The sequence below is a fragment of the Gambusia affinis genome, linkage group LG11 (genome assembly GCF_019740435.1).
Source record: "Gambusia affinis linkage group LG11, SWU_Gaff_1.0, whole genome shotgun sequence".
Classification (NCBI taxonomy): Eukaryota; Metazoa; Chordata; class Actinopteri; order Cyprinodontiformes; family Poeciliidae; genus Gambusia; species Gambusia affinis.
This window is the reverse complement of record NC_057878.1, coordinates 11,259,801-11,501,085: the sequence shown is the minus strand read 5'-3', so window position 1 is coordinate 11,501,085 and position 241,285 is coordinate 11,259,801. Positions and strand designations below refer to the sequence as shown.

Below are 241,285 nucleotides of genomic sequence, written 5' to 3'. Positions count from 1 at the left end.
CAATTATTATGAGTCAAAAGTAATTCTAAAAAGGCAGGTTTTTATGCTTGATTTAAAGATACTTTGTGTTTTCAGTTTTTATTTTTAATTGACAACGCTTGTATGTTTTGTTTGTTTTTCCACTGCTCCCCTTAGTCACTATTTATTTTTATCACTGACCAGTTCATTGCAGTTACTGAGAAGTTCCCCCATATTTTTATGTTGTTATTTTTACATTTTCCACTTATGTTGGAAATCAAAGTTTTGAAGATTTTTATTTTATTGTTTTAGCTTGTTTTCATTGCTTCTCTGATGACTGGGGAAAAAAAGAAAAGCTTGTTTACTGCTGTGCCTTTCTGAGTTAAGCATGTAGACGTCATGCTCTTTGAAGACATCCCGAGGACCAGAACTAAAATCAAAATCAAATCAAATCAAATCAAATTTTATTTGTATAGCACATTTCATCAGCAAGGCATTTCAAAGTGCTTTACATCAAATCAAACACAAAAACACAATGCAACATAGAATCAACAATAAAAACACAACATCAAGTCAGATTCCATCAATAAATTTGCAATTGATTACGTTTCAAATACAACTCTAAACAAGTGGGTTTTCAGTTGAGATTTAAAGGAAGTCAGTGTTTCAGCTGTTTTACAGTTTTCTGGAAGTTTGTTCCAGATTTTTGGTGCATAGATGCTAAATGCTGCTTCTCTTCGTTTGGTTCTGGTTCTGGGGATGAGAACAGAACCAGAACCTGAGAGGTCTGGAAGGTTGATGCAACAACAGCAGGTCTTTAATGTATTGTGGTGCTAAACCATTCAGTGATTTATAAACTAGCAACAGTATTTTCTTTGAGCGACAGGGAGCCAGTGGAGAGACTTTAAAACTGGTGTTATGTGCTCTATCTTCCTGGTTTTAGTGAGAACACGAGCAGCAGCTCCTTTTCAAACCAGTTTTCCAGCTCCTTAATGTCCTGTAAACTCTTTAGCTTGGCTTGTGTATGAATACAGCAATATAAATAAACTTGTCTTGTCTAGCATCACTGTGAGAAAAAAAACAACAAAAAAAACAACAAAACACACAGCATAATGTCACATGCTTCCTGATATTTTCTATCACAAGGGGGCAGAGCATCCCAGCAGACAGGTCTCATTGCACATCACCCTACTAAACTTCACCAGCTTGTTGCAATGGTGCCAGAAGGTGGGATAAATGTCTGAGCTGTTTGTGATTTAACCAGCAATATTTACACTCCTTCCTTTAACTTTAAGGTTTAACCAGAATCAGCTCAACAAGGTAACCAGATGCACATGCTTGCCAGCTGAAGAGAGGCACGTTTCCCCTGAAACTTGCTTTCAAACAACTGACTTGTGATCGGAAAGAGCTGAGTGGCGTGGCGAACATACTTAGAGTTTGCATCGTTCAGTTACGTGACTGAGTTTAATTTAAATTAATGGAAACCTCATTACGCAGGACAGCGTAAGGCCATAGGTAGCAACCGCAACTCTGCGCTGAAAAGGAGCAGTTAGTGGAATGGCTCGCCATTTCTACCCTTCTCCTCATAAGCCTTAAGGTAAGCTCAACTAATTCAACCAGCCCGAGGAACACGTCAACACTCTATCTGCTGCTATAACTGGGATGTTTTCCATTTTAGATCCACAACCCCTCAGACTCTCACCAGCTGCATAATATGGTCCCACTGAGAGACTGTTTGCTGAGAGTAAACGTTATAGTTACAGCACTGATGAGGTTGGATGTTTATTTTGGCAGAAAGGCGCCTGTCCATAAGTCCACCTGACTAGAGGTGATGATGTATGTGATGAACCAGCGGCTCTTGTGCTATGTTTGCTATCCTCTGGCTTCTGCTCCCTCACTCTGTGAAATGTGAATCACATGAAATGTAGATTATGTGTATGGTGAAAAGGTGGATATGCAATTCACATGGATAAGATGGACTTATCTAAATCAGAAATATATCTTTGGGAATTAACACACTCTTAAGTTTTTATATTATTTAATACGTAAATAACTGCCGGCAGCTGCTGCAGCTGAAAACTACAGAGGTCATCTAGTTGTTAAGTTATGAGCTGTTTAAGAGAGATGTAGATACTTTTCACGCTGTCAAATATAGAGCAAAGATTCCCACAAGAGAGTTTAAAAACGGAAGGTTATATGTTGAGAAGGATCACATTATAAAAGTATAAACAAAATAAAAGAGAAATAAATATTAGTTATTATTTTTAGATAAATTAGTCACATAAACTTTAGAACTGAAAAAATGCAATATCTGTATCTCTGGTTTAAGTAATTTAGATATAAGCGTAGTGAGAAGATTAAAAACACATACATTTGAATTAACATGACCCACAACACAGGATTAGAGTTAGATGATGATAAAACGTGAAATAGAAATATTAGGATTTAATGTATTAAAAGTGAGAAAGACCAATCAGAAGTCAATTTGCAATTTGGTAAACATAAATTGGGGGGGGGGAAAGTTCCACTGACAGACAAGAAACAAGGAACAAAACAGGAAAACTGGAGTGTAAGGAAGCAAGAAGAGCACTGGGAGTATTTCTAAATGATCACTTTCAAAGTGGCTTTATTCTTCTGCTTTCCTCTGAACAATCATTATGATCAACTTATTGTTTCCATCTTTGAAGCTAAACTTAAAGATATCAAACAAAAATGTGCTTGTTGCTTCCCCTATTCTAGCTATTAGAGGATACATTTGTGTACTTCCTTCAAGGTTGCAATTTTTCCTGCTTAACTTTGTTTTTCTCCCAATGTATGATGCTTTTTAAGATAAATGAGCTAATACATGACTATCTGCATTTCTGGAACTACCAGTATGAGCAACATTTTTTCTAGGGATCACAATTAGCAAAAGTTTCCAGTCACAAGTGCAGTGAAGGGAAAGTACAGAAGACTCTCTGAGGGAACTTAATTTACAAATGCTTTGAGGTTAGTTGTTTTATTAACCTAAAAAAGGACTTTAGTTATCATTTATCTAACGGTCTAAGTAAAGAAAACGATAACTTAATTACTAAAAAGGGGATCCAAAAGGATCTTTGTACAATTCAATCCATTAATTTCCCCTTTAAAGTGGACAGCTTTGTTAGAGTAAATTAATAAACTTTGATAGTGGCTAGAAGCATTTCATTGCATGAAGGACAGAGATAAACTAGAAAATTCCTGAAGAAATTTAACTAGGGCCTGCCAAAGTGTGCCCTTCGGTTTGAACCCAGCGTTCTGATGCTAAAAATTAGCATCAATGCTAAGCTTAGCTAAATTGTAGTCAATAGCCTGTGGAGAGTCAGAAGAATGCGGACTAATGCTGGACTTGCACCATACAGTATGTTAAAATTGGTGTATAAGCTAAAATTAGCCAAAATGCTAATGTAAGCCTAAATGTTGTCAGTAGCATGTGGGGTATCATTACAATGTTGAAAGCTGTTTACAAATGGATGTAAACAACACAATGGAAAGGCATTGTTATGGTGATGTGCTGAAGCAAGTGATGGAGAGATAGAGGCCAATTTCAAAGTGTCAAATTGCAAAGTTAAATTTCTTTTAAGTTGTGTTTGATATACAGTACAGACCAAATGTTTGGACACACCTTCTCATTGAATTCAATGAGAAGGTGTGTCCAAACCTTTGGTCTGTTCTGTATAGGTAACATAGTTACTTTATTGTACTATAAAAAGGCACTATACATAGTACCCTCCCTTTAAAAATACATTAATGAACTGACTACAAATAAAAAGTAAAGTAAAACCGATCTAATTGGTTTTCTGACAAAACATTCCAATTCTGACAAAATGGGCTTGTTGGGCACGTTTGACCCTCATCTGCCACCATACCAACAGACTCAGCCTTCCCTCTCCTCACCAGATCTTTTAGATCTGTGTCCAGCAAAGCGTGGGCTTTGTTTTAGCTGTCAGATTAGTCACCATATCAGCTGTCTTTTTTTTTTTTTTTTGCGGCAGACATATTTAGTGAGATAAATTCGTCCATGGGGGCCAGCTGTCATTCAACAGGTGCCGCTTTTAATCACCTGTTTGTGAATGCAAACACCAAAGAAACCAGCAGACTCTTACAGACATGTTCAGTACTCAACATTATAGAGTAATTATTACTAATGCACATGTCTTTGTTTAGCATCATTCATGCACAAGGTAATAAAATAAAGAAAACATGGAATTTCATCCTATTATTAGAGAGTTTCTAGGTACTATTTGAAGTGAAATCCTCTGAGAATGAATATCGAAGAGATTTTCAGTAGAAGTCTTGAAGTTGCATGAGGCTTTATGTAACTTCTATTGCTTTTGGTTTGTTTAAAATCTGGCTACTGGGAGGCGTTAGATTCAAGATGAATTGAAGACCACCTCCTCCAAATGGTCTCGGTAGGCTTGTTTTGGTCCCCATCCTACTGTGATTGCTTTGTTCACATGTAAACAAACTGTGTAAACCAAACTAGTGTGTTTTGCATATTTCAAATACTTGAAATGTGAAAGTAAAATTTAGCTCAGAGGTCATTTTAGGCTAGTATTAAGGGTGCATCCCTAAATCCTAACTCCCAAAACATAAATAAACTATTTTTAATATGGGAGTCCCAAATCTAAGATTTCCGCAAGTTTTTTTAGAGACTGCAAAAATATTGACATTTGCTCATTTGTAGTCGAAACACAGAATTATCAGTTTCTCAGTCAGAAAAATGGGTTTGAAGTTTTTTTGACATGATCCATTTTTCTGGTGTTTACAGCGTTATGGATGACTGACTGACCAGAGACATGCATTATGTCTGCATGTCTAACAGTAATCTAACTTAGTGAAAATAAAAGCTTGTTTAAGTTAAAAATATATATTTTATGGCTAAGATGATCCAAGGTAACATGGAAAACAAATGTTACAATGAAAACAAAAATGCAAATAATTGGAAAATCCTGTGCAAGTAAAATTCTAAATTAAACAAGAATGGGAAAGCATTTCATTCCCACTGTAAACCCACACCAGGTGGCCCTTTAAGGGTGTGCTAAAAAAGAGGTTGCAAAAGTTTGTGGTAACTACAACCCAGTTCTGATGTTTGGGGAAAAAATTCCAAATCAAATTGTGAAGGGCAGAATTTCTTTTAAATTTGGTGAACAAAACCTTTAAACACTTGCTTTTTTAAAATTCCTTCCATGTTGCACAATAAACTTCTTCTTTGGGATTAAAGAAAGAAGCCGAGCTTTTGAGGCTGGTGTGAAAGCATGAGGTATTTTGTGTGAAAATTAACACGGGCCAGAAAGAACATCAGACAAAAGAGAGATTTCAGTATCTAAATAAAGTGTCAGGTCAAAGCTGGGGTCGAAATACCCCCCCTAGTCTCTGCAGGGGATTTGGTCGCCAAGGAACACAACACCAAGCTAAATGACGGAGGATTTGTTGTGTCATATTTAGACCCACACCACCACAGTGGCACCAAGTGCAAAAAGAGCGACAATGAGTTAAGGAGCCTTTTAATCATGCTCATAAATTCACGATTAGGTGGAAAAGAACCCACCAGTGCAGAAATAGGTGCCAAGTGGATGGGTGCTCCACCATGATATGTTATATGTGCATTGCATAGATCAAAGAATCCGAAACTGAGGCAGGAGCAGTATATCAAAACTGCTCATAATTGAGAAGGTAATTACTTGTTTATTTTTTCAGCCTGCCATACAAGGAAAAGACTGTTTTTGTTTTTCATTAGAGAGTTATTTTGCACTGGCCACATGAGCGTTCCTCAAATCATTCATTTTCTCAGACAAGATCACATTCTTTCCCTTAATTTTGGTGTACTGCCTGCATTCATAAAAATGTCACATGTTGTAATTTGATGTTCATTTGGGTACAACTAATAACGCACATAAATGTTTTTCCTTTACAAAATGCAAGCAGCTGATGAGATTGGTGTCTTGTGAACTCCAGTGTCACAACTTGCACTTTAAAATGAACCTTTCTAGTGACATTGAACACATCAATCTCATTGTAATTCATGGTGGTGGCAGCATCATGCTGTGGTGAAGCGTTTCTACAAGTGGGAGAGGTAAGATGTATTGGAAAGATGCATGGAGCAAAATACACAAAAATCCAGGGTGAAAACTTGTTAGAGGCCTCAAAAGACTTGAAAACCAAGCAAATTCAAGTGTAAGAATGGCCCAGTCAAAGTACATGGGAGGGGTTTCCTTCACATTCTTTTTATCATTGGATAATCTATCCTGGAAGTACTATCTGTACCATTAGATCATTTGAGCGTGTGATAAAAGAAATAAAACACCCTCTTTTTGTATCTCATTATAATTGCAAAAATTGCATATGACAAAAGACACTAAAAATCAGATAAAAAGGGTTTAAATGCTCTTTAATAGCCTGCTTTAACTGCTATTTTCTAAAAAAAAAAACATACTCAAGTAAATTTATGCGTCTTTGTAGAATAATCAAATGTGAAGAAAGATGCCGTGATAAATTGGTGTTTCCCATGAACACATGGGATATAGTCTTGTACATTTTGATAACATCTTTAGTTAATCTTATAAAAGGTGAGACCATTATGAAAATAAAAGTCTTAAATTGTCTATGACAGGTCCAATGGAGGATGCATTGATAGCGTAGATACATTACAATCCAATAAAACCAAAACAGAAGCTCCTTTATTGGACTCAATTAAACTAAATTATGACAATTATTGTTCAGTAAGGGAATTATTACTAGTATTATTTTAACTGACATCATAAATAAATATGCTGCACTTTCTAGAATAGTGATACGGAAGTGTGCAAATAAACTAAAGATAGCAATCGTGCTTCAGGGACTGATCACATGGTGATACTTTTACAAGTTGTGGTTATCTCTGCAGGTTGTGCATCTTTTCTTGTTTCACACTTCTTCCTTCCAATAAACTTTCTATTAATACACTGTCTAAGATACGGCTGTCTGTAAACAGACAGAGTCTTTAGCAAGGACCTCGTGTGTTTTCCCTTCCTTATGCAGGACGTCCAGCAGCTGTCTGCTGGACAGCTGGACAACTGTCAAATCAGCAGTCTTCTTTATGATTACATGAACCATAAAATAGCATTTCTGTGTTTATAATAATTTGTACATTGGTCTTGTATAACATGCTATTTTTCTGGAAAGTTTTACTTCATTAGCTGTGAGCCAAAATGACCAAAGACAACAGACATTCACTTGTAATATGACTTTGTGTTATAAATCAATGAAAACTTTGATTTTTTTAGTTGGATTATTGAAATAACAATTTTTTTAATTGGCCGCCCTGCAGCAGGAATACAGTAATGGATGGAATATACTTTTCAGCAATAGTCTAATTTATTAATGTTGAACTTTTCCGATTGTTAAGTTCCTTCAATCCCTCTTTTGGTTCGTAAAACGACACAGATTTCTCCCCCGCTGTTTTCATGCTCAATTAAACCACCTGGTGACTACAGCCTCTTTTAAACTGCGTTCATGGAAGATGGATATGAAACACCTCGGCTCACGTAATGTCAAGACGGGGACAGTTGCCTTCCTATTCCCACAGTGGAAACCCCAAATGATTGTATCCGTCTTCACCGGCACTAAGTGCCCCTCTGAGACATTCATTATGACGCTGCACGTTCTTCAAAGCTGGTTGCTGGGATCCATTTCGACCACCTCCACATGAAGCGCAGTGAAGTTCTTCCAAAGGGCTGATACCGGATCTTGGATGACCCAGAGTAATTCCAGTCCAATTGGTTGCTGTGGCATTAATGATTAACAGTACTCTGGTGATGATGGGGACTGCCTCGGCTGACCTTTTCACGCGGCTGTATTTGTGGCCAGCGTAAGTACCGGGCTTTGCCATCATGATAGTCCAGACAGCTGCACTTTTATCCGCTGGCCTTAGCAGCTGAGGTGGCCGCCCTGGTTCGGAGCCTGCGGAGTGGAGGAGGGGAGGCTTTGCACCCGCTGAATGGAAAGAAGAAGGGCCAAGGAGAGAGGGAAAGCAAGGGGGCATTATTTCAGCTGGGCATTAAAACAGAGTTGTCCCTTGAGGTTAATAATTTGATCACAGGTCTGAATCTAACCGGACTGAACTGAACTGATTGGCTCACATGCCTAATTGTACAACTAATGGTAATATTTCCATAATAATCAAATAAAATCCTCCTCCGGTCGTTTTACCAGAGATAGTACAACATGGTCTTCTGTTTGAGATGCTATCATCTGACTTCAATTTTACCTACAGTAATAGTAGAAACTGCACAAGATCCTGTTTGTTCCAACTGGTTCTAACCTTATCGGCATGCAGAGTCACTGGTAGAGTGTTTTTATGGTTGGAAATGAAGGAAATTAGATATTTATCTAATTTAATAATTGGTAGAATTTGGACTTGATCAGTTTGTTTACTGAGATGTTTTTTAAAAACTTGAGTTTTGTTTTTCAGAAGATAGCACAAGAAACTCTTGATGCCCTGAATATGCACACACACACACACACACACACATATATATATATATGTATATGCACTAGATAGTTCGTCACTTAGTGAAGCAATTAGGTTGGTAGAGTATGCACAATTGTACTCAAAGAAGAGCAGAGCGACTTTTAAATCGTATTACTCCAATAGACGTAAAAGCATGATGCAGTAAAACTACTTCTAGAAGTACGTACTTTTCAAAATGCTACTAAAACTAAATGAAACTGTGTAAATGTAAAGAGGTACCATGAACTACAAACACAACTGAAAAGGAAAACATGTAAACACTATAATATATGCTCTATCGTCGTCATCTAGAAACACAGATACACTTGGTGACGTCACACTCACGAGGCCTCAAAATCAAAGTGGTGATGCTTATTCTGAGAAAAAACTTCCCAATACACAGAGAGAGAGACTGGAGGAGCACCCACATGGAGTGTTATGGACAGGGAGAGTGAAGGATTGAACACAAGAAAGCCAAACTTTCCTAGAAACGGTGTGAGTCTCTGTTGTTAGCAGGCTTGGATACCGTAGCCATCACACTGGGCTGTAAGACGGAGTCTCCTGTGAGGGAATGTAAGAAGACTTGGGGACAGATGAGACATCTGAGAATAGGAAATCCTCGCTGATCTGTGACATCATTGTAATCATACACGTAAAACACAACAAGTCAGCAGGGAAAAACCCTGGCAAGTGAATTACTTTACAATCCAAGGAAATTTTGAGTGAGTGAACCCCCTGTGAGTGCATGAGAGACTGAAAAGAACAACTGAGAGACCTTAAAAGGCTACGTGGTCGTGCTGGTGCCTGAGTGTGGACATGAAAAGGGGCCTTGAGAGTTATCTCTCAGAGGTGCTGCTATATTTATAGATCATCTCAAAAAAAAAAAAAAAAAAAAAGACCCTGCCCTCATCCTGAACCCCTCCCTCATTTCCAATTAGCCCGTGATGGGTCAGCTAATGTAATCAGGAGTAACTACAGCGCGCCCAGAGCTTCCTCTCTCAGTCTGCCCCAGACTCAGCACAGACACACTCCTCACACAGGAAGGTAAGAGCCAAACTCAGCTCCTCTACTCATCCATCCATTCACCTGTCCATCCTTCTCTTTTTCTTCACTGGTCTTCATTCACCATGTCCTCCACTCTGAGGCCGTGCTGCTCATTGGCATCCTCATGTGTGCCTCCCTTTTCCAACCATTCGTGTTCTCCTGTTTCGCAGAGGCACAAGATCCCTAATTGTTTACCTCCTCTTCATCCCTCACTCCACTTTCCTCTCCATATTCCTGTGCAAAATGAACACTTTGAAAATCTGCTAAATGAATTTTATAGTGCTAGTTTAAGCGCTATAAAATTAAGCGCTTGGTTTTCTCCTCGTCCAAGAGAAACTCTTGGTGCAAATTGAAAAGTGGTGACTATCCTTTGATGCTATGATGCTGTTTTATGATAAACTATTACAGGGACATCTGATGTTTGGCTTCAGGATTAAATCTAGTGAGCATTGCGTGATTAACATGTATGGTACTTGTTTAGTTGAGTCACATTATGGGATGAACTCAGCCCTTGCAAATTAAGGCCTAAATTGTTTGAACTCCATTATCCACTTTAAAGGCTTTAATTATCGTGCTGATGTCAAACTGTGTTTAATTGAAAAGGAATGCCCTCGTGATTTGTTGCTTTGGAAAGGCAACTAATCTCAGAAAATAGCTGAAACATCTGAGTCAGAGTGTGTACAAGTTGTTGAAATATTTAAATGCTGGGAGACAACTTCAAAAGCAAATATCAGCATCAATAAAACATCTGGAAGCTTGGGGAAAAAAAGCAGCAAATGACATTTTTTAATCTCTCATTTCTTTCTCTGGGATATTGTAAGTTTTATTTCAGAAGTAAAGACGTTTTTAAAAGAGGCCGCCTTTTCTTTAGAGGTAAAAACTCACTGGAGGTTAAATTCCTTGCAGTCTGTCTCCCAGATGGATGGGCATCAAAGCGGACCCCAGAACCTGACAAAACAGCTGCATGGCACTTCCAAATAGCTGCAGGTCTTATTTGTGGCCGCTCAGATTATCTTTCTGTATTTTTAGGAGTCAGATAAATCCTTATATAAGCTAGGAGAGCCATGGTGGGAGCAGCGGACAATGAGGGAATGTTGGAGGAGTCGACTGCGTTCGTAACGGTGAGGCAAGGCCGGGATTAAAAGTCTTGGTTTTATCCAGACAAAAGATGGTATTGCCTCCTCAGTTCCAAGAGGATCCCCCAGTCGGTCACAAGTCTCGTTTTAAAACTAGAGCCAGTCATGAAGAATGGACAAAGCTGACTGGATTTGCAATAAAAATACATAGTATCACAGTACTAGGTAAACCCCAAGCAGCTGCTCGTTTTTTAATAGTCATTACTGTGAGTGCCGCTCACAATGACCAGGGAAACAGGGATCTGGTGCTGACAGTTGGAGGTGAGGCCCTGGAGGGGTCAGTGCACACTTGTATCGTGGGCGTTGGTATGCAGGGAGGGCAAGTGTTGACTGTCTCTAAGCAGGGCTGATAGGAGTTATTTATAACTCTGCAGCCAGTCACTCTCTGCTTCTGATGCACAGATCAAAGTGAAATCTGGCAGGAAAGATTAGAGAGAAAACTGTTTTCCTTTTTTATTTTGAAAGGTCTTACAAATAAATATAGCCTGCAGTCTTTTCATTCTCAGGTGAGTGACTCTTGGTCACAATGACTGAGCGCTACGACTGCCACTACTGCAAGGAGTCCCTGTTTGGGAAAAAGTACGTTCTTCGAGAGGACAATCCCTACTGTGTGAAATGTTATGAGAGCCTGTACTCCAACACTTGTGAAGAGTGCAAGAAACCCATTGGCTGTAACACCAGGGTAAGTGATTGAATTGAAAAAGAAACCCGACAAACATGTACAATGTAACGTTTGGGTTACGTTTGAGGGAGGAGAGGAGGCGGCAGAGTCATCAGGTCGATCAAAAAAACTCGCAACCACACTGGTACTAGAATTCCACAGTGTTAATTTTAATAAACGCACTCTTCAACAACCTTGTAATGCCCGGTTGAACGGCTGCTGTAGTATCAAAACATAAATAAAATGAACAGAGTCCAAACAACGTCCGTCTAGCACGTTTCTCCCTCGCTCTCCACAGAGAAGCTACAGCGCATACGTGTGACGTCATCAGCTAGACTAGAGCATCTTAAAGAGACACCACAAATACGACTGTTACATATTCCCCCCGGTCAAAAAAAAGGCTGCCCTCAGCCGAACACAGCAAAGGCACAGTCAATACTTAACAAGCCTCCATACATGGATAAGCTGTGAAAAGTACACAGGGAATATACAGCACAATATTGAAAAGCCGGCAGACATGACAGTTTCCAACAAGGTGAATGTCTACTTGGACAAATACTGTAAAACAAAAATAGACTTAGGGCATTCAGGGCGTTTACAAAATGAAATTCCCGTTTTGTACTTTTTTTTTTTTTTTTTTTTTTTTTTTTAGAATCTTAGAACAGTTAGCAGAATATGTGGGAAACATTCAAACATGACCCGTACAAAACTGAAACAACAGTCACAACACCAATGAACACAAAGAAACAGAACATCCAAACAAGGTCACTTCAGGTCAAACCTGGAAGTATGAAAAGGGTTGGTCCACTTATTCACTGACCAGTCAGTGGTGACCCTCGGAACACGTCTTGGTCTAAAGTTATAAGAAACACCAACAGCACACCCATTGTTAGCAGGGGGCAAACTGTTAACATCTGTCTCCAAAGCAGCGTCAGTGTCTTGAACAGAGTTTTGGTCCAAAAAGGGTGAAATAGGGTCAATGTGGTCAAAGTCAGTTTCAGCTAGGAAATCACCAGAGACAATAGCAGTGTCGACAACATCACAGTCAGGTTCTCTGTCCAAAAGAGCAGGGGGCAAGCTGCTGTCTGGCAAACTGAAATCCAAATTTGCAGAAGCCTTTTGTCTTGAGTGTTTGTCAGATGGAGCTGTAGCCCAGGTGTAGAATGGTTGAAGGTTTGCAACATGAAATACTCCAGCTTTCTCTCCAGTGTCTGCTTTAGTTAGACAATAGTTCACATCAGACATCTTTTTGTAGACACGGTAGGGACCAGTGTAGAGAGGTGCTAGCTTTGCTGAAAAGTTAGATGATGCATCTGACTTTGGGTGTGATTTTGCTCTGACCAAATCTCCAACTTTAAAAGAGACTGGGCGTCGTCTCAGATCATAGTAATGCTTTCGCCTTGTATGACTTTCTGCGAGAACCGTACGAGCATGGTCATGAGCATCTTGAATCGAAGCTCTCAGGTGATCCGAGTAAGAAGTCTCAGGTTCGTCCATTCCTTCCCACGACGGCTGAGTGATGAGGTCCAAGGGAAAAATGTTCGGGCGCCATTTGTAACGTTTGGGTTACGTTTGAGGGAGGAGAGGAGGCGGCAGAGTCATCAGGTCGATCAAAAAAACTCGCAACCACACTGGTACTAGAATTCCACAGTGTTAATTTTAATAAACGCACTCTTCAACAACCTTGTAATGCCCGGTCTTTGAACGGCTGCTGTATCTGGAAACATAAATAAAATGAACAGAGTCCAAACAACGTCCGTCTAGCACGTTTCTCCTCGCTCTCCACAGAGAAGCTACAGCGCTCGTGTGGACGTCATCAGCTAGACTAGAGCATCTTAAAGAGACACCACAAATAAGATGAGACTGTGTCAACCACCATGCAAAGTTTTTTAGGTTTTCCTTTGAAGAGCTTTGATGTGACCAAAAGCAGGCAAGTGGGGGACGTTTCCTGAGGGGTGGGTGGCCTGGTGTGAGCAGCGGCATTTCTAGCATAACTTCTGCCTTAGGTGAGCTCTTATTTCTGCAAGTTGAGTACCGCTTGCACTGCCCAAAACGGTTCCATTCACCATTAAATGGACATGCATGTAAGCAATTCAAAAATTATTTGAGGCCCAAGCAACTTATAAAGAATTGACAAGATACTTTTGAGTTCCTGTTACCTCCATGATCAGGCTGAGGTGGCCTGAATGACACTCACCATGAAAAGTAGAAAGAAGTGACCAAAAATAAATTCCATCGCCAGAGGCATCAATAAGCAAAGTGGCATTCACATAGGGGGCAATTAAATGTTCTTTTTAAATCTATATCCTCATTAACACATCAACACTTAAATCTGCGCTGTAATCCGCTATAATGATGTGTTTCCTGCTCATGTGTTTTTTGTTTAGTTGGTAGAATGTAAACTTCCATTGACCTTTTTTTGTTTTCCCACCTTTTAAACTTTTTTACATACTACACCTCTTTATATTAAAATTATACAATTGGTAGAAAGGTTAAGAAATAACCGAGGTTCAGCCTTCCTCCAGTGTAGTTGAAATACTCTTATTTCTCCACCTACAGCAGAAAGTCACAAATGTTCAACTTTGGAGTGCATAGATGTACAGGATGAACTCCAGCCACTTAGTGCTGATTTAATTCTGGTTAAATTTATTCACACCATTCACAATTCAACCAGTTTTATCCAAACTGACCTGATTGTGATAAATAAACCCAATTACTCTATTAGGATTCAAAGCTGCCTTTTGGTGGTTACTATTGTTCTGCCTCAGCACTGGTTCTTTTTCCATCTCTTTAACTTCCTGTTGTCTATTCCATCTCGACTTCCTGAAGGCTCCAGGAAGATGGAGCACAAGGGCAACAGCTGGCATGAGACCTGCTTCACCTGCAAGCGATGCCAGCAGCCAATCGGTACCAAGAGTTTCATCCCGAAGGAGAACCAAAACTTCTGTGTGCCCTGCTACGAGAAGCAGTTTGCCATGCAGTGTGTGCACTGTAAGCCTGTGCACCAGCTGCAAGCAGCAGTTGTCTGGCCAGAGGTTCACCTCCAGAGATGACTTTGCCTACTGTCTGAACTGCTTCTGCAACCTTTATGCCAAGAAGTGTGCCTCCTGCACCACCCCAATTAGTGGTAATCAAACAATCCTTGCACTAACTGGATCCAAAACTGCTTTTCTCAGGTCTTCTGATGGCAGACTTGATGTTTTTTCTTCAGGTCTGGGAGGAAGCAAATACATCTCCTTCGAGGAGCGCCAGTGGCACAACGACTGCTTCAACTGCAAGAAGTGCTCTGTGTCCCTGGTTGGCCGTGGCTTCCTGACTGAACGGGACGATATCCTGTGCCCTGAGTGTGGCAAAGATATCTAACTCAACCTGAGGGATAACAATACAATTAACAAATGGCAGATATTGAATAAGTACTGTTAGACCATAAAACATATAGCATCTTTAACATAACTATGATTGTACATTGTTTTCAGCTCTGGATGGCACACTAATTGTGTTCTTTAACTTCATAAAGCTTATTCAAAGTTACCTGCAAGTTCCTTCAAGATGAAAATGTATTTACTAATAAAGTAGCTGTAGGCATGAATGTAAAGAGTTGCATGATAAATAAAGCAACAGCGTTAATTTAAACGTTCAGCTATGAAGTGTAATGTGATTTAATTTAAACTTTCAGCTATGAAGTGTAATGTGATCAGCATTTTGTGAGCAGTTAGACCCGATGCAAGAACACCATGTTCCAAATTATTATGCAAGTTAAATTTAAGTGTCATGAAGACAAAATTTTTTCTTGTGCTATTAAATTTATAGATGGTATTGTGTGTCAGGGCTCTTTGAATCACTATAATTAATTTCAGAGAGCTGGCTTGATTAGTTTGTCTGGTGAGCTCAATTAAAGGAAATCTACTTAAGAAGGATGTTCCACATTATTAAGCAGGCCACAGGTTTCAAGCATAATGGGAAAGAGAAAGGATCTCTGCTGTCGAAAATCATCAGATAGTGTAGTGCAGTATGACAAGATATGAAAACATTAGATATTTAAGGAAAACTGAAGTGTTATCGTACTGCGAAGAGATTTGTGGCTGATTCAGAACAAAGATGAGTTTGTACAGATAAAGACATAATGAGGAAGGTTTCTGTTAGACAAATTCATCAGATTAAGAGAGCAGCTGTTAAAATGCCCTTACAAAACAGCAAACAGTGATTTGAAGCTGCTTCAAGGTGGAGGATCCTCCAGAGGCTTGTGGTGCATGAACCTACTATTGGGCCCCTAACCTGAGCTCACAAGCAGAACCGGTCGCAGTGGACCCAGCCATACATGAAGATTAATTTTCAAACAGACTTGTTCACTGATGACTGCTGTGCAGCCCTGGATGGTTCAGATGGATTCAGTAGTGGATTGGTGGTGGATGGCCACCACGTCCCAAAACTGTGTCAGCAAGGAGGTGGTGGAGTCATGCTTTGGGCTGAAATCATGAGGAGAGAATCATTGGTCGACCCCTTCAGAGTCCATGAAGGTGTGAAAATGACCTCAGCAAAGTATTTGGACTTTCTGACTGATCACTTTCTTTCATGGTTCAAAAAGAAGAGCTGAACCTTCAGTAGCAAAATCATCTTCATCATGACAATGAATGCTGCAAGGAAAACCGCTGTGTTATTGGCTGCTATGGGCATGAAAGGGGAGAAACTCATGGTGTGGTCACCATCCTCCTCTGACCTCTGACCTCAACCCTATTGAGAACCTTTGGAGTTTCCTCAAGCTGAAGATCTGAGGGTGGAATGCAGTTCATATCAAACCAGCAGCTCTGGGAAAGTTTTCTGACATCCTGCAAAGAAATTCAATCAGAAACTTTCCACAAACTCACAAGTTCAATGGATCAAGAATTGTGCTGTGATACCAAAGAAGGTCCTGTGTTAACATGTAACTCTGTCTGTTATTGATTAAAATAACTTTTGACTTTAGTACATGTAACCACTTAATGCTGCACATTCAAAGAATGACTGTTTGCAGTTCTTTATAATCCATAAAATGTTAAGAAAATCTGATGTGCATAATAATTTGGAACAGTGCATTTTGAGTTTTTTGTTTTTGAAAAAAATAGTTTTGTTTCTGGGAGCTTTGTTCAGTAAAATTTGATTAATACTGTAATAGCTCATGACTTGAAAATTATACTGACCATCATTTGCATTGACCATTTAAGAAAGTCTGAGAAAATATCATTTGCATAATAATTTGGAACACGGTGTATTTCAAAGTTTTCCTATTGACGTTCAATATACAGAATGTCATAATTTTCTCCAAACCTTCTGCTGATGCCGCTGATTTTAGTCAAAAATAAAAATAAATACAGGAAATGAATAAAATAAAAACTGAATTGTAAATTTGCTTTACCTTGAAATTTTTCAGATTTTGTCAGTTCATCCACAAATGTCACTACATATTACTGGGATTTTATATGGAAATGATTTAAGAAAATTAGGTTACAAAACTATATCCCAAGCTCAAAACATTTCAGAGCCAATGTTTCAATCACCACTTCATAATAATAAAAAAAAGTAACACAATGGCTTCTCACCTAAACTGATAGCTCAAATAAGCAGCCAAAAAGCTCAAAGCAGCTCTGGAGGAGCTACAGAGATTGTTAGTAAAGCGCTCAACAAATCTGGCCTTTATGGAAGAGTAACCAGAAGAAATCCAACAGAAATCACGTTTAAATTAAGCAGCAAATCATGCAGTTGACGCAGCAAACATTAAAGATGGGAAGGGAAAAAAAGAACTTTTTGGCCTACCATGGAATGGTTTAGATCGAAGCATATTAATGTGTTAAAATTACCAAATGAAACTCCAAACCTAAATCAATTTCAAAATCTGCGGCAACATTTGAAAATGTAAGTTGCAAGATGGATGTGGAAAAGCTGGTAGAGACACTCTGTAAAAGACTTGACACGATTCAGGCAAGTAATACTATTCACATTGTACTATAACCCTAATAAGGCCATATTGAATATAATACATGTTTGCTCACTATTAAAAAGCATTAAAAAGACAAGTAAAAAACTCTCTGGAGGAGCTTTAGATAAAACATAAGTAGTATATTAGTTCTTGAAAGCATTTATTGAAAACTAGTAATTATCAAGTAGTTTTGTAGGACTGATTAAGAGCTGATATAACATCCAAGCTAGAGGTAATTAGCAATTAATTTTTGTATTCTTTCATAATGTGCCAACAAAATAACTTATAAAAAAATGAAAGGGCTTTCACAATAACATTTGATTTTATAATATAACAGCACGTCATGTGCTGTATATTTTACAGTAAAAGTATATGAAATAACTGAGACAAAACCAACAATCTTTCCTCAAGATTTAAGACAACAAAGAGGTTTGTTGAGAATTTATTTTAAAAAACTGTTTCTACAAATGCTGAAAACATTTTTCCGGTGAGTCTAATAAACTTTGTCTACATCAAAGACACCCGCTGAGAAGGAAAATTATCCTAACCAATAAATACAGCATTACAGGGATCTAAGCTCGGGTCAGTTTACGTTCAATATACAAAAGTAGTCATAATTTTCCCAAACCTTCTGCTTGATGCCCATTTAACCCTTGAGCATGATCAATTGAGAATTTTAGAAATATTACTAAATAAAACCTTGATCTTACTGGAATTACAGCAACAACTGAAAAGCATCCATTGGTTACCAAATGACTGAGTCAACTGCTATACGATGTTGTGATTAGGGTAACAAGTTTGTCTCATTGGGGCATCAATATGCCTATCCATATCAAAGTGTAGGATTCTTCTGTATTTTTTATAAACCAGGAAAAATCACATTTTCATCAAATACATGAAAGCATCAACAGTCATTCTTATCAAATTTTAAAAAAAACAACAACAAGATGACAGATGCTGGCTATGAGGACAAAAAGGGCACTTGAGGCTGCAAAAAGCAACCAGGAAGATCCTGACTTCAACAAGCAGGGTTGATCTCCTGAGCGTCTCTGTCCACCATAAATAGGAATATTAAAGGGGTCCTTATGTACATCCCAAAAAAAACGCTCATTACATCTTTTAGTTGGAAAACTGTAATCATGAGAGGTTAGGCTGTGAGAGGTAAAAAGAGATGATGGGGAGAGATGTACAGATGAGTCTGAGCTGCCATGCTGGGTCAGATGTCACGGCCACGTTATGTGCTGGATCTTTTTCTTCACTTCAGGAGATTTTAGAGCACCCTGAAAAAACAAGAGAAAAATTTATCATAACACTTCATCGTTATTAAAATCTTTTAAAAACAATATTTGTTCAACTTCTTTTCGGGAAAACTCCTTAAGCTGTTATAGTACAATATTATAAATTTATTTGAAGGATTTCCAGCCGATCAGAGTAACTTCCTACTGAGTCGCCTGTGTCCCGTTTGAGGTTTGCGGTTTCAGAGCCGCGGTGTGTGGACGAGGAAGACGACGATGAAGAGCCCGAGAGTTTACGGATGGGGTTGGAAAGATTTGCAGCAGGAGGAGGTTTTAGTCTGTCTGTGACTCCGGCTGACCCTTTCGTGCCCTCGGGTTTCTTCACTTTCAGCGGGCCCGACTGAGAGGACTTTCCGTCGAACACAATCAGTGGTCTCTTCCTGTGTTGGTCATTACAGGAGCTGGAAACACGACAAAAATATCCAACAGATGTTCAGTGTGAACAGAATTCAGCTTAGTCAAAGATAGACACATCTGCAAAGGAATGAATAAATACCGAGGTCCGTACTGTTTTAATTTTTTTCTATTTCTTACATTATGACAGACAATTTCTTGTGACAGGGATTTTCCAACTCTCCCAATGCATATCTAATACAGTTAATCCATTTTGACATAAGTGACACACTTGAGACTAAAATATAATTTGATTTTGTTGAATTATGATGTCTCAAAACCATGTTACCAGGGGTGCTATGGTGGTGCAGGGCTAACTAACGGCCCATGTAAGGTCGAAACACGTGATGCCACTTTCAAATAAAGGCCACTAAAACCAATAAAACCAGATTATAGATTATAGAAAATAAATAATAAATTATCAGCTGTAAAGCTGAGTAAGAATCATCCATAAGTTGGGAATTTATTGATGAACGGCTGGTATAATGTCTGTGTTTGAAATCAATTGCAAAGAATAAAAATCTCTTCTAAATACAATACATTTAGCGGGAAACGTGTAGTCTCTCAAATTGTTTCATAAGATCAACAATAAATCAATATTGAAAAGCGACAAGATGACCAGAAAGGTATCTGAAAGATCCTGTCAGCAATAGCTTGGCAGGAGAGTTAGTAAGTTAGTAAGAGAATGCTGTCAAAAACAATCATGTATTGCACTCACTTTATGTAAATTTTACTTCATTGGGTTACATCTTTATGCAACAATAAAAATAGAAAAATAAAGAATGATTCAGGAAATGCTCATCTAACATCCTTATGATGGGTGTTTTTTGATATTGGAGGCTTACAAAAAATAAAAATAAAAATGCAACTTCTTTTAATACATAGCTTAGTCTAAAATCGATGTTTTAGATATTTGTTCACTTTATGCGTTTATGTCTTGATTTATTTTATTTTGTGGCGTTAAATGATATGTGGGATAAAATATATTTAAAATATGCAAGTTTCTTGGGGTAAATACAGAAAAAATAGCCTAGCCGACAGCAAGAAATTTATCCTTCAGATACAATCCATCAATGTCCTTCAGCCTGAAGAGTGAACCTTGACCTTTCTGACCTGTGTCCAGCGGCTGTCTGTCTCTCGCGGCTCTTCTGCATCCTCCGTCCCCAGCGGTTATTGGGTAAAGTCCTCTGCGGCAGCGGTATGACATGCAGCAGGTAGAGCTCTGTGAGCCGGTCCCTGTCTTCACAGGCTCTGGTACTGACATTTCTCTGGTTCATGACAAAGAAAACCCCGGAGTCCAACATAAAATTCACACAACACGTACAGAAAGAGAGAGCGAGTTAAAAATAAAAAAGCCCTACTGTTTAGCTGACAAGCTAAAATTTCAACATTCTTGTTTTTTCCACAATCAAAGGATTACTTCCGCATCCCTCTTAAACATTTAACTCACCTCCTTTAAAATGAGCTGCATAAAATCTTGAGATAGAAGCTCAGGGTGAAGTAAGAGGTCCGCATCTGAGGTCGAAACACGCTGTTTATTTTGTCCTGTGGCAGCAGCCATTGTTGCTACTCTTCTTCTTTGAGGATTTATCGACGATAGCTTCTCCTTTGCAATCCTGCACTGCCACCTGCTGGACACAACAAGCTCTTTCTGCTGTCTCTTTCAGAAGGCCGTTTTCTTTCTTAATTTCTTGGTAAATTCCTACATTTCTTGAAAACGAAACTCTCGAATAGGAAAGAATCATTCGAGAAAGGCACCAGCTCACTGAGGGTCAAGTAGGATGAGCAGATAGATGGATGCACAAAGACCTAGACTATATACTTTTTTCCTATTTCAGGAAAAAAAACACATACTTAGTGGAACTTCATACAAAAATCTTTAATAACCTTGCTTTGCCTTTCAAAAAATTAGAAATTAAACTCAACAAACATTTAAAACTGACAAAACAACAGTTTGATATTACAAAATTCCGCACTTCTTGGTATTGGTTAGCTTTTTTTATATATATATATGTATATAGCTTACTGAACATTTATACTGCCTGATTTGTCTGAAACCCCCTCACTTTTACACATCTGACAATAACAATATTTTTTCCCCTAATGATTTGTTTTTTATGGACAACAGGTTACAGCGTGCAGCAGACAGGTCAAACCAGTAGCTCACAAGGGAAGATGTAAAACAGTTGGAACTTCTGTAATAATCTGCAAACTAAGCATATACTGTATTTACTTATGGAAACAAACAGTAGACAATATACTGCACATGATGTTTGCAGAAGATATGATGTTTTTCTTCTATTTCATTTTTTACCTTTTTGTGCACAGAAAGGACACACTGGCTCAGTGCCATTTTAGATTGTTCACACCAACCCAGAACTTTTATGTGTTTTATTGAGATTTTATGTGTTAGGCCAACACAAAGTAGCACATAATTGCATAATGGAAGAAAAAATGACACATTGTTTCAAAGATAAAATGAAAAGTGAATAAATGGAGTGGGATAGGCTATACAAAATTACCCCAAGCTTTCAGCCTCTCACTTAGCACTACATAATCCATCATCTTAAAGCAAATGGAGTGTAGTACAACATCAAGCTAATCAAAACATAGGAAGGTGTTTTACATTCTATACACTTCCACCCCATTGTAAAACATGGTAGTGGCAGCATTCTGCTGTGGAAAGGTTTTTCTTCAGCAGGGAGAACTAATCTGGTCAGAGTTGATTGGAACAGTGATGGAATTAAATAAAAATCTATTGTGGAAGAAAACCAGATGGAGGCTGTTATGACTTGAGGTGAAGCTTTTCCTTCCAGCAGAGCAGCAACCCCAAACTTACAGACAGAACTACAATAAGATGGTTTAAATCAGGGGTGCCCTATTCCACTCCTCTAGATCTTCCTTCCTGCAGCTTTTGGATGCATCCATATTTTCTCACGCCTGAATCACATTAATGACCCTGTTGGAGAAATTGTATATATTAAACATTGTACATTCTGAATTGCTTTAACTATGTTTCTGAGTGTGTTTAAGGAGGCCCTGCTTGAAGGATCCAGAGACAGCCGGCACCAGCTTGTTCTAATCAGACTGCTGCTCAGCAGAAGGACATCCTGACCTTTCGTGTCTATAATAAGATAGTTTGTAGCGTAATGGTGCTGATTAGCCTTCTACAGTCATACTGTTCGTAGTAAATGTTCTAGTTTATCTTATGAAACTGGGAATCACGATGCAGCTGCATGTTTTGTTTCCTCCCTTTTTACCCATTAGAGCTGAATGTAATAGGGAGGTCTTTATTCAGTAAAAAGAGAGGTGCGGCGGAATGTGTTTTCAGAGCGGTAAGAGATTGTAGCTGGAAGCACGTCTCTGTCCCCTCTCCTCGCGAGTAAAAAGAATCTAACTCTCTCTTGTCAATCCTTGTGTCTGTATTTGATGTTCTAGGTGCTTAAACCTGACAGACACCCTGCCAGGTCTCTGCAGAGCTAAAAGATCAATTTCAACCATTTGATTCAGGTGTTAGAAAAGGGCGGATTGGACTTAAGTATGCATGGTTTAGAAAAAAAAAATCTTAGAATGGCCCAGTCAAAGTGCAGAGCTATCTCTACCTGAAAATGTTCATCGAGACTTCAGAATAAATATTTACCTTCTCCAGGTATGAGGCTTTGCATAAAGTTACCTTACATAAAATGATTGGAACAAATGTCATCCTCTTATGTATGTGCTACTTTGTGTTGGAGTATGCACATGAGTTTATGGTTGCAAACAAAACAAATACGAAAGTGTTCAAGAGATTATGTTTAGATGGAGTGTTCATTATTGAATCTACGTTTTGTGGTATATTGCTTTAAAACATACTTCCTGTTGCGGGGGAGCATTTAAAACATGAAAACATCTAGCAGAAGGGTCGGTTGCTGTTTCACACAGCAGACTGAATCTCGCTGCACACATAAATGTTGCTGGGCCTCACTCTCCTGTGGCTCCTGCCTGGCATTCGGGGACACAGCCTGCAGCTTTTGGGGATGAACTCCTGACAGGCCTCCCTGAACTTGCGGATCCTCCAGCAGTAGATGACGGGGTTGAACACCGTCTTCAGGTAGCTGAGCCACAGAGCGCCGATGCTCACCGGGTAGAAGATGGGGCTGTAATAGAACTGCCGGCTGAACACGGCCAACAGGCTGACCACGGTGTGGGGCAGCCAACACACGGAGAAACCCACGAAGAGGATGAGGATGGTGGTGAAGGCTCGGGTCTTGAAGCTCATGTCCACCTTGATGTGAGGCGGCCGCTGCAGCCCGGTGAGCCTCATCTTGCTGACCTGGTTGAGAGCGGGCAGACAGGAACGCTCGCTGGTGTGGTTGTGGATGCGCAGGGTGTTGCGGCGCACCGTGTTTAGGATGCACATGTACGAGTACAGCATGACCGCAAACGGTACAAAGAACACGGCCACAGCCAGGAGGACTGTGTACCCCCGGTCTGCCATTGACTCGCTATACCCCAGCACGCACTGCGGCGCCCAGGTGCCCCCGATCCCTGCTGCGCCTGTCCTCCACCCGACCACAGATGGCAGCGACACGCACAGGCTCAGCACCCAGGAACCTGCTATCAGCACTTTGGCCCTGTGTGGGGTCAGCTTGTCCTGCCGTTGCACAATGATGAGAAATCGGTCCACGCTGATGATGAGGAGGATGGACACTCCTTCCAGAACGAACAGCCAGTACAGCATGATGGAGGCCCGGCAGAAGCCGCTCCCGAAGCTCCAGTCGGTGGTAGCCACGGTGACAGCGGTGAAGGGCATGCAGAGCAGCGAGAGCATTATGTCAGAGAAAGCCAATGTGGCCAGCAGGAGATTGATAGCTGAGCGCATGGCGGGCTTCTGGTAGACGATCAGACAAACGATTGCGTTGCCGAGGAAACCAATGGTTATCATGAAGATCATAATGGCCGCCAGTGTCACCCGGAGAGTGACCGATATGAGAGGAGGCGACACGTCCGGCGGGAGAGTTTCTGCTGGTTGCTCCACATCTGGCTCCAAGAGGTCACAGTCGTCCAGCAGGCTTTCGTTACAAAAAGCCATGGCAGCTTCCATCAGGCACAATCAACCCAGGGGAAGAAGAACATAGCTGGCTGATTGATGTCACTCTGACCAGTTTACCAACTGAGGTTTCTGGCAAAATCTGGAACAGGAAGACAAGAATAAAAAACTTTGTGATTTCGTAAAATGAATGCAATGTTTTTCTGAACTACGTTAATATTTTTAGATTTTGTTATGTACAACTGCAGACTTTTGAGAACAGGAAGGAGAGGAAAGCGAGCTTTTTTCACAGTTTTGCAAATAGAAAGTTTAAAAAATGTATTCATCCCCTTATTCTGTTGTACCCCTGAATAAAATCCAGCTCAACTATCTGCCATCAGAGGTAAGCTAATTAGTAAATGGCATAGCTCCAGCAATGCTCTTATACAACTCTAACTAGCTTCTTTTTACCTGCAAAATTAAAGAATCCACTCAGCATGATGCTGCTACCGCTGTGTTTCACTGATGCACCACAGACAACATTTTGCATGTAAACCACAAAGTTCAGTTTCCATCTTGTCGATGTCATCTGTGTCCTCTAAATGGTTTAGGTGAATGACAAATGAGACTACTTATGGCTTTCTTTTTTTAAGAAAGGATTTTATCTTTCCACATTTCCAATAGTTCATGCAATAGTTCTTCATTGTTTTGCAGCCCTTCCCACCCGAGTTTTGGATCTCTGTTGCTCCTCCAGAATTATAATCGATCTATTGACTGCTTCTCTGATCACTGCTCTCTTGGTCTTTTTTAGTTTAGATGGACGGCTACCTCTAAATTGGTTTGCATTTGTGCCAGATGTTTAACAATCTGTGCAAAGATCAAAGTTGATAGAAAGGATCCTCAGAAGCTTCATGATCTGAGGACAGTGTGTGGAAGAATGGATCAAAAACAATTTCTTGTGATGTTTGTGATTAGTTTCTCCATAAAGATGTCTTAATGTTTTTGTTGCCAATAAAAGGCTTTCATGTGTTCAATTACTCCATATGTCCTTCTTTTTTTCCTTACATATACATTCATTTTGTATATGTGGATCACTTGTGCTGCTACCAACATCTGGTGTGAATTTCATGTCAGTGGAAATGCTTCAAAAATATTCACAGAGGAAAGCGTCGACAATTCAATACTGCTTTCACCCGCTGTTTATAGGCCTGCAAAACAGGAGAGAAATGTGTCGCCGAGCTTAGTCCACAGAAGTTGATGATTAACTGCCAATTGGTCATCATCAGAGTTTCACACGAGTAGGAAAACACACATTTACAGCCCACCCACGGTGCAGTCTGCTGTCATCCTAATCCACTCTCCCTCTAGGTTGCCTTATTAGATAATGATGATGCAGCTTGATTAAGTCAGAGGCATGTGAGTCACCCATGAGTGTGTGGAGACTCTCAGCATGATAAGATGTTTATTACACTTTAACTGTCTTGGTAGTTGGGGCTCTGTCCTGTTTTAGCCTTTATATTTAAAGGAATCATATTTTCTTTATTGGCAACACTTCAAGATGGCTGCTGCATGTCTTCAATTCTTTGGCAAAACTAAAGGTTTCCCATCATGTTAACTATAACTGATTTCAAATGATTTCAAAAATGACTTATTATGCTTACATATTTTTTGTTGTTGTTCTCTTTTAGATTGAAATAGAAAGTAATGAAAATATATTATTTTATATTGGTGGGCATTGTCAAACTAATTTTAAAAGTTCAAGTGGGGGCAAGGTGGATATTTATATACATACTAGAAGCCAACATTATATGAATTCTTAATTGCACTTTCATCCAGCTACAGTTTATGTTTCAATGCAAAACAGTTTAAATCTTTCCAGACATTAAACCTTTTAAAATATGGATATAAGCAAACCAGGACTGTGAGTACATTCCCTTATTTATGGCACCTCTGGTGAAGACATAAAACCTTTAAAACTATCTCTGGCTTTCTTTATAACTGAAGTATAAGTATATTCTTGTTATCAAAATGTCCAATGTGAAATAAAACTACTGGAGTAGCAAATTAATTTATTTCAAGTATTTTAAACATAAAGCATAGAAATCCAATTTAGAAGATCAACACTAATATTAACTCATTTGCTGTAAGTTATATTTTTCTATAAAAGATTTGTAATTTCAATGTATTTGTAATGTCTTGCATAAATGTAGATTAAAATCAGAATCCAACAAATCAATCAGAATCCTATCATTTCTAAAAAATAAAAATAAAAAGAGAACGAGAGAGAGAGAGAAAAGAAAGAAACAAAACAAAACAAAAAGTAATAGCAAAAAAAAAATCATCTTTGTAAATCAGAAATCCACCTTTCAAGTCACTGCATAGTGATGCCGGCTGTTGCCATGGAAACAAGGTCAGCAGTTCCATGGCAACAAGCAGCTCTCACTTTCATCCGCTGTGCACAACTGTCAATAAGAAATGCTCATGATCAGCCTGTCTGTGCAGACAGAAGAGGACCACAGTCCCCGTATGAATAAAGGCCAAATAAAGAGCAACATCTCTTCTGCTTTAGGGTCACAGTTTTCAGGTGTGGTCAGACTTACAGCAGCCCAGCTGCGATTACAGCTCGGCAAGCCTGAGATAGAGCCGCCAATTCCTTCATTTTCATGCAGATTTTAAGTCATTTTTTCCCCCACCGGATGTTCCCAACATTTTCCCTCTATTGAAGTTTTTTTTTGTTTGGGGGGGGGTTGTTTTTTTGCCTCAGCTCCGTCACTTGGGCTGCACAGCGTGTTCTCAGCTCGACACGCGAATATGGATTTCTCCCGCAGATGATGTACTTTGCTGCTGTCTGCATTCGTCGCTTTTCTACGGAAACCGAAGGAGTCACGGCGGAGAAAATGCCCTCTTAAGAGAGTCAACCAAAATCTCTTTAAATGCCATAGCCAGAATGACTTACCTGACACAAGAGGTTTGAGGGTAAAAAAAAAAAGGAGTCGTTCCCGTGCCTTTTATCCGGCGCATGCCAGCGTTGTTATGAGAAGATGTCACATTGCAACATTTCACTGCCGGATCGATCGTGCAGCCATCGTGCCGCCCGTGGGCGCTGCTGACGCCAGAGGAGCAGGTGGTCTCTTAGTTAAAGGAGCAGTCGATCAGGAAACATTATCTTCCTCACGATGCTCCTTCTTACGGCCAACTTCGCCATGCTGCATCCGTTGCTCCCAAAAAGTGTGTCCAATAAAGATAAAAATAACGACTTTGTCATAGTTTTTATTATTTTTTATGTAATCAAGTTTAAAATAGGTTAAACTGGAACAGAAAGTTCTTCCACGGAGTTGAAGTCTGGACTTTGACTGGACCATACGGTTCTCAAGCTGTGGAAAGTACCTCAAAGAATTTTGACTTCTTAGATTCTGATAAGAAAGATTTTGTATCAATTACAGAGCTCCAGGTATTATGTGCTGGGGTACTTCTGTTGACTTCAAGCTAAATTTTTGCCATGATCCAGTTGTATTTGCTTATTGATGTCCTCACTGACCAGGCTGCAGTTAGCCAGCTGAACTGTACACAGTGATAAAGTATTTGTACCCATTTGTACTTTTCAATAAAGATGTTTATTTAAGATAGTGCTGCTTGGAGACCTTAATGTGTGCTTCATTGGTACTTGTATAAAGATTTGAGCTGAAATATGGAGTTGAAACATTTTGTTAAAGCTCTGACTTTATGTTAAGGGTTATTATCCTGCTGCAGTGAACCTCCAGCTCAGACTCCAACACTTTGCAAATTCTAACAGGTTTTGTTTTTTCATAATTTCCCTTTTCTACTTCCATCCATCCTTCCAACAATTTTGAACAGATTGCACGACCCACATCAAGATGCTGCCATCCCTATCTTTCACAGAAAATGGTGCATTCAGAGTGATGGGCAATGTGTGTGTTTCCTCCACGAAAAACATTTTTGCATCAAGGCCAAAACTTTCAGCTGTATCTCACCTAACCAGAGCCTCTTTGTCTGTATGTTTGCTGTGTCCTATTCAGACTTTCTTTAATCAATAGTTCTCTTTTTCAATAAAGGTCAGATTAAACAGGCAAACACCTGGCAAGCAGAGTTATAGTGATCGTCCAATGGGCAGATGTGGAGGAAAAGTTAAGTTATTTATAGACAGACATGTACCTAAAATTTCAGAATAATTGTATTATTTTTTCTAATGTCCATTAAATTTGCAAAATTAATATTAGAAACAGCATGTTTTTTAAAAGAATAAGTCCTTCTGATGATTGTTCATACACATATTCATTGCGTAACTCATTAACATGACTCATTAGCGTCATAACTGAGAAACAAATCCAGTTTTTCCAAAGGTAATTTATTTGTGTTTGTTCACTTAAATTTGGAAATTGGGCGATTATTTTATTATCACCCTTGGTGTTTGCAAAGTATTGTTTTGCTTTGTTTACTTTTGCTGAAGGTAAATGGGTTTGTTTTTGTTCTTATCCCTTTTTTTGTTTTACCCAGAACCATTAATAAACTCACATGCGTTGTTAATTCTCTCCAGAAGATGGCACTATTGCCCTCATGCTAACTTCCATCTGGTCAAGCTATTCTGCATTGTACTGTATGTTCAGGTACTGATTGAATTACTGTTTGCTTTTAACTTATATGTATTTAATATCTGTCTACATTAATAAAAATAAATAAACATTCTGTTTCCCTTCAGATCTAAATGATTTTTAATTGGATGCCAAAGGGGAGTAAAGCCTCCCTTTCATACACAGGTTTTCCACAAATACTTTAGTTTTTGCAATAGATATCTGGTGTGTTCATACAGAAACAGCTACGTTTAGTCACTTAGCATGCAGGCCGATATTCTTTCAAATGGCATGCTTGTCTAAATTGGCATCGTGCCCATGTGCTGAACATGCCCATCAAACGAGTTCCACTCCAGCGGTCTGGCACATGCATGCTTGTCACGTTCGGTGGCAGCCACACAACAAAGCTTGCTGGAAAGACAATTCATTTCCCCGTCCGTCGTTCCACAGATGTTTGCTTTAATTCCTTCCTGATTGGGAGACTTTGGTAGCTGCTCCATCAATCAGCGAAGAAAAAGCAAACACAAGCAAAGTGAAAAATCTCTTTTGATCAGAACCTTCAGATGGGAGAGGACACTGAGCTGTGTTCAGGGTTATTTTATTTTATTTTATTTTTTTAAAAAGAGGAAAAAGTCAGACTCTTTAAAATGCACTCACACGCACCGAATAGGGGCACTTTTTAGGATCTTCTGATTCCAGGAAATCATTACTCACCTCATGAGTTTCTGCTCTTTTTTGTAGAACCCGCAGTGTGTTAATCAGTGCTAGACGTGGTGGTTAACATATCTCCCTGTTGTAAAAAATAATTAACACCGAGCAGTGGGGATTGATAATGTTCAAACTGGATTGAAACAGTTGCAGATTGGGGCTTTGCCGCTGTTAAATGATTAGTTTGATGCAGGCGCAGGTGTTAGTCAGCTGACTGTGTGGCTGTGCTGCAAACTGTGAGACACAAACAACAACTATTAAAGAGGGGGATTAATCTCGCAGTAATTGCTTCATGTAAAGCACCTCTGAACAAGGCTTTAAGAGCAATTATGAGCAATCATATTAGTAGTTACAACTGCGAGGAGGTAATAACATCCTCGGCGTGGAACTGCAATCACCACATGGCTCAGAGACGAAGGAAACAATAATCTAGTGATGAATGATGTCACTTTTGAGCTGAGCACACAGACACAATTTGATTCCTCATAAGAACTTTGCAGGTAAATATATATATATATATATATATATATATATATATATATATATATATATATATATATATATATATATATATATATATATATATATATATATATATATATATATATATATATATATTTGAACTGAGCCTGTTCTGCTGATTGAGGAGTTTGCATGTGTTCTGCAGCATCATCAGCTCGTCCTCTTCAAATCCCAGCATTGATATTCACTGAGCGATGTGTGATGACAAAACCCTTTAAACATCTTTTTATCCCCCAATTCCAGACTTATCTCCTATCTTTGCATCGCCAGGCTTTGAGGGGATCACAACACAATCCTGCAAGCGTATATTATACTTCCATTTTCTTCTTGCTGCTAAGACGGAAGATGTCATGTTTAAAGGCAAAGGATAGATGTTGACCATTAACACCGTGACCGAGGATGCTGCTAAAATGTGCAGTGGACTTTCTTTTTTACTTGTCTTTATCGAAAAATGTTTGTGAAAGGACAGAAAATGTCAAGTTAAAGTTGCATCAAAGTTTTAGTTTAAGTTTGACTACTAATGTCTCAGGAAGGAAACATAGTTGCAGTAATGGATTTAATAAGTATGTTTGGAAAATAACTCATTTAAAAATCAACCATAAAAGAAGAAGAAAAAGAAACATTTTATCAAATGTAACAGAAAAGAAAATGTACAAGATAATTGTCAGAAATGCCCGTTTTTCCTTGCAGGGTCAAAAGAGGTCAATGTACAAAAGGTAGGGTACTCCCTGGACATGTCTCCAAAACACAAAATATTAAAAGATGTTGTAGCAAAATGTAGAACTGGACAAAATAATAATAAAAAAAACAGTAACTAAGTTGCCAAAAATACTAAACAAAATATTGGCTGAAGACAGCAAAAGCAAACAAATTGATTCACCAAAGCAAGACAACTAAAACCTAAAACTTCAAAAGTTTTTTCAGCAAATTGTGAAAAACAAAACAATTTTCCCTTTCTGAAACAAATTAGAAGAAATACAACATAAGCAAAGAAGAAAGAAACTCAGGCTTAATAAAACAAAAACAAAAAAGAGGCAGAATATGCAAATTTAACTAATATGCAATCAGAGTGTTATAAAGCAAAACTTTCTAACTCAACACGCCAAAACAAAAATATGGAAGCTGTTTGGAAATAAAAATAACAAATCACCAAAAGGGAAAAAACACAGAACATTAAAAATCATGACAAACAAATTCAAGTAAATAAATATAAACTAATAATGTATCTTTATTGTAAAACAAAACATTTTCAAAGAATTTTAAGCATCTATTTTAATCAAATCAGAAACTGTACTCAGAAAAAAAATATGAACAGGCTAAAAGAAATAACAGCAAAAATAAAAAAATAAACAAAGTTAGCAAAAAAAAAAAAAAACATATCAGAGGAAACTTATCTTTAAAATGACAAAACTTTTGATGGTGTCAGCAAAAAAAGGAAGACCACCTGTCACATAAATACAGTAACAACAATGCAATTAAGTCTGCAAAAACAAAATTAACAGAAAGTAAAACTCTCCTCAAAAACTACATTTCTGTTAAATTATATATTTTTATGTTTTTGTCTTAAAAGTCTTTTGGGTTTTTTTGCAATATTTCTGAAACATATCCTGAAAAGGTCGTATTTTCTGAAAAACTGTCAGTGAAAATGTTTTCTTCCTTCTCTTCTCAAATATAGTTTAAATGTTGCTGCTGTGGTTTGTTGAAAAAAAAAAAAAAAACCTTCTGAAGCTTTGTTCCACTTTGATTTTCGCTCTGTTTTCACTGCCTGGCGTTCTTGGTTTTTCTTGTTGCAGTTTGTCCAAAGTCTGTCCAGACTTTTCCTGAAACGCTGCCAGCTGCCCAGCGAGGAACAACAAATGAACACCTTGTACAGTTTCTGCCGTCTGCTTGGGTGTTTTGACAAACCTACGCGACAAGCTACTCCAGTGGTAAAAGATTTAAAAAACTGATTTCGTTATGTAGCGTATAGAGTGACAGGTCCCAAAGAGAAAAATAAAGATAAAAATCATGTGTATAAGGCAGTGTTTTGTTTGCATGCCAGCACAGACAGTGATTAAAAGTGATGCATTAACTTCCTGGTTTGTTGTTTACCTCCCAGCAGCTACAGTAGCAGCAAACCCTTGACCTCTTGCAAGGGGTCAGATAACCTCTGTGACTTTTTCTACAGCTTGTCCCCCTTACCATCAGCGTCCCCAGATGTCCAACATCATCTCATGGATTATTGTGATATTTAGAGACAAGGAGATGAAATTACAGGCTGTTTGTCAGCCCCCGCTCACTCGGCTCCCATCTCCCCAAACCCATCATCCGTGGCAAAAGATCCGCTTGCTGCCTCGTGTCACTCCATCTCTCCGTCACCTTGGCAACTGCTGCCGAGGTGAACCGCCATCTGGGATAGCCGACCCCATCCGCTGGCTGATTTCCACAGAGCTGCAGTCCACAGCGCTGCCACACCGGCTGGTCTGATGTGCGGTTTATCACCCCACGAACGGGCTCATTAACTGATCGGTGATCAGTTCAGCCACTCTTGATGGGGTCAGAGGGGCTCTAACAGAAACATGAGGCAAATTATTCAGATTTGTGCTCAGTGTGAGAGGAAACTCATTTGTTTTAACAAGTTTGGGGTGCTGATCTTCCTTAGATCCTCTGTTTCTACATCAGTCTTCCTCTGTTAACGAGGAGTCCTAAAAAATGCCCTTCATTGCCTCTTTTTCTAACCCACAAAACCAGCACATGATTTAAGATAAAAAGGACTTGCTGTTGATTTCCCTGCATCTACGCGAAAATGTCTGTAGGTTACCCCACAATATCAAAAAGTATAGAGCAATCAAGGGTTTTTTTAGGCCTTAAATGGTCACCAAAATCACTGATCTCGTCTTAGTTTATCAAAACCTAAGCATGCTGATGAGACGTGAGCTGTGAATAAAAGAACAAATGATGGTCATCTCATATATTAACATGGTTTTATGTCAAATTTATTAAATTATTGGTCTTCCATGAAAATAGACACATAGGGAAAAATAAATAGACTGAATCTTTACACAGGAGCACACAGCAGACCGTACATACAGTTTTGGGAATTTGTGCTAAATTCTTACTGAATAAAAGAAGTGTTCAACTACACTTTTTTGCCATTTTCTTGTCTCAACTTAATTCCACTTATGCACAACACAAAATGGGAGGTGATTAAATTATTATTGCTGGCTTACAAAAACTATTCATGGACAAAGTGAATAAAACAAATGTCTTTCTTTCAGGTCTAACAGGATGGACATGAAAATCTGCAGAATCACAAAAAAAACTTGTATTTTGTACAATTTAGGAAAAATGTTTAACTTTTTGTCTTCATATTTATGTAACTTCATATTTAGAGTACGTTATTCTTGCTTTTGTGCAGATTCTAGATTAGCATTAATATTTTTGTCCCAAAGACAGTATTACAGATAAATACAAAACAAACACAAAAGTAGACTTCTTTGCTTTTTTTTTGTTTTGTTTTGTTTTTTTTTTCTTTTGTTTTTTGTTTTTTGCTTCTGGAATGAACACATACAGAAAAACACTAAAACTGCGGATGGATTTATGATATAGAAAAAACTTCTTCAGAAATTCTGGTGAGTCAGGAAACATTTTCTCTCCTCTTTGCTCTCAGTTTCTTGCCTTGACAGTTCGTCCTGGCTGTTTTCACGTGTCGCTGTACATCCTCTTGCACTCTATGGAAGGAGACGGCGTGTCCGGACCAATGCTCCCCACCTGAGAATACGCGTCCTCCGGGGTGCGCGGCAGTCCAGGCGGCGTCATGCGCTTCTCCTTCTGCCTGCGGTTGCAGAACCAGACCCGGACCACCTCCTTCTCCAGCTGCAGCGTGTCCGCCAGGGAGTTGATCTCCTGCGCGGACGGCTTAGGACACTTGAGGAAATGGCTCTCCAGCGCGCCTTTTACGCTCACCTCGATGGACGTGCGCTTCTTCCTCTTCCTCCCCTGCGTGGCGATCTTGTCGATGCTGGTCGGGCTCCCGGTCGTGGAGTCGGCCTCCTCCAGCCATTTGTTGAGCAGCGGCTTCAGTTTGCACATGTTTTTGAAGCTCAGCTGGAGCGCCTCGAACCTGCAGATGGTGGTCTGGGAGAACACGTTGCCGTACAGCGTCCCCAAGGCTAAGCCCACGTCCGCCTGGGTGAAGCCCAGTTTGATCCGACGTTGCTTGAACTGTTTGGCAAAATGCTCCAAGTCGTCCGACGTCGGCGTGTCCTCGTCGGACTGCGGGTCGTGGCCCATTTCGTGGTGCTGGTGATGGTGCGTGTGGTGGTTGTGGCTCTGGTGGTGATGGTGGTGGTGGTCCAGCTCAGGGGAGTCCCCGCGCAGCAGCCCCGAGTGAGCGAGGCTCTGCCCGGTGTGAGAGCTCAGCATCCCGTTGACTGTAAATCCTGAAGGCTGGGAGTAAACCAGAGACTGTTGCTGCTGTTGCTGCTGCTGCTGCCCCTCGCTGATGCTGCTGATGTGCGCCGCGGAGCTTCCTCCCCAGCTTCCCGCGTGCGTCTGATGAGCTCCCAGATGCGGGGACCTGTGGTGCAGAGCGGAAACCGAGTGCAGGTCATCCCTGTTCCGCTTCACCTCCTGCGGCTGGGAGCTGGGGGGCCACGGGGAGCCGGTCTCTGCTGCTGCAGCGGCCGCGGCCGCCGCCGCTGCTGCGGCCGCTGCGTGAGGCAACGAAGTCACCCACTGGTGGGCATGGCTCAGCATGTGTCCACCGTTGCTCGCCACCATGGCTCCATGCATGAAGTCTGCACTCTGCACCATCTTAACCGATGGGTCCCCTCTGTATCCGCCGGACACCGTGGTCACGGCGGTGGTCCCCGGCTGCATTCCAGCACCTCTCCGGTCAGAGTGCACGATGGAACCGGATAAAATCCTGCTGCTGGCCAAATACGGACCGGAGGTGGCTGCTGCCATCCCCCAAGGCATAAATCTGCAGATGTGTCTCACCTTTAGGTTTGGTCTTACTTTGTTTTAATCCATAAAAAAAATACTCTAATAAGCCTTGGCGCTATTAAAAAGCACCAAACACTCCAGAGACAGTTTGACGAGAGAAAAAAAACATGTTAAGCTTTTCATAAAGTTTACTTTCCTGTGTATTCCCGAGAGTTTGAAAACTTTCTTGAGTCCCAGAATCCACGCAGGGCGTAATCCACTGTGCAGGTGATGATAAGAGAGAGAAAGAGAGAGAGAGAGAAAAAAACTCTTTCTTTGATCCGTTCCAAGCAGACGATCTTTTATCATGAGATGAAATAACCTTGAAAGTGATACGAATTAAAACTGTAAAACTGAAAAAATTGTTTCACACCCTCCTTTTGAATCTGCGCGATCCGGTGCGTCTTCTATCAGGAGCCTCGGAGACGGATTGTGAGTTTATTCTGTGCCAAGGCTGCGTTTTGCTCCCACCATCTCCGCCCAATACAACAGCAGGGCTGCGCAGACCCCCCCTCTCCCCCCGACACCCCACGCCCTCCACCTTCCCCCCCGCTGATTGGACGCTCTGCTGAAAGAGAAGTTTGTGTATTTATATGGTCGGTGCTCGGAGTTCCTGCTTTCAGGTAAAGATGCGACAATTTGATGATGGGAAAAAGTATAAAAACACACGCACAGAGCCGCGTTTAGTGATGGAATAGAACAAAAAGGAGAAGATTTTATTAAATTACAATATTATTTTGGATATACAATTATTATTATTATTTGCTTGACAATGTATTCATGTAATTTGGAGCAGCCTGGGCTTGAATCGAAACTATCAGATTTGAGTAAAAACAAAAACGAACAAAGAAGAAGGTGTTCGCGCGCGTCTCTCGTGCCTAATGGACCCCCTTTGCATGTTGTAATCTTGAGGCGCGCGCCAGAGAGCTGTGTTGAAACATTTCTTCATGTTTTTTCTAAGACCAAACATCACAAACCACTGCCTCGGTGTACACATGCAACCTCGGCCATAAAGTGGGGATGTTGTTTCACCGGGTCGCCTCGCTTTTTACAGGGCGTCAGAGAGAACATGGACATGGACACATGGAGATTTGAGTCTGGAGGAGACAGCCAGGGGCTGGTCAGTCAACTTTCTGCTAATTTATATCTTTCCTTGGATTTATCTTGGGCTGTGTCCAAAAAGGGAATGATAAATAGACTCAATTTCAGTTAAGGGTTTGGTAAGCCATTAGGGTTACTTTTAGCTTATTATGGCGGTGGCGTCCAACGCTGGGGCCAGGATCCCGCTGGGCACTGCAGACCAACAAGTGTGGTCTTGAGATTCTCTAGATAGATAGATAGATAGATAGATAGATAGATAGATAGATAGATAGATAGATAGATAGATAGATAGATAGATAGATAGATAGATAGATAGATAGATAGATAGATAGATAGATAGATAGATAGATAGATTCCTACAATAAATATATAAATCACACTAAATAAGAAGTAAAAATATATTGATGTGTTATTATTAAAAAACAGATACTGTATTGGGTTTTGATGTTGCTTGTCTTGTTTCATACATGTAGAGCTTCTGTCCATTTATTTTTTGGGTAATAGGCTATAAACTTAATGAAGCACTGCATCACTTTGAATATTAAATATGATATATTAACTTAATTTTGCAATAAAACCTGATACATTTACAATCATACACATTGATGAAGCAGCTCAACAACAGGACCTTCCTATGGTCAAAGAACTGCAGTGCTGGTACATGCTTTTTTTCTGATTGTCAAGATGGTTTTAGATATACATTTTACCATATTAACACACACACACACACACCTATATATATATATATAGCTATGTTGAAACACACGCATGTAAAGTAGAAGCAATTAATACATGCATGTGTGTTTAACCATATATGTAGACAATCTGCATACGGTATATTACCACTTCTAATGCTCCTGGGAAGGATGTGTAAACATACATAACCTTTAATTGCAGCTATATAAACTTGCAATATGGGAAAAATATCAAACTTCTGTTATTTTTTTCAGTTGAAGGGAAAACATGCAAAGAAATACGTTGAGATTTATTTAAACAAAATTCACAGTTCCACAAATCCAGGTACCCTTAAAACATTTTTATTTAAAAAAAAAAAGAAAAAAAAAGTACCTGAAACCTTTTTTTTAACATGTATGGTAATTAATTTCCAAAGTTAATCAGAGTGTCTAGGTACTTCTAATTAGAAAGCCAAACCTTCCTGTTTCCCTGGTGAATAAAAGTGAGGTGACAAAAAGTCCCAAGGTGACAGCTTAGTCCAGAATTTCTCTACAATAGGTGAAAATGGGATGTGGTGCAGAGGTAAATTTCTCCGTGCTGCTGTTCAGAATTAGTAAGATGAGATAATTTTTGCAGTAAGTTGTTCTTTGTGAGTCATTTGCTAAAGTAAGCTACCACCAAGCTTGTACACATACGGAGCAATAATTACAAAGTTTAAAACCAAATGTATCTTTCCATCTTTACTGTAGGTGAGATGGAAGAATGATTTCAGTGAGGAGAACGATGATGGGTGTGTTAAGGTTTTTGCAGTCCACCTTTTAGAGAACAGCAGCAGATTTTTTTTACAGGGTAATAACACAGCAATGCAAGAGGAGCTTATTTTAAGATTTGTCGTACAACTTTAACATGGATGCTGATAAATGCGGCGGGGTTTGTATGTAAATACATCCAGCCAAAGGCAAAAATCGTCTTAGGAAAAGTCTCAGTTAGAATTTATGGTTCTGCTAATGCGATTTTGTAGAATCAGTGATCAAACTGTTTACTGCAGTAGCCCATTCAGCTAAATTAAAATACAGGAAGGGACCTTAAATATACCAAATATAACCACCTGGGCCGTCATTGGGGCTATATGAAACAAATATATAGATAAATAAAAAACTAACCTCATAAAATTTGTGTTAAATGAAAACACCAGGAATATCACTGTGATAAGTTTTTACACTTATCACAAAAACCTCATTCTGACCATGTATGGGTGTAGAATAACATCTTCCACACGATAAAATCTGCTCATTACCAAGCTGTAATCTGTGAAACAGCCCAATGTGCATCCAAATGGCACAAAAAGCTCCACAGTGTTTCACATGTTGCGAGGGTCCCGCCATAATGTGGGGAGAAGCAGACAAATCAGGGAAGGCAGTAATGTTTTTCATGTGTTGTGCTGCCTGGTCACAGCTCTCGCTCCTCTATTTGTTATTCATGAAGGAAGCTGGGTGAAGAGGCCTTCTTATGATGCACATTTTTTCCCGCTGCCCCCACCCAGCCGCCCCTGCTTCACCCTCTCAACCAGGGAGCTGCTCGACAACTACAACTATAATCTGTTAGCGAACGCTGCAATTAATCCAGCGTAATGAGTATGACACCGTCAGCTAATTGACATTATTGTTTCTTTACGATCAACCTCGGATCATGTGTGCAGAGACTCCCTCTGTCGCCCTCCCACTCCCTCTGGCCCCCTCCTCCTGGTCCTCCTCCTGCGCCCTCTGTTCAGGCTTCAATATGCAGATCAGACATTTCTGTCCCCGGGGCTATTTTCTTTGGTGGACTTTTGAAAAATGTAAATGCTTCCAAAAAAATTCCGAAAGAGAAAAGTAGAAGCTTTCGTCTGGCAACCAGGAGTCTTTTTTTTTTTCTTCTTCTCTTTCTTTTCCGTTAAGAGAAACAGATGATTTTCTTCATTCTTTTCTGGTGTTTTTGTTTGGTTTGCTTCATCAGTCAAGAGCCAAGCTAATTTAAATGAGAGAGGAGGACGGCCAGAGCAAATGCAACAAGAAATATATTCTCTTCAAAGACAACACTGCAATTTTTTTAAATCGTTTTTTAACATGATTTTCTTTAAAAATTCCCCCTCTACATAGGGTAATATAGAACAGCCTGAACTCATTCATTTTGAATATTTGCATTAAGTAGATATTAAAAGACGTAAAAAGAGAAAGAAACTATTGCTATTTACTCTGGGCTCTAAATAGTGGCCTTTGCAGAAGCAGACTGTCTGCAGCAAACAATGCAAAGAGAAAACAGACCTTAAGTATCTCTGAGCACTCTTCATTTTCAACCGCTTCAGTGTTGTCCCACGATTCTGATCATGAGTGTGTTTGACCTTCAGCTCCGCCAGAGCAAGAGAGATCCTTCACAGCGTGAGGTCCCCATGCCCACAATCCCCCGCTGCGCGTGCTTGAATCGGGAGTAGAGGCAGTCGAGGGAAGACAGAAACACCAGGACGGACGAACCGCGGTGGTGCAGCGTGCAGAGCAAATGAAAAGCGAAGGAGATGGAGGAGAAATGATCAAAGCGCATTCATCTCCAAGGTCCTCTTTTACGAAGACTGGGAGATATGAGACTAATGTGACCAATAAAGTGCCACTTCAGTGATGGACGTTTTTAAAAAGTTTAGCCATCGCTATCAGTGAGCCTGGATGTCATGTTTCAGCCGTGATGCAGTGTGATCCACAGAGCTTTCTTTACATCTTTGTCTGTTATAGAAAGTTTATTTATCAGCTTTTTGTCCATTTATCGGAATGGGCGGAAAACAAAAATTGGTTTCAATTTTAAAAAGATCTCAGTACTTTGAATCCTATATCCTGTTTTGAAAAACATTTATTTGCAATTACAGCTGCAAGTGTTTTGACGTTTATCTATCAGCTTTCAGCATCTACAGACTAAAAGTTTGGACCTTTCTTTTTTTGCAGAACAGCTCAGTGAGATTTGATGGAGAGCTTTTATTGAACATCTTTGAGTTTTACCACAACTGAAATTTTAGCTCGGATCATTCTATCACACCAACGTTCCACAATATTATTCCAGTATTGCACTAAATTTGGCTCCATCTTTCAGATGACCTTGACCAGCATCCCAGTTCCTTAGTAAAACAGAGCCTTCCTACCGCGAGACACGGCACACACTCTGTTCAAGAACAATCATCACACATTTGATTATTGTCGCTTTCGCAGATTTTCCTACCTGAGCTTTGACTCTCTCCTGCTCCTCCAGAGTTACCCGGAGCTTCATACTGTCTTAGTTATAGTTCATGTCTGTTTTCAGGACGCAGGTCCATCACATAAACATGCCCCAAGCTTCTTCCCAGCTTTATTGGGGACAAATCTGGTGATTTTCTTGTCGTTGTTTATTAGCTAATGTTCACAGCAGAACCATTAAAGCTCACTTTACATACTTAAACCGACATGCACCTTTCAAGAATGCAGTGCAGAGTTTAATAATTTTTTTATTAGTAACCCTGATAAAAGTCTAGATGATGACGCTCATTTTCAAAAAGAGTTTAAAAGAAGCACTGCATTTCTTGTATCATGTGAACTGATTTTTATTTATTTATTTATTTTTTTTACTTTGGTGCAAGAAACTGACAATAAATGAGCTGCATTTATTCTGAGATTAAATTATTCCCAGACAGTTGCTATTTACTACAGCAGTTTGTTACAATTAATTTTATTTTGGTGTATTGTAGTCAGGGAGGTGAAACCCATGCATTCTTTTTTTTTTTTTTTTGTCCAAATTTAATATTGTGCCAATAATGTGACTTTAATGTGATAACATATTGTCACATTAAATCCAGAGTGGGAAGGTTTCTGCTGACTAGTCCTGCATCTCTTACAGCCTAGAGAGAGCAGAAAGCAACTGGACCAATCGTCAGTCCCAGACGCTGCTGCAGCTTAAAGGAAGGAACCCAATGGACAAATTCAAAGGGAAAACACAGTTGTGGGTCGGCCAATTATGGATGAATGCGAGGCAGTTAATGTGTGAAAATTACAATCATTAATCCCAGCAGATAATTTGAAAGGGACCAAAGTGATGCAGAGACAGAGTACAGCCCAGAAAAGGCTTCTCTCTTGCTGTTTTTCTATGTGTGCACCCAGGTGTTTGCAGGTGCTCAAAGCCTCTTTCTAAGTGTCTGTATTCATTAACATAATGGTGAGAGGTGTTCCAGGAATGATGGCGCAGAAGTCTATGATTAATGTTTATGCTAAACTAAACACGGAGTAGAACAACATCTGGGCCATCACAGAGGGGAAAAAACAGAGGAAATTGCAAAAAGATGACTCTTGGCTTTGGAGTTCCCAGATAAAGTCCCGACCTGCATGAAAAATGCGGCGCTTATACCACGGCGAAAAATAAGACATGTAAGATGGTTTGAGCTGGCGGGGTGGCTTTGGGTTTTATAATTTCCTTTTAGGTTTTTTAGTCCTAAGAAAAAGTAGGAAAATACGGTGCTTCTGCGGTTGTTCTTTATGTTGGATTCATCCATGTTCTGTCTCCAAAGTTTCCTTCACTGAATACAACTGCAAACAGCAGGACAGAGAAATTTAGTCAGGAAATACCTGCAGCTCTGCAGTTCGTGGCTACAGACAACTGTAGCCCTGTGCCGGGCTCTGGACAGAGAGCCAAGTCAAACAGCCGGTGTCTCTGAAGGCCTGGCCAGGCTGAATCTGGCTGGCCCCGGGCCTTTCATAAAGGCAGAGAGCGCTTTCTGAAGCTCCCACCGAGGTCCACGCGGTTACAAAGGCGCTCTGTAGTTAAGTTTAATCCTCTAGTGGATTTGGGGGGGAAAGGAGGAAGTATTACAAAGAGAAATATTAAGTGACTGATACAAGCAGCAGAACGGTTTTGGGGTGTTTACATGGTCATCTAAAGAATTAACTACATTTCTGTTGCTATTAAGTATTGAAATTCCTTTATTAATCATGGTTTTATTAATCATATCCTTTCATGGATTGTTTCAGGTTTAAAACTCAGGGATAAGTTTGAAAACTTATCAGATGGAGATGAAGTTGAATGCTGATAAAACGAATGAAAGTGAAACAGTGTCAGTCAAAAGTGTATAAACATCTGTCTAGATTTCAGGTTACTTAAAACTTATCGAACAAATCATTTCCAAATTTTCCCCGTGTGAAGTGACATGTATCTCTTACAATAAGTTGAAAGAAAACTGCATTAGATAGAAGCATCTAGACCGGCGGTTTTCAAAGTGTGAGGCGCGCCTCCCCGGGGGGGCGCCAGAGCACTTTAGGGGAGGCGCGGTGCGAGGGAAAAAAATAAACCGGAAAAGCTATCTGCTTGCTGTCTACTGATGTGAGAGAAACGTCTTTTACGCACACGATCAACTCTGTGGATTTAGGAAAAAGTTGGTACTGTGGGGTGCGCGTGTGGAGCGGGGATCAGTGGAAATGTTCCCCCCTTCGAGGATGTTTTGGCCAGTGATGTCAGTAACGTTACTGACGTCGGACCACTTTTTTCAGTAACGAGTAATCTAACGCGTTGCTATTTCAAATCCAGTAGTCAGACTACAGTTACTTATCAAAATCATTTTTGCGTTACTATCTTCTTTTGTTATTTAATCGTATTTCCTCTACGTGTCTTGTCGAGTGACCGACGTCTCTATGCACAGAAATGTAAACAATGGAGGGAGATGCGCGTTTTGTTGGTGGAAAAACTGGAACTATTTTGAGTTTCTGTCGACAAGTCCGATTATTACAAGCGGCTTTGGGCTTCATTTTTTTAAAGTCGCTTGCAGATTTAATGAGCGGCGGGTTGCGCCTTTTTGGGCTCGTTTTTGAACGTGAAGTTGCTCATTTGGGCTTGGAAATAAGCAGAGACTCACAATAAATCCCAGAATTTGTCCGTCATTAAGGTAGTTTTACTCAGTCTCTCCTGTTCATCATTTCCAGGATGATCCGTCCCGCTGTGTCTTTGTTAATGTCAAGTTAATATATTACCTCTCAATGACGTCGAGCTTCGCGTTGCGCTCCAGAAAACTGCAAACATCGAGACCAATATAAACAGCGCAATAAACGTGAAAACAGCCACGAATAAACGTGTCCGTAGTTGGCAATAGTTATAATGGCAAGTTAGCACCGTTATAATTATTAATATTACGGTAAGTGTCGCAGCCATCGGAGCTGTGGAGCTGCAGTAGGAGCTCTGTGCTGCGACATCAAACTCAGGGGCGTAACGCAGAATGGGGGGCTTTAAAATTCTTCTTAGAGTTTTCCAGACAACAGTGGACCACACAAATTACTCATGTTTTTTATTTTTTGTACAATCTCCTCTTCAGTTCAACCTTATCAGTGGAGACACATTGTTGATGTTACCATTATAAAATAACTTACAATTAAGTATTGGCAAAGCTCAATGTGATTTTCACAGGAGGCAGAGCGTTGTTGTTAGCAGCTGCTGAAAGTAACTAAAAAGTTACTTAATCCTGCAGTTAGTTACTACTTGACTTGGAAAGTAACTTAGTTACCTCCCCCCCCCCACTCCGCCCCCCTCCACGGGGGTGGGGAGGGGGGGGGGTGGGGGGGGGAGGGGGAGGCGCAGCAGGCCTTAAGCTCCTTGAAGGGGGGCTCACCCTTTCATACTTTGAAAACCCCTGATCTAGACAATTAAAAACTTGGAATATGTTGGTTGAACAAGTTTTTGTATCCTTAAATTAAAACTTTGTTGGAACGCTTTTCATAAAGTTTCCCTCTTGAGTTCACGCACGCCATTAGTTCAGTGAATCTGACTAACTTGAAATGAAGCCGAGCTGGATTTAGCTCATTTTTGACATTTGCTCATATGCATCCTTTAGCTAAAGTGATAGTTTGCAGGAAGGTTATAAAAGAAAAACAATAAAAGTATCCGTTGGGAATAGAGCTTAAAGAAAATATGCAGTATTACATTATGTGTAAGTTTAGAAAGTATGGACGACGACAAAAAGTTGAGCATTTTTCCTATTAAAACACAAGCTGGAGACCGGTTGCAGAGATCAATAGTTATGTTTTAGCATCTCCCGACAATTACTGGTTAACTCCTGTATCATACATGAGAAATTACAACAGAACCAATGAAACCAGCCAGGCCTGACTAAAATCTCGTAAAATCCCATAAGAGAACGTAAAGGAACCAATCTGGAGTTATTTTAACAAAACTGGCACCAGAACATCATCAGTTATTGCCAAAAATAATGCTAACAGTGAAACATGGCGGTGGCAGCATCATGATCTGGGTCCCTTTCCGTCAGCTATGGTTTTCACTGAGCTGGATTAAATCCTGAACAGGTCCAAATATTAGTTTGACTTAAAGAATTTGGTAAAGATTTTTGAATGACTCAGCCCGAGTTCAAAACTAATAAATTTCTGAAATCCTCTTAAGAGGGATGTGGACAGGAAACGGCGCTACAGTCTGATAGCTTTGGAGAAACTTTACGAGGCAAAGTAAGCATATATTGTCAAGTCATAGAGTGGGATTATGATAGATTCTGATTGCTTGGATCAAAACAAGGTTGTGGTTTAAGTATATAGACTTCAACCAGGTTTTTGTAGGCTTTCAGATTATAGCAGATTTCTTTGTTAATCCAGTTAGGATTTTCGGTATTTGTATGAGATTAAAGGTCGAAAAGATTTAATAATGATTTACCAAGCTCTAATTTTTTTTTAATAACTCTTACAACCTGAAATTTTAGCCAGTATGTGTACAGACTCCTTCAAAAATTTGAACATTACTGAAACTTACTTAAGGAACTTAATCACACATTGAAACACATCATATAGAATAATTACACACAGATGGGTGTTTGAAAGCCCTTATTTTTGTTAATTATAGTGACTTTCCACTTACAGGTAATGAAAACATGACATTTAAAATTAGAATATTAAATAAGACCAATAAAAAGACATTTTACAACATAGTAATGTGGGTTTAATGGGAAGTATGCTCAAAATCCTCTTAAACGTTGCTATTTTCAAAAGGTATTTTTAATCTGACTACTGAGACTCATCTAAACACATATGCTAATTTTTTGAATATGACTACATTTAAAAAACACCTGTGCTTTGGACTGACATTTCTCTTACCAAAAATTTGTCTTTCAATATATATGTAGTTTGGAAAACTTAAATTTTCTGACTTGCTGAATTTTGTGTTTTGTTAAAGCATAATTAAGAGTCTAGCTAAAAAAAAAAAATACTCTAAAATGAGCTTTACATTTTAACATAATTATCTGAATTTATTCTCTTTTTAATGAGATTTAATGTGGATTTATTGAGATTCAGCATTTTTTTTTAACTATAACTGTATAACTTTTGTATTTATACTCTTGTATGAAAGAATATTTCTGTGGAAGTTCACTGGACCAAAAGCTGAAGTCCACTTTAATTATTGATGAAGCGTTTTGCAGAAAGAGCAAGAGCCAACTTAGGCGGCACACAAACATCCCACTGTATGAGGAACCACAGCGTTTTAGATGAGGAGAAACACAGATGTGAGGACTTCCAACCTCGCACCAACATCCCACATACGCTCCCCGTGAGTCGGGGGGAATCTGTGTCAAACGAGGGCGGCGTCCTGAACCTGTGAGAGAGCGTTGCTGGTTGCAGTGTTTGACCCCCCACCCATGCTGAACTCGGTTTCCGCAAACCCCGCAGCTCACCTTGTGCCATCGAGTCGGCCTGTGTGCAGCGCACGAGCAGGATCAGAGACGACCTTGGCATGCACACAACGAAAACACAGCCCACTTCAGCGTCTGTCTTTGATGTACATTATCAAAGGCCTTCTCTCCTCCTCTCCTCCCCGGACCAAAGGCTACTATTGTTTTTGTTGTTGTTATTGATATTGTTTTCCAGCCTTATAACACAAAGCAGTCTGACCATGACTCTGATGCTAATGTGGAGGTGGAGAGGGTGTTTTAATGAGCTGCCGAGTAGATCAGAGGGGCTCGGGGGTGGGGAGGAGGGATAGGTAGCTCTGAACATCAAAACAAAGCTAGTGCTCCACAGCTTCTGCTTTTCGCCAGCCTTGACCTTTAAATGCAATGTAAACATCCAACTTCAATTCTACGACTTTAAGCCAAATAATGCAGAAAGATAACCGATGATAGAGGAGTACCTTCCACTGGTCACAGTCGATACTCGTCGGCTACTCACCGTTAGAGGAAAAACGGCGTAAAACCAGACACAGAGAAGCATTTAAAACATTTACTTTATGTGTCGTCGGACAGATTTAGTGCAACTTTGAGAAGGGCTATGAAAAATCCAGAAAATTATTGAAATTTGTTTAGAAAATCTATATTTTCATCAGCTTCTTATCCTGAACAAAAAGTGGTAATAACATTATCAGATAAAGATTAACAGAATCATCTATTATCATTAAGCCATCATCGTCCTCCTCCTCCTCCTCATCATCATCATCATCGTTATCATCATCATCAGAATCATTATTTTTAGGGATATCACAGTAACGCAATATGCTACAACAAATAACAGCAGCCTTAATTCATTGTATAAAATTCTTATCCATGGTTTTTAAAACACAGAGTAAAATATGCAAATGTTAGAGATCACCACAATGGCCACTTCTAAATAGTCACAAATCTGCAGCACACAAGTACTGTAATTGTGCTGTGTGTTTCAAAAATGTCCTGCCTGAGACGCTGCATGTCTCCCAGTTTAACTTTACTCAAAAATCTGCATGTGAGAGATGGTGGGATCAAAACAAGTCTCTGGATCTGGAGAACAAATAATTTATAGAAAAAGGTGAGGCTGGAGCAAAACAGGACGAGAGAGAAGCAGAAGGAGCGCTACACCTAAAGATAAATTACAGGAAGGAAAATGGATGAATGAAATGCATGCAGCATAAAACGAGGACAAATTTATTTATCTTTATTTTTAAGCTGAAACGTCTGATTGTGTCCAAAAACTTTTGGTTTCCAACATCAAAAAGCCTTGCAAGCTTCTCCCTCTGCCCTACAAATGTAATCATGGTCTTTTTATTTTTTCAGATCGTAGAACATTTTGGAAAAATGTGCAGAATTAGTGTTAGTGCCTGAGTGAATTTGCAAAATATATGAAGGCTTCGTACAGAACCCCTCTCTTTCCTAAATGTTTCCCAAAACATTTCCTGAACCTACATCTTGTTTAGGGGTAGGTCCAGATATTTAACTGGTGTTTCTACTTGCATGCAATTGTTTGACCAGATAAATGTGGCTCTTTCAAACTTCTGTAAGTTGTACTTAAATGCAAACTAGGTTGTGGAGATTCAAATTTCCCTACCTGCAATTTTGGCTGATGTATTTGGATTTTCAATTATGTCCATGGAAGTCGGGTGTCTTCGATTTTGCCTAAAAATATGCCCAAATGTGTGGCTTCAGTTGCTGGAAAATATATATAATTTGATGTATCATAAACTCACAAAGGAGAAAAAATTTTTTTGTAAGACAATCAATTTAGTGTGTGTACATTTTCTGAATTTAAATAAAATGTCTTTTTTATCATTCTAGCCATTTAACACATATGAATAAAACAGAAATCGTTCAGCATGATTCAAGGTCAGACAGTTATTTATCTTTTTCTGCAGAGTAGATGTCTGGTTTAAATAGTTTAAAATGGATTCAGAGATGAGCTCCACTACCACACATTTTCAAACTAGATTATTGCACCAAAAGTTTTTAACTGCTTGGGGCAAATGTAAAAAAAAAAAAAAAAACTAACAAAAAAAACTTTTATTTTATGCAAATTGTTCTGAAGGTGTTTAGAAATTTGCACCTCTGCAGCGCACTTACAGCTACAACCAGAGAACATTTGCTTGAATAACACATCTGCCTCTGAAAAGCAAACACATTTTCATCATCTTGTCCAAACTGTCCTCATATTACTGCAAAAAAAAAAAAAGAAAAACAACGACAAAAAAACAATTAAAAGATGCATTTTTATCAAGTCTTCAAGCCAGGTTAGAGATCAGCAGAGGGGGAAAAGAGTTGTTGAACAAAACAGATGGCAGGAAGGGAAAGAAAAGACTTGTTTACCTTTCCTCCCTTTCTGGGTGAAGGGGTATTCATTAACTGCTGTGTAAATCAATCTGCTTCTTCTTAAAGGCCTGTCAATTTAACCGTGATGTCTGGCAGCCTGACATCGCTCACTGGATATTTAACTTGAAAGCCAATTAATCATCATGATTAATTCACTCACAAACTGCATGAAACTGTTCCGCTTTACGTTTCGGAGCGAGAGACGAATTTTCTCCAACATCAAACGAGAGAACAAGAAAGTCCCGATCACTCTTTATCAGGCTGTGGAAAACACTGTTTCAGCTGGATGTCTATTCTCTCTCTGTCTCTCTCTCTCTGCCTGTTTCCTGCAAAGCCAACACTCGAAAGGTTCCTCTGCAAACACTGCACTTCTGAAGAAAAAGCAACCAGTGCCGGTGATTATAGAGTGGTGGCTGTAATTGGATTTGTATGTTAGCGCGGGTTTGAACAGTCAATATGAATTTGACTGCGCACATAAAAAAGAAGAAGAAGAAAAAAAGACCCTAGGAGCAGGGACAAAGAAAATACATCTGTGCTTAGCGCTGCTCGCCGTGTTCCGCCTGGCTAATATTTTTCTCGCTTAACCTTAATATGTCCACCTCTTTCTCAGAGGAAAAAAAAGGGGGGGATTACAGATCAGGAAAGTGGAGTGTGAATATGTATTCCACTCAGTTCGCTATCATCAATTTCTAAAGTCTCAGTTGTGGTAATGGGAATGACCTAAACTGTGTGCAGAGTTACTGAGAAAGAGGGTCGTACTATCAGCAAACGAGAGATGGCTTTTGCGTTCTTCAATCATCTTCTGTTCTTTCCTCTGCTCACTCACTGAGCCGTGGGAGAATTTAATCCATTCCTTTGGCTGCGCGGCTCCGATAGTCGGTCCCCAAAAGTGTGTTTTTTAATCGCACCTTCCTATCCTATTTTGCGGTGGAAAATGGACATTGCATAATTGGAGCTGCTAAAGAAAGCTCTCAAAGTGTCACATTCCTCCTCTCGTGGATCTCACCATGATTGACCAAAGCTAATTCAACCACTTAAATAAGTGAACTAGTAGTTGAAAAATTGCAGCAATCGGCTGACTGACGACTTCCTGCTCCAGTCGCCGTTAGTGCTACTTTCCATCGGATGACACAGATCAGCAGATCAATACACTAATGAATCATTTAGACCCTGAAATCATTGAGAACGTTCTTTAGTTGCTGTCTAATCTGTTTTGGAAGCAGAAACTGTGCTGGTAAAATTGGCCGTATTTCTTTTTCTACATTTTTGCCAGAGGGAAAGGATTCGATGTGTGCAGCAACATCTGCTGAACATGTGTAACGTCTTCAAATTACACCTGAGCTGGTTGTTCTGAACACTCAGAGGAAAAGTCCCAACACTCCACTGTAAATTGGTGATGCTTGTTTGAGACAAACCATTTGGATTGAAAAAAAAAAAAAAATTACATATCAGGCAGGTCTAACACCATTCACTACTGGTGCATTAAAACACTGAATCTCACTTGCAAACATCAACTCTTTTTGCTGCCATTAGTTGATGGATGTTTCAAAACCAGACCGACTTTTTTACATTTGTTCTGGCATTTTACACATTACTCCCAAGCTTGGAAGATTCCAGTTTATTGTATTTTGTTTTGAAGCGCTGGGTGATATCGGAAACCGTTTAAGTTGACTTGTAAGTGTCTTCTCTGTAATGATCATCTTAAAGCTTTCTGAAATAATTTCAAAGATTTCATGCTAGCTTGATATTTAAATTCAGAATAGAAAGATTTTATTGCCATTGCACACAACCAGCCTTCCTGCAAGTAAAGTTAAATTGTGAACTTTCAGACTGCTTCATTGCAATAAAATTTCAAAATAAAAGAGCAAAAATGTAAAGAGCAACTTTTTTATTAAAAACACAACATAACTAGTTTGTTGCACATGAAAGTTTATTACATCCGCGACAGAAAATGGTTAAAACGTGCTGAAATCCAAAGTTTCTGTCTGACACTGAACTAGTTGCCAAATTGATCAATCACTGTGTAGCTCTTTTAATTAACTTCTTCACCTTTCTGGATGGGCCTCCCCATTACGCACAGCGATACACAAACTCAACATGCAGCAACAACAAACCGCCTCCTGCTGTGCCAGATCCTGTACCAAACTGTCCGCGACGTGAGGCTGAACCTCTATTTGAGGAGCTGGACATGAAAGGAACCGCAGACCCTCCACGTGGGCTTGTATCGGATCTTAATTAAAAAAGCTCTGCATATTATTTTCTGTAACAAAGGGAAATTTGGGGGTTCATTTAAATCCAATTAGGCCTGCACTGATGCCTCAGGAGATGAGGGAGTAATTGGTGTTTGAACACGAAGGTCTTTGTTCTGAGCTCCGGTAGATTGATAAAGGCAGTGAGCGCGCAACGTAGCAACTGGAGCTGGGACCAGGCTGTGGAGCTGCAGTGGAAGAGTGCAGCCACACCAGCGCCTCATAACAGGACAATTAACAGTGAGTTCATTGTTAGGATTGAAAAAAAAAAAGTCATTCTTGGCCCGTATACTGCAGGAGTTACTGAAAAGATCACGTGAATCAAAAAAAAAATATTGTTGGTAACTTCTGGTTTTTAAATAACAAGGGAGTCTTAAAAACATTTTTGATAGGTTGATATTTTACCCAACAACTCACCTCAGCTTGGGTGTTCAACTGTGTTGAATTATATCGAATTACTAAACTGAGAGATTTATTGCTGTAGTACAGAGAACAATCACTATGGCTGTTCTTCTGTATTTAAATTAAAAGGATGCGTAAGTAATTGAATCATAAAATTAATATTATGGAAGTAACCTTACACCTGCATCGTCATTTCAGACAAGTGAAAACTTCACTTTCTTATAACTTCTCTCAAGGTGATTTTTTTTTTTTCTGCTCAGGTAATTTGACCAGGAGCCCTGCTGCTAGATATCCACCACAACGCTGTTCAGGTCACATCTGCAGGGGCCAGAGGTCAAACGATGAAGACTGAAAGGCAGCTTTCTGGCTTAAGGCCAAGGTCATAGGGTCAGAGGTCAGTGTCTTGGTTTAGCCTCATCCTGCCCTTGGCCTTCAGTAGATCAATATGAGGAGGTTTTCTTTCTGCTCCAGTCAAGCAATCAATGCGGTATTTACATTTTGCTCAGTCACTCCATGCCTATCCCAGTGTCCCCGTGTTTCACACCTCCACTATCTGTAGCCTGCAGAGTTCCTTTGGTCCATTTCTTTCTGCCCCCAAGTCACTAGGAATTTTTCATGGAGACCATCATGTTGTTTTCAAACACAGCCTTGTTTACTTAACTTTTAGAGGAACCCTAGTTTTGCTTGCTTTCTATATTTCTTTTTAGATAGATTCACTTTAAGGTGTGCGACTTCTCCCTGCTTTGTTTGATCCCTATCCACAACCTCAGGCTTATTTACCCTACAGGAACATTTTCTAGAAAGCAGGACAGTTTTCTGGGGTTAATTTTTCCCCAGTGCCTAGAAACAAATTACCGTGGTAGAAATAGTAGAAATTTATCCTAGATAAACATTCTGGTATGGATGTTATGATCCCAAAGTGTTATATCTGTGGTTTTCATCTCTGTTTCTGCTTTGATCATTAGTTTATTGCTGTTATTTTTTTGTGCTCTTTCTATGGTAGTTTATACCACGTGTTAGTTTGTTTATTCTTATCATTTGTGCTTTGGACTCGTTAGTTTCAGATTTTTCCTTTCGTCTACGATTTCGCTGTCTCAGCTCTGTTTGAGCCTGCGTCCCTTTCCAGCTTCTTCTTCTTGGATCAAATACTTGATCAAAAATTTATTCACTGAAGTAATCCAAACATCAGATAGCAAGTTTTTCACAGTTTTTCATCGTCCACCATCCCGTGCCCCACAAATGTGTAAAGCGTGAGATTAAGCTACAAAGCTAAAAGCATTCGTAGCTTTGTAGCGTTGATGCTGTGCTTGACTTTTTTGAAAGTTTCAAGCAAAACATCACCTCTAAGTCAGTAGAAGGAAACAATGTGGCGTTATGTAATAATGAAACATTTGGAAAAAAAACCCAAACCTCATCTACAACCTCTCAAACTTCAGCCTCGATATAAAAACTTTTCCTTCCACAGCTTCTGCACATGGACTCCTTCTTTCACTTTCAAATATTCTTGTTTTTTCATCCATATCAAAGTGGGCTCAGGCTTGTCCTACTTACTTAGAAAGACTCCTTGAACTCTGGCCACATATCATCAGAGTTCCCTCTTTTTCCTTTTCCATCTTACCTTTAATATTTAGGTGTGGTCTGCAGTGGCAATGTTGACATTTTAAAGATCAAATTACAAAAGGAAATTATGGAGTAAACTCTTGGATCAAAATGTTCCCTCATTCCCTCTACATTTTCTGATTTGTCACACACCTGGCCACTGGTTACTATTTAGACTTGACTAACATGTAAATAAAAACATTAAATCACTTACTTTACCTTTTCTGTATATAGGTCCGATGTTATTCAACCAGCTAGGCCATCACTTCCACTTATTTTTGCTCTATTGTTGTGTGTTTTGTACTTTTGAGACACAGCTTATGTTATGAACTTCCACTTTTAGATATATGTTAGCTTTTCAACCATCATCTTTGGCCGTACTTTGCTCTATTATCTTCTTAAAGCTGTTCAATTGCCTCCTTCTCCTTGCGTTTGACAGACTACCATGATTAGCTTTCCCCTTTTTACTTTCTATCTACTTTATTGTTTCTTGCCCGTTAGCTTCCCTTGCTCTCACCGTTTGTAGCCGCTATCATGAACCACTCTCCATCCTCTGCAGGTTCTCAGTAACATGGGACATTTAGACAAACTGAAGCTATGTTGTTTGGACAGTGTTTCCTATTAAATGGCCCTTCCTTTATATTCACACATGGTGCATTTCCAGTCCCAGAGCAATTATACACATGACTACACATGGAGCTAAAGGAACGGGTTGAATCTTTATCACCAGGCAAAGAGCTGCAGCTCTGTGAGTTGAACTGAGCCGCCTGCCTTCTGTGCTTGGGTCTACGTTCGCTGCCAAAGAGGAGGGAAATATTATTTTATTCTAATCTAATGACCGGGATTCAGACAGGGAAACGTAAAAAGTACCTCAATTAGCATTTTGCATTTCTTGCAGAATTTCTCCACCAACAGAGCAGAGATAATTGTTCTCTACGACTAGGCTTGGTAAGTCCAATAATATCATTTTGAATGACAATGACAAAAAAAACAGTTGCAAGCAAAGTCCTGGCACTATGTTTCACTTGAAGCTGGTCCTCTATATTATGATCCAACCGTCTTGATGTGCTGCTTTGTATCTGCAATAAAACTAAATACATCTGTTTCTTTTTATAGGAAAAAAAGTAATATTGCAGTGTTAAGCAGCATACAATACATCATCAATTTCTTTATTTTTACTAGATTAATGTGTTAGGAATGAACGGACACCATTGCCTCAAAATCGAAATAAATTAGATTAGATGAATCCAAATATTTGCTTTACATTATTACAGAAACAGTAATAAATGCCATTTTGAATTTGGGACTGATAAGGTAGGTGCTCTCTAAAAGTCCTAACCTACACAAAGTGACAATTCATTTTAGTACATAATCATAAAATGGTTTCCTGATCGGTACAAAGTGGAAGTGGTAATGTTTAGGTAAGACATAGAGAGATGAGTTAACAAAAAGGTGAATTAACCTGGAGGTTTTTTTTAGCCTCAACTCAGAATCAGAATCAGAATCAGAAGATGGTCTAATCAAGACAAAAATTATTCTGATGAAAACTTTTTTTTCTTTTTTTTTTTTGTATGTTTTTAGTGGTTGTTCACACTAGAATTTCAGTGAAATTGCAGCTGGATTACAGTGAGAATAGTCCATGACTCTGAAGTGACCACCATGCACAGACATAAACCTGATGCCAGATGCAGAAACACCCTGTTCTAAAGATGGATGCTACACAGGTCTACATGTCTATTTGAAACTGATCTTAAATTGGAAAGGACAGCATTAGCCGCCTGCTGTTATATTTTTAAATACTGTTGCGGCCAGACTTTTACTTTGAAGGAGTGCAGCTACTTCTCACGTGAATAGCTTTACCACATTTAGGTTGCAATTTTCTGCACTGAATCCCAAAAAAAAAAAAAAAAAGACCCAGTTTAGTGTCTCTCTGTTGACCACAGTGAATCTGTCACTGTGGTAAACCAGCAAACACAGTGGTAAAAGTTGAATGAAATGCAACATGACCATTCAGTGAAGTTGAAGATTTCATTGTATCTTAGAACATTTTTGCCCCACATTACACTAAGTACTCCAAAATTATATATCTAATAATAAAATCTCTTAAATTAAGTCGTGTTTTTACAATTATAATAAAAACAGAGAGAATAATCTTTGGTTATGGAAATTCAGAGGCAACATATACAGATAGTTTTAATTCCTGGTGTTATGAGCAACACTAAGGGAAGATAAATATTGCAACAATATTATATTTAGTTAATTTTCCACTATGTTAATCAAGCAATTCATTCATCTTGAGTACGTGAAGCTGAAAGTGAAGCTTGTGGCACAACTTACTATCTAATTTAATTAAGCCAGTAAGTATTTAACCACAGACAACACGATTATGGTTATTTAGTATAAATTTTAAAATCACACATTATTTTACAAAACAAACTTAAGACCTAAAAACAGACAGAGGGTATAAATGGGTGCTTAGGGGAGAAAATGATGAACTGACATAGGGTACCCTTCGCGTCAATATGTGACGCATGGCCAGAAATCGTCCCGACTCGTCAATATAGGATATATGACGAGTTGGGAGTGAGAATGTGTTGAATTATCAACAACAGACATGTTGCTGAAAAGGAACCATAAAAGGTTAAACCTAGAAAAAAAAAAGTTTAAATTGTTCAGAATAAGACAGAAAAAAGGGTGAAAACTGACATCACGACTCACATGGACCCTGTGCAGTACATCAGAGACGAATTGCTATTTGGTCATCATCCTTATTTCATCCAGGTCTTTGCAGAAACTCTTCCTGCAGCTAAGATGAAGAAAGTTTTAAAGATGAAAGATGTTTCAATCTGCCTGCTCTTCTTAGTGTCCCAGAGGGGTGAATACATGAGGAAACAGTTTACGCAATAAACTCAAATCTAAAATTGTGCTTGATCAAGGTTTGACTGGGAAGAGCTTCCAGTTTTAATCTGCATGGATAAAATTCAAAACAGACGTGCAACCAACATTAAAAACCCATATTTAAATACTGTACATAACCTACCAGGCAGGACTGAAATAATCCAGCATGCTATCCCTTGATGAGGCATTAAAAACACTAACATACAATAGCAGAACCACCGGGACTCAATGTTTCAATCCCTAATTAAACCACAGATTCCAAGCAACGTGGCCTTACGCCGTTCAGCAAACGAGCCATAGCTAATAAAGCCCTTCAGTAATTAGAAGCTCTGATTTGTGGCTAAAGCACTTTGTTAACGGATCAACATTATAATCCCATGATTATTGAGCAGTTTCTCCTGTCAAATGAAGAAAATCAGAATCATATTAGGCAGAAGTCAAACACGTGAAGTAAAAAAAATGTGTAAAAGAGCCACTATAGAAGCAGGAAAAAAAAAAAAAAAAAGAGGTGATTTAATTTTAGTCAAATCTCCTCAGGACTGTTCCCAGCAGAGGCAGGGTGCACCTTGGACAGATCCATGAAACAAATGAAATAAATCTTTCAGCTTGATGTTTTGCTATTTATAGCTTAATCAGAGTGTCTACAACAAACAACACAATCCTTTATATTTCCATAGTGTTAAAACAGGACATGAAACAGAGGTTAATGTCTTTAAACAGTTACATAAGATAAAAGACCTTTAAGGTTTTTTAACTTTAATCCTTCAGAAATCTAAAAATATAAGAAAAAAACCGCTTACGTCTTAAAACATCAAGAATTGAGACAAGCAGGGCAGAATGAGGACCCGAGGTTGTCTTTCCACCAGCAATGACCGAAATGGTTCACTAGACATAAAATCAGCCCATTTCCATTAACATCTTAATGCCCAGACCTAAATTCAACAGAAACCTGCAGGGTGAGCTAGACAGAATAACAGTATAGAAGAAGGACAATATATTAAGACGATACTAAAATCGCTCTTCCTGTTTTCTCTACCTTTGTGAAATGCGACAGGAGAAGATTAAGTGATTTCCTATTGGTTGTACTAAAGTATAAAGAAGTGTTTTGAACGAACCAACACTGCCATACAAGACTTTTTGACAAATTTACACACAAAAAAAAAACTTGTTAACCTTCAAGCTACTCTGTACATTGTCATGTTTAAATATTCCCCAGGAAGATTTATTGTCCCCCGTTGATAGGTCTGTAAAGTTGGACAAATGCCTCCAAAAGATGGCTTATCCTGTGTTCCCCCCCCCCCACCTCCTTCCAGCCAGCGCTCGGATCTACAGTCAAGATAATCCATCACTGTGGCATATAATGCAAAAACAGATATTAAACTCCCTGTGAGAAAATGTATTCCCAGGGACTAGGAATGAGCATAAAATGCTGCTTAAGCATTTAGTGAAGGTTAAAAAAAGGAGAAGACTTCAGGTGAGACGGCTTCAAACTTGATTTCTGAGTAATTCATTTGACTCTTCATGTTGTTTTGTATCATGACAATATTCAGTTTTTCTAAAAAAAAAATTGATCGCACAAAGATGGCATATTAACAATAGCCGAGCAACAGTGAAAAAAATGCATCATAGATAGATAGATAGATAGATAGATAGATAGATAGATAGATAGATAGATAGATAGATAGATAGATAGATAGATAGATAGATAGATAGATAGATAGATAGATAGATAGATAGATAGATAGATAGATAGCGTGAAAACCCATCTTATTAACCAAACCGTGTCCAGACGCCAAGGCCTTCTCTAATGCCTGTTTCTAAGGGCAACCCGTTCAGCCTCTCTGTCTGCAAAGCAGATGCCCCATTGCTTGTCCCGCAGGCTCAGATGTCAGCTTGCCAACAAGCAGGTGTCCTTTGTGCCAATGGGCAAGAGGCTCACACGGCATCTTCTGTTGACTGTGGAGGGGCAGAGCAGCGAGGGAACAAGAGGAAGCTCTTCGGCGAACTCAAGGAGAGTAAAATCATTTTTTTGTTAACCAGACTTCTCCTATATTTCCTTCAGATTGTTACCCAAAGTAAGTTTAGTGAAGTTCTACCAGGTCATGCTGACAGTACTACTCTTCAGTGTGGAAGTTCAGTGAGGAAACCTCAAAAGGAGCTATTGTCGGCATCAGTGGAGCGCTTAAAAATGAAGTCGGAAGAATCAAAGATGTTATTTGCGAGGAAGTTATTTTATATAGCAGTTGGAGATATTTCTGTGGTTTTTCCAAGCTGCAAGAGAATGAGAGAGAGCAGGACAATAATAACAAATGACAGGAAGGCTGAAAATGTGCCCCGTTAATCTCCCTTTGAGATTTTAGCTTCTATCTGTTATGGAACAGGGTGGATTTGGAAAGGTTGACAGCCTTTTGGGACATTTTACAAGTAAGGAATGACATTCTGTACACAGAATATACGCACAAGCTAACGTATACAGATTGTAATACTAACTGTGCATTAGTTTAAGATGCTAAAACCAGTTCAAAATGTGATGTTTTAACCATTTTGTGAAAAAATAGTAAAGCTACACACCAGCTTTGGATCTTTTTACGTGATACACGTTTTTAGAATTTGCATTCTTTGCTTCTAGCTAAGTGTTTTCATTCATATTTACATGGGAAAACATTGCAGTCAAATTTCAGGTAATTGTTAAAATTGAAGAGTCCAGCTGTTGCATTAGGTCTGTAATTAGTGTTGTGTCTGAATATCAATCTAAGTTTACTTTGTTCTAAACAGCCATCTTCTGACATAACATTTCTTTATTTGACATCTGAATATATAGACTAATGACTGAATATAATGAAAATACCTCGTAGCAAAAGGTTTTTTTTGTCTTTAGTGAAATTATTATAAACGTATCTGAGTTTTTGTATATATTTCAATTATTTTTGTTTTAGTTGCAGGGATTAATATTCTCTTTATTACCACTGACAGATCTGCAAAAGCACCTCAGTGAGTCAATAACCCATCTTCTTTTTCCAGTACCAGATAATACACTCCAAGAAAATGAAATGCAACATTTATTAGTCTAGTTTCTCAAAACATACACTAGATCCTATACAATTAAATGTTTAATTGTAAAAAACTGAATGTCTTTGAAGAGTAAGTTTTAAGAAAATACAGAAAAATTTAGTTAATGAAATTCAAAAACACCTAGCTTATTTAAACTGAATCATTTCAGAAATAATTCAGATTAAGTTTCAGTTTACATGTGTCCCCAGATCACACTACACTGCAACTGTTTAAATATAGACTTTATATTTTCTTTTACCACTTGGTAGGTGACATTGGATACAGTTGGTACTGAAACACTTTTGGTAAGTTTTTTTTATTAATTAGTAAATCAAACAATTGAGCTAAGATAAATTGCATTTAATTTTACTGATCAGTTTTAGAAGATTTATTTTGAAATAAGTCATACACAAAATAAAGCAACATTTAAACTTCGCATTGTTGTACTAATGCAAACAAATTCAAATCATCAGCATGCAAATCTTAAACAAAAGTGTCCTAGTCGTGTATGGGTGTGTGGGTGTGTGTGTGGGTGTGTGTGTGTGTGTGTGTGTGTGTGTGTGTGTGTGTGTGCGTGCCTGTGGCTTTCAGTAAAAGGCTATTTGTGATTATTCATGTCATTCAGGAGAGCGATTTAATATTCTTTATACCCTGAGAGCAGCGAAACAAATGAACCGCAGCCTGCTCCTAACAGGAGCTGACAGATCTTTTAAATAATGTTTATTTATCAACGGTAACATTTTCAGCCCTCATCTGGTCCCTCTGGCATGTGACTTCAGCTGCCTCAAGACCGGCAGCAACCTTCTCGCTCTAAAACTTTGGAAAACTCTGCAGAACTTTGTGCCGTGTTTATCCAGCTTCTTTCTCTCAGCTCGTCTTCAGATATAAATAAAAGAAAAAATTTGAGGTGTGTAAAAACAAGTGGGGAAACTTGGCTGTGCAATGTTGGCGTAAACTGAGCAGGATGGGATTTTGTCTGTCTTCCTACTGTAGGATGTAAATAAAGATCACAATTAAACAAGTGATTTAATGTTCCAAAGATTAACTTTAAGGACAAATTAAAATAAGTTAGTTTTAAATAATGGTTGGAATAAAAGAAAACTAAATGCCAATCCAAATGTATAAATTAATAAATGAATATATGAACATATTCATTATGTGCACAGAGATACATTATTCACTGCTTTCTCCGTCCCGGCCACGGATATCATTATACTTCCATTAATACAAAATCTACTTTTACCATTGCAAACAAAAGCCGCGTGTTTTCCATACAGGATTTTACTTTCAAGAAATGTCAGTCTCACTTGGGGTCAAAGGTATAATTTTGCACGTTGAAACTGGTATAAAAGATCAGCAGCAGCCACAGGACGGGGACATGTGTGGAGCTTTTTCTGGAGCAGCAGAGAAGTCAAAGGATGGTGGGATTAGTTTTCTTTACATTCATTTCAAGCCTCAGCCGTAATGTGGATTTTGCTCTTGTGGGATAGCAAAGGAAATCTGAAGGTAAGTTTTCCTCTATTTCTCTTGCAATGCGTTTCATGTTCCCTTGCATTGCAAGATGCATATCTGTTTTGTTTTTGTTGTTGTTGTTTTCCTGCATGTGTCTTAACTTCTAATTTGTAGGTTTGACTGAATCAAACATTTTAAATGAAATTTAAGATTCTTAATCAGTTAGTTTCTAACTTTCCGCAGCATTAATATTTGCCGTTCACCCTGTTCAACGGAAACCTGAGCCCAAAGGAAGTCCATAGTTGCCTTGCTCCTGGAAGACCGTCGCCCCTGTTCCAATCAAAGCGACTTCTGCTCAGATGTAGTTCAAGTGTTAATAACAGGCCCGTGTTAGCGCTGCCGCGATTTCAATACATCATTTTCATGAGCGTTACTGCAACAAAATGAGGTTGCATACGAGGCGCTGCTTATGAATACACATGAAGAGGCAAACAAAGATTGTAGGAATCATTTGAATAGCTACATTAGAATTGTATATTTAGTTTCTATTAATTATGGTAACTAGAGCTTGTGCCTGCTTATTTTTTGAATGCTTTTACGCACACTGACAGGTTTAACACTAACAGATATGACAGGTGCCCCCTCCCCCCTTGAAAAATGTCATTAATAAACATGTATGTTGTTAAAACTGACTGTTGAGCCCTAGCTGAAGCAGCAGACCCATCATGTTTAGCAAAATATGAAGCAAAAAGCTAAAGACATAGTTTTACCACATTTGAAAAATACTGTTAAATTAATTGTTAAAAGCTAGTCAATAAATATTTTAGTTCAGTTTTAAGGAGAGCCATCCACTAGTTCACATAATAGACATATTCCTTGGACTGTAATGATTAAAAATACTTGGTTTGCCTATTTTCTGGGGTAGAACAAATATGTTTGTAGATACTGACAGAGCAACATGAAGTCTTGTTTTTCCTTTGAAAACAATTATGACTAAAGTGTCTTAGTTCACAATGAGTAAATAAATGAGTAAACAAGTGGAAACACAACACAAGCAACAATACTGAAAATAACTTTAATAATAATGTTTAAAGAGGGAAGCTCTACAAAACATAGACAAGACTGAGAATAATAAGCTGGAAAGCAACATTTGTGGTTGTAGCAATTAAAGGCACTGCTGCCAAAAAATAAAAAAATAAACTGTATTTTGTTAGATTTTGCTGTGATACTTTCCTGTATTTATTAGCAGCTTGCCAGGAAGGAGGGCAGACGTTCGGTCAATGACTCAGGGTCGGGAACCAAACCTGGCTGCATGTTGAGGGCTCTGACATCTGTACACGGTGAATCTGCTCTACCACCGATCCACAAGCCTCTGCGAACCGAACCAACAAATTTGGAGAATAAAATAGTCCAGTATGATAGCTGCAACTTCTTTACAAATGTTTTTCAACTATACACGATCAATGCAGTCTAGACTACTAAGAAATAAAAAATGTTTAGCAAAGAATCATTTCTTCTGAATTAAATAACATCTTCTGCCACATCAGTCAGCAGGATTTTATGGCTGAATATTCTTCCCCCCATAAAAGGGCATTTCAGTGATAACTTGGCCAAATGACTTTTAACTTTTAAGGAGATATCAACAGGACATCCTCACACAAAAAAGATAGTTGTAGGATCAAATGACTTTTCAAGGAATAAGGTGCAATGTCTTCAAAGAATCATTTCTACCACATGAAAGAAATTTTGAGTGAAACAAACGGCGCTCTGAAGGGGTCCTATTGTTTAAGAGCACCTAAAACTTGAGACAAAACCATAAAGAAATGACTTGAAAATGAATACAAGGCAAAATTGAAGCTCAATAAGCTCAACTTGCATGATGAGATCAATGCTTGAAAAAGGTGGATTCTGCCTAAATCAACTGATTTTGTAAGGAGCGGTGACGTCCAGCGACTAAAGATTTACACAAGAAACCAAAGACAAAGTTAGAGTAATCATAAATGTAAAATTAAAACCAGCAGAAGAATGTCACATTTCATTGTGTTAGGTCTCACTTCACGGAAAGAGAAAAAGAACCCATAAGAGTGTAGATTGCAGGTTTATTGTTCACACTGAAACAGATACACATGGTACATGGAGCCTACTCCTTTGTGGCTCTGCAGCTCACCAACGCTCAGTGTTAGAACACTGCATGAGAAATTATATGCAAGAGAGCCGTCTTTGAATATTCATGATCAAATCCGTTGGCTGTTTGTACTGAAGCATTAATTAATGGCTCGGGGGGGAGCGAGCAAAACCCAAATGCAGAACTGAACTTCTAAAAGCTAAAACACAAGAATCCCAAAGAAAGTTAGAAAAGGGGAGAGAACTAGAGGCGTTTTGTGCAGCACGGTTCTCCACAGAGCTCCACTTGATCACCTACGTTTACGCTAAGCGATGCCTTCTCTTAAAAACCTGGAATCATTTCTCAGACTGTGACAGATTTGGAAGTTTTCGTTTTGTTTAGGACTTGTGGCTCCATATGCGGCGTTAGAGACGTGTGAATATTCAGTAGGTAAAAGGTGGCGGTGGAGTCCCAATCATCCCCTTTCACGGTTGCTCTGGCAGTTTAAAAAAGAGAGAGAGAGAGAGAGAGAGCCGCTGAGAGGAGAGACAGACATTAGCATGCCTTTGAAACAAGAGACCTTGTGTACGAACAAGAGCCGTCCATACGCTCTCTGGAATGTCATTTATATGCAGAAGCCGAGGTGTGAGGCCACAGGATGTTGGAGGGCCAGAGAGGATCCACTCAATACAGGTGTAGCTTTCACTGGCCAACAATGTAATAACCGCTTTTAGGCTGCCGGCGCTTCTTTACACATCAGTGAGCTTTTTCTCAACTTGCAGACTCCGCTGAAAGAGTCTCTCAGCTGAAAATGAGAGCTGCGTTACAGAAATGGGATGATGTGCTTCTATGAACTTCTGTCCAAATATTTTATTTTATTTTATTTTATTTTTTCTGCTGCATCCAGATAAACGTATGGACTTTTACCTTTCTGTGTTGGACGACCCGAGTTACTTCCCGTGCCACTGCCACCGATGACCTATGCACTCAGCTCTCTGAATTATGCATGATGATTATACGACATAGTCCTCTGAATTGTAAATTCTCACAATTATGCGGCCCATTGTCTATTCATTATTTCAAACGAATGGGAAATTATGTAAAACTACCTCTAAAGAGGAAAGCAGCGTGTAATATGACTTGCCATATTGTTCATGCAATTCAAATACTTTTTGCTTTTTCGGAGAGTTGAAAGCAATCAGATTTAAATGAAATCCGACTTTGCGTGTCGCGGGGGATTATGATACAGTCGCGAGATAAGCTATGATAACTACACAACATGCCATAAGGTGTGTGCACTCAGGCAGAGACTGTTTTCCAATTAGCTCAAACTCCTCCAAGGTTAAACAGGAACGACTGAGAGCTGAGCTTATCTTGCCTTGACCACATCAGTGAAGAACAGTGACTATTACTGCTTCTCACATGGCTACGTATATTTGGCCAGTCATGGTTTAAATAAAATAAAAATTCAAAAGTATGATGAATAAAAACACATATTTAAAATGCAGTTTGATTATTTAGCACACTGTTAATACTGCTCATACTCAAGATGCAATAAGTTTAACCGTATGAGAGTTTTCGGTTTTGTTTTCTTTTTGTTTGCATTGATTCATTCTTTTCCTACAGACCTGTTTTATTAAATAGATATATGGTATTCTATTTTCTTTAGCAAGGTATTAAAACTATATATAATCCTGTGCAATAAAATCTCAGAAATACTTCTAAAGGTCTCACAGTCAACAGATGTGTGTTGATCTGCTAACTCTTGAGACTTAATGAAATTTGATGAATTATCAAGATTGTCGGAACATTTTTGAAAATATATATGGATGTACACATTGCATTGGGTAGCATCTCCCTATGGAAGTTCTTATTTGAACATTTATAAGTTATTTTTAATTGTGTGTATTTTGAATTTGCTTTTAAAGTTAGCTATTTTTATTTGTCACATGTATTTATTATGTAGTTACTTTTTAACTACGATTTTTCAATTTTCATATAATTTAAAGCAGTTTGGCCACTTATTAAAAATCTAATTTTATTTAAATCTTTAATCACAAAATGTATTTTTAAACAGTTTCATAATCAGACTTCTCTGGTGTTCAGAGTTTTGTTACTCATGGAGCATTTATCTAAAATTCTGAGGTACAGTGAGATAAAACCTTTCTGGGAGTAACACATTTTCTCTGATTAAGGAACAAATATTTCAGATTACGTAAATAAAGAACTTAAATTGAACTCTGACCCTTAGGTTAAAGCCAGAGTAGAAATTTCAGGAAGGCCGGTTGTAAACTGCACCCTTAAATGATCTTCACACTTAGTTGTCTTTACAAGATGTTATTATATATTAATTTTACTAATTTTGCCTGATTTTATTAAGCATTTTTTTTTTACCATTTTAAAAAAATTTATTATGACACACTTGCATGGGCAAGTGTGTCATAATAAATGCATCATAATAAATTTTAACTTAATTAAGAAAGGTTATGCACACTCTTTACACACAGTGATAAAGTCCAAGCATTTATTTCACTTGATGTTGACAATTATGGTTCACAGCTTCCAAAATTCCACATTTCTGTTTCTCAGAAAATGTACATAGCACATAAGACTAATAAAAATAGTTGTCATATTTATTTTATGGTCTACATAATGTTGGGGAAGACTGCTGAATTGACAGTTTCCCAGCAGACAGTCACTGTTACTCTTTACAAGCAGAATAAGTCACAAGAGGCACCAGCTGGCTGTCTAGAGTGCTGGATCCAAGCACAATATTGGAAAGTTAAGTGAAAGGAAAACAAATGGCAGGAAAAGTTTAAAGCAAAGCCCATTCAAAGATTTTGGGGGATAACTGCAGCGGATGCCATGTGCAGGACATGGACCACAGATGTATAATTCCTCATGATGTGTTCCTTATAAACAAGAGTACATTTTGGATTTTATTTACATTTAGATTCTGGATGAGGAGTAGAGAGAGACAGAGTTGAAGCTGCCTGAGGTCCAGTTTAAGATTTCTGCAGTCACTGATGATTTTGGGAGTCATATTATTCTACTTCATGCTTCCTTCTGCTGACAAGATTCATGGAGACGATGGTTTCATTTAATCATTTGTAAATGATGTGTGCATACCACAGTACCACTGAGGCTCACTGACCAACAACACAGCTTCAACTGAACCAAGGCGAACCAAGCGCTGAGCACATTTAATGTACAGAATATACCGTATACCTTTCACTAGGTGCACATTTCTGTATTAAATTTGGGTTTTTTGATAACTGCAAGCCATAATAGCCATAAAAAATAGATATTTGTTACACTCTGAGCAATAAATCTATCTACAAATGATTTTCACTTTTTATGTTTAAAGACTGAAATAAATTACTTTCAAGTAAATTTGGTTGCCATCTAAGCCCAACTAAGAAGGAGAATTGCAAAGGAATGGTGCCTGTTCACACCAAGAACTCCCCATACAAATAGGGAAATTAATGAGTTAAAATAAATGTAATGTTGATATAATTATCAGATTTAAGGTGTTGAGCATCCCTGATAACAATTGGAATAAATGTGTGATTGAATTGAAATGAAATGAATTGAATTCAATCAGACTAAACTCAGTCGCTGATCTTGCTGAAAAAAAAGCTCACTTTTATAATTCTCAAACTCCCATTAAATCTTAGTTATGCTCTATATTTTGCAGAAATGTGTAAACAAGGTTCATGAGTTCCTCTAATAAATTGATTCTACTCATGATTCTTGTTCTCCAGCTTCTCCTATTTTAATTTTTATCATGTGAAGGACTTTGCAGTGCAACTACTTCCGTTTGTCCTTCCTCCTCCTCCTCTTCCTGCTCCTCATCTCCCTTCTCTGCAAGTGCTACCCTCTCATCCTCTATCTCCCCTCATCCGCTATTCTTCTCCTCACCTCCTGCTGCACTCCATCCCTCTGCTGAGCACAGGTATTTGTTTAGGAATCTCTCGGTGGAAATTATACTCCATCTCCGGCGCTCCCTATCAACACACAATTATCATGGGCAATCATGCAGAACAGTGCTGAATTCAGCTGGGACTCCCACTCTGATGACATTACCGACTGCAGGGCCCCACTTCTCCAGGACCTTGGCTGCTCAGCACATGCATTATGCCTCAACCTTTTACTCCCTTCCCCCCATCTCACCCCTTCCTAATCACACTGTATAACTCGGATATGCTTGAAGAAATTATTAAACTTTTTGAAAATCAAATTAGGATTTCATTTAAATCAGGAAGTCCAGCAGATAAGAAATCTCTTTTCTAGGGGAAACTTGGCCGAAAGGACGGCTCCCCGCCTCGGCCCAGAACAAATGCTGAGATCATATCTTACAATTTATTAGCATTTGCCCACCTGACCTGCAGAGGTTCACCACAGTGCGGATTCTCACATGGCTCAGCCGAAGATGATGCTGCATGATGTGGAGGCAGTAATTTAAAAAAGAGAAAAAAATCTCAGAAATGCAGAAGTGGGAACTTCCATCATTAGAGTCTTTTGTGTGGGGCAAAGTCAGTCTCACAAAAATAATCAGCGCCTCACATTGTGTCACTCCCTCCTGCATTCTGAGGCAAACTGCAGATGCATTTCCCCGTGTGTGATAAGTACATTATAAATCTTGAAAGGCTCAGAGTTGATGCAGACGCACGAGAATCAACACAGGAGTACATTCAGATCCTGATCAAATGCTCCATTCATGAGTGAAATTACCATCCGTCTGTCAAGTCAAGGTGTGAATTCTTTCATCTACAGATCCAAGCTCTGAAGTTGTGATTAAATGCATAACGCCTCGTACTCTCCACACAGACCCCAGATAAGCAAAATGGGATTTCTGCCTCTCAGGATGTGCAGACTGGAACGGAGACTGTTTCAGGAAAACACTGCCATCTGGTGGTCTGTCACTTCACTTGTTTACAACTTTTCAGGTCTTTGGTTTTATTTTGTTAAAAAATAAAAAATGTTGATCTACTTTAAGTACTTCAAATGTAAGACTACAATTTGAAAAGACTCAAAGTAAAATCTTCAGAAGTCTGGTTATTCATAAAATTTTCTCCGTTGAAGAGCTTGGAAACTTTGAAGCTGCAGTTATTTGTTGTTTTTTTAATGTCCATCCATCCATCCATTTTCTTTACACCCTTCTTCCCTAAATGGGGTCGGGAGGGTTGCTGGTGCCTATCTCCAGCTGCGTCCCAGGCGAGAGGCGGGGTATACACCCTGGACAGGTTGCCAGTCTGTCACAGGGCAACACAAAGACAGACAGGACAAACAACACACTCACATACACACTCACACCTAGGGAGAATTTAGAGAAACCAATTAACCTGACAGTCATGTTTTTGGACTGTGGGAGGAAGCCGGAGAACCCGGAGAGAACCCACGCATGCACAGGGAGAACATGCAAACTCCATGCAGAAAGACCCCCGGCCGGGAATCGAACCCAGGACCTTCTTGCTGCAAGGCAACAGCTCTACCAACTGCACCACTGTGCAGGCCGTTTTTTTAATGTATTTATTAAAAATGGTCAAAATCTTTGGTCTAAGCTCCTACAACTGTCAACAGAAGGCCGTTTTATATAATATATTACTTACAATATAATGGTGGTATGCTTTGTGTCATTCTCTGCTTCGGAAGAACTATTCACACCCAAACTTTGACTTCCTAGTTAATTTATTGAGATGTTGTTTTCTTAATGTTCCATCTATTTTGAGAGGCACAACAAAACACCCCACAGCATGATGCTGCCATGCCAAAACTTCACAGATGGGATGGAGAACAAAAGGTTCCTCCTTTGGGTCTTTATCTCCGAGTAGATTTTCGATTCTTTTTTTTTTCATGAGTCATTTTTGGAGTAATGGCTTCTTTCAGTCGGACATTGATTCTTTTACCAGCATCTTTACAAGATACTTTGCTTCTATTCAGAAATTAGCAAAGTTTGAGGTGTTGCCTTAAAATACATTCACAGCTGTGCCTCCAATGATCTTTTTAAGTAATCAGAATTTGGGCTTTCTCATTTTGAAGGTAATATTTGTGGATAAAATCTTTACACATTTGAATAAAAGTAATATGAAACGTTATAGAAAAAAAAATTTTCCTTGATATTTTGACATTTAGCAAAGGAAGAAATGTTCTCATATTATTAACACATAAAACAGGAAATAATTACTTAATTTAATATCAACGGATGTAAAAATACTAACTCATAAGTATTTTTCTGAGATTTTTAAGCATTAAAATAAATTTTAAAAGGAAGGAATAATTGTGCATCTTGTTAGAAATAAAATTTTACAAAACTGCACAGGAATTTTTTGCAGTTTATGCACACAGTATTTACGAACAGGAATGCTGATTTAAATTCATACGAAGTTCATTACCTGGTATTTGCTTCTAAACATATTATAGTAAACATGGTAAAGTAAAGAGTTATTTTATGATGACAAAAGTGTTTGAGAGTCAGTGAAGGTGAATTATTCCTTTTAGGAAGTACTTACATAAATTTAAACTTTACCAAGTTATTTTGAGCCAAGAGGTTTTGGTGTGATTAAATGAAAGAGTTGTTGAATGGTTCATGCAACAACTTCGATAACCAACACTTGTCCACCACACAGACTGAAAAGAAAAACTTGGAAAAAGCACAAATATGCAGGACTCTGCAAATTTAAGTAAAAATAAGTCCTGACTTCCCCATCTGCCTAGCAGTAAGTTTTTCTAATTTATACATTTTTTTGTCGTGAAAATTTTTTCTATTGTTTTGCAGAAAATTATAATTTTAATAATAAAGACTGAACAGGACAAAGAAAATAAACAACTTCACAGTCAAAGAGCACAAACAGTTTAATATTTATTGCAGTTGTGATAAAATAATTTACAGCAAATACTGTAAAAGCACCAACATAAAACTGTTGCTTCAGACATGAACCAACTTGATCAGAAAGTAACACCATCACATCAGAATGACGTCACCAGGATATTCTACAATTTTGTCTTCATTATCAATTTGATATCTATTAGAAAAGGATGAAACTGTGAGTGTGACAGCCTGAAAATACTTTGCTATATTGCATAACATAGCATTCTTACTGCAAAAACGTTGACTAAAACAGCAATAATCGTATTTAAAAAGTCTACTTATAGGTCTGTGTATAAAGCTCCAACATTGCACTAATGAAACTGAAGCCTTTATAGCTACAACTGCGGCCTAATACTTAGCATCATGCATAAGCCACTCTGCTGCAGAGAAATCACACAGATTCATTCTCTGACTAAAACTAATATAGATATTATTTCTTCCACTATTGTGAATGTACAGCTTGAAAAATGAACCACAGGGACAATCCTGTACCCGCTTTTTGGACTCATGATGCGGAAAAATTTGAATTTATATAGAAATGTACTCCTTCAACTTTATATGCTAAAGCAAAAAAATATATATATAAAAAAATAAAAATGAGCATTGTTCAACAAAATAAAAAAACCCCGCAAATTTTTCAAAGTGACCTAAAAATTACAGAACCTTGAGAAAATGTATTTACAATCCCTAATGCACAAATCTGACAAAAATGTTGGGATTTTATATGATCGACCAGCAAAATGCATTAGATAACAGTGATGATCATAATGTTACAAGATTTTCAACATTTCCTACAACAAAAGTCCTGGAATAATGTCCTGCTTTTATATTCACCCTCTGGAAATCAATACTTTGTAGAATTCCCTTTTGTTGCAATTGAAAGTCGCTGAACAAGAACATTCCTACCCATAGATAAAAACCTTCTATTTAAAGAAACTTGGACAATAAAATTCACACCAGAATCTAATTTATTTTTGGGGGTTTAATGAAGTTTATTTTTTGGAGTATGTCTGCAAGCTTTACACCTCCTGAGACCAAAAGTTTCCCTTTTTTATCTTAATAAAGTTTATTGTTCTCTCATATTCTCTAAGAAATCTCTGAGACCTTCGCAGAACAGCTGGATTTTGGCTGAGATCAAGTTACTTAAACTATATTTTCTAATCGAGTGACTTTCCAAGACAGCTTCCTCAATTGGACTTTACTAATTGGCAACAGAGTAAATGGGGGTGAGTACAATGCACACCATACTGTAAAAGTGTTATTCTTTTTCTCCCTCTTCACAAATATGTACTGCCATGTGTTGATCAATCTAAAAACAATAAAAATGGACTTAATTTTTAGACTGCAAAGTGACACAACTGGAAAAAGTAAAAGGAGCATAAATATGTTTTCATCTCACTCTTTCTCAGGCTGTTACCATTTATTAAAACTGCACAAGAAAACAAAACAAGTGTCTCACACCAAAATGTTCAAGCTTGTCAGATCATTAAAACCACAGAGGAGAGAGAGAATCCACAGAGTCCAGATGGCACAGAATCAGAGGGGCGTGAAAAGAGAAAACTTTTCAATCACTGGTGAATCTTTACAGTTCGACCGATGAGCAGGAACAGAGTTCCCGCCAAGAGGGAGAAGAAGATCCCAATGGGGGCAAACACGAAGGACAGACCGTAGCTGAGGTTCAGTGTGAAGTCTGGACACTGGGAAGCTCGCTGTTCGTTGATGAAGGTTTGAACCACATCCAGTACCTGAAGCCACACCACATGCATCACCACAGCACACAGCATGAAAAAACCTGCAGGTGCAGAGAAGAGTTACAGAGTGAGCCTGGGACGATTTCAAGCACTGAAATTCCTTCACTGTAATTCATATTCAGCATCTGCACAGATAACACACAGGTAGTCCAATATTTTTTAACATTTTATTCCCCGTGAGCTTGTAGCTATAATTACTTTAAATTCAACTCTGATTGGCTAATCAGTCCCTCATGACGGCTCCTGTTCAAGAAGTAAAGGGTGAAACTGAAGGGTGTTAAGGGTGTTAAAGGGCAGCTTTGTGTTTGGAGACACAAAGAGAACAGAACTTAATTAACTTTTATCCATAAAATAACCCGACTCAGTCACAAGGCCTGTAGTCTTGTGCAGAATGTGGTGCAATAATCTTTTCTTTGTGTTTCCATACCTTTAGGTTTCTGTTGTTTTTTTCTTTCCCCTTATTAATCTCTCATTTAAAACTAAAATAGATCATAAATGTCTGAATTAATCCATTACGATGACTAACATAATTGCATCTTAGATTCAAACAAATTTTTGATTTTCATCTCAGCTTTAATTCATAGAAAGTAGTACTAGTCCTTGAACTCTTCCCCCAAACAGTTTGTAGCTGTAGAAGAATTGTTTGCCTCTTTAATTCGTAGTTTAATTAGTAGTTTATCTCCAACTTGACTCTGGATTGTTGGGTCACGTTAGTCTCGATTTTTTCTTCATAATATTTAGCCAACTGCAGATTTTTCCAGATGATTCTTTCAATATAAATATAAGACATCTCCTCTTCTGTAAGTCCAATTGTTATCTCACTCGTAATGTGAAACAATTTGGATGAATAAAAGACTTATTTGGTTTTTAATAACCCATATGAACTACTGAGTTATGAACATCAGTACCTTTTAAAGAGGCTGAAATTCACTCTGGGGGGTGTTGGCCTTTTCAGTACATTAATGCTCAGAAAAACATGTGCTTAGTCACTCACGCCCCTGGATTAAACTCACCAGATGTCAGGAAGAGGCCGCCTCCTGCTTTGTACAAGCAGTGGCTCGCAAACGGAGCCGCACAGATGATGAGGAACCCTCCCAGAGTTACTGCTGCCACACTAATGAGCATGAAGATCCTCCAGAAGCCTCCATAGACTGGAGAAAGTGGAGATATTAGCCTGCTGCAGAGAAATGCTGCATCATAATTTGTATGAATAATACTCACTGATAGCTGTGTTGTCTTTTGTTGTACTGTTGGTAGGACCTGGCTCTGGGAAAGGGGACAGGTAGCTAGGGGAGCAGGTTTTTACGAAAGACTTGTCCACTTCAGAAAAGAGACAAGCACATATTTTAACACCGGCTCCAGAAATTAAAGTTAGTAGCACTTAGTTGTACTCATTAGTTTGCAACCTACAGTATGACTTTATATCTTCTCATTCCTCATGTGAAATTTCATAAATCCTCAGAAGGGCCCTTTTCTATTTCTGCAGACTGTGTCACCATAGTGACCATTAAAAAAAAACCGGATGACACCTAACCAGCTGACAGACGACATGAAAAACATCACATGGTGCTGCCTTGTTCATCCAGTCACATGAGAGTTTGGGACGTTTCTATCAACAATAATAGAGAAACAAACTCTGTTCCTCCTGTATGAGCAGATTATTTCACTTTTATTCATGTTTTAACTTTATTCAGGCATCCTCAAAAGATTAACAGCACAAAAACCAAACTGTTCTTTGTTTTTGATGTGGCATAAAGTTTCACAAGAAGTCAAACTTTCAGTTTTCTGGAGAGTAAATTTATTCTGCAAATACGGCATTTTTCTGTGGTTAGAGATTATAAACATTTAAAGAGTTTAGAAGCTTCTGTCTTTACGGTATTATTGGTCTCAAATGTAAGCAATTCCTCTAAATGTGTGAAAATGAATGAGTATTGTGATAAAATTAAAAAAAATAATGTCAGTTCAAACAATAAAATGATGCTCACTCACAGAGGGATTTTGTCACCGTCTTGTTGAGAAATGCATCCTGAAGGATCCCAGAATAGCAAATCCAGAAGAAACCAGAATGGAATGAAACGATCTTGCTGCTTTGGTCGTGCACCACATCAACGGCTAGCTGAAATAAGATTCACAAAACAAATATGGAACTTAAGAAGATGTACACTGAGTATGTTCAGCTTTAACTAATATAGCTGATATTGTGTCTCGTGAAAATATTCAAACATCTTAAATCACTTTGAGTTTTATTTAGAGCTATCAGGATAAGGGAGCTGAATATCAATGCATGCCACACTTTAAATATGTTTTTGATGCCACAAATATTAAAAATCATGTATTATTTTATTTCTGCTTCTAAATTAAGTTCTACTTTGTCACATGAAATCCCAATAAAATACACTGTTTTGAGTTATGAAACAATGTTTTGGTAAAAAGGTTCAATGAGTTTGGCATGAGGCCTGTTAGGTGTGGCACTTTCTCAAACCTTTGAGATACAGTTGCAGCATCTGCTGCCACATTGTCTGTGCAGCTGCTAAAGGAGGTCAAAGGTTGAGCTGAGCAAGGCCCATTAACCTCTGGCTGCTCCTCTTTGGTGCCAACTGAGATTGCAGGCTCTTCACTCACCAGATATCGGTGATGGAAACAGGGAGGATGTATTTTCTCATTATTTTTTACAAAGGAAAAAAAAAAACATTTGAATTCCTATTAAGAAATTCTTATTAAGCGCATTAGATCAGGTCTGTTTTCCGTGTCTTTAAAATGTCTTCACACGCCCCAAACCACAACCTTTAATCAGTTTTATTGGGACTGACATTAAATATGGACACAAAGTAAAGAAAAAGCTTTAAAGTTAAGTAATGCCTGATTTTCAAAAGCTTTCCCAATTAATGCCACGTCTTTTAAATTACATTTAGGCTTCAACATTCACTGATACTGAAACGTATTTTAATTAAAATCATTTCATCGTCTAAGCCCTTAGAAGGTTACAGTTGGTTTTCTTCAACAATCTTCCTTTATTTAGTTCTTCTCATCTACCATGACCACCTTTCCCACAGCATGATGCTGTCACCACTATGTTGCATAATACGGACGAATATAGGCACACAAGCTGAATTGATTACATTAGAGAGCTGAACACAAATCCATGTCACACCTTTTTAAAGATTTTATCAACATAAAAATCTTAAAAATGTGGTACAATTATACAAAAAACATTTGTTTCTTTTCATCTCACAACTACTTTTATCACATAAAATCCGAATGGCTTGTTGAAACTTAGAAACCTCTCGGTACATCAGATCATCAACCTTAAGCTTCACAAGGAGTCAACACTTGTAATACATCTCAGTGTAGCATGCACTCCCAGTACCTCACTGGTTTTATGGTCCTGCTGCCAGTGTCGGTGTCAGTACAAGCCCACTCTGGAAGCTGGAAAACTAAGTATGCTCTACTCAGTGATATATAATACACCATCATGCCTTTGTGACTACAGGGACTTGTATTTCTATCTCAGAGGCACACGGTACAAGCTCTTCCTCAATCACTGCATAGCTGCACACACATTACATTAGACAGGGTCAAATTACAGGGATCCCTCTCCACTCTGCAGTCCAGCTGCTGAGAAAATAATCGGAGCAGCTGATCTTTGAATCTTGTTGAATGTCAGAAACTAAATGAGTTGGTGTCTGGGGATAAACACAACACGAAGAGCAAAACGGCTTGTCTTGTTCTAGTTTCATTAACTAGTCCAAACTTATAGTGAATACAGTTGTTCTCATATTCTCCCTGACTTGCAGCCTTTTTGAGACCAGTACTCACCGTAAATGTCAGACTGTCTTTAGATTCCTTATCTTTTGGGTCGCAGGTTTGTGAGCCTAAAATCCAGTAATCAGTTCCAAAAGAAAGGAAGATAAATGCTGCTGCCAAAGCCCCAAAGACCCCAGCAAAACACAATGCCACGCTGAGCTTCATATTCCAGAATCGGCCGCTAGATTCACACACTTGGTTTTCTTTAATAGAGATCCAAATCCTCTGATTTGATGGGTTGCTAGCCTATTCAGTTGCGTATCATTGGGTTACTGGATCTTCAGTCCTCCTCACTATCTGTTTCTGTGTTATGGGAGGATAAAGTTGTCCACATGATTCTTTTGGATCCTCCGCTGGGGTCTGAAGCCAGCCCAGTCCCCTCCCTGCCCCTAGGCTATTTTTGATGTCTGGTTGAAGGTGGCTGCTCCTCTCCGCTGTGGAGCTGAATGCATGGAGCATTTGGCGAGCGTGAGGGCAGGGGGATTAGTGCAGAAATAACTAGGCAACTGGACACCCAGAATCTGAGAGGGAATGTCAGAGTGGGGTGAGACAGAAATGGCAGCAAATGAGAGAATAATCCAACAACACCCAACCCCTTCTGTCCTACAAGACAACAAAGTGATGATGCCCCAGGGGTGACGAGTTTTAAAACTACTTCCCAGACTTTTCTGCAAAATCTGTGGAACTCACTTCAGAGATTTGACTTATTCTGAAGTGAGTTTTCACATACAAAACAACATATCAGCAACATTTCCTATTAGTTATGCAATATTTGTTTTAAATTGTTCGGCAAAACAAAATCTACAACCTCGTCTATTGACATCGTTTGAGGCTCCTGATCAGAGTTTTAAGTTTTTCTTGTTTTTAATCCGATTTCTTCTTCAAGTGGGTTTCTTTGTATTGTGATTAAGCAGTTTGAGTTGTAAGTGAGAATGAAGAAAATATTGAAATATAGCAACAATAAAACACATGGAGGAGTTTTGTTTGGAAGACCAAAACAGACTGAAATTCTTTATCACTATTTCATTGTCAAACACGATCGGCTGCCACTACAAGCCATCTTAAATATTGTAAGGATTGGTTGGTACATGCAAGTAAACTCATACTCATAAGCACTTTCTAATTAACACTCTTCTGTGACCGGTCCGCTCTCGACCAAAGCTGTTTTATCTCGGTGCTTGTGAGTGCATGAGTTGGTTTGGTCAGATTGAGCGGTCAGGAGTCTGACAGAGTTGGGGTGAACATCTCGTCTCATCTCATTCTGATTTTTAACAAAATATTTTCAACTTTAGTAAAAGCTCAGTTTGGTTAACTGGGAAATTTGAACTTTAATGAAATGCAGAAAATGTGTTCACCTGATAAACAAAAACATAATTATTCACATCCATTATCATTTAGGTTTCCTGCTCTCTTCCTCTCTCTCTGTCTCTCTGTCTATTCGTACTTCAAAATGAGCAAAAGGAGGTGCTGACAAATGTTTTAAAGACAATTTTATTCATGTTGTGTTGTTTTTATTATTTAATGTTATAGAATTTATTAATATCTTAACTTGCTTGTTTTATCTCACTTTGATACAATTTTAGCTCCACATGGTGTATATTTAGAATTACAGTAATTATATTTCAAAGAGAGCAGCAGTAAACCTGATGACCCACCAGGGGGCAGACAAAACAGTTTCTGATAATACGAATGTCATTAAGCAAAATTACATGGAACTAAATAAATGTGCCTCGTATCTGGTAAAATATAAATTCTTGTTTTTGTGCAAATGGAGAATTTGGGGTTTTGTTTTCATTCTGAGAAAAAGAATCCTGCACAGATTTTTCTTCAATTACAGTAGTTGTATTTTATTTCATTTAGTTTTTGCTTTATTTCAGTTTTCTTTTGATATAAATAATGTAGCCCACTAATTCTTAAAGTCCACATGATACATACTTTAGAAACTGTTTCAGGGTGCATATTTAACTGTATTTATTTGTTTCTTTTTAATGACTTTTTTGAAATACGATTGTAGTTGAATGTGTATTTTACTGTAGAGTTCTTAACTTCCATGCGGTGCATCCTTGAGAAATTTGTTGTCCAGAAATGGAGACTTTGTCATTTATTTATCTACGTATTTTAATTTAATTTATTTATTTCATTTCTTTCAGCATATTTCACTTTCCTTGCGCGTTTTCAAGGTTTATGTGATGTGTACTTGAGAATAATTTACTTTTCAAAATATGTTTGGTTTCATTAATTTTAAATGTCAATTTAATAGTCAATTTTAACGTATGTTTTGGTTCTTGAGGATTAACACAGTGAATTGTTGAGATTTTATATTTATTTTCTGATTTGTAATTTGCTTTGTTTTATTATATGACTTTAAAGTACATTAAATTATATTGGTCCAGATTCTAAATTTTATTTTATTTTATTTTATTTTATTTTATTTTATTTTATTTTATTTTATTTTATTTTATTTTATTTTATTTTATTTTATTTTATTTTATACGATGTGTTGCCTGTTTGTATTTTTTTTATTAATAGTAGTGCTCGAGAAGATCCAGTAGGTGGCAGGAAATAAACACAATTTGTTAATTCAAAGGTCGTTGAAGAAAACAAAAGGAAGCGCCGCAAAAAATGTAATCTATGTCCTTTTTTATTAAACGTCAGAATTATAAAAAATTATATAAAATAAATTAAAATAAAATTCTTTTAATTTCTTCGTTACAAGTAATTACAGCTAGTAACGAAAAATAAAATATCTATATTTTTTACATGTCCACATCTGTGACGTAAATGGATGATACCATCTACTCCACAGTCACGGGGGAACATTCACTTCAAAAATTACTCATAAGAATAAAACAATCCGCCTTTAAGCTCTGTGGTAAGAAATACACACTCCTCTGAAAGAGTAAAATGTTTCTTTTAGGTCAGTAGCTTTAACGCGAGCCAACATGTCTGCCCCCTCTCCGGCTTCAGTTCACCGTCCTCCCCATTGCGGCTGCTGGAGCGGCCCGCCGGCTCTGAGACTTGTGCCGCGTTTGCTTACAGTAGAGCCGGATGGGAGCTTCCGCTTCGGCTGTGAGCGAGCTGTCACCTCGGGAGGATGAACAACCAGAGATGTAGCACTTTATTCCTGAAATTGAAAGGACGGAGGGAGATCATATACTGTATCTATGTGGTGGGCTTTATGGTGAGTCGGGAACTGTGGGTTTTTGCTGCTGCTTCGGGTATCTAACTGGGTGAGACGTGAAATCAATGACATTGATAGTCCGGGCAGGCTTTCATAACTCAGGTGTGATGTCAAGCATGTAAAGGTACAGATTAGAACCGGTTCAGTCTTTCTATTAGAATATAACCCAGTGACAGAAAATAATAATCATCATCATCATTGCTGCCACTGGCTAACCAGTGCTGTGGTAATGTGCTAATCATTGAGAAATCTGAGAATGTCAAGTTGTTTTAACACCTCTGTTTGTTTTCAACAAGCTGCTGCAGAGGAGATTTAAATTCACAAACACACTCTGATAAATTCCTTGAAGCTTTTGTAATAAAGGAGGTTTTGGGTCACCCCCTCAGATTCTTCCAAATTAAAACCCTTCTGAGTTTCAGTCATTTAATTAAAGGTGACTAAAATAATTAAGGAAACTGACTTGAAAACTAATGGAGGGGTGGGAGGGGAATACATGTTACCTAAGCTTTAAAAGAATGCCTTTATTGGATTGTGTTAGAACGCTGTATGAGCAGCTGTGTGCCTCCAATTAAGCATCTGGCAAAAGCTGCTTCAAACTCAGCTATGCAGGAAAAACAGGATGTAGCTGCTGATTGAGCGTCCAACTTGTGCTATGTAAGCATGCACTGAATATTGTAATAATAGCTGTAGATTATTTGCATATTTCACCTGTTTCTAACCTGCTGGCTGTCACTTTTTCTGTAACTCCTCCCTCCTGCAGGGAGTGAAGCTGCTGTCAGACACACCCATGTCCTCCATCAGTATGAAAACAAGACTGCAGCCATTCTTTTGAAGCTTGTGTATTCACAAAGTCAAAGATATGTGATTCAGACGAATATTTGCAGAAGAGTATATCCGTAAAAGATCTGTTGAATAAGTTGTTGCTTTATAATATTTTCTTCTTTGTTTTTGGTGTGACAGGTTGCCCTGAGAAACATAATCTTAGACAGGAAGCGCTGCTGATTTAACTTCAGCAGCAACACAAAGTACAAAAGCTGGGAGGATATAATAATTAACTTTTTCTTTTCCAAATCTTCTACAAAGTGTACATACAGACATATTCAATTAATTACAATATGTGCTCTGAATAAAAACTACATTTTAAAAATAATCTTTTAGGAGATATCAAGCATACTTTTCATTACACCTACATTCCTCTATTAAAATGTATTTTTATTTATCTGATGTAATATTCTAAACTTAAATGTCACATTTTCATGAACTGTGAGTGAGTAATTATCAGCATTAACAGCAAAAAAAGCTTTAAAATATATCACTTTGTGTGATTAGTATATGTAATGTTTCACTTAGTGAGTTGAGTTACTGAAATAAACACCTTTCAATAATATTTTCATTTATTGAACATTACTGTATTTACTTCCACACTTACTCTTAGTAAGTTATCTGTAAAAAGAAAATTATGCTGTTATTCTTTAGGGTTTGTTTTCTTTAATTGTTTGTTTCTTTTTTTTTTTTTTTTTTGTCCTGTCCCAAAATGATTGAATAATTTTTGTGATCTTCTCTCGTTTTCTGTAGGACTTGTTCGGGGTGAGCATGATCATCCCGCTCTTGAGCCACCACGTAAAGGCTCTTGGAGCGAGTCCCACAGTGGCTGGAATCGTGGGTGAGTTGTGTTTTCATAATATTTAGTAAAATGTTTCTGTGAGCTCAGCCGTCTGAAATAAACTGTCTGATGGCTACAAAAGACAAATCAGATAACGTAAATATCACATTAAAAATTAATTAGATGCAAAAAATTTACAGCTCAATACGAAAAGGACAAAATTAGTAAATTAATTCAGAAAACATTCATCTTTAACCCAGAATTTAAACACATTAGTGTGGCTTTTACTAAAGAGTGTCTTCTTTATTTTAGACAGCTTCACTTCATTCAACATGCTTTGTTGGATTTTTTGTGACAGATCAACACAAAATAATTAGTAAGTTGGAAAGATAAAATGTTTTCATTTTGTTATTAAAATTCTAAATCTAGAATTGGACACACCTTCTAATTGAATTCAATTGAATTCAATTACTGTAACTAACATCTAGCCCTCTTTCTGACACCCTTCAAAAATAGCAAATATTATGACATAAAAAAAACACCAAGATATGGTAAAGTTACAGGTCGGGTAAGAGAGCTTTACTCAGGAAAGCAGCCAAGAATTAGTTACTCACTTCCCACATCTGGAGGAACAACAAGAACAAAACCACAGGAAGTCCTGCTTAAACATTTTTGAAAAGCCAAACAGCTTGAGGAAGATGTTCTTATCAGATGAATGTAATATTTTAGCTTGTTCGGCTTCACTTAAATTTCAATTTCAACTAACATAGCAAATCACATTGAACTCTCCATCCCCAGGTAAGAACATTGAAGTGGGATCTTTATGTTTTGTAGAGTGATACATTTCTGCAAGGTCAGGAAAGGTTTTCAGAATTCATAGGAAAATGGACAGAGAGCAATATTTAAAAGAGAAGCTATAAAAAAAACACTTGTTATTTGAGCAGATAACATCCTAATAAAAGACGCTGCTGTTTGTTTTGTGAAAACGTTCCTGAAATTTGAAGGGTTATGAATACATGTGGTACTGTGCAATAACCAATATTACCATTGTGGGAAAAAAACACAAAATATTTTAATTTCTTATTATGGATTGTTGAGTGTAGATTAATAAGGAATTAAATGCAACACTTAAATTGTTTGCTGTGATTTCTTTAATAACTTCCCTTCATATATTAGGATTTATCTACATAAACTCAAATAATGGAAGTTCCCCAGTTTATAATTGTGGATGCAAATCTGAATCATAAAACCAATTTTACAGTCGGCTTAATTGTTTAGTAGATTGTAATTAATCAATAACTATTATTTACACTTTTAACGGTAGCAATAAATATCCACAAATATCCATCAAGTTATAAATCAATTTGTAACTTGATTTATAATTTGCAGGATCTACGTATGGAATACTGCAGCTTTTCTCCAGCACAATAGTAGTGAGTATTGACTTTGTTTCTCTGTGCAACCTCCTTTTCTGTAAGATTTTCTAGTAAACAAGACGAGCCCACCTTAGTGGTCAAAATGGCTGAATTCTTGGTAATTCATGGAAACAAAAAAAAAAAACAACAAAAAAAACACTGGCTGTTTAAGATTGATTGTGATCGCACAATGGGATCACTGTGAAGACTTTAACGCACATAACCGGCTCCTGGTCAGCCACAAAATCCTTCTTTTAACACAGAAATCATTTCTAATTGTCTCCCCCCTTCAGAGAGCAACCTACGAAATGAACCAAATCATGAATGATTTTTTTTTATAAAACATTAAGAAAGAGCACAAAGTAAGTTTGGCATCTGCAACCGAATTCTTAACTCCTTCTGCTGCTGCACACGGCTCCAGAAATTGGTTTAATTTCCAGGGGTCATGGGACAAATTAAGCACATAAAGAGTCATCTGTTGGTGCCCTCATGCAGTCGGGCTGGATCCCTGTGAATGTTGGGATTATATGAACAGCTCCAACCCAAAAGTTTACATCCAGAGCACAGATCATCTCAACTGTCCCTAATTTTATTATTTCATCATTGCTGTGGGTCTGTGTGATAGAGAGAGAGAATCAGATCAAATCAAATCACAGCTGCTTGGCACACAGAGGATGTGGAGTTTTAGTTGTTGTGTCTCTTGTTTCTGAGTTGTGTGATTTGTTGTTACATGACTACCATGGTTTCAGAACAAAGTTACTAACGTTTCTTTACTGTACAGCTAGTTAAGAAATATGCTTTTTCTTTGCCTAACTCTGTCATCGATTGCTTACGCTTATTGCCAAAGCGTATGTCGATGTGTCATTGAGTGGATCGGCGTGTGATTGGCAGGGCAGCTGGAGCGACGTGGTGGGGCGGCGATACTCCCTGCTGACTTCTATCCTGCTGAGCGCCTGCGGTTATGGCCTGCTGGGGATTTCTACAAGCATCACTTTATTTGTCCTCGCACGAATACCTGTGGGTGAGTTTAGGGGGCGACAAACGGCAACAAATGACCGCCTGTTCCAAAGACTCTTGTGGATAAAACGTCTGATTTAAGCTGTACATCCTCTAAACACAGCAGAGCCACCGTTTTCTCCCCCGGTTGTACTTTGAAAATAACTCAAGTTCAGCCATGCTGGATTGATTCTGTGAAGATTTATTTTCCCACAGGTTCTCTACTCTATTTACTTGTTGACTTTAACTAGGCCATTCTAATGCACGGGGATGCTTTGATCTGAGCCAAGTGTCTGCAACCTTAACAATCCAAAGAGGCACTTTTTCCTCTGTCCAGCAAAATAAAAGTCAATAGCTACAAAATGTTAATTTTTTCAGCTGGAATATGAAATTTTAATTTGTTTTCAATTCTGTTGAGTGCAACTGATTTTCTTGCAGGATTTAGCTCAATCCATCTTCATATTTTCTCCATTTCTGCTGAAGAAAATCATCCCCACAGCATGATACTGCCACCATCTTTCACCACATGGATGGTGTGTTCAGTGTTGTGGACTCAATTCACTAATTAGACAACATCTGATTGCACTTCATGAATGAAGGATGATTCAAACACACATCCCACATTTCAGATTTTCATTGATTAGAGTTTTCATTTTCTATCTAATTAAGCACAGCTTTGTCATATATATTAAGCACCGATATGTAAAAAATTTACCAACAATTGTATAACTGGTGTGTGTGTATTTGTTTTTTCAGGACTGTTCAAACACTCCTTGTCCATCTGCAGAGCTTTGCTGTCAGACCTGGTGTCTGAATCAGAGCGCCCTCTTGTGATGGGACACTTTAATGCAGCCTCCAGCGTCGGCTTCATCCTGGGTCCTGTAGTAGGCGGCTACCTCACTGAGCACGAAGGAGGCTTTTACACCTCCTCATTTACATGTGCAGCCATCTTTCTTATCAATGCTGGTGAGCCTAAAGCGCCAAATAATCTGATATTACAAAATCTCTTTCTTAAGACTGTGTTTTTATGTATTTTTATTCCGTCTTGTTCTTCATGCTTCAACTGATTTCAACAATTCATATGTAAAAACGTTCACCTTCCTCTGGTGAATTCTGCCATATCTTTTGGTAATTTCATCTTTCATACTTTTTGCGATATTTTAACATTTATCCAGATTTTGGCTCCATAGAACGACTTGAAAAAAATCAGAATTCCACAAAACTCAGCAAAAACTTTGTGCTCTTTAACAGTCTATTATTTTTCCTTACTTCAACATAGAAACTCCATTCAACTTTTAGATAAATCACAAGATGTTAAACTGTTTTCGACTGATTCAGCTTCTTGATATCTCTTTCGGTTTTTCTAAAATCAGGATTTAAGTTTTGTGCAGATTTTTGTCCATTTTCAGTTTTTCAATGTGTTTCAATGATGCGATTCTTCAACTGGCACAGTGTGCACTGACGCTTTTTCAAGTTTGACTGGTTTTTCACAAACAAAATGCTGCTGTTCATACATTTTTAACCCTACGGAAATAATTTATCCTTCTAAAGATAGCTTTGAGGAAATATTAGCATCATCGCTGAAGGTCTTATGGTTTTCTTTCAAACACTTCCTGAGCGCCGGCCTGTCCTCCCTTCCTCCATTGGGCTCTGTATGAAATATTTTCAGCTCCGTCTCTTTCGTCTGGCGCGTTCTTGCAGCAGTTTTTCTATTTGCTGTCTTACGTCGTCTTTGTGCTTCAGGGCTGGTGTGGGTGCTGCCGTGGAGCGAGACGATAACCGATCGAAACGCAACTAACTGCAGCAACACCGCCAGTAGAAGATGCCACGATGAATACTGCGGCAAGTCTGTGCAAAACGGCTCTCACGCAAACAACCAGCACTCGGCGTTACCGACGGAGACCGAAGCGGAGCGCAGAGCTGCTGGGAAGCCTGGGCTCTGGTGGAGGGAGGTGTCACTGCTCCAGCCTGCGTGGAGACAGCTCACCTCCGTCAGCTCCAGGATTCACATGGTGGCCTCTTCTGACATGTGGGACCTGTTTCTGGTGCGTCTCTTGATGGCCGTAGCCATCATGCTCTATTACAGTAACTTCTCTCTGGCCATGGAGGAGCGTTTCTCGATGAAACCGAAGATGACGGGTTATCTGATCAGCTACAGCAGCACCTTAGGGGCCCTGGCCGGGTTCCTGGTGGGGCCGGTCACACAGCTCTACATAAACAACATGCCCGCTCTGCTGCTTCACTCCACCATGCTCACCTGTCTGCTCATTTTCCTCTACGCCGCCGCTCCGAGTGTGTGGCAGGTGCTGCTCACCTCCACCTTCTTTGCCATTTCTACCTCTATCGGACGGACGTGCATCACAGACCTGGAGCTCCAAAGGGGAGGCGTCCACGCCAGCGGGACTCTGATCGGGGCCGGTCAGTCGGTGACGGCCGTGGGTCGCGTCCTGGCCCCGCTGCTCTCCGGTCTGGCCCAGGAGGTCAGCCCCTGCGGACCGCCCAGTCTGGGGGTCGTGCTCGCTCTGGCAGCTGTGTGTTTGCTCCTCGTCAGAATCCCAAAGTGGGACGGGAGGGCGCTGGCAAAAACAGTGAAACTTTAAAAAAAAGAAAGAAAAAAAACGTTTCTGCAGCTGAATGGCGATCTTTTATTGAGTCAATGCAGATCTACCACTTTTTGAAGTGCTCTTATTTGCAGCAAGCAGCTGTGGTGAACAGCAGGCCCTCGGCGTGAACAGAGTTTCTCACCATGGGTGCCTCCGCCAAACGAATCTGCTGATGTCACGACTCGACACAAGGACCGCAGGCCTTTCTCTCAGGGATCGTGGACGTTTGCAGCTTGGAGGAAAAGGCTGCAGAGTTTCTCGTGCTTCTATAAATGCTGAAGTCAGGTCTCATCGAAACATGCAGTGAGGGCCTTAACTTTGGCTTGGTGTCCTTGTTACTGCAATAATCTACGCTGTTGTTAATTTAGTTCTGTCAGCACTACTTACAGGTACACTTACTACTGATTTATGAAGACACAAGACCACTGAAATTGTCATTGAAGTTATAACTTTGTGACCAATACTCATTCTGCAACTGTTGGAAAGGTTGGCAAGGATTTTATCCGACTCTAATTTCTCTTTACAAACCCTTTGTGTGCATTTAAATTGTTTCTGCTGTAAGCAGTCATTAAATATTTATATTATAAATCTTCAGATGTAAAAAATAAAATAAATAAAAGGGGGTTTTACTATCTTAGAAGAAACACTAAATGATGTTGCCGTTTACATTTTAATTCTGTTCAAACTTCCCATTATCTACTTTACTCCATTACACCTGATTGTGTATAATTTCCATTATACACATTTTTATGTGGGGGGGTTCTGACAAGGAGATGCTAACATAAATAAAAATGCTTTACTTAAATATAGGCTGTGTAGTTAATATTAAATTTAGACATATTTCCAATTATTAACATGAACCATAATTGTGAATAATGGTAGGTAAGCTATTTCAGGAACTTAAATTATTTTATTAATGCTGCTGTTGCCAAACAGAGCTTTGAAAAATGTAACTAAAGCATGAGTTTTATTGCGGCTTTTTTATATGCATGTAGTCCAGAAGCACCTTAATACTGCAAAATCTCAACCAGTGTGTCCTGCACATTGTTACCACTAGATGGCAGGAATGTTCTTCCAAAATGATCCAAGGATAGATTTTGCTTCCACACAGGCAAGTCCATTGCATTAGGACCAGAAGCAGTTCAAGGCAAAGTCTCAGCACTGAAAAGGGTTAAGTCTTGCTCTCTCTCACTGACTCGCAGCCTGATCGAACTGCAGACATGTTTGGAAATGTAATTTCCAACGTGATTTCTTGACACATCTCCACTATTAATTATTTAAGAGCAAGACGTATTGTAACTGAGGAAATGTTGAGAAAAGGTCATAAAGTATCAGAATGTAAAGATAATCTACCAAAGCAGAGATTATGGTTTCATCTATACGTCACACGCTGTTCTAGACTCATCAGTGGTATTTCCTCCTTCTCATTTAGCCTTATGAAATAGCTTTCATGTAGCAAAGTTGCACTATGCCTGTGTGTCATTAATTGATTTTTTTTAATTTGCAGTTTTGGATTTTTCCTAAGCAGTTTGAGATTTACAGTACCTAAAGTCCCAGGTTAGAAATTTCCCCTTAGATAAGTCATTGTGATAAATTTGTGATTGCAATTTTTACCAATTAAACATTTTTTCTATATTATTTTGGGCATATTGACCTGTCCAAATTGTAGAAGTAGTAATGTAAGAAACTTTTACAAATTACACCTCAATGGCACCTTTTCTTTTCTAACGCAGTGTAAATAATGTTAAGTCAATTTATCTTCTAAACTAAATGCCGCCTGTAAATGAAGTAAATGTATTTTTTGTTTGCACTACATATTAAATAAACAAGTACAGCCCTAAATAATAGTAAATATTGAACAAAATAATTGTGAATGAAAGTTGTTGTGTTTTTTTTTTTGTCTGAATTCAAAATGCCCATAAAAAAATGTCCAGTTTGACTAAAAGCTGTATTTTGAAAGTTTCATTCTATCCCATATTCAGTTGATAAACACCATAATTAATCATTGCAACATATTAATATGGACACAGTCCTTTAGATTTAGGGCCAAATCACCTTTTGTTGTTAAACTATTTTAATTTACATTAAGCCCATTTTCTGAAAGAAATGCAATGTGAGTTCATCGTTTTGATGTAATTTTGCTTTTTCCCCCCACTGAATAAATGCACCGCTAATCTATGTGGGCCTCATATGACTGGATGGGAACTGAGCTTGCATTAGGCACTTGAATTTACGAAATATAACTATTAGCAGTAAAACTGCTGTTCTACTACTACTGGTTTCTAAAAATTGAAAACACATCTAGGACTCACACAAGACCCAGAGCTTTCATTTTTAAATATTTTGCAGTTCCAAGAGAAGTTTGTTCAGAGACTTTGAGAAGTCTTTGTTCTTGTAAATGCGAAACTTCTGTTTTTCATAGTTTAATCAGTTTTTGCATTCTTCAGTTGTCTCCCATGTGTTATAAAGGAGTTTGTGTTCATGAAGGTTGCTGCTGGTTGGACTAATGTTTTAGCATTTGCAGTGGCTTTATAAAAGTGTTTGTATGATGCATCAAGAAAAAATGTGCAAGAAAATGCTAAATGGAAAGGAAATAATAAATGGTTTTGAAGATAATTGCAAATAAAAAACCTGAAAAGTCTGAAACATTTTTTGTGACAAAACTCTTGTTTCAGATATAGCTGCAGGCTTTTGAAGAATGTTTATGCTGCCTCTGCAAATCAGAGAAACTTTTTCTTTTTTTTTTTTTTTTGCAAAGATGCTCAAGTTCAGTCAGTCTGAATGGAGACCATCTCTGTACTTCAGTGTTTAAGATTTACAAGATGCAACTGCAAAAAGAGATTTTTATTTGAAGGTGGGAGAATATGCACTAAAATGCAAAAATTTTTTAGTTATAAAAAAATTTAAAAATATGAATACTTTTGCCATCTACAGTTTGACATTTTTAAATTGACGAATGAATGAAACATTTACCTAAAATCGGAGGTTTGTTGTTTTGGGTGTTTTTTGGAAAAAATTGTAAGAAGCTCCATATCTTGAGTTGTCCAAACATTTATGTCATGACCTTTTTTTTTGGTTTCAAGACTAAAATTGCACGAAAACAGTAATGAAACAAAATAATCTTAAATTTTCCCATCGTTCTCCGTTTATTTATCCAGGTAAATTAGTTCCTCTGACTCAGCTTTTAGTGTTACCGTAAGTTGTGATCGTGCAGTCTACAGTCAACCACACGTTTCTGAAGTTATGTCCACATATGCAATACTTGGCAATTTCATGCAACATTGAACTTAAAGATAAAATGGACGAGTGGGTGACGACACTTTAAATCATTAAGGTATCAAAACAATGAAGCTTCCTCAGCTTTATAACATGGAATATGAATAATTTGTGAATAAAATTTGAAATGGCAACACACTGTGTGTGTCTGACTTTCTGAAATAGTTCCTTCTCCGTAGTGCGCTGTGTTTCTGATGCGCATTGCACCTCTTTTCTACGAGGTGCTCCTATGAGCTGGGGCTTTATTCAGAAAAAATGGGGAAAAAACCTCCAGTGTAAATTTCCCTTTATCTTTGAAAGTAAAATTCAGGACACTCAAAGATTTTTTTTTTTATTTTTTTTTACAATTTGAGGTTCTATTTGATGCAGTCATTTACTTTTTTGGGTGCCACTGCGGCCGTCTGAGCAGAGGGTTTCCAGGCGTGTCGTCTCTGGGTTCAGCTGCCCAGCTGGGAGGAGGCCTCAAAGACCCACCATGTTGCCGCCGCTGCTGCTGCTGCTGCTGCTCCTCTTCTGCCTCATCCTCATTTCTTAAGTCATCAGCAGAGCCGTTGTTATCGTCAACAGGAGGGCCGAGGTGGCGACGCTGTGTTGGGAAGCGGGAATCCCTGTGAGAGGAGCCAGTCCGGGGTTTGCTCTCACTCTGGCTTTCATTGAGGACATCAGTGGAGGGAACTTCCTTCAGAGTTCCCAGCCTGTGAAGAGGCATCATGGCTCCGGACGAGGAGCGTTTGGGCTGGTTGAATCGAGAGCGCCGGGTAGGATAGGCTAACTCCGACATGGTTTCATGGTCATCTGAGAATGAAAGGACGGGAAACATGAAGGAAAAATTATAAAGCAGCAATTAATAGAACAGACATTTGTGCCTTCTCCAACATTTTAATTCCACTTCACAGGCATCTTCTATTTGTTGATCATATTTTAATTCGTTGACATTTCCTATTATAACATAATGTGAGTAGAGCTATTAAATGGGCCTCTACACTTTAGTCCAAAAGAATTTGGTGTCTGATGACAAAGGACATATGGACATGGAATATAGATAATTTCTAAAAGGAATTGGTTGCACTGGATTTTGTTTGTGGTCTTCAAAGTAAAATGGGAATTAAAACAAATTAACATGAGCATTTTTGTATTTCATTTAGCAGAAACTGTTTATTCTTTTCCTTCCAGTTTACAGTTTTTCTGTTTCAGATCAAATAAAATCTCAACAAAATACATTAATATTTGTTGTTGTGAGATCAGAAAATGTGAGAAAAGTTATGACTGTCTGACTCGATACATTTGCCTAATTAATTTCCTAGATCGTGGAAAAAAAATATCGGGTTTGTAAGTTTAGTTTTAGAAGCTTACCTGCGTAACTCCGCCTCACAGATGGATATTTTGACCCCAAACTCTGTCCAGTAGGAAGTGAGAAATATTTCTGAGTCTTTGGAATCTGGGAATAAAAATACAAAACACATACAAAAATTAACCTGCCTGCAAGGGTTTTCATTTTAACCTTTACTGATCTACATCATGTTTAGGAATGTGTGTTGAGACCCCTAAGATTATTTGTTTTTAAAGAAGTAAACGTAAACATCAGCAAACCACACAAAACTGCTGTAATTGAAAAGGATCTTGACAATTCTTTAGTTTCAACACAGCTGTTAACAAATAAAATATTCAGTTCTCAAATGTACTCATGAATTCTCCAATTTATTTAACAGTCAAAGAAATTCAGATCCACAAAAACCATTTCTGCAAGTGTCAAAATTAGAACCTGGAAAATAATGATGGATTTTTAACTTTAGTCACAAGATAATAAATAAATTAATAAATGCAATCCCTTAGGCAAATTTTCTAATTTCACTATATTAACATTTAATTGCACCAAATTCAGTTAAGACAGCAATTATTTTTTATGGTTTGGGATAATGTTCACTACATGAGAAATAAATTCTGAATTATATTATAATTACATTATGGATTTTGCCACATCATGCAGCCAAAACAAGAAAAAACAAATAAAGGCAATATTGGTTAATAGATTTAGATAAAACATAAGTATAAATCACTTAAAGTTATTGATTCATATTAGAAAGTATTACACATACTTTGCTATTGTTCCTGATCAAAGACACCTAAGACACTATCCCAGATTGTTTTCAGAGTTCATTAATTTGTATTTTTCTCTAATTGTCTCTTCTACAATTTCTATTGATGCCAAAAAAAATAAAAAATCATGGTTTTATTGCAAAACCAAAACTTTTTTACAAAGTACGATAGCATTTGGAAGAATCTGTGAGCTTACTGTTGACTGAAAGCTGCCGGGACGGAGGCTTCGGCGGATGCTGGCGTGGCGTCTGATCAGGATCTCTCTGGGCTGGTTGTCATTGGGCAGAGCATGCTTACTGGTAAACGCCACCGTCTGAAAACATAAACACAAAGTAAGACAACATTATTCGCATTGTTGTGGCCTTTATGACAGGCTTCTATCACAGATTTGATCAAGTTTGGCTTCTGTGAACATTTGCAGAAGTCAGAAATGCCGCTCCGCTGCCTACATCGTCCTCTGGAGATAACCAATAAACCAGTAAGTGCTCTCTCTCAGGGGAGACAGCATTCTTTGAAACTCGGATTGCTCAATCAAAACTGAACACACCTGTCTGAGCCACAAGAGGGAAGTTTCTGTGTTTGTGCTTTGCAAGCATAAAATTATTCTCCCTGATGCAAAACAACCATTTTTATTTATAAAGATAAAAACAAAACAGTGCAACAGAAAACATGATGTACTGTCACATACGGGAGTATTGAATCAAAATTATTTTCTTAATTACACCTTAAATATGTAAGGGCTGAGTTTAAGGCTGGCAGTTTTCATAACTCCTCAGGAATATCTTTTTTTTTTTTTAAAAAGGACATTAGTTCATAATTGACACTGTTTAAAAAGAACAACGCACAACACAATACTGTAAATATTTAAAATAAAGCTCCCAGCCCAACCAGGAAGCATGATTTCCATCTGTCTGCCTATCAAAGAGTCTTTTGAGGGCTGATGTCATTGTGACTGGTGGAAAAGTACTGCCAGAGACACAGAATCGTTATGCAAAACAAGCCCAGTTTCAGTGTTTGGAGTTCTCACATGTCGCTAACACATCACTGGAAAAAAGAAAAAGAAAATCTCTGATGAAGCTCCATTTACTGGGGCAGACCTGTGTAAAAAAAAAATAATAATTTTGTTTATAGATAGAGTTAGATTATAGATAGAGTTAGAGGATGTTTGGGTTTCCATGTCGAAAATTGAAACAATTCTCGTGGATTATTTAAAATAAATTGAAAATGGTTTTACCACAGTTGGATTTATACCAAAATAAAAGACAAATGGTTCCCGAGACAGCAAATGAAAATTACTCCATGGATTGAGTCTGACAAATAAAAGACCAAATCCTAACAGCCTGGAGGCGGCGCTGTTTTTATTGTCCATCTTACCCGTTGCCTGATCTTGTACATGTTCTTGGAAAGGAGGTCGTGCATGTTTTTCAGGTCCTCAGCCATGAATGTCTTCTTTGGTTTAGCAGATTCCTTCTTCTCTTCCCTAAATTTAAAAAAAAAGATATATAAATTCAGAAAAAAAGATTACTAGTAAGGCTCCCGTTGATCTGACCAAACAATAAGGAAGCTGTCTGGTTTTTAGTTGTTCATACCGAAGGGAGACGAGGGCAGGAGCAGCGCTGATGTCTCCGGACAGCGTGTCCAGGATCTCCATGGCGTTCTGCAGCTCCAGCTTCTTGTACAACGCGACAATACTGGACTCAGCCCTGCTGTCTCGGATCAGGATCCTACGCAATATTCTGTCGTTGAACTTCATGAACCTATGATTGGGATAAGAAATTTTGTTTGTATGAATTAAACAATGCATGAACACAGGCTAAACTTCTGTAGTTCTGACAGTAGCTTCCTGTGTTGCTGTCTTAAAGTTACTCTTGGATTTTTCTCTTTATAAATCCGTCCCTCCAGGATGCTGCAGTGATTTTTGTGACCTAATATTACTGATTTAAATATTTTGTGATCAAAGTTGTGATTTTTTTATTATTTTTTTTAATCTGATATCCTAGCATGGGCATTATTATCGGTATATTTGGAAGGAAACTGCAAAATGATTTGCCTTTTGGCTGGCTGGTTGCTGAACATGACAGAATGTGCAGCTCAGCCAAGAAAATCACATAACCACATCTAGTTATTATTTGCTAAATTGTTGTAATGACTGAAAAAACACGTCCACTTTGTTTTGGAAAAAAAAAAAGAAAAAGGCAAATGTTATAGTTTAGCATCATACGTGCTAAATTAAATCAGCTTTCAAGAAACCTTGTGAAATGAGGTTAGATTAAAAGGAGACTAAAGGGAATTGACCAAAATTCAGTTTTGGTCAAAATTCAGAAAAGAATGAAATGTAGATCTGCAAAAATGATGATTGTTGAAAATCCCAAATCCACTGAAAATTTGTGAATGGTGAATCATAACTCCCTTGAGGGACTGGTTAATGCTCTTCTTGCCCGACCTGCCGGCTTGAAGATGCCAAATAAATGTCATCCAAGTAAAGAGGGGTGAATACAAATCTCTTCTCTGACTTTTCTTTTATGCAAAGTCATCAATTGCCTTTTGTACCATTTCCAGTCCAGAAGACTTTCTCCCACTGTTCAAAACAAAATGTGACTGAGGTTACCTGGTTCCTAAAAGTTTGGCCTTAATAATAATCTAGTTATCCTACATCAATCGAAACTTGCTGTGTCAATACATACAACCTGACTGCTCTACATGTAAGTGGCATGTTCAGAGCATGTTTCGACTGGTTCAAACTAATCCACTGTTAGAAACTTGAGAGACCAGTCTCAAATGGCCCGCTAGGGGAATGCCGACACAGCCAAGAGGAAGAGGAAGAAAGGGGGGCAACAAAAGAAAATGAAGATGAAAAGAGCAGCAGATACAAAAATGCAACTAATTTTGAGCAGAAGAAAATTATATTTTCTTTGCTGACTGCTGAGGCTGAACACGACATTCCTCACCTCTCCATCATGAACACACACTGCTAAACATGATGTGAAAGACACTCTTCCTCCAGATTTTTAACAGCATTTGTATTGTTGGCATGCAACAAGAAGTGCCAAACCATAAACATACCAACTTGTTGAGCAGCAATTTAAGCAGAATTAGGATGCCAGAGTTACTCACTTGTCCTTCCAGTAGAAGTGACTCCACTGTCCACAGAGATCCTCTATTCCTGCCATTGTGTGCTCCATGAGCTGAAAGTGACAAAGAGCGTCTCAGCACTTCCTTGTGAACACACATCCACACACACACAGCAGATGATAAGAATAAAAGTCTGCGTTATACCCTGCTGTGAATCTCTACATTGATGGTCTCTACGTCACGGTTGGTCCTCCGTACGTTGATGAACTCAATCAGAGGTCGGATGCTGATGCCCTGCAGAGAAACAAAAAACACTTTTCAAATGTTTAAAATGAGCCTGGCTTTACATGATGGTGTCAATTAGAAATTATTAGATTTTTTTATTTGAATTGAAAGGCACAAATATTTGTATTTCATTATAACTCGCGTATTTGCCTCTCACCCAACGAATGCTTGAGCCAGGCAGTAACCAGCTTTATTTAAACCAGAAAACATTAAATTGTTAAACTGCTAGAATTACTTTACAAAAAGCAGAACACCAAAAGGTTGAGCACGATAAGTAGCTTAAATAGTACTAAATTTAATATGTTGATCAGGTCTATGCATCAAAATAATAAACCAATGTATATTTACTAATATGTCATGTTATCGTGGCAAGAGGAATAAAAGCTAATTTTATTCTTTAAAATGTTGTTTAAAATAGTAACATGATATTTTAACTCAACGATAACACAGTGAGAATCCAATATCACTCATTAAATCCAAACTTCCCAACATTTCTATATAGTTTTAATATCACAATGAGCTACAAGTTCATGAAAATATGCCAGAACTGGCTTCAGTGAAATGTTTTTAATAAATTAACCCAGTAGGAGAATCATGAACTCCTATCATTACCGACACATGAATGTTATACAGACAAATTGCTAATTATGAGTTGCAAAGATTCTAGCAAGCTTCAACCCCAACATACAGTCCAGTTTTATCCACAGACTTCTGCATAGAACTGAACTGAAACGCTCACCTGGAGAAACACTGTGAAGAGGATTACTACGATGGTGGCAGTGATGAACAGCCGTTTCCGGCCAATGCTGTCAGGAAGTGTGAAGGCCAGAGCGAAGGAAACAGCGCCCCGCAGTCCTCCGTAGGCCAAACCGAACTGATCTTTCATGTTAAAGGGGATGGTTCGGAAAGGGTTAATGATCTGAGTCAGCACCAAAATACCTGGAGGAGGAGGGGAAAAAAAAAAAAAAAAATATATATATATATATATATATATATATATATATATATATATATATATATATTTCTTTTGTTTTATTTAAACTTGAAAAGTGAACTTTTAGGCTCAAGTTAGTTCTTGAAATAATAACTTAAAAATTACAGAATTTTTATGTAAATAAGACAGGACAGCTGTGTGGACAAATTAATCTATGTCCATCTCAGTGTCTGACAAGATTTGGAGTAAGTGGTGCAAAAACGTCAGCCACAGTGAAACAGGAAGGTGATGCAAGGTGTCTGAGTACGGCCACTGAAATCTCACTGACCGAAAACCAGAACACCTGAAAAACTATCTTACAGTATTAACTGGAAAGCATTTTACAGTTTGAAGAGAGGTACTGAAATTTACCCATTTCCTTCTAATATTTAATTGTGCTTGCTGGTTAAAAAAAAGGATTTCTTAAAAGTCAAAAAATGTGGAGCAGAAATGTAAACCATAACTTTTAAAGGTTTCTGCACCTTTGTTCTTGCACCTCTGAGTCCAGGTTAGCTCTAGCTAAATGATACAAACACTGCTCAAAACTTTGAAGTAAAGTAAAGTAACACCAATCTTGTAATTTCACTAACAGATTCACATTATTAACACCGCGCCTTGCATCCCGCTTACCCAGACCTCTCCATAAAAAGGTAAATAGCAGCGTGAACAGGATGTAGCCCCAGTTCCACTCATGATTGGTTGTTATGGTGACGACGCCCAAGAAGAAGAAGATGAGGGTCTCCGAGATGGAGCCGATCATCTTGACCACGTGCCGGATGGTTGTGCAAGAGCGCTGGGAAACGTTCTCCTCGACGTAGTACTTCATGGTGAGGGAACAGCAAACAATGCTGCATCAACGCACAAACAGTTGCAGCTTTTTGATTCACTGTGGTTGAAGCAGCCTACAGTTCAGATATTTGATTACGCAAGACCATTTCAAAGCCACTCACGCCATGATGGAGGAGATGGCAAAGAGCTCAGCCACCAGGTACGCCAGATAGCTGAACATGAAGATGAAGAGGGGTTCGATTTCTCGGACCTTGGAGGTGAATCTTGTTGTGAAGGCGGACAAGAAACCAAAAAGGATGCCAAAGCCCATCCCTCCGAGGCCGACCACAAAGAACCTCGCCACTCCCAAGAACACATCTTCGGGCTCCACCACCTCCATCTCTGCCACAAAGGTGAACATGTTGTACAACACCTGAAAACAGGGAAACATAGAAGCTTTCAGAGATCATGGGAATGGTTAGAAACTCTGGTCTCTCATTTTGAGATGTATTCATTTATTTCAGGGTGTCAAACTCCAGTCCTCAAGAAATTAATGGTCATTAAAATGCTGATATTTCTAGAAGAATACAAAATAAAAATACACCACTGAATAGTCAGGTTCTAACAACTCTGTGTGTGTAGTAACTACAGCGCTCTCAGTTTTCTGTTTCTATTTGCATAGGAATGTCAAACACATTTCCAGCCAAAAATGTGACTGGAAATACAAAACAGATTGAAATAAAACTATCCGGCTGCTAAATGAGGAGTAAACCAGGCTGTTGTATGTATATCCTGGGAGAATCCTAGAATTGGTGAAAACACTGTTCCTACTTTTAGCTTCTAGGCAAAGCGTCAAATGTGTGATCATTCTTATTCCTTCTTATTCCTGGGCTTCCCTAATGACCCAGTGCAATGTTTGTTTTTTGTTTAATCTACTGCATGCTAAACAAAAACGTGACGAACTCAGTTAAAGGAGAACTGGTTTACAAAGCTGGGTTGGGTCAGAGTGTTTGAATATAAAACGAAGGGAACTTGAGTGGTGAGGGAAAGGGGATGAGCTCACTTCGGTCATGTAACCAACGATATGGGCATGTGTTGACTCCTCCCACGCTACCAAACACACATGCAACTGTGACCTCAGAAACAGGTTTGGCAACTTGTGAGCAAACAGGTTCTGAATGAGGCTGGCATGACACATTTGTTTCATGTCTCAAACATCCTTTTGCTTTTTCTCCCCCTCGTTTATCTGCACGGCCATCATGCCTGTGAGCCAGCGTTTCTCCCACGCACATTATGTTGTCACGCATGCGCCCTGACTCCAAAAAAGAACCATTAAGAAAGTGTCATTATGGCAATGAAACCTGACTTGAACCTTTTGAGTACAGAAGAATAGAAAATCTTGCTCACTGCACAATAGTAGCTGTTTCATGTGGTAAAAAGGTTTGAAATGACAGGAGGGTTAAAGCAGTGACGATGATGAATTAAAACCTTTGAAATGGTATAAAGAAAGAAATATTCCTGTGGGACTGGAATGTATTTATGTGGAGACTATTGCCATTTTGCTGCGCATTCGTGAAGACAAATAAACACTAACTGCAAACTGTGTTTTCCAACCAAATAGTGACACAGAACAATCCTGTAATGGCAGCAAGTTTCAACATTAACAGAAAGGATCAGAAGGGTTTTCGCTCACCACAGTGACGGCGTCGCTAAAGAGACATTCTCCGAACACCACGATGTAGAGCTGCTCGTTCACAGAAATGTCCTCAAAGACGTTGAGAACCGCCACGGGGTCCACGGCTGAGATTATGGCCGCAAACAGCAGGTTCTCCTGCAGGTTGATGTCCTGCACGTCGAACGCTTCGATGTGGCATATGGCGAACAGGGACATGCCGATGCCGATGCTGTTCCAGAGGGTCCCCACCACGGCGAACCACAACACCTGCACGCCGGAGGAAGAGTACGGGTCATTAAATGCAGATGAGTGAAGAGACAGGAATGTGGTTGAGTCAAAAAATCTAATCAAATCAAATTTTATTTGAATAGCACATTTCAGCAGCAAGGCATTTCAAAGTGCTTTACACCAAATCAAACACAAAAACACAATGCAACATAGAATCAACATCAAAAACACAACATTAAGTCAGATTCCATCAATAAATTTGCAATTGATTACGTTTCAAATACAACTCTAAACAAGTGGGTTTTAGTTGAGATTTAAAGGAAGTCAGCGTTTCAGCTGTTTTACAGTTTTCTGAAAGTTTGTTCCAGATTTTTGGTGCATAGATGCTAAATGCCGCTTCTCCTCGTTTGGTTCTGGTTCTGGGGATGCAGAGCAGACCACAACCAGAAGACCTAAGATGTCTGGAAGGTTGATACAACAACAGCAAATCTCTAATGTATTGTGGTGCTAAACCATTCAGTAATTTATAAACTAGCAACAGTATTTTAAAGTCTATTCTTTGAGCTACCAGGAACCAGTGGAGAGACTTTAAAACTGGTGTTATGTGCTCTATCTTCCTGGTTTTAGTGAGAACGCGAGCAGCAGCATTCTGGATCAGCTGCATGTTTGACTGATTTGTTGGACAGACCTGTGAAGACGCTGTTACAATAATCAATACGACTGAAGATAAACGCCTGGATGAGTTTCTCTAGGTCTGGCTGAGACATTAGTCCTTTAATCCTGGAAATGTTCTTCAGGTGATAGAAAGCCGACTTCGTTTACTCACGGTGCCCACGTTCTCGAAGAACAGCCTGGTGGGCATGAAGTAGCCCGAGTCCAGGACGATCGGGGGGAGCATGTAAAGGAAGAAGACATTGCTGCTGAGAACAGCCGGAGGCTCCTCGTGGACTGAGTGCATGATGGCGCCAACAATCAGACCGATGCTTATGAGAAGGCATGACTCCGGCACCCAGATTGTTATCTTGTGATACACATGAAAACCTGAAAGAAAAGAACGATGAAGATGTGACTTTGGTGTAGCACTTCCTGCAACTCAATAAGTTGTGAAATTATTACAAAGTTATTTCAATGATTCAACCGAAACAAAGCCAAACACTGTGTAGATTTGTTACACACAGTGTAACATGGTTCAAGTGTTTATTTTTGTTAATTGTTGCTATTTTGGCCTACAGCTAATGAAAAGCAGGTTGACTTTCTCAACAAATGAAAATAGTATAAGACCAGTTAAAGAAAATTATTTTAAATACATCTGGGGGAAAGACTGCTGAACTGACAGCTGAAGCAGACAGTCATGAAAACCCTTCATAAAGGAGGTGCTGTGGGGGTGCAGGGCTAAGCACAACCCAAATGGAGAATTTGATGTCACTGGTTCGAGACCCAGCCTGATGACCTTTGCTGAATGATGTTTTCAGAAATAAAATAAAATCCCAGAGTCTGCAGGACGATTGGAGAGCCGCTGAATCCAAGTTGCTTGAGGTCTAGAGGGCATTCTCCACATTGGTGATGTCTACATGCTTCATTTTACTTACAAGCTTGATGGACATGATCACACTGCTAAAAAATATAAATACCTGCTTCACAAGTGGTACCTTTTTGTAATTGCAATAAACTTGCCAGAAGCTGACCTGACCTAAACCCCATAGAGACTCTATAAAGTAATGTCAAGAGGAAGATAAGAGAGACTGACCCAACAGTGCAGATGAGGTGAAAATCTACATCAATATATTTTTCAGCGATTTGATATTTCTGTATTAAAAGATATTATCTTGTTCTTGTGCAGTATCACATTTACTGGAAAGTAACCTTTTGGGTTGTCCAAATGTTGTCCATAATCCAAAACAAACCCAAATAACTTTATTTTTTATGAATTTGAATGGACTGAACTATTCAGATAAGTTTATTTACAACAAGCTTATATTTGACCATCGGACCATCTGTAAATTTGACATATTTAAGAAACTATACTCACCGATTTTTGCGAAGGAGGCCAAAAGCATCCATAACGTGATCTCAAACGGGATTTGTATTCTGGGATAGTCCATAGTGAACACAGGTAAATTTGAAGGCACATCCTCTGGATAAGCCTGGGGTCCATTATCGGGCTTAGTCGGGGGCAAAATCGTGGCCCCTGCATTTGGTTTATGTGGCGCTTCTCCGCTACAGCCACAAGGAAGACTTAGAAATGTGCAGGTAATAAGCACAGCTAGCGCTCGTTTGGTGGAGCTGTAATTCATGGTGCGCAAAAGACGCAGTTCATGAGAACACCGTGGAGGTTGAACACAATCACTCCATCGTTAGTCAACAAAAGATTGTAAAAAAATAAATAAATAAAAACGAACGTCACTTTTGTTAAAAACTTACTGAAATTAAAATTACAGTACACTCTGAGGCAAAAGTCTTCAGAAAATCCAGCAACAGTGATGAAGAAAAAAAAAAGGGAAACGAGTATGGTGTTGTCTTTTTCTACCTGCGGGACTGAACACCTGTGCTTCACCTGAGTCGATACTGACATGGGTGTGGCTACAAGCCTCCCTGAAGCAGGTAAAAAAAAAAAATACAAAATAGAGCCACATTCTGTGTTTCTGCAGGGTTCACAGTAAGCAGTTTCGGTCAGCAGCAACACTTCAATTCTCAAAGATCAACAACTACTGCAAAGTGTTTTACAGCCCAATAAGTGACTGAAATAGAGCTATATGGCTGATTAAACTTATGCAGACTGAAATGAGTAGATTTGATTGTTTGTAAATAAAGAAAACTATGAAGTAAAACTTTAACTATATGAGAAATTGTGGCTGAAATATTTTTCTGTCCATTTACGGTATCACATTTTTTTAATCTTGTATAATTTTTCCCATTAATTTACATAAACAATCTCACGTAATTAATTGACTCATGTTTATGTAATTTATTGGTAATGTTCCCTGAGTATTTTCATGTGTTTTCTTTGGATCCCCATCCATGCACCACATGTAGCCCCAGGTGTGGTCGCTGTGCGATTATAGCAGACTATTGTTGTATTTTATCAACTCATACTGTTGTCTTCAATTCTTTGCTAATGACTTCAAAATAACTTTCTTTTTTATAATTCAGAATTAGGGATTTATTTTATTATTTTTATTGGTTAAATTAAGCAGCAACAATAATTATAAATACCATTGCTATCAGTAAATGTTGATTAAATATCCAAGATAATATTCTTTTGACATCAAATTATTTAAATGTCTCCATACTTTAGAATGTATTTGTTAAAAAGAATAAGACATTTGTCTGATAATCCTGACTTATTTATCCAAAGATTATCTTCAGTACATGACTGTATTGTATTTTTATATATTGAAAATATCCATAATTCAACATTTTGCCAGCAAAATAACGTTTCTTAAAGGCTTTATTGGCTCTAATGGCCTGCATTTGACAGTAAATTGGGTAATTAGAGTTGGGGGAAAACATGCAGCGAAGGAATTGAACCTGCAACAGCCATGTTGAGGACTAATGTCTCTACATGTGGGTTGTGCTTAAGTCCTTCGCCACCTCAGCACCCCAACAAAACAACATCTAATCTAATTCACAGTAACCTAAAATGCTTCTTTTCAAGTTTCAATTAAATCTTTCCTGGTGTTGACTACCCTGGGGGGAAAAAAACATCCTTCTTTTCAGGATAGTTAACGCCCCAGATTTATGCATGTTTCTTAATCTTCAGATATCCTAAAAAAAATTTTTTCCTCTAGCATGAACACTCTGGATGTCTGACAATAAAGTAGAAGAAATCAACCATACAAATATAGACAGTGACAGTACTCATTTCACCTGTTTAAATCAGAATTACAAAATTGCAACAAAAAATCTGATTAAAAAGTCTTTTCCCTCAATACTATTGTATAATCAATATTCAAATTATTGCCTGAACTTATTTCAGTTAAGTAAAAATGTTTTTCCAACATTTAAAGACACTGTGTCACAGATATTACCCTTTTTTTTTTACTATTTTAAATCTATAACAACAGGATTCCGTTCATTATTGTTTTAGTAAGAAATATGTTTACATTCCAACACACTCGAATATGAAAAATAACATCACGTCTCAACAATGAACAGTGTGTCAAAACAAACACATTTTATTGTGTTACAAATTAGCTTTCCATACCTGCCGTCAGTTTCCTCTAACAAATACAACAGCGACCCCCAGTGGCTGGAGCAAGCTTCGCTTCCAGCAAGGATATTACGTCTGCATGTGTCAGAGGGAGTCAGGGCGAGTCTTGACTGCAGGCGTCGTCATTGCAACCAGGATGCGCATCAGTGAGACTAGAAGCCTTCACCTTTTTCCTACAGGTATGACAGATTTCTGTTCACAGGGTGTTTTGACGTGATTTGGTGGTTGTGGGTTTGGAGGTTTGTTCTCAGAAAAAGACGATCTCATGACGCGACGGCGTCGCTCGCAGCCTGATCCCAATGAGGCGTGTTTACAGCCATAGCAAGGAGTCCAAACGTCGGTGGTTTGTTTTTAAATGTAATCTAACAGATCGGAGTGGATGTTATCCTGCAGCCCAGGGCAGCAGCTCCAGAGGATGGATAAGCATCATCCATCCTCTGGATGATGATGACGTTGTGACGCAATGCTTGTTATTGTACGTGAACAAATGAAGACATTAAATATTATGGCTAATGTTGCCATAAAAAAAAAACATTACTCCGGAGGATTTTCTATGTAGGCTGTTTACGTCCAATCAACATATTAAACAAAGTAACAATAATGAGGCTTATAAAGCAAAGTGATAATTATTAGTAGTTATGAAGGAAACATAATTTCCCCCTCATTTGAAAGCAGAGTTATGTGCTGCCTTGTGAAGCAACGTGTCACGCCATTGCGGGCCTTTCTACCGCTGCTAAAGGTGTCCAAAGGAATACATCTGAACAGCAAGTTGACTTTATGTTTTCTTTTCTGAAATGAAAGGGATATTGACATTCAGATTCCTACTTTCAAAGATCTTTTAAGTGTGTTTTTAATCTATATTTGTTTATCTGATTTAAATTTTTTAAAATGTATATTTCACACTGGTTTTATTTGATTTCAATTTGTAGGAAGCAATCAAATCACCCTAATTAGGTAGATGTGAAGCCTTGCATATTCTTGACTTAAAATTGTCTCCAGAGGTTCTCGGTTATCTGGGGAGCGGTTCTTGCGGCTACGTTCTTTGCTTTTCTGTTCTCTCCCTAGGCGCAAAGTCTTTTGCATCGCCTCCTCGTCTTTCTAGTAGTTTAATTTTAGTGATTAATGAGACACATTTGTTTGGATCAGATTCTCCTGGCCCGCAAATGTTGCACTGGTCAGCACCGAACCGAATCCTTCAGTCGATAAAGTGAAATTAACAGGCTCACAGAGTGACAGAGGAAAGGAAGTTTGCTGGTGCCAAAACGAAGAGAAGACGGGGATGATGACAGAGCAGACGAGACAGGTCCAGAATGATGTGGAGGAGGTCTGAGAGAGAGGAGCTGCAGTGAATCTGCTGCTGGCAGCATCTGCAGGAGGCCCAGCTGTGTACAGGCAATAAACTGGGTCACTTTTGTTTCCAGACTATCCTGGAGGACCAAAGACCACCTAGAGCGCTGCCTTGCTTTTACTGACGCAGTTCTGCTCACAACTTCCACTCATCGTGTTTGCAATTGATTTTTGGCTTTTGTTGATTAAATTTTTCCGGGGTAGAATTATTTACGGCATATAACGTCAACGATATGGCTGTAAAAAGATATCACCATAAAAGCCAGGGGCGTCAAACTCATTTTCATTTTGGGCCGTATCAAAAATCGGAATGTTCTTAAAGGGCCAGTTGTGCCAGAATCTATTGGTAAAACCCATTAAGCTGTTGAAATACCTGTACCTTGTTTCAGCGTTCAGTAAGTGTTTGCTAAAATGAAATAATATGAAACATCTTTTCACACTGATCAGTCCATCTAGAATTTTGTGATTGTTTTTGTGGGATTTTTTGCAATCAAAATCACAGATTTTGTGGTGCTGATTCAGAAATATTTGAAGGGAATTTTTACAATAGTTGTGCTAATGTATGATGCTAAATGTGACTTTTTGTTTTATCGTCATATGGATCTCTTGACATCAATCAAAGCTGAGGCAGCAGTCACTTAAACCCAATGGTTTTGGCCAAGTTTGACAAACATTTGCAGTAAAATCAGAAACAAATGTGGGGATAGGTTGATTTTGTGTGAATTTTGCGGATTTGAGAAAAACTGGATGGATTTATTGATGTAATTTGGAGTCTCGAGGGCAACATAAAAAGCTATGGTGCGCCAGATTTGGCCCCGGAGACTTGAGTTTGATACTTGTGATATAAGCATTTCATAATAGTTGATATCAATAACTATTGACTATTTTTTTGTTTTAGATATCTGAAATAGGCCTACTGCAAAAAACTAGCAGCTGTTGCTTCTTTTTTTTAGGAAACCTAAAACTGCTGCTGCGTAAGTTACTGAATAGGCTGTTGCTAGGTAACCTACATCCCCCAGAAGGCTTTGCACTTCTGTTTTGGAGTTCAGTGAAACGATTGGACATTCTATCAGAGGAATTATGGAGGTGTCTATTGTAATATATGTTTTTATTGGTTAATTGTGCAGTCTTACAACAACAATTTTTAAAGTTTGTAGTTTGACTATTGTGCCATTTAATAACTTGAATTGTTGACCTAATTTTTCAAGAAATACACACAGCTGCTAGGCACTGTCCAACAATTTTCTGTTATTTATTTATTTTTTTTAAATCTGAACTTTTCTAGAAACTTTAAGATAGTCAATTTAAGTTTATTATTATCCAGTTGAAAAACAAAACTGTGTCCAAATTTCAACTGTCTGATCTGAACAATCAGTCTCAGATGAGCGGAAATTATCTAAAGTGTCCGCCAAGCCTCAAGTTAGAAGAAATGGTGTAGTTATCTAATGAGCCCTGGCTCAAAAATCAACACTTTCAGTTATGAGTAACAGTTTTATCTGCCTACAAAGATGGGCCAAAGACTTACGAAAAAGGGTTTGGCCCAGAAGACAAAATCAGCTAGCAAATTTATTCCTGCTCTGGACAGATAGATTTAAGGTTATTTTCTTTAAACCGATAATTTTCTTCTGATTGGAAATGCTACAGGCATCTCTCAAAAAATAAGAAAACAATGGAAAATATGATTAGTTTCTCAATAATCAAAATGAATGAAGGTGGAAAAACTCAAACTCTGTGAAGGGTCTGTGATGACTATGAGACAAGTGAAAGGGTGATTATCCTTCCCTGTGGCTTTACATTAGTTCCAGCATTTGCTTCCTATAGAGATTCCCATAGTGCCCAAAGCAATAAAGACTATGGCTTCTTAAATGATGTCTCCCACTGACAAAGACTCCCACACAACCTAATGAGCCACAGTATCCATGGTGTAATTTTCATCTGCTTCGGTCTCGCATGTCGGTGCCAAATCAGAAACCAAACTGGCAGCGAGCGTCACGCTCACTGGGTGGTTGGATGGTGAGGCTTTGGGTGAAGAGTACTTGGAGCATCGTATGTGTGTCATTGAGAGAAATGCTGTTCTCATCTGCACGTGCTGCGTGACGTCAGAACAGATTCGAGACTAAAAATAGATCCTCACTGCCGGGGTCTTTAAGCTTGAATGCACAGCATCGAATAGACAATCAGAAACGAGCCTGAATAGACTTGTGGCAGACGCACAAGTGCCTTAATCCTGGTTTGCGTGTTTCTGAGCTGAGAGGAAGGAGGAAATCTTTATCAAACTGAGCAAAGGTGGCTGGGTATTTGAAGGGTGGACACAAATACCAGAGAGGGGATGCTGACTCAGTGTGACGTGCCACAGGAAATGCAAACATTTACCTGTCAGCTCAAATAGAAGCAGACCATGTTAGTCATCACACCACCGGCTCTGTCCTTTTCAGCCCGCTCAACGGTTCGCAGTTTCTTTGAGATTGTCCTTTTAAAGGTACACAGAGATCTTTGCGGGGAGTTGTTTTGTGCCGGTGCTTCTTGACCTCGGTGCACCATTTGATACTGTGGGCCACAGAAACATACTCTATTGCAGAGATGAGAGTTACAGCTCTTAAAAACAAACAACAAACAAACAAAACAAAAAAACTGATTTTGAAGATCCGTACCAGTCAAAGCCACATTCAAAAGATTTTCATGTTTATTTATTCTTATTTGTCCAGAGAGCAGAACACTGTAAAGGAACACTCGGATGAGTCGGATCATTTTGTTTGACTCAAATGAATCAGGAATGAATCAAATGAATTATATTGGACTGGTTTCCACCCTAATTAAAGGTCCCTGTAAATGAAAGAAGTTTCTATGTACAAATGAGTTGCTATTATGCTAAAAAAAAAAAAAAAAAAAAAGAAAAAGCATGTGGGGATCCACTGCTGCTTTAATTTTATTTTTAATTTTAAGATTACTCTTGATATTAATCTTTTAAGTGAAGTAAAGTCAAGTTTATTTCAGCACATTTCAGCAACAATACAATTCAAAGTGCTTCACATGAGAAAATAAAGTTACTTTTCAGCACTAGTGAAAAAAGAGGGATGAGTTATTTAGTACTTGAATCAGATCAGATCCAGAGGCAGACAAAACTTTCCTCATTAACATTTGGGGCAGGAAATCAAGAGAGCAGGAGGAGGAGCTTAATTCCTGAATCATTTCTTCCATGTTTTTATAGTTGAGTTTGCAGAATTGTATAATTTCTTCTTTTTTTTTTTTGATTGAACACAAGATTGGTACTGGATTTAATGTGTAAGTTCAGATTATCGGTATAATTTTATGAATATTCTCCTCAAAGATGTCAGTAAATGTATTGCAGGTCGTGGTAGAGTGGAGTCCAGATGCTGCCTGAGCATCTGGATTGTCAACCGTGGCAAACAGGGTAAAAGCAATGTTGATGTTTTTGTTGCTGTTGTTGATATTCCTTTTCATGTTTTACTCTTAAGTCGTATCTGCATAATATCTCTTTATAGCTGTCTCTGTGAACCTGGAATCCAGTCTTCCTCCATTTTCTCTCAGCTCTTGAATTCTGTTTTTCTTCACGTCTTACCGATGGAGCAATTCTCCTTGGACGTTTCTTTCTACCAGAAATGGAATCAATGCTGTCTCAAATTTTAGAGAGGAAATTCTCTGTCAACTTTTAATAACATCTAAAACAACTGTTCACACAAAAATGATTAAATTCCACCTCTCTAAACCGCTTGAAAGGTCATAAATATTGACCCAAGACTTCACTTGTGAAGAGCAAGAAGTTTGATCATTATCTTGATCTAAATTCCAACAAATGGGAAACATTAATTATAGCCCCATCTGAAATATGTTTACATTATTGGCCTCTTTATATTCATTTAGAGAGCCTGTTTCTATCTTTGTCATAATTTTACCAACCAAATGTTGAACTTTAATGTAAATCTTTCAGTAGAACTGAGAAAACAGCTGTTGTGTTTTTGTCTGAGAAACACAACAACTAATCAGTTTTGTCAGACCTTAATCTTTCGATTTTTCTCTTATACATGTTCTTATTGTTTGCCCTTATATAACCCCCTATATCTTTAAGTGTCATTTTGTAATTGACTTTTATGATCCATTCATTTCTTTACACAGTTTTTATGATTAATTGTTCTGTACGGTAATTTAATCAACACATTTCTCTTATAATAGTATTCATGGGAGATTTTATACTTGAATTTGTTTTTATTGAATGACAGTTTGTTTGATGAAATGTGTTACTTTTGTAATGTTTGGTTTCCTGAGAAAAAGGGGCTCTAACACCTGACCAGGCAAAAAAAAGAAACTAGAGAAGCAAAATCGAAAAAGGGAACAGCACGCTCGTGGTCAAAACAGAAATAGAGTTGATCTGTCAACACTGACAGATAAACCCTTGTTGACAATTTGATTTGTTTTTATTTTTGTCAATTTGTACAAAGTCTCTACTCTCTTTTTCACTGATAACATGCTAACACCAACACACCCAGAAAGTCCAGCAGGTGTGAGAAATTTGTAATTTATCACTTTGGTCACCTCTGCACCTGCTGAGCTTGAGGCTGAAACCAAAACAACTCAAAAATAAAGAAGGAGGAGGAGTGTCTTATCTGAGTCCCGATAAGACACTCCTCAGAAATACAATCGACTCCGTCATGCTGAGAGAATTTGTTCTTACAGTTTTGAGGAGTGTCTTTCCAAGTGAATGTTTTCATTTGGAAAAAAAACAAAAAAAAACATACTGGAACATTTCATCAGCTTCACTGATGAGCATTGAAAAGTTATGGATATAGCGCCAAATATATTGCATTTCATTGTTCTTTTGTGCAGTACATAATTCCAGTAATTATTTTTAATGTTTAGAAGAATTAAAATATGCAGATTGAAATTTTTTTAGGGCAATGTTTTCACAGTTTCGAACCAGACTTAATTTCTTTGTAAATGGAAACGCAAACATCCAGCGACATTTGCTTAGAATCAGATATTGGTCAAACATGAGCAAACAGAGCAACCAATGTTAAAGACAGATTAACTGCAAACAAAACATCAACATTTAGCATATCACAGCTAGAAGAATAGAACTAAAAAAATAAGAAATATTAAACATTTTATCATTTTTCAACTACGACACTCCAGTACTTATTTGCGTGTATTTAACAAAGTAGATGTATTGATTTGTTCAGTACAAAAATAATTTATTAAATTGAAGGCTGCTTGCTTTGCTAGTGGCCAAATGTGATAAAAAGTATAGAGCTCAGAGCCAAACTCTGCTGTTCTGGCCCACTTGGCGCAGCGTTAGCTTCCTGCTCCCAATGAGCAACCTTATGTGCCGCAGCCTTTCCTTCATCGGCTGCAGTTTTCTCTGAGCACACAGCATACATTACTGAAAGCTGGGTTGTTATTTTGGGGTGTCGACTCTGGTCTTTGCGTGAATTTTAACTCGTAAAGAACAGTTATAAGAAATATCTGATTTTGGAATGTTAGTAAGAGTAAAAAGATTTGAGTCCTTTTGTTTTATTTAAACTTCTGTATTTTTCAGGTGCATTCAAGCTTTCCAGATGCTGAGCGTTAGTGGTATAGATCCCTCTTTATGTTCATTTTGTGAACTGTATCATGGCGCAAACTGAGACTAGAAATCCTGACCTGCAGCCATTTTAGCTTGTTTGATGTAGTAAAGCGTCAGAACTGATGTTCAGGTTGTATGGAGATGTAAGCAGAGCTCCTGGCCGTCATCTCAGCAGCAACACCAAACTTCAAATTGCAAACAATTGATAAATGACTAAGGTTTTCTTCTCACTGGGAAAACTGAGTTTTTAAAAGTGCCATAAAAACTGTTTGCCCCCTTGCTCATTTCTGTTGTTTGTTGCTCTCTTTTTTTCATCTAATATTATTATCTGAAAATTATCATCTGACTGAAGCAGTTGTTAAGTGAGGATCCTATTCATTCAGGGGGAAAAAAGCTATGGGAAAGCTTTATTAGCTCCTGAAGGTTATTGACTCACCACTCTTGGCAGCAGCAGCAGACATTAAGTGACTTTTACATCCCCGTTTAGGAATTGTTTTCCCACTGGTCTTTGCAGAATTGTTTTCTTTTAATCACATCAATAGGTTATCAAGCAACGTGAAATTTGACAAAGCCACTCCTCAGCCTTACTGCTCTCTTGGATTTGCTCTATGAGAATTATGTCTCTTACAGTGGTTTTCTTGACTGGATAGATAGATTGATAGAAGATTATATTTCCCATATTTTGCAGGTTAGTTTAGATACTTTTTTTTCTTAAGAAATGACATTGTTGTTCTGGTATTTATTCTTCTTTGTTTGATAATCTGAAGCATTCAAATGCAATAAACATATTTTAAAAAACAGAAGGAATCATTACTGTGCATTCATAAGGGGCAGATGTAGATTCAGCCCGCTGCAGTGTGTGCAGAGTTTCATAGCCTACAGCTGTGTGAAAGTCTCACTTTTCACAGCGAGATTCATCTCACTGCATATGTTATCACCCTCGAAACACAAGAACTAATTTAGTTCAACTTGGAAAAAGGCATCATGCCGATTACAACACAGTTGGATTTGATGGTGTGGTTTTGTTGCGCTCCTAATGACACAAATCAGCAGCAGGAGTTATTTTTGCTCCTGAAAGCTGAATGTTGAAAAAAAAAGCTGAAAAAAAAAACAGTGTTTGCTCTAATTCGATTTTCTCTTTGTCTTCCAGATTTATCACAATCAAGCGCCTGGAAATAAAAGGGAGAGCAACAAAGAAACAGCAGCTGTGCACAAACGTGACAGGCCAGTTTTAATCTCTGCTCTTCGAGCTTTTTCCGCTAAAACCCATCGTTTGCCCGGACGCCAGCCCACCATGTCTGGGAAGGAGCGCAGCCCCCGCCACCGGCCGTGGTCGGTCTACCGGGCCAACACCTTTGATCTCTCAGCGGAGATGATGGGGCTAGCGCTCTCAGGTAGCTAAGTAACTGGTACCATGGCAACCAGCATTAGAAATGAGATTTATCCCATGTTTTGTTTTATTTGTCTACTTCACAGGCAGCAGTCAAGATCCAGATGAACCAGTTCTGGAGTTCAGTGTGGGTATGTTCAGAAAAATCCGACTCCAGCATTTAAAGTTGGACAGTCCTACTCAAGTAACATTTAGATTTTGTTTAACAAATATTTCTATTATTAATAAATCCAATCAAAGCTGTAAATTCTTGCCATCCTTTGGTTTTCACCATAGCTTAGTGAAAATAGTCTTGTAAAAATGATCTCTAAGTTTAATAATGTTGGAAAAGGCCTCTGTTGAAGATGATCATTTATTTTCTCAATGAGATTTATACTATATAAAACATGGAAGCAGGTCAAATATATAAATTAATAAGGTAATAAGAAGTCCTGAGCAAGCTGGAAGAAGATTTAGTTCAAAGAATGAGAAAAATATACAAGTAAAATTCAGATCCAAATCATAGTATAAAAGCCTTAGAGCGTGTAAAACATAAAAAATATTCTAAAGAATATAGAAGTAAGAAAGTCACACAAAGGGCACAAAATAACTCAGGACAGTTTTAAAATGGATCTCTTCTGTAAACTAGCAGCTAGATGAATTCAGTGAATCGTGGCTGTGATCGTGTGCCGGGTTTGAAGGACAGTAGGAAACAGTCTGGTTTCTGCTCAGAGTAAAAAAGTATTACACAACATCTGCATATAAAGAAGAACTCTGAAGTTCTATGACTCCCTGGTTGCAGGGATTATTTGCCACCCACCCATCTAAATCCCACTTTTAGTAATCTGTTGCGTTGCCATGTTGCTGCAGCCTGCAGTGAGCTGGTCACGCCCTCTCTGGACCGCAAGCCGACCAGCTTCGTGGCCGTCAGCTGCACCACACCGCCGCAGGCCTTTTGGACGAAGCACGCCCAGACTGAAATCATAGAGGTAACAGGAAACAGTTCGCTCTGACTTCCTGGGAGCTCTGTGAGACTTTTACCACCTCCTCACCTCTCTCGTCGTCACCGTCTCCCCTCAGGGCACCAGTAATCCTATCTACCTGAGCAGCATAGCGTTCTTTCTGGACTCGCTCATCACCCAGCAGACTCAGGTCAAACTCTCCGTCTATGATGTAAAGGACCGATCACAGGGCACGGTAATATCTAGAGAAAAAAAAATACAACAACAAATGCACTGAAGTGTAAATCCTTCATGGTCTACTTTTATCTGCATTAAATCCTTTAAATCCTCTGACTTTCTGCTCTCCCACAACAGATGTACATGCTTGGGTCATCCATGTTTTCTGTAAAGGAGCTGCTGCAGGACAAACACCACAGACTGCACTTGACTCTAAGGTGACAGAAAGGAATATCACAATATGGATGCAAAAATAATTGCTTACACCAAAGCTATGGTTGGAGCTGATATGATGTCCTGGTGTGTGTGTGTGTTGGCGTGTGTGTGCGGGTGTGCGTGCGTGTGTGTGTGTGTGTGTGTGTGTGTGTGTGTGTCAGATCAGCAGAGAATGAACGTGTGGGCAACATCACAGTCATCGCCTGGCAAATAGAGGAGAAGCGTGAACAGAGAGCACCAGTTGCAAGATTGCAGCGGGGGGATACAGTCAATGGAAGGGTGAAATAAGTTTTGTTCAAACTCTCCACAGTGTTTGTTTTTGATTTAAGTGATTAAAAATCTAAATTAAAAGTGATAATCTAATTTTCTGTTTTAAGCAACGTGCAGAACTTGTCTTTAAGACAAAAGCTATTTTTGTTGTTGTTATGAGGTATAAGTGACAGCTGAAACCAGATATTTACACACGCCAAATAAAGACACAAACACTTTTTTTTTCCTCACTTGTTGAAGTTAAATCAGACCAAACTTATCATGAAGATCTTTTTTAAAGTTCTTTTTTTATTTTCTTTGAATTCAAAAGTTTGCATACCTTTGGTCAGTATCAGGGATAACTATCTTTTAAAATAGTTATCCCTATTGACTTGGGTCAAAGCCAAAAGAAAAAGCTTTGTCTGATTTACCTTGAAACTGTGAGAAAGAAAACGTTTTTATCTTTTCTATTCAGCATGTGTAAGTATCTGGTTTCAAATGTATCTCTCAGGAAAATTATTGGAAAAACCACTGATTCACTTCCATTTTTGTGGAGTCGTGATTTCATGATTGAGGAATGAATTTGTATATTAACATATGAAGGTCGGAGGCTTTAGTTCAAGTGTCCTTGTTTTTGCTGTTCCAGATGGTTCTCCCAGTCGATGAAAGCCTAACCGGATCCAAGGCTATAAAATCCAAGTGTTCGTCTTTATGTAAAGATCCGATGCTGAAGGCAGGTGAGTGTGTTTAAATGCACTCTACTCACAGGTCCATGCAAAATGTTTCACCATCCTTGAACTTTTTTATACTTTGTCAAAACAGAACCGCTAGCTTCAGTGTTTTTAGTGGGGATTGCATGTGACAGCTGTGGATACTTTTGGAGACAGAGGAAAGTAATTAATCTGCATGCCTGAATTTGCATTCAGACCCTGAAACAATACTTTACAAAATCGTCTTTTTCATCAATTACAGCTGTAAGTATTTTGGGGTATGACCCAATTGGCTTTTCACATCTAGAGACATCTTTGCCCAATCTTTATAATAAAGTAATTCAATTTGCACTACCTTTTTTACTAATGGTTTTCCCAACAAACTAAAAGGGCTTCACAGAACAGCTGGAGAAATCACAACAACCCCAATAAAATCGATTAGCATTTGTGGTTGTATGATGAGAACTGAGAAAATATTTCATGCACTGTTTTATGGTAACTTTATGAGTTCTCGTCTCTACTCCTGTGTGTTTAAGTTTTTGGAGGCGTGATGTCTCGGACGTATCGTTTCCCAACCACGGATGGAAACCACCTTCGCGTCCTGGAGCAGATGGCTGAAAGTGTCCTCTCCTTGCATATTCCACGCCAGTTCGTCAAACTGCTCCTGGAGGAGGACGCTGTGAGGTAGCTTTGAGGAACTAGAGTCTGAACTTAAGAGAAACCCAGACACTTTCTTGCAGTCATCATGTGGTTAAATTGTATGTAGTTGAAATCTAAAAACTTTGATTTTATTTTTTGTGGATTTGTGTTTAGAGACAGTTTGACGTGCACAGCACACTCTAATCCTTGGATTTATTTATGTATTTTTGTTCTTTTGTTGTGCTGCTACCGCAAACGAATACACTTTCTGTCTGTCTGCCGTCTGACAGCAGCAGCAAACACAGCTTTTTAAATCATCTTTGACTTCGCCGAATGTCTTGACTGTGGCAGCGTGTGTGTGTTCGATTCGCAGGGTGTGTGAGCTGGAGGAGCTGGGCGAGCTCGCTCCATGTCGGGAGAACCTCAGGAGGCAGATCATCACTCAGTACCAGACTATCATCCTCACGTACCAGGAGACCATAAGTGACCTGCATGAATACAAAGGTCAGCAACAGAAGCACACTTCCGCATGACAGGCACTACACACTGCGATGAAATGCTAAACTGGGGCTCGGTTGTAGACCGTAGATGATTTCACAATGTGAGATAAAAAAAAAATAATCAATCTGCATTAAACATTCTGCATTTCCTCTCCCAAAACTTTTATCTCTTTAAGAGTTAAAACTCCTGAAGGTCTCACTAGTCTCTCACTCCTCTATTATGACTTGTTTGCTGTCAGATTATTCTAACTAGAAAGTTTAATAAACACATTGACATCTGAGATCTTCTGTCTCCAAACACTGGTGGAGGGATTTTGGGGGTTTATGATTTTATTTAGTAATCAGGATATTGTGACTATTTGCACCTATGGAGGTTAAATGTTCAGAGGTCAGCAAATCAAAGTGACAGATTTTTAGACTAATCATATTCTGTTATTTTGTACAGAAATATTGTACAATTACAAGCTTTCCCAGAATAATCTGCTATAGAAAATCATTTTTGTCTTGAGCTCTTTGACAAAGAACCCACACAGAAATGTAAAAAATACATAGTTTATTTTAAAAAAAGAGTGTTTGATATACTTTATATGTGATCTTTTATGAAATGAGTAAAATATTGGAGTATGTAGCTTTGTGAAGAAGATATGAATAATCTGTCTCTCTTTTACTCCTGTTGTCTCCCAGGACCTTCGTTTAAGCCCAGCACCTTAAAAGCTGAGAGGAAGTTGGAATTCATTCCCACCAACCTGCACATCCAGAGGATGAGAGTACAAGGAGAGACGAGTTACGGTACGTCGCTGTGCATGGTTCTCCTACACAGGCATGGGACTAATGACAATATATTTGATTCAGCCCAGTCGCTTTACAGTTGGTGTTTGTTGTGTCTTTCCCGCCAGACTGGACGTATGACGTCGTGACCATAGGGGCTCCTGCAGCACATCATCAGGGCTTTAAAGGCTGCGGCCTCAGAAAACTGCTGCACAAGCTTGAAGAAGCCAGGAAACAGTGAGTGAAATCAAAACAAAGTCACTCAGCAGCTCCACTCTTTGCACTCATTCATGAATGTTTTCTGTGTGATTCTCTGTCCTTTATTCAATCAGCACTTATGAGGAAGAAAGGTAAGGACTAGAGTAAAGGATTGTATGAAGCCATTTTCTAAGAGTTTTTGAATGTTTTCTCAATTTTGCCACCCTGCTCCCTCTGATTACTCTCTCTGTCCTCTTTTTCCTGCTATTGCGGACCATCTGACACAAACCTAAAGCTCTGCTGGCTTCGGCTCAAAAGGAATGACCTACCAGCCTCAGGATGTCGTTAAAGCGAAGGAGCTGATTGCTCAGATTAACACTCTGAAGACGCAGGTGTGTTACTACACCGAACGTTTGTCCAGAGCCGCCAAGGAACGCTCAGCCAACGCTCTAGAGAGAACTCTGGCAATCCTAATGGAGAAGGTAAAACATTACTCAGAGAAACTGCAAGGTTGTCATTTTGTATTATAGCAGTCACAAATGCATTTTGCTAGAATTAATATAATTGTGAGGGGAAAGGGAAATGGTATACAATTGTCAAAAATCTTGCAAATTGTTCCGCTTGGGGGAACCATGACCTGGTTTTCATCCAGGTCATGGATGAAGACCTTGAAGTTTTGAGAAGGTGAGCTGAACCAAAGCATTTTTTCCAACAGTAATAATGCAGCTCGCTCTGCACTGAACTTAATTACTCACCTGAAACAATTTCAAGCTGAATTTAAACATTATTGATACTGGAGGAAAAGCAGCTGACATTCAAATGACTGCCTGCCTCTAGCATCCAATCAGCCCAAAGTCAGTACATCACAGAAATGCAAGTTGAGGGGATTTCCCCAATAGATGCTATGCTGCATTCAGGTACAGCTGGGACACTAGGTTTTTCAAAAATATCAAAACAACTCCAAAATGATTTAAGCTTGTTGTCTTCTCAAATGTGGGTTCAGTCTGATTCAAAAGTTTACCAACATCAACACTGACCCTTTTTAAGTGGCTGTTTTGTTGTATATTCTGTCTGTTCAGACTTTCCATATGTCTGCTTATATCACTTTATTCACAGAAAATAAGCCCAAACAAAACCGCATGCAGCCACTTCTATGCTTTCCACTTTTTTTTTACTTTTAGAACATAATAAAATCAAATTAACATCAGAAATGGGGAAAAAATAGATTCTTTGTGTACTGCTGATCAAAGTAGAAACAAGAATTATACATTTTTATTCATTTTTCTTATCTGAAACATACCAAAAACATTCCAAACCGTTACTTAAAAACTGTGACATGCACCTAATCTTGATTATTTTGTAACCCTACTAAACACACAAGTAGTGCTGCAGAGTAGCTGCTTAGATTAAAAAAAATCACATAGGGGTTTGCACAAAGTCCAGACCTGAATGTAGTTGAGAGCAAAGGATAGACAAAATCTTTATCGATCGATAGATAGATAGATAGATAGATAGATAGATAGATAGATAGATAGATAGATAGATAGATAGATAGATAGATAGATAGATAGATAGATAGATAGATAGATAGATAGATAGATAGATAGATAGATAGATAGATAGATAGATAGATGATAGATAGATAGATAGATAGATAGATAGATAGATAGATAGATAGATAGATAGATAGATAGATAGATAGATAGATAGATAGATAGATAGATAGATAGATAGATAGATAGATAGATAGATAGATAGATAGATAGATAGATAGATAGATAGATAGATAGATAGATAGATAGATAGATAGATAGATCTTTATTGTCATTGTCACAAGAACAACAAAATTTAAAGATCTGCAAAGCTGACTGAGACTTTACTCAAAATACCTGAAGTTGGTTCTACAAACTATTGAACAAGAGGAGCTCAAGGATTTTTATTTAGAAATCCTGTCTTTTTTCTTTAGCTTGAAGAGTACATCATTCATAATTGATTTCAAAGTTCAAATTCACATAAAATATTTCTTTATAGCAACTTTCTTTTGGCGGAGCTTCAGCATCTCTTCCCCTCCTATTGCAGACCCGTCAGTTGGTGACAGTGTGCGACTCCAAGCTGCTGTCATCAGCCATCGTTGCCCTTGCTGCTGCCCGCCCACAGTTTTCGCAGCAAAGCACCCCATCCCCTTCCTCCTCTTCCCTCTCACCTTCTTCTCGCTCTCCATCCCGTTCCCCCTCTCGCCATCCCACCTCACCTTCCCGCTCAGCCACTTCTCCGTCGAGACATGCAGCTCCTCCAGAGGGCAGCGAAGGGAGCAAAAGCAAGCGTGCCTCGACGCACTCTGACTATCATGAGGAAGAGTGGGTGAGTGGAGATAAACCTCCCTACTTTTTTTCTGTTTAAATTAGGATTTGCCTGTTTGGCTTGGTTTTCACCCCTTGCATTTATGCGCAGGAAAAGGTTTGGTTAAATGTCAATAAAAGCCTAGAGTGTGTGATCCAGACGGTGGACCGGCTGCTGCAGAGAGACAAACTCCAGAGCGACAGCAGCTCTGAGGACGTCTTTCTGCTCGTCAACGAAGTGCCGAGTAGCACTAAGAAAGGTAAATCAGCGAATCTTCCCTGTATCCTGATTCCCGCATCATGTGGAAAAAAACAGGCTAAAGTTTTGCTTCAGGGAAAGCCTTCTGAAATAAACAATTATTTAGCTCCACATCCTTCACCAGCAACTCTTTTTTTTTTGTAGAAAGCAGTCCAGAAGTTGAGAAGAAGTCTCCAGGTGAGTTTTTTGTTTTGTTTTGTTTTGTTATTTTGACAAGTTTATATTCTGAATTATATTTTCACTGCAAAAACTCAAAATCTTGCCAAGTATTTTTGCCCCAGTTTCTAGTGCAAATATCCCAGTACTCTAGAAAATAAGACAAAACGAACTTCCCCTATTTCTTACTATTTTTTAAGCAGGAAATGGGAGCTTGTTTTGAGTCAATTATTCCTTAATATTGATGAAAAAGTAAAAGCAGATTATTTCACTTGTTACATGGAAAAATTGTCTTGTTGCAAGTGCCAATAGAACAAGTAGTTTTACATCATATTAAGGGATTAATGACTTGAGACAAGCTCATATTTCCTGCTGAAACGTTACATGTAAATTAGTTTTTTCTTATTTCTAGTGTACTAAGATATTTGCACTAGAAACTAGACCAAACTTACTAGGTAACATTTTGTGTTTTTGCAGTGTTTAAATGGAGCTCTCATAAAAACACAGGGTTCTTTTCTCCTGTTTGCGTCTTTCAGGCGAATGGAACGAAGTGCTGTATCCCCTCCTCACCACCCTGACAGAATGTGTGTCTCTGATGAGCGACAAAGCAAAGAAAGCCTTGGTGTTTCTGCTGATGCAGGACAGCGCCCCCACTATCGCCATGAGTCTCACTATGCAGTATCGTCGCGACGTTGTTTTCTGCCAGACGGTCTGTCAGCTCCTGCAGCCAAGTCCTACACAAACTCGCGTACAATGGGAACCTGACTGACGGTGTTTGCTTGTTTGCAGCTGACGGCGCTGATCTGCGGCTTCGTTCTCAAGCTGAGGAACTGTCTCTGCGACTCGGGCTTCCTGCGGCAGCTACACACCATCGGCCTATTGGTTCAGTATGAGAGTCTGCTCAGCACCTACGGTAACTGCACACAAAACACGTTATGTCAAAACACACAAGTCATCCTAGTGATGTCACGAATGGCTACAGTAAGTGCCCTCTGTAACTTCTTGTTTCTCAAAGGGGAGGAGTTGGCCATGCTGGAGGACATGAGTGTTGGTGTGATGGACCTGAGGAATGTCACCTTTAAGGTTACCCAGGCAACCTCTGGTTTCAGCCCTGACATGCTGCCAGTGATCACAGGGAACAGGACTGGATTTAACGTCAGGGTTCCCATGCCCGGCGTGATGTTCGACACGTTGCCCAGAGAGATCCAGAACGGGATGCTGCTTCGGGTGCAGCCCATCCTGTTCAATGTGGGGATCAACGAGCAGCAGACATTGGCGGAGAAGTGAGTCACTGACACGGATAAAGCAAGCAAAAAACAATATAGCACAGAATGAGAGCTTATAGATAAGTAGAATAATTTATCATTTGTATCTGTGCAGATTTGGAGACACGTCGCTCCAAGATGTCATCAATATGGAGAACATGACTCGCCTCAGTTCATATTATGACCAGTTCAAAGAAGTCCTTCCAGAAGACTGTGAGTCAAACACACGTAATAACTTTTTATTATTATTATTTTTGTCAGCAGATTTCTTATTCTTCTTATATCTCTTCAGGTCTCCCTCGGACCCGCAGCACCACTACTCTGCCTGACATCCTCAAGCTGCTGAGTCAGAATGTGAACGCCAAAAAAAGCAAGAACGTAGAAATCCTGTGGCAGGCAGCCGAGGTGGACTTCTTCTTCTTCTTCTTCTTCTTCTTCTTCTTCTTCTTCTTTTCCTCTAAATTTTGCCACAAAATGAACAACTAAATGAATAAAACGTTTCAAGTCACATCTGCTTCTTTGCACCCTAAAGGCATGTCGGCGCCTGAACGGTGTCCGCTTCACCAGCTGTAAAAGCGCCAAGGACCGCACAGCCATGTCGCTGACCCTGGAGCAATGTCAGATCCTGCAGCAAGAGCACGCCATGGCGCCGCAGGTCTTCTACCAAGCCTTGGATTGCATGCGTAGGTCAGTCCCGCCTACTCTCTACTTATATCATGGTTATTATTTGCCAAATAGCTTAAAATGATTTCTGTGTCTCCACAGTGAGGGCTGCAGGAGGGAGAACACCATGAAGAATGTGGGATGTCGAAAATATGCCTTTAACTCTCTTCAGCTCAAGGCCTTCCCCAAACAGTACCGCCCCCCAGAAGGGACGTACGGGAAAGTTGAGACCTAAATGGACTGATATATGATGGAATCAAAAAAAAACTGATATTAGAGACTGAAAAAATTATACATATATATGTTTTAAAAAAAAACAACAATATCAAACAGAATTGACACAGCAGCTCGTGGTTTTGTGTTTATTTCGTGTTAGGATAATCAGTGTCCAAGTGCCGGTTCTGTTGCATTGTTTTCAAAATGTTTCCTGCCCCCATCTTAGCTTTGCTTCTAGAATCACAATTCACAGCTAACATGAGGATTTCTGTGTCACATTGTAGGCTGTGTCATGGCTGCACCAGCTGTAGCATCTGGAGGTTTGCAGCCGTGCTGGATCAATAATATTATAATTTCTGTCTGAAAAATCACATAAAATGTGTTTATATGAGAGACAGACTACAACACAGGAAAAAACTACAAACCACTTCACGGATTTCTTCTGTGTTTTTATTATTATTATTATTATTATTATTATTATTATTATTATTATTATTATTATTATTATTTCTGTGTCTCATTTAAATGTTTCAGAAAAAAAATCCTAAATAACATGGCTCTTTGTGGTCTAGTCCAAGTCCAGACTTAAATCAGACTGCCGTGAGACCTCAAACAGGTCCTGAAATGTGTCAGAATTACAACAGTTCTGCAAAAAAGATCAGGCCAATTTTTTTCCCCTAAGAAATGTAACTTAGTACTTAATGGAAATGTTATAGAGGTCATTGCTACCAAGGATGGCACATGCAGATATTATGCTTATTAGGTTTACAAAGGTTTTTTGTAGTAATTGACTTTTTTTCCTTAATTGATTAGTAATATAAAATAACTTTTAAAAAACTGTAGTTTTTAATTTGTCTGATATTAAAATCTGTTTGATAATCTGCAACAGTTAATTTTGATAATAATAAAAACAGAATAAATCTGTTAGGGGTAAATACTTTTGCACTGTATGGCACCCGTTTGTCCTTGTCAACACTGTTATTATTGGATGTCATCTAAATAGCTGGTATAACAACACACAAACTTTGTTTTATTTTTTACTTTCAACAAGCATTAACAAAAGCCTTATTATATTGGTTATTTAACTGTGTCGTAGAGCCTGCTGACTTGATTCTCCATAAGTAAAAACTTCTGTTACTGAGCACAGCTGAGTTGTTTTAGGGAGGAACTCCAAAACTGCATAAAGTTAATAGAGACATTTTTTGATAATTATCTTTAGAAGCTTCAAAAATAAGCTCAACTAAAGAACTCAAGGCAAGCGTTTGGACATCCTGAAGGGTCATCCTAATTTATCTTCTCTATGCAAGCAAGCAAGTCTTAATATTTGCTTAAACTGTGTAAACCTTTCATCACTACTATTTGAAAGTGTTTTCTACATTTAGGCATGCCTTAGGTTTTAGAGTTGCAGCATGAAAACCTTCTCTGGCTCTATTTAGTTGTTGAATTGTGGATTTAGACTTGTGCTTTGTTGGAACCGTCTTGTTTTCATCTTTATGTGGAAGCTATAACACTTCCTTTATTAGCGAATAACTGCCCAGCCAATCGCACAAAAGCAATTGAATTTATTTGAACATTTAGATGTGGTCAAAATAACTTGCTGAGCATCAGAATGGTTCCAATCCAGAAGGGATTTCTATATTGGAAACTGGAAAATTGCCAAGCCGCTTGAGGCCTTTTGTAGCTTTCTTTTCTTTTTCTTTTTTTGTATGAGAGGGGAAAAATAAAGTTATAAAGAGTTGACGTATTTGTTAAGATTCGTAATTGGAATCACCTCCCATCCAAACAGTATGGGAGGTATATATTTTGGTATATTGCTGTATATCGGTCAGTACTTGAAATATGTTGAAAATTGAAGTTGTTTTATCCAGAAGGCCCAGTCTAAATTAACTAAGGCAATTCTTCCATTTAGATATCTTCATGCAGGCATTTTTTTTTTTTTATTTTAGTCAAATTTTAGCTTTTTTTAGACAAATAGCGACACCTTTACAGTAAAATTTTGCTTCAGAAGTGAGTTTTTCTTATTATGTTGCTATATGAGCCAAATCTTTGACATCTTAGAAATGTGATATGCTGTTTGGTTTGATTTTAAATTTTAATTCCCATTATTTCTGTTGTTTGGCTCTTTAACTTTGTGCTTTTGGAGTTCGTCTTCTACTTGGTTACAGCTGGCAAGATTTTGACTGGTGGTGCACTTACTGTATATCATGTACAAACTACAGTGTTGATCCACTTCTTAATACTTAATAAGTCTAGGACCAGCAGTACAGGTGCAGAAAAGATGGAAATTAGAAAATAAACATTCTGTTTTTAATAATTTTGTGCTATTTGCTCACAGTCAACAGAAATCAAAAGTCACACCAGCAAAACTTGACTAATAGACTGGGTTCATGGCAGATGTGTGTAGTAAAATTTTTCCAAACACTGAGTCAGATCAGATAAGACACTGTCATTTAGAGATGCTGACATGTTTCACTGCGTTTAGTTTATATCCATCATAAGCAGCAATGCAGATGATCTGCTTCGGTACCAACTCAGAAACCTTCCTCTGGACCTTGCAGGATGACAGCTGTTGAAGAATTTATTAGCTTTATGTCAGTTCTCATTTCTCTAATACAACTTTTCATCACTTTTGACAATAAGCGCACAAATGTTCTGGGGTCCTTTTATACACTTTCTTTCACAAAACTGTTAATTTTACAAGTTACAGCTTCTCAATTATAAGTTAACGAATGCTAAGCTTTTGGATTCTACTTGCATGAAGATTAAGTAAACTTCAGCTATAATGTGCTGCCTTTCAGATTTCCCATAAATCTGGAAAGCCTGAGTTACAACAAATACCAGTAACAGTTTCATTTATCAGCTCTGGTCTTCAGAATATTGTATGTTTTTCTGAGTAATGGATCATATTTTTAGCTATTTTTTCTCCTTTAAGAGTATGTTCACCTGTTACTGATAGAATATGACTTTATTTTAGTAGTACATGCCCACAACAATGGCACAGTGCTCTACCCACTGAGAATGGATTAAAACTGAATAATGAATAAAGGACTGTTGAAACCAGCCAAGGGTCAGTGTCTCAGATTAAATCATGTGCAAAAAAGCAATTGGGTTTTTGTGTTTCTATTGCTGTACAACAAATTTAAGAGTGCAAAGTGCTGGTGTGCAATGACTCAGCCAGTAAGTCCAGTAAAATCTATTTATTAAATTATCGTTAAATCCTCTAAAATAAATTTGGATTCAATTCCACGGACAAAAAGGAAATGTGTTCTAAATTATATTTAAACATACAAATTATTTTTATGAGTCTTGATGCGAAGAAGCAGCTTATGGTAACTTCAGGTGAACTCACAACAAAAGCCATACTATGAAATTGCAAGCCCGGCTATATAGCCTCTTCATACCCCTTAAACTTTTTCACATTTTGTCACATTATGATCGCCAACATAAAGCGGTGCAGGATTGTGAAGCACAACATCTCAGCTCTGAACATCTCTTAGTAAACTGATTAGTCTATCATCCAAAACTGTAGTTGGGCAAAGTAAAAACCCAAGTACAGCACAGCAGAAAACCTGACTGACGTCAATGAGTATTTGCGCAGGAATTGGAGATGGGAGATGGTGCGCCACTAATAATTCAAGACCATAAATCATTTGTGGTTAATTTGACCTGATTTTAGTAAGGCAATATAAAAATAAATTATACAGAGATTTGTTAGTGATATAGACCTAAATCACTAACAAATCTCTTTGCATTTACTCTCTTACCAGCAATATTAATGTTAAACACAGAATGATTATTAGCTGCCCACTATTTCCTACCTTAATTTTTAGTGTATTGTTGGACTCTTCAAGGGAAACGTTACAACTGTCGTAAAATTGTATTGCCTTATATGATAACTTGAAGATTGGAGTTGTTTTAAGACAATAACAGTCTCCTTTGGTTATGGCCCCTCTCAATTATCTTCAACATCCAGAACCAGCACTCTGGATTGATACAAAATGTAGACACCAAAAGAGATATTTACAGAAAAAGTAATATTAGTTACTGTTAACTTTTTGACAGAATGAAATTATATTCTGTCAAATATAATTTGATAGAATGAGATAGTTTAATTTGACAGATTAAACTATCTCTGAAAGTGAACAAAATGTGCAATACTGATTATGTCCAGAAGATGGCAGTGATGCAAATACTGATAAACACCGGCTGGCGGGAAAGTAAAGGAATAACTAGAAGGTTGACCCGGAAAAAGAAATACGTCAATAACGACAGCTGTCAGATGCTACTGACTGTATTGTGGTTTATAAATGCTATTTAATAGGTTTTTGCCGCCAGTAGCATCTCATATTGTCAAGATCTCTGTGAAAAGGTGAGAAGTTGCTATGCGTACTTCAACTGATAAAAAGACAGGAACATAAAAACAGTTTCACTTTCCTTACTGTTTTGTCTGCTGGTGATTGAGCTAGCAGACAAAACAGCCAGCTCAATCAAGTTTGCGCTTTTAACATATCAGTGGTTCTCGGTTAATAGAGATTTTTTAAATAGGGGTTCCATAGTTTTTGTTAATCCCATGTAATTCTCTAGTCTAATCTGAACCGGTGCAGTGTCGGTTTTTGTCTCCATCCATTGATTTACTTTACAGCGCGCGATTTTGACGTCTGTCGCGGCAAAATAAACTAGAAAAAAAATATTATTTATTACATTTAATTTCATTGGAGGATTTATATTTCATTAAGGAGAACTCGATTCGTCTCAAGCAGAAAATCACTAGATAGTTGCTAATGCTGAACAAGAAAAGGAACAAAGTTGACAAACTAGAATAGAAATGAATTTGTACAGAAAATGATACCAAACTAAAATGTAGAAACGTATTCAATGAAAATAAATTACATTCATAAATACAGTAATTAAAATAAATAAAGTACAGAATCTAACGAGGCATGAAAATATAAAAATTTCTTCAGAAGCAACTAAAACTTCTTCAGAGTTTTAGTTTATGCTTTTTATGTATGGAATAACGTACATTTTAAAAAAAATCCTCATTTATATAAGTAATACAAATGAGGTGTTTATCTTCAAATCAAAGCTGATGGACATTATCTGACTTGTAATGGGACATTTACATGTCGGTATGAATTTAAAGTAAGCAGAGGGAAACAACAAAACATTAATTTATGTTGAAAAAGCAACTCCTTGCCTAAAAAGATAATTTCACAACTCTTTTTGTCATTCTCCAGCACTTGGGCTCCTCAGGACCTAATTACACGTTCATATTTACTGTTTTTATTCTTTTAAGTCTTTAATGTAAATTGAAAAGCGTAAAAGAGCTCATGAATCTAAGTTATTTTATTGTGATTTTAATATCAATTGATCTTTGCTGATTATAGCTTGTTGCATAGGCTTTCAAACAACTTGAACTTTTTTTTGTCATGCTAAACCCACAAACCTAAGTGTATTTTATTTCACTTTTATTGGAAAGATTAACACAGTTAGAACATGTTTGTACAAATACCGTAACATCTGTAAATGTGGCACTCCCGTTAGTCAGATATTTGTAAAATCATCCTGTTTTTAGAAGGTATAAATTTTAGTCTAAACCAAACATGTGCCACGTCCATAACGACTAAGGAGAAAGGGTTTTTGTTATTTTTTTTTAAATAAAGTCAGCATTCTGGTGTACATTTTTCTACAAGTAACACACAGGAAATATATTGAGAAAAACACCGGACATGACCTTCAACACACCAGGGACATGAATACTCCTACTAGACGCTGTAAGAGCATCGTCACAGATTTCATACCGTTGAAAAATGTCAGAATGTCAAATCAATCTGCGAAAAAGCTACGATACAAAGATCTCCACAGAGGCTGTCTTTATTTGTTATTAAATACACAGCCTGAAGTAAATGATCTTTTTCCCACCAATGTGATAGTCTTCCACCTGAATTGAACTATTTCCTCTTTACTCATCCTTCTCTTATTCCAGTTTCTCTTTCCATCCTGTGCGGTCAGCTTGCTGCAGCGTCCCCACTCAGCAGTGGGTAAGTTTGCTCGGGCTTCACTGAGCAAACTGACTCAATCTACAATCCCACATTTTGTTTTCTTTTGGGGGTTTTTTCTTCCTGACACAGGGAAACATGTCATCCAGGTGTAAAAAGAGGAAAGGGTCGCCTCAGACGGCTGCAGAGCAGAACAGCCAGGAGAAGCAACTGCAAGCTCATCAAAACAGCAAGGAGGAAGGTAAAAAAGACGTTTTCACCGCTTTTATGCTCCACCCCTAAAAGAAAAACTCACTTCAGACTGAATTCAGAACTGGAGAGATTTGACCGTAAGGGACTAATAGCTTCCTTTTTCTGGTTAGAAGGAAGAAGTTCAGCTAACTCAGTTATTTTTCGGATTAAACAGATTCTGTCTGTGGGTTGCAGGGTTCAGGATGATGAAGAAGAAGAAGCTGCTGGTGGACGTGGACTGTGGCGTGGACGACGCTCAGGCCATCATGCTGGGGCTGGCCGACCCCAATGTGGAGATCCTGGGCATCACCTGCGTGCACGGGAACACCACGGTGGAGAACGTGTGCAAGAACGTTCTGCGGGTTCTCCAGGCCTGCAAAAAGCTGGAGGTGGGTGCAGAACCAAAACCACAGAGTCCCGAGAGAGAAATCATTATTTTCATTTAAGGAACGTTAGTATTTATTTGAGATATTTACATATTCTCTGTAATCTTTTAATTTTTTCTGTTATTAGAAAGCATAGTTCATCTTTGACACATTGCAATAATAAATTTTAAAAGTTATTCTACTGTATGGAGGTTTGGGAAGGGGATTGTTCTGTTGAATACCGGCCTTTCATCCAGCACATCAGAGCTGAATAAACCAGCTTTTTACCCAAGATAACAAGCATCTGAATCATTTTTATTGAGCTTTAGAATGTTTGATATGAGCAGCTAGAGATTTCAATCAGCATCCAAAATGCCACATTACTGGAATTTCCTAAAAATGAGAGCAGTAATTGTGTTGAATGACAATAATTAGCAGTCATTGAAATCATGTGAAAAGTCAGCCTGTTTAAATTATTCTGCCTAACAATGAGTTCCTCAAGTCACATGATTTAGAGAGAGAAGTGGACAACAAGTTCCTCTAAGTTTACAGCACAGACACGAGTTACATCCATCCTGTACGTCTCAGTCTTACACCACTTCCTTCCTTAGCAATTAAAGTTTAAAAGAAAAAGTGTATTGAAGACCAAACTGAGATTTATTTATGGACTAAAGTGTGTTGCAGTCATTGAAGTTTGAGGATGATTAATTTTGTTCTCGTTTCAGCCACAAGTTTGAATGTATTTTATTGGGATAGACCAACACAAAGTAACGCATTGATGGCCTCCTTTGTTCTGATACCCCTAAATGAAATATACCACAACTAGCTGTCTTTAGAAGTCAGCTATTTGTAAATTAAGTCTAAGTCAGCTGTTCTCAGAAGGTCTCAGATGTTTACTGACCAGTCCCTCCAGCTTTCCATGATTCCAAGATTGCGGAAATTGACGCAAAATAATTTTTTTCACTCTGATGCATAATTTTTAGTTTATTGCAAATTTTTCTGCCAAAATGGTCAAAACGTTGGGTTTAAGTGATGGCTAACTCTCACCTGCAGGTGGCAGTATGTCTTACTTGGACTACACTGATGACTCAGCATTACTTGATCTCAAGTAGGACAACAAGTATCAAAAAAAATTGAGCCATTCAAATTCTTTAAAGAATAAAAATGTACATGTATTCAGCATATTTGCTTGTTTTTCCATCTTTTTTTTTCTTCTATATCTAGATTTTGGAATGGCTTTAATGAGGAAAACTTATTGAAAAATCCCCGGCCAACATTTCTAAAGTAGCACCATAAAAATCTATGATTTTGAAAATCACAAAAACAGTCTTGAAATTCTAGAGGGACTGATTAGCGAACATAGTGGAACATCATCATAATAAAGGCCAAGGAGCACAGCAGGTGAGGGAGAAAGTCAACGACTTCATGAATCTGTCGTTAATGGAAAAATAAAGCCATAAAAACCATTTGCAGTCACATATCATGTTGAAGAAGGAGCTGCTAAACAATTAATGAAATTTCGAATCTGAGGGAAACTTCACAAATGCTATTTCAGCAATTTTTCTGCCTAAAATCCAGCAAAATGCATCAGAGTTTTTGTTGTAACATGACAAAATGCTGGAAAAAAGCTGGCTGTATCTCTTTTGGAAAAGAAGCTGTTGTGTTTTCACTTAGTCACACATTCTGATGATCTGACCTTTTCACAAAGGATCCAAAAAGAAAATTCAGTTTATTCATTCACACACAATCCAAACAGTCCATAAACCATAAGGTTTAGTTTAGACATGATGATGATGATGATGTTGTTGGCATTGCATCACACCAGGATAAGATGTTATGTGGTAAATTTGGACCAGTACATTTCTCACCGGTGCTCTTGTTTTCATTGGCTAGATTCCGGTGTTTAAAGGTGCTGCTAAGTCCATCCTTGGCATCACAGTCGGCGATGGAAGCTTCCACGGTCAGGATGGCCTCGGAGACGCCCCCGACGCCGGCGCTCCTAGTCTGGACCTGATTCAGGAGGAGAACGCCGTGTCAGCCATAGTCCGGATTGTTAATGAGAACCTTGGAGAGGTGAGAAGAGCCGGGTAAAACTTGTGTTACTGTTCGTTCTGCGTATCCTGAGTCTTTGTGCGCTGCCCAGGTGTCGTTGGTTGCCACGGCGCCCCTCACCAACCTGGCTCTGGCTGTGAGGATGGATCCGACTCTGCCGGCCAAACTCAAAGGACTCTACATCATGGGAGGGAACACTGAGTGTGAGTGAAACACTGATGGCTATAGGAGAAAATATTTATGCACAAAGTTAAATGAATCCCATAAATGTATTTGATATAAACAGAGACGGTGCCATGAAAAAGTGCTACAGATTTCTTCTGTTTTTGCTTTTATTTTTTTAATCACGCTTAAATGTGTCAGATTATGTAACACAAATTATATCGGACAAAGAGAAAATGCAGTTTAAGCTGATAATTTAATTCGTTATCGAGTTAAATGTGATCACCAGCATATTTTCAGAAGCTGTGTTAGATTCAGCAAACCCTGTCACAAAGGTCTGATTGCTGCTAGACTAGTTTAATCAATAGAACTTGACTGATAGCATAAATTACATAAAAAGATCTTAAAAAGCAGCTTATCCTGCCATAACCTTAAAAAAAATAATAATAATTTCTTTAAGGGATACAAAGGCATGTGTTGAGTTTTGTGTCTGTGGTTTCTGCAGTGGAAACACATCGAGGAGAGAAACTAACCCTGAAAACTACTCTGGTTGTTTTCTGTGGGGAAGATGCACATGACCTCAAGCAGAGCGTGTATTCTTCACTTGGCTATGCATAAATTATGGTGATCGTTCTGTATTATAAGTGAGTCCACCTCAGCTGACTGTAGTTTTTATTCTGATTCCGACTTTGTGCAGAAAAGAGTTTTACTCAAAAAAAAAAAAAAAGGCTAGTTTTCATTTTTAAGAAAAAGGAAAAAATCCTAAACTTCTCCTAATAGCCTGTGGGGAAAGTCTGGTATTGTGTAATAACATATTTCCTCCTTTAGTCAAATTTTTCTGTTTCTGTAACATATATATTCTCTGCAGTTGAAGTAGTTTTGCAGATTAATTACATAAAATTTAGATTTATTTAATGGGACTCAGAGGAGTGACTTAAATCTTTCCTTCTCGCTCTTTTAAAGCTCTGCTGCCCTTCGTCTCCCATGCATCATGTCCTCACCTGAGTTCGATCTTGGTTTTGCAGAACTTTAATCTTTTTTTTTCTGTCACGGTTCTTCTCCTGTTCAGCGCGAGGGAACACCACAGTGTGTAGCGAGTTTAATTTTGCAGCTGATCCAGAGGCAGCATACGTCGTTCTGAATGATTACCAGTGTGAAACTTACCTGGCGTGCTGGGAGTTCACCTGCTACAGCCAGCTGCCATGGGTAAGGCTCCTTCTAACTCCTAAATCTAATTTGTTGTTAAATGAACTAAGGCATCCACCGCAACTGAATTACTTAGAATATTGTGTCATTGTGCAGCTCTGGAGCCACAAGTGGCTTTTTGGACCTTCCACTATGGCTCTTATTAAAGTAATAAAGAACCAACTGATGTATTTAATTAAAGATATAACAACAAATGCAGGTTTTGGCAAATTTTCTTTTTTTAAATTATTTTTAAATGCAATAATTGCACGAAATATTCACAAGAGAGTGCGACCCCAAAACACATTTTTGTCATTCGATTGGAAACTATTGGATTAGATTCTGTGCCCAAAGAATTTTGACTTTGATTTTAAGCGCTCACAGTGTACATACATTAAGTAGAAATATATATAAAGTTTAGAGGAAATAAATAATTTTTTTTTAATTGAATGTTCTACAAATATCAACATCCCATAGAAGAAACTGTATCCCTGCCACTTTATTGCAACATCTTTTGCATCTTTCTTGGTTTTTAAACCTAAAAATGGGGATAAAATTATTGTTCTTTTAAATGCTAGAACACATTTTCTATATTTATTAAACCTTATAAAAGACCATGTAACATTTGCAGTCCTAAATAAGTGTTATTTATCTGGAATGGTGTCGTCTTGTTTTAGTTTTTACTGCTGCTCAGATATCCTGAGGATTTGTTAAACGGTGCGTTTTATTCACAATGTCTTGTGTGTACTTGATGTTGGAGCAGTGCGATTCCTCACACTGCTTTTTGAATCAATGACACAGACACATTATAATAATACGTCCTTTAACTCTGTTCATCCAAGGTTGATTTAAAGAACTATCCACTTACGGATGTCATTTTTCTGCTCCTCTGAGCCTGAAAAACAAAAAGAAAACACCGACCTGATGATTTCTGCGCCACATTTTTCTATTTATGACCGGCACGTCGTTCAGTTTGTGCCCGTTTTCATTTCTCCAGGACTTCTGTGACGTCTGGTTGGGTCAGGACAGCGACAAAGCTCGCTTCATGGCCAAGATCTTCCGCCATAGTATGGAGGAGGCCAAGAAAGACAGCGGCTGCCTGGGATTCACGGGCTTCGTTTCCTGTGACTCGTACGCCATGGCGGCCGCGCTGGACGACTCGTTCGTCACGGAAAGCGATTGTTATCCAGTCAGTGTTGAGCTGACAGGAACTCACACCAGAGGAATGATGATAGTGGACGCTCTAGGGCTGCTAAAGAAGACACACAAAGCGTGTATTATGAAGAAGGTGGACATGGAGAAATTTAGAAAGATGATGATGGCAGCTTTGAAATGACCTGAGTGAAGTTGGCCTCCCCACCTTCTTCAAATCAGACAAAATTGGTGTCAAACGTTTGTGCTACGTTTGTGCAGCAAAAATTTTCGTTTGTGCCGCTATCATTTTAAAGATATAAAGAAATGATTCTAGAGGTCATCAAAGGTCAACCAGCCCCCCCCCCCAACTTCTTCAAATCAGACGAAATGGGTGTCAATTAACTCGACTATGTTTGTGCTGGTTTGTGCAGCAAAGATTTTCATTTGAGCTCCTATCATTCTAAAGATATAAAGAAAAATGTTCTCCAGGGGTACTTAAAATGTGTGTGTATATATATATATATATATATATATATATATATATATATATATATATATATATATATATATATATAAAAATATATTTTATATTTAATATATATGTATATTAAAATTTTATGTTCTTGTTTAGCAAAAATTGTCATTTGTACTGCTATCATTTTGTAAGTTGCTAACATATGAATACTTTAATTTTAACCTGGAAGAAATTCAATTCAAACTTTGTCTTATTTCAAATGAACAGGTTGGTTGACCTCTGATGACCCCTAGAACTTTTTTCTTAATATCTTTAAAATGATAGCTGCACAAACGAAAATCTTTGCTGCACAAACCAGCACAAACGTAGCCAAGTTGATTGACACTTATTTTGTTTGATTTCATAAAAGTGGGGGGGGCTGGCTGACCTTTTGACCTTTAACCTTTCATCAATATCTTCAAAGCCGAAGCAGCACAAACAAAAATCTTTGCTGCACAAACGTAGCACAAACATTTGACACCAATTTTGTCTGATTTGAAGAAGGTGGGCGGGGCCAACTTCACTCAGGTTTTGAAATGACCTCTGCGAATGGAGGGAACTTCATTTCTTAGGAAGGTCAGACGACACGGTGATCCAGGTGAAAGTCTGACCATTCACACCTGGTGTTGAATTCCATCATGAAGGATCAGATCATGATCCTTCATGATCTGAAATGTGTAACATCAGCCAGAGGGTGGTCAGCTGGTCATCAAACTGTAAAGGAGGCATCTTACAAAACCGGGAGACAGCAGAGCAGCACCTTCTCCAACTACGGAGAGCTGCACACTTCTTTTCCAACTTGTCTCTCGCTACCTCTGCTGGCACCGTGGAGGCAAAAGGAAGGACTTCATCAATCAATCATGAATAACATCGGGCGTCGCTTACCGCCCCCTTGTGTTGCTTCGGGCTTTTACTAGGACAGCGAGATGCCATGAAGACGTTATGGGCCGGCCTTGGATGTAGATTTGAAAGTGTCTTCAGCCTGAAGCTTTCGTAGAGGACCTGTAACTTTTTAATGTGCGTTTTATAGATTAGTGTTTTATTGAAAATAAGTTAACTCCAGACCTCCATGTGCAGCTACATACAAACAATAATAAAACATGTTCTTGTATGGAGGGAGAAATATGATTGTGCTCCAACCGTAGAAACTGTCAACGGTTTGACCGTTGTGGTTAAACATGAAGTGTTAACTTTCTAGAGAGACCAAGATTTTGCAGAAGCTCTAAGAGGTTCAAAGTTCATCACTCGTATTTGATTTCATTTCTTTTTTTAAAAGGCTTTTGTAAGCTTGGCACTTCTTTTCCAATGTTAGACAAGAAACCCCGTCTACTTTAAAAAGAAAATGATAACTCAGAGATGGCATTAGATTTTTCTTGTGTGTAATAAATGCTGAAAATGTTTATGTTTAAATGTTGTAAATGAACAGAAATCTAAAACTGATCATTTAAATAAGCTTCTTTGTGCCTCTGATCTGATTTAAGCATAAATACTAATTTACCCGCAGCAGCCATTTTAAGGCAGAGTGAATCCGCCGTGTGTCGAGTACGGCCAAAAACATCATGGCCGCACATCGGACGCTAAACCGGTCAAGATGCCAAGCTACATTTGACGTGAGAGCAACCTCTGCACTTTAAAGAACCAGACTGCTCTACAAATGTGGAATCAAATTAAAATGTGTGTTTTTGTCATTTCAAGCGTTTTCTGTAATCTGCGGTCCAACTCGTTTATCCCCGTCAATAAACTCCAAAATATCTCCATGTTGTATGTGAAACTTTTAATAAAAAGTATGCTGAGACTTTTATTTTAAATGGGAAGATTGACAAGGTCCCCTCTTTTGTCAGAGTGAAATGTGATTTAATGGTTTCCCTTCAGATGAGAGATTTTAAACGTATCTAATGCATTTTAGGGTAGTTTTCTGTGTTATGGCAAAAGATAATAATCTTTAGAAAGGCTGAGGTTTGTCTGTTTTCTTTCTTTTTGGCACCAGTATTCTTTGTTTTGTCCCATTAAAATTAATAGTTTTTTAAGTAGTTTATTTTTATTTTTATTTAAATCCATCAGCCAGTTTTCTTTTAAGTTGTTGTCAATAAATCTCAGCCTTTTAGTTGATTCTTGTGGAGTCATTTCCACCACCATTGTGGTGTCTAGAGTATGTGAAAAAATATTTCTCACCTCTACATATTTATTCTGACATATTAAAATCTTTGATTGCCAAACAAATGTTTATATTGAACAAAAATAAGAAAATACAAAAGCCTGTTTTCAAATGAGGACAGGGAAACGAGCTATCCAGACCAACCTAAGCTTTATATGTAAATTAATTGCTGCCGTTATTAAATGAGTTATTCACATTTTTGGAAAGCCGAGTCAAATCACACACACACACACACTGGCTGATCTGTAGAATCGCTTGATTAAAACTTGCCCAATCTAAAGAAATTCAAGATCAGATGAGAATTAAGTCATCGACATCCATAAGTCTGGAAAGATAGAGTCATTTCTGAGAGCCACAAATGGAGAAAAAAAACATTAAACAATCCAATTTAGATTTTTAAACAGGCTGTACATGCTAAAAGAAACTAATCTGGCTAAATAGAAACATTACTGCATAGAAGAGTGGGCTAAAATGTCTCTTCTGGTAGTTGTTGCTGCTCAGCGGCACAACCTGTAACTAGGCTAACGGATGAATTCACGTAAGGTCAGGTCGATGTTAACAGCTGATTTTCTCCCTCAATTAAAGATTTTATTTTATTTTTTATGAGCTCAGACTGTTTTATGGTGACATTTGTACAGGATTTGAAATATGTTAATGTTTCAAAAAAATCAGAAACAGAAGAAATCTGGGGGGAGACGTAGGTTTTAGCAGCACTGAGTGAATTCTACGTCGGCACAAATAGAGGAGTATTTTCAAACATTCTTCTTATAAAGAATCTTGTGATTTTCATTTAGACAGCTTCTTCTTTAAATTATCTGTACTTAACAAAAAGCGCATGACAACCTGCTGAGAATTTCCCAAAAGGAACCTGAATTATTCTGAGAGGAAGAAGCAAAATCTTTCAGTGTTTTGTGGCGTGGCAGTCGCAGTGATGTCGTGAGTCAGATTCAGAAACATCCCAGCTGGAGCTGCAGTCTACGGCGGAGACGATACAGAACTGACCCTTCACTGGAAGGCAGGAGATCTCAGACTTGGGACATTTCTGGGCGTGTGCAGGTACTGAACAGAGATCACGCAAAGTGACCTTTGCCCCTTATTTCAGCTTCTTTCTAGGAATCAGGGTTTATCTTTTGTTTTAAAGTGTGCTGTTGTATAGACTATATTTAAAAACATTGAATCTGTGCCAGTGATCCTGAGGGCTTTAATGAGTTCCCCAGATTTACCTCTAAAGCAAAATTGTGTTTATTTACAGTCCACGTAACAATTAAACCGTCTGCTACAGTTGAGTAAATTATTAATTAACATCTGGCTTCCTGTTTTGTAACTTTCGTCATGTACAACCTGCTCATGATTCAGCTGGTTTTCTGCTCAAAGGTTGTTTTCAGCCGACTGCCCCGGGCTACATTTAGTCAGGAACTTCAACCTCTTCATACTTCCTACATCAAGGTCCAGGTACGTGCGAATGTTTCAGGTCATTTGTGAGGATCTAATTAGATGTTTCAAACGTCCAGTTTTATGGTAAATTCAGACTGTATTGAAAATGAAACATTTGAGGTCGTCGTTTCTGAGTCAGACATGAAGGCGTGCTCTTGCAGGGTTCAGGATGATGAAGAAGCTGCTGGTGGACGTGGACTGTGGCGTGGACGACGCTCAGGCCATCATGCTGGCGCTGGCCGCCCCCAATGTGGAGATCCTGGGCATCACCTGCGTGCACGGCAACACCGCGGTGGAGAACGTGTGCAAAAACGCTCTGCGGGTTCTCTGGGCCTGCAATAAGCTGGAGGTGGGTCAAAGTAGTTACACTCATTATCTCTGTTTAGGGCTGTTACATGTTGGAACGTTTTGAAGTTGTTCTCTTTGCATTATACCAAGTTCTCGCTCATGTTGTTCGGGCCAGATTCCAGTCTTTAAAGGCGCTGACAGGCCTATCCTTGGGAAAAGACTAAATGCGGGATCCTTTCATGGGAAGGACGGTCTGGGCGACGTTCCTGATCCCGACGCTCCAGGTCTGGACCAGCTTCAGAAGGAGAGCGCCGTGTCGGCCATAGTCAGGATTGTTAACGAAAACCCAGGAGAGGTGAGAGACGCAGGATTGTCAGACCTACAGGATACGTTTGATCGTTTCCTCCTCATGTACACAAATCATGGTCAATGTGTGTGTTAAAGAACTTTAGGGAGCAAACGGCATTATGAAGATCAAGAAACAGAGACTGTAAAAACAAGATTCATAGCTTCAAACTGTTCAGTGAGTCCGTCCTGGCAGGGAAAGCATTAATCTGAGAAGCATCCAAAGACATGGTAAATTTATATTTACCATAGTTAGAATTAGGATCTCTAACTATCTTAGGTAGAGCCTAACTATATGCAAACGTTGCAGAAGAGACTGAACTTTTTATGCCACAAATCACAATGAGGCAGAAAACTATCAGTGCAGTGCCCTGAACGCACCATCCTCACTGTGAAACAGGGTGGTGGCAGAGTCATGCCACGGGGATGCTGATTTCACCCCGGACAACGACCCTAAACATACCGCCAGAGCCGCATTGGAGTGGCTTATATCAATGCATATTCATGTGTTAGAATGGCCCAGTCAAAGACCAGACAACAAATCAGCTGAGAATCCGGGGCATGACTTAAAGATTGGTTGTCATAGATGTTCTCCATCCAACCTGAAGTCAGCAGTCTGTGGTTTTTATGTAAAAAAAAAAAAAAAAAGTGAAAAAGTTTACAGTGTGTGAATACTTTAGCTGGGCTTGTTCATGATGTGACAACTTACTGCAGGGTTATTTCCTGAGAAAATTTAGAGAGGATTTCAGTAACAAACTCAGCAGATCTGAGCATGTTTATTAATGGGTAATGGATCAAGAAGCAGAAATCAAAGATTTAAGCTGCAGAAAGGACCAAGTACATAAAAAGGGTTTGGTTAGTATGAATTTTAGATGAAGCAATATTAAAATTCTGCCTGCTTGGTACTAAAAAAAAAAACACCCTTCAGATAAAGCTAAACGGGAACACTTTAGTTAAAAAGTGAATGCTAATGTTTGTGGTAAAATACAGAGCTAAAGTCACAAAGACGGCATCATGTATCGTAGTCTTATGAGCAACTGTGTACTCTGTATTATGTGATGACATGAGGGCACGTGATTAAATACTAAATTCTTTATAAGGAAATGTTTACATATCAGTGTTTAATCTTGTCTTTTTCCTTTGATTTTGGAAAAGAAAGTGGAAAAGTAAGATATCACTTTCTGGTCTTTAAGTCTCCTAGTGACATTTTAGAGATTTGGGAACATCTTGAGCATCATCACTGGAGTGAACTCCTGTAGATTTCCAGGGATGAGTTAATAGGCAGCTGTTTTGAATACATCATTTTGTACACGTCTTTTGGTGTTTTCCAAATGTTTTCAGTCCGCTTCAGATCCCTTAACAGACTTATAAACTGCTAAAGTCAAGCTGAACATATCAGGTTTAAACAGGGAAAACCTTCCAGAAATTACTGAGCAACAAAGTTCTCATTATGTGTTTCTAAATGTTACTTTCACAATATTAAGCAGGAATAGACGTAGAAGTGTCCGCATTTGTTCCACACCAAAAATAGCATTTTTTTATTATCACACATATTTTTAAAACGTCCATACTTGTATCAGTATTGCATGAATTGTTTTAAAATATCCACGTGTTTGTGTAAAAAGCAAACAAAATCAAAAAAACAGGTTTTCCTAGGGTGTCCTTATTTGTTCACGTTCTTTACATCTCTCAGGTGTTACTGGTTGCCACGGCGCCCCTCACCAACCTGGCTCTGGCTGTGAGGATGGATCCGTCTTTGCCGGCAAAACTCAAAGGACTCTACATCATGGGAGGGAACACAGAGTGTGAGTGAAACACTGATTGTTGCTGGTTTCAAGGAGTCAGCTTTTATCGCAGCTAAATGGAGGTCACAGTATGTTATGCTTTTAGGAGTTACATTTGGTTTAATACAGAAAGCATTTTCAAAGTAAGAGTGACACAAATTCTGGTTTTATTGCTAATAGGCTACATTTTTTAAATTTTTACTAATCAATCCCAGAAGAATTTTTAAACTGGATGCCTTTCTCTTAATAAGGCAAAGAGGCAAAATCCTTTTAAAGTTTTGGATATGCAATTATTCACACATCTCCTTCCGACAGAAAATCTGACTGCTTTATTTTATTAATTAAAACAGCACATTTAATTCATTGTTGAGTTACTAAAATAATTCACAATAACATTTTGTGACTTTAGTTTTAAAAATAGTATTTTGTGGGTTGTGAGAACTTTTGGCTTTGTCATTTTGTCCCTCGCAACAGAAAGTTTGTACATCACTTCCAAAATGCGAAAACTTTTGTTGTTTATAGTATTTATGATATATTTATCACTAAATAGTTATTTAGTTGAAAAAGACGTTTTTGTTTTTTTACATCATTTTCCACAAATTTTGACGTCCTATTGGAGAAAATCCATCCTTCTTCTTTTAGATTAAAGGAAATGGTGGATCTTAATAAACCACATTTCCTATAGTAGATATTTATCAATATTGTGGGTGATTTTTTTTGTTTTTTTTACAAAATGTTATGCCATATTTGCAGCTCTAAACATGTTTCACCTTGTTGGACTGAAGACAAAAAATGACTCTTTGGTTTGTGAAAGTTGCAGCGCTCTGGTCTAAACCGGCTTTCGTTTCGTGGTTCTGTTCTGCAGCCCGAGGAAACACCTCGGTGTGTGGCGAGTTCAACTTCACCGCTGATCCAGAAGCTGCATATATCGTGCTGAATGATTACCAGTGTCCAACCTACTTGGCCTGCTGGGAGTTCACCTGCTACAACAAGTTGCCTTGGGTAACCTCTCATCTCCATATTTTCTCACATGTGGATGAATGTGGCTCATCCTCATCATTTATCCACGGTAAACGTTGCACCTGCTGAATGTTTTCGTTCCTTCAGGAGTTTTGCGACGCCTGGCTGGCGCAGGACAGCCACAAAGCTCGCTTCATGGCGAAGATCTTCAGCCACAGCATCGAGGCGTCGAAAACCGAACGCTTCGAGAAAGAGTTCATCGCGGGTTCAGGCCTGATTTCCTGCGACTCGTACGCCATGGCGGCCGCCGTGGACGACTCCTTCGTCACAGAGAGCGACCGGTTCCCAGTCAGCGTGGAGCTGGTGGGCACGCACACCAGAGGGATGATGATAGTGGACACTCTGGGCTTACTGGGCAAGACGCACAAAGTTTTTATCATAAAAAAGGTAGACATGGAGAAGTTCAGGAAGATGATGATGGCGGCTCTGAAATGAGAGTTAACTTGACACTGAAGGCCGGTGCTGCTCTCCACACGTTTTGTGGTTCCCTTAGTTTTTGTATTGTAAAACCCAGTTACCTCAACAATGAAATGACTCCACTTTAAACAGACAAACCCTTGACTTTGGTCATTTATTCAAGTTGGTGATTTTCATTCAAAATAACTAAATAAAATGTTCTAAGGAGGAAGGAAAACACGTTGAACGCTCCAACCAACGAGAGCTCTCGTCTTTTCCCACGTTAAACATCATTAATCCTGCTGTGGGTTCTTTCACATCCTGTAGTTTGTCGCTACTCTTCCCCACTTCTGCTTCAGATGAGGCGTTCATAATGCTGAAGATGCAGCATCACACACGTTGCTGCATTGACATCAGTCAACACAAGCCTACAAACTGTTCAGTCTGGTCACAACGAAACATTAGTTGGTTCCTCAGTATCCTTTTCTCCCTCTGAATCGCGACCTTGTGTCCAGCTGTGGATAGAAGACGTTTAAAGCTGGTTATTTTTGTTAAACATTAAAGGCCTTTAGTGGTTATCATTAAAGGCCTTGTACTAAACAGTGTCGTACAGTAACTGAGTGACTACAGCTGACTGACTCACCATGGACCTCTTGCACTCAAAGAATGACGTCTGCAGCGCTTTGCAGTGGCCTTCCTTCAGACACTCACTGGGCATCTTTCCCTCCTGGGAGACACAGGGACACTTTAAAACACACCGACCTACACTGAGACAATCACAAGAACTTTTAGAAAGGCCACTGATTAAGTTTTAGCCTTTGATCTGAAATTATGACAAGTATTTCTTCTTTAACGCATTTTCTCTATCAAATACATAAAATTTGTGGCATCAAAGAAACTTATTTTAATTGCTTTAAATAGAAAATGTTGCAATATGTGACAGTGAAGCGTTATATTTTTTCTCTTGTTTGGAAAGGTTCCTGGTACAAGTGCTCTGGTATGTTCTGATCAGAAATCAGTAATGAACAATAAAAAGAGGTTATGTCACTTTTGTTGTAAGTTACTAAACTTTACATCATCATTGGTAGCTATTAGTCTCACAATGAAGGAAATGGAGGTCGCCTGAGAACCGTGGGCTTGTTCCAAGTGATTCTACTTTAGAAACAATTGTGCCTGGATGGTCCAGCCACTCATTAATCAGTATTCCTGGCTGCCATTACAACATAAAGACAAAACATCATTCTCAGCATATCAGAGGAAATTATATTGGAAAGTATAAGTCAGGGGATGGATACAAAAGAAAATCTCCAAGGCACTGAAAAACCCTTGGAGTTTAGTTCAATCGTAATCAAGGAATGGAAAGAGTACGGCTAATGTGTAAATCTGCAAAGATCAGGCCTATTATATTTAGAAGTCAGCTTATGTTTCCATTATGTCACTTATTGCTAGATCTTTTTTCTGCTTTTGATTTCTACTGTTTTTCTAACTCTTGTGTTTAATTATTACATTCTGATGTTTTTTTTATTTTATTTTTTTCATTATTATGTTCGGGACTTTAAAACTGTTCTATTTATAACGGTTTAATGTGCGTTATAAATAAAGCTGTATTGGATTTTAAAAATGAAAAATTCTTCTCAACCTCGTTTTTGAATAGGATATTTTGTCTTTTAATACGAAATTCACATTTTTAATTACTTTGCTTGTAAAAGTAAACATTAACTCAGCGTTTAGTATTGGCCGTGTGGCTGTACCGTCGCTAGAAAGCGACTATTTAATCAGAATATTAGTCAGAACATTATCTTGTAAAATAATTGTTTCTGTTTGAGGCTACAAACATTTTCGCTACAATTTATAATTTGTTGCACAACCGCATGCGAAGTTAAGCTAGTAAACCATACCTGAAATACTTTTACCTAGGCATTTGGTTTAAAAATATGACATATTCAACTACGTCACTGCTAAATAGAGCAACTATTCTCATTAAAATGTTACATAAATTAATTGAAGAGTCCGTAACGAGCGTGTTTGGATTCAGCTGTGTAGTCTTATTTAATGGCCTATCCGGTGTAAATAGTTTTTTTTTATTTTCATTCGGACCTGAAGTGTGCACCACCTTACCTTCACTACGCAGTCATGCTGAAGGAGACAAGCCTTGAAGTCCTCTCTGATGCCAGCGCAGGCTCTGGTGTCCTCCTCTTTATCCTCGTAATATTTAGGCATTTTTCAGAAGTCACGCCAACAACAAGAAAACACACTTACAAACCAAGAGCTGCAAAAATTCACTCGTAAACAGCGGTGACATATAAATGTTATGAAATACTGTCAGCCGCCATGACTATGAAAGGCATGATGGGAAGACGGAAGTACCTGTGCATGCTGGGAACGTTTGTAGTTTTTATTTTATGTACTCAAATTATGTGACGTTCAAGTGAATTTCTGGCCGGGTGTGTTAATATTAGTATTTTAAATGAAACCTGGCGATGCAGTTGGGATGAGTGATGAGCGAAGAACAAAATCACAACACAAAAATGATCATTACTTCTAACCAGAACAGTCGTTTATTTAAAATTTACGTTCATGGAAAATTGATGCCAAAAATATCACCAAAGTCAGGCAAACACATGAACACGATGAAGGCACATAAACTGATGAGCATTGGAAGTGATTGGGTGATTGTCCTTTCAGCGTTTTGTTTTTTTTTTGTTTGTTTTTTTTTTTGTGGTCTGTCCCCCTTCCTTAAAAAGGAGCGGGGAAAATCCCGAAGATCACATGACAATTCTTCCCTTACATGTGTTCATTGTTTGTTTATGAAAACAGAGGAAACATCGTGAAAAGAGGAAAATGTCATTTTCACACATTACTGTGCTCAGCTTTCCAAATGAAAAGATGAACCAGAGAGACTGGACGGAGCACATACTTCGATTGGGTAAAAACCCATTTAGATCTAAACAAAATGTTTGTAAATTACATGTCATGAATGCAAACAAGCATAAGCCAGAAATTAATCATTAGAAAACAATCCCACCTAAAGGCACTTCACTAACCCCGTAGCAGTGAAAACAACAATCACTAATACAAAAGATCAGTCAAGTTTTACTTACAAATAGTGTCCACTGAGATAATTGGCCACAAACATGAAAATGTAGAAAGAAACTTCTTCAAACGGAAAAAAGTGATAGAATATATATTTTAGATGTATGTACAATCAGAAGTGCACTCTAATCATCAGTAGTCATGTCCTGTCCAATAAAAATTGACAAAATAAATGGTTGAATTTGTTAAAAAGATGAGTGAAGGTGAAAAGTGAGGTACAATGAGGACAGTGTGATTTAAACAAAAAAAGTAAAAAACAAAAAAACAATAAAGCAGTGCAAATATCGCTATGTCAGAGATTGAGCTAATATAACTACACCTTTCACTAATTTTGGACAGCAGTAAGATCATCTTTGACATCAGTTGATACTGTTATTTTTAAATATTAACATACAATGCATTTCTAAGGAAGAAACCAAGAGGGAACGGATTATAAAGATTTTGGGACAATTTTTAAGATAACTGTGTTATAAGGCACATTTTTCCTATTTTAGGCCCATGTCTACAACAGGGTTCCTACACTTCACATATTTCAATATTCCACATGTTCCACATCAGTTTTCTAATAGCCCAACCAATCTCTGGCCATTTTAACCAAGGTCATACTGATTTTATTTTCCTTTAGAGTATTTAGGGTTTAGTATTAGTGTGCTCCAAATATTAAAAACAGCAAAGAAAATGTGTTTTATTTTAGTAAAATACAGTAAAGATGCATTAGAGTGCGACTGCCCGTCTTTTGATGGCACCAGGAACTATCTGAAAAGCTCGGGTATAAAAACTTGATTTCATTGCGATTGCTAAATTCTCTCTACATTTAGCTAGCTTCGGTATTAAAATCATGATACTTTTACAGCTTATTGTATTGTACCAAGATATCAGGCAAGTTGAGTTTTGAGTTTCATCACAACAAGCACTACAGCTTTTAACTCTTCATACCGAGATACCAACACCTCAAGATCATTTTTGTTTTGATCATTTTCATCACTTTATCTTCAGAAATTGAAATCTCAAATTAGTGTTGTTGGTATAACTGAAATGGTTTGGGTGCTTTTACATGTACTACTTGCATCATTGTTCCATTATAGTGAGATAAAATCCTCACGCTTATTTTGTCATGACAGTTACATTATTTCGGTGTAACAGACTCCACAGCTTTAAGCAACTCCTTACACAGCAAAACCAAGACTTCAAGATCATCTTCTTGGTTTTCCCATTCTAGCCTGAAAAATTATTAAAATAAAGGTTTATAGCACATCGTTATCTCAATATCTTAAAAAGGTTGCGACTGATTGTGTTTGTGTTTTTGAAACGTCCGATTTTGCTGTTCTTGAAAGTGGAGCACAGAAGATTCTAGAAAAATAATTTTACACAAGTCAAGACGTTTGTTACAAATCATGGAGAGTGAATTAAGAGTTTCCTTAATGTGTAGGAACCCTGCAAACAGGTTTCAATGCAATTGAAATTAATGCGATTCAGGACTTTGCAACAAGGTGTATGTATGCCATGAATATAAGGATGCACAGAAGCAATTCAAATTAAAAATAAAAAAAAATGCATAAAAACAGACTCGTAACTACTGTAAACATCTCTTAGAATAAAAATATATTTTACCTCTTGTACAAATTAAAGATTTATTTCCAATAAATTAAGTCAACTTCATAGATCGTCAGTTATAGCTGTAATAATAATAATCATAATAATAATGTCATTATAACAATATATTTCTTCAGGGAAATTTAGCCAGGCTAATGTCCAAGTTAGTCGACTATAAACTGACCTCAAGGTCAAACAGCATGTCAGACAAAAAGGTGAAAAAGATTGGACGTCAAGGTGCTGATTTTCTTTATGGATCACTAGGCTGCCCTACAGTCAAATATCACTCAGATGGATTATGGAACATTAAGCTCACCAGCGTAACAACGGGGCGGGTATTTATTTGATTGCAGTGGAGAAAAAACAACATTTGTTTGGGCTGGTGTCGGTTGATCTAGAGTCACGTGTTGGAGGTTAAACCTCCACCATTTCTGCTCGGAACGGAGAACAACTGGCCTTTAGAGACGTAGACATTCTTGATCAACGCTGGGTTCGCTGAGGCACTAGAGAAAGTGCAATGCCCCCGCTCGCCCAGGTGTGGCAGCATTGAGTAATTGAGGGATTTGGCAGCTTCTCCGCCACCGGGCAGGTGGACTAGTTCTCTCCACCTGTAAAGATTCGGCCTCTTTCATCCAGCAACTATCAGACTGGTCTCCAAGCTGCTCAGCAACACAGTCGCTTTGAGAGTCCGAGCTGCTGCGAGCAGATGTCTTCACACCCTCCTTCGTTGATTGCAGACAGTAGCATTCCCATTCTCAAAAATAAATGAAATTCACAAGAGTGTGGGGGAGTCATGGAGAAAGAGTGGGGAGAAACCGATAAATAAGAGGCAAAAACAAAGCAAATCAGGAAGAACGGGGGCAGAGACCGGGCATTTCTTAGACAATTCTAAGCTCTAATCGCTTCTCTGCTGGTTGCTAGGTACTAGAGACCCCGCATTAGCAGTCTGGGAGATTTTGGCCCTCCAGGGGCTGTGATTCATGTGTCTCCTGCAGAACAATCAGCCAGATACCCTCTTTATGTGGATCTGCAATGAGAGAGCACGCCAGCTTTTCATTCAGTTATTCGCCTGAGTAGGCAGAAACAAAGAGGGGCTCCACATCTGGAAAAAAGTTGAACATGTCGTGACCTGGACAACTGACTTACCTCACTGAGGATGGCCCACACCGCAGAGTCTTTCTGAACGGAAAGCCGAAGGGCAACAACAGGGTTGAAGGCTGGATCTACCACTCCCTCTGCCACACCTTTCTCAAAATTACCTGAGTGTTCACACATGAACACACAAAATCATTTAAACCTCAGCCACCTTCACTGACTGAGAACAATACTTAAAATGCAAGAAACAGGGGCAAAATGTGAGTCATAGTTATAAACTGATGAGAGCAGAGAGAACAATTATCTTTCAAGTTATCAAAAAATGAAGAGAACATTACATTACATTAAAAAGTAATGTATTAATGTAAAAGCACAGTTACTTTGACCAATTTTAAGTCACCAGTCTAAAATATACTCAAATACAAATATACAATAGCTCATTAAAATGTTACTTTATGTAAAAGTTAATTAGTTTTATGAGCAGAAGAATGTTCCACTCGTAGACTTTATAAAATAAAAGAGGAGATATTGGTCTGAAAGTGTTTCTAGTTAAAGAACAGCCTTTATAAATAAAAATGTAACCTAAAATAAAATATGTTAACATACAAAAAAAATATTTGTGTGGTATTAAGTGTGTTTTTAAAGACATATTTGCAAAATCCTTGGTTTATTTGATTTTTTTCTCATTAATACAAGATTTCAAATGTATAAGAGTGGATTAATTTTCTCAAAACAAACCCAAGTAAAAGCAAAAGTTCACGTCTTCAAAAAGTACAGAGTACACATAAATTGTACTTAATTACAGCTACACGAGTAAATGTAACTAGTTACTTTCCATAGTTGGTTGTCCACTAAAACCTTCCTGGTGTCACATCATCAATATGATGTTCACATGTTTCCATCAACTAATTTGCAACTTTTTGCCTTCCCTCATTATTACTAACAAGCAGAAATATGGGTAAACTAAAGTGAACCTTTAAAAGCAATTTAACTAAAACTATTGATACTTTAAGTTGATCAGCGTTTAGTGAATCATTTCATTATGAATCCACGACTTCTTGATCGTCTTGGCTGCAAGTATGGTAGCCCAGGAGGCTCATTTCTGTTGGGAATGATAACAGGGAATAGAAAAACTTTTCTGTTCTTCCATTATATCAGTAAACATGTAGAGTTTGTTTAAATCTACTAGGATCTTATTGTGTCTTTAAGTCAAGTGGAGCTAAGAATGAGAAAAGATTAATATGTGGAACAGTTCTCAAACCTGTTAAGTCAGGCCCTTTCTCTTTAAAAGGAATGCTTGGGGAACCAATAACTGTAGAATTAAAAAATTAAAAGCTCTTACCAATCCTGTAAAAGCGATCTTCGGTTCGCTTGTACTTCTCTTTGGTCTGCAGTCCACTTTCCTAAAATGGAAAGACAGAAAACAAAATGTAAAAAGAAATTCAAATGTCACTGACGTACCATTTAAACAGCACTTAGCAGGCTCATTAGTTAAATGTTTTACAATAAATGTGTAAATTACATTCCGACCAAAGTGACAGAAGCAGTGATTCTGTCATCGGCCTCAGTACAGTCAAAAATCAATACACTACGTCCAAAAGAGCAACCACTCGATGTAATGTAATCAGGGCCTTTTGCACATCTCTCAATGACTGACTGTGTGGGCGTGTGTGTGTGTGTGTGTGTGTGGGGGGAGGTGTTTCCCTACCGATGAAGGTAGTATTTCCACTGTGGTGTTTTCAATCTTGTCCCCTGGGTGCTCCTGGTTTCCGCTGCGAAACAGGAACCTGCCAATTAAATCATGCATTATTTTAACATTTGCATCCAAGGATGAGCACCAGTTGCTTCAAACAGGGAGACAGTCCAACCAATATTTGTATGTCATGAAATGGGACACATGTGGTTAAGGCATTCTGTGCCTTGCAAAAGTAAGCCAACACAAAGCACTAGAGCAGTGGTCCCCAACCTTTTTAGTACAGTGGACCGGTCAACCCTTCGCCATTGTTTATTACTCATTCTGCTGCATGTTGGCGCACAAGACATAACCGACAGCTTCCGGTTTAGTATTTTCAAATTAAAAGCTCTTCAAGACTCAATACATAGAACAGACATATTTATTTATATCTTGCGCGGCCCGGTACCAATTTGTCCACGGACCGGTACCGATCCGCGGCCCGGTGGTTGGGGACCACTACAGTAAAATGATGCATTGTTTTTTCTATCTCTTCAGATCCAAATCCAAATGGGACTGAGTGGAAGACTTGAAATTTTGATGGACTAAAATACAGACAAGGTTGTTGCAGTAATGCGGCAGCATGTAAAACGGTTTATGGAGTACGAATATTTTTGCAAGGCATAGTAAAAACAAGCTGGCTACAGTTGTGAAAGACATGAAAGCATGTGGTTTTTAGATTTTCTGTTCAAAACATTTCTCAATGTTATGAATGCTACGTTCATAATGTGCTAATGTAGGCAGCTGAAGTATTCAAAAATATACAAGACGAACTGGAGGAAAATTGCAGCAATGTTCCAAGATTATACCTTTAAAGAAAGAAAATCTTGTAATCCTATTACATTTGAAACAATTTTCTTTCACTATTTGAATGGCTTTAGTTGTTATACTTAGGAGTGAATTGACTGCAGTTGTCTGTCCAATAACACAAATCTTTAAAATTCAGATTTTGGCCGATATCAATTTTATTTGTTATAAAGATAAAATACTCACTCAAAGTTCCATTTTTTTTTTATTAAAAAAAACAAAACTGTACAAAACCAGAGGAAGAGGAAGCTCTTTTAGTGATCTTCACAGATCTTTGAAGAAGTATATGAGATTGGCGGATAAGATCGGTTGCACATTTAGGTATGGGCATTGTACTTGTAATGTTATTTTTACAACTGCAGCCTCATTTTACCTCATTTCAACATGAACAAAGGGTTTTGGTTGTCTCTCCTCTCAGGCTGGTTTTAACCTGCTTCTATTTCTCCATCTTCCTTCCTATCTGCCTCACCACTGCAGAGCAGCAGCCTGAGAATGCTGAATTTAGAGCGCTCTCATTAGCTCACCCTGACCTCCAGAGACATGTGTGCACGCGCACACACACACGCACACATCCTCACTGAAGCCGACCCACACTTACTGAAGGACAAAAAAAAAAAAAAAAAAAAAGAAAAAAAAAGCTCTCTGTGTGTGCCTATGTCTGAAAATGTTTGGCCTGTAAGGTAAAGATACGCCTTATGTAGGGTGCTGCTGCTCCTAACCTTTCTATGCTAACTGGTCTGTCAAATTTAAAGAGGATGTAGTCTCCAGAAGTAGGTGTGATAGCCCAGAAGAAATCTTCTCCAAGGTACGTCTTCTCAAGACTGTGGCCCTGATAAACCTGCATGATGCAAAAGACACATTTACTCATAAAAAATGAATTTCAGTATGATTTAACTGACAACAATACAGAAAATATATTACAAAACCTCTGGAGTGTTACCTTCATGGAAGTGGAGACCTCTGCTGGGGGATTAACATGCATTTTATGGAGCAGCGGCTTCAGGAAGTCCTTATCCTACAGACGCAGACAGAAAGGAAACCACTGTTTCTATACAGGAAACAGATTCCCCTCACTCTGAACGTCAACAACGGTTAGGACACGAGAACTCACTGTGAGTTTCTGAATCTTTCCAGCAAGAGAAGAATGGAGTCCAACGTGCTGGAAGAGCGAGGGTCTAAACCGCACGCGAAGGCTGGATTTCTGCCGCTCACAGTGTTTCTGGAGGAAAAAAAAGATAAAAAAAGCAACAAATGAGACAATGATGAGATTAATCCCCGCAATGTTGAATCTCTTGTTTGCACATTATTGACAGGACATACTGCATCTTTCTCAGGGTTACAGACTTTGACCCAGAGAATATGGTCCAGCAGCCAGTCGATAGGCTTCTCTTTGTAGAACATAAAGATGAACTCAACAATGAGGTTCAGATCTGGAGCCTGGAACATTTTTCCTGTAAGAGCGAGAAAACTACTTAAGAAATGTTTCTTGTTCCTTCTTGTTTCAAGAAACTCCTGTTACTTGAAACTAGATAAACCCCTGAAAGAATCACAGACGCCACAAGAATCCAACATGATACAACATAAGAGTTTGCTTGAGATCTTTGACAAATTACTGAAGCGATAAAACAGATTAGAAATTAATTAAAAATGAATAAGTGACATGCTATAATTTGCAAAATATTAACAGCAGTTCGACAGAAAGCCATGCAGCAATGATAGTTTGATGTTTTAGTTCATGTTGGTGCCTATCTCAGACTCATACAGTGTAGTCTGTACATCCTATACAGATCGCCAGACTAACACAGTATATTGGTCGAAGGATTTACAAATGATATTTTCATTTTTAAAAACACTCAATGAAACGTGAACTACTTTTTTAAAATTATTATTAAAAGACTTGAGATGCAACAAACAAGCAGCCATTATATTTGCTAGTGTGTAAAACAGTTGGTTTTCTTGTGATCAGAAGTCAGAATTTACAAGTTCTCAGTTGAAAATGAAGCAAGAACACAGAAGTCTGAATTCATACTGGGGGTCGTGATCAACCCACAGTCATTGTCTGTATTTAAATCTGCCTCTTATTCCAGGAATTAATAATAATTTCATTGAGTAACTTTATCTTATCTTATTGACTGACAGTATAAAGCATTTTGAACTTTAGTAATTTTGCAGTGCTGTTACAATGAGTTATACCCGCAAACTCCATTATATTGCCTTTATAAGCAAAAAATTTACTTAATAAAAACTTAGGTTTTTAAGAATGCAAGTCATATAGTTCAAAAAATAGATAGTAGTAATAATAGCGCAGAAGTAGTCTGTACCATGCTGCATTTGTTTGGTAATTGTTTGAGGTTGATTTATAGAAGGTAATACCAATGAAGCCAAGCTGGGAGAACTCCAGGATCATCCAGTCCTCAGAGGATAGCTGCAGGGCGAAGTTCCTCATAGTGGCAAAATAGTTTGGCTTGGCAACGATGTCGTCCTCCAGCTAAAAGAAGCAACACAGAATAATAAAAATACCAGAAAAGAAACACTGTGTGAGATTAATGCGAGGTTATCCTTAATGGGGAGGGGAGCTCTTCTATTTTCACGATCAACATTGTCTGAGCTGAGCTAGGAAACAACTACACTAAACTAGAGGTTACGCTAAGGCAGTTGAAAATATTTTCTCATGACAATACCTCTTTTCTTTCCACTGAGCGCAGATAGAAATGGCATTTAATGGATGAGAGAAAAGGACGTTTTAACACAGTAAAGATTCTGTCAATTTCATTATGATCATAAACAACATCCCCAGATTACATCAGACAAGAGTTGGAGAAGCCCAAGAGATTTATGGTAATAGAGAAAATTGCTACCACCTTAAAAAGCACTAGTTAAATGCCGAGGGAAAGAAAATGACTGCCTTTTTTAATTTTCAGAAATAAAAACAGCTTTCTTGTTTGGTTTCATTAGGTTACTGATTACAACAGTTTCTCCTCTATTAAAGATTTGTTAGCCTTTAAAGAAATAAATTTTTACTTGTGGTAACACAAATATCTCATGCTCAAGATATTTAGAAAAAAAATTAATCTTCAATTTATGCACATTTACACAATGGGGGGGGGGATATCCAACATAAAAATATACTTTAACACAATCCCTTCATGTACCATTTCATCATAATGGTAAATATAAAAAGATTGCTAACGTTGCAAGCTTTTAAGCAAAAAGCAAGGATAACATCACCAACTCCAATGTCTCTCTGACAGGCTTTTTAACCAAACTGCCAGAGATTTATTAAGGAGTGGCAAAAGCAAATGAGGTGGATTAGCAGCGCTTGCTAACAACTGATGGTGTCATTCAGGGGATGTTACTGTTAGATATCTTCCCTGCAGCTGTTATATTGAGTTGTTAGCATATCATCACATGCATGAGCCTGTCATACAGCAACAGTTTTCAGTCAGAGGTCGAGCGCTAGCTGAGATCTTTCCTCCCCACGATGTCATCACTTTTTGAAATTACTTGGATGATACGTTTTAAGACAACATTTAATTTCCCTTTGGCATAAAAGTGTTTTTCAACTGAATTAAAGAGAAGTAGGCGTGTCTTTTTGGGGCAGTAAAAAGTGTTGAAAGCAGGAGTACTGTTGATTTTAGCCCAGGGGATTTTGGCATAAATTTTTATTTAAGTGGGATTCTTTCCCCACCAAATGTGTTGAGATTCCATGTTGTAAAATTTCCATGTTTCATTATGCGACTGGAGTCAAAAAAATACATTTCACACATCTTTAGCAGGGTTGCTGGTAAAATGGCTGGAACTGTAGCAGAGTTATAAATACTGTACACTTATCTTGACTGACATGTAATATTTACACACAATGGTTTATTATTGTAATAGTTCACCTTTCAGTGTGACGTGACAAAAAAAGCTTTTCGGACAATACATTTTAAGTATGTTGTGTTTATATACATGCTACAGCAAACATACCAAATTGAGAATCTTCTGAATTGTGTTACACATAATGATTCAGCTCCTAATAGAAGCATTGAAGACATTTCTGCATTAAAATTCAAGTACATACCTGGACATAATAAACCCCTTTGCTCACAGCATACATCATGAGAAAGGAATAATCCAGATTCTGCTTCGTTCGCCATCTGAATAAAAACAGAAGTCATTGAAACACAAACATAAAAATCAACCCATGATAGCCGAGTCCATCCTCCTGCATGTTGAGGAGTCTTACATTTCTGAAGTGCATGTCAGGCAGACTGCTTTACATGTACAAAGCAAAAGTGTTTTTCCAGGTATGCGTGCAAAGTTGCGAGAGCAGACTCTGCTTGAATAATTTATAAACCCCAGCTGTCACACTAATTGTTTGATCCAAATGATGTAGCGGTCGGGAATAAGATTGCTCACAGAGGACTGCAGGTGTTTCTGTGTGGGAGCTGTCAAAGGCAAATTTCTGACTACACAAGCTCCCTTTAACACACCAGTAAGCAGGGATGGTCACTTATTCCAACTTTGAAAGTCCACAGTATTTTCTTAGCCAATTTAGTTGCTAACATAGAAAATGTGACAATCATGTTGATCTAGATACAATCTGAAACGTCTGCGCACTCAAACACCCACACAGAGTGCCGCGCTCCTGAAGGCTATTGTGTGAATACATAGAAGAAGCCTGCAATGCACTGTAAACAGATTTCTAATCAATTCAACTACAAAGAGAAGATAAAGCACGGTGGATCAGATGGAGCCCTGCTTAGAGACAGCGATACAGAGTGCTGCTGCTGATGACCTTGATCTGACTTTGACAAATGCCTGTGGAATACTAAGCGCCCCATCAAGCCACCTAAAAGCTATCACATACTCCCTCCCCTCTGTGTTCCCCTGACTCATCTCTCCACTTTTTCTGCAATCCTCATCACAGCTCTTTTACATTCCATCAGAGCATTGGTTAAACTAAATTTAACTCAGTATTTTACCATGTTTTATTCCTAAGTACCAGAAGAAACGTCGATATGTGCTGTACACAAAAAACAAACACCAGAGATCTGACCACTCTTATACATTTAACAGCTGTTTTCAAAATTGTCAAGTCTTCATTCAGGGATTAATACTGTAATATGCGTACATAAACATTGACCATACACTGTAATCCTTTAAAACAAAAAAAACAGTGGAAGGATCAAATATTAACCGAATTAAACTTTTATAAAGAAGTAGCTCCAACTTGGCTCTTAGGTGGAAGAAAAGCAAATTAGTTCTTTTACAGATCCAGTTGAAAACTGTCTGCAGCATTAACCCCAGTTAAGCACCTGAACTACTTTTGTGAAGAACAGAGAAAATCTGGGCCAACAAAAGGGACTTAACGTCTTCTGCCAAGATGGATGTCTGATGCCTCAAAATCACATATTAAGATGATTTGGAGACTTTAAATTGCCCCCCACACCCTCTTTATTTATTCCTCTCTCAAAGTCTATGCTTCATACTGACATGGAGAATTAGGTGATCCTTTTTTTTAAACTCCTGGGAGAATAGTTACATTTTGATTAAAGTTTAAACATTTAAATCAGTTTACTTATTCAGAAAATTTTCCACTTTCTCTATGTAGCAGTGGAGCAGAATTAGCGATATACATCTGTTTACCATTTGTTGGTGGGTTGATATTTTGTTCAACATATTCACATTTTTAAGCAAAAAGTTTGATTAATAATATTAAATCAAATTCTTGACTATGCTATTAACTAGTTCCTAGTCGCTTTTTTTTAACAGACTTTACTTAAAGTGTAAGCATAATTACCAAATATTTTCTTTAGATTGTCTTTGTTTCCTTTTTAAGTCAAACAATTCAAACTTTAGACATTTTTTTGATAGTTTACATAATAATTTAAAAGACTTATGTACAGTAATATAGCTTATCGTAACATAACAAGGTCTTGTTACTTGTGTAATGCATTTTTACCTGACTCTTTCTTTGGAGTCTCCAAAAGTCTCTTTGAGGTTGTTCAGGTCAGGATAATAGGCGGCTGGCGGGGATATGACCTCCAACAAACCGGAGTTGAGCTCTGTAGAGAACCTAATGACAGAAACGGTTTGGACTTAGATGAGACATGAAGCTTTCCGTGGGTTGCTGTGTATAAATGTTAGTATTCTGAGCTTTAAAGCTGTCTGCAAAAAAAAAAAAAAAGAAAGAAGTGTACTTACTCTTTTTCGAGGCCAACAACCACGCTGTGAACATAGTCCAGCTCCGTCTGCAGAGATCACACCAGGAGGAAACATTACACCCACACAGTATGGTTCTTTCGTTTGCTTTTTCCTTCGACTCTGAAAAAGCATTGTACTACCACTCAAGTTCTCACCTCCCCAACAAACACAATGATGACACAGTCAAGCTTTTCCTCTGGTGAGAGCTTGTCTATTAGTGAACGCAGCGTCTCTGACAGATACGACTTCACCTTTCGCTTCACTGTGGGGATCCCCATCACCATGGTAACTGAGGAAAAGATACAGCATGAGGTGAGAAACAGGAAAGGACCATAGGGGTAGTAGTTAAATCACAACTGAGTGGGCCAAAACAAATAATCTTTAGAGTGAGTGAGACAGTCGACAACAGATTAAGTCAACCTAGATCCACAAAAAAAATGCAATTTGTGCCAAGACTGGCAGATGGCATAGAGAAGGATGACAAATAGAAGGAGTTTGTAAGATACAATGCCACAAGATACAATTATAACTCAACAGGAATATTTCTTGCGATCATTAGCACTGTTTTCCCACAGACAGAGATAGTTTGGATATGGTTCGATGGGCGCGGTTGGGAGATGTAATTAACAGAAGTATCTAATAAGGTTCATATACTCTAAACTACAATTGGACAAAAATGAGATTTTAAAATAAGACAATATTTTATTTGAAAAATGCTATGACTTTATAGCTTATACAAACTTTGAAAAAAGGCCTAAATATATATATTTTTTTAAACTTTGCTCTTTAGCTGCTGCCTCACAGCAACCTACAGCAATCCATCAACTCAAATACTCAAAAATAAATATTATTGTGGGTCTCTCTTTAACCATAGAGGTAAAGGCTTCACTAGAGTTTGCCTGGTTTACATAAAGGTCAATGTTTTGCTTAGGCAAGGTTAACCAGGGTTAAGAGCTGATAACAGCTCTAAATGACTTACTTTAGTGGGGCAGCAATCAGCAGATATAAATATGGAATTTGAGAGAGTGTGTGTTTGATAGTTGCAGGCGGAGGACGGTTAAAGGGGGAACATGCTGACTGCGCCGATTCAGTGGACACATGGGGCCCAAGTAAGAGCACGCAACAAAACTTGAGGTGTAGCATGAGTGAACAGCACAGCGGATTGAGAAGGGGTGCAATTCTCTAGAGTAATCTGTGCAGCGTGGAGAATCTGTCCTAGTTCTGCTTTTGTGTTTTTCCCACTGAGCTCCATGTTGTATAGCGACACCCACCACCAAGAAAGTAGGTCGAGGATGAAAAGAGAATGTGGGAGGAAGGAGAAAAGACAAGAGTGACAGGGAGGATGGCAGACAATGAACGAGGGATAATGCATGCATGTGCAGCAGGACTGACTCCAGGACTGCACCGCCCCTCATCCCTTGATCAGCTCGCCCGCTCCGCTCCACTGGGCTGTCCTTTTCACTCCACCAGAAGGCAGGAGGAGGGAAAAAAAAATATATAACATGCTACATGTTTCTGTCAGATCGCTGAAAACAAGTGACTGGTACAGTTTCCAGTGTTTTGCAAAATGTTGTTCAATCATTTGCTGAAATGAGTGCGAACGTGTCGTTTTTAGTTCAGACACCATGGATACAATTTATTTAGTGTGAAATAAAAAGAGACAAGAAGTGTGAGCGAAAAATAAAACAAGCAAACAAAAGAAAGACACAAGTGTAAAACCACACACAGCAGGTAAAATATGTGTTGAACCTTAAAGTGCCACATTTTCATTTTAAAACATGAACTGTGACAATTATAACGCAATATTCAGCAGCTCAACTGCACAGCTAAATGTAACTCAACTGGAAATAGCCGATTTATTGGTATAAAAACCATATTTGTGCTTGCAAGACTGACTACATAGAGTAATGGCTTTATAGCCTAAAAACAAAACATTTTGCTTTCCATCTTCATTTACTTTTTATATAATCATCTCAATAAACGGTAAAAAGTATTTTAGCAAACTTTGAAGTCCTTACACCCTCCATGTGGTAGCATAGCATTCATTTTTCAAACTTTGTCAACACTTTACATTAGGTGATGGAGCAGAAATGATTTGTATTTATTTAAGGAAAATGCTACTAATAAAAATAATAAATGTTTTCTTTTTTCCTGTCTTCAGTAAACCTCATTGCCATATAGGTTTAAATTTAAATACTGGAGATCTTCAATGAACAAAAACAGCACTTCTAGCAGAGTTTGTGTCTTTCAAATCATGACATCATCTTCCCGTTTGGTCAATGAATTTTTTAAAATCATCTACTATGACAGGGATTAAAATGAACTCCAACGCTTTTGAGTAGGGAAGTCAGTTTACTCAGCTGACAAGCAGGTGTGAGGAGGGTTGTGGTGGAAGAGCTACTTCACTGTAAATAGGCATTGCTGTCGCTCCCTGGTTTCACAATAGTGATTGCATTGTCAAAACATGAATCATCATATTATTAGTTTCATCTGTCAACAACCAAAGTGCCTCCAAGGAGCGTTTATACTGGTTATGTGGAAGAGTCAGGTGAAAGGGTTTGAGGGATACCTTAAACGAACCAGTATGTTTTTAGATAAGCTTGTAAAACACTGTAGAGGATCAGTTCAGTGGTGCTTTTGTCCATTCATCCTGTGCCACATAACTTCCTAGCATTAGGAAGTGATGTGGCACTGTATCTCAAATATCAGGCCAAACAAATTTTACCTCAGAAAAATGTAAATAAGAAAACAAAACCACAAAAGATGCAAATATGAGGTTTTGTCAGCTGACAGCACTGCTGTAGTGTTTCCTTCTAGAAACAGAGGAAAGGATCTGTGGCATAGAAATCTTATGATCATTTGCACCGAACCCTTTCACCAAAGGAGAGATAAAAAATCTGGGGTCCTCACAATCACTTATAAAGTGATCACTTATCACTTATATTAACTTATAAAGTTTTAAATGGATTAGCTCCCCCTTATCTTCGGGACCTTTTAAAATTCCAGTCTGTGTCCAGAACCCTACGTTCAAATGATCAGCTATTACTGACAGTTCCTCGGACCCGACTTAAGAGGAAAGGAGAACTGGCTTTTTCTGTTGTTGCTCCTGCTCTGTGGAACAATCTACCTTTCCAAATTAAATCTGCCCACAGCCTGGATCATTTTCAATCGCTTCTCAAAACTCATTTTTATTCTTTGGCATTTATTTGAAGTAGTGCTTTTATACTCTGCGTTTGTCAATTTGTGTCATCGTCGTTCTTGTACAGCACTTTGGTGCAGTTTTATTCCTGAATTGTGCAGCTATAAATAACCCAGTGCCAAACATTCACAGACTGGCAATGAAACAAGAAATCCAAGATAAGACAGATTTCTAAGCTCTATGACACAGTGCTGGTATCTTGAAGGAAGGGTTGCCAGTGGCAACTAACAATGTCATGTATCCAGCATTACTGGTACTGAAATGTACCACATATCAAAAAACCAAATACCTTGAAGATTAGTGTAACCAGTCAAATGTCCTGGTTTACAAAGTAACTACATTAAAGGAACGATGAAATAAAAACAGAACTAACACTATATTGTTACATTTAAAACTTCACATTTTAATCAATTAGACAAGCTAGGGAGAATCTGCAGGCAGCAGTTGTGACCCACCATGACGGATCGCTTCCCAGGAGCTGTAAGTCCACTTTGTGCATTGCAATAAACCCAACTGAGCATAATTCAGAGACGAAAGCAGATGGCACTGATGAAAAGGGCTGCAGTGAGTTGGCATTCTCTTTCACTTCTGAAGAAAGCAATAGTCTCTTAAAACATTGCTGACAAGAAGTATTTGTAAGGCTGGTCAGACAAGAAAGACAACTACATCCTATACATCTTGTCAGGTTGAGCCTTAGTGACATCTCAGGTCCCTGATCTAAGGACAGGAAGTAAAAGGGGAAAAAAGCCTAAAAGGGCCGCATTTTATTGTGGCAAAAAACTACTAAAAATGATATGGAGACTTCATCTTTTGTTTTTGTTAATAGCTACAGCTGACTTGACGTTTTGCTGTCTGTTTAGAGTCGGTACTATTTTCTCTATTTTAATGATTAAAAATGGGACAGGGCCATTAGTATGATTTAAACCTTAAGCTTACTTCAGCCCTAAATCTAGTGCACACATAAAGCACCAAAAGCAAGATATGGACACTTCTTAATAGGAATTAAATGCAGAAGAGGTCACATGGAGTATGATGCAGCTTACAGGATAAAAGCTCAATCAGCAGCAAAATAGATGGAAAACAGACTGAAAGTATCCGAACAACCAGGAGAGAAACACATTGTGCAGAACTGCTGGCTCATAAAAAACACTGATGCAGGCAAGAGAGAGAAAAAAATATATACTCCGCAGGAGGGTTCACTGCATCATAAATTTTAAGAGCTTCTTGTATTCGGTTTATGTTATCAGTGTAAAGTTTTGCTGCAACGCTGTTTAGGAAGAACAGACGTGGAAAACAATTAGAATTTTAATTATAAGTTATGTTTTACGTAAATATCCGTGTGGAAAGCTAAATCCTCCGAGGACACTTGTTGTGAACAAGTAACAACCTGAGAACATGTTGAGACCTGAGGATCTCCCTGGTGTTATAAAGATGTCGGCGGGTTTTACTGTGTTTGTTCATCATTCGCTGTACAGAAGGGGTTTGGAGGGGAAGCACCATTAAAAGTTGGCAAAGTTAACTTCAAGCCGAGTCAGCAAAATGTATAAATCCACTTACCTCCTGTGCGTCCAAGACCCACTTGGACTGCCGGCTGCAAGCTGCCCTCATTGTTGAGGAGGTGAGGCAGGTGGTGGTAGATGTTTGGCACCTGGAGAGCCTTCTTGTTTGTGAGCTCCTTCAGTAGTTTCTGTGTCTCATCTGAAAACAGGGCCGAACAAAACAGTTCACGGTGAGCTATTTTAAGAGCTCTAACTGGAGAGGATTTATGGCCAAATTGTTTAGAAAGATATCACATTGAAACCAAACGTCACGTAAGTCATTACTGACTGATAAAGAGCAGAAAGCTAGGTGAAAGCAAAAATGCTGGTGGTGTAGTTCTCAGCTGTAAAAGTTGGTCATATGTAATATATGACTTAAAAGAAGAATGCTTTTAATCAATAAGAGCAGTTTACGTTTACTTAAACTTGAGTAAACTGCAAAACAAAACACATTATTGTGCAAACTGTCACAAATAAACATTACAAATAGGCTTGAGCGATATTAAACTGAAAACTAAGCTTTTCAAGTTAGTGCGTCACAATATCAAGGATCCTGTTCAACAAGATAATCCATCTCTCACTTATTAGATATAAAGTGTGTTTCACTGCTGTCAGTCTGACAATTAGTTGTTTTTTGTATTTTACTTGACTTAATAGATGTTTCTCCACACCACTGTGATGAAATAATAATTAAATCCATAAAGATACGAGAAGGAATGCAGGATTGGAATAAAACAATGTTGAGAACAATGCCTGTCAAGGCGCAGGCCTCGGTTACCTGAGAAGTTAATGAGCGCATCTTTGCTGCCGTTGGTTTCGGCGATGGCCCGTCTGAACTGCTCGAGAATGTGGTTGAGCTCAGACGAACGCTGCAGAGTCCTGTGTTCTGCCACACGAAGCCGTTCTTTCAAAGCATGAAACTCCCGTTGGTAGGCTATCAGCTTCTCTATAAAGAGAAATAAAAAGGTGGATTAAACTTCGCGCATTTAAAGGTGACAACTTGCATAGAGAAAAAAGAAGAGGAGAAAAACATGGCTTAAAGACTTAAGCCATGTTTTTCAGCAGTATTGGCGTATCAAACCGCTCCAAATCCTGATTTAAATATTTATTGGATGTTTGAATGTATTTATGTTTATGTTTTGGCAAACTCAGGGTAAACTGGGCATTTCTTCTCTGCATTTCATGCAACAGCGGTTAAAGTTTAGGGAGAACAGAATGCAACAACCAGATCTAAGACTCAGTTTGAGGAGGAGCACAGATCTTATTTTTAGAATAAACAGGGTATAAAAAACAGAAGCTGAATTGGATTTTGGTTGAATTATTGGTGAATGCTTTTTATGAGCACTGGAGAAAGGGAACAGCAGCAGGAGCAGAGGAGTGCAAGAGTATAACAGATGGAACAATGAGACCTGGATTTCTGAAGACAAGAAGGTAAATCTTAGTCGTGTTTCATCTTGTATTGAGCCAAATTTCATAAAAAAAAAAAAAATCAAGAAATAAATATTTCACAAATCTCCAAAAACTGACCCACAATGTTCCCAAAAAGGATGCCATCTTCTCATAGCTGCTGCAACAAATTAATATCCATTATAAACAGTGTGACATTGCAGTCTGTTAGGCCAGAGTTTCACCTCATAACAACAATGCAATCTCATGCAGTGGACATTAACAGGACTCATTCCTCCAATCACACATCTTTCATTGGAAATTTAGAATTTGTACATCCTTAAAAAAAAATAAGGTTCATGTATAACAGCAAACAATGGGTATACGCTAACAGGGGCTGTTGTATCATGAAAGGCATCCAGCATGAGCTCCTTCTTTTTCCAAACACACACCCACTCCGGAGACAAAGCCCACTTCGCACAAAACTACTTGTTATGCAGCACAAAGAACAAAAGATCTCCCATATTTTCTATAGATCGCTGCGTTTTTAATGAAATCACAATTATTGTAGAATACGTTAGTCCAGGTTTGACCAATTTACAGGCTACATTTTTTCATGTTTGTCTCAAAGGTGCTTCCGATAGCAAAGAACAACTTTTCATTGGCCGCATGGAAAGTGTTTTAACACAAAACAGGATTTTCTACACGATTTTCTTTCAGGGTATGGATGGCAGGGGGTGGGGCAGCCATTCCTATTGACTGAATATGGAAATAAGCAGCAAAAACCTCCTTCAGAACATGAGCGGCACAACTTTTTTTTTTTTTTTTTTGCACCTGTTAGACTGATATATAAAATGTGTAACTTATAAACACAAAAATTGGGAGTGAGACATTAAGAACACCATCAACGGTTTTAAAAAATAGACGTGTGTAAAACTAGGAATAACTGTGTGCAAGTTTATAACAGCAGCAAAGCTGGTGTCGACCGCAACATATTTTTTGGCAAATTTTTCTGCCAATCTGTGATAAACTCAGCATTCCAAAAGTGTTACATCAATCATTTATTTCACGTTTTGAGGGTTTTTAGTAGAAGTCTGTATTGTTAGGAGTCACTGCATTGTAAAATGCTATTCCTCAAACTACGGTGACTCTATGCCCCTACACAGTGTTTGCAAGCATAGAGCTGAGTAAGGACCAGCTGAAGGCCAGATGGCAGACTGCTGAAACTTTAGAGGATTGAAAACAATGAGAGTTATGGAGCCAGCAGCACTAGAAGCATAAACTTGACCTGAAAATACAGATAGGCAATATCCTCTCTGATTTGTGGTTGTCGGTTCTTGCTGAGAAGGTGTGATATGGGCTTGGGTAGTCTCTGATCTTTCTTCTTTCAGCTTTAGAGTGGCCTTTAACAGTGCGGTCACAATAACAAAGCCCTGGATCCCTTCATCTTTCCCTCACCATCACTCTCTTAAATAAGCTATTGTCCACCCACTGTGGCCACAACATTGGTTCTCTTCGGGGGTTTTTTTTTGCACAGAAGCTTGTTATTCACCCCTGAATGTTGGTCTCTAAGACTCACACAGATGTTGTTCTTTTGGCCCAGACTTCAAGGAAAGGGCAACTTCAAACTGCATACAAGACTTTCATCTTCACTCCCAACCCTTTAATTGTAGGATGCTGCTGAAATGAAGCTCCACCTGCGCCCTTACAGTGAGAACGGATCAGAAAGCAAGCAAAAGAGACAGAAATACGGCAAAGAAGTAGTTCACTGTGGACGGACGTATTACATGGCAACAGTAGGGGGAAGTAGCATGTTACATGTTGAAGTTATATAAAAAGTAATTGTGTAATAAACAACCTGTTGGAGACAGGTTGTTTATTACACAATTATTACACAATTATTTCTAGAGATCGAGGGAACGGTTCACCTTCCAATTGGAGAAGAATAATCAAATCAAATTAATAATGATGAATCAATAACTGGAACACTCGTTAACTAATTTAGTAATCACTACCTGGATTATACAGACTCAAAAAAATCTGAAAGATCCCCACCCTCAGAGGAGTAATTAAGTCAAAACTTTACCCAAAAAAAAGGCATACATTTGTTTTTAAGAGGAAAAAAAAAAAAAAACTTTGTTTGCAACGATGTTTTAGCCAGAACTCGTCAAGTGGCTTAGTGTTAACTTCACCTTGTTCGAATTCAGTAAAACAAATCCATTAAGCTCCTTTCGCTATCCAATTATTAATCGGTTAATCAAAAAAAATAATTACCAGATTAGCCTCAAGCAGAAAGGGCCGAGCTTTTCATATGTATGCTAGAAGTATTTTTTGACCTTGCTACAAATGATTGAGTGTACACCAAAGGCAATAAATGTTCTCTTATTTAAAAAGGAATTGATTATTTGCACTTTTATGCACTTATAATATTGTGTAAAAAAAATGCTAGCGTGGTTAAATGAAAAATCTGAAGAGAGTCTGCTTTTTTTTTTTATCTGATTAATCGATTGTCAAAATAAACGACAGAATAATCGATTGCTAGACTGTCAGTTGCAGCAAGACCTAAGCTACAGCCAGAGCTAAAATTGAATAGTTAAGTTCATAGCATATTATTCATGTGCTAGAATAGTCTTGTCAAAGTTAAGCACTAGATACAATTGAGATTTTTCACAAAGACCTGCAGCTGCGCTTGCATTCAGAGAAAGCTCTACAATATATTGACTACCACATAAAATCTCTAAAAAATGATGTGGTTGTAACAGGACAACACTGTAAAAACTCTTTCCTGCTGTATTTTGCTTTGATCCCTTTGGCCAGCATATTTTATTGGAGACATGTGGGAGGAATGAGGGGGCAGATATGTAAATGGACGCTCAGCAGCTAGCCTTTAGAACAAGTTGAATCACAGTTGCACACACTGGCTTGGACACACACACACACACATCCACACTTGATGAAAGCAATGCTCTCAAAAACAAAAACTGTTAAATTCTTGTAAAACTTCTCACCGCCATCTGAATGCACCGACTCATTAATTAGGACAATCTGGATTTAATGGAGGATAGTACGTGCATTTCCATGATGCTTGTTGCATTGATTTTTTTTTATTTGAGGGTTTCTCTATTGGCTGGGGAAACTGTTCTTAATGAAGCACAAAATCAGCATGAGGATCTTAAACTCACAAGTCAGGCCAAATTATTGTACATGTTGCCATATAAAAGGCCCCGCTGGGCTAAGCTGATTGTATTGTAATCAGTGAGGTCAATTTAGGCTACTCCTGGACGTTTAATAGGTTTGCTCAAACCCATATAATCTTGCCTTAATGTGGTTTCTCTGTTAATTCAGTCACCACCTCCATTCAGCTTTTATCTTCAGAATAGCGCTTCTAAGCTCAGAGTTTAAAATAACATCACATGAGGTTTTGTGTAACGACAGAAATATGAGTTGGATGTCACAAAAAACAGGAAGCTTAGCTCTTTTACTGTCTTTCACCCAGGGCTCATACTTCGTCAAGTTCAGACGAAGGCACTGTTGAAAAGGGAAAACGTGCTGGACATTTTAGAGGCAGTAAGAAAAGAAAGTAAAGCCATTATGTGAATGTCCCAGATCAGATCAAGACAGACTTTAAATGATCGGCATCCAGGTTCCTGTCAAAATTTGCACTCCACTTTGTTGAGATAAGCAAGTGTTTTTTCAGCAGTAATCTTCATAGTGAAAGAAAGGCCGTACTGGCTGGCTGCTGCTACTTTTCTGTAAATTTTGTGTTCATAAATAACTGGAGAGCTCCATTGAAATACACTAAAAGCAGGGTTATCAAGTCATATCAAAACAAAGAGCAAATATGCAAACGTTAACCTTGAGCTTGAGCAAATATCTGCACGCGAAATCCTCATTAAAGTGAGTTAGAAATGAGTTTATTGAAGTTTGCAGCTGTACTTTTTGAGTAAGGCTATATACAAACAAAGGTGTTTCAGGTGATATGGTGTCAGAAAACAGCAGATTTTTGGTACAACTTGTTTTCAGTATGACAAAAGGTAAAGAGACAATCTTAGCTTCCCTACGTATAACCTCAAGCCACAACTTTCTGAATTTCAAAGCTAAAGTAAAATAGTTATATATATATACATACATACATACATACATATATATATATATATATATATATATATATATATATATATATATATATATATATATATATATATATATATATATATATATATATATATATAACTGACAAAGACTGTATCGGGCCATTTATCAGTTCATCCAAAGCCTGCACTGCTAATCTGCCCTTCACCTAATTCTGCCTTGCTCAGGCAAGGTGCTGACAGACAGTTCATGAGTGCTGAGGTGGGATTTGTGTCGTATGTGTACACAAGTGGAAGACATGCAGCACAGAATGTGCAGATGTCAGTGATGGAGCCAAGTTTCACACTTCCAGCACATTTTCCCTTTTCAACACACAACTGATCACCTATCAATCCCAAGTCGCATCGCGACAAATATGAAATTACTGAATAAAGGACAAGAAAGTGAAAACTGTGTGCTAAAATCAAAGCGAAACTGAAAAACAGAGGATTTATGAGCTGATTTAGAAAGCGTCTTAAAACACAGGCTCAGCCAAAACGTACCAGTGATGCAGATGATTCAACATAAACTGTGAAGCAGAAAGTGTGCTTGCGGGGTAATTTAACCCAATTACACACACAGAAATATCTACTGTAGTACTGGATGTTGATTTATCTGCTGAAGTCTACAGATATCACTGTTACATCTCTGGTTACGCAACAGAAAGGCATTAAGCAAAAGTTACGTTTTGCTCGCCATTCTTAAAAACAGCAAGCTCCCTTCATGCATAATGCACTTTAGAGAAAAAAATGGCCTTGTTTATATTTCTGTCACATTTTCCTTTTGTAATACAACATTGCAAAATATATTTGACAAACTAAAGCAGCAACCTAGTCACTAGAAACTGTTTTGATAACATATAGTAGCTAATTTACCTTAAATGTATGACAGAATTTGGTCCTGCTGTGCAATAAAACCAATCATTTGACAGAGGGTCCAGTCCTTAATCTCGTTTCAACTGGAGAACAGCAACTTTACATGCATTGTGCATATAGGAAGTGGTGCGCCTGCTGACTTTGAGCCTTTAGAGAAGAGCTTATATGTAGAAAAGAGGACTTTGCCAGGCTGTGAAATCTTAAGGAGTGCAAAGACGAGATTGATGTTTGTAGAAAAAGGTTCACAAACCTGTCTATTTTGATCCGTTATCCCTCAAACTCCTCAGAGGTTAAATACTTAAAACCATGTCGAAATAAAACATCGTCTTCATGCTAATCTTTTCCTACTTCTCATTTGGTCTAAAAATCAGGGCGTATGACTGTGATCTCTGTTTAAACCTGCTTGTCAGTATATGCATTCTGCATCACAGCAGAGAATAAAAGCTGCCAAACACACATCACTAATACTGCACGAGCACACAGTAGTAGTATTGATTTTTGGAGGTATTGTCTTGACAAGAGGTGCAAATCAATCCATGAGTCGGCCTGTGATACTCCCCTAACGGTTTCGAGTAATTTCCAGGGAAAAACGCACAACTCTATCCAGCTGTCTCTTTCTGAGAGGCTTCTACATCCTTTTATTTCACTGATAAAATGAAAGCAAAAAGGTCAAGTGATCAAAGAGAGAAAGAGTGCCGGAAAAGCTGAGCTCATTTGCCCGCTTGGCAGGTTTCCCACCCAGCGTTTTAATTTTGCTTCCTCACCATAGACTCATTGTTCTACACCGACCACCACCCAATGTTCTTCCTCTCCTGTGCTGCAAGTCACGATAAGATCCAGCAGTCCAGCAGTTTTCTCTGTGGGAGAGCAAGTGGTGTGTTACACCATATGATTCCGTTCATCTTACTTCCACCTCTCTGACTTTACCACCACCACAAGCTTTCTTTTTTTTTTCTTCTTTAAAGTTCCCCTAAACGAAAGGGTTTTTCTGATGCAATACATTTTCCAGAGTACCACCTTTTAATAACTTTATTACCATCAATTCATCTCACGCTACTGCTTCACCGATTTTTCCCATCTGGATTTCACACGTCAAGTACATTTATAAATCTATAACAAACTCATTAACGTAACGGTCGCATCAGAAAAAGGAGAACTAAAGTACAACTTGAGTAACAGAAAATCATACGATGCCTACGTTACAAATAGACCGATTTGCTTCATTGGAATGATGAAACGTCAAATATTATTTAAGACTAGCTGCTCTTAAAAGCTGGCAGTAAAATAAAAAGACAGGTAAATGTCCTGTCATATTTAAACTGGACTTCAACAATGTCAGTGCAACGATGTTTTAGCCATTGTTGCACGATGGCAGGGTGTCCTATGCACACCCTGCCATCATAAATACTGGTGACGCTCTGCAAAAACGCTGCCAAGTACTAGTTGGCAGCGGGGTTTTGTTCCCCTCAGCTGAGCAGCTACGTGTACCACGTTCATGGCAAACAAAAAAACAAACAAACAAAAAAAAAACTTCTAGACGGCAAATACAGAATTGTGTTATCTTACCAGGAATTGCATTTGTAAAGAACGGAAAGCAGCACTGCTTTCAGTATTATAGAAAAATTCACTACAATAGCTAACAGTTCTGGTAAAAAAAAACAAAAAAAAAAAACAGACGTAAAATAGTTAAATTTTTTATTGTTTTCAGCCACTTGTATTAACTGTTTCAATCACTTCTATTCCAGTCTAAAATGTTAGAATAATCCATCTTTTTTATTTTCATACCATTTACTGAGTAGGGGAAAACACTCACTGTGTCAAGTGATTTTCACTAGACATAGTGAGTGAAAAGTCAATTATTAGGAACAGTTCATATAAAATAAAAGCAACTGAAGTACTTATTAGATATCAGAACTTTCAGTCTGCAATGATTTCCTGGATTTAGGATTTTGACATTGTTTTCACAGGCTTTTATCTCCTGCTTAATTCAGGAGACCACAGCAAGCTTTTTTTTCTTCTTTAAAGTTCCCCTCAACAAAAAGGTTTTTCTGATGTAATGCATTTTCTAGAGGACAACCCTGGCTTATTAAATAAGCCGGGGTAGATATTTGATGACAAAATGAATTTTTGTACTAAAGAGAGTTGAGCTTTCTATTAATCTTTTCCGGATAGAGTCGAGCGTAGAGTTAGAATTGCTTGTCTTGTGCAGCCACATCAAATGTGTTCTCCTGAGGCTCATTTGTCAGATTAAAAATAACCTTAATGCAAGTAATAAACATGCTTTTTGATAAGTGCACATTTCAATGTTTTTATTGTTCTGATGTAATATTCTAATCTTAAATATCATGTCACTAGCTGTCAGCGGAAAATCTTCATAAATAACATAAATAAAGGCTTTAAAAGATTAGTGTGTAATTAATCAATACATGTTTCATTTAGTGAATTGAGTGACATAAATAATGAGTCTTTTAATTTATCAAATACGATTGTATAAGCAGCAAGTAGTTCATATAAAACTGGATTTTTGCTTTGACTTTTTTAATATACTGTTACGATTTCCATGTTTATTCTTTCCATAGATATTAATCCTAAAAACACATATAGATTAAAACATCGTCCTCGTCTTTCAGAATGCTTTTTTTTTTTTTAAATCTTCCTGCTTCAGATGAAATAAACGGTGCTGATAAATTTAAAGACTGATTTTGACAACCAGTGAGCCAGAAGGGCCTATGGACGTCAAACATGTCCAAATCATTGTAACAATTTGTTTTAAGGTTCGTGTAAATTTATCTACCTGGGATGCCACTAATCAAGGATTGTGAGTTTTCGAAAAATCCCTTTTTTGGACACCACCTGTGTTGCCAAGAATAGACCTTTGAATTTCCGAGGAAGTGAAAACGTAACTATGACGAAGCTCACAGCCAACTTCAGCGAAGAGTTGATATCAAACAGAGGATACCAACTTCCTGTGACACACATAACAATTGATTTTAGTTCCAAGTATGTCCGAGGAATGAAATTTCTTTTTATATCATCGTCTTATTGCCCAGCAGCCAATGCTTGCTGGCATGCAAAAAGACAACAAGCAAAGTGTATACCAGCATAAAGAGAAGTCTCATGACACATAATAAAACAGAGGACTACTAGAAGCAAATAACAGCCATCTCTCTTCCCCAGACTGAAAGGAAACTGTGTGCTGTCTGGGAATGCTGTTCAGAAGTAAAAGAGGGAGAATGCTCAAATGAATGGAGAGCACTGTGGCACAGAGGAAGCCAACAGAAAGCATGAGGAGGCAAACAATAACGATTGTTAACTCACTAACCGCTGACGACATCCGTTTAAACGGAGGAAAACTGCTTTGGACAACGACAAATGCGTATGTCTGCACCTGACTGCTCCCCTGCCTTGTCAGCATTCGAGGCCTCTCCCTCTCCATTACACAGATAGCACCTCAGGATCCTCACATCTTTTAAGCTTTACTCCTTCCACTCTCCTTTGGCCTCCGGGCCACTTGGGATTTGGCTGGCAAGCTGCCCCGTTTTAAACTGTCCACTCTAAATGTGCGCAGAGACACACACTCAAACAGTGAGTGGCTACAGACAGGACAGCACAACATATCCAAGCCACATCCTTTACTATCCCAAGCTTTTCTACGGAGCTACCCTTTCAAACAGCATCTGCTGGCTCATTTGCCTCCGATGCTGCAATGACACAAGCTATTTCTGGCTTATTGTGTTAGAAATGATGTGGCGATGAAGGAAAACGAGAAACAAAGGGAGCTGTAAATGTTCAAGGAAAGCAAGGGTGAAGTAGCATTTCCAAGAAGGAAGTTGCCTGTTGTTGTAAATCACACAAAAAGCCTTAATCTCATATTGAACACATCCTTTCTTAAAGCAGATGAGCTTACATGTAAATCATCCGGAAGACATTTTAATATAGGCCTGCATTTCTCATAATAGCGATGATCTAAGCTGTGCGCTCATCTTCCTGCCACACCAAAATAAACACCTCCCATGTAGCTTTAACCACAGAGCCTAGTCATTTATTATTTAGGACCACAATCATAATAAATAGAAAAAGCCTAGCTGATCATCCTTGCATGTAGAAGGCATTAAACACAAGAGCTATTGTTATATTGCAAGAGAAGCTGCCAAAACTCCTCTACATCGAAATTTAAAGTGGACAACTAGTACATCCCCATGTCAGCAGGTTTTTAAATAAGCCATGACCTGAGGTTAAGGAGTGCTGAAGGGTGCAAACTGATCTGTGACCAAGAAAAAGTACAGTAGTTTAACGGAAATTACAACAAAGATATTAAAACAAAAAGGCACACTGTGTACTGATTATTTGGATTATAAAAGGGCATTAATTCCTCATACCACTGCTAAAATCACAGATTTTCACAGGTGTGTTACAAACACTTATTGATTTTTACGCATCCAAGCAGAATATTGAGTAATCACCTTTGAAATGTAGCATTTTCAAAGTGCTAAGAATATTATGTGTGTTGGTAAGACAGTCTATAAAAAGTATCAAGCAGATTTAAGCTGGTTAATTAGGAAGACGATCTGCTGGGGTAGTTCTTTTACTTCACATACCCTTTCACATTTTACTGCAACCTGAAATATTTCTGGAAAGAAAAATAATATATCAGTATGTTCTCTTTCCACAAAAAGGCTGTGTACCTTTCTTTCAGCCAGCTGACATGTCGGTGCATACCGACAGGTGGAGAAGGATTTTCTCTAGCAAGTAGAAGCATTTTAAATCAACTGTGGGTCAGGAAATGGTGGTGGTTTGGAGAAATAACCCATCACCAAACTCTAACTGGCTCAAGTTTCAGTATCTGCTGAAATGTTCAAACTTTTTGTAACCTAACACAAAGCTCTGAACTGTGAAAGACTGCTGCTATAAAGTGCTAAAGCTTCCAACTACTGTAAAAATGTTAAAAATGTATTAATTAATTAAAAACTGATCAGCACATTTCACGGATGCGCATGTTTCTCATTGTACTTTCGTTTTTTGTGCTCTTAGTTATCAACTTGTGTTGTTAGATGCTCAGCATGCTTTGACGGTTTATTTTTGATCTCTCTGCAGTTGAATAAAACCGACTTCCTGAACATATAAATGTTCAGGAAGTCATACAAGTCGATCAAAATTTATCTGATCACAAAATGTGATCAGAGAAACTAACAAACTGATAATCACTTGGCAACATAATGTCAGATAATGAAGTTAGATATCCAACGTTTTTGCATGTCTTGAGGTTGACAACCAAATCAGTTGAGTTCTACTACGAGAACAAAATGTCCCAATTCTCTAAACCTCATCAATTGTGTCTGTATTTTTGCTGTTGGGGGTGCGCGCGTTATAAGGATCGAGACCGACGACGTTGTTTCTTACTCATTCTGCTGCATGTTGGCGCGCAAGACGTAACCGACGGCATCCGGTTTAGGATTTTCAAAATAAAAGCTCCTCCAGACTCAATACATAGAACGGACATATTTAATTATTTCTGGCGCGGCCCGGTACCAATTGGTCCACGCCCGGTGGTTGAGGACCACTGCTATAGACTATAGAATATATATAAATACTTGAGGATTAAACAAACAACTTTTCTTAAGTAGCACATACAGTCTGCTTCCTGTTGCAAAATGTCAGGCCGCATATAGAAAGCTGTCAGTCTTAATTTTACACTCAGTACAACAGAAAAACAACAAGTGCAGTTCAGTCGTCAATGACATCCCCTAAAAAACAGCAGGACAGATAAAAGCTGCATATGTTTGATAAAGAGAGCAGTTTATGAAACAAAGTTTACTTTTTCTGCCTATTTGACCAGCAAAACACAACCTGAACGATACTTAGTCTGTCTGTAGATGCTGTCAAAATCTACTTGAGATATAATCATTGACATGCCTCCCTACTAGGAGGATGAAGGACACCCCGACAGAAAAGTACACATTCTGGAGAGTCATTCACCAAAGCATGTTTGGACAGCTGACAAATAACAGCTGAACAAGGCTGGCTGTCAGAAGTGAGGAATACGTCCAAAAATAAATGATAACAATAAAAAAAGTAAATTCTCCAACATTATTTCTTCTCCAACAGGCCTCACTGCAAAACATATAAATGGGAAAATTGGAACTCCACGCCCTGTTCTGAGTAAACGCATGTTTGTTTCCTGTGAACAGTGATTTTCAAAATGACCTGGTCCTGAACTGACGCCCTCAAAGGGGTGTAGTCAAGAAGAGAAATTATATTAAAAACAAACTAAAAGCTAGTCATTGTCAAATATAAAAACATTTGGTTAATGCATGCTAAGCATGTACAGTAAACAGAGTGTAGTGTGACCTTTGACTAAAGCTTGACTAACGCTAAAATACACCTCAGGGGATAAAAAGCTGATAAATAATTAAACAGTAAGTTTATTTTTTAATGATGAAATATTGTGCAGATCTGACTCCACAGCTTGGCTTCTGTTAGTTAGTTTCTGGTAAGAATGACGTTGAAAGAGAACGTTTTAAGGTGCTCCAGAATTCACAACGAAGCCTAAAGATTAAATGTTCCAGTCCGCACCAATAACTAATAACTCGACTATGAAGAAGCAACATCATTTTTATGATCTGTACCACGGGTCCACCAGGACTCTACACATCCTGTTTTTGTGACAGTGGCAATAAAAATCCAATTCAAAGGTTGGAGCCAAATCCACAGCAAACAAACAAATCTGAGTCAGATCACAAACAGACGAAAAACAATAATGATGCTTTAATACTCAGGGACCAAAAGAATACAAAAACTGAATTAATATTCTGGCAAGAAATCACGTTCTTTCATCTTTGTGTTCTTGGGAGGAGACAGTTGACAAAGTGGTGCTTTATGAACTTTGAAGTTGTAGTGAAAATAGTGCATAATTGCGAACACCATGGTTCAAGAAATCCAGAAATGGTATAAATATAAGCACATGCCTTTCATATTTAAGATATGAGGAGACCTTAAAGGGACAGTTTGGGGATTTTGGAACCGAGATATTCATTTTCCTTCCTTCATATTTTTTAGAATGATCTAGCATCTTTGCAAGTTTGTACAAAAGCTATTAAATAAAATGAATGGTTAATGACCAGGCCTTCACACTTGTTGAGAAACTAAGAAGGTAACACAGCCTTTGCTTTTCAGGTGTGTTGGAGAAGGGATGCATCCAAAAGTTGCGATACAGTTTCAGATCCAAGTTCTACCTAAATGGCTGATTGCGAATGTTGGAAGTTGCTTATTGGAAAACTTCTAAACAACTTTAAGACCTGGAGAAGCACAGAAACAAGCCACACTTCAATCCTGTCGCACAGAACACTCTGTCACAAAATCTAATGGTTCACTTCAGAACATAACTAGTAACTCTTGTGATTGCTCTCTCATATCAATGACTGTACATTCTGTAATACATTCTTCTTTTACAAGAATGTCAACATTTTTGAGTTAATATAGCTAGAATTAGCTATATTAATAGCTAAAAATAAGAAAAAAAAAAAAGGTTTTCTTGTCAAGTCTTTATAATTCCACTTTTAGGAATTTCTTCAACTTTCTATTTGACATTTGTGCACCACAAGGAACTTTTTCTGAGAACACCACACACATAACCTCACTTCAAGAAAAACCTAAACTAATTATACTTATTATTAGAATAAGTAACTCTGATACTTGCTGGCGATGCAAACAAAGCTCAGGAGACATGCTTCATATGTTCCTCATGTGTCTGAAACTAATTTCCTATTGGCAGGAGGTCATGGGGAAAATTAACAGCACCCTCAACTCCAACTTATTCTTGACACCTACACTGGCACTTCTTAACTTCTTGGATTATAAAGTCAAAATAGGAACAAAAACAGTACAGTGGTTAAAAATAGCCCTCACAACGGCTAAACGAGTTATATTAAGACACTGGAAAGGTCAAAGTATCCCTACTTATACAGAATGGTATGCGGCACTTTTAGAAACTGCTTCTTATGAACGACTCATCTACAAGATAAACGGTCAGATTGAGGCATATCAGAGTATGTGGGAACCGTTCTTAAAACCAGAGAGGAAAGGCTCAAACACTATTGGTCCAGAATAAAAGATACAGTGTGTTTGTACTTTTTATTAACATTTTTTTATATTTTTTTTTATTTTCCTTTAGCTCCTTCTGCTGGCTGGGGTGGGGGGAGTACGGGAGGATCGGGAGGGTTTCAGGGGGGAAAATGTTAAAAACTCAAATCCTTCTCTGTATAACTACTTAAGGTTGTTTACTTCACAGTAGTGATATTGTCAACATTGGTTTCACTGTATGTTTAATTGTTGAAGGATTTAATAAAGATTGAAAGTTGAAAAAAAAAAAGAAATAAGAAAAGAAAAACCTAAACTGTCCCTTTACAAGGTAAGAGGCAGGCAAACTCGGATCCACGAGCGGTATGCAAGTTTTAGCTGCAAGTTTTCAACACCCGATTTGAGTCTGAATTATCTACCCGACCTTACAATTTCAGAACAACATCTTAACCATGCAGGACACCTTGTCTGAAACTCCCCACCCATAAATTTAGGTACGTTTTCCTATTCAATTAAGACTCTCAGAGAAACATCTTGAGCTACTACGGACTTAAAACTGAAAGTAATGTGTAAACACTGACAGATATTTCTTTTATTAAAAGCTAAATATCAAAAACATAGCAGGACATAAAGCAAAACACTAAAATAAATTTGAAAGAGTAGAGCTGGGACAACTTTAGTCTGTTTTAGTTAAAATTATATTTCGTTAAAATATTTATAAAGTAACAATTCCACCTCAGAGCATTTATTTTTATTGTTAAATAATATTTCATTTCAAATCCAGAATTGTCTAATAGGCTGCAGCCTTAACTTCTAACCTTCTCAGACACATTCAGTACATGATTGCACACTCACCGTTTGCAGACTGGTTGAATAGTACTATGCCTTTTCAGCCATCTCAGTTCTAGACTGAGGTGAACCACTTCTCAGCCACACCAACGTCCAGCCCACAACAGATGCAGAAGCAATACTTTGCTGCAAACCCTTTTTGTCTAATTCACAAGGTTCAAAATTCAAGAAATGCTTTTTATCCCTGGAGGTCAATTTGATTTACAGGTGGCATTACTGCATAACCAGAAAATCCCCAAACAGGTTCTCACAGAACAAATATGTTTTTATTCTGTGAGAATAAAAACATATTTTGTACAAAGGCAGTGAGATATAAGGTAAAATGACACAGCTACAGTAAAAGGCGACTAGTGTTAAAGTTAGACATCATCATCGTTTCAAACAAAGTCCAAAATGAGCCAGAATCCGATTGTAGGTTTTTCAATACAAGTATGTGACTGTAATATTAAACTGAGCAATTAAGTGCTCTATCCTAATGATATTGACAGAATGCATTTCATCAACATGGGCTACAAACAAAGCAGACGGCATAATCTTTTTTTGAACGCTGCTTACCGTGCCTGCCCTCTTAACTGACCAGTGACCGAGCACTCTCTGCCTGCTTTTAGTGCTGCCGCTCACTCACACGGCCTTTAATGGAAAATATGCCATCAAAATGATAAGCTTCTGAGAAATCACAACATGAAGCTTTGGCTGTTAATTTATCTAAAAGCTGCCATTACTTGCACTCTGCTGATAACGAGACACGGAGGCCCTTAACCGTCCCGACATATGCTGGGGGAGCCTGGTATAATTCCTCCCAGTGAAGCAACCAAAACACAGTTTCAGTAGGGTCATAATCTCATGGTCAAATGTTGACAGGATGTATATAGATATCATTGATCATCTGATAAAAAACCTCAGGTTTCTTTTTTTTTTTTGGAAAGCAAGCTGCATTTCAATGGTGACATAGGTGTTACGACTACGCTATCTGTTGCTATGCCTCAAACATGAAGATATGCTATCTCGCTTTGGTATTTAGAGAGTCAATGGGGTGTGCTAGCAGATGTAAATATGTTCCCATGTAAAGGTGGTTGTCGTTTTCCCCAGACTGTGTTCCTTGAGTGAAGTGAGCATGGGTACGTTTCCCGTAAATGCTGAGGTACTGGATAAAAGTTTAATGACTCTAAAGACACAACAGCAGCTGCTGTCTCACAACGTTCAGCTGGTCTCAAGTCAGCTTGTTGTTTCCCAGATTGTTAACCCAGACTCATGCAGAAACTCTCAAAGCCAATCACAGTGGTGAGCGAGCAAAGTGTTCTCTGATGACCATTCCAAAGAGTCAGGAAGTTAGATTTAAACAAGAGACAAACCAAGATGGTAATAGAGGAAGAAAGGATGTTAATAACTTAAGACATTTCTAAAAAGTTATCCAGACGACCAGATTCTTTTACATTTTCCACTTAAATATTCCTGACTTGTACGTTTAGATTTTATTTCTGAACAGACATTGGTAAGAAAAAAAAGAGAAATACCTACAACATGATTGTTAGAATTAGTGCAGTTTACAACTCCAACACAACGCTTCAGTTTCACCAGAGCAATAAAAGGCTATTTCCGTAATGATAAACAGAACTTGAAAATCTGTTTACAAATGAATCTATAAAATTCCTAAAGATGTGAAATAATAACCAAAAAAAAATTGCCAATCAATCTGCAATAAATCATAAAATTATTAGGTGGATATTCTTCGTTCTATAATAGATTGAAGAATATGCAAATATCTTAAGTTTTGTCATCTGGTGTTCAGACACGCACAGACACTTATTTTGGTGAAGGCCAGTCACTGTACTCACTCATTCCCTTTCCTCACAAAACTATTACATCTTTTTTTTTTTAAGAAAGAAAAAAGAAGAAAGAAAAAAGAAAAAAAGCCTTCAGTAAATATTCTCATTTAAAAAGTCCAGGTCTACAGAAAAAAAGCTATAATGTTGAGTGAGAAATCCACATCGGTCAGGAAAAGAGAGATCAGTGCACCCCAAACGAGATGCTAATAAATGCAAATATCAAGAGGCTAAATAACTTAAATGAAGAAATGGTTCAAAGCCTTTATTATTTTGAGACGCATTAAAACCAACAGACTACTTTCTCTATGCTTTGCGGTTGTTTTGAGCTGTGCTCAGTCACGAAGTCATTGCTCTTTCTGGCACAAGTAGGGGGCCTCTACTAGCCCATTGATGTGAGTTATATAGAGCCTACCTTTGCCATTCTGCCATGCTGTGTACCAGGACAGGCTGAGGAAAGACGTGAAGAAAATTAACGCAGTGGCCACAGTTCCATTTCTGAGCCTCATCTCATTTCAGCGATGCTTCTCCTCGGCTGAGTGTCGGGGGAACCCGGAGCTACCGCTGCCTCCCTCCACTCCCTCGCCTTCCGTCCGTCCGTCTCTTCCTGCCCTCAAGATGTTGAGACGGGCGTAGGCGAAAGCATACGAACGTTTCGAACGGCCCAGTTCACAACACAGTAAAGTGTCAGCTGAGAGAGACCAACGATCAGACGTAACCTTGGTCCTCTCTGCGTTGTCTCTGGTCGGTTTTAGTCGGAGGGCTGCTCTTCTTCTACCTTTCTGCTGCGGTCTGACACAATTCAAACGACTTACGCGACAAGATAGCTTACATGGTCGCCTAGCTGTCCAAACAGCCCATTTTGATATTTACAGGCGCCGCTCGTTAACTACAAGTTCCAAGTAGAAGGCATTTCAAGTGTGTGACGGCGGATCCTCCGGGATAGGCTGCTGTAGCTCTGACGGTGTGCGGGAGGTTACGCCTCAAATCACGTTGATTCCGCTTCAACTGCCAACAGATAAAGGAGGGTTTGCATTAGAAACCAACGTGTTGCTGCCTCCTTGGGGCACGTCCAAAAAAGCCACCAATTTTATCGGTTATTCAAGCCCCTGTCCAGTACGACCGCTCGGATAAGCTAGTTAGCTACTGAGCTAACATGAAGTAGAAACTCCACTGGCTGTGTCCTTCAACCTGTAGTCAACAACATCAAAAGCTGCCAGAACAGAACAATAGACTCTTTTCACTATTTGAAGGATAATTACTTCTTATTTTGCGCTTTCCTTTTCGTTTCGGATAAATACCAAAATTATCAGACATTCCGTTATTTCAATACATCTTACAGCCAGATGTAACGTGACATTTGTAACTAACTACTTAGTTCACTTGTCATGTCACATGTTTTACAGATCAATGTTTTCCGGTAACAACTTTCAAAATAAAGGCCCTGCTGTTCACAGATGTTGATTTTCATTTATAACTGTTTCAAATTAAAATCGTTTGTATATGTCAACATATGGTAAATAAAACCGTTCAAATTTAATTAAAACCAGAACTGCGACTAGTAATACTTTATCCATTCTAAAATCCAAGTACTGATTTCAGAGATAATCGGAACATGAGTAGCCATCAGAACTTGTATGTTGTCCATTGTCGTCAAATTCATCATAGGTGATTTCTTTGCACTTGCTTTGCATTTATCGTACTAATAATACCGCCCAGCAACTTATTCCGCATACTGAGAACCAGTGCAATGGCTTTCAAATGATGGTTCAACGATCCAGTCCTCGAGGGTCAGTGTTCTGAAACGTAATTGTTTCTCTGATTTAATAAATACATCTAAGTCGAATAATCAGGTCATTAGCAGCTCTCGACAACTCGACTTGGTTCGGGTGTGTTGAAGCAGGAATGTTAGGTCAAAGTTGCAGGAGTTGCAGACCCCTGCAAGAAAACCTACCGCGCATGCTTTCATAATGTGGCCACTAGGGGAACCAGTCACAACACCATCCTACTTCACACATACTTGCCAGTTTGACTGGGTAACTACCTTCCTTTACTTCTAGTCCTCGAAGATTACAAAATTCCGTGATATAAAATGGGAAGAAGGCTTCCAAAGGAGGCTTAAATATTTCAATAAAAAAATTGTCTGCTTTATAATTTGCTTTTCCATTCCTTGCAAATAATTAGTACCGATGTTTTTCCTACTAGGCATCAGTGTAGCCCCTCTGAGTGTCATAAAATCTTCTTTTCTGTGTTTTCCAGGAGGATCTGTATGATGGATCAGATACTAGCAACAGTCTTGCAGCGAGGATGTCCCAGATTAGACTCACAGACTGGGATCTTTCTACATGGAGCGTGTATGTTGCCCAAGTGCATACATGGGTTCTCTCCGCCTTCCTCCAAGTCAGGGTAGGTCAGTTGTGTTTTTTCAGTTATTATTAGGAAACAAAATAGTCCCTTAGCACACATTTAAGCTATATTATTAAAGGTCAACTTGCAACACCATTTGACCCAAGTAGATTTTTTAGCTTTGTCACTACATAAACACCTTCTGCAACAAACAGTCTTCATCATAGGGGTAATCAAGTTCTTCAAAATGCTCATTTTATAATATACAGTTACTCAACATTATTTGGTATATTGTCCTGAAATGCTTGTGATTATGGAAATAATTAAAAACCATACAAAAAAGTGCCTGACTCAAGAGGAGTACTAACAAAAAATTAAAGATTTCAATAAGAAATTCTACTTTATTTTTAAAACACCATTATTGTAGTGCAAACCCATAAAATATCATAAAAAGATTACATTTACATATAATCAGTCAGTTCAAAAACACTATACATACATTCAGGCATAAAGCTTAAGAAACCAAAAAGCTGGGAGGGAACAGACTGCAAACATGCAACAACCTTTCTCTCTCGCTAATTAGAACAGCAGCAGCATTCTGAAAAGCAATGCACACACACACACACACTTTTACATTTATAGTATTTGCACATCACTGCTTCCTTATCAGACTGTGCCAGGTGTCAACTGTGGCACAGACAGCAGAACTGATGTGAAGCAAGGCGAGGCAGGATCTCAGAAGGGCGTAGCTTTGAAGTAGTCTGCCAGTGGGATGACTGATACTCCCCCGATCCAGTCCTGTAGCCAGACCTGAATCAAATCCATCTTCATGAAGAACCACTTATGTCCCACCGGCCACTTTGCCATCGCAGGATGTCTGTTTAAAACAGAGCCACATGTGAGTTTACACTTATCAAATGTAGTGTTAGCACACTAGCGTTGCTTACAGTCCTAGCACCTCGAAAACATCGCTTCCTTTGCAAAAGCGAGCTCCTCTGGGGCCACCTCCACCATTTTGCCTGTCAGTGTGAGTCGAGCACATCTGGGATCCTCTGGATCATACATCATTTGCCTTGAAACACAGCGAAATATGACACATTGGTTACTAAAAAGTTTTTTTAAGCTTTTTGGTAACTACACTGTGGTGGCAGATTTCCTTTTATGTCTAAGGAAAGAGGAATGAATAATTGTGTTTTGTTCAAGCCAGAAAAAGGGGTATTTGTTTTGATGACACCAAAAAAATCTTTTTTATAGCTAAAAGTTGATAGAATTTAATAAGGCAGGTGTTTGTTATTTGTATCAAGATTACAGAACGAAGCAAATGCAGTAAAGATGAAGGAATGTTAGTCGACCCTTTCCTAGAAGTAAATTGCAAAATAGAAAAAAAGTCAGTGGTTTCAAAGCTGTCTAAGTGTCCTTGTATAGCAATTTAGATACAATTTTTATGAGTAACATGAATTTAAAAATGGCGATGCCTCTGTCTTGACCCTTACATGTCAGCAAATGATGTGGTAAAATGTGCAAATGTGAAGTGTATCTCCCCTCTCTATGTTGTATGTATCTTTTTTTTTTATGTTAGCACCTCTTTGTGAAGGTATCTACACAGAGTCAATGTTAAATATACTTTATTGTATCATATTGTTTACAGAACTGTATAATATAGATACATGTTCAGAAAATCTCTAAAGATCTTGGTCGATTGTTTTTTGACAACTTCGGATTTCAATCTAACTGAAACTCTGACACCTGCTGGCAGAGGCAGGTAAAGCAGTTATCTATGAATTTGGGGAGATCAGATAGTAAAGCCCTTGTGCAATTTGTGGATTACGTATATTCTACCACTTTTAAAATATTGCTGAAGATTAAAAAATGTATTTATCAAACCTTCCCAAAACCTAGACCTATAACAGAGTCTGAAACAACGATAAAGTTTATAAAATTAGATAAAAAATGTGGAGTTACAAGTACCTTTCACTTGGACAATTTCCTTAAGCCCTAGAAGCACAATTTGATGGAAGTCAAATTAAATATTTTACACTATATTCTGAACTTTATAGTGTGACTTAAGTTTGCATACCCTGACTTCTCAGACTGCTGTAATTTTACCCCCCCAAAAAAATACAAGTATATTTACAGTAAGCTTAGGCTTGCCTGCAAAAGTCCCCCTCAGCTTCTGAGAATGTGAGAGAGGCATACGGATTACTTTTCAGGTCCGTCACGGTGTTGTCCATTGGAGTCACATAAAAATAGATCACTCCAGTGCTGTTGTCCATTGGTCCGTCACTGACTGAGAAGATGTTTCCAAAGGGAATACCTCTGATCTGTGTAAAAAAATAAAGGTGTTGCAAAAGGAAAATCATTACAATCTTAAACGAAAAGAGCTATTTGACTGTTTTTTATGGAATCAGTGATCACCTCTAGCACAAAAACCTAAAATACCCTGACTACACACTGAACAGAAACTACTTTAAAAAAGGTTTATGAAACCAATGTTTTATGTATGAAAACACAAATTGAGCATTGTTTTTTTAAAATCTTCTTCACAACCACCTAAACTTAAGACAAGTGTCAAAATGGCAAAATATAGAATGTGGAAATCAAGGCTGAGTTATTATAAATTAATCTGCAATTAAAACAAAAAAACTGTTTGGATTTGTTGAATTTGTTTTTAAAAACTAAGGACATTGCACAGAGCAGGGGATTCTTTGTTTTCTCAAAAATACAGTCAAAGGATGGGCTCTCATCATTATCCAGGAACTGCCACTGTTCATTATAGTGGCATAGAGCAGCAGTGTCTAAGTCAATCCTCAGTGGCAGGTATCCAACATGTTTCAGCTCTTTCCCTGGTTTGAGACAACTGAATCAAATTTTGGTTCATTAGCAGGCCTCTGTTGAACTTTGTGACATGCTGAGGTTGTGGTCGGACCATTTTCAATACTGGAGCAGCGATGCATCTAAACCTGGCAGAACACCGGCACCTGATGCCTAAAGATGGGCATGGAGATGAACAGGAAAAAAGAAGAATTAAAGAACTGTATCATAATATAACATGAATTTTGGACATCAATTAGTTGTACAATTGTAAAAACAGGCTTGAATTTTCAAAGATTTGTTGTTTTGACCTCTTTACTAGTTTTCATTATGTTGCATTTTCCAAAGTGTTTTCCTTTCATGTCATGATTAAAACGTTTCTGGTCTGTAAAAGATGTTTCTCTGGTGTTTTGCACCCAGTAGTATTTTTTCTTCCTTGTACATGGTGACCTTGAAGAATCTGCTACATAACACATTAAGGAGCTTTAGATCCAAGTTCATGTATTGAAGTTTCTAAGATTAACTAATGTTTTATAAAGTTTGGTAAAGTTGTAAACGGATTTGGGGAGTTTAACCTTATTAGAAGGAATAATAACCTTATTATTCCAGCCTTGTTGCTAAATAAAGTTTACCCACCCAGACAGGTCCATGTTACTGAGCCTTACCTTGTCTTGAGTGGAAATGGTGGCTAGATGACCCCAGTCGCTGTAGTGGGCGATGTATCTGGCCGTCTTGGCCGTCTCCTGGTGTGGAGGAGGGGAGCTGCTGCCGCCGGACTTCTTCACCTTCTCCACGGGATACGAGAACAGCCGAGGGGACAGCTGCGCCGCTTCTCCGCTTTCGGGCTCCACCTGCTCCCTGAGTCCAGGAGTCTCCAGGCGGTCTCCGAGGACGTTGGCTTTCCACAGCCCGGCGCCGTCCACCAGCAGCGCCGGTGCAACCTCTTCGGACAAGTCGGCATCTTCTACATCCACGTCGTTGGAAGACACGACCCAGGACACGGAGCTCCTGAGGGTGTAGCTCCGGCAAAGACACAGGAGGCTGGCGCACAACGCCAGGGGAAAGTAACTGGGCCTCATGGAGGTAGGTGGATGGCCGTTCACATCCACTTTGTTGTTTACAAACTCACGTGTGGACGATTTCATAACACGAGGACGTTCGGCTGGCTGAGGTAGCTTTCTGCAGCGACCTCTGGTGGTCGATGTGGTAAAAAGGCATCAAATTTCACTACGCTTATACGAAAACCTCACTCATTATTTTTAATCATGTTTTGGGTGCACATATAAAAAATAGAATTACTTTTTTAAAACATGCCCACTTTAATTTTTGTTCATGTATGCGTTTAGATGTTTTAAAAAATATTGCATACTGAGTGAAAACCAGATTTCTCTTTAATAATATTTTAGTGAACTTACACCAACTGCCCATTAGGAGGCAGTGAATGGAGCAAAAACAATAAAGCAGCTTATTTGCACCAAGCCCCACACAAGTAGGTAAATGGCTTTTAAATAAGTCTATTCTAGTTCTGCTGTTATGCATAAAGGGGCTCAATGACAGAAAACGACTTAGTAGTTATGTAGTAAATACATAATTACTGGTGCACTGTTTAATTGTGGAGGTAAAATATGCTGAATAAAAAAATTATGCAACTCTGTAATTTTGCATAAATATACAGAAATAGATCAAGAATTACCAATTGATCTATTCTTTAATTTTATGAATTCTAATTCACTTTTTGTAAAAAAAAAAATAAATTAATTAATAAATAAAGGTTTACATGTGCACACAGCTATTTCCTTAAGAACTGTAAGGGGGTGAGAGATTATAATTTTGAAGTATATGGAGTATTGAAATGTTTTCCTGTTCGTTAGATAGGCCCTCACTTCCATCTGGAGAGTTCAGTGCTCTGCAAGAAATATCTCGATGTTACCGTAAATTATGCAGGTCCTGCAGGACATTAATCTTTTTAATGAGCTGTTTCATTCTGTCTTGTTTTTTGTTTTTTTCTGTTCCTGCTGGGCAATGACCCATCTTTTAGTTATTACTTGCAGAGACCAAAACTGCAAAACGCCATGTTAGGTTAGGTACAGGCAAGTATCTACACAAGAAAATAAAAAGTTTCACCACTTTTCTATGAACATTAATGTATATTATAGAAAGTTATTTAGTAAACTGCCATGCAATCCTTATTTGACAGCACACATTTTGACATGTCAGAGGTGAAATAACATGAACATGGCTGTCTTGGACCAGGGGCAAGATTTTGCTGATTTACATTATTCATAATCAAAGCAAATAAAGTAAAATTACAAATCAAAATGTCATTTAATATACTCTTAATGTTTTTTATGCTGCACAAGAGGCGTGTTTGTGGTAAGCACTTAAAGTACCAAATTTAAAATATACATTAAAAAAACCAAACTTTTTAGACATCCTTTTCCTCATACAGTTTATAAAATCTGCTGCTGTATTATGCAAAGGGATAATTAATAATGAATAATAAAAATGTCAATCAATCACAACCCCATCGTTCATCAGAGATGCAAAGTATGAGAAAGACAGATTGTTTTACACCATGTAAAATCTTTACTGACCATGGTAAGGCTGGGATCTTATTAATAAGATTCTCATCAGCTTTTTTGTATGTAAATGTCAAAGAAAGACATCATGGGAGAATCTGCTCAGAATGCCTGGAGCTTCAAAATAAAGCAATGAAATAGATTTTAATCATCTTCACTTTTTCTTATTTATGTTTAGTTTTCTTACTTCAAATAAAGGTCTATAAATAGGATAGGAAAATGAAGTTCTCGTTCTGGTAGATTGTTGTATCCTTCCCTCTAGATGGTGCTGTTAGTTAAATTTCTCGACCTAAAATTAGAGAAACCAATAACTTTTGTTTATTTTTGCTCAGCTCTTTGCAAATAAAAGGCTCAATAAGAGAAACTAATTAAATTTGTTTGTTTGATTATCATAAACATTTTACAGTAATAAACCGCCTAATATCATTAATAACGATTCATAAACATCTTTTTATGAAGTGGGATCATTATGAAATTAATTTATTGAGTCTCTCTTTCTGTTCCTAAAACAATAAAACTTTGTGATTACATAGAAACAATGTAAAATTTTTCCACCACATCTGATCAACACCTTCAAGGCAGCTTTACTCAACCTTCATTTTATTCTCGCATTCAAATCAGTACTTATTCTTGTTTCCAGAACCCGTAAATCTCTCAGATTCCCCTCTTAGCCCGTGCTCTTATCGCTCCAAGCCATTGACTTCCTCTTGGCCAGCTCCATCCAGGACGGCTGGCTGCTGTCAGAATGCAGCGCTGACGAACGAGTGCGTAAAGAAGATAGGGAGGAGGGCAACTCCACATTTTTCTGGGTCCATTTGTCCTCAGGAGGCTTTTCTATAACCCTGCATGGACTGGATTCTACACAATGGGAATGAGGGAAACAGTACAACACAGATTAGCTTACCATTGTCAATATTAGGGAAGCAGCATCTATAAACTCACAGTGCCTCAAATCATTCTATATTTTGCACACTTAAACTTAAAACTACTTGCAATATGCCTCAAGTTATATTTGGGACACAGCAAACGTGGGGAACTTCTGGTCAGACAGAACCAAAACCGAATTTTATTACTCTAAATTCAAACATTGTGTTTGGCACTAAAGTACCACTGCTCATACTCTTGAGCGCCTTCCCTTCAGTGAAACATGGCGGTGATCGTATCATCCTGTGGGGATACTTTGTCATTTTAATTTAGAGTCTATAAGTTCAAATAATATAAAACCATAAGCCGTTCAAGCAGATTGATCTTTGCTTCAAACAGCTCTATGCCAAATTACGTCAAGCACAGTGGAAAAAAAGTTTTGTGATTCATGTAGGTGGATGTACATTTGTTTGTGATGTTCCTTTTAAATCCACAAACTGAAATTGAAAAATTTTAAGACATATGTGAAGGGAAGGACAGTGGAAAGTGGTTCGAAGAAAGCAGATAACAGTGAATCTTGAAGTGCTGCATTCCACTTAGTTCTGAATTTAAAATGTGAGTCAGAAAATAACGTCAAACCCAATTTAAGCACGTTTTGCTGTGCCAACAATCAACAATCCAAACTAATGTAAATGCATTTTTTTTCTCTGCTTTAAAACATGGCAGCTCTTTTGGTTGTTTGAGGTTGAGGTTGGTGAGAAACCTCCACCTGTCCATTGCTTGAAATTCTTACTTCAAGGGGTTTTTCTTTCAAGCCAGGAAGTTCTACTTAAAAACACAAAGTGCGAATGCTTTTGCTTTTATATGAAAAATAATAAACAGAAAACTCCAATGACTTCTTTAAAATGCCACGACAGTACTGTGGCACCTGGAAAATCTAGTATTTTGTGAGGTGGCACAAAATGTCCTGGAACCAGTGGTTTAGATCAAGGTTCATTCGTGTGCTTAAATGGTCAAGTCAAAGTCTAAACTTAAATCCAACCTGAAATCTGTGACAACACTGAAATGTTAATATTCATAGACACTCTTCATAGACACTGAACTAGTTGTAGACATTCCCAGAAGACTTGCAGCTCTTACTGCAGGTAAAGGTGGTTACAACGTTCTGACACCAGGGGGCCTAAATACAAACATACATCAACCTTTTGTAAACATATTTGAAAACCATGTATCATTTTACTAATTCCTCTTTGCTTTGTGTTGGTATATTGCAAAGTCTGTGTGAATGCATTGTGACAGGGTGCATGGATGTTGAAGTGGTACTGTATTGCAATGACAAATGTGTGCCAACATACCTGCTGATTTTGCCACTTGTCTAATTTCCATTGTATCTTTGCTTAGAGGAAAAAGATAAGCCAGAGTGTCAGTGTCACTTGAGGTCTGCATTTGTGCTTGAGATTTTTTCTGTTCCACCTGAGAAAGGTACAAAATTATTTGTTTATTTTTCACAAAATTAGCAAAGACTTATTTTACTCTTCGGATAAAATGACATATTGATTCAGCACCAAATATAACTTTTGAATCTAAATAATTTATTCCGTATAACTATCTTACTTAAGTATCAAGTTGTGTTACAATAGCTTTACTAACAGTTTCACAAGAGGGATACAGTACCAAAGTGCCACGAACCTCCTTTAGCAAAGGTGGCGTTGTCCATTCTGCCCGTTTCTCCATGAAAGCAGCCCTGTCGGCCGCTGATCCAGTCCAAAGTACCCGCTTGCTTACGAGGGATGGACTTTCTTTCAGAACACTGGATTCTTTTTCTCTTCTTTCCAAGGCAAAGTCAAGAGTGGGAGCTGCAGCTGATGTGACTGCAGGTTCTGAATCCAGAGCTGAAGGTACATGTTTGAGTTGAGTGGCAGGTTGGAGACCTTGACTGGTCCCGCAGGTTTGCTGCTGAGGAGAGGATTGGTAAGGCTGTGCAAGCAACTGGGGAGCGTTCTTTCGTGTAAATGTAAATGGAGACGTGTTGCCTATTAGAGGAGATGAGGGTGATGGAGAGTGGGTTGTTTTTGTGATGGCCTGAGCGTCTGATTGAGCTTTGTTGGGCTGCGTCTGGCCTTGGGTCATTTGTCTAGAGATTGGAGAGTCTCTAGAGTTGCATGACTCAAACTGAGTTATCAGCGTCATCTTCTTTTGCGATGCTGGTGCCGAGGGTTTGACAGCTTGCTCTTGGTCACTGCTTTGAACGGATTCTTCTTTCATTTTGTCTGATGATTGCTGTGGTGTGCTCTGTTGAAGCTTTACTGTCTGATTCTGCACCTGAGGTCCAGTGATTGTCTCTTCTTGGCTTTTAGGCCGAGCTCCAGTTTGTGTGCCAGTAAAATCTCTTTGAAATCTGCTGGTCAAAAGATGTTGAAGACTCCTGGTCTTTTCCATGGCCAAACTCATCCAGGACACATCGGATGAGGATGCTTGTGGACTAGGCTGAGTCACCTGGGGGCCAGTTTCAGATTCCCGTAGGTGTATGGAAGTTGTTTGGACTTCTGCGGGAGTGGTTTGAGAATTTTCTTCAAGTGAAGCATTGCGCCTGACTGGAGCTGGATCTGAGGAGGGACACAAGTCTGTTAGACATCTTAGCCAAGTGAGTTCAAAGTTCCTGTGTGATTACAAGAAATCTTATCTTTCTGGATTGATTATTTACAATGTGGGACCTTGCTATGAAGACACAGCTGCACAGCATGCAATGTTTAACTAGGGTACCAAAATTATGCAAAAGTTGTAAAAACACACTACATGTTACAATACATGCAGGGTCTGTAATCTGCACTAAATAGTGTTTTATCTTATCGAACTGCAAATGTTATTCTTATTTTTTTCTGTCAGTGCAGTTTTATATATATATTTTTTTAGAAACTTATTATATCACAGGGTGAAAATGTATCAAAAGCCTTAAAATAACTGGTGGGCATTCCTCGTTGGACAGTCCAAACATTGTGCAGCATTTTGGGTCCTCAATAAAACTCTTCTCCTCAGTTTACCTTATAGGTTTATGACTTGGATTTAGGAGGACTGATGTCATAGAGCAAACTGGATATCTCTTTGTTAATTTGGCAATATGCTTTGGGTTATTGCCCTACTGAGAGACTCAATGATGATTCCTTTGTCACAGTCTTTTGCTATAGTTACTAAATGGGTCAATAGATGAGTTCAGGCCACTCGCTTTCTTGCAGTCATTTCCTGACTTATGAAGATCAAAGCACATCTGCCTTGCTTCAATAGAATGCTTTCCTTTCTTTCCCACTTCGAAGAACACCAGAGAGTCTGAGAAAATCAATTGTTCCCTTAAAGTGATAAAAATAACAGTTGTGGCAGACTCACCTGGTGGTCTGGAGGAGCTGCTTGTGTTTGCTAGTGTCTTTTCAGATATTTCACTGGAACAGTCGACCATTTTCTGTCTTTTCTTTGTGTTGACATCTTGGTCATCGGACAGCAGCGTCGCTGAATGGGGTTGAGAAGCTGTTTCAGAGCGGAACTTGAATGAGCGCGATGTGGAGCGAAGCTTTACACCAAACGGTGTCCTTGTTTCATCCTCCGGAAGCTCCTTTGCTTCCACTGCCTCATCCACTGTCTCCGAAGTGCCGTCCACTCTCGCTGCCTCTACGACATACGTGTTTAAGGGTGAATTTTTGTCTGCTGTCACTGGTTCTGTTTTTTTATAGTTGAGATTTCTTTCCCATGGAAGAGATGAGCCTTTGGATCTGTCTGCAGCAAAGGGGCTTCCTTTAGGCTGTAAACTTTTAACTTCCTCCCTTTCTCTTGTGATTTTCTCTTCTGTTCCCCCAAATGGTCTGGTCTTGGCTTCAGGTTTCTCAAGGACTCCAGTAAAATTTTTAAGTTCCTCTCTTTGTCTTGTCTTTTTTTCTTCTGTTCCCCCAAATTCTCTAGTCTTGGCTTCAGGTTTTTCAAAGACTCCTGTTAAACTTTTAACTTTTTCCTCTTCTCTTGTGACTTTCTCTTCTATCCCCTCAAACGATCTACACCTGGCTTCAGGTTTTTCTAGGGATCCAGTGAAATGTTTAACTTCCTCCTTTTCTCTTGTGATTTTCTCTAAAGCCAAGCTTTTCTTGGCTTCAGTTTTTTCAAAGACTCCTGTTAAACTTTTAACTTTTTCCTCTTCTCTTGTGACTTTCTCTTCTATCCCCTCAAACGATCTAGACCTGGCTTCAGGTTTTTCCAAGGACCCTGTTAAGCCCTTTTGTTCTTCTCTTTCTTTTGCAATTTTCTCTTCAGCTACCCCGAATGATTTAGTCCTGGGTTTAGATTTTTCCAGGAGTCCTGTGAAACTGCCTGATCGGGGTCTTTCTTCATCCCTGTTTCCGGACAAATGAAAGGAGTCAGATCCTGATGATTGTCTCTTTATTCTTGTTGAGATGTCCTCATCATTTTTAGGCTGCTGCTGCTGACCAAGAGGTGACCTGGATGTCAACCATGAGCTGAATGGCGAGAGCTGCTCAGAGGAGACTTCAGTCATACTGGCAAAAAAAGTATTTCTCTTGTTTTGAGACGTTAGTTGGCTCTCCAAATCCGATTCCTTTTTCTCCTTGATTTCTGAAGCGAGGTAGGATGAGTGTGGCCGTTTAGTGGGCCATGCATCCAATTGCCCTGAAGGCTTCACTCGAAGAATTGGGAAGGCCTGATTGGTTAATTTGGACGCAACCTCAGATGAAACTGGAGACAATTCTTCAAATGTTAGTGGAGAAAGCTGGGAAAGATTGGCCTGTCCTTTGTCTGTCTCCATTGTTTCTCCCTCTTGAGCAACAGCCTCCTTTTCTTGTTCTCGAACATGCTCAAATCGGTCACGCACTCTCAGGTCCCGTAAAGGAGACCCAGATTCAATCTAAAATGAGAAGAAAAACAGTAAAGTATATATTTAGTGATGTCTTTGTGGGGATAGATGTTGATTCTCACCCCAGAAGGTGGTTTTCTCTTCGAACTGGCTCTCTGGTTTCTAGGTTTGATGGACATCCTGTGGCGTAAAGCAGATGTATCTAGGGAGGCGGTGAATTCGGCTGGCGTGCTGAAGTCTACCGGATCCTCTGCTGCAGCTGGTGATGAATAGTTGGGTCCAGAAACAGGAAAGTGATGGGAAGGCATTTGGGACGGCGATCTTGTTTGAGCCAATTTTGAGATTGGTGAGACTGGAGGAGAGGTTGGCTGAGATGTTGACTGAAAAGAAAAGGCAAGAGGTCACGCTTTACAGCATTCAAAACAAATCATTGATTACAATGATTTGAAAAAATATACAGTACAGACCAAAAGTTTGGACACACCCTCTAATTGAATTCAATTAGAAGGTGTGTTGAGATACATGAGATTCATTTAAATAGATACATACAGTACATCTGTACTGTATGTATCTATAAATTGAGATTTTTCACATTCAAACCTCAAACTTCAATTTATGTGAACAGAACGGTGTGCATTTGTGTTCAACTCACAAGGAAATACTTTTAGAACCACATTTCCCTGCAACTACGGCTGCAGACTTTGCACTGCATATCAAAAGAATAACTAATTGACCCATCATTGTTCAGAGCAAATTTTGTCAAGCTCATTAAGACTGTAGGAAAAAACATTTGTGTACAGTAATTTTCAAGTGATGGCCTGGATTCTCTATTGGATTCAGGTCTCGACCCAGACTAAGCAGTTCACTTGATATAGACCATAGTCATGCATCCCTGGCTTCCGCTCCAGCCCAGTCTCATAAGTGTCACAGCGTCTACACGCTGGTTTTCAAGTCCTGGTTTTCATCCAGGACTTTTTATTCATTCAGCTTCATCTACCAATCAACTCTGACTATCTTTCCTGTCTCAGCTGAAACAAACAAAACAAAAAGCATCCCTAAGCATGATGCTACCACTCCCAAGTCTTGAATTGGGAATGTTATTTTCAGGTTCATATGCAGTGGTTGCTTGATTAAATACCACACTTTTCAACTCCATTTACTTGACTGGGAAAATTCTGAAGGCAGATGATTTTGTTAAGGGCACAACAGTAAATGGAGCAGAAAACAAATTCATCCTGTGTATTTTAAATTCTTAGAACCATAAAACAACTTTCCTTCCACTTCACATTGTGACCTACTTTGTGTTAGGCTGTCACATAAAATCCCAGTAAAATGCACTGAGGTTTGTAACAGTAAGGAACAAAAACACAGAAGTACCAACTACCAAAAAAAACAAAAAAACAAGCCAGAACAAAAATGGAGCTATATTACATTGTTCTGGCAAAATACTTCTCATTCAAATTCAAAACTACCTCATTGATCCCAAAGGGAAATTAAGTAGTATATGTTTGTACAATATACTAAAATTGTCTGAACAATATATGCCACGTTATTACAATATTCATATTTATGACATTATAACAAAAACCTTTTACATTCTTCAATTATAAATATTATCTCGTAGTAAAATATATACTACAAACATCTAAATTATGCTGGTATTATGTTTTAATAAACAATAATGCATTTTCTTGTTAGACTATAATATATGTTTACCTTACAACATAATTAAATTATGATGGGATAGATTAGCGATTGAGTTGTATTTCATGCTTGGATTGAGCCATGAAGAGATTACGTTGCTGTTCAACATTGTGTACAGTGCTGTGATAATTATCCGTACACTGATAAGGAACGTAAAACACATGGAGCTGCACAGGAGGTACAATGAGTCTGTTTTGACTGAGGTGACAGCATTTCTCGACTCCATTAATGCATACCACACCAGCTGAAACGCATTCAGACGGGTTATGTTGTCTCTCAGAGTGCTGTGAAACATTTACAGAGTATCTGGACCCAAACACGGTTGAGAAGAGAGAAATGTGGCATCTTGACTGTGTCTAGAGGTTGCAACTGAACCTAGAAGGTTTTATGTTTCGACAAGAAAACAAATTGTTCAAAAATGATCTTTTTGACATTTGCTCAAGAAATGATCATAGTTATACAATGTGAATGTTAGATGGTAAGAATCTGAACGTTTTTTTTGTTTTAACATTATATGCATTTTGTACAAACATGACAAGTACATTGTTACAACAATAAAGGTTCTTATGTTACAACTTAATATTGCTTTATTTCTCTTTAGCCTGGTTGACAGCTCTACGCTTCCATACAATATGTGGGAAAGTTCTGAATTAAATCTTATCCTGACATATTTTTCTTATTTTGATTATAGACCTGCTTATAGTGCAGAAGAGGAACTATAAATGTGGTTTAACAATGCATAACAGTGACTTAAACAAAATTTATTGCTGTTTTTTATCCAATCAATTTCCCCCACCCCCCTCCATAAAACACATTGTGCTGTTGTGTTGGTAAAATAAATATAAAATTTAGTATGAAACAGATTTTTCTTCCTATCTTCCTTTGGGACTGTTGTATTTGACGCTTTTATTTATTCAGTCTACACCTTGGTGAAGCAAAAATCAGATACTGAATTACCTCTGTGAGGGTTCCCTCTCCTGAGTTTTCATTAGAGCCTTGGAAAGTAAAGTCCTCCGACAGCTGAGCCGTTTCCTCTGGACTCTTGATTGGCAGAACCATTGGCGGTGGCCCAAAATGCATCTTCTGCAGCTGGAGCTTCATCTACAGCAGTAAAGCAGGAGATGCTGCTGTTAAATGTGTTGCTCTTGCCTTAAATTCCTCAAAAAGAGAACACGAAGCCATACCTGCAGAGATTTGATTTTGCTGTGAACATTCTCCTGAGATGAAACCCTGACTGGATCCGGGTCTGAAAGGACCTGATCATCCAGAAAGATGCTTTCGTGGGAAAACGCTCGGGAGCCCATTGTACCCTGAGAACTTTCAATGACAGAGAATAGAAGATTGAGGGGAATACGGAGGTGAAATTAGATGTACTATTTGCAAAGTTTTTTTGTCAGCTGTACACTCACGCTAAATCTTCGTCTGAACCAAGTCCTTTTCCAGCGGTTATATCACTAGCTGACTGGCTGAGGTTGGCATCTGCCTCTACACCCTTCTTCTTAGCCCTCCTGAAGAAACGGCTTTTCAGAGACTTGATTTTGGAGCTTTTACGTTCTGCAAGGGCGAAGAAAGAGGCAGATTCAGGCTGATTCACACAAAGGCAGAACAAATTCTATCACATCTCCAAAATCTCTTGATGTTATCTTTAAAAAAAAATAATTTACTTCCATTTTAACAATTTTCTGCAAGAGATAATCTTACTTGTGACGTCCTCTGTGCTCTGTTCCTCATTGTCTCCTGAGAACGACTCCATCTGTTCGATCCTTTAAAAGAAAACATATGAAAAAGGACAAAAATGTGTTATTATGAGAAGGAGACATTTACAAAAAGCCTCCACAAAAACTCCACGTATACCATGTTTGCGGGCTGTTCTTCCATGGTGGAGAATATTGAAAATGATATGAACATAGCAGTGGCGTGCTCTTTGTTCTCAAGCATAATTACAGACATACGGTTCAAAGGTTTATTACAGGGCTGATTATCAGGAGCAGAAATAACCTTCACTGAAAAGCAGGCAGCGGTGGGCAGCATCCTGATCAGCAAAATGCAATCATTATTAAGAAGAGCTAATTTATTATATCACCCAGGTGGTCTTATTAGTATAATAATTACGGTACCAATTAAGTTTATGCAGCAGAATAGGCATTGTTACAACATTCTAATGAAACAACCGAGTCGCGTTCATATGGTCACTTCTTAAATGATTTTCTGCAATGGCTTTAATTTTTATTTTGCAGCCCCTGTTCAGAATTTGATTTGGTCAATAGTGACTATTGCAACAATCCAATAATCTCTGAAATGTGTTGAGTAAGATTATTCCATGGCAGTAGTGAAACAAAAAAACACTTCTACACATTCATAAACCTTCTGCTCTTCTACGTTTTGTCCTCTTATGACAACAAACTTCAATGTATTTTGTTCAGATCTTATGTTATTGATTGATGGAAAGCAGCATTGTAGATGTATGTTTAGGGTCAATATTAGCCTCTACCTCAGGTTTTCTTAACAGCTCATCTGACCCATGTGAAGAAAAGCAACCCCTCATCATGATGCTGCCACCATCTTATTGTGGGGATGCTGCATTCAGGTTGATGAACAAGATGAATTTGTTGACAGTGTTTTAGACCAAACAAGGACTTTTTATGACTTTCTCTCAAGACTAACTTCCTCTTGCCAGTCTTCCACGAATGTCATGTTTGTTTAGCCATCAGTTTACAGGGGCAACCGTGTCTTGGCAGGTTTGCAGTTGTGCCAAACACTTGCAACCTTTTGGCGATGGATCGAACACTGACATGTTTAAACCCTGAGACATTGTTTTCTGTCTTAACCCTGCTTTAAATGTCTCCATAGCACCATCCCTGGCTGTTCTGCTGGTCTTCATGTTGCTGTTTGTTCACTATTGTTCCCCAACAAACCTCTGAGGCCTTCACTGAATGCTTGCTTTTATGTTGGGTTTGTATTACACGCAGGTGGAGTCTGTGTACTGACTGGGTGACTTCTGAAGGCCATTTGTTGCATTATATTGTTTCTAGGGATACCAAGATAAATGGTGGGTGACAACCACCAAATGCACACTTTTTTGATTTTAGAACTGTATAAATCTTTTGAAAATGCTTTTTCTTTTGTATTACTCTGTTGCATAAAATCCCAATAAAAATACATTTAAGTTTGTGGCTATAAAGTGACAAGAGATATAACACTTTAGCAAGAGTGAAACTGAATTTTATGAACACTAAAGCCATTCTAGAGGAGATTCTAAATAGTCCCAGCTCTTCCAGGTTGGGAGGATTTAAGACTGAGGTCAGTCTTCTTGCTGCGTTTTGTATATTTTTGTATTGTAACTCCGCTCTGGCGTTTTGTGAGCTGCAGCCACAAAATGCCAACAGTTTCATGCTGTTGTGCCTCAGTCGTCAAGGAGTCAACAGGGCGTAATCTTGCTTACCTGACTGATAACACAAGATAGATCAGGTTATAGGCAAACATGCAAAGTCCATACTGCACCTTGCTGTCTAATAGAGCACACCTTCTTAAAAGGATACAAGCACATGATAACTATGTGACAATTGAGGGTGGGGAGGTAACGCTAAAACACAAATTTTCTTGTGCTTTTAGGCTAAAAATTAAATCAACATGAAATGCAGTTGTGATATTTACAGAGCCGAACAACAACATCGAGAGAAAAAAAAGAGGATAATCTGGTGGATTATTGACAATGCAGATAGATTCTGGTAAGATTTCACAGCAGCACAGTAATCCACAGACGGAGCTTCATCGGAGTATTTCATTCAAAAACAACATTTCCAAGAATTTCACCTGGAAAAACACAATCTCTCACTCTCCATGCAGTCTGAAACTCACCAAACAACCAAACCAGCAGCGCGGCTTCCCTCTTTCCTGTTTGTCCTCGTCTCCAGTCGGCGTTCTCAGCCGTGTGACAGACCTAATGTTTAACCCTCAGGCTGACATCATCCACATCTGCTGAAGCAGAGGCAAAGAGAGCGAAGAAAAGTGGAAAAAACAGGCTGGGAGAAGAATGGACGACAGAGGGAGAAGGTCACTGCATGACAGGATAAGCAAATGCACAAAGAGAAAAGAGGACAGATGAGAATGTGTGTGAGAGAGAGCGAGAGGGAGGGATACTCTATTACATTAGTGGCACACTGTGGCCCTCTGCGCTAAGCTCCTTATAAAACGCTAACCTGATTTTTAGGCCCAGAAATGAGAGTAGAGGGAAAAAATAAAGCTCCAGTCCAGTTGGAAGGAGGGCATGCACGCAGGAATCATGGCTCATGAGATTGTTTATAGACCACAGTAGGTTATTCGCTCTCCCAGATGAACACAGGGAGAACACACTCTGGGACAAAAAAAAAAACCAAAAAACTAAACAAATTGACAAATTGAAATTGTGAGTAATAATTTAGTTGTCTTATTTCTTAGTTATTTCTATGGCTAAAATTTCTCTTTTTAAAGGCATTAATCTTTTTGACACATGCTTTTATGGTATTAAAAAGAAGCAAAGTATGAATAACACACAAAAAAGGCAGAAGCTACTATATAGACACTGGTTCATGTGAGTGAAATAAAATAGCTTAGAATGGCTTTAAAAATGCTAAAAATATTGAAATAAAAAGTTTGTTTGAAGTAAGTGTTTATTTACAGCGTCAATTCACAAAACATCATAAACTCTTTGCAAGACAGCAGGTCCATTTCATATCCAGTTACACAGAACTGAGCTCCGTCACGTTTAGGTTCAAATCTATCAGATTAAAACAATGACTACATTCCTCTCAACTAATACATAAATGTAGAGAAGCAGGAAGAATATGTCCAATCATGGATTTCTCTCTGGTTTAAACATGAAGACCAATATGCATGGCTGCGTTTTGTGACCTGTGTATAATGTGATTGTAGATTATTTACATTATTTACGCTGCAATGAGATAATCAGAACAGGAACTGAACTCTTTCCCTCCCTGCTGTGGAGAAACGGAGGGAAACTGACCTTATTTACTGCATGTGATTGTCTCTTGTTCAGGAGGTTTCCTCATGGATTATAATTTCTTCATCTCTGAACCCAGATGAGGACTGTGCATATCGAGATTAAGGCTGATAGATAATCCGATCACAGAGCCGTGTGAACCCATGAGAGTCACCCTTCAGTTAAGCAAAGGGCTTCCCATGAACATTTAGATTTTTATTTTCTCTTAACCAGAGTTTTATTTATTCATTTATTTTTTTTTACAAAAAAATGTTTTAATTCAACGTGTTGACTGGTAATACAGACGGAATCACAGCACCATTACCTGTTTTTTTAAGAGGAATTCAGTAAACAAACATGTAAAATCTTCTTGTTAGTTGTTTTGATACGTTATTAGTAATTTTATCAGTTTTTTATGAGTGCATAAGCGCCACATTTTCTGTAATCCCAGCCTTTCATTCCACCATCCGTTTAACCCCATTTGATTGAAAACAAACAAACAGACAGAAAAAAGACTAAACAAACAAACGTGACAATAATGGAACATAAATCAAGCTTGTAAACAAAGACGTGATTTCTTAGCATAATTGGCTTCATTTGTGGCACGCAACACTCAGCCTGCTGATGCAACATGGTCAAAATCAGTTGAACAGCTGGTGTCAGTGTGTCTTAAGATAAGCTTGAGATTCTATCAACAAAAATGAAACCAGTGCTTAGCCACTTATACTACACTTGTTGAATCAGATGTAAAGGCATAAAAATACATCTTTTAACAAAACTTTAAAATTTAGCTCCTAACATAATAATTGTGAAACTGTTTTTTTTTTTATGTGCATTTTAAAGGAGATATGTGTTGTGGTTTTATGCATGTATAAGTCACTCTTCACAGCTTATTTAAACAAGACTTTATTCATTTCCTTTTTGGTAAATGAGCCATTTTCAGATTTTAACTAAAAACCTTTTAAATAAATCGGGAAAAGAGCCGTGGTCCTCCATCAGTCTGATTCATCCTTGGACAACAAACCTGAAGCTGCCACATTCATCTGTTCAAAACGTATGCAAATGTTCGACCCTCGTGCCATTAAGGAAAGAGACAAGTTATGTGTTTCAGAGGTGAACCTGCATGGACCAAAAATATAATTCTACAAAACCCTCAAATATATGTAAACTGGTCAAATACCTCTTGAAATTCAGCAAAGAGACATTTTTTATTAAGATTATTTTATTACAAATGAATGTTTACATCTCTTATTTGTTTCAGTCTATTTCTCCATACTGACCAGGTCTCTCTGACTGAAAAGATTTATTTCTGCAGGATTTTTTCAACTAAATATTAATACATTTTTAAAAGATCCCAATTTTATCTGATATCCTTCACATGAAGGATATCAGATAAAAATGGGATCTATTATTATCATGGCTTTATAAATTTAAGATAGCTTTTTGTTCATTTTTGCTTAACCACAAAAACAACAGCGATGCATTTATAGATCAGTAAAAGAACATTTTAATTATTTTCAGAAAATGTATTAAAGCATTTTAACAGCTTATGCCATCACACATTCATACAAGATTCATAAAAGCATCCTTAAATAAATACGACCATAGTTACAGAAGAAATGTACAGGTGTAAAAAGAGAGGCAGGTGTTCAAAAAAACTTCTTAAAGTAAAGAAAGTTTTAATAGTCCTGTCAACTTTGGCTAGGACACACCAGTGCAAGAAAAACCCAGCGGGAGAAGCTGCATGTTAAGGCAAAATTAAAATCGCTGCAGATGTGTTTCGGTTTAGTTTTTGAGGTCAACCTCTGAAGTTAGAGGAAAATGTTATTTTGAGCAGGATGAATATCATAGAGTTTTTGTGTGTTTGGTGTGGAAAATGTCAACAGAAGTCTCGTGGCAGAGTCTGAGGTCGTAGTCACAATATCCGATAGAGAATCGGCCCTGTTGGACACAACAACCAGAACTTAACATCCACAGATAACAGAACAAAAAGATGATTACTCAGAATATGAAGCTGCAGCCTCACCTTAGGCTTCTTAAAGTAATCCAACCCTCTTCCAATTTTTATAATCCAACCATTGTCAAACCTATAAACAGTTACCAGAGTATTAATTCCTTGTTTTGAACACAAGAAGAAAAAAAAAAAACAACATTGTTGCACATAGTTGTAAACTGAAAGCAAACAATAAACAATAGGTAAAAGACACACCTGATCTCCCTGTCATGGATGGTGGAGGAGTACTGAACATCCAGAGTGACCCCATGACCCCCCAGACTGTCCCTCAACTCGGACAGAGCGCTGTTCTGCTGGGTGTTATCACCCTGGACGGAAAAAAAAATTATCAGAATCGTTAACATCTGTCACTGCTTGACATTCGTCGAACAATGTCAGCTCATTATTTAGGTAACCTACTTCATCCTGGGATGTGAGGAGGTGGATCGTTTTCACCTTGCCGCACGATTTTAGCAACATCTCACAGAACCGTAGGAAGTTGTACAACTGGTGCAGAGGAGACAGACGGGTTTAATTAGCATTAATTAAACACGTTTGTGCTGAGATGAGACTTCAAACTATTAAACTGTATGAAGTTTAATTCAAAGCTTAAAAATGATTCACATGAGTTAAAGATAACAATAAAAGTCGTTCAAGGAAGCATTCATAGCTGTGTAGGAAAAGACATTTTCAAAAAAAAATTTTATTCAACAACAGATCTTTTAAAGAATATTAGAATAAATTGAACACCAAAGCAAGAAAACAAATAAAAATTTTTTTAAAAATCAACTTTAATTTTGGAACCCCGTTTCTGAGTAAAAATCTAAATCTCATATTATGAAATAAGAATTTAACTTTTTTTTAAAACCACATTTTCATTACTCTTTTATGTATCTTTTTTTTTTTAAACAACATCCTCATCCTTTTGTTAGCTTACTCTCAATCTAAGAATATGGATCCAGTTCGGGCAGCAAACGGAAAGAAAGAAGGGGGCAAAAATAGTGTTTAAATGCAAAATGTGCATGCATGGCAATACACCAACTCTTGTTTCCTTTAAATTTTGTGGCAAAATACAAGAAAAAGTCAAATTGAATCACAGCGCAACCCTAATTATCAGAATACAGACACAAGTAGCTGCTGCCATCTTTGAGAAAAGCCTAATATGAATGAATCCAGCAGAAAGAAACCACACAATAATAAATAATAGAGAAAAAACAGGGATCACACCTGGTGGGTATGACGTATGTATGGGTCCTCCACCCAGATCTCAGAGAGAGCGCTGCTGATGTACGGTTTAAACAGAACCTCATAGCTGTAGCCTGTGGCATCCTCCGAGATCTTTATCTGCTCGTGATATTTCCCATCTGTCAGGACGAGAAAAAATATTTAAATTTTTCCACGTTTTGTGTCATCACAATCAAAAACATCAAGGTATTTTTCGAGAATTTTATGTGATAAGCAAACAAAAAGTGGTGCAATATGGTGAAGTGAAAGAAAAAGTATGTATAAATTTGATTTATTTTTTTAAGTAATAAGAATAATTTGTGTGCAAAAGTAAATCTCAGCATAAATTCAACAGTTCTGGAAAAGTGTCAGAAGTTTGTTAGAGAACATTAGAGAACAAACAGCATAAAAACACAGGAAAAGGGTTACAGAGAGGTTCAAAGCAGAGGTTCAAAAACAATATCCAGAACTTTGGACAGCTCACAGAACCTTGTTTATTCCTTCTTCTGAACATGGAAATGTTATCACACAAATGCAATTACCACATTAAAACCTAGGAAAACGCGCCATACATGCAAAAGGACGAAATGCAAATATGTTGAAGAGTTCTGGAAGTCCTTGATGACAGTACCTTCTTTCATCTGGTTAACATGAGATTTGATTTGCTCTGCTCTGTCCATGTAGCCCTTGATCTTTTCCCTGTAGTGTCCTCTCTTTGAGTCATCTTTCAAAGCTGTTAAGACCGGAAGGAAACATGTGAGCTGAGAGTTGTGACTTTTAATGTTTACATCTGGAACAATGGGATACCTTTCAACACATCTAAGAGCAGCTGGATTCCCTCCTGGTAGCAGACCAGAGACTCCTGGAAGCGGCCGCTGTTGTCCAGCTCCACGGCTCGTTTCAGAACTGACACGGCCGAAGCCTCCATCCCGGACACGTGGTTCTCTGTCATTTTCCTTTATGTTTTTTACCTTTTAATATTTATTTTTATGTGATCGCTGGTTCGTGCTTCATTTGTAAAAGAAAATAACCTAAAAATTGGTGGAACTCGCCTAGAAGTTGAAAGCTATCTAAGAGCTCCTGCAAAATAAGTCCCCAGGAAAAGGTGGTGGCTCATTTGTTAATTTATGATATGCAGATGAAACTAAGTTTGAAAATACTTATAAAAAGTGTTTATTTATTTAGACACAATTCTTAATATTTTAAATGTACATTTTAGACCAGTGATAAAGTTTTTATTTTAAAATAAATAAATAAATAAAGGAAGGAGTGTTTTCCAACCGGTACAGTTTAGATGTAACTCAGTCACGTTTCCGGTTAGCTTCGTGCAAGTAAAACTCAGGACAAAAGTGTTTAGGTTGTTTTGCAGTATAATGTTATTTTTCTCGAACAGAGGATTTGGTGGTGAATTTAGTGAATATTGTTAGACATTAGGCTCTCAATTTAATTGCGACTTGCCGTTAGCATTTTCTATATTTAGCCATTAGCAGCGCTGTAACCTTGGCGTTTTGCGTCTGAGTAGCAGCTTGTGCCTCACAAGTTCAATATGTCAGGCATTTGCCGCAGTCTGAACTTTCTCACAAGTAAGGTGAGTGTTTTAGTATATTTAGGGCATATTCGTGGACTAGGGTTTGATACCACTACATAACATAATAGTTTATATATATAGCCCAAAGATGGGCTATTTGACTCGTACAAAATATTACTTCTACTAGTCATAATTATTTATCAGTCATATGGAAACATTTTCTTGGAGACATTTCTTAGCTGTTGTTCAGCTGGAAGCGACCAAATCTGCAAAGAAATATAACAGTGAAGAGATAAAAGGACCAGGAATACAGGGAGACAATTATTCATGCACTCTCAGATGTAGGATCATTTAAAAATGATCAAATAATTTTGTATTGTATTGTGGAGTCTCGGAGAAAACACAGTTGCAGTTGGAGAATAGATATTGAATATGGAAGATTAATCTGATGTAGCAGAAACTTTTCATGTTGTCGAGGTTTCACAGAATTTTCTGCATCAGAAAATATACCACCCTCCTGGCTCACAGTGCTACAATACAGTCTGTATTTCTTCTGATGTTGCAGGTATTGAAAGACGCCACAGTTTTATCACCTTGTTCTTGGTTTCTGCCCGCACGCAGCAAATTTTCCAAATCAAGAATCCCAGATTCGGTGAGAATCAAGAAAAAATACTCAATGTTCCCACACTGTCACTTTTGATAGATTTTTAAAAATATTTATTTTCAGCATTTTATGAAAAAAAAAAAAAAAAAGAATAAGATACATGTCATTGTCAATGCTACGAAGTCGTGTAAAAATAAGGTACCTCCTGCAGCTTGCTTGCCCTTTCTGTGATGAGAAATTAAATGTTTGTTCCTGTTTGACAGATTTTTGAAGAGCGATCAAAAGAGCACGAGAAGTATGGAGGCGATCCAGAGCAACCTCACAAACTGCACATAGTGACCCGGGTCAAAAGCGCGATGCGAAGGCCATACTGGGAGAAGGACATTGTGAAATTCTTTGGACTTCAAACGGTACTATTAATATCATCTAAAATGAGCAGGTCTTGATCCACTTGTGCAAGCTGAACTTTATGTCTACCTGTCAATAGAAGCCCATAAACTATTTATTTGTAGTAGCTGGGAGAATAATTGAATAAGTGTTTGTCAACATAACACTTGAGCTTTCATAAATACAAATGGGACTGTATGTAATGCATAGACAATGTATTTATCTTGCTGTCTGTTTGTCTTCCTGTCAGGCCCACAAACCTGTAATCCATAAAAACACACCTTCAGTTAATAACCAGCTGAAAATTATCAAGCATCTTATAAGGTAAGATCACTCTACAATGCAAAGTGCTTTCAATAATATATACCTTCAAAAGGTATATAACTGTATGATTGTGACCCACCTGTTACGGTTTCCTGTTGCATGAAGGATACAGCCGCTGAAAACTCCACATGGTCTCCCTTCTGAGGAGGACATGGCCGACACATACATCAACAGCAAGGGAGAGCTGATTGTACGTCGCCTTCTCCAACCTGTCAACAACAAGGCTATTGAGTCTTAGTTTGGCTCTGTGATGTTTGTTCAAATTTAAGCTGTTCATAAATAAATACGAAGAAATACAAAAAATAGATTCCAGTCTTGTTCTCTTCTAAGGTGTCTTTTGAGGTTAATTAAATATTTTGTAGTGATCTGATTAGTTGGGAATCCTTCAGCAAACTTAGCTTAACAAATAACCAAGACACAGTTTGAAACTACCGGTGTATCTAAATGATTGAAAAGTTTGTTTCAATAATTAAAAGTATAAAGAACCTATACAGGTAAAGCTTAGCATAGGAGGAAAGGAACCGATATCTGACTTAATGATCAGAGTATAAATGTGCCCTTTGTGTTGGCTCCAATGTGTTCAGTGTAATGTGGGGGGAAGGTAGTTATGAGAGTCACGCTGTGTGTAAATATCTTATTTCACCGTAAATACAGCTGCTCAGTCACAGCCTGGTAGAGAACATAAAAGAAATCTAGAACATCCTGACTGTTGGACCTAGGAATTTAGCCTTCCTAGATCCATGGATATAATCAGGCTATTGTTGAAATACTTTTAACTATTCAGATAAATCCATAAAGAAGTCACAATTGCACTTTGCCACCATCAAAATAGAACAAACTGCATACCTGCGTTGGCACATGGCAGTGGCAGATTAAGATGCTTTTGTTCAGTGATGATAGAAGCTTGTCAGTGTTTTAACGTTTTGAGACTGGGGCGGCAAGACGGCGGCCCTAAAAACAGCTAACGGTTCAGCTCAAACATTCATGGTGGAATTGTCCGATTTAATTCCACTGAAAATCTTAAAATGTAAAAATTGCTCAACAATCTGATTTACATTTAGGCTGTTTTTCTTCTCGACTTGGAAAATGTTTAAATTTCTTTACTTTGTAGGAAAAGCTGATTTGTATCCCAAAATGCTTGCCGCTATAATTGCATAGAAACATGGTTCTACAACGCTCAGACATTTGAAGGGTTGAAAAACATATGCAAGCCACAGTTCATTTGTATTACTAAAAATAGTTAGTAATACAAATGACTATCATATTTTTAGTTATATGATGGAACTAAAAATAGTTCCATCATATAAAATCCCAGTAAAGTATGCAGCAATTGTGGTTGTAGCATAAAAAGAAATGGAAAGCAAGCCAAGGTAAATTAATAGTTTTGCAGGACGTTGTGAAGCCCTTACACACGTGTCAAAGGCTTCAGGAATCACTACAGCCGACAGGACAGCCAGCTGTCATATGAAAGTGTGCTGTGGTGGAAACATGTCAAAAATGTAGAAAACTTCTAACTTGCATCAATATTTTTTCCCCCAGGCACTCAAAAGAAACATTTTGATTTGGGTGTTTTCAGGCCAGCATTTGTTGAAAGCACTCGAAATAAATCAGATGTCAATTAACATCATTGGGACCCCGTCTGTAAACAGTGGAGACAAGAATCACAAGAGGAAAGTGAAATTCTTTAACTGCTTTTTATTACATCAGTATTTATCAAGTGAAACTCTTTGCTACATGGTCATGTCATGTATAAATGTATTCTGACGCGAAAAACTGAATACATTTGATCTTGGCACCCACATGTATCACAGGCTCTGCTGTTCTAACGCAACACTTGATAAAAATGCAATGAAACCAACAAGTCTGATTCAAAAAGAAGGCTTAACGTGTATTGGCCATTAGAAGACTAAAACGGTGAATCACATCATGTGTGATTCCTTGCTCAGGATGACCAAATTATTATTACTACTGTACGTCCAAGTTAGTCATTTACAAGATCTTGACTAATCTAAACATAAAACATAACATTTCATTAAATAAAAGATGAACATCACAGATCAGGTAAATTGTAAAAAATAAATGAGTATGTGATGAAAACAGAACAATGAAAGAGGGCTGTCTGCTGGAAATAAGGGTGAGAGATGAAACCAGCTACATCAAAGCGTTTCAGTCGTCCTCGGAGTCGGAGTCGTAACCTCGCCCTCTGATACTTTTCTTCTCCACTTTTGTGACCTTTGAGCCAGACTTCTGTGATCCTGTCGGTGGCTCCATCAGGTTGCCGCTACCAAAACGAAACAAGGAAGGCGGATATTAAAATGAACGCGTACTTCTTCCTTTGTGAAATCCCACAGATGGAGGAGTGATTGTTCTGCAGGTCTTACCTGTAGTTAATCACATCAGCGCATCCAAGTCTCCATTCAAGCATCTCGGTGGAAAACTCATCTGTGTTGCCCAGATCTGTGAACCCCACTACATAATCCTTTGTCTTCCCATCTAAAAGCAAAGCCAGTGTAGGAATAACTTTGATGCGCAGCCTCTCTGTCAAAAATGGGGCCTTTTCTACATTTAGTTTGATGAACTTGGTTTCAACATGCTTCTTTGCCAAGAGAGCCAGGTGTTTGTCCACGATCTTACATCTACAAGAAGAAAAACACAAAATGGCAAACGTAACAATGTTCTCACCTGGACATCAAGAATAAGCCTATGGATTTTGCATCTGAGAATAAAAGCAATTTTTTTTTTTTTTTGTAGATTTGTAGTTTATTTCTTTAGTTTATCAGTGACTCACGTTGGAATTGATCTTTCCTTTTTCCGAGTGGAATAAACTGTTGGATTTTCCACATTGATAATTTTAATTAACATTAATCCTAAAATAGTAAAAAAAAAAAAAAATCATGAGTGCAGTTTTTAGTTTCATAAAAAGTAAGAATTAATGCCTCAGATATAATTTATTGTATTTACAAATTATGAAACTAATTGTATTTTAGATAGCCAATAACATTGCTTGACTTAACACTAACGTCTTTAAACGTAGCTGAGATTCTCTCCAACAGCTATTAGAAAAACAGTGGTCATGAATTAAACTAAACTGAAATGTTAAAACCAAATGTTTGCAACATGCTGTGTAGTTACCTGAAGGTTGAATTTTTGTAAAAGTGGCAGACAACATTCTTGCTCTCCTTTACTTCACCAAAAAAGTCTTTCTCGCTGGAGATTTCTCTGTACTCGCCATGGCCTTTGGACAGCCACTCCTTCAAAGTAGAAAATTTAGAACAAGTAAATTAAAAGTTTGTTATTTATATTTATATTTCAATGACGTCCCGGTATTACTTTCTCAGGAAGACAACTGCTCCTCTTCCCAATGTATGTATTTTTAAAGATCTCTTTAGGGTTTCCTATCGAACTTTAATTAGAAAATTGTCATTTATTCTTATTTTCCTTCACTTACAACAGAATCCCTCATCTAGTTTAATCTTTTGCTTTGATCATCTGATTGAACTGGCCATCTAAACTTGAAACACCTGCACCTTTCATGCACAGAGTTTATACAAACTTCCAGTCACATGTGTCTGTTTCCGAGTGTTTTTAAAGCACCTCCAGTTTCCTATCCAGGTGGGTAAAGTCTCACACTTACTTGCTTTTGCTTCTGTGCTTTTTTAAGCGCCTCCAATCGTCTTTCCTTCAGCCTCTCAAGATCGTCGTCGTCCATTTCATTCAGCTTGCTGAGCTGCGCCTCCACCTGCTCGTCTACCACCTTAGCCGTTTGCTCTATCACCTTGCTTATGATTTCAACGGGAATGGCCATGGCTGCCTGTGTCAAAAGCTCCGAATCTGAGGAGGAAGAAAGAACACGTTGTGGAAACTGAGACATGGCAACAACGTGCAGTATCGTGTGATTTAAACACTTTGCAAAAACCCAACTTGATATGAGGTTGCACTTCTTAAAAACCCGGGTCAGTTTCCAGAATACAACATTTTGCAAGAAAGCAACTGGAGGAGGACTGACCTCTCCCCAACACATTGCTGCACACTGTCAATCAGCTGGTTGGTTGAAAGAAAGAAAGCCACTCCACTTCTCAATTTCTTACAAGAGAGTCCAATGCTTAAAACATTTCCAGTTGTGAAAAATATAGTCATGGTATGGATAAAAAGGAGATTGCAGATCACTATGTGATCCATAGCTCTGGGATCCAGAGCTGAACAAAGATATTTTCTGCTGTTTGTCATCTTTAATATTCCTCTGTTAAACTATACACACACGTTACAAAAAATATTTCTATTTTTACTTAATGTCAAACTTTGTACAAGTGCAGTTTTAAATGTGGAACCAAGCCCTGGCAGAGCAGTTGTGTAGCCATATACACAGTTCTTATGTGCATTATTTCAGCATGAGTACTTCGGTCTAACAGAAACAACGAGCAACATTTATTTTACAATTAAATTTAAATCGACTGCTTATTTAATTAAAAGCACCAAACTTGTCAATTTAACACAAATACCGCGCGCATTAAAGATATTAAAGGCCTTGTTCAAACGTCTACAATAGTATTCCTCGGCGCAGGTCAAGAAATATATTTATAAAATGTTTGCATCTTTCAAAGTCAGCTACTCCGAAAACCAGTTGATCTCAAACACCTGCAGCTAACAAAAGCCATGGTAACAACAGGGCACACCTTGTTTTCATCGACTACAGTTTATGACGTCTATGTTGCGGTTATTTACTCATCTCCTGTTAAAGACTAGCTCCGAACATGATTATGAGTAAACATATCAGGATGAATTAACTACTTATAGTCAGCCGACAGGAATGAAAAAGAAATACCAGAATTAAGTTACTTTTGCGTGATATGCTAGCTAGCAGGCTAACGCTGTCGGTACCTTCTGCATATAAAAGTATTCTAGATTTTAAAAACGGTAGGATTAAGAACAACATCATTGTCGCCAGCAAACCGTTCAATTATAATAGACATATACAGTATAACAACTAAAATAAAGTAAAAGAGTACCAGAAAAAAATGCCGGTAGGTTCTAGAGTTAATGCGCGAAACTGCCACACTGGATATGACGTCAAATTAGGCCTGTTTGATGTCATTAATAGCTCTTCCGGCCGGGTATCTTACAAAATAAAATAGATTTTTGAAATACTGTGTTAATTTTCCGTGATAGTGTATTTTGGGTTTCCTACGGAAGAGGATTAGGGCCACCGAAGGAAAAAAAAAGAAAAAAAGATTAGAATTAGATTATGAGTCAGAATTCTGACTTTAAAGTCAGAAAGACAGAATCTCAGAATTCTGACTTTGCCAGAATTCCACTATCACTTTAAAGTCAGAATTCTTTTTTTTTTTTCCCGGTGGCCCTAATCTTCTTCCGTAGTTTTCACATTATTTATAAGTCACAGTGATAAAATATACAAGAAATAAAATAAATGTTTCATTCTGTGTATTGAATCGATGAAATTAATTAGTTTTACCTTCTGAAATGAGTTACAAAAATATTTTCTTTTTACAATATTCTAGTTTTTTTTAGATGTACGTTACAGAAATGCAGACCAGAACTTGTCCATGTGCCTAAACATATCTTTCTTAGACCAGAATTTTAATTGTAACAGTTCTGGTCAATTATTAAAGAGAGCCAATAAAATATTTCTTGAATATTTTTACATTGTGTCACATTACAACCACGAATGCCAATGTGTCTTACTACTGTCTTCCATTATAAACCAACAAAAAGAGTCCTTCACTTTAAAGTGAGGAGAAGAAAAAATATTTTAAAAATTGGATTTAGGTCTGGACTTTGACTGGGCCTTTCTATCACACGATTGTGCTTTACATGAAACCGTTTCATCAGCCTCTCCAGTATCAGTGATTTTTAGCCTCTAAAAGGGGTTTAGTCCAGGATTGCTTGTTGTTTAGCTTGCCATAATCTTTATACCATGTACCATCCTCATCCAAGATTTAAACAAAACCACCCCACAGCATGATGCTGAAACTGCCATGTTTCATGGTCGGGTTGCCATGTTCAGGCTGAAACTGAAAACTTTCTGGGACTTCTTTAGACCAACTTTCAACAATGGTTTCTTCTTGCCACTCTTTTACAAAAGCACTACTTTAGTTTAGACTTCTTTAGCTGTATGTGGCTTCCTTTGTCCAATGCTAAGCAGCAATGTCTAATACACAAAATGACAGGTAGAGTAGTAGAAGTTTAAGTTTATTAGCAAGGATTAGAAAACTTACAAACAAATTCACAGCTTCAGGTCTTCAGGCACAAGCCAGATTAGAGAACCCAACACCGGCCAGTTTTTACTTGTGGCCATTTCTGTCAAGAAAGAAGTGAAAGGTGATGTGAAGCAACATCTTAAAAGTGAAAACTCACACATTCCAAATTACATTCAGACTGATCTGGTTTGCATATAATTACTGCTTTAAGCAAACTTTTCAACAACGTACTTATTGTCTTCTCATCTGATCTATGAGGAGATCAGAAGCCAGTTAGCTGTGTCTTCAAACGACAGGTCATACAAGTTAAATTCAGGACCTATGTACAGAAATGAAGTCAGTTGCCGTGCAAGCGTTTCCAGAGTGAATAACAAAAGATGGGTCACCTGAATCTATCCAAATCCAACATTATTTCAACAGATTCAGAGCCTGTTGAAAACAGGAAGAAACTGCTTGAGCTACACCCAATTTAAATGCTCATCTTCATCAGATCTCTCTTGTTCGTTAGCGCAAAAAAAAGAAAAGAGAAATGAATTAGCTGATTGATTGCCATTACATATGTTGATGCCCTCCCAAATTAGACTGCTACTGTCCAGGAAATACTTTGGCTAGCTTCAGATGTCCATGTCAGAACACTTGCAAGCTTTTAGGCTTCAGAGTTACAATTTAAAGACGGTTACTAAGAATTCACTACTGGTAAACAATACGAGAGGCAATTCCTCCACGTACATTTTGTTTAAAACATTTGACAAAGGTCTTTCAAACATTATTTACACTCTATAACAAGGTTTGGCACTTAAAAAAAAAAAAAAAAAAAAAAAAACAGAACTGAATGAAACACTAGAGTGCAGCAGTTAAGTTTTTTCTTTTTCTTCTTCCACAAAAAAAGTGCTTCTAGATCAGAGCACCAAAAATAACACGCATAAAAAATATTGTCTTTTTGTTGAACCATTCCAGTCGGCTTCAAATGCGCATTCGGACTGCTACGAGGTTAGCAAATTTCAAATGTGATCCAAGAGTTTGGTTTTGTCACTACAACATGATGAATCTTATATGCAACACTAGTACCCGTGCCTGTGAGGTAAGTTGACTGCCCTGCTGAAAATAAAATAGAAAATAAAAAATATCTAAGCACTACAATGCTGGGTCAGAACAGGTGTGTAAAAAAAAAAAAAAAAAGTGAGCAAACACAACTGTGCTGCGTTCGATTTGTACTTGAAAGTTTCAGAGTCCCAAGTCATAAAAACGAGAACAGAACACATCGAAGTCTGAATGCCGACTGGGAAAGCTCAGAGAGGTCCCTGCGCCACTCCATGTTCAACAACTGTCATGGCTGCTACACGTGTAAAAGATGGTAAAAGTTGCAAGAATAACTGGTTTCTTTGCACCTGGGTCTGCCACACATTTCACTTCCCGTTCAAGTTCCTCTCGTGTTGCATCCATAGAAGCTGTGACTGGCTTGTAACAATAACAGTAGCACCTTCAACAGTGAAATATCACTGGTTTTCCAACTTACAATCAGAACGGGCTGACCTTGGATATAACATCATGCCCATATCAAACTTCTGAGACAAATCGAACGCAGTGCTAAACATCCGAGGAAAGGAAAACAAAACAAACAAACAAAAAAAAAAAAATCACACATTTATAACTAAACCGTAAGGATTACCAACCATTTAAACTGCACTAAGTAGACAGTGAGACCATTTTTTGCCCTTCAGTTTTAGCTACTCCAACACTGAAAACAAATATGTGTACAAAAAGTGACATACTGTACATGCTTTCAAATAATACACCGATGGCTCTTTGCATGTCTGCCATTATTTTGTTGGCCACTGAGGAAAAGGAAAGATGCTGTGGGAGAAGCTAGGACAGCAAATAGTAATCATTCAGATGTCATGATTCGTTTGGTACATGGTAGATCGTTGCAGAACAACAACAGGGTACTTCTTTCCTCTTCTTCTCATGTTATCTTCAAGATGCTACCATAAGCTTGATGCACAACCACCTGTATGTTGTCCAAAATGAAGTCAAATGCCATACTCCAAACTGACTCCACAGACTGCTGCATAAGCCTGAAGGAAAAAAACAAAACAACAAACTATAAGCAAACTGAGATCAGACAAAAAGAGAGAACAACGTATGCAAAATGTTAAACTGTGCAGCACCACCGACCGTTTCATATATCTTATTATCAAATCCAACTTCTCCAGGTCTTTATCTTCAATGAGATCAGTGCAGTACTTTACTACCTGCAGGATGTCCTCCTCCATCGGTTCTAAACAAAAAAGGCATTTTAAGAGGTAAGCAGTTGTGTAGCAGTTTATTTTACATTTAAGCGCTTTCAAAAATTATGGAGATAAATCTAAACAAAACAGCCTACATGCCCTCAAAACTATTATGACATATCTAAATAGATTAAAACCTGAGGAGACCTGTCACAATAAACAATAAATTAATTAATCACATGACAAATTAAAAGAAACTCAATCATTTTCATTTGCTTGATTTATCGTTTTTCTCTTTTCTTTCTCTTTTTACTAAAAACTGAATGATAAAACTATTCAGTCTGGTGCTTTAGTCTCAACTATCCCTTTTCTTTGAAAGATAATTCTGTTAACACAAGCTTCGTAATTCATTTTATTTGTCGTTCCAGTGTTTAAATGTTCATTAGAATTTAAAATTTACTGATCCTTGAGAATATGTTCTTGCCTTTTTATGCCATTATAGCTATTATGTTACTTGAAAATGGTCTCAAAAACAACAACAACATTATTGTTTAACGCAGTAACTTCTTGGACAATAATAACAATAACAAAATTTAGCATCGTGACAGGCCTACTCTGACGGCCTTAAATAAATTTCGGTGCACCCAATCGCTTTCAAATGTGTAATTTAATCCCAGCATAAAGGAACTGCAGATGGACCTGCAGCAACAGGTGGCCCTGTAAAGCTTAGATAAACAGCGTTACTGTAGATGTCTCATCAACATTGGGACATCTGTACCTGTGATGGTGGTGACCCATTCCCGTAGGAGTGTTTTAATGTCCGTCAGGTCACAAGCTCCAGCCAACGTTGGAACAGGACGAGGCAATGACTTTGTCACAGGCAGCATGACGTCCTGTTCTGAGGTGGACGGGTTCATTTCAGTCTGAAGGAAGAGAAAAGAAGTGGAAGAGAAAAGGGGTTACCAATGAATAAAGTAATCTCTCCATCTGTAACCACACGCAGAATCACCTTTGGTACATTCACAGGTTCTAGTGGTTTTATCGGCGGCGCGTGTTTGGCTGGACTGTTTGTGGCCTGACGTCTCTTTAAGGGCGAGGTTCCTTTTTTAACAGGGCTCACTCCGTTCTTCCTCTTGTAGCGCCGCTTCAACCGTCCAGCGGCAGTTCCTGCAGCAGGCTGCTTCAGCTGCAACAGTGGATTCTTCTGCTCGGCTGCAGACAAACCAACATGTCCAAAAAAAATAATACAAATCTACATTAAGGGCGAACAAAAACTACGTGGCGGCAGCTGCCGGTTAACTCACCCATTTTCACCTGGGGTTGGACATTGTTAGCACGGCTGTAGGCAGACTTCAGTTCATCCTGCAGCGCTTTGGGAAGGGCAGCAAAGACGTCTGGATCAACCTGCGACCAGTGATAGAAGCTGAGTGTCCTGAAAATCTCCAGGAGGTACCACTTAACCCTCATTTCTTAAATGACAGACGTGACAAGACAGTTACTCCTCTTTATTCTTGAGTTAACACAGAGCCACCGGACACCATGTCAAAATTCACAACAGGTGCTTTTCTACCTGCGAGAAGTTCGGTAATTCGAGGACAATTCCCGGATTGTCTGGCTGGTTTGGAAACTGCAGCACCAGCGTTCCAGTCGGGGGAGAATACGGCGCAGGACGGGGAGAGGAGAGCTGCAGATCGGGTGAATGGCAGTGATTTGGCCTCTCGTCTCTCTTAGTCCACGACTGCTCCACTTGCTCCCTCAGCTCGGCGGGCAGGGCCTCCAGGACAGAACGATCCACCTAGGAAATTATTCAAAAAGATTGTGAAAAAGAAAAAACTAAATAAGTAAAAGGGAGAAGGTCTAGATAAAGAACCTCATTTAGTAAAAAGTGTTCAAATACGCTGTTGGTCAGATCTGGTATAAGCACGCCGGGAAAAAAAAGGTAGGAATTTTCTTCAGCTGAATGGAGTGTAGAATGATGCAACTATCCAATTCTAAAATACCTTATTGATCCCAAAGGGAAATTAAATACTTATTAATGAATTAAAATTACATTTACCCTCAATAAACTGATACTGATACCATTACAGGCAAAACCCACTGACACACAAAGTGTCAATTTCAGAAGTGCCCCAATTTCGACAGACATCTGAGATAATTTACAATCAATACAAATCACACAACAAATCACATCAATTGTGCAAGATTAAAAAAAAATGCAGTAAAACATTAAAGAAAGAAGAAAAACTTCATAAATCAATCAAGTTACATAGCTTCAGGTCCACTTGTAGTTTGTTTTAAATAAAATAAGCATTACTGGACTATGCCTCTTTGTAATTACTTTGCTGCCATAGAGAAATTAGTTAGATTTTTTTTTTTCAGAAAGACAGAAAAAACCCCAACTGGATTTATCATGTTTTGTGTGTTATTTTTGATTGTTTGTTTTGGATTTTAACTTGTATGTAGCCACGAGTTTCATGAATGTTCACACTCTTGATTATTGAAGAGTTCTGGGTATCAAAGGGAACTGTTGTTTTTCTGCTTTAAATAAAAGCATTTGATCATGTTTCTAAATCTTTTTTAAATACTTCTTTACTTTGAAACAGTGGGGGGTTTTCCCCCTCAAAGTTAACCCCCCCCCGCCAGAATCTCATGCATGTGTTGGAGATGGTCCAGCATTAAAATCCCCAGATTTACCTGTGAGGGGGAGGGGACTTCAATGCTGAGGTTGAGACGGGTCCGGGAAAGTTTTTGCGCTGCTCTGCAGACGGGCGTTTCTTTGCTGGTCCCAGGGACCGGCTCAGCAGGAGTCAGAGGATGTGGTGATGAGCTACCTGAGAGAGCCGCTGTTGAGGAAGTCTGCTTCTCCTGGGCGCCTGCTGCATTTTTTTTAAAACACATATAAACGACTAAGCCAGGAGTTTAGATGGAAATAAAAATAAAATTAAAAAAAAGCAAAGATCAAACCATGAAGACAAACCAAACCTTTGTTGGTAGTTCTGGCGTTCGATCCTTGGCCTAACAACATGTCCTTGATGGAGCGTGTCCGAGTTCCCCGGCAGTCCTGTGCTTGGGGCTGATTTCCCTCGAGCTGCTGGACCTGAATGCCGACCCCTCTCAGGTCCTGGACCTGCAGCTTCATGGCGTGGAGCAGCTTGATGACAGCGGAGGCGATCAGCTGACCGCTGTCAGTGGACTGAGCGAGCATCACAGTCCTGACGAGCAGCAAGAAGAAACAAAATCACCTTTTTACTCCCGCGTCAGTGTCAGTGTCAGTGTCAGTCTCAATCTTCACCGTGCGGTGGCTTTGCATGTTCGTCTGTTCATTAACCTTTAATTCATTGACCGTTTCATTTTATTTTCTCCAATTTTGACATGTTGCAAGCACAAACTTTTATGTATTTTACTGAGGTTTTATATGCTAGCCCAACACATTGTGAATCAGAAGATAAATTATGGTTTTCTAATATTCTCCCCCAATACTTTCTGTTGGTTTATCACAAGAATCGTCTGACAATTAGCTAAGATGATGATTAATTGGATGGAAAAAAAATGGGCGTATTCTGTTGATTTTTCAATTAACTCATTTAAGCACTCAAGGCTTTTTACGCAATATTAAAAATACATTAAAAGATGCAAAAACAAATGATACAATTCCTTTTTAAGTAAGAAAATAAAAGTTTATCGCCTTAATGCAGTAACATATCTTTTCTTTACAGTATGCTTGATTATTGAAGAGTTCTGGGTAGAACAATTACTGCTCTGAATACGTTATTCTTCCAGTAAATTGCAGTTAGCTAATCAACTGAATAATCTAACCTGATTTATTATGAATTATCACAATTAATCATTTCCGCTCTAGTTCAAAGGGGCATGAATACTTTTACAACTAGGTGCCAAAGATCCTTACTTGGCGAGATTATCACATATGCCATGACCTCCGTATTTGGCCGGCTCCAGAGGCGCTCCGACCTTGCGCACCATGACCTTCAGAGTAACTCTCCGACCCCGCAGTCCTGCTTCCTTTAGACGCCGCTGCACCTCCATCGATAGATTAGTCAGGAAACACTCTGCCTCGTCCACCTGGGGAGTTTTAAAGGGAAGAAGATTAGAAATCAGGCGGCGTCTGGACAGACACGCGAGTGTAAACCTCGCAGGTCTAACCGTGGCAAAGCGGATGTTGTAGTTCATCTCGGCAGAGACGGACTTCCTTTCCTTTTCGAAGCGGACGGGTCGGTCGTCTAAACCCCTGCTGAATCGAAATAGAGTTTGTCCGGTACGAGGGCCAAACTTTTTCTGCAGCTGAGATAGAGACAGTTGCTGGAGGTCCCCACAAGACTTCACGCCCATCACAGCAAGTTTTTTGGCCATAACATGCCCGACACCTGGGGAAAATTAATGAAAAAGAAAAAAAAAACAAAAAAAAAAACAATTTAGCTTTGTGTTTCCTGAGAATCTCTTCTAGGGTAGAGAGGAGAGCAGGACGCAGAGCAGCATATCCACCTGGCAAACTGGTCACTGGCAAGTCCCTGATGAAATCATCCACTTCTTCAGACCTAAGGAAGTACTGCCCGTTCGGCTTGGCCTTACGGGTCGCGAGTCGAGCCAGAAGAATGTTGGACCCTGAACAGAGAGTTGCAGTCAGTCTGAATTATTTCCATATGAATTCTGGCTTAATTTAATTTACGGTGTGTGTGTGTGTGGGGGGGGGAGGACTCACCCATTCCCACCGAGGCGCAGCATCCCGTTTTCCCCTGGATGTCTGCTCTAATGGCTTCAGCCAAATCGTCTGGAGTAACGCCCACCTCAGCCAGCAGATGAGAAGCATCTATAAGAGCTTCGTCACAGCTGAGAGCCTCAATGTCGTGGGTGTAACTGCACAGAGCAAATTAAGATCAACATTGCAAGTAAATCCTTTCTAGCTAGACTGACAGATTTGAGGTTCCGTACCTGGCCAGGATTTCATACATGTTCAGAGCCACCTCCTTGTAGGCGTCAAAGTCGTACGGGACCGACTGCAGCGAGGGGCACAGCTGCTTCGCCTTGCCAAAAAACATCCCGTTCCTCACACCCGCCTGCCTGTAGAGAGAAAACAGGACGTCCTTACATTTCTGTCAGCACAGGACAGTTGAGGTCATGTTAACATCTCACCTGGCCTCGTAACTGCAAGATGCGATCTCTGCCATCGACAGGGCGGCAGCGTCCGGGTCCACACCGTTTCCATGGGAGTCAGGCATGTCTTGAGAGGGAGTTACAGGGAGGTCGTCATCTGCTTTCTCTGACAAAAAAAAAAGCAATATTGTAGCAGTAACGTTATTCACAAGGCATATGGATGAGGTGATTTTGGTGAATTCCAGTCTGGATTTTGTCATTTTCCTTTCAGAAGTAAAGCCCTTTTTGGTTTTCTTCCATGGAGTGCAAATAGAAAGTGAGCTATTTTGGCCTTAGAGCTTCCTCAGTTCTTCCACAGCAGCCATTTAATCAACCTGTTGTTGCATTATGTCGTGTCCAAATCCTGGCAGATGATCAGAGCACCATCAAGCTCTACGGAGAAAATCTAACAGCGCTTATCTTTAACACAGATATCTACAGTCTTATTTCAGCTCCAGCTTTAGTGCAGTGCACGCAGCGACACCAAACTACCCAGCAGCACTGTTCCCTCTAAAAAAGGTTGAATGGCTGATGAAAAGCCTGGAGGCATCTCTTAATGCAAGCATCAACAGGGGTAACAACAGAACCATCAATCCTCTTTTTGTATAGCTGAGTCAAATAATTTCATTAACTATTTGTAGGGCTAAAATGAGTAACTGGACTAAAAGATTATTGAAATAATCGGCAACTGATTCAGTAATCAAATAATCATTAACTGGAGTATACAGACTCTAAAACATGCCATTTGCAGAAAGAAAGATTGACACAGTAAGAGCAGTAATTAAACCAAAAATATGCAATAAATATGTACATTTTGTGCTCTAGCTGAAAAACATGTTTTGAACTGCTTAAATGCTGTAAATAAATCCCCTTTTGCTATCCAGTTATTAATTGGTTATATGAAAAAGATTGGCAGACAAGCCCGACCCCATAGAGTACAGATGTTAAACAGAAAGGGTTGAGCTTTTCACATATACACGCTGCACAAGTATTTTCTCACTGGCTGCAGATGCATCCTTTACTGCAAATGATCAAGTGTTCACTAAAGGAATGCTATGTTAGGCACTAAGATGTCTAGTTTGTTATTTTAAAAAGGAATTGAATTACTTGTGCATTTTGGATTTCTTGTGAATTCCTAATATTGTATAAAATAAGCTGAAGTGGTTCCATAAAAGAATTTGCACCGTGCCAATAAAAAAAAAAAAAAAAAATCTGATTAACAGATTAACTGACTACTGAAGTAAACAGTTATTTATTTTTATTATTGTACTGTTCCCTCTACCACAGACAACTAGGCATGCAGAACATTATTTCTATGAGCTTTTGGGGTAGCAGCGACTTCCCCACACTAATGAAGTTCCATTTAATTACCTGGACGGCATGATCTCACCTGGCTGAGGATGAGTATGCCTCATCTGGTAGTACTGCAGCTCCACCTGATGGTTGGCTCCGGGTCTGATGGGGACTTTGCCCAGTCCACGGTTGCTGGTAACAGCTACAGGCTTCCCTGCACAGAAATGTTTCCAGAACTAGAGATCAAACTTCAAGTCCCTTTCACTCAATGTGCTTTGCATAAACAAGGTTCACAGTGTCGCATCTAAACGATTAGGAAGACTCGCCTTTAAGTTCTGGTCTGTGTCGGATCCCCACAGAGACAAAGAAGCAGTCCATGTCCACGTGGAAGATGCACGATTTCACACTGCCTCCCGATGATAATGCGCCTGCTGCAAACAAGGAGACATTACAGCAATAAACAGATTTCCAACCGCAGATAATCAGATAGTGCAAAAGTAACTCATACCTCATTAAAAACTAAGTATTTTTCAGGGGATTTTATGTGCCAGAACAACACAAAGCGCTGCAGAATTGTAAAATGTAAGGAAAATTTGAAGCTGAAAACTGCTGACTGCAGACGATTTTCATCCAGTCTGACTGAGCTTGAGCTTTTTTGTAAAACCCCCCAAAAGGCCCGCAGCTGTAAGGTCAGGACTGACCTTACAGCTGCGGACAAATCTGTTTGAAGCCTCTGCTTTTTAATCAGCCAATTTATGAAGTAATTGCTAAGAATTACTCTATGCATAATCGTAAAATGCATTAAGAATATGATTATAATTCATTCCCAGACAAAAATAAAACGACATGAGATCAGATTTGTCCATAATCATCACTACCGATAATAATTAATGTTATTGTTTAGATGTAGCCACGACTGAATATCTTGTACATAAAATATTATTGTTTTTTTTGTCTGTGACAGATGGAAGAGATGAAAATGAATAATGTTCCTAATCATTAGGAAGTGAGCATAAACTTACCTTTTTAAGGAGGTTTTTGTGATATATTTGGGTGTTGAGCATTTTTTTTAAAGGAAGATTGTCTTTTATATAAAAATAAGACTCTTAGTTTTGCACATAAAAAAAGATCAGGGTTAAACACTTTTTAACATCTTGTAAAACTAACCACAGCAGTTTGTTTCATTTGTGTATTTTAGATATTTTTTATTTACATTTGGTAGCTATTTTTTGTTGGCCAAAATTAGTTTGCATATTTATTTATCTATTACTATATTTTCTTTGACACACTAAACTTATTGTGTGATTTCAAATTTATTTAAATATATTTTTAATCCTAGTGAAAGTAAAAAAAAGCTGTTTTGAAATGACATATTTGGACAAATCAAAAAAAAAAAAAAAAGGAAAAAACGAAAGCAGAAAATGTGCAGCACTAACATCTGTGATTTCTTTAGAGATATTTTTTGGCACACCCATTAATCCATAAATGGTAAATTTTTTTTAAAACTTTCTTAATTTTGGGGGAAGATTCAGAAGACATCATTATGAAATAAATAAAGACGACAAGAATAACTTTCTTTTCACTACCATGTCCATGTGTGGATCGCTGTGCCATAGATTTCCTCAGGCGATCTTTCCCGGGATAGGATGGACTCCCCTTAGTCTTCCGTTTGCTGTGTAGTTCGTTGACATACTCGGAGAAAGCGATCCTCCAAGTGGAGATCTGGTGCAAACGCGAGTGAGAGTAAAACTCCGAGATCAGACCGCCCGTCTGCTCCAGCAGCTGGTCCGAGGACGCGGAGGCTGAGGACGCCTCGGTGGGAGGATCGGGCTTGGCTGCCACGCGGGCCGTGTTCGGGAACGGGGCGTCAGTCAGAAACACTTTGTGGTGACTTCCGTTTAATCTAACAGACGAAAGGGAACAAGAAGGAGGAGATCGGGAAGTCTGCTCCAAAACCGGCTCAACCTGAGTGGGAGGTTGGAGACATTTCAGAGGCGTCTGGGGTTTGTTGGCTCTCGAAGCCTCATGAGAGGAGGACGATGGAGGTTTAGGGTCGCAAAGGCCTCCGTCTTGTGTGCTGGAATGCTCCACACGAATAGGAAGAGAGTCTGATTGCTTTGGAGGGCTGGAGGGGAACTCATATGGATCAGGTTTGGTGTGTGACTGCACTGAAGAACTCTGAGGTTTCTCTGTTGAACTCTTTGCTCTACACGTGGACGTGTCCCCGTCAGAGGAGCGTGGATCTGCAACAGGGGACGAGCCCTCTGGCTTTAAGGCACCGTTAAAAAGGTGAGCGTGTCCATTGGTCAGTGGGGCTTCTCCCAGAGCGGCCGAGGCCCCAACAAGACAAGGATCTCCGTGCTCTTGCATTTCCGTCATTTTAGAATGGCTCGAGGTATCCGGTGAGGTCTGGAGAACTCCATTTCTAGGAAAAGCAAAAGAGAGCAAATTGTAACATCTTAACTGAACGTAAAATATTAAATTAAAAGTTGGAACTGCTTCATAAGAAGGAAATAAAAAGTATCCAATTAGCGATTTCCTGAAAACGCTCACATTTTTAAGTCGTCCTCATTCATGTGAGCAGAACCGGGAGACTTGTGCGGGAGCTTTATGTGGCTCTTGTTGGGGATTGGGTTCTTGTGTAAAGACTGGCTTATGTGCGGGGAACCTGAAACGAGTTGACTGGATTTCAAATGACTCGGTTGGTGGTAATCCAAGCTCGCTTTGGAGCTGCGGTGGACGGACAGAGCCTCGGCTTCGCTGCAGCCGGGGACGGGGAAGGGGTTGTTTGAGGATCCCCCGCTGCGGGGAACAGAGGGCTCTGTGTTGTGCGGCGGCAAAAGAGGCTTTTGATGCGTGCTCGGCTGAAGGGGACCGTGGCTCGGTTCGGACATCTCTGAGGTGTGGCGCAAAATCACGGCGGGGAAGAGCGTGTTCTTCTGTTTAGCATACAACTGGTACCTCAAGCAAGGCAGGAGATGGCCGGCTTTGATGCTGGATTAAACAAAGGAATGCAGATTTCAGCTCATGCTGCATGGACTTACATTCAATATAAGAAGCTCTTGTTTTGTACTAAACACACCTGTCAGTGATCCACTCTGGCCTGATGACCTTTTCCCCTCGGAGCTCCTGAATCTTGCAGTTGGGCAGGTTGTTGGCGATGATGTGGGTGGTCTTCGAGCGAGAGTAGTAGACGTGGAACTGACCCCCATGCAGCATCATCAGCCGGCGGAGCTCGTCTGCGCTCGGGTCTGATTAGAAGGACAAAACAGTGACACGTTCGTTCATTCATTCATTGATCGATGAGAGGAGTGTGAGGAAGAGTACGGCGCCATGGCAGAGTGCCCGTGTATCGCAAAGCCAACACCAGACACTTACTCATGCCTTTGGAAATAGACATTAACCCCAGCAAGGATGGCATTAAAACGTATGTCTGTCACACTCAGCCACCCGGCATAAGACGGGGCATGAACAACAAGTAATGGAAATCGAGTAAAACAAAGTTTTCAATGATTAAGTAATACATGATATTTGAAAATTTGCAAGACTATTTATCTGGGATATCATGGGATACTTGCGTGCAAGAAAAAAATAAAGTGACATGAACAGGCAACAATTTGTTTGCAGGTACAAATAAGCGTTTGTTTGGATAAGTGGTAATAACAAAGGGCCGTGACATACAAACTACATAATCAGAGTATTTGCTTGTACCTGTGTATCCGTTGACATAAATAGACACCCCACTGAAGATGATGGAGCCGGTTCCTTCCTTCTGCTTTTCTCTGGTGGCATTGAGTTTGAACTGCTCGTCCAGCTTGGTAACCTTGGCAGCCATGTAGCCGCCCTGCACCGACAGAAATTCAGCAAAATAAAAAAAACAAAAAAGAGACTGAGCATACAGAAGATTTATATACACCGGATATTAATCATTGACCTGGACTAGCACACAAACACCACACCATATGTTGACTAACAGACCTTTTTAGACGTGACAGGACAGCTGAGTTTGTAGCCATGTGTTTATTAAAGGTTTAATTTAGATATGCCATTTAGAATCACCTGTTACCCAGACTGTTTTTAACTGAGGTAACGTCTGAGTAGGTCTGATAAATCTTCTGCAGTATTATTGAGCCCCTTTATTCAGACTATAATAGGTACATTTTGAAGTTCTTAGGCTGTTAGAACAAATGCTATGAGGGGAACATGGGATTAGGGTGGTCTACTTAAGTAAGCTTGGTAGAAGTCAAATTATGGATGTTTATTATCTTTTTGGTTTGGATGCCCTTAAATAAAATGCAATGCAAAAGGTTTCATTTAGACGTCAACTAAGTAGTTAAACCTTTAGACTTCTCTGCAACTTCAGCTTCATGTTGGTCTTGGCAGTATTAAAAGGGGTGGAACACACATATTCCCCACTATTTCCACGTACAATTTTGCCATGCATGTCTCTGGTTCATTGTGAAGCTCTCACAGCTGGATGTACTCACCCGTTCTCCCCAACCATTGTCATCGCTGCCGTTGGCTCTCTTTCTCATCCAACCATCTCGACTCATACTGAGCTTCCTGTAAACACAAGGAAAGCCAAATCTCAGGACTGGGATACAAGTAAAAGTGAAAATATTGACTCACACTCCAAACCAAAACTACTCAAATTATCTGATGCTGCATTAAGACATTCTGGAAATGTCAACAATCCTGAACTGTTAGGGTTTCCTTTATGTTTTTTTAACGCATAATACAGACAGATTTGGTATATCTTTCATAACGCATGCACTGATATTATTTCAGAGCAAATGTTATGATTTTGGCTGGCGTTAGCAGAGCTGTTTGCCCCCCAAAGACATGTCTGGACAGACTTTCTCCCTCTGACAGACAGGTCACAACAGCAACATGCTGCTAACGTTAGCCTAGCTCCGGGAATTAAATACATTTCAGAGCAGCACGTCGCTTTATCATCCTGTCAGTTTAATAAGGACCCCTGGAAATGTTCTCACTGTACTTGCTAACACAACAATACAGGCAAAATTAGCTGGCAAACAACCAACAGGGTGTGTGTGTCTAAGCAACTTCAGTGCAGCGGTAATCATGTGTGTGTAAACAAACTACGGTCCCGCCAGCAGAAGTCATCTTGTAGTTCTCTCTGTTGTACCTTTTAAGCTGTCAGACGAGGCTGCTGGCCACACTCTTCTCGCTGCAGATACCGCTAAGCAGAAAGGCTGCTCAATGCTGCTGCTGCTGTTTGAGTTAAACGAGGTTAGAGAGCAAAACAAAGCGAAATGAAAACCCTTCCGACAGGCAGCTCACAGCCACGGTCTTTACTTTGTTCCTCAGAAAAGTCCTGCTTTTGGTGAGGTGAGATCCTCCTATTGTGTCACGCAACCACGCCATGTCTCCTGAATATTTTTGGTCACCCTCCCAATCCTTTCGCTCTCCATTTCAACCGCCTGATCCATTTACCTCTTTTCTCTCTGCGAGCGTGAAACCAAGCGATGCGGAACTTCCGGTGTTTACATTCAAAATAAAAGGCTGTTGTTATTCAGTTGAGTAGCCATAATAATAATAATAATAATAATAATAATAATAATAATAATAATAATAATAATAATAATAATAATAATAATAATAATAATAATAATAATAATAATAATAAATTAACACATTTAATAAGTATACATTCCAAAAGTAAATAAGCAAATAGAATAATTTTAAAAAGAGATAAGTAAAAAAAAAAAAAGTTTTTTGTAAAAATGAGTAACTAATTATAACATCTGATTTTATAAAGAAAAGAAATAAAATGTTATCAGGCATGAATGTAAAGTAATGTGTAAACTCTGTTATTTTGAAGGATAACATTAAAAAAGTGCAAAAGCTAATGACAAAATAAAAAATGTTATCCATCTCGCACAAAACTCAGATACTGTATAATGACTCACTGGTTTTTCTTGTAGTGTTTCTGTTCATTTCAGCATTTAAATAAATACTACCCAAATCTAGAAAAAAAATTAGCACTAGTTTCAAGAAAGTCTCTTTGCTCTTTGTTTTCTTAGCCAAGAAGTCATTTATTTTGAAATAAAACAAGATAGGCGCAACTTCCGACATTGTGACGTTCGTCAGGTAGCTTAACAAAAAGCCATTCCACCGGCTTCTTGTTTTGCAGCTTCACTCGGTGTTATAGCGCCACTACGCGGACAATCGAAGAAATGTCATTCTGAATGTACCACGGTAGTTTATTGTGAATCTGAACACTTATAAACCACACAGTCCCGTTTCCGTAAAAGCAAATTGTCTGCTAAGAAGCTTACCGCGTGTTTATATTGTAGAAGCTGCTTGCTCTCAATCAGGCTGTGTGGTTGTTTTTGTTACTGCCTGTTTGTTACCCTAGCATCAGTCTTGTCAGGGATTTTTGTTGGATATATACCGTTTGATTTTGAGAGCTATTGCCCTGAGACCTACTATATAGTCCTGCATTGGTAACAATAACCTTGTGTTTCCTCTGAGGGAAAAAAAAATGAGCTCAACCCCCTGAGAGCTTGATTTGTTTTGGACACGTGGACTCTTGGCTGTCTCGGAGGGACTGACAACAGGAAATATGATGAAAATATAATCTTGTTTAGAACCAGCCCATTAAACGACAGCGTCATTCTTCAGTTATTAGATCACATTCAAGATGAAGCTTAACGCTGAATTCATGTAAATTAGACCTCGTATTCTAAAGAAAAGTCACGATGCTGTTTGATGCCATCCCAAAGACTCTTCTTATTGGATGATCTCTGTTGCTATGGCACCAGACATCTGATGCTGAGCACTTCGGTTCCTCTAACATGTTGGTGCAGTAGTGGTTTCTCATCTGAGCTCTGAGCAACTGGACTGAGTCACATGTCTGGTTGTGACACAGTCAGTGGATGTGTGTGCTTTTACACATAACCTGTTGACATCACATCCTTTGTCCTTTAAGATGTCCATTTTAGATTTAATTTGAAATAAGAAATAATACCCTTTAATGTTAAAAAGAAAAAAAAAACTTATACATACTAATATCAATCAGAAAATTGGCCTTTAGCTTGTGCATATATTAAATATTGTCCTGAAAGGGCTGAATTTAAATGCAACAATTCCTATTTTAATTAACTGACATTCTTTGGTAAAATTATATTGTTTTCTTTTCTAACACTCTTGTCCATCAGCTAAATTATATTGACCGCAATGTTATTTATACCAGCAATCAAAGAATCAAACATACTTTTTTGACAATGTATGCATACACCCCAAAATATATTTTTTGAAAACTTCCCTAAGCAATATGTACCACATTGATAAACTGTTTGTAATAATCAACAAACACCAGGCAAGAATAGTTCTAGTTGGTAAATTGACCACTTTTCATAGTAGATAAAGACTGAGATAATGGTCCACAATGACAAGGAGACTGTTTGAAAGAAGTTGAATTGATTCGTTTGAACCCAAGGACATTGTACAAAAAGTTAAGCATGGTGTTGGCAGCATTATGGGATGGGCTGGGACTGCTTAGTCAGTCAATAGTACAATTGAATTGCATTTAAAGTCTATGGAATAAATTTTAGATTTATTCTCAATTCAACAGCTTCTGCCAAGAAGTGTGGTCAAATATTCTAAAACTTGTCCAGGTGATACCGATAATAAGAATGTGGTTGAAGTAAAACTACTTAAAAGACAGAGAGACATTTACTGTGCATATGTGCGTATTTGAGCCTGTATGACTAATTTTGACCATGTGGATAAAATATATATACATAATTCAATACTCCAAAGTTTTTAATGCATTCAGGCAAATTAGAAGAAATCCAGATCGTGAATTTTGGACTAATTCTCTCATAAGATTCACAACAACAAAATATATTATTCATTCTCAGTTTATTTTTTTCTTACAAATAAGATGGTCTATCAAATATTGCACAGTAAAAAACAGCAGAAGTGAAAATATAAGACACTTTAAAGGAAAAATCGCTTAAAGAATTTCCCCTCTTTGAGAGGTGTACAAGGTCGATCAGTGTTTTTTTTTTTAACCATTTTCTCTTGTTGTGCACCCAGAGACAATCTTTGCTGAACAATAACAAAGTCTAAAACACAGATAATCTTCACTGTCCTTTGAGGTTCAGGGTTTATTTGGCAAAAAAAATTGAGACCTTAATTAGCTGCAGAACAGACAACTCTTCAGATGAATCCACCAACGAGGAAGAAAGTTGCAAAACTGGTCCTTTAGAAGGCTTTGCTCACATAATGCTGGTGTTTACATCCCAACGCTCAACAAGGGCAGCTTGTGGCTTAGTGAGATTTTATTTAAGTCCATTTTGACACACCACATTGGTTATCAGTGCTTTCCTCACAGCTGTTTGGAGATCTGCAGAGTCTTTTTTTTTTTACAGCAAAATTAAGCTTGAGGAGCAGCTTGGCCGGTTAAGGAGAAATCCTCTCTGTTGGAATCAGTTCAGTTTGGCACTAATGCGAATCCACTGAAGAGCCTGCCTGGTGTATTGAACAGCGTGAGCAATGCTACTGTGAAGAGTCAATGGCCCAGACAAAGTATTCAAGTAATTGAAGAATTCTGTAACAATAAAGACAAAATCAAATGTTTATCTACCTACATATACATATATATGTAGGTATATATATATAAAGGTAAATAAATATATACATATATTTACCTTTATTCTCCTTTGCGAGGTTGTCTGCCACCTCCCAGTACTCATAGCTGTACAGGACACTGTTGGTGATGTTCAGGTGGTTTGCTGCCATCTGGTGGATGCGCTGGGGTATGCTTATGAGCGACGCAGAGCTGCTGCCCCCATTTGAACCCCGTCTGTGGTGTTTTGCAGTGGGTGACAGTGAGGACGGGAGTCCTGTTGTAGCCCTGGGAGTGAAAAGACATGCGCAGCAGACCGATGCCAATCAGTATAATTTCAAAGGCCAACCCAGAGGAAGCCAAGACGATTAAACATGGAAGCCTAGTTATTATCCACTCACTTCCCAGTGTCCATCCAGCCAGGTGGCGTTGTAGGCACTTTGGGAGAACTCTATGATAAGACAAAAACAAACTGCATGCAGCCACATGTACCAACGGTTTACTATTCTACCAAGCAGTGATGTTTGTGTCATTAGATATACCTTGAAATAGTCAAGTAGCACTTTGGAGTACTTTAGTGCATGATCTTTTTTTAAGCGAAACATCTGCCAGTAAAGGAGGGCAAGGCATCTGAAACTGTAAATACAGACAGACCGCAAAACCGTTCTCAAAATGCTCATCCTTTGTCACAGTGACAGATGTGGTGTAAACAAAGAGGATGACAAACGCACCACAGCACTGCCAGCTGTTTGTCTTCCTGTCTCGCTCCAGGGCCAGAGTGACCCTTGAGCCTCATTGCGTATCTTAAAACACATAGGAAACAGTCAAGTTTTTTACCTTGAAATCACATTTGTTTTGGCAACCTTTAGTAGATGCAATTTACCGGATCAGCTCCACTGTCTCAGAATACATGGTGAAAGGAGACTTTGCCTCGAGTGGCCCCTCCTCCATCGCCTTTCCACATTCCATGAAGGACAGAGCTGCATCAATGTAGTTAACAGCTTTTCCTAGCTTGTCCACCTGAAAAAGACCAGTAACAAATGCAAATGAAGAAAATAACAACCAGCCATGTTCAAGAAGCATTCACTTATCCTTATCTATTAAAAGCGTTGCAAATTCAACATTATTTCTGTATTTGCAGGTTTTGTTTAAAATAAGACATAGATTATCAGGCTCTGACTTTAATCTAAAGGTAGATTATTTAATCTAGATTATTTAATCTACCTTTAGATTAAATAATCTAAAGGTAGATTTTGTTCCCCACTAACAATAAACAGACATTTCAAATAAAAGTTTGAAAAGCCACAATGATTGTTATGGTGATCCCTTTTGTTACTTTAACTTGCAAGCATTGCTGCTTTGAATGGCTGATTGAAACAACCATTAAACTCTTGCATATTTTTCTAGTAAAAAAAGAAAGTTTTTTTTTTTGTATTTATTTAAATTTATTGCATATCACAATCAAAATTTGGTATTGCACCAAATTTTAAAAACTCACCATTGCATCAGCACGGTGCTTCATCCGTTTAGCTTCATGTAAGTAGTATTCAGCATGGTGAGAACTATGAAAAAATTGAGCATACATAATTAAAACCTGATGGAGTTTTGTCACCAGTAAGTTGAACTTTCTCAGTTTTATATGTAATGTGAAAGCAGTGGGGAGGTTGATTTGAAGACTCACATTTCTTGGCTTGGTACGGATCCTCTGTGACTAGATGGTCCCCAGGTGGACTCGGGTGGTGGCTGATGCTGCCTTGATACTTTTACACACTCCACCTCAGTCTTAGGCTGTACAGAAAATGGCTAAATAAGTCCTAATGTTGCAAGGAGAAGAGCTGTCTAAACAAAAGTTTATGTGCCAAGATGTCACCTTTACATCTGCCTCTTTGCTCTTGTCTTTGCTCTTCTGTGCACGGGACTGCTGCTGTTCGGTAGTTGCCTTTGCTTTGGAGGTGGGCCTGGTGGGCTCAGGGCTCTGGGGCAGTGGAGACAAGGGAGACAAGGGAGACACTGGCCTCTTGCTGTCCAAGAACTCCTCCAGGTATCTTCAAGGAAACATATCCACAGATTCCTTTGAAACCCACAATTATACATAGCAAAAAACAGTAGAAAACTTATTCAAGGTGCAACTGGCAGATAAGTTTGATATTTGTATTTGTTCTGTGTACTTCTTCCATTTCTAATATCACCTGGGGCAACTTCCCAAATGCCCAATACCAAAAACCATCACTGCCTCTACTACCCTTAACACACAGTATAGGGTGCTAGTCCACATATTTGAACCCACCTGGGATGCTGAGAAAACTCAGTTTTACTCTCATCTGACTAAGGAACCTGCTTCCATTTAAAGCAGAGTTCAATGGACTCCCCACATTAATGGTTGTGCTGGACAGAAATGACTCTCTCCTGCCATGCGTCCAATAACCACTTGACATATAAATGGTTCAACGGCATGTAACGTAAACTAGAAGTGCCTAGAAATGTTTTTAATGGCGTAAGGTGTCATTACCCATTGTGCACCGTCTCAGTAATGATGTTCTCAGCTGGTAATGATGAAGGTTCTTTCTGCCTTGGTGCCTCGTTTAGATAAAGAAGACTCCTCTTGGTTTCTCTTTGAGCTATGCCATTCTCTAGCTGGTGCCAAAACAACAAAGAACAAGTAGACATAAAACATTTCTGTGTCATATTAATGTGTAGAAAATACTCTTGGTTTATTGTCTCAAGATAAAAGCGAAACATCTGTTTTCTACCTTGCGTTTCCTTTTGCCATCTGTAATGGAAGTCTCAGGATCATAAATGTGTTTCATAGCCTCTTTAGTTTTTTCCTTCATTAATGAAGATGATTTGGAAGGGGATAGTTTTTTACCAGTGGAATCTGTAGGACTGTCAGGGACTCTCTTGAGAAGACAGAGGTCTATCTGCACCACCAGATTTCTTAGCCCCCGTTGGGCAGTGGAAGGAGTTTTTTCCCCTCGTCCAAATGGGACTAGAGTGTAGAGCCTTTGCTTTGCCTCACTTTGCTGCCTCCTTTCACATGGATTATCTGAGCTGGGTCGTCTGGGGTGTACTGTCTTAGGCCTGGTAGTGTCAGGTCTGCTTGCAGCTTGGTTCCCTGTCTTGGTGACTCTCCTGTGAGAAGTGGACTCAGCTGAAACCTTGGTGATAGAGCCAAAACATTCAGATTCAGAGTCTGAGTTTGAGGCGGTTGTAGAAGAAGATGATGATGATGACGAGGATGAGGAGTTGAAGGATGGTCTCTGGGGAGGTGGGGAGTGTGTAGATAATAAGGGTGATTGGTCTCTGATTACTTCTCTTTTCTCCTCACATCTTCTCCCCTTTTTTGTCCTTCCTTGACAGTCAAACGTCTCTCTAAGGCAGTGTTGTTTGTCATTAGAAGACACCTGTCTGACCGCTTTCCATTCTTCCTTTGCCTGCACCCCCTTCCTCCTATTTTCTCCTCTTCCTGTGTTCTTTCTCCCACCTTGCTGTTCTGTTGCTCTTTCCTCCTCTTCCTCCTCTTCTTCTGGCGAACTTTGGATCCAGGGACGTCTTAGTAACTGCTCCTCCGCCAGCCTTCTGTCTTCCTTTCGTTCTAGCTTCCCTAGTTGTTGTTCATGATGATGTCTATCCTCCTTGCTTTCATGTATTCTCCTCTCTGCTTGGGTCAGACGAGGTTTTCTCTGATCTACTTCCTGTTCCTTAGACTGAGGTTTCCTTTGTGAAGGTTTGGCATGGTTTGGATGCGTGGGGTTTGAGTTTGTAGCTTCCCACAGCTTTGTCCAGTGTATAAGGTTAGAGAAGGGTCCAGAGGTTGACCGAGCAACAGAATTTCTAGTAGCTTTACTGGCAGATGTGGAATGAGTACTGGGAGCTGTGTTGGTTTCACAGCCAGTGTGCACTCCGTGCTTTGTTCTTTTGGGGCTTTGTTGTGAAGGTTGTTGAAATGGTGGCCGTGACGTGGGTTTGGATCGGTTGCCTTGAATTTGATCAAAGTATGTTGGATTTTTAGTTTTGGGGTTGTTGGAAACCTGTTTAGTTCTTGGATATGGAATAGACTTGTGTGTAGATTTTTGATTGGGATTTAGTTGGGAATTTAAGCCTCCAAAATCTTTCAACTTGCTTTGGTCCTGGACTTGGTCTTGTGTGTGATGAGTCTTAGGCTTGAGCTGATAAGAAGGTTGAAGATGACTGTTACTCGGGGGCTTACTCTTTAAACTGGTGCCAAGCAATGGTGCAATCCATGGTCTTACTTTAGTCCTGTGGGGGGTAGATGTTAGAATTGAAGGTGACTGGTTCTGGTTCTGAGCCCCATGGCAGTGAAAACCCCTTGATGGAGTGGGTAAAGTGGGACTAGGACTTCTTGAGAGATGTTTAGGTATAGGGCTTGGGCTTCGACTGGTCCTTGGGGTTCCACAAGGACTGGGGCAAACACTTAGAACTGGACTTGGAGGTGGGCTATGTCGCGGACTAGGGGTAGGACTTGGACAGGTGCTGGGGAATGGGCTGGGACTTGGGCAGTAGCTGTAACCGGGGCTGGGAGCTGGGCTGTTATCGTTACTGTAAGTGAACTGTGGACTTGGAATGGGGGTTTGGCTCGGGCTATACTCCTGATTGCTGTCCCATGACCTGGCTGGAGAGGGGGCTCTCTGACTTAGGGGAGAGGCCTCGGGTTCTGTAATAGCCTGAGGCAAATCTTGATCAGTTCTGGCAGATTTTTTCTTTGATCTTTTCAGCCATTTATCTAACTGCCACTGGGTAGTGGAAGGATGATCAATCTTAAGAAAACAAAAAAGAGAGAGACAAAAGGACACATGATTGTTTTATATAAATCTTTGATAATAATGAGGTTGGTGCACAAAGTGATGTTGAATCAAGAACCAAAGGTCCTGATTTGGATATTTCTTGCTAAAAGGAAACACATTCAAAACTCAGGCCAAATCCATACGAACCCAGATATTTTGCAAGACATTGATTTTCAACAACCTTTGCAGATCAAAGTTATGTTTTCGGTGACAAAAACCTATATTTAAAACTAACAAAACAAACAAAAACAAAAAAATCTAAAAGTTATTTTCAAAGTGGATATTTAAAAAATATCCATTGGTGGTGCTTTGCACTAGGTATCTGTACAACAACGAAGAGCCATATTTTACACCTGGACCTTCTGACTTTCTTTGCTTGAAACCACAATAGCAGTGTACTTGTTTTTAGGGTTTTATCAGATTCACTTTGTCTTGTTATGCTTCAAACATGGATAAATGAAAGAGAAAAGGGTAATAATTGGCGAAACAATACCCTGCTGTTTTGGTGATATCTTTAGCCTAGCAATGTTTAGCAAAGCTCGGAATCTTTAGAATTTTGAATTAGTTAATGTTGACTTTACTGCCATCTGCTGATAGAGCAGAAGTATTACCTCTGTTTTAATTTTATAAATGGTTTGCTACGCACGCAGAATCAACTTTTTTGAGCTGAAAATCATTCCATAATGTTATTCCTTCATCAAAAACATACCCGGAGTGTTGCTTTGAACCATTTGTGCATGTCTGAGAAATTTTTTAATTTACCATGCTAGTCATTCAGGGGTGCCTACTGGCTATATGCTTGCTCATACAATGCGCCACCTATTTACACAAAACTCCATCTTTCATCTAAAATTCCCAGTTAAGCTCCTGCCCCATAAAGCACCCCTCTCCCACCCAGCTCCTTCAGGCTAGTGGCAGCAGCAATCCACTGGGTGGAATTGCGTGTCAGATGAGCTTATCACTACAAACTACTTGTCAGTCCAACATTAAGAACAATTGTAAGTGGCATCACTGAGAAGCATTGTTGTGATGACCTCCAAAACGGGGAGTGTCAGAAAGGTTAGGAGATTCTTAAAGACAGAAGCCAATTTCAAGGCATGACGTGAATGAAGTAAAATGTCTTTCAACTTATTTTATATAAAGCATTTTCACAACAACTAAATGCAACATTTTTCCTTGAGTAGGATATGAAATGGCAAAAGATGCCTGAAAAACCATCTAATCTAGCATAAGCATAGCAATAAGTAAATTATAATTGGAGGAAAACTATCTGTTCAGAAATGTATCCAAAGTACCATATCAGGGTCTTAAACAGCTTGTGGAATCCCATTTAGCAACATGTTTCTGTACTTTCTTTTGATGTGTATTACATACACACTTAATAAATTTCCTTGACAAATTAATACATTCTTGATGTGGAAAAAATAAAACATTTAAGGTAATATTAAACTTCACAGATTTAGTACTTCAAATTATATTTTAGTGCCACAGGTGTGTAAATGTGCATTTTAAATTCTTTGATTTTTTTATGCACTTCTGTGATATTTATTGAAATATATTGAAATAATATTCGTAATAAACCAATGTGACTGTCACACAACTTTGAAAAAGTTGAAAAAAATATATATCTCAAGAAAAAATATATGGCGAATAGCAATTTAATCTTTTCTGGAAGTAAAGATAAACGTCCTGAACTATAATTAACAAATCCCAAGTATAATGTTTGTCTAAAAAACATAAAACAGAAATTTTGCTTCTTATCAGTAGCCTGTATATTACATGCACTCACAGATGCAGTGCACTCACTCTGTGCTTATATAATAACTACACTCCTGTTTAGTCATGTCAGCAAAAATTCCTTAATCTTACGTGTAAAACTGTTTTGAAAAGCATAAGACCTCTGAGGTAAACAAAAGTTTTTACTCTAATTAAAGAAACCAAGGAATACTCACGGCCTGAGAGCAAGCTTCTTTTTCTTTTACACGTTCACTTTTTCGGTCTAACCAGAAGAGCTAAATTAAACCTCCTTAAGTCAAACAGTGACCCCCCCACCCTCCACCTCTACCTCCACGTCCTCCCCTCATACCTCGGTCTCTTTTCAGAGAAGACACTGCATCTCTTGTACCGTCTCGACTGCCCTCCCTCCCTTTTTTTTTTTTTTTCTTGCTACCTGAAACTCTGGGTTTGCTGCTTCCATAACTGCTGCCCCCATTTTTTTTTTCTGAAGGAGACACTCAAACACTCCATCTAAATGAAAACCACATGGTGTACCCCCTCCACCCTACCTCACCCCAACAAACACCCTCCCTCAAACTCTGTAGGGGCCCAGAGTAGTATGTTCAGTAATACAGTCTGCAATGTCACACAGGGCCCTCTATTCATAATAGAGAAGCAGGTTTGCCCCTTCACTGCATACAGAGCACACATGTCAACCACCACAATGCCCTGCACCTCCAAACGCTCTGCACATAATCTCTTAGGTCCATAAAACGTATCTGCAATACAGTCTTCCGCGCACTTTGTTTAACACATGTAAGCATAAACCGAGTTTATGTAAGACTCACTGTTGACATGACAGTGAGGGGCTAATCTCCAAAGTTGCCCCTCAACCCCCCAGTTACAAGCATTCTTCATTGCTCTGTCCCTCCCCACACCTGCTGTGGACCGCATCGAGCGCCCTCACCCCTCACCTCACCCCATCTGTGGAGACTTCATCTTAAGGCACATAAACTCGGGAGGATATCTACATGAACTATTAAATAAATGAGCTGAATCAAATCGGGTGGCAGCTGTATTTCTTACCTCCTTGTTGCACAGTGGCCGCGTGCTTGCAGGCGACGGAGGATCTGGGTGAAGTTCTGGACTCGGGCTGCGGGAACGAAGGCTGCTGCTGCCCGACTCTGCAGAGGAGTCAGAGTCCGAGGAGTCTGAACTGGAATGTCTCACCCTCCTGCCATGTGTGTGCGCTCGCTGCGCCGACAGGCTGTCAGTCAAACCGGGTACAAACATCAGAGACGGCTCAACGGAGGCACCGAGCCAAGTGGAGCGGTGTTACACATGCAGTAAAACTGATTCCTGAAACCAAAATACCAATAGAGATCATTGAAAGAGAAATCAGTGGGAGTACCTGTGTCTGTCCCAGGAAGCTGACTCATGAATGGCCTTTGGGGACACAAAAACAGAAATTGATCATCCACTGCAGCAGTATAAAAAAATAAAAGAAAAGAAACTAGCAGAAGAATTGCAACTATCAGGGTTAAAAGCATTTTAGATGTGCTTGAAGACTAAAAAGGCTGAGATAAACCTACCCTCTGAGTGTCATCTTCATCACTACTTATCTTCAGGTCATCAGCAAGCATTCTGCGAATGTACATTCAGAAACCTGAGCTGTTTAGCTTTTAAAACTCCATAAAACACTGCAGTGAACTCATGTGAGGAAATTTTCTTTATAAAAAAAACAAAAATATACATATAATAAAAGCTAATGGGACATAAACTGGGATGATTTTACTTGTATGAAACAGCCTAACTAATGTTGCCCTCCACCCTTATTATCCCTCCTGGTATAGGTGGCACATCTTTGCATGATCTCAGGATCAGATTCATGTTTGTTCTCTTATGTTTTCTTATCAGCCATGAGGTGAAAAATGTGAGGTCTAATATAAGAAACAAAGAATGTGGATCTTATGACTACTGAACCTTTTCTGTGTTTATTTGGCTGTATCCTTTGCATCATTATCCTGTTGAAATACCAACTGGTGACTCATTTATAGTTTTCTGGCAGAAATCATCACTTTTCTTAAATTCCCTGATAATTTAAAGAGTCTGTGGTTCCATGCACTCTAACAAGATTTAATAATGTTTTGGAAGACAAACAAATTCACAGCATCACAGATTATCCCAAAACAGAGGGAGAGCTGCTTCTTCATATGGTGGTCACGTGTTTCACAACACCAAAGTCACTTTGTTGGTCTCTTCTGAAATCAAATATTTTCATTATTATTTAAACTGGTTGACATCTTGAGCAACAGGGTTCCTACACATGCTTCACATGCTGATATTGTAAAAATGAACTTACAATCATTTTAGAATATAAAATACAATGACTTTATGACTGATATTTCAGCAGTTGGCAGGTTTAAATAAGGAAGGAAGAAAAGAAGAAGAAAAAAGACAAAAAGAAACAAAAACAAAAATGTATATTTTGTCTGAAAATACAAATATTTTATTCTGTTTTTTTCTTCTCAAAGTAATTCCTAAATACAAAAAGCTAAATGTAAGCTCCATACTTTTTCAAAGTGCATTGAAAATAAATTTTAAATTTAAAATTTCAATTACAAACAATAGGTCTGTTTAAAACCAGCAGGCAATGGCATGCCAATAAATGTGGAAGTTGCTGTCTACCACAAGATTTTAGCGAATATTTTTCAAATGTGGGTTTATAATTCATTACAGACTAAAAGACAAAAGACTAAGCAGAGCATCTTGTAATAATCTCTTGAACATAAATAAGGCTTAAATAAGCAAATAATGTCAATGAGTGACATCTTAAGGGGGGGAAAAAAAATCAGTTTCATAACAAAGCTTGTAAAATAATGTGAGGCTTGCAGTTGGCTCCCACCCCCTGAACATGTGTTTCAGATTAAAAGCAGGATGTAAAAAGTTAACAAACAGGAGCACATCGGTCTTCACTGACAACTTTCAGGAATGTAAAGTAACCCTTGACCCAAACTGCTGCCTGAAACACCGTTTGCCTGCTTAACGTAATGTATCCAATTTCACATGTGTTCTTCCCTCTTGATCAATTTGCCTGGTAGCTGTTCGAATGATAAAGATCATAAATTCGTTTTAAAGAGGTTACACAGACAAACAAATCAAATGAGTGGCCATTCCTGCATGTGCCACAGGTTTACGGGACGTGACCCGAGCCGGATCACGTTTCTTCAAGCCCGACTTACGATTTGTGAGGTGCCACGTAAGGATGACGAGCCATTCGCTGTTGAGTGTCCCCACGGCCTGACAACAAAGAGAGAAAGCATTAACAGAGATCTGCTTGGGAATCACACAAAGACGCAAATTTGTCAGTCAGTAAATTCATACTTTGCCTTTGTTGGGTGGCTGGATGCCTTGCATCCTGGGGAAAAAAGTAAAAATAAAAAAATATAATATTCATCTCTAAAACAAAATTGTATTAATACAATAGAACCTCTGCTTATCTGCAGGTATATTCTGAGAACGTCACAGAACAAACGTGAGGTGTAGGCTTGTGGGATTTTAATTTTGTTTTTTAAACTGGAACACTTGCTCATTTGTTAACACAGTGTTACTAAATATGGAGGACTCAAGTAAATTGTTCATTTCACATCTGTAGTTAAGTGGCCACTTCCCTACACTCCAGACGTGTGTCCTGTTTGGTACATTGAAGAGTCAAAATGGCTTTCTATTCTGTAAAGCTGAAGTCAGAGGCTTACATGGAGTGATCACAATCAGTAATATCAGAACAATGGTGGACATTTAACCATCCATGTTATCAGGAATAGTGGACCTGATTTAAACTGGTTAGTCTCTTGAGCATTGCCCAGAAGGTTGATTTTACTCTATTTCTTTCAAAAAACAGTTTAAATGTTTGCTTGAGATGATTGTCTCTCTAAGTCCAAACATCTGACAGAAAGTGTCACCCATAAGTGGAAGGAAACTGGTTGGTGTTCAAATAAATCCCACAAAACCAGCCAGGCTAAAGCCTTTCATAAACAGGAAGCTGATAAAGACCCAAACAGATCCAAGACGTAATAATTTAACCAAGTTTCCTCTAAGCTCATTAAAACAATGAGCTTAAAATGTTTTCATTTCCTCCCCTGCTTAAAAAAAAATATATATTTTAACAAACCAAACCTCATAAAACCACATGTAGTTGCCTTTTAATTAGACAAACAGAGAAACACACATGCACCTTAGGATTGTAGAGGATTCGCTGGGTCTGGTCCCCCCCCAAGGCTTGCTGGGAAGGCCAGGACTGAGTCATGTCCTGGTCACAAAAATAGGAGTGAGGTTAAAGGGGACTAGGGAATCATAACAAAGGAAAGCACACTGAACATAGGGACAACTTTCTTCTCCCTTTCACATGCACACACAGAATAGATCGACATCTGAGTCTCATTCATGGCCCTGCTCCTCCCCTGATGATTCTTGATGGAGACAAGTGTTCACTTTAGGGTTGAGTTCATGTTAAAAGATGTGAATTACATGCTTGAAGTGGTTATGATCAGTGACTATGCGAAAAAAGAAAAAAAGGAAACCCCTCATGCTGCGAGCACCTGTTCATGTAGCTCAGTTTCTGGAAACATAAACTAGTCACAAACCGATGGGTAAAAGCTGTTTCTTATAAGCATGAAAGAAGGTCAAATCAGTCTATATTTATTAAGAAGGATGAAGGTATTGCAGGACAATAGCATACGTGGACTTTTAAAAGTATTCACTCCCAAACCTGTGAGCCACCATGCACAATTTATGCAAAACATTTCAGTTAGAAATGATCAGCTTTAAGAGCAACATTCAGAGATTCAAGACTCTCGCAAGCCGCTTACAGCAGCAGACAGTTTGACAAAAATAAAGGAAGGGAATTCACTCTGCAGATTTGAACTATTTTAGAGAGTGAGAGGGGGAACTCACTCTTAAAATCATCCCCTCTGCAGCGGTGCATTGAGACAGGAAACACATCTGGTATCTGCGCACAGTATTTTTTTTGTGAAGAGGTATGTCAACCGTTTATAACCACATAAAAGGGGTTTATTTGTGACAGAGCTCACTCACAAAACAAGGAAAACAATGCTTATTGGTTGAGGCATTTTGAATGCAAACATATGGCTTCAATCAGAAGAATTGCTTGTATTTAATCGCAGCCCACACACACATATATAAATTTATATATCCACATATGTAGATATATATAGTGGAATTTGCTACCACACAACGACCACACAAAACATTAGCGACTAATTTTGTGCTACTCGCTCATTTTTTAAAAATTTCATTTTAAACCTTTTATTTATTTTTCTTTTGATTTTTGGGACTTTGGTTTTGGTTTGTTTTATTAGGGAAATTTTCACTCTGCTTTCTGTGCTCAGTTTATTCATAAGTTTTAAGATTCCTTCTGCTTTTGTTTCTGCAGTTTATAAGCATTTTTTGTGTTTTTATGATGTGCAGCGCCTTGATCTGCCTTGTTGCTGAAATGTGCTACACAAATAAACTTGATTGATCAATTGATTGATTTATTTTCTGCTCTACACTGCAGTTTCTACAATTATTCTCTGTAGATACTCCTGTTTTATTTCGAAAACCTTGTTGCTTCTGTCTCTTTGTCACCTTTTTGGTAGGGATCTCAGTTATTTCTTATGATGGTTGGTTTGTATACTTCTCTGGTCTCTGTTTCCTTGTTTACCTAGTTTACTGAATACCAGATCTCTCAGTCAGTTTCTCCCAGTTCTTCAGTTCCTTGTTGTCTCTTACAGCTAAAAGGCAGCTGTAAGAGGGACATGTTGCTATTAATCAATGACTTGTTCCTAGATCAGCAATCACCTCTCCAGCCTAAATCTCTCCTCAGGTAGCATGCGTTTGTCAGAGCCTCACATTGTGACACCGGCCTGTCCCCTTGTGGTTCTACTGCTTTTTTTATATATGCTTTTTTGTGACTCAGGGTTTTAAATTTTCACCATTTAATTTGTAAAGAAGTGTCCTTTCACCTGCTTGGCTCCTCTTTGCATTTGGGTTTTTCCACTTCACCATTATATTGCATGTTTTTCCAATGAAACAATCTGTTCAATTAAATTAGAAGGGCATACAAATAGGCTCAGTTTGGGAATTTTTCCCAAGCAGTCAAAACATTTCTTCAACTCCAAGGGGAGTTTGAAGTGAGGGCATTGGAGACCTGAAATATCCTCAGTATTCGGTGAACCTGGCCAATTTCTCAGTCTCCTCTCCCCCTCTCTACTCTTAACAATTTACCCCTGAGGGGGAGTGTTTCCTCTCTGTGCTCATCCTTTTCACTTCATTATCTCCCCTTCCTCAGTCACCAAGGACACAGTACCAACCCTCGTCTCTTTCCTCCTCCAACAACAACAACGTATCCCAGGTGGAACATCATGTGTTGCCATCTTCCTGCTCTTTCCCACCCCATTCTCTCCGTTTACGATGGTATCTTTGCCATTTATTCTCTTAAGTTCATTCAAGCAGAGGGAGAGAGAAACGTACAGGTGTACCTCAATAAATTGCAGCTAATGTTATATGTATTTATCACTCTCGAGGTAATGTTTCTAAAGCATGCAAAAACATTGTTATTAGGGTTAGTGAAAACAAAAAATTCAGTTTGTCATATAAAACCCAGAAATTCAGAAATTTTACAGGCTGTAAAATCAAGGGGAAGACTGCTGGCTTGTGAAAGTTGTCCTTCAGACAGTTACTGAAACCTGCCAATATGATCCATATCAATGGAGAGTTGGAGAAGATTCAGAAATCACGGACTGAAGCTGGAGTCAGGGTTTTACGAGCTACAACAGAAAGACGTACCCAAGGTATGGGCTACAAATGTGGCACTCGTTGAGTTAAGCCACTCTTAAACTAAAAACGAGGGATGCAGTCTGGCTGGGCCACGAGGAAAAAGAACAGGACTGTTGCGTAGTGGTCCTTTGTCATTTTTTCAGGTGAAAATAAATCTAGCATTTAATTTATGACTCTAGGTTCAGGAGTGGAGAGGCTCAGAATCAATTGGACATATTGTAAATTGACAGAATTTTGAATGATATTCTAGTTTATTGTGATGTACCTCTATTTGTGAAAAGAAACCTATGGCAGTTTTAATATAAGTTTAAAAGAAATAAATGAGACTCATTTAATTGATCATCTACAGAGAATAGTCACTTTTTATGTTATTGAAATTAATTTATTGTTATTTGTCACTATGCATATGTACAATAAGATTAAAGATCATAGCGCATCTGTAAAATGAATGAGTAGAAACATTAGTTTCTCAGATCTCAGCTAAAGGAAAATTCAGTAGATTAACTGATGCATAAAATCATGATAAGTTGCTGCTTGGGTTTCCTCCTCTAAGCAGCTAGGTCGTCCGTTGAGGCAATTTTCAAATGACTGAACGTTTGCGACATTAAAAACGAATGCAAGCGAGGGAACTCGCGAAGCGCAAAATAAACTTCAAATATGACCTGATTCATTTAGAGACAAAACTGCTGTCATTATAAAACTAATTGTTCATATTATATGTTACTCATTTGCTCCTTACCTCGAGAATATCTTTGGCACAGCACTTGTGTTGGCTTCTTTTTCCCTGCACAAACCAAAGAGTGGAGAACTTTTTTTTAAAGGAGCAGTGTACCTTAAAAAAAAAATTAAAGACAGACACTGATGGTGACAGGTAGCCTTGTGAACCACAGAGTAACTTTAGATGCAAATTTCAAACGCAGAACACATTAACGCATGACATGCTGATCAACAAACAGAGAGTATATCAGACACAATAGATGGAAAAGCTGATCAGTTATTATCAATCAGTTGCTCACCATCTGATCTTGAAAAAGCTATCACCCAGACAGTCATAAAAACCCTTTACCTTCGCGCCTTTTTTATCTGCTACATTCAAAACCCACTGTAACACTTTACTGTAACTCTAACACCTTCACACACACACACACACACACACACACACACACGCCTACACGCATTCACACACAGTAACTGTGAGTCTCTCTGAACCTCGTCGATGACTCATATCTTAGTAATCACAGCTGCAGGATAATCAGCCGGATACTGACACTGAGCAAAGCTACTTTCGGTTTCAACATCCAACATCAGATGGTAAAATCCCTTTCTAAGCAATGAAACTCACAGGTGAGGCTCAGAGAAAAACGCAAGAATCATACTGTACAAACATGTTACTGTAATCACTGCCAATCTGCGTTACTACAGCAGGTTTACGCTAATCAACAAATAATGCTTTCCCCTTTTTCTTGTAGAAATTTTGAGTCTTTTTATTTTTGACATGATCCACATCTAGAGCTTCATAAAGCTCTTTGGAGTCTTTGAACTTGAAAAAGCCTGATACAAATAGTTCTTTAATATTTACCATCTACTGTCATACATGCACCAGTTAGATGAGTGTTTGACTGCTCAAAGTTTTTGACTAGAATGTACTGTTCACAACTATTGAACATTTTCATATTCTGTCACATTTCTGTTTTTATTATTATTATTATTATTTACATTTTGTGCGACCAACACAAAGTGGAATGTTGCGTTCATCTGTAGTCATTCTCGTTTACTTTGTCCAGCGCAACCATTTTCTTTCAGAAGTCACCTAGTTGGTAAATGGAGTCCGCCTGTTTGTGGTTTAATGTCAGCATAAATCAGGCTGTTTAGTGAAGACAGTGAAGGCTTGTTAGAGACAATTAGTGGACAAACATCACCGTCAGGACCAAACAAACCACATAAATCCAAAAACACATAAATCCACATCTCCAACGTGAGAATGTGTTACTTTTCCAACAATTAGTTGTGTGCTCTATAAATCTGGGCTTTATGAATGAGCGCCACAAAGTAAACCAGAAGTCATTAGCAGAAAACATACGGAAGAAAGTGCCATGAATGAATAAGATAAAAATGTAGCCTTATGGCTTATGTAAAAATTCTGCATGGAGAAAAATTAATACTACCACAATAGGCCCACCCTAGTGGTGAAACCTGGCGGTGGTCACATCATGCTGTGGGAATGCATTTCTTGGTGTTCCTGTAAAGCACCAAAACCTGGAGACTGAAAACAAATGGTGCCGTAGTTTCAACATTTTAATTGGTAAAGAATGGAAAGTGATATATAACTTTCCCTAGACTCAGTTCTGCACTATGTTTCTCTCTCAACTTAACTTCCAATAAAATACACTATGGTTAAGCTATAAGAGTTACGGAAGCTTATGCAATTTACTTTATGTATGTTATCTAACTATCCAAATTTTGGAGCATTTTTGGTCCTTAGGCACTAATTATAACACATAATTACAGACAGTCCAGATTTCAGCTTCCTGTGGTTCTGCACACTAAATAAAATGTTGTCCCTCTTCACATTTCTCTTAGTTTTAGCCTCATTAACATACGAAACATTCACTGGCACAAGAGCTGCAGGCTACAACTCTGGTGCAATACCCAAGTGCGTTAACCTCCATACCCCCAGGACCCAAACAAACCACAACCCATCATAACACCTGCAACAATACAGACAACACCAACTGTTGCATTCTTAAAGTATTTCCAATTACTAAAGTTATGCTTATTAATTGCAGCATCACAATCTCAGATTTAAAGTAATACATCTACTAAAGCAGAAAATGTTAAACCTTATAAGCTAATTGCGTATATTAGGTGAACAAGTTTATTAAGTCATCTTTCCTGCATCTCTTCACTAAATTTAAACGAACTCAAATTTCGAGGATTCGGGTGAAGCTGGTTCCGCCCATTTAAAGTCCAACTACTGAAGCATACTCCACATTTAAGAAGTTCACACAGACCATATTTAATGCAACTTGTCTCTATCAGCTTCATTCCGGGCTCTCACCTGAGAATATGTGTATCGGAGCAAAGGGCAGACAATGGAAAGTTTCCCTTTGCCACCGAGGACAGTAGGCATGGTTCCTGGATGTTCAGTGTCCTCCTCCGGTGTCCATATCAGTGAGGACGCGCGTCAGTGACCTGACTTCGCACGCCGGGCTTTTCTCTCTCTCTCTCTCTTTCTGTATCTCTCTCTCTCTCTGTATCTCTGTATCTCTGTATCTCTCTCTCTCTCTCTCTCTCTCTCTCTCTCTCTCTCTCTGTCTCTCTCTCCCTCCCTCCGTGTCCGTGGGCGCTCCTTCCCCTCCATGCGACTGACTGACAAGGACTGGGGATGTAGGCGGGTCGGGGACGTCACAGATGACGGAGCATTACGCGAGGGGATCACGACTCGCTGGCTGTAGGCATCGCCGGTGCTTAACTGTCAGTGAACGGTGAGGATATCACGGCAGGCATACCGATGATATAAAGATGATTTATTAGACGTACAGTTTCACCCTTGAGGTCTACTGAGATGATGTCTTTTAGGGTTATGAGGATACAGAAAGTTGTAAAACAAACAAACAAACAAAAAAGCAGCAGCAACAACAAACAAACAAAAAACATTCCCCAAGTTGAGATTTACTGATTAGCCTTTTGTCAGTGACAAAATACAAAAAACCCTGCTATTATGTTTCTGTCCTGACACTGACACACATAAATATTTTTTTACATTTCAAAGCAAGGTGATCTGATCCGATGCAATGTCCTGAAAAATCAAGCCCAAATTTGTTACATAAAGTAATAAATTTGTTCATGCTGCGTGAGATGTTCAGAACTTTGGATGATTGATTTGAACTTCTCCATAACTTTCTCGACCTGCCTGCTGTGTTCCTTTAATCTTTATGATTCTCTAATAAACCTCTATTCCCTTAAAGCTGAAATTATACTGAGATTTAACTGCACACATGCAGGCTTCTTAAAGAGAACGTTCGCATTGAATTTTATTTAAGGATATCGGGATAAAGAGGTCTAAACAGAATTGCAAGGCACACTTTTAAGAAAAATAACAGTCTTTCACATTAGCAGGTAAAACATTGTTCTAATTATATGTTTGCTTTTAATCAAACTTAAAAGATGTGAAACAATTATTCCACATCTCAGTGCAACAATTGTTCTTTTAATCATACTAAGGAGTGCCTACACTGTCACAAAATGCATTTAAAAAATTGCTCAAGACTTAAGATGTGGTTTATCTTATCAGAAAATGCAGATGTGATCATCTCTCTTCCAGACATCTTGTCATTGCTTCATGTCTGGCCCATCAGTTACTCTGCTAAATGCAGTCAGGCCTGTGAAGCGGCTCGGAGCTGTGCAGGCTTTAATTTGTCATCTTAAAATGCGAGCTGTCTCCCTGAGTCAGACGTGATGCAAGAGAAGAGAGAGAGAGAGAGAAGCAAAGTCTTATGGCGACTGATACATTAGAGCTTTGATTTACGAATATTGGCTGACACCTTTATATTTCTTACTGATTAAACCTTGAATTTGGTTATGGCTGCAGCTAACAGAGGGTTCAGTCAGAGCCATCATCCTCCTCCACACGGTAGCACCCCTGGTTACAGACCCATGGTGACAGAACCTCACAGGCCTGGCAGCATCCCTCGACACCGCCTGCTTCAAACATATAGCCTCGGGAGTCATCACTCCTACCAGCACTCGCGTTTCTTTTTGTTCTTTCGTACACATATGCTGAAATGTTAAACAGGGAAGAGAGCTCCATTGTGTCTGGGTTAAGATTGAACTGTGTAACTCAGATTTGGTTTTCTTTACAGATCCAGGAATGCAGATTTTGGCCTAAATAGACAACAATGGTCCATTTTCTAGCAGAGCATCTGTTATAAGGAGCTTATACCCCTAAAATTAGCACAGTAGTTTAAATCTATAGGAAACAGTTAGCTGATTACCAGACACC

At 38.6% G+C, this 241,285-nt stretch overlaps 18 protein-coding genes across 32 annotated transcripts; 5 read left to right on the top strand and 13 right to left on the bottom strand.

Annotated features, from left to right (window-relative positions):
* Positions 1–9,387: 9,387 nt before the first annotated feature.
* Positions 9,388–14,947, top strand: fhl2a (four and a half LIM domains 2a). The gene is given in 5 exon segments (XM_044132551.1): positions 9,388–9,511; positions 11,154–11,329; positions 13,855–14,303; positions 14,305–14,435; positions 14,520–14,947. Coding segments are annotated over 4 exon segments (888 nt in total). The 5' UTR covers positions 9,388–9,511; positions 11,154–11,173; the 3' UTR covers positions 14,672–14,947.
* Positions 14,948–17,690: 2,743 nt separating this feature from the next.
* On the bottom strand, positions 17,691–20,635 carry lg11h2orf49 (linkage group 11 C2orf49 homolog). Its single transcript, XM_044131888.1, has 4 exons — positions 20,400–20,635; positions 20,063–20,217; positions 18,705–18,957; positions 17,691–18,541 (listed from the first exon to the last, which is right to left on the bottom strand). The coding sequence occupies exons 1-4, from the start codon at positions 20,508–20,510 to the stop codon at positions 18,485–18,487; spliced, it is 576 nt and encodes a 191-aa protein (XP_043987823.1). The 5' UTR covers positions 20,511–20,635; the 3' UTR covers positions 17,691–18,484.
* Positions 20,636–20,818: 183 nt separating this feature from the next.
* gpr45 (G protein-coupled receptor 45) lies at positions 20,819–27,188 on the bottom strand. Its single transcript, XM_044132412.1, has 2 exons — positions 26,914–27,188; positions 20,819–24,120 (listed from the first exon to the last, which is right to left on the bottom strand). The coding sequence occupies exon 2, from the start codon at positions 24,030–24,032 to the stop codon at positions 22,863–22,865; it is 1,170 nt and encodes a 389-aa protein (XP_043988347.1). The 5' UTR covers positions 24,033–24,120; positions 26,914–27,188; the 3' UTR covers positions 20,819–22,862.
* Positions 27,189–32,627: 5,439 nt separating this feature from the next.
* Positions 32,628–35,138, bottom strand: pou3f3a (POU class 3 homeobox 3a). Its single transcript, XM_044131429.1, has one exon. It carries the CDS (start codon positions 34,733–34,735, stop codon positions 33,458–33,460), a length of 1,278 nt encoding a protein of 425 aa, XP_043987364.1. The 5' UTR covers positions 34,736–35,138; the 3' UTR covers positions 32,628–33,457.
* A 33,048-nt stretch (positions 35,139–68,186) lies between these two features.
* tmem182a (transmembrane protein 182a) lies at positions 68,187–74,092 on the bottom strand. Its single transcript, XM_044132487.1, has 5 exons — positions 73,785–74,092; positions 71,958–72,084; positions 71,190–71,288; positions 70,982–71,119; positions 68,187–70,009 (listed from the first exon to the last, which is right to left on the bottom strand). Exons 1-5 carry the CDS (start codon positions 73,935–73,937, stop codon positions 69,786–69,788), a joined length of 741 nt encoding a protein of 246 aa, XP_043988422.1. The 5' UTR covers positions 73,938–74,092; the 3' UTR covers positions 68,187–69,785.
* A 2,673-nt stretch (positions 74,093–76,765) lies between these two features.
* mfsd9 (major facilitator superfamily domain containing 9) lies at positions 76,766–86,215 on the top strand. Its single transcript, XM_044131956.1, has 6 exons — positions 76,766–76,953; positions 78,529–78,616; positions 79,946–79,989; positions 80,863–80,992; positions 81,724–81,933; positions 82,711–86,215. Exons 1-6 carry the CDS (start codon positions 76,867–76,869, stop codon positions 83,565–83,567), a joined length of 1,416 nt encoding a protein of 471 aa, XP_043987891.1. The 5' UTR covers positions 76,766–76,866; the 3' UTR covers positions 83,568–86,215.
* A 338-nt stretch (positions 86,216–86,553) lies between these two features.
* On the bottom strand, positions 86,554–98,500 carry slc9a2 (solute carrier family 9 member 2). The gene is made up of 13 exons (XM_044131955.1): positions 97,974–98,500; positions 96,771–96,985; positions 95,735–95,983; positions 94,224–94,474; positions 93,904–94,121; positions 93,040–93,239; positions 92,220–92,309; positions 92,058–92,128; positions 90,533–90,700; positions 90,318–90,423; positions 89,140–89,256; positions 88,200–88,284; positions 86,554–87,641 (listed from the first exon to the last, which is right to left on the bottom strand). The coding sequence occupies exons 1-13, from the start codon at positions 98,236–98,238 to the stop codon at positions 87,220–87,222; spliced, it is 2,457 nt and encodes an 818-aa protein (XP_043987890.1). The 5' UTR covers positions 98,239–98,500; the 3' UTR covers positions 86,554–87,219.
* A 1,708-nt stretch (positions 98,501–100,208) lies between these two features.
* Positions 100,209–120,864, top strand: inpp4aa (inositol polyphosphate-4-phosphatase type I Aa). 2 transcript variants are annotated; one of them, XM_044132197.1, is made up of 24 exons: positions 100,209–100,333; positions 108,230–108,473; positions 108,556–108,600; positions 109,319–109,437; positions 109,529–109,645; positions 109,765–109,844; positions 110,004–110,121; positions 110,738–110,828; positions 111,338–111,485; positions 111,814–111,944; positions 112,625–112,729; positions 112,837–112,945; positions 113,041–113,058; positions 113,202–113,388; positions 114,986–115,267; positions 115,358–115,505; positions 115,649–115,681; positions 116,197–116,369; positions 116,450–116,573; positions 116,676–116,943; positions 117,041–117,138; positions 117,218–117,330; positions 117,458–117,612; positions 117,691–120,864. In XM_044132197.1, the coding sequence occupies exons 2-24, from the start codon at positions 108,374–108,376 to the stop codon at positions 117,821–117,823; spliced, it is 2,895 nt and encodes a 964-aa protein (XP_043988132.1). In that variant the 5' UTR covers positions 100,209–100,333; positions 108,230–108,373; the 3' UTR covers positions 117,824–120,864. The 2 variants fall into 2 exon arrangements, with proteins under 2 accessions (XP_043988132.1, XP_043988133.1); XM_044132198.1 differs by lacking the exon at positions 113,041–113,058.
* A 1,180-nt stretch (positions 120,865–122,044) lies between these two features.
* On the top strand, positions 122,045–136,907 carry si:dkey-4e7.3 (uncharacterized protein LOC402865 homolog). 7 transcript variants are annotated; one of them, XM_044131253.1, is made up of 8 exons: positions 122,045–122,173; positions 123,791–123,845; positions 123,936–124,044; positions 133,197–133,384; positions 133,499–133,678; positions 135,362–135,473; positions 136,318–136,454; positions 136,560–136,907. In XM_044131253.1, exons 1-8 carry the CDS (start codon positions 122,112–122,114, stop codon positions 136,905–136,907), a joined length of 1,191 nt encoding a protein of 396 aa, XP_043987188.1. In that variant the 5' UTR covers positions 122,045–122,111. The 7 variants fall into 7 exon arrangements, with proteins under 7 accessions (XP_043987188.1, XP_043987189.1, XP_043987190.1 ...); XM_044131254.1 differs by lacking the exons at positions 133,197–133,384; positions 133,499–133,678; positions 135,362–135,473; positions 136,318–136,454; positions 136,560–136,907 and adding exons at positions 124,230–124,423; positions 126,293–126,472; positions 126,543–126,654; positions 127,683–127,819; positions 128,796–129,224; XM_044131257.1 differs by having other exon boundaries at positions 122,092–122,173; positions 123,953–124,044.
* A 122-nt stretch (positions 136,908–137,029) lies between these two features.
* On the bottom strand, positions 137,030–139,239 carry LOC122839557 (cytochrome c oxidase assembly factor 5). The gene is made up of 3 exons (XM_044131260.1): positions 138,987–139,239; positions 137,512–137,595; positions 137,030–137,383 (listed from the first exon to the last, which is right to left on the bottom strand). Exons 1-3 carry the CDS (start codon positions 139,086–139,088, stop codon positions 137,342–137,344), a joined length of 228 nt encoding a protein of 75 aa, XP_043987195.1. The 5' UTR covers positions 139,089–139,239; the 3' UTR covers positions 137,030–137,341.
* A 164-nt stretch (positions 139,240–139,403) lies between these two features.
* mgat4a (alpha-1,3-mannosyl-glycoprotein 4-beta-N-acetylglucosaminyltransferase A) lies at positions 139,404–174,656 on the bottom strand. The gene is made up of 16 exons (XM_044131252.1): positions 173,670–174,656; positions 156,893–157,060; positions 156,134–156,274; positions 151,533–151,666; positions 151,378–151,424; positions 151,136–151,249; positions 149,252–149,327; positions 147,562–147,676; positions 146,509–146,639; positions 146,300–146,407; positions 146,129–146,203; positions 145,908–146,026; positions 144,358–144,436; positions 143,992–144,052; positions 142,701–142,813; positions 139,404–142,581 (listed from the first exon to the last, which is right to left on the bottom strand). Exons 1-16 carry the CDS (start codon positions 173,761–173,763, stop codon positions 142,555–142,557), a joined length of 1,602 nt encoding a protein of 533 aa, XP_043987187.1. The 5' UTR covers positions 173,764–174,656; the 3' UTR covers positions 139,404–142,554.
* Positions 174,657–175,981: 1,325 nt separating this feature from the next.
* creg2 (cellular repressor of E1A-stimulated genes 2) lies at positions 175,982–179,601 on the bottom strand. The gene is made up of 4 exons (XM_044132158.1): positions 179,077–179,601; positions 177,752–177,921; positions 176,559–176,672; positions 175,982–176,477 (listed from the first exon to the last, which is right to left on the bottom strand). The coding sequence occupies exons 1-4, from the start codon at positions 179,554–179,556 to the stop codon at positions 176,336–176,338; spliced, it is 906 nt and encodes a 301-aa protein (XP_043988093.1). The 5' UTR covers positions 179,557–179,601; the 3' UTR covers positions 175,982–176,335.
* A 1,116-nt stretch (positions 179,602–180,717) lies between these two features.
* cracdla (cracd like a) lies at positions 180,718–190,277 on the bottom strand. Its single transcript, XM_044132496.1, has 10 exons — positions 190,262–190,277; positions 190,109–190,170; positions 189,817–189,961; positions 189,592–189,724; positions 189,365–189,508; positions 186,826–187,083; positions 185,236–186,754; positions 183,544–184,460; positions 183,210–183,327; positions 180,718–181,848 (listed from the first exon to the last, which is right to left on the bottom strand). The coding sequence occupies exons 2-10, from the start codon at positions 190,158–190,160 to the stop codon at positions 181,658–181,660; spliced, it is 3,477 nt and encodes a 1,158-aa protein (XP_043988431.1). The 5' UTR covers positions 190,161–190,170; positions 190,262–190,277; the 3' UTR covers positions 180,718–181,657.
* Positions 190,278–194,868: 4,591 nt separating this feature from the next.
* mitd1 (MIT, microtubule interacting and transport, domain containing 1) lies at positions 194,869–197,893 on the bottom strand. The gene is made up of 7 exons (XM_044131900.1): positions 197,410–197,893; positions 197,234–197,335; positions 196,606–196,742; positions 195,799–195,885; positions 195,595–195,707; positions 195,412–195,472; positions 194,869–195,326 (listed from the first exon to the last, which is right to left on the bottom strand). The coding sequence occupies exons 1-7, from the start codon at positions 197,552–197,554 to the stop codon at positions 195,231–195,233; spliced, it is 741 nt and encodes a 246-aa protein (XP_043987835.1). The 5' UTR covers positions 197,555–197,893; the 3' UTR covers positions 194,869–195,230.
* Positions 197,894–197,905: 12 nt separating this feature from the next.
* mrpl30 (mitochondrial ribosomal protein L30) lies at positions 197,906–199,750 on the top strand. Its single transcript, XM_044131902.1, has 5 exons — positions 197,906–198,190; positions 198,696–198,782; positions 198,998–199,144; positions 199,372–199,445; positions 199,551–199,750. The coding sequence occupies exons 1-5, from the start codon at positions 198,149–198,151 to the stop codon at positions 199,681–199,683; spliced, it is 483 nt and encodes a 160-aa protein (XP_043987837.1). The 5' UTR covers positions 197,906–198,148; the 3' UTR covers positions 199,684–199,750.
* A 1,370-nt stretch (positions 199,751–201,120) lies between these two features.
* On the bottom strand, positions 201,121–204,557 carry txndc9 (thioredoxin domain containing 9). Of its 2 annotated transcripts, none has more exons than XM_044130735.1 (5): positions 204,452–204,557; positions 203,080–203,276; positions 202,578–202,696; positions 201,827–202,081; positions 201,121–201,726 (listed from the first exon to the last, which is right to left on the bottom strand). In XM_044130735.1, the coding sequence occupies exons 2-5, from the start codon at positions 203,248–203,250 to the stop codon at positions 201,612–201,614; spliced, it is 660 nt and encodes a 219-aa protein (XP_043986670.1). In that variant the 5' UTR covers positions 203,251–203,276; positions 204,452–204,557; the 3' UTR covers positions 201,121–201,611. The 2 variants fall into 2 exon arrangements, with proteins under 2 accessions (XP_043986670.1, XP_043986671.1); XM_044130736.1 differs by lacking the exon at positions 204,452–204,557 and adding an exon at positions 203,452–203,543.
* A 1,087-nt stretch (positions 204,558–205,644) lies between these two features.
* Positions 205,645–219,826, bottom strand: rev1 (REV1 DNA directed polymerase). 7 transcript variants are annotated; one of them, XR_006372020.1, is made up of 24 exons: positions 219,479–219,826; positions 218,817–218,892; positions 218,041–218,173; positions 217,412–217,580; positions 216,883–217,323; positions 215,916–216,754; positions 214,656–214,760; positions 214,427–214,543; positions 213,037–213,163; positions 212,836–212,964; positions 212,606–212,760; positions 212,389–212,508; positions 212,050–212,270; positions 211,796–211,968; positions 210,871–211,100; positions 210,583–210,764; positions 209,459–209,683; positions 209,193–209,292; positions 208,898–209,100; positions 208,667–208,811; positions 207,836–207,938; positions 206,047–207,735; positions 205,892–205,979; positions 205,651–205,760 (listed from the first exon to the last, which is right to left on the bottom strand). XR_006372020.1 is itself a non-coding variant. In XM_044130733.1 (22 exons), exons 2-22 carry the CDS (start codon positions 218,880–218,882, stop codon positions 207,624–207,626), a joined length of 4,095 nt encoding a protein of 1,364 aa, XP_043986668.1. In that variant the 5' UTR covers positions 218,883–218,892; positions 219,479–219,826; the 3' UTR covers positions 205,645–207,623. The 7 variants fall into 7 exon arrangements, 1 of the variants encoding a protein (XP_043986668.1); XR_006372021.1 differs by having other exon boundaries at positions 205,892–207,735; positions 219,479–219,564; positions 219,634–219,826; XR_006372022.1 differs by having other exon boundaries at positions 205,892–207,735; positions 219,479–219,561; positions 219,634–219,826.
* Positions 219,827–222,249: 2,423 nt separating this feature from the next.
* aff3 (AF4/FMR2 family, member 3) lies at positions 222,250–239,543 on the bottom strand. Its single transcript, XM_044130732.1, has 19 exons — positions 239,342–239,543; positions 237,023–237,067; positions 233,681–233,755; positions 232,831–232,864; positions 232,689–232,746; positions 231,039–231,090; positions 230,858–230,892; positions 230,533–230,713; positions 225,679–227,703; positions 225,438–225,562; positions 224,799–224,973; positions 224,610–224,716; positions 224,427–224,490; positions 223,812–223,948; positions 223,660–223,731; positions 223,471–223,564; positions 223,330–223,379; positions 223,011–223,216; positions 222,250–222,910 (listed from the first exon to the last, which is right to left on the bottom strand). Exons 1-19 carry the CDS (start codon positions 239,411–239,413, stop codon positions 222,789–222,791), a joined length of 3,729 nt encoding a protein of 1,242 aa, XP_043986667.1. The 5' UTR covers positions 239,414–239,543; the 3' UTR covers positions 222,250–222,788.
* Between the last annotated feature and the right edge of the window lie 1,742 nt (positions 239,544–241,285).

Bases quoted from the DNA above. Each gene is read 5' to 3' on its own strand.
- lg11h2orf49 (XM_044131888.1), bottom strand. From the start codon at position 20,510: ATGGCTGCTGCCACAGGACAAAATAAACAGCGTGTTTCGACCTCAGAT. The intron at 18,958-20,062 runs GTCAGAAAGGTC...TCGTGTTTCCAG, and splicing joins CAGACAGCCGCTGGACACAG to CTCCTGTAATGACCAACACA. The intron at 18,542-18,704 runs GTAGGAAGTTAC...TTGTTTTTTCAG, and splicing joins AACGGGACACAGGCGACTCA to GGTGCTCTAAAATCTCCTGA.
- gpr45 (XM_044132412.1), bottom strand. From the start codon at position 24,032: ATGGAAGCTGCCATGGCTTTTTGTAACGAAAGCCTGCTGGACGACTGT.
- pou3f3a (XM_044131429.1), bottom strand. From the start codon at position 34,735: ATGCCTTGGGGGATGGCAGCAGCCACCTCCGGTCCGTATTTGGCCAGC.
- tmem182a (XM_044132487.1), bottom strand. From the start codon at position 73,937: ATGAAGCTCAGCGTGGCATTGTGTTTTGCTGGGGTCTTTGGGGCTTTG. The intron at 71,289-71,957 runs GTGAGTGAGCAT...TCTTTTCTGAAG, and splicing joins GACGGTGACAAAATCCCTCT to TGGACAAGTCTTTCGTAAAA. The intron at 71,120-71,189 runs GTGAGTATTATT...CACTTTCTCCAG, and splicing joins AAAAGACAACACAGCTATCA to TCTATGGAGGCTTCTGGAGG.
- mfsd9 (XM_044131956.1), top strand. From the start codon at position 76,867: ATGAACAACCAGAGATGTAGCACTTTATTCCTGAAATTGAAAGGACGG. The intron at 76,954-78,528 runs GTGAGTCGGGAA...CGTTTTCTGTAG, and splicing joins TCTATGTGGTGGGCTTTATG to GACTTGTTCGGGGTGAGCAT. The intron at 78,617-79,945 runs GTGAGTTGTGTT...TATAATTTGCAG, and splicing joins CACAGTGGCTGGAATCGTGG to GATCTACGTATGGAATACTG.
- slc9a2 (XM_044131955.1), bottom strand. From the start codon at position 98,238: ATGAATTACAGCTCCACCAAACGAGCGCTAGCTGTGCTTATTACCTGC. The intron at 93,240-93,903 runs GTAAGCGGGATG...CTCCTCCTCCAG, and splicing joins CTTTTTATGGAGAGGTCTGG to GTATTTTGGTGCTGACTCAG. The intron at 90,424-90,532 runs GTATGAACAACT...TTTTAAATTTAG, and splicing joins CCTGCCCTCGTCTCCCTTCG to GGAAGAGAAGAAGGAATCTG.
- inpp4aa (XM_044132197.1), top strand. From the start codon at position 108,374: ATGTCTGGGAAGGAGCGCAGCCCCCGCCACCGGCCGTGGTCGGTCTAC. The intron at 111,945-112,624 runs GTCAGCAACAGA...GTTGTCTCCCAG, and splicing joins TGACCTGCATGAATACAAAG to GACCTTCGTTTAAGCCCAGC. The intron at 116,370-116,449 runs GTCTGTCAGCTC...GCTTGTTTGCAG, and splicing joins ACGTTGTTTTCTGCCAGACG to CTGACGGCGCTGATCTGCGG.
- si:dkey-4e7.3 (XM_044131253.1), top strand. From the start codon at position 122,112: ATGCTATTTAATAGGTTTTTGCCGCCAGTAGCATCTCATATTGTCAAG. The intron at 124,045-133,196 runs GTAAAAAAGACG...GTGCTCTTGCAG, and splicing joins TCAAAACAGCAAGGAGGAAG to GGTTCAGGATGATGAAGAAG. The intron at 133,679-135,361 runs GTGAGAGACGCA...TACATCTCTCAG, and splicing joins TTAACGAAAACCCAGGAGAG to GTGTTACTGGTTGCCACGGC.
- LOC122839557 (XM_044131260.1), bottom strand. From the start codon at position 139,088: ATGCCTAAATATTACGAGGATAAAGAGGAGGACACCAGAGCCTGCGCT. The intron at 137,596-138,986 runs GTAAGGTGGTGC...TGTGTCTCCCAG, and splicing joins AGCATGACTGCGTAGTGAAG to GAGGGAAAGATGCCCAGTGA. The intron at 137,384-137,511 runs GTGAGTCAGTCA...TTCTATCCACAG, and splicing joins TTGAGTGCAAGAGGTCCATG to CTGGACACAAGGTCGCGATT.
- mgat4a (XM_044131252.1), bottom strand. From the start codon at position 173,763: ATGAGGCTCAGAAATGGAACTGTGGCCACTGCGTTAATTTTCTTCACG. The intron at 151,425-151,532 runs GTGAGAACTTGA...TGATCTCTGCAG, and splicing joins TCATTGTGTTTGTTGGGGAG to ACGGAGCTGGACTATGTTCA. The intron at 144,053-144,357 runs GTAGGGAAACAC...TTTCCATTTTAG, and splicing joins TGGAAATACTACCTTCATCG to GAAAGTGGACTGCAGACCAA.
- creg2 (XM_044132158.1), bottom strand. From the start codon at position 179,556: ATGAAATCGTCCACACGTGAGTTTGTAAACAACAAAGTGGATGTGAAC. The intron at 177,922-179,076 runs GTAAGGCTCAGT...TTTTTTACACAG, and splicing joins CCATTTCCACTCAAGACAAG to ATCAGAGGTATTCCCTTTGG. The intron at 176,673-177,751 runs GCAAGCCTAAGC...CTGTGTTTCAAG, and splicing joins GCTGAGGGGGACTTTTGCAG to GCAAATGATGTATGATCCAG.
- cracdla (XM_044132496.1), bottom strand. From the start codon at position 190,160: ATGGAGTCGTTCTCAGGAGACAATGAGGAACAGAGCACAGAGGACGTC. The intron at 189,509-189,591 runs GTATGGCTTCGT...TTACTGCTGTAG, and splicing joins GCAAAATCAAATCTCTGCAG to ATGAAGCTCCAGCTGCAGAA. The intron at 181,849-183,209 runs GTATGTTGGCAC...CCCATTGTGTAG, and splicing joins ACAAGTGGCAAAATCAGCAG to AATCCAGTCCATGCAGGGTT.
- mitd1 (XM_044131900.1), bottom strand. From the start codon at position 197,554: ATGACAGAGAACCACGTGTCCGGGATGGAGGCTTCGGCCGTGTCAGTT. The intron at 197,336-197,409 runs GTATCCCATTGT...CGGTCTTAACAG, and splicing joins GCTCTTAGATGTGTTGAAAG to CTTTGAAAGATGACTCAAAG. The intron at 195,327-195,411 runs GTGAGGCTGCAG...TGTGTCCAACAG, and splicing joins ATTACTTTAAGAAGCCTAAG to GGCCGATTCTCTATCGGATA.
- mrpl30 (XM_044131902.1), top strand. From the start codon at position 198,149: ATGTCAGGCATTTGCCGCAGTCTGAACTTTCTCACAAGTAAG. The intron at 199,145-199,371 runs GTACTATTAATA...TCTTCCTGTCAG, and splicing joins AATTCTTTGGACTTCAAACG to GCCCACAAACCTGTAATCCA. The intron at 199,446-199,550 runs GTAAGATCACTC...TGTTGCATGAAG, and splicing joins ATTATCAAGCATCTTATAAG to GATACAGCCGCTGAAAACTC.
- txndc9 (XM_044130735.1), bottom strand. From the start codon at position 203,250: ATGGCCATTCCCGTTGAAATCATAAGCAAGGTGATAGAGCAAACGGCT. The intron at 202,697-203,079 runs GTAAGTGTGAGA...TCTACTTTGAAG, and splicing joins AAGCACAGAAGCAAAAGCAA to GAGTGGCTGTCCAAAGGCCA. The intron at 201,727-201,826 runs GTAAGACCTGCA...TCGTTTTGGTAG, and splicing joins GCTGATGTGATTAACTACAG to CGGCAACCTGATGGAGCCAC.
- rev1 (XM_044130733.1), bottom strand. From the start codon at position 218,882: ATGAGTCGAGATGGTTGGATGAGAAAGAGAGCCAACGGCAGCGATGAC. The intron at 214,761-215,915 runs GTAGTGAAAAGA...CCTTGTTTGCAG, and splicing joins GCGATCCACACATGGACATG to CAGGCGCATTATCATCGGGA. The intron at 210,765-210,870 runs GTTTGGTTTGTC...AAAAAAATGCAG, and splicing joins CGCCAGAACTACCAACAAAG to CAGGCGCCCAGGAGAAGCAG.
- aff3 (XM_044130732.1), bottom strand. From the start codon at position 239,413: ATGCCTACTGTCCTCGGTGGCAAAGGGAAACTTTCCATTGTCTGCCCT. The intron at 223,380-223,470 runs GTATATCTAATG...GTCTTATCATAG, and splicing joins TGCTACTTGACTATTTCAAG to AGTTCTCCCAAAGTGCCTAC. The intron at 223,217-223,329 runs GTGAGTGGATAA...TTTCACTCCCAG, and splicing joins GGCTGGATGGACACTGGGAA to GGCTACAACAGGACTCCCGT.